This window comes from Pezoporus occidentalis, unplaced genomic scaffold (assembly GCF_034315485.1).
Source record: "Pezoporus occidentalis ecotype Australia unplaced genomic scaffold, CSIRO_AGI_Poc_V1 ctg87, whole genome shotgun sequence".
NCBI classification, from domain to species: Eukaryota; Metazoa; Chordata; class Aves; order Psittaciformes; family Psittacidae; genus Pezoporus; species Pezoporus occidentalis.
Window position 1 is genome coordinate 1,719,589 of NW_026916231.1, and position 263,788 is coordinate 1,983,376.

Consider the following 263,788-nt stretch of genomic DNA (forward strand, 5'->3'; position numbering starts at 1 on the left):
GCTTTTCTAAGTTAAGGCTCAATTTAGCAGCAACATTTATGTTTAAATATTATTTATTATGGATTTAAATGCAACATAAAAAAGCTTCAGTCTGATAGCCTAGGCATTCCTTTCTAGAAACTAAAGCCACAGGACCAGCATGATGAAAGCACAAAATATTAACACACGTATCACATCACAGTCAGCCAGAACACACAGTGCAAAACAGAAAATGCTGTTCTTTTTGTTCTTGCCCATGGAGGAAAAAAAAAAAGACAAATTCTCTGTCCCTTGCCACAATCACTTCATCCTCCCAACCCCCTGCTCAGGTTTTCCAGTTTATAAGTGAGGTCTACTGAGGAAAAAACACAGTGAAATTACTTTCAAAACTGAAGGCTTAGGGTTGGTTAACAAATGGAGAGGCTTTTGCTGAAGAAAACTTTTCAGTGGAAAGCTAAACCATGCAATTTCAAAGCCCAGAAATATCCCAGTGTTGTGTGTTATGGATATGGCTCAGCCCTTAATCTATTCCAAGGTCTTGACTTTCTGAGCAGACCACACGATGCACCACAGCTTCTCTTTGTCTGAAGCCATGGCAGAACTGTCTGGGGATGGCTGTCACCACGCTGCATCACGGAAAGCCTCCTTTTGTTAGGGAAGTCAGTTTCTTGCAGGTCAATAAGGTCATGAAGTGTCTGACCAGGAATCAGGTGTCACAGCAGCATTTCTGCATCAAAACTTCCACAAACCTTGGAAATCAAAGTATACAGTGTTTAAGTGAAAATTTCAAATAACCGAGTGAAAAAAAAATAAAGTCTTTTAATAGAAACATTGATTTATGTGAAAAATTCAATTTTCTACCCCAAAACCAGCTTTGCCGGAGAATTTTGGCAACTCTACAAAGGATCACTAATGGTGAGAATTACTGGTGGCTCTCTGTCTCTTCAACTCTGACAGATCTGGCTTGTTCATCTCTTCCTGTGTCAACTAAAACAGGTTGGCATAAGGCAGTGTCAGAGTCATTCTTCTTACAGCAGGAGCCTTGCAGAACAAAAGAGCTGCTACCGTCTGTGTTGTTGTAATCTTAAATATGTCCTCAAGAGATGGCCACAAGTGGTGGGCAGCTAGTCACACACAGTGTTAGTTGTGAAGTCAAATGAAATGGGAAAAGAGAGAATAATAACATTTTAGTTAAATTTTTGAATTTGAAATTTAGACACACACCCATGCCCCTTAAAATTGAACCAATTCAGGTGAAATCGATCAGGAAAAGGAAATAAGTCTCAAAGATTATTTAGAAAATCAGCAAATTATTTCTAATTGGCAGCTGTGAATGACTCCATGGTGGTTACACACAGCCATGGTAAAAGCAGACTGGAATACCCTCAGTGTGTTTTTTGGAATAGTGGGTATACTGTCACTAAAGGTGAAAGCCTGTTTTATTTTTTCACCCTTGTCATCTACTCTCTGTGCTGCCAACCTCCACTTCAGTTGCCACAGTGCATAAATTACAGTTTAGATCGCACAACCATCCATCATCAAATCACCCCATGAAAGTGCTACTGAAATATGCTGCCAGTTCTCCCGGTTGACACTCTTTTTGTGATTGACACGTATCTAACTTACACCATCACTTGTGTCACTGCTGAATTTGGCCCTGAAACTTCCTCAGGAGCTGTGCACATTAAGTCAATCTGAAAGTTTCATGTAAATCAGCTCCCTTTTGTTGTCCTTTTTGCTTTTTGTTTCTTTTATTTGCAGTTCCCCCTAATTATTAGGGCAGTTCATTGGCTTCTTTATAGATAATTCAGTCCTTACCTAAGCAAAGTAGAACGTGGGTCGGATATCCCAAACTTTAGCTAATTATTATAATAAATACTTATTTACTGGCTATCACTGCAGTGTCTGGAAGGTAGCCAGTACATGAAACTAACATACCTTGATAATACACCTTGGTAGTAAGCCGGTGTCCAGAATCCACAAGTATATGAACAATTTGTGTGTATACATATATATATATATATACACATATATATATATATCTTTGCCACACGATCCATGAACAATCTACATGATTATATATAAAAATCACCAGATTGCTCTTTTGGCTTACAGTTGATGAGTCTGAATGAATAATCATGAGAGCTTTTGATGGGCACATGGTTGTGCTTTTTCCACATGCAAGTGCACCTCATCCGTGTTAAAACCTGACTTCAAGTTCTTTGCTTTTGGATTTTTACTTTTTTTTTTACCAGTGTGCTGCTGAAATGAAATACAAAATAATAATTTCTAGAACAGATTTTGATGAAACTGCTAAGGGTAGGGGTGTGTGCATATGTGTCTATTTATATTACTTATAAAAGTAATCGTCATGAATGAAAGGGTTTAACAAAATAAAAATGGATTAAAATTACTGAATTTTCCTACATGGTGTGAGTCAGGTGAGCTGTGCTTGAAATCACATGCATTATGTCTTCTTTTCTCTTTCAGTCACTCAGAACTGCTGTAAAATAACTGCTAGGTAAGGCCCGCTAAGTATGCATCATTTGATTGCCTTTGTTTGTGCAGCATCTGTTCCATAGTATGTTTAATTATTTTTGTGTGTTAAATTCATGTAGGTTACTTAAGAATTGCCTTAACTAAGTCTTAAAATTGCAGCTATTGCAGAATTCATTATCTAATTATCATTAGAAATGGCCAGAGGTTATTCTTCTTCATTTTTCCTGAAAGCTTAAAGTGCAGCTCAAAAGTATGCTTTCAGTCTTATACACACCTTAGTGTTCCCTTGCCTAAGCCTCTCTCTGTAGCTGACCTCAGCCTGGAAGGCTTCAGACCTTTCTCTGAATTCAGGACCTCAAAGTCTACCTGAGCAGGTATTAGCCTGGGGGCACTGTGCTTAACTTTCTCTGCTGGTGTCAGAGGATCTCAGGTGTGTTCAGTGAGCCAAACAGAACAGAAAATCCCAATAAGTCCACACTTAGCTGCAGTGTGGATAAGGTGAGCTGGCTCTCAGCTATTATGTGTGTATTGACATGGTGCCAAATATAGTTCTTGATTTCAATAAGGCATTATAAAAAGCAGAAAATACAAAGCAACATTACCCAACCTAAAAAAAAAACACCCAAAATCATAAATAAAGCAATATCAAACATTTTCACTTTTGAGCAGTAAACTGATAAGGCTATGAATTTACTTGGTATTCAGACTGCTGATCTACCCTTTTCTAAACTTCAGTGGAGTCTAACCTTTATTAGCCTGTGGCTTTAAATAAGCGAATTGTACTAGCCAGTCCTATACCTTATACATCAGGAACTGAATTTGAATGGTGTTTCCCTTATTTTATTTCAGGTTTTTCATAACTTTGAAGTTGCTCTTGGGAGCTATTTTCAGCCCTTTTACCACTGTATGAACTAGAAATACTCTTCTAGTTAGAATCGGAGCTTTTAACTTTAAAAAAAAATCCTGATTCCATCAAGTGGGAGCTCTCAGTACAGCATAAAAGTGCTCAGCTCACAGTAAGAAATGGTACTGCTGTTAATGTTCCCTAGCACTGGCCTTTGATGCTGTGAGCATAGCATGTAGCTTGTACTGTATCACAGCAATTTATGCAAGCAGCTCACGTGTTCATAGCACTTACTTGTCCTTAATGGGATTGTGTTATAAGATAATGGATATCTCATTTCCTAAGGAGATATTTAAAACAGTACCTGCATTTAGAAAGCCCTTCAAAACTGGAAATGGAAGAAAACACGTGCTTTATAAGTACTCCTTATCCTGCAAATATATAATTCTGTGCAGACTTTAGGATATAGACTTAAGTGAAAAGCTTAGCTGAGATTTTAAGACAGAAATTTCTCAAATCTTCTTGGGATTTGAACTGCTATTCTACTGTCAAACTCAATGAACAGGATGACTAGAACTCTGCTTAATGCTTGTAAAATGCACTAGGTAATCGCTAAGTCATCTTGATATATAATTACATTGGAAAGTCAGGATCAAAAAATAGTATGAGATTTCCAATAGACTGGTTGACTCACTTCAATTAACAGTTCTTTAATTACAGGCATTCATTAATATCATAAAGTTCTTCCAGTTGGCATCAATTGGTATCAGGCATGTAACTAAAGTCTCATTTCCCTGAGGGCGTACATGGCTAGTTTAATTTGCCTGAGGGCTTTTGACTGTAAAATCTCGAAAAACATTAAGCAAGTAAAGCTAAGGTACGCTGGTGAAATCCCAAATCAGGACAGATGTTCCTTCACAATGATGTGCAAGGCCCGATATTCCCATGGAAACGGTTCTGAATTGAATATTTTCATGTAGTGATTTCAACTACATAGCCAAAGTTATATAATGTGTGCATGTTCACACACACATGTGGCTGTGGGTGTATGCTAACTGGTTTAGGCAGTTATTCTCCTAGTAAGGTTGCCTATGTTTTTTATGTGCACGGGTATCTATATTTATGCATACATATATGCATACATATATATCTATTGAATACTCTGATAATGTAATGAAGAATCGATATTTCTCTTATGTTGTTCCATCTGTTTTGTTCCTTGAGAAAGCAGAAAAGGCAAAACGTCATTTTGGTGGCAAATTCTCAAAATAATATTGAGGTCTTTGAAGACAGCCCTTTGATTTTTCCAGGTACCAATACCAAAGCCAGAAGCAGAAAGCACAATCAGTGCTCAAGGAAACCTGGTGCTGTTGTGCTTAGTACTGTGTGCACATGATAACAGGTAAGCAACTCATTGCAAGGACAGACTTCCACTCTGCTACACTCTAGTTTCCTTCCTTTTTTTTCACTAACCCTCTCTTTTATGAGTGAAAGTAATTTCCATTTCCCGTGTACATATTACCTTCCATTTTCCATCCCAAAGATCACTTCAGTATTTTTATGTTGGCATTTCTAATCTGTGCAGGATGATTTTTATTTTTTCTCGCTCCTTAATGGTGTTTGCTTTTCAGTCATAGTCTATTCTTTGGATTTCATTTATAGAGAGTGAAACCTTGCAGTGAAAATGAGAGACAGTAATTGGATCTTAGAAGGCAGCAATCCAGAGTAACCAAGGCTTGCTGGGAATGGAGAAGGGAGCTGATGATGAAATGCTTTTAACAGCCAAAATTAAAGAAAGATGCATTTTGTGAGAATGTTTCTCTGAAAGTGACTGTAAGAAATGTTTTTATTTTTATTGATTTCCTTACAGCTCGCTGTCTATAATCTAGGAAAAAAACCCTTTTATTCTAGAAATGAAAACCTACCTGTTGTACTCCTCTTAAACCAAGAGCAATACCAAATGAATGGGCCTTTAAAAAAACACATTTGTACCTCATGAGATGGAATCAGTTGACCAAATCAGCTCACATCAGACTCCAAAACTGATGACAACTATCATCCAGGTCTCATCTGGTCCTGCTGCTGTGGGTTACTCAGCTTTGTGATGTAGCTTGATTGATCCCTGTGTATCTTCAGGTTATTATGGGGGACGTACAGAGACAAGCTTTAGTCAGAAAAGTATCAACATTGATTAGATTAGGGTAGGAAGACACTGGAGACTGACTTCAAAAGACTTTTTCCAGAAGGCTGGAAATATTGAGTATTTAGTATTTTTACTCTAGGTAAAAGCAAAATAAATTAGACTGCCTTGAGGCCTTAGATATTTCTCTGTTCTGTCTTCATTTGGCACTCACCTTAGACATTTCTGTGCATACCTGGAAGATTGAGTGCAAGAATTCAGGTCATTCTCTGGAAGCTTTAGGTATCTCTGACTATTAAAGTACATGAGGTTCAATTCATTTAAGTTTACCCAAGTGTTATAGTTTGTTTTATTCTCTAGTTTGTTTATTAATTCTCCGCAGACCTGTCTAAAAATCTTCCATTACTTCCCCCAAGTTATTTATAGAAGTACTGAACCACATTATTGCACTTTCCACCTTTGTGATACCAAGTGTAGGTCATCTAAATTGGATAGAAAAGTCCATTAAGAGTGTTTTTCTGAATTCTGTCATATAGTCAGTTTTTAATCCATTTAGTATTTGAAATATTGATGTTGTATGATGCTAATTTTTAATCAGAATATTCTTGTGGTACTAAGCTGAAGTGCATTCAGTCTAAATATATTAAGTCAATGCAGCCACTTTTATCAACGTATATAGCAATTTCATCAAAAACATGATTAAATGAATTTGACAAGATGTATTTTCCATGAAACCATATTGATTGTCATAATTATTATCATCATTTAAATATGTATTGATTGAACCCCTCATTTTCTGGTCCATTAATATGCCTGAAGTTTGATGTCACACTTAGCAGATTATTTGGCTATTGCTCTAACACGAAGTTTCAGTAGTTCTCTATAATCTTTCCAATACCCCATTAAAAACTGACAGTCAGTGCCTTGATTTTCTTGGCCATAAATTTGAAAACACTTACTAGTAGTTGTCTGGATGTGCTGGTTTAGTAAAGTCTCTATATTCTTTTTTAGTGCTCTTTAACATACTTCCATCTATTTTGGGGAAAAAAAAATTCAGCACTGTAACTTGCCTTTGATTCCCCACCTGAAATGGGGGTTGGATTTTGTTTCACCCAAAAGCCAGGTGTACTCAAGAAAAAGTTAGGAAATAATCCCTTCCCAGTTGTCAGTGAGATATTTGAAGTCCCAGGCAGCCAACAAAGTCTTCCATCCCACATCTCCCAGTGCATGGCATGTAGGGTGCAGTTCTTCCTTTCTGTTTAGCACTCACACAAAAATTTTATATTGTTTTCCAAATTTTTCAAGTATGTTTTCTTTTTCTTTCTTTTTAAAAGGCAAATATTATCATACCCTAAAAACAATGGGACATGACAAAGCATGTATTACTGGGCCATTAATGCACTTCTCTTTGGCCTTGTGCCGCATAGTGCTCCAGAGACTTGCATTAATGGCCCAGTAATATGACACACCCTATCTTGTCTTATTGTTTAATTGGACTCCAGACAAATTCAGTTAAACCACATATGCTGTCTTTTATGATAACTGCTGTACAGTTTTTATTTCCTATGTTCTTGGGGATTTTGGAGGTCTTTGAGTGGTTTCAAAGTTGTACCTCCTGAAATCACATACTGTAGCGGCAGATTTTTAACTCTAGCATTGGCCCTTTACCATCCATGTACCAAAAGAGCATGTGCTCTGGCAGGCAAAACCCAAACCCTGAGATGCACACCTGGAAAACTGATAGCAGAAAAGTGGAAGGAAGCATCGTAGTTGTCCTAGGTCTGTTCTGCATGATCTATTGGCCAGAAAAATCCTTAACAGTATGTCAGCCATGTATGTTGTGTGTCTTGTATTCATTTGGCCTCCATGCTGCCCTTATATTTGAAAAAACAAGATGATCTCTACTGTTTGAGAGGTTTGTCCCATCTATTGCTCATTTCCCCAGGAGGGCTGTGTGCTATAGCTGAAACAGTAATGAAATATCTTTACAGGTCTTTCCATTGCATTCGCTGTTCTGCAGAGCACTCCCCATGTGAGAAATGCTGATTGCTGTTTGGATAATTGGAAATAACAAACTAGAACAACTCAGTCAATTTGTGATAGCCTTCAGCATTTCATATCACATTCCTTGAACTTGGGAAATTGAGGCTGAAAGGATACTTGCTGCTGCCAAGGGTGAAAGTGGAGGCAGAGAAGCACCTGGTAAGTATTGGTATCTGTGCTCACCATGCCCTGTAGTGAAACCAAACACCTTCCACCAACTTTTGGCTGACTCGTCCTGGTCAAAGGAGACAGTAAAGCATAAGAGTGTGCAATATTTTTCTATCTGTGTGGGATCTATACTGCATAGTGAAGTTGATCAGTGTCTGATTAGTTACTTTTTGGGTGGTACTGAAGTTGGTGACTGATGAGTTTCACAGCATCTTCACAGGATGCTAGATTAAGAATCATCTTTGAATGCTGCAGGACCTTGGGTCATTACCATCACCATAGCTGCTGCTTGGTGTTAGATTACATTGAGGACACTTTTCAGTGTTAAGATTTCGTAAGTGTCACATGCAATACATACCATGGATGGCAAAGATTGCTAATACACTCTGTTGAAGCATTTAAAGTAGAAATCTTGAAATGAGCAAATTAATCAAAACTCTTAAAGCATTAATTTTAGAATAAAATTCTCAAGTGATTATGATTCATATAAATTGCTTTAAGACATTGGACACAGTTTGAGTGCTTATGCTAATAAAGGAGCATCATCAGGCTCTTCAGAAAAAAAAGAATATTGCAGCCAAATATGCTTCAGTAAATTGTTATCAACTGGCAATAAAGAAACCAGGGGAAATGCAAAGGGTTTAACATTAGCCTAAATTAATACTAATAACAACAAAAACAAGCAGTAATACGATCTATTCTCACTAAGTATTACTCCAGCATTTAATACATCAATTTATATAAAGAATCAATTGGATCTACTTTTGTGTAATAACATGTCCTGCATGCTGTCATTGCGAAGTGGCACCATTGCAACCATGCTAGGGTAGCAAGACCTAAAGAGCCTCGCCAGATGGTGGACCATGGTGCCTGTTAATAACAGCTACTATTTTTTGCTAATATTACAAGTCCCTTACTGTATGGATGCAAAAAGGGCTGTCTGTTGTCACTTATGCTTGAAATTCGTCCCAGACAAGATGAGGTTTTAGGCAATGTGGTGTGCACAGAATTAATGTCTCTATTTTCTGCTATAGCAAAGTCCATCCCTTCATTTGTTTTGTTAAAGAGCTGCAGTTGGCACCTTCTTTTTGAGAAATTATGAATAATAACAAATACATTGAGATGAAGAGAAACAATCATTAAAAAGATCAAACAAAAATATAAAATGTAAAAGTTAAATATAAAAGTATAAATATAAATGCTATTTATATGAAATAACTATTTCTCAAAAAGTAGCAACAGTGTACAATTGTAGTGCAAAATTCTATGTCAAATTTTGTTCACTATACAGTTTTAGGAAATCTCAGAATGACCCTGGGTCTCCTTCAGCACATGCTTTTGATGTAGGAGCATATTTATTGTGTCAGCTGTATTTTGTCATTCTCCATTCAAAGTTCAGCCAAAGGGAGAGTGAGGTAAGACATTAAAAGCTGTCACAACCTAAAGCAAACAAAACCAGCCAAACCAGATAGAAATAGAGTTGAACAGTGCACCAGAAGTACAGTATTCCTTTGGAGAGAGAGATGGTCTCCATTTCTAGATTGAACCTTTATCTCTGAAACAGTTTAGGCACTTTTTAGTGATGAGCTCTTCAGATCAAAGGTCCCATTAGACCGTGAGGGGTGCCTGCAGAAACAGCTTGGTCAGTCAGCAGCTCACAGTGATCTTACTTGAGCCTTTAGATTGACTAGGTTGGCAAAAGGCTCAAGGAGCCTGGGACTTTGCACAAGCCAATGTCTTCGCGGTGGCCTTGTGAAAATAGAATGGAGACCTAACATGTGCCCTCCAGCACTGCGTTTGTTGATGCCCATGTGGAAGGTTAATGACTGCAGTATGGTTTAAAAGAAACTTCAGATTACATTGCTGAGTTCCTGTCAGCTGCCCCATGGCAGCAATGCTAAGAGGAAGACTAAGTGCTGCCAGCCCTCAAGGGTGGCCTTGGGAAGGGTGGATGAGTCTCTTGTGCCTGCCAAGCCCATGGTCTGCCTATGCAGCTGGCAATTCCTGGGTTAAATAGTCAAAGCCTTCCTGGGGTTCAGGTTCATTACAGCAGCTGTGGGAGAAAAGGACCCATGCAGGGGGGCAGAGCTCCTGGACCTCACCTTTGCCCCTGTGTTGCTACCAAAGAGAGAGTCTTCTTGTCATTGAGGTAATGGTTCTTGATGTCCTGACTGCTAATACGGCTGTGGAGACTGCAGGAGTGAATGTGGCTCCTTATAAGTGTCTATTAAAGTGAGGTGGCTCCTTCCTCTCCTGTGAAGCAGGGTGAAGGGGTAAGGTGCCTCCCTGTGTCTCCCAAGTCCTTACTTGCTCCTACTAACCCTCCACAGCAGCCCTTGCAAAGTGTTTCCCTCACAAGCTTACATACAAGCTCTTCCTAGCTCCTAGAGAGCATTTTGTTAAGTATCAACACCTTCCTGAGAGCAAGCGTTTTAAATATGGCACGTTAAGATGCAACCACCTACCCTACTTGGTATGCACTTTCCTCCATACCTTGAGATTTGTTTTATCGTATCTGCTAGCTGGTCACTGTGCCCTCAGCTAGGATATCCTGCTTCATACACTGCAACACCAGCCTGTCTAATAGTCTCATTCACGCTTTATAGGATGGCAGCATACTGTAGTGCTCAGAACACAGGCTGGAGAGCAGAGCACGTGGAACCATCTTCTGATTCCCATAGCCACAGGCTCATCTGTAAATTATAGCAAGCTCTCCAGCTACAGCAGAGGGACAGTGATATTTATTTACACAACTTGTAAGCATGTGCAGTAGGCCTGGTAAAACCATACAGATTAATTCTTGCTAATGAAAATTTGCAGTTTTAATATTTCACTTGTGCTGTTACTGTGCCCCTTCTGTCAGCACTTTTTATGCATATGAATTTGCTATTATGCCAGCAGCAGCTCTGGGTCTTCGCTGCTGCTGTCGTGTTATTTGCACTGAAGTAATGACCAGAGGAATTAAGGCTCTATTGTGTCATACTCTCAGAATTGGAAATATCTCTACAATATGTAATCACTCCCCAAATGGAAAGAAGTTTTAGAAAGGAATATGTAACATAAGGCCTTTATTCTGCAAAGTGCACCAGACTAGCTTTATGGATGAGATTTAAGAGTACGAAAGCTAAGCAGATGAGTATTTCTTTTCAGGAATTTACCACAGAGAGCAAGAACATAATTTGAAAGATGGAGACCAAGTAACCAGATACATACAGATTTTGTGCTCCAAATTGTATTTATTTAGGCTGTGGTCCAGTGAAACCAAGTCTTTCTGCAGAATGAGAGCCATGTTTACGTATGTGTTATGACTTCGAGGGCTGCACCCAAGACCCAGAGTCTTCTGCTTTGCCCACTCTGAGACACAAGCAGCTTGGTGTGTACAGCCCTAGAAGACAGCATGAGTAAAGGGCAGGTGATGGTTGTGTTTGGCTGTGACAGAAAATGTCATCATCTAGTAAGTCCGGTTTACATAAGAAGCAACAGATAGATTAGCAAGAAAAAAAAAAGAAAGGTTTAGCTCCCAGGCAGGAACAGTGGAGAACCACAGCACGCAGTGTAGAGGTTAGCTGTTCAGACTAGATGGACAACCAGTTACCAGGTAGCTAGTAGCTGATGTTGGTAGCAAAAGTATTGATGACAATTTTTTTAATGGGGTTAGGGTTTTTTTTCTGAATCAAGAGTGTTTTGCAAACTCATAAAAAACATGGACTGAGTTCTGGCTTTTCTGCATCCCAGGAGTGCATCCTGACAACCCATTTATTGGCTAGTCCCCAGGATCTTTATATCCCTCCACACAAAAAAAAAGTTTGACAGCTCTCATTTTCATTCTGATGCAGACCAAAATCACATTCTGAAACCTGATCATTTTTCACAAAATGGATTTGTTTACTAGCCAGCCCTATAAATAATATTTCTCAAAGCTGTGTTTGACAAGCATGATATTTCTAATATGGCTCCTGCTGGTGTGTCATCCATGGACAGGTTTTCAGAGAAATGTCTGTGAAGCAGAGCTATCAGAAAGCTCTGCATATGAGCTGCAGACACCATCCCTTTTTGAAAACTGTCTGTTTGCAGGGCACTAAAGAACAGTGCCAAGTCAATGTTAAATCATCATATGGGAAATGGTTAACAAGACAGCTTTCCTTTCTACCTCCTATCTAATCTCTGCCAAATCAATCTACCACCTAAGACTGGAAGTTGAAAATCTAATAAACAGGTCTGAAATGAAGGATGCACTGTACCTGCGCCTGGAGAGGTTCCCTCTTCATCTCTCTTCATCAGCAGTGTGCCCTCCCATTACCCAAGGGAAAAGATTAAATACTCAGATTGTTATTATTTATTTAGGGAACAAAAAAAAAAAAATCAAACCAAGTCAATATTTATCCGTCTGAAAAAAAAAAACAGTATATGGCAGACGCTTTGTTCAGGGCAAATTAGTAGACATATGTCTTAGAGAAATGCCGTTGTTGTTGATTTATTCTTTTGTCCTTCTTTCAGTTAAGCTTTCCTCAGGTGTTTTTGAAACCCCAGAGATTCTAAAGCATCTGTAAAAAGTCTATTTTTTACTAAACCACATTAGCTCTTTAAAATATACAGGAAAGATGAACTCCTCTAATAACAACCTCAGAAAATAACTGTAGCTGAATATAAAGAAAATTAAATTTTCACTGAGGAAAAGGCCATTTCAAACTATTTTTTCTGTATAATCCATACCACAGATACTCAATAATTCAGTGAGCTTTCAGGCAATATAAGTCAATGTTGACTCATTAAATGCATCGGCTATAAAATGCATCTCTAGTAGGAAAGATGAGAAATGGTTTGCGTTCTTCCCTTTTCATCATTATTCCTTAGTGGGTTTAGTTTTAGGCTTTGCCTTATTCTTTTCTTTTTACATTTCACACCTTATAAAGAATGCTTTACAGCAACTTCAGGAGCTCCAGTGCGTCATTAAAAAATAAACACATTTTCTTCCTTACCAGAAACTTGACCAACAGCAAAATTGTCTCGGTTTTACTTAACAGAAATGCTGACAGATACTAAATTAATGTTTAATTAATCCTTCAGAGACAGAAAGCTAGATGAAAAAGTGGAAAACAAAACTGGTAGGGCTGGTAATGAGGAACTCTCCCAGACTGGTAGGGCCCAGTTGTGTTGGTTTTTCATAGACACGTTGAGACAAAGAACAAAAAATCTGAGGAAATAAAAAGTACCAACTGCATTAATTTGAAAACAATGTGGAGTTCATTTCTCCAGGCAATAACTGCATTTACTTAGCATCTTCCAACTGAACAGCTCATGAATGACAACAAATGAATGACATGTCCCGTTATAGTGGTATAAATTAGGTGACAGCAAACTTGCTGATCAGAAATGTCACTGGAAGAAGTCTTCCCAGGGAAATGCTCCTCAGCGTAATTCATTATGGCAGGAGCCTGCTGCAAGGTGCCTCATCCCTGATGGATGCAGGAGTCAGTAAGGGGGGTGACGGGACACCATGTCTGAGAGGGACTGGCAGAAACAGAGCTGCTTTTCTGTGGGTGAACAAAGTCTGGTTCTGGCCACCCCTGCAAGATGCCTCTTGTCCTACCAATCTTATTTTTGTCTTCTGGCTTTTCACCACGGATGTTAAATAGGAGTCCTCCTGTTTTGCTTGGAGCTTTTCTCTTCAAAGAAGGTGTTGCAAAGGAGAAAGGGAAATGCACTGAAATGTCTCACAGATGCTTTGGGAATTGCTGCTGTGAAAATGTATGTAATACAATAACTAGGGGAACATGGATGTTGACACTGGGAACTGCAAGACTGCGGAGGAGGCAGAAAAAAAAAAGGTCTCTTGAGTTGCTGTCTTTCTCTGCTGCCTGGCAGCTTTCCTTTCTCCAGTGATGTGTCTCTGCCCAAGCTCTCTATAGTAGTACTTCTACTGAGGAGACAAGCCAGCTCCCAGGAGAATAATGATCAGCTCACCTGTCCCTACTGGCTTTTGAAGCATGGGCAGGGCATATGTTTCTAGTACAGAAAAATATAATTTAGGACTGATCTTTTCAACTGATGCATAATTTTGTCTGTCCATAAAGCATTACTGAGATCCATTATACTCATGCTGTTACTGAAACTGGTAGAGGTATGGTACCATGAAACCACAGGTACGACCCACAAAATTCTCACTGACTTTATGCAGACAAAATTGCAGAGGTAGTGGTATCCAAAATCCTGAGAAATCTACGGACCAGACAGTTTCAAAAGATTGGGGGTTAGAGATCATCGTGTAAATATAGAGTTAGCAGAGGTGTTAATGCCCCTCATCTGTGCAAGGGCTGTCACTTGCAGAAATCCTGTGGCATCAGAGTGCCAAGTTTTCAGTCTGTTAACTGTTTCTGGCATTGGCAGACTAATTCTTGTTAGGATGCTTGAAATTAATGGATCCCAGCTTCTGCATGTGGAAAACTGAACATCATCCCCTCATGTGACGGTTGTGATCCAAATGTGTAGTTTCAGGTGGGGTGATATAAGAGAACATGACTGTCAGATGTTAGATGATGTAGGAAATTATGTAAGCTGGAACAATTCAATAAGTAAATAGTTAAATAAATAGAAGGAAAACAACCCTCAGGCAATACATTTGGCTCTTGCCATATAACTCAATGAAAGGAAACTGGATAACACAAGTCCCAGATGAACTGATTTTCTTGGTTATCCACATGTTTCTCTTCAATGTCACATATGGAACAAATAAATCTCTTTTTGTCTGGTTAAGTTAGGTGAGTTTGCTAAACTAAGAGTCTGGGATGCCATTACAAGTGCATTAGGTTGGTTAGCCACTCAGAAAAGACTTAAAAAACCCCACTGTAATGCTCCTTTGTTCCTTTCTACCCCCAAGAAGCCATTTATTTCTTTCTCTAATGCCTAAAGAATTATTTTCACATTCTTTCTGATTAGTACTTCAGTGTGCATCCATTGTCTGCAGTATGAGTTCAGCTGTTATCTACTCCCTAAAAAAAAATTATTTCCACATTTGCTATGTAACAGTCTGACAAACAAATAACACCTGCAGAGGATCACGCTCAATAAAGAAAGGGAAGAAAAGTAGGTGGAAAGCATGAGAATTCCACTAATGCTCAGTGATTGATCTTGTTAGTACGCATAGCCTGTCAGAGGACATTGCTCCAACACAAGCACGCAGCACTGAAGAACCAGCAGCACGGGAAAGAAATGCATTTCTATATAGATCACAGTCAGACACCCTCCCCCAGCTTTCTGAGTGGAGCTTGATTGTCAGCATTATGCACACGCTCAGACAATGCTTTCAATAGACGCCTTTTTGGAAGACAATTGCAGAAAGCATGATAACGGGATTTGTCACCCTGATGTGGCTGCTGTTTCAGCAGGCATTATAATAATGAAAGGAAGTTTTACTAATTGAAAATGTGAATGAAATTCAGCTGTCTTTTTATTTTAATTCTTTTGGATGAAAGCCAATTAAGATCATCTGTCTAATGCATCTATTCACCCCTACTGCAACAATGTGTCAATTATCATGGATGTCTAATAAACTCAGTCTTCCCAGGACAGAGAGCTGAGCATGCAAAACAACTAGTGAGAAACATCAACACATACCTGTAAAACATTTTGGAGGGTCTGACCAAACCCTGGAAATAGCTGAGACTATTTTCTACAGCTTGTCTAAGTGGAGTTAAGCTGCACATCCTCTGCAGTGGGTGGTTTGGGCACGTCTGTGTCCTCCCACTGCTATTCAGCGCTAGTGGTCCTCTTCAGGCATATCATGGGACCTCACCAATGATATTCAGTGCGATCAGATATCTATTAATTTAAACTGTACATAGTGTTTGTGGGGCAAATAAGTCTGAGTGCAACATCACCTGCACGTTTCATCAGATTTCTTTACTCAGGTGTTTCTGCAGTGGTTTAGGGTCTTGCACCCATGAGGCATCTGACTCTCTTGGCCTCTCCCCACTTGCCAACAAGTGTGGCCCAAAGGAGAGGGCTTGCAGAGGAAAAGTCGTGATGATTACCCTGTGTCCTAGGACAAGACACCCTGTGATTTCAGGTGTTTTGTCCTAGAACAGCTCTAGTCTGGTTGTGTGGACTGACTGTTAGTGGCATTAAATGTTCTCCTACAGTTCATCTTAAAGCTCAGTTTGATGTATAAATAAGCCAGTTCACATCATACAAGATAATGCTGCAATGTAAAGCAATTGTGGTAAATGAGGGCAACTTGCTTCAAAAGCACACACCCAATTCAGATGAAAGAGCTATAGCAGAAACAAAGATGCTCAGAAAAGAACCACTCTACAGAAAGTTAAAAGAATCATAGGAAAGTAAGCTTAAAATTACATTTTATCACTGGTTGAGTATAGTATTAACATTAGGTAAGGTACACAGATAAATGCAATTTCAATATTTAACCCTCTGGTATTATTAGGTCACTTACAGAAATGGATGTTGGATAAACATTGCAGATGTGTATTGTAAGAACAGTTTCTCACTATGTAAAAGCCATTTTAAAATTAAGGTGCATCTTAAACATTAAAGCCTCTCTGTTACCGTCACCTGTACTGCTGCTTTGTGCATCTCTGCCACTTCTTTTGATGGTTCTGCTGTATCTGTAGCAGTATAACACTACTGGGGATATCAGAAACCTGATTAAACCATCTTTCAAGAGGGGAGAGTAAAAAATACAGTAATTTTTTTTGAAACTTAAAAAAAAATAACTCCAGTGCAATCTTTGTGTATTTATTTTTTCTGCAGATATTCTTGATTACAATTTTTGTGTGCAGTTCTGGTGTCCTCAACATAAAAAGGACATGGAACTGTTGGAACAAGTCCAGAGAAGGGCCACAAGGATGATCAGGGGACTGGAGCACCTCCTGTATGAAGACAGGCTGAGAAAGTTGGGGCTGTTGAGCCTGGAGAAGAGAAGGTTGCATGGAGACCTCATAGCAGCCTTCCAGTATCTGAAGGGGGCTTATAGGGATGCTGGGGAGAGACTCTTCATTAGGGACTGTAGTGACAGGACAAGGGGTAACGGGTTAAAACTTAAACAGGGGAAGTTTAAATTGGATGTAAGGAGGAAATTCTTTCCTGTGAGGGTGGTGAGGCACTGGAATGGGTTGCCCAGGGAAGTTGTGAATGCTCCATCCCTGGCAGTGTTCAAGACCGGGTTGAACGAGGCCTTGGGGGATATGATTTAGCGTAAGGTGTCCCTGCCCATGGCAGGGGGGTTGGAACTAGATGGTCTTAAGGTCAGGTCCTTTCCAACCCTAATTATTCTATGATTCTATGATTTTACTGGGAGAAGCTTTTGCCTAAAAAAGACATGCAGTTTGAGTGAAGACTGTAACATACGCATGAACTTCCAACTCATATATGGCAGGAGTTTGTCCTAAAAGCCTACTCAAAATTAAGCTCATCCAGTCGGGCAACAGAAACTCTCTGTTCAACTAGAACAATCTGGTACAAAGAATGGAAATCTTGTTCTTGAGTATACAGAAATCAGCTCCAAGCCAAGCATTAATTTGAAATTATTACCCCACAAGCCTTGACAGCTACCAAGAACCTTCCAGAGTGTTACTGTTTTTTTGTAGACAGTACACAAACAGAAATGAGTCACAATGAATTGTATATACTCTGATAATGAAATTACACAACCAGCTGTGCGTCCACCAGAAAACTTTTCTGGCTGCAAGCAGCAACTCTGAAAGGAAAATGTGCTTTGGGAATGAGAAGCTCAGAGGAGCAAAGAGACCAGTAACACTAACAGTAACTGCAATTAGTGCCTTACTTGTTAGGAAGGCTTTTTTACCTCAGTCCTTCATATTATTATCAACCTTACAGCAGTAGTGTTTTACACCTCTCCATACTCCCATTGACCTTTCTGTTCTAATCTATAATTCTATCTCTTTTTGTTGTTTGTTTTTTTTTTTAATATATTTTTAAAATAAAACTTTATATTTGCTGATGTGCTGAAAAACTTAGTTTGGAAATCATTAGCTACATCCAGCCTCACCTGAACTGTTAGGCATCTATATTCATACTCTTTTTCCAAGCTTAGAGCATCAGACACCTCTCAAATTGCTAAGCCATATGGTATCCCATAGTGGCACTTCCTCAGCTTTTTCTGTTAAAACTGTTTTACCTTCATGACACTCCTAAATATTTGTTAGGTCCTAAGTGGAAAAAGTTTGATGTTTTACAGAACAAAAAAAAGATAGTTTACTCTTATTATCTTAGGTGAAGTGCAGCTTTGACCCTGGGTCTTCTGTATTCAAATGTCATTGTCTGTGGTTTTTGGTTAAAGAAAGTAAACTGCCACCAGCTCCTCTTTTGAATTGTGTTTGTGATAGTCACAACACTTCAGGCTTTGCAGGTCCAACAGGTCGAAGCATTCTGCTGGACTCTGGCATGAGGCACACTCTGTTCTGCTCAGCTCTGTCGTGGTAATACACAGTCTGTGTACACCCAGTGCAGGCAATTTCCCCAGGCATCTGGGGAATTGCATGATGGAGCAAAATCAAATGTGGTGAAATCTGAATCTTCTGGGCTTAAGGAAAAAAAAAATTAAGTCCTTGAAGTGGTAATGAAGCACATTCCTATGGCGAGGATTGTTTGGTAGAAGATTACAAGACAAGATTTAGGAAGAGAACAATGATGTACCTAGTGCTTTCTAGAGAGATATCCGTTAGCCTTCACCCTATCCCAAAAAAACCCAACTCTGGCATTATAAAAGGTTTGGAGGATCCTGTTTCATAGTCTAGTAATTGTACAGTGCAGGCTGGCACTACCTGCTGATCAGAAGTGAAGATGCAGGGAGAGAGAGGTGATGTTTTCAGGGAAGCGGGATAAGAGGATTATCTTGCGGCAGTATTTTGGCTTGATATAATATTGCATTTCTCAAGATCAGTGAAATTAACAAAAGCTTTATCATGATATAGGCAAGAGCTTTAGGAATTTGGATTGCTACAGCTCTGTCTGAAGGATGTTCTGCAGGAAGACTCAGTAGAACATAAATGTAGCCCAGATGTTGGTGTCCAGAGGAAAGCTGAGCCAAACATAATAACTGGATTACACAAGTGAATGACTGGAAGGATAGAGAAAGAAGACTGTTACAAAGACTTGGGACAGGGGAACAAAAACTTATGTTTTATCTCCTTGATTGTGATTCCTTACAAGGATGCATCATAAAAACAGCTCAGGACTATAATTTTCACAGGTGGTAGGATCTCTGAATAGAAAGAGAAACAAAAGTGAGTTTAGAGGGAAACAGAAGGAAAGGTGGTCTGAGTGTGACTTATCACCTGCCTCTGCTGCTCTGAAACCTGGAAAGAAAGTGCCACAGAGCTTCTAAAGAACTGAGGATGTCAAAGGAAGAAAAGAGACCAGCCGTGGGCAAGTCTTCGCTACCTTTGCTGGCAGGTCTCACCAGCTCAGGCCCCAGTGCACTAATGAAAGACACATCGTTTCTTCTCATTTCTGAGTGAGGTCACATTATTCTATTATTCTGGAAAGGCTTTCTTCACAATGGTGGCTGACAAAGAGGATGAAAGTTGTTTGGAAAAGGTTATTCAAGATTTTCACTGGGAACAGCTCACCAAGAGCAAACGGTATAAATTGGTGAAGAGAGATGACTTTGGAAATGGAGTAGAGGCTCCCTGGGCAGCAGCAGCACATGGTGCATCAAATAAGTTTAGAGATAGATAAATAAAGTGGTGGTCAACGAGGCAAATGTTATATGTTTTTTTAGTAAAAGAGAGAAAAATATTATTATCCCATAAGCATGCAAGATGGAAGAGACCAAAAGAAGCAGCAGAGTGAAAATTCAAGTTTTCACAAGAAAATGAAGGATGGAGCAGGCAGTAGCTGCAATGGAGTGTAGAGGAGGAGATGTTGTTATTTCAGCAAGTGGAAGGCTTAGAGGAAAACTGCAGGTAAGAGAAGCCTGCATGCATTGTGAAAGGAAAAGAAGTGGGAGAAAGGAGAAGGAAAGTCATGCTGTCTTGCTTGTCAGATTTTCCTTAAGGATAAATTGATACAATATCTTGTGGAGGAACAGTGGCGACAGCTGGAGAGAAGCGCTGGTGTGGCTTTAGGCACAGCAATCAAGAGAAGGGATGGAGCTGGGGAGGAGGAAGAGCTGATGGAAGAACAGAATGAATTTGTAAATACTGGTAAAAATAGATAGATATGGGGCTCAACCCAACAAATTAATATCACAGTGTTATTACTGAAAACTAAGATACTTATCGTCACACAAAATGAAAATATCGAGCCATATAACTGAGTATAAAACACAGATTTCTCAGGCTAGAAAAGTGCCTGGTTATGGCTATAACTGCTCAGGAGGCAGTTTCCCTCATCTTGGACAACAAACACAATTCCATCAAATAAAAGGTACTTTAGTCACTTTCTAGTTTTCCTAAAATAACAAGTTTGTCCACACAAATCTGTGATTATTATCTGTTATTTAACCTGTGTTTATTATCTACTAGGTATGTGAAGTGGAGCCATATGTAGTGATAATGCTTGGTGCAAACAAATAGTACTAAGTCAAATACTTCAGGAAAGGTAAGGCACATAGCTATCATGACAATCAGTGTATAATTTTAAGGTTATATTAGGATTGTATTTGTGGAGGTTTTGCTGAATGACCCATAGCATGGAATTTCATTTCTTGAGAATAGCATTTATCAGATAATATCATCACTGTTCAATGTATTACTATGACTGTACAGAACAGAGGACTCTATTGCCTTTCAATTTTCCCATCTTACGAAAATACCGTAGAGAGAGAAAACATGAGGTGTGTTGTTAGGACTTTTAACAGCTTGTCCAGCTGTGGGACATTCATTTGCCTTGTCTGCAAATGCTATTCTAAATTACCTCAAGGATGTCTCTCTGCTGTTCTCCTCCTCAGACTGGCTCTGCCTCCCCTGTCTGTTGCCCACAGAAATGCCTTCAGACTTCATCTGGAAAGGCTGTGCAGCAAATGTGATGACATTTTAATCTATACTGCCATGCCAGTGGATTTCCAGCCCTTTTTTCAGGAAGATAATGTGTATGAAGACAGGCTGAGGAAGTTGGGGCTGTTCAGCCTGGAGAAGAGAAGGCTGCGTGGAGACCTCATAGCAGCCTTCCAGTATCTGAAGGGGGCCTATAGGGGTGCTGGGGAGGGACTCTTCATTAGTGACTGTAGTGATAGGACAAGGGGTAACGGGTTAAAACTTAAACAGGGGAAGTTTAGATTGGATATAAGAAGGAAATTCTTTCCTGTTAGGGTGGTAAGCCACTGGAATAGGTTGCCCAGGGAGGTTGTGAATGCTCCATCCCTGGCAGTGTTCAAGACCAGGTTGGACAAGGCCTTGGGTGATATGGTTTAGCGTAAGGTGTCCCTGCCCATGGCAGGGGGGTTGGAACTAGATGATCTTAAGGTCCTTTCCAACCCTAATTATTCTATGATTCTATGTGTCTCTCCAAAGATGGGGATGGATTGTGCCACCAGTCTGTTGTATTTGGGAATAGTCTTTCTGAATTGCAATTACAAAAACTTCACGTCTGTAGGAAACCATATGGAAAATGACTTGACCAGTGCTAATGGAAGGTATGGCTCCTCCATCATATAGCTCAGTTCCTGGGGTGAATGACTGAGCGTTCTGAGTTACCCACTTGGCTTAAAGCATGACTCAGAGTAACAGGGGAGGGAAAAGACACATCTTCATTATGGGGTCAAGACAAGGCCACACTGGAAACATGGGAGGAGGTAGGGGTGCCAAAGGGCTGTCAGTGATGTGGCTGCTCACTGCACAGACTGGGCTGGGACTGGGTTTGTGTCCTCTGTCCCCCAGCTAGGCTGACACAGGCAAATAGAAAGAAAGACAGGGGTAGGATAAGTCCCTCCATTTGCCAAGTCACACTTCTGCATGACTGTGGAGAGCTGAACAGAGGCAGAAATTCTGCTTTCTAGCCCTGGTTCTGCCCATTCCCTTCATGCCCACATCTTCTCTGTCTCATGGGGTCATTTAAACTGGAGTTTTCTGCAGCACCTAAACTGGAGATACCCTCATCTTACCTAGCACCTCTAGATGACACTGTAATACAGATGAAAAATAGAAATTCAGTCTTAGAAAAACATGTCCTATTCCTATCTATTAATAATTAATATTAGCTTTGCTTTTTATTATTTTAGTGGTTTTGTGAAAATAGAAATAATTATTGCTGATTATTTATTTAAGTGATGACAACATGATTAATAATACTTAAGGATGGGAAAGATTCACACTAAACAACCCAGAATGGGAGATATTATCTCTGTTGGTGGCAAAGCTCATAATACACAGGCATTGGAAAAATGATAACCCACCTGTAGAGGAGGAATGATTGAAGACAAAGATGTATATGGCAACACACAGATAAAGGAGATCAATATTTAGAATATAAAACAACTTAAGGCCCATGAACTCATTCTGATATGAGCAGTCCTTGCTACAGACAAGGGTGGCATACTTGTTACCTACCTGCCCATTGAGGTTGATTCAGCATCTGCCTGTGGAGACCTGGGGATCCAACCACCCATAGACAAATTCTTTCCTGATAGACACCCACTGTCATAGATAACTTTACCAAAGCTAAATTCAGGCAGTCATTTCTGTATTTAAAGAGTTACTGAATTACTGAATACTATTAGCAAAGCTTAGGCCTGTTGCCCCATATATTTTTCCTGTTATAGCAAGCATCTTCTGGTGGCCTGCTTTCTGATCATAGCAGCCAATGTTAAAAGCCTGATAGCTGTGCTTGGGCCTGCATTCTGAACCTGCATTTCCTGCGTTTCATTTCATCTTGTAATAGGAATAGAAAATTATAGAACTGATCATAACTTTTCTTCATGAAAAAGATGTTGGTCTTTTTTCCCCAAGAAATTGAAATTCTTAAGATTTTGATTATAAAATTTCCCTGTGACACCTTACACAGCCATTCCTTTGGCTACCTTATTTTTATACTCTGACTCTTTTCAGGAGAGTAAACTATGGAGGCAAGGTCAGCTGTGAGCCTTGCACATGCAGAATAGAAGCATAAAGGACTGGGACATGTATCTAGTTTTTCCCCAAACGCCTTGGTTTGTACTTGTAAGATTTTCAGGTTTTGACTTGCTTGCTTGTTTACTAAAAGGTAAACATTTTGCATATCCACTTTTACATGCCTGCAGAAACACTTTAAATAAGACATTTTCTACACATTTTGTTAAACTGCTATCATGCAGCCTGGGATCCTTGGGGGGGCCTTTGAATAACTCCCTGGGTGAAGCACAGTGACCTCTATTGCAACCATTTCTACTTCAATTCTTCACTATGTTAAACAAGATGCCGGTTGCTGTCTAGTGAGTATTTGGTTCAGTACATGCTGTTAAATATAAGATGCCCATGAAGACTCTAAGAGAGAATATTTCTACATAAGCACATATCTTCTTTCTTTTTCTTTTCATTTAATTACATGAGAAGAGCTGTTAAGTTGAGATTGTGTTTGCCTTTTGGTTATGAATACATGGATTAAAAATACAATTTACTACAGGGGTCATGTTAAGGAATATTTCCCTGCATTGTCTTTGTATTTCTTCTGCAACATTTCTGCGTTTCTTCCAGAGATTTTTCACGGTAATTAGGTCTAATTCTTTAATTGCCTCCACCTCCATCCCTAAAAATGCTGCTGCTTCCTAGTGATTCTGGATATAACATATGTTGCCGGATATAAACAGGGGGGCCTATTAACACGGTAATAAATTTGCACGCTCTATAAATTCTTGCATCATTCATAATCTAAAATAAAAGATGAGAAAAAAATGCTTTGATTTGCTGCCTTTGGACTGACCTTCAACATGTAAATTTATATGGCAGGAAACAGTATTTTGAAACTCTCAATTTCTTTAGGCTGAGGGAAAAAGAGCCTTTTTTTATATATATATTTTTTTTCAACTGGAGTACAGTTGATCCATGAAGTTTCAGTTTCATTTTGAAATGTGCCCTGGGAGAATGTGCTGTAAATGCCAACATATTCAGCAGCATGAACTCAAGATGATATCAGCTTGTAATGGCGTTCTATTGCCAGTGACTTCTACCAGGTCCTTTTTTTAAAAAGGAAGGATAGAAGAAACGGCTTAGAATTTTGTTTATCACGCATTCCCTCAGAGGAGCAGAATATAAACTACTATCTTCCTTCCTCATCTTTGGTGCCTTCTTTATTGAATATTGTCAGGCAGGGATTCTGCTGGTGTATTTACTGTTGACCTCAGTCAGCGGTAACATGATTTCCTTGCTGACTAAAGAAAATACAAAGCTGAAAAAGGACATGCATTTTGATTGGCAAGCAATAGGTACATCAGTCTTTAGACTTCTAGATTATTAAAGATACTGCTGAATAAAGTGTGCAGTTGCCATCTTGCAATAAACGTAATTCATTCCCCCTCCTTCTTCCAGAAACACATTCAATTTTAAAACTAGCTTTGTGTGAAATGACTGCATTAATAAAATGATGACAACATATATTACAGGGCAGGTTCATAGGCAATGTAAATCAGCACAAATCAGCTGAAAACAATGGACATTTCTGTCTGCTAAAATATATCCCTTTTATCTTGGCTGTGTTAGGCAATTTGTTAGAATATGTGATAAAATGTGCCTAAATAGTACAGGTAAGGTAGTAACATGATAGGTATTTGACAAAGCAGCCCCTGAGAGAAGGTGCATTTTTCATGACATCAGAAGCTAGTTCCCTTGATGACGATAACAGATAGGTTTGCTCTATGTTATCTTGTACATAATTATTTTCCACTTGAAAACCCTACCTAATTTCTTTCTGTTGCTATGCATCATTATCTAAATATTTTTGTTACCATTTCAATACCATTTCCATTCCGTTGCTCCTTCTTTTATCTCAATTGTTTTGTCTGACATCATCTAACTGAATATTAATCTTACTCTCCATACAACTTTTAATAACTACCCTCGTTTCAAGCACCACATCTGTGATAAATACACAGGATCCAATGTATTATTATTAAGTGTTGAGTAGGTGCCTTGGTGCCTGCAACTTCTGCAGGAAAGTAGAGGAGCCTGTATTGTTCTGAAGAAGCACCTCCGAGAACCAGCTTTGAGGTTTACTTGCTGACACTTAAAAATAATGGAGTTGTTTACTCAGTGTCTTTCCCCCCCCCCCGCCCCGAGCAATAAGCATAAAAGACCCTGTTAGGTTTGTGTTTCCAGGGGGTTTATTTTTCTCTACTCTCTTTTTTTTTTCTCTTCTGAAAGTAAAAGTTTATTATTTTTATTGATTGGCCAATTAGAAAAACTGGTGGCTGCTTACCTGTTAGAATGGAAAGATTAGATTACAGAGCCTCAGGAGCAAGCTCAGGCTGAGTCATGAAGAGACATGAAAGGGTACAGTGGCAGTTAAGTCTCCTGGCACATGAAGGAGTGTAAACCATTGATCACAATACGAAACGCTGAAAACTGAAAAGGAATCCAATTTATTCTAAATAAAACTACTCTGTTCTTCAGTGACAGATTCCAGAGTCAGACACCAGAGAGGAACTGACAGCAGATGTTTTAGAGCCAAGACACAGAGAGGCTGAGTAATAGTATAGAAAAGAAATTGCTTTGAACTTCACCCCTGCTTTAAATACTTCAAATCAATAGGGTCACAGAGCTCTTTAATAGAGTGATGAGGTCTTGCCCCAGCAGATCTTCACAGTGACAAGTTGATGTGCTTCCTAGCAGCAGAGTCATAAAAATTTCAGGCTTCCTTCTGAAAGGGGGCTTTGTATTAGCGGGGTCCATTTGGAGTAACTCCCTTGTATGGCCGCTCTCAAAAGCTGAGCCCTAATAGTCTACATCTAAATGGGACTGACCTCATGAATTACCTCAAGAAACTTAATCTATAAACTGGCTTCTTCTTATGCAGACTGATGAATTCTTGTTTATTCCTAAATGGCTGTCACAAAACCTATTCATCAAGCTCTTAACGGGGGAGAGAGTCTCACATAATCCTGCTTCAAGTGCGGCACCATTAAATAATCATTAGACTTCATTGCTGGTCTTGAGACCCACTCCAAATCCACAAAGCAAGCTTTTTACCATTCATCAGAACTGCATTTAGATGAGATTTTGACCTGATAAAAAAGGGTGTTTTTTGTCACTATCAGTTTCATGGCTGTGCTCTTTCTCCTTTCAGAGGCTGTGGTGAGGTTTATTTTTTTTTCCCTTTCCTTAACAAAAGTAAAAGAAAATAAAGGCAGATGGCCAACTCTTTCCAATATCCGTTTGCTTTATTTGAGCAGTTTAATGTAGTGAAACAGAGTGAAATGTTGCTACTTGCTAAATGGTAAACAACGCCATTACCCAGAATTCAGCAGCAGACTGATACAAAACAGGGTGCTGGTGATTAATTAAACTGTTGTTGTAATTGTAATGCATGATACATAATAGATAGTGTGCTGTGTGTTTTAAAAGCTGTAAATTAGCAAAGAATAACTTCCTTACATAGCAGATCTCCATTCCATGTTGTTAATGCACAAATAATCAAAAATAAAAGGTCATTACTGTCAACTAATAAAAAGAATGTCTTTTGATTTTCCTTACCCTGTAACCATGTGCTGGAGAAGTTGCATATTGTGGGACAGCAGATCATCTGTCCCTCTTGGGTACAAATGCACCATATTCATTATTACTCAATAACAATTAGAATGATGAGCCTAGCTGAGAAATTTCAAGATCTGGTTCTGAGCTGTTATAATCCCAATTATCATCATCTTCCCCAAAAAGGCTCAAAAAGTTCTTGTTCTACAAATAGCTGCAAGGGGATACTCTCGTTCACGTGGTGAATTCAAGCTCCATGCAGAGATAGATTGAGGTTACTTTCTCTATTCTTTGTCATACTGAAGCATATACCTTACTTCAAGACTGATAGTGTCACTTGTTATAAGAGGACAATGCTTGTCTTCAAGTTTAAACATGTGCCTGAATGCCTAGCCAAACTTGGCCTAAATCCCTGTCATGTATCAGGTTTGAGCGGATAAAAAAACAAGCTTAGCCTGCTGAATTTTTTTCCTGTTTACTCAGTTATCTGTCAATCAGGGCAGAATGTTCTGATTCTAGATTTTCTCATTCACCACCAAAGACATGAGACCCACTCGAGTGCCTCTCCTCTGTGGGCTCTGAGCCAGGTTACTGCAGCCTCTCTTCTATGAGCAGTGTTTATGGTACCTGTCTTCCCTACATAATGTAAAGACCCTAGCCACATACTTATGTGGTTGCTTAGTTTCTGCTCAGTTCTTGGTTAGTGACTAAGAAGGAGGAGATAGTTGAGGGGAGATCGTGAGGGATAGAGGATGGAAATGAAGCATAACTGCTGCCCATGTTTATAGAATGAGGTTCACAGGATTATGTGTCTCAGAGAAATTTAATCAGATTCTGTGAGTACGTGATGTACTGAACTGTCTTGTGTGCATAAGAGATGCACACAGGTCTTGACACTCATATTTATTCATACAGGATTCTGAAATGGCATGACTTTAAATATAGCATAAAATCCAAGGATAGTAATAAGGATGGAGGATAATAGTGGAGCCTGATGCCTTAATTAATGCAAGTTAACCCTGATTTTTAAGAAATGGCAAGTTCTTCTGCCTACACCCATGCTGCTGCCATCCTCTTCTGTGTGGAGAGGTGTGAATCCTTGGCCAGAATGCAAATAAAGTGCAGCCTTAGTCTGGCTGCACACTGCTGTTAGAGGGTAGGATAAACATCCTTCTGCTACCTTTTTATATCCTCCCTGCTATTTCCATGATCTAAAGATGTGTTGTTTACCCATGTCATTTAGTTATTTATCCTTCTTCAACTCTTTCTTTGCTTCATCCTATGAGCTATGTGGGAATGCCTGTAATATCTTTTCTGAATATTATATGTTCTAGCTGTTTTTTGGAGTGCTATTGCATTGCTTACAATGCTACAAGGTGTTGATCCCAGGAGCCACCTGAGATGCAGCCCATCATTATTTGTAGCTTTCGACTAAAACCAAAGCATCACCTCATCACCCCATTCTTCTGCTCTCTGCTTTGGTGATTTGGCACTCTTCTGTTTCTCTTCCTAATATACTGAGTTTTTTGTGTTTCCAACACTTTCTGCATTCTTATCTGGCTCCTCAAAAGAAACACCTTCCAGAAGTATTACTTGAATAACTGTCCAGTTTCTTGCCTTATCTTCCTCCTTCTGTATGAGTCCTATATCTTAGTTTAGGTTGCACACTGCTTTACAGAGGAATTGCATTAACCCTGAATTTTTAGCTTGTCATAAGCTTAGGCTAGTCAGTGTTTTCTCATCATTTTTTCTCAGCTATAGTTTCCATTAATTCTAAACTTTCATTTTGTTCTTTTCATGCTTTTCACATGGATATATGTATATATCCATGCCTCTATACTGCAAGTTTGCTGCTTTTTTTGACTACATTAGACTGGCTAAAAGACTGTTTTGTTCAACTAGTGCTAAACATAATTGGAATACAATCAAAAAATTGCTATTTCTTAGTAGCTAAAAAACTATTGACATAGTCTCTTTCAATCACCTATATTTACCACATCTTAAAGATGTACTAAAGTCTGTCTTGAGACATCTGTAAAATTGCATTATGCTTTCTGGAATTAAGTGATTTAGGGAGTGGATAATAAGAGACATCAGTTTACCAAAAAAAGCACTGACTTGCTCAGGCATTTGTGATCTAGAGCAGCCCTGTGGATAAGGACTTGAGGGTGTTGGTCGATGAGAAAATGAACATGAGCTGGCTTCAGTGTGTGCTCACAGCCCAGAAAGCCAACTGCATACTGGGCTGCATCAAAAGGAGCGTGAATAGCAGGTCAAAGGAGGTGATCCTACCCCTCTACTCTGCTTTGTGAGACCTCACTTGGTGTACTGTGTGCAGTTCTGGTGTCCTCAACATAAAAAGGACATGGAACTGTTGGAAGAAGTCCAGAGGAGGGCCACAAGGATGATCAGGGGACTGGAGCACCTCCTGTATGAAGACAGGCTGAGAAAGTTGGGGCTGTTCAGCCTGGAGAAGAGAAGGCTGCGTGGAGACCTCATAGCAGCCTTCCAGTATCTGAAGGGGGCTTATAGGGATGCTGGGGAGAGACTCTTCATTAGGGGCTGTAGTGACAGGACAAGGGGTAACGGGTTAAAACTTAAACAGGGGAAGTTTAGGTTGGATATAAGAAGGAAATTCTTTCCTGTGAGGGTGGTGAGGCACTGGAATGGGTTGCCCAGGGAAGTTGTGAATGCTCCATCCCTGGCAGTGTTCAAGGCCAGGTTGGACAGAGCCTTGGGTGACATGGTTTAGTGTGAGGTGTCCCTGCCCATGGCAGGGGGGTTGGAACTGAATGATCTTAAGGTCCTTTCCAACCCTGACTATTCTATGATTCTATGATTTGCAGGAGTGTGATTTGACTCTTAAGTGTGGAAATTAAAATGGTACTGAGCCCTCAAGTCCTTAGCTGTACAGGAATGCACATGCTCTTCTTAGCAGGCAAGTACAAGAATAAAGAGGTGTTTCCTGGTCCATGAAAAGCATTCGCAAAAATGCCTGACTAAACTAATATTTACTGTGTAGGAAAACCGTAGAAAATGAATAAGCTTTAGTTTGATCTCTTAAAAAGGTTGTTGAAAACTGTTTATGCTTTCTTTTGACCACTATTAATATAATAAGGTACTTTCAAGGCAATTTAGGCCTCTCCTATAGTCAACAGCCTCATAAGTCTTGATGGATTGGTTTAGCACCTCCAGCTTCTGTAACTCCAGCTTCTCCCCCTCTCTATGTTCCACTCTTTTAATTAAGAACTGTGTTGATCTTTAAAAGTGTTGTTTTGTTGTGTTCTTTTGCTGTTTTGGGGTTTTGTTTGGTTTTGTTGGTATTTTGTTGTTTTTTTTCTGTTGTTCCCCCCCCCCATTTAATAGGCTGTTTTCAGTGCCATTAACCCTTGCTTTCCTTGTTTTCTTTTTCTCCTTCATAACTGTATTAAGTGTGGTCCATTTTCAGCAAGATAATACTGCCTACCCAGGGAGTAATCTTGAATTCTACACCAAGAGTGCTAAATCCACCTAGGGGATTTTCAGCATCACTTATCTGAGCTAATGTATCAGGTTGTCAGTTCCACTCTGTGTGAAGGTCTGGTGTATTTTTAATGGACATCTCAATCTTGCATCACCTCAAAGGCATGGACAGGGAAAAGTGTGTAAAGGTAACTGTTAACTAAATAAAAGTTATTTCTTTGGTTTGGTGACATGCCTATTAAATCATTGGATATCAGGCATTTTGTTACATAAAGTTTGCATGTGTTTATGAAGACTTTCTCTGATGTCACATATGACTTACCAGATAGATAGTAAGTGTAAGGAAAGAGAACAGCTAGAGAACAGTTGGATTTTGTTTTGTAACAGTGAGAAAAGGGAGTTCCATTCATCCAATTTAGTACTTGCCTCTCATATTCAGATCAGTGTCACTTGCTTAGTTTATATAAGCCCATGAAAAAAGTCTATTATGGAAAAGAATGCAAAGAAAAATTAAGTGGAAAATTATATATTCAATCCCTTGCCAATTTGAAGTGACTAAATGCCCAGATGATACCAGACTTAGTCAAAGTGTCATGAGAAACAGCTGCTTGACCATGATGATTTCATACTGAGAATTCCTGAGATCCTTGCAGTATTAAAGATTTTCACATGGTATGGTGGCATGATAAGAATACTACGTTATTAACTATCTTAGTAGTTTTGTGATGTGTTTGTTGGGAGAAATGTAATCCTTTTGTTTCCGTTGTACCTGGTATCTTGCTCTCTTGATAAAAGTCAGCAAAGGCATAAGTCCCTTAAAAAGCTGGTAGCCTGAGACATCTGAAGGACAATGCATGGTCATCACTTTCTATATGAAGAACCTGGTAATTGTGGAGATATTTTCTCCCTCACTTTGGACACAAGGGGTTTAAAGGCCTTTTCTCCTGATTTTGCTCAGCTGTCATACTGGTTTATAGATGAGTCATAAATGATGTTACATGAGGAAGGAAGTTACAATTCCTGGCATGAACTTCTCATGCCCGTGGCGAAGTGTGACCATCTAAGGAACAGCAAAGTTATGCAGTCTTAGTTTAAGGATGTTTGTAGAAAATTGGGGAATGTGAGGTGTGTGCAGCACAAATGTTTTCCTAATCAAATAGATTAGATCATTACCTCATGAGATCTGACACCAGCATAAGTGAAACTAAGATTGTTTTGTTGTGAATATTCTGCTTCACCATACCAATGGCTTCATCATTTGTACTGGACACCATACACACCTCTTCAGGGAGAGGGCAGCAACATCTAGATAGGAAGACTGGATTTTTTCCATCTTCCTGGATGGCTTCATGTCACAGCTTTTGTGTTTGTCCTGGGGGTTGCCATTGTCCCTGGAGGCAAGGAGACAAGTAGACTCACAGAGGGTCTCCTGAGGCCTCTGCTCACATTATTGGATGTTGGCAGTTGCAATCTAAATAGCTGTTGTCACTGGATCTCTTTTCTGGGAAGGAGGGTAGAGTTATGTGGCTGCACAAGGGTCAAAAACCGCATCAGGATTGTTGGTCAGGGAGCTCTGCATAACACTGAGTGAAAACATGAGTAAAAATTGTCCAACATGATTTTACTGGAAATGTCAGACTTAGCTGATCTTAAAGTATCTTTGACAAGCCAGTGTTTTTTTTTTTGTACTAGTAGCTGGAACCTGCTTTGAAGTGGCTTTGCTGCTTTTTTATACTGCAAAAGCTCAAAGGTCAGTGGATTTATCCATTTGAAGGTCTCTGTGGAGAGGTCAGCTCTGTTTCACTCCTCATTCAGATGAACATGAGGCGACTGCAGAGGTTAGTTAGAAGATAAGATTACAGTGTCTGCAGTGTTGAGAAGGTGTGCCTCTCAATGTCCCTATTATGGCTAATTCCATGTGAACAAACAACCCAATTCATGAGCAACCAGGCTTCAGTGAGATGGCCGTGATCAACACAGAAGTCATCCTGACTTATTCAGCGGTATAAAAGTATTAACTACCATCAGGTTTTCAGCACTTGAGGGGTCTGAGGTCATCTAGGTTAGCCTTAGGTTATGACCCCCTGGATGCCTGAGAAAGTTTGTGCTGAAAATTGCATTTCTGTCTCTGTGTTTTTTCATGTGAGCATAACCTTTTGTTTCAGGCATGAATCCTCTTCTGCCTATCCATGTAGGTCTGAGATCAGAGAACTGCAATGTGCTCTACTTGCAGCTATTCCTGGAGGGAATTTAAAAGCCTGAGCTATCCCACTTATCAAAGGCAGGGAACATTTAACACCACTGTGCCACAAACCACAGCAATTCCCTGTGGTCTCCTGGGTAGGATTCAAGGTGATGGCATTGACCTTTATAAACCTAAATGGTCTGGCCTAGCTTATTAGCGCCTTCTCTTCATGCAATACTCCACAACTGTGATTAGGAAAGGTTCAAACTGAAAGTGTTTTGGGACAATGTTTTGGTTGTGTAAAAGCTAACACTTTTTTTTTTTCCTGCAAATTCTTCCAAGCATATCGGGGGGGGGGAGTAGGGAAAGGACTAACAAGGGATTGATGGATTGTCCATCAGTAGGGAATAACACATTGTGAAAACATATTTCTTCATGACTTTGCCTGTTACTGGCAAGGAATTTCACTTGACTGATTGAGTTCAGATCATTAGCTCACTGGCTCAGCAATTCATTCAGGAGAGAGTAATTTTAGTTGCAACACTGGAAGAGCAACTATGTAAGCATTATTCTGCTATCACAAAGGCAGCCGGCTTCCAAATCTCTGCTTAGTTCCTAACACAAGACCTATTTCACAGACTATGTGGTGGTTTAGTATGTCTAGGGCAATGTGTAGCATAGGTAAACTCAGATGCTGCGGTGCACTGATCTTCCCTTGTCATCTCCATGCCTCAGTGGGACAAGGATGCAAATACAGGGCAACAGTGACAAATAAAGATCATTGGATGGCTATGGTAGAAGCAAGTCATTCAATTGCCTAAAAACAGGCACTTAAAAAAAGCCTGAATTCTGTTATTCTCTAACTGTTATAAATTAGAAATCTGTAACTCTTGCATTTTAGAGAAAAAATTATTTTACCCACAGGAAACTGCATTATTTTCTGTCATTCTCACTGATCACTTCCTTCTGAAGCTGGGTGCTCATGTAATCTGGTGCATCAGTCACAGCATGGAAAATGGTTTTGGACACAGGTTAGGTGTGGTATGCAATGAGAGAGCAGAGCAGTTTCCAATCATCATAAAGTTACTGTAGGGTGATTTCTCACCATATGCAAGTTCTCTTAAGAGAGAGTAGACACAGTATACCTTATATGTAAGTGTCAAGCACTGGATTACAATTGGCTTTAGCATCCTTCACAAGGACTCTGTGTGAGCTTGATAGTGGCAAAACACAGCAATGGAGAAGCTTACAAAGATTTGTCTGGGGCCTGGAAACCTGGTTAAGGAGGTTTGCTCTGTATGAGGCAGGGGCTGTCTCCAGTATGTTTGTGATAGTGTTTTGTAAAGCAGACTACCGTCAATTAGAAAAGGGAGGGACAAGGTAAAAGTATTATCTGAATACAATTGCTAATCCCACAGGATTCCTGGTTTGCTACTAAAGGTCTTTGGCCTACATAGTAGGAGCACATGTGCCTGGACAAGAGAAAAAATTGCACAGAGCCTTCAAGTTACTCAAGTTTATCTGAGTAGCAACAGCTCCTGAAGGAATGACAGAAATGTTATTTTCTTTCCTCCTTTCCCTGTTTATAGCTCTGACCTGCACTCCTTCAGCACTTCAAACAAAGGCAGAAGCTCTGTATTTGCTCTGCCTGGATTTTGTTATTCTAGGTTCCTTGTGTGACAGCAGTCTTCTCAGATTGCTTTTATCTGTGTTGGCTTGTAGAAATGTTAAACCTTGGAGCCCTAAGACCCCATGCACCATCAGAGCAACTATTATAGCACTTGTTAGCTTTCCAAGATATAAACAAATCTTGCAGTATAAAAAGGTAATAAAATACAGAAAAATTTAAGATCTTTTGATAGTTCTGTATTGAATAGCTTCTCTATGAAGTGTCCTGGATGGTGTTCCACTGAAAGACATCAGGCTAAGAAGTATAATATGACAATCCCTAAACTTGTTTTTAATAATATAATTTTAACAGTGCACATTACTTCTAGAGCAACTTCCCTTGTGTATTAAAACAGATATACCCAGATATGTGTCTTAATATATTAAGTAAGTATAGCAATAATTTACAGCACCAATGAGTACACAAAGATTGAAGAATTTAAGTCAGTAGCTAGAATAAATGGAAAAAAATTTACCTTTCTGTCTTTACTGAGCACCCAGTGCCTCTTTTACCCAGATGAACTCAAGGCCCAAATCACACATAAAGATCTATCATCTATCTCCTCCACTATGATTTACTCGCTTACCTAGTAGCTGTCATCTCTGTTCAGGCAGAGGCATGGATTCAGTCTGTTGTAAACACATAAAATACAGACCATACTTCCCTCTAGTTCCTCTGTAGTCAAAGGAAGCTGCTGCAAGGTCATTTTAGTCCATTTAAACAATGAGTCACCCTCACGAGCTGTCTGGCCTTCTTAAAACCAGAGAGGAAACCTAGGAAGACTATACACATATACCCAGTCTGTTGGCTGGGTGCAGTGCAGCTTTCCCTCTTACACATCGAGGGACTGTATCTCCATGAAATGAAGCCTTTTTTAATCCCCGCCACCATCCACCATCCTTCTTCTTGTGCATCCGCCACCAAATGTAGCCCATAAGACGTACAGTTAAAAACCATGTGGATATCATGCTAGGAAAATATATGTGCACACTCTGCAGAATGCTGTGTAGACAATGGAGTGGAGAACAAGAAAAGGGTATGGGACCAGAATGCTCTCCCCACAGGGGGTGGATGCTCTCTAGTGTGCTGTGATACCAACTCACACACAGATGAGCCATCTCCGCCATCCTGGCCCTGCTGTCTTGGCTGCTGGAATAGAACTGTGCAAAACCAGAATTCCCAAGGCTGTTTTGCTCTTTAAAGAAGAGACACAAAGGTTGCACTGACCTTTAACAGAAGCAATATTCACAGCAGGATGAAGCTTTAGACTTAAGTTGGTCTGAACTATTATTCTGGTAACCTTGCCCAGCAAAGCAGGAAAACACTAGCCAGTGGGCTGGATCCTGCCCTTATTCTGGGCTCCAGTGCTCCTGAACCAATGCCCCAGTTGAGGTCTCTCTGCCTCAGCAGTGAGGATGACAAAGATGTTGCCTGATTACCCTGATCAGTGAGATTTTAGACTTCCTGGGGTCTATCATCAGGGAAATCAGGGAAATCTCTCCATTGCTGTAGCAGTACTGCTATAGAAAGGCATCAGAATCCCAGTCCCAGTAGGCACCCAAGTGGTGCCTATTGTTTTAAATAAAAATCCCCATCCAAGAATAGACCTTGCTCCAGTACTTTAAAACAGGGAGGAAAATTCACCAAAGTCCACTATATGCTTGGGAGAGGGAAGAAACAATCCTTATAACCAATAGCTTTCCTGACACGTGGCACATACGTGAACTCATACAGCCCTGTGTAGGCATGGACACCAAAGAATCTTACATACATAGGGGATTGTCTCACCTTCACGTTTGCTAAGTGACTTTTGTTCAGTTTTGTTTCAATTTCCTGGCTCCCTGGAACCCAGTCTGCTGAAATACCACCAGTTGCTTCAGCTAATACATAATTGTTAGTCCATTTTGAAAGGAATAACGTGGCTGCCCACTGGCCTCAGGCTGGAGAGAAGCTTTAACACATTGCTCCACTATCAATGGGGCAGCCCTTTATGCTGGGCTGAGGGGTCCACCACTTACCTCCTGTTAGTTGCACACCACAGCTCCCAGCACTGCAGGCTGTGCTCCCAAGGGTTGTCCCTCCAGACAGCATGTCCCCAACACTGCAGGAGACTTTGCTTTGCCCCTGCCATATCTCCACACAGTATTGGTACCTGAGATTTTCCCTTCCCCATTGCCCCGCGTGAGGGTCTCTGTCCTGTGGGAAAGCTTTGGGGAAAAGAGTTGTTGCTTTATAAGGCTGACTCTGTGTATAAGTGCCCCCATCTCTGTCCCTTCCTTCTTCTCTGCTCTGTTACTTGAAAAATAGATTTCTGTAGCTACTGGTCTCCTTTCCACAGATGTAGCTGCATTAGGCTGAGAATCAGGCCCACCAGCTTCTTTTTTTAGAAGAAAGAAATATATATTTCTCCTCTGTCATGAAACTTCCTTGAAGAGATTTTGTTACGTTTTGATCCAAGTCCTGCTATTTGGCACAGCAAGTAATTATTGTACAGTTACTGATTTTCTGATTCACCCTTTTGCAGATCAGTTCTGCTTCTTCGGATTCATTACAAGCCTCAAGGAGCTGAGCAGAAAAACAGCATGTCCCACCTTCACATGTCAGATAGTAAAGCTTAGTCATGCAGCTTAAAATAAAGTAAGCAAGGGGCAGATGGCAAAAAGGACAAAATGTGGCTTATTTAATCTGCCTGTGTTTGCAAGGAAGCAATTGTCTTCTGGTCTCCAGAAAACAGAGTGCTACCAGAAGACAAACAATGAAACCTCTCTTTCCAGGGCACATATGACACTATTTGTATAGCTTCAACAGGAGCCTGCAGTTAATTCAAGGCTTTCAATAAAATTTACATTCACCATATGTAGAGGATAAAACACCTTTCTTGAATTTGGAAGCTGAATTGACCTGCTTCCCCTCCCTCATGTGATCAGTTCACCCACAGAAACTGTAATCCTCTTTTGAGCCCATACAGTAAAAATGTCTTTAACAAAACAGCCTTTCCAACATAAAACTATTACGTGAGGAAACAAGGCACTAAGTGGTACAATAACCTGAAACACATAATACTGTCAGAAACAATGACTATAGGCTTGACAGTTTCCATCAAGCTGGTACCAATTTAAAGCTTTTAGTAAGTGCAATCATTAATGTATGCAGAGCTGTTAAGTAGTGAGTCAGAGTAACTTAGCTACATTTTGTTTTGTACTGACAAACCGTGAAAGAACAGCTCAGATACTGTGAAGTACAGTTGCTGATTAGGTATTTGGTTTTGCAAGTATCCTTGAAGTTTTATTCAGTTCCTTTCAATGAATGTGTGCACAGCACAGTTTTGCACAGGGCAAAAGAATCCCTTTCTTGCCTCAGACAAATGGTGCATATTTTAAACCTATCATGTCAGTGGTGAGAATACCAAGCCTGCATCAATCTGTGTGTAAGGAAAACTCATACCTTCTAATGGCTCTGAAAAGTTTTAACTTTTAAATGTTTTTAAGTAAGGAGCACCTCCTGGAGATGCCAAAGCCATCAATGTGTTATAACACCTTTTGTAGAGCCAGAGAGGGCATGGCTAACTCTAGAGGGTGCTGTATATATTTGTACCTGACTGACAAATGATAGCTGCGTAACTGGAGAAAACAGAACATGGAAATACGATGATTCCTACAAATTTGTTGTAGGTCCCCAGATTTCCAAACTGAAGCTCCAGTAGTTTCTAGGAATCTTTATAAATCAGAGAAGGATGCGCATGGAAGACAGCTGTAACCATTACAGAGAGGAAGCTTCACTCTTATGAGGAGAGAGCAGAGATGAGTCTTGTATAGGAGAAAGCTGGTGAGGGGGGAAAGTGCTCCATTAGCATAAAATCATGGAGATGGCAGATGAGGTTAGAGCAGCTTTGTCATCCACCAGTTGTGCCAGCACTCTGTAACACTAGTAGGGGGGTGGTCAAAAGCAGAAAGAAAGAAGTTCTGGATAAGCTTGTAGAGGCTGATAACTTCAGGTGATTCAAAGAAAAGATGGACAAATTCATGGGCCAACAAGTATAACAATAAAGTAAATGGATGTAGCCTCTGGCATTTCTCTAACCCAGGGACTACAGTGAATGGATTAGGGGCAAGGGCCAGATGTCTCCTGCTGCTGCTGTTGGGGCAGAACACTTGGCCAAATGGACCATTGCCTGAGGCCAGGTGGGCATTCTTATTTCCTATTCTTGTTTCCTGGACTCTAGAGGTACCCCAAGCTGGGTGTTCCTCAGTGCTAGCCATAAATACTGGTATTTGTCTATGCAGAATTTTAATCCTGGATCTCACTTAGTTGCCATCTAAAGCATTTACCTGCCTTTTTTTTTGATGCTGAATTTCATCCAGTGCTTAAAAATCCACTTCTGGGTTTATCTAGAGACACAGAAATCTTGAAAATGAAGAAAAGCTCAGCACCAACTCCATCCTTAGCCCTCAGGAAAGAGTTTTTTTTCCTACCTGTTTCATCTCTGGGTATTGGTTTACTTCTCTACATACCTGTGTATTGAAGAAAGACAGAAAAAAGGGCAGAGGTGCTTACCTAAAGGATAAGGTCAGAGCTAATTGTCCTTAGAAGATGGAGTTGTCTTCATTTAAGTCACCATATTGTAGTCAAGCCTCAGAAGAAACACCTAAGGCACAGCCCTAGCCATCCTCAGCCTTTTCAGCACAGGCTATTGTATCACAGAGAATTAAAAAAGAAGAGTTATCTCAAGATAAATAAAAAACAAGAGCACAAATCCTGAGCCTGCATGATCTAGCTTCTAACAATATTTATTGTGCTATTTTTGCATCAGCTGTCAAGCACTCCCCAGATAGGCACAGAGACCTCTGAGGTCAGTTGTTTCAAGTCAGGCATTTCTGACCCACAACCTTAACTAAGTATCTTTGGGAGTGGCCAAACTCCTTTACCATGTAGGTCAGTGAGTGCTCTGCCTTGGCTTAGCAGGAGCTGCTGGGTAAGGTTAAAGTTGTTTGAAAAAAAATGCTTTGGGTATAGATGATATACCTGATCTTTATTATTTCTGTGACTCTTGCACTAAAATTGAAATCTGTCTGATTTTATTGTTGCTGGTATAAATATTTTCCTACTGTATTTCTATCTCCCAGTCCAATGTACTGAGCTAATTTCTAGCAATACTTTCAAAGGTGTTCATAATAACAACAACAAAATACTGCTGGTGACATGTGGAAATGTGCATGTTCAGTTTAAGTCAGGCGTATTTACCTGCAGGTCATCTGAATCTTCTCAGGGTCCAGAAATCACCCTGGAAATCTAGTGAAACCAGATGTTACTACTTTAGTGTGTAGCGATAGCAATGAAGTAAATACAAAAGAGCATGCTAAGAGAAGAAGAATACTCTTAGTATTTCAAAACCACTAGTAAAATAAAAAAATACCAACTGGTGGCTCAGGCACTCAGGTCAGTTCTGATTTTGTCAAAAGCAGATTTTTTGTTCCCTTAAAGGAATGCAGCTGAATTGCAACTGTGGCTCATCATGTCCTGCCACAGCTCTCTGTACTTCATGTTTCACACATATTTTATTTCAAAGATTACGGTGTTTGCCAGGGTGTAGCAAATAGCTGTCCTCCTAGCCAACAAATTCCTAAAGTACCGTGTAATACAGAAAATTCCTGATATCTAACTTTTAAGTTACCTTGACTCAATTTCTCTCCTCTATGGCTTTCCCAGGATGGAAAATAATAATTAAATAATGGTTCAAAAAGCAGAAACAAAACCAGGGAATCATTTGGGCTTATGTTTTTTAATGGAGGCCTGGAGAAAAGCAAGTTAACCTTTCTGATAAAGGAAAGCATTTTAATCTCACCTCAGACAGATTTTCTGTAGCTACCATCCAACTCCTCCCCTCTAAATTCAGGCACCTCTGTTAGTAATGCAGTGTCTGATTAGCAAAAGTATTTAGTAAGCTAATGTTCACTGTCCACAGCAGGAGGCTCACACAGCTTGGCTGATGAGAAATGAACTGCCTCAAGCTAGCTTTTAATGGCAACTAATTTCCCATATTTGATACTCAGCTCAGCCAACTAATATCTAGCTCAACCGTGACAAGACAATCACAGTTCCTTTTGAAAATCCTTTAATCTGGGATGCAAACCAGTGTGCTCAAGGCTATAATGAACTTCTGAGATTATGTACTGGCTATTTTGGAAGGAGGCATATTTTCTCTTTCCTTTTTTTTTTTTTCTGTCTCAGAAAGGCTTAAGAATACATACTTTCATAGTTTTCTGCTTTTTTGCTTTGCCTAGTGCACAGAGATAATCTCCTCCTGAAAATCACTGGCAAGAAAAGTTTTAAAAGGTCAAGTAAACAGCTTTCCTTTCAGATAACCCATAGGATGTGGCAGTTCACAACAGCACAACATCATAAGTGTCTTTTAAATCAATTGATCTTGTTATTCTAAATGTGTTTTAAATATCTAACATGTTTTATCCTGCACTGGCTTGGGCTTTGACAAATCCCATTACTCTCTGTTACTCTATCTCATTACACAGTGAATTATTAAATAGAACACTTAACCTAATTAGATATTATTGTCATGATACATACAGACATCCTGAAACGAGTCATTCCTTTTTGCTGTTCTGACTAGCCCCTCATTTGTTTCTTAACTCTTATTTTGCATTGGTTGTGGTGGTGGATTTTTTTGTTTTCAAGACATATCAAATCCCTGGTAAAAGAAAGGGGATTTTTTTTTTCTGTTTCTTTCTAAAATGGTTCTCAGATATAACAATACATAATGTATAGATGTAGGTTTGTAAAAGAAACGACATGTCTATATTTAGATGCACACAAACATACACATGCAGAGCAACTCAAAATTACTTTGGACAACAAACACATTTTTTATTCCTCCAGTATTGGGCACAGTCTTTCACTTCTGTGGAGTTAGTAAGACACAATTAGAAATATTTGGGCTTAGAATAGACTATGCACTTTCATTTCAAAGAAAGACATTAATTCCAGGAGGGAGGAAAGTCTTTGACTCCTCTGTAAGTTAGCTGAAAAACCCAGCTGAAAAACCTGAAAAACCCATGCCCAGTACAACAGAGGACCATACATCCCACTGTCAAGCCCTCACTGATGGGCAGAGTGTGCATCTGTAAAGCTGTGTAAGGTAATTGCTGGCTATTCATTTCAGAGAATTATCAGATCGACGAAGCCAGGCTTGTGCATTTTCTGTCTTTTCAAAAGACAGTGCCGTCATGGACAGCTAATTGGAAAAGATGCTTCCTATCATACAGTATACTTCTAAATTAACAGTCTGTCACTTGTAGATCTGTTTCATTCATGCAGATCATGTTCAGATCACTTCATTATTATTCCAGCAAACTTTCAAAATAAAATATTTATTTTTCTCAGTCATACTGTGCAAATCAGGTCAAAAATATTACTTGACATAGGCATAACTTGTAAGAGTTGCTTTGGCTATTTACCAAGATGTCATGTTTATCTTTTCAGTAGCATTTCCCATATTGGGAAACATGACAAATGCTGTAGACAGGGTTATTGTTGTGGGAGGCAGTTATCCCATGTTTAATGATGCTAACTATAGATTATTCATTTTTCAAAAATGGCCTATGTGTATGGCATGTTCAAGTAAAACCCTTCAAGATGAATTAGCTTGCAGTTAGTTCATGCCACCTGAATACATCTTCTGCTCAAGATGTCCTGGGGCTGATGCAGTTTCTTAGCAAAGATCCCTACTGATGTGTGGTTTGTATGACACCGCTGGTTCCTCTGAATGTACCTCTCTTTCTTACTGACCACTCTAGAGGCAATAGACCAGTGTGTTAAGTCCTTCTTATATTTGTTTGGTGTTCTGTTGTGCTAAGTGTTAGATCATTTTACTTTTTTCTGTTGTTGCTGTTGTTTTGTTTACTTCCATATGCCTCCTCCTTCTTCACCTATTTTTTTAAAGTCAAAATGATAGAATTTCAGCTCCTCAGTGAAGATGACCTTATTTTTTCCAAGTCAACATCAGACTTAAATACTTTTGCTATTCACAACATGCATGTTAGCAATCACAACTGTGTTACTTGTGAATATTCACAATATTTCACTATATGTCACAGTGAAAGTGAGGGAGACATTCAAACATGCATAAAATGAGAAGAGAAAATACAAAATGGTGGCTACCATCTGAGTCAATGAGCTGTTAGTGTTCTTATCTGTATGTATAAAAGTGACATTGCTGGGTTTCTTTAGTTATGTTATGAATCAAATTAGAAACTAATGTGCCTGACATTAAGACTCTTGCTAGTCACTGATACTGGTGCTGCTTGACAAGGATCATGTCTATGTGGAGGAGCTGGTTTCAAAAAGACCAGGCATAAGTATTGCCACTTTTACTACCTGGAAAGCCTGTAAATTTCCTAAAATGTTTGGCTCAGTCAACATCAGAAAAAATAACCTTGAGAACATGTGGGATACTTGTGACCAAACAGAATGCCATGAAACCAAGTCTGTAATCTAAATCCACATTTTCAACTGAGGAAACAAATTTTTGCTGTACAATTGAATAACTGTGCTGCAGCAGACCGCCTATACAGAGCTTCTTAAGATGAACTGTTCTACAATCCTGTCAATGCCCACAGAAAACCAATAGTTTATATCAATCCCCCAAATAGCAAAGAATTCAAGAATATCAATGGTGTTGCAAAATATATGTCTCCTATAAACCATTATCTTAAATGGTGTATTTGTGAAATGAAAAGAAATTCCTAGTTCTCATTTTGATGCTACCTATGCTGTTGTGTTATATCAGGGGAAACATTGTGTTTAGAAGACTTTCTGGTTGCAAAGTCAAGCATTCAAAAATTAGGGGAAAGGAGATTAAGAGATCAGGGATTAGGAGAGAGGGATTAGGAGAATGGGTATTCATCTATGAAAATTTAACCAGAGCCCTTGTGAAACAGCATAGTCTGTATTTACATGATTATCTACTACTTTCCAAAGGACTTTTGGCACATTCAGTTCATGGAAGGGAAGATGCAGAAATAATATGTTATGTCTGTGTGGCAAAAGTTTATTACCTGTAGGGCCTTGGCTTTCTTTGTGGCTGCTGTTAGGATATACTCAGTGCTTGAGGCAGAATGTTGTGAGAAGGGTGATAGTTTTGTGGGCAGTCAGCTCACAGAAACCTTGAAAAAGTAGATTTTCTCCCTCATTCCACCACCAAATTCTGATGTGATGCTGGGCAGTCACTTGTATTGGTTCTTTCATATGTGGCCAATAATTACACGTTCCTCTGTTTGAAAGTGCTTAACTTAGATTATGGTTTCCATATAAAAAGTGCCACGCACTCACAACTGCAGTGAAGTTCTTGAGCGTATACAGCTACGTTACGCTAAGTACTCTGAAAAATTAATCCCTAGACATCTTAAAGAGGGCGCCTAAAATTAATGGGCTTTTTTTTTTCTTAATTTTTATCTTAATCTCTTCAAGTTCCTCACTGGTCAAATGAGACAGCTGTACCCCCCTCTGTCATCAGGTTGTTATGGAAGTAAAGTCATTATAAATTTTGAACCAGTTCCGTGCTACAGTGACGAGTGTTATGAATGAACCTTGAGGTAAAATGCTGGTTCTGTATTCACCAGCGGGATTGGATGGGGTATATTGGAAAGGGCCTGAGGCCACGTGTTGAATGACAAGACTAGAACACAAAGGCATCCAGCACATCATGATCACAATTCTGTGTGTGCACCCAGAGAGAACAGTGGTGTGCATCAGCACTAGAACTGGTGAAGCCAAGCTTGCCTTATGTCCCCTGCCAGGGTGAAGCCTCACTGGAGTTTTTCTCTGTAGATGAGACACTGAGACTATTAAGTCTCCTCTGTCTTGGTTGTCTGACAGGTAATAATGAATGAGTTCACAGTAAAGGTTTTTTCTAAAGGAGGCAGTAAAAGGGTATCCAGCTGCCCATTTTCACAAAAAAGTCCCCAAACAAACAAACAAAACCTAGTTCAGTCTGTGAAGTCTCAGTTATCTTCGCACAATTTTGGTTCAAACTGGCCAGTGTATTCAAAATATCATGGCCACCAAAGCCTTGCTGTCAAGGAAAGACAAGCTAAAAACAATTTGTGGTGGTACACAGCAGCATGAACATTTGTATTCAGGGTGACAGCTGAACTGTGTTGTTTATGTTTCTTAGTGTCTTAAAGCTTCATAGTGTTTTAATAGCTGGTTTACACGCAACCATGTTTTAGAAAGGGAATTGAAATATCAACTATGTTAAATAGCCTTGCAGACCCACTAATGGAGAAACAGTAAGACTAAGATCTTTATCTGAGTGCCACAGATCTTCTCATGCTTGAGACAGCCTTCAGTCAGGAAAAGAGATTGTCACCCCTTTCTGGAATCTGCTCCCACAAGAGGATGATATTTGTTTATGGGATAAAAGGCTCATGTGGTCAAACACAGGAGACCCTGATCCTGTTTTCTTATTAAACTCTATTTCAAACTATTTTTCTGAGTGAGAGACATTTTGCATGCATGAGTGTGTATAGGGCTAGCAAATGGAGCTGCACCATGGCTGGTAGGGGCATAGGTTCCTGTGGGGCAAGCCAGCATGGAGGCCACAGCCCATGCATACCATCTTGGTGCATATGCCACTGTGTCATTGGTAGCAAACATCAAGCAGGACTTGCTAGCAAGTTGGAAAAGAGGGTGAGGGTCTGCCAGCTCTGCACCAGCAACTGAAGTGGGTTGCAGGCTTTGGGAACCATACGTCTGGGTGCCAACAGCGGGAGAGATGAGGGATCCAGGGCCAGTTATGGGGCAAACAGAGTGTGCAGAGCCAGCTAGGGATCCATACGGTGTGTATATAAATATATATATATTTCCAATAAACAGGCTGCCGTCCAGATCAGCTACAGAGGGGAGCAGGATGATGCCATGGTTTGTGTTTGCAAGTGCTTTGTTTTCTGTTCGTGTTGATCCACATGGTTGGCCACAGGCATACATGTATGTGTACGTGTTGTATGCACATGAGCCTATTGGGAATACATACTCATCATCACTGCAGGCTGGTCCAGGGACTACAGAGCCACAGCAGCCTCCCCTCTGTTGGGTTAGTAGGCATGACAAGCCCTAACAGATGGGCAACGCTCTGACAGAAGGTTTCAAACACATCTCCTAAACAACTGAGGCATGCTGCTCAGAAATACTAGATTTGCTTCCAGGATGTAAGGAATTATGGCCTAATGGTTACGCTTCTGCTTGTATCTCTTACTCTGAACCTGTCCCTTGTTGTACCCTCACCTGCTATGTAATCACTTCTCGCTTGGGAACGGCAGGCAGCACGCAGCAGATCTTTTTCAATAGCACATATACTACACAAACCAGAAATCACTACTGCGTGGTTTCTTCCCTTTGTCATCATATGCTTCCTACTGTTCCTTCTTCAGTGTTGTTCTTCACAATTTCCCCCCCCTTAATGCTTTGCTGGGAGGACATTTAGTTGAAAGGAGAGGTTGTTGCTAGGTTATCTTCCCTAGGCTAGCTAGCAAGAGTTTCAAATGACTTCCATGTTCCTGAGCATAAACACTTCTCTCAGGCACTGTTATACTTGCTGTTTTCTAAAGACAGCAAACAACCAACCTTGTCAGCTTGAGGAAGGATGTTGCCTCTGCAAGGGTGTAGCAGAGCAGTTTGGGGTGGCAGAGAGGGGTGAATTAAACATACAGGAACCCAGATTTTAACACAGCAATAGCATGCAAGTGGCTGCATAAGTTAATAGCTTGTCAGCCCCAGCTGACGAGGCTCACATTTTCTGTAGAGTCCAGGACTGGCATTTCAGTGTCTCTTGCCTGCAGTTTGCTAGTTCCCTCTCAGATCTGATCTTCCTTCAAAGCGCATGAGGGATGTCTAAAGACATTTCCAGTAGCTGAGGTACAATCTGATTTATCCCTACTTATCTCATGATTCAAGAGATGAATGATTTGTTAGCACAGATGTATCAAAACTGATGTCTCTAACTGCCACGGCTGGTCCTTGGAATTTAGTTGGAGGATTTGACTCTCCTTGCATCACCCACACTTCTTCCAGAAGAGCCTGAAAATTGAGCTAATTGAACTGTTTACTGTGTAGAAGCTATTTACTAGGAGAAAAACCCCAGGCTTTTCATTGTATTGCAATTTTTAGAGGAAATCATCCAATTTAGAGTTAGTTGAGACGTAGTTGATAAAAATCTTCTTGCAGGCATTTTGCCATGCTCTGTTGTTAATTTTTCCTCCACAAAGTGCTTGTTCCCAGCATTGCAAAGCTCTGTGGTTTACTGTAAACATATTACTGCTAAGAAACAAATACAAAGTTCTTTTTTTCTTCTTCTTTTAAGTAGAAGCAGTGCAGATGTTGATCAATTTTGTGACATGAAGGATGTTGATGCCATGACCTGACAGGAACAAATGCTGACCACAGGAGATGGCAGAGGAGTGGACCCAGACAAGCAAATAACCTGCCAGTAATACATGTTCATAAAAAAAAAGAGAGGGACAAAAGGTAAAACTAAAGAAATCAGGGAGATGGAAAGAGGAGGCAGTTCAGGATTTTAAAATCCTACAATCAAGAACTGAAACCTCATACACCTCAAATTTGTATTCTCTTTTCCTCTCTTTCTCATATGGAATTGTTAATTTTGCTCTTTGATTCAGCAGGTTTTTCCTGAATATAAGATAATATTTCAGACTAGATAGCAGGGGGCAGACTTCAGCTGGTGTAAAGGTCTCTCACTTCACTGAGGAGCTGCTCCAACACTCTTTGTTCTCTGTATATGAAACAGAACTGCTGAAACATGTCAACGTTGCTTATCGCAACGTTCTTGGTTAGGCTCTCTTCATCTTCTGCTTTTATATCACATTGCTTTGTACTGTTTGCTTGCAGTTTTGTCAGAGAAGTAACTACATTTCATTGATGGTGTATGTGCAACTTGTAGTCTTTGGCAAAAATAATAAATACGTAAACTGACACTTATACTGTAAATGCCTGGAATTAATTCCATGAAGGAATAATCTTTCAAAGCAGGAACACTACATGGATGGCAGATTGTCAGCTACTCACAATTTCTTACTATACTGACTTCTCATCAGCCATGATATCTTTGCTCTTTCCCTAAATGCATTAATGCCACCACATATAACTGCAAGATCTCTGTTTCTGGATGCAGCAAAAATGCATCTGCATCCTTGTGGGTGGATGTTGAAATATGACTTTGGGATGGTGAAGAGTAATTTCACTAAACAGTTAATACCTAGTTTCAATTTAGCTTTTAATTTTCTTTTCCTTCTCTGCTATGAAAAATTGTCTGTCTCTCAGAACTCAAAAAAGAGTGCTGGACTCTCTAATACCGAACTGCATTGCTGTAGCTCCTCGGGCTTCAAGTTATTTATTGGTCTTCAGTGAGAGCAGAATTAAGTCCATAGTGCTGCACGTATATCATATTAAATATCTCTGGTATAGTATCACAGAGGCAGTTTTCTAATGTCTGTGTTTTCTGAATAATTAACCTAGAAGTCTGTAAGTCCTGGCTCTAGTAATACCATTCTATTGGTGTTGACCATTTTTTGTGATTTAATGTTAACTTTGTTTTTCAGTCAACTAAAAAAAAGCATATTTTGCATGCACCCAAGTCAGATGTTTCTGGGAGAATAAGGCCTTTGATAACACTGAGGAAAAAAATTTAATTGTACCCCCACCCCCACATCATTTACATAACTCAGATTGATGAGATAGGAAGGAAAGTGTTTACAATGCAAGAAGATAGGAATTTGGGGATTTAAATAGGAAGCAAATCGAAATGAGCTGTCTGAGGTAATTATGAAACACATACTTCATATGTTTTCATTAGATATTGCTATTATACTACACAAGGCAAAGGAGTTTGATTAAACTACAACTCAGTATATAAATTTATGCATAAATTACCCAGAAATCAGTTAGTTCATTATCTTTCAGGAACTCAGCAGGGGACTGAGCAAAAGTTTAGGTCCATTGGGATAAATAATTTGATCAAGAATCAAGCCTGTGTTTGGTAGGAAGAAAAAACACATGCAAGGTCCATGAGATGGAGCATGACAAAGGGTTAAATTAACTCCTGTGCCAAGCCCCAGGCAGGGAGAACAGCAGGGAGGGCAGTGAGGGCTCATCTTCTTTTACAGCACCAGGAAGACCAGGGCACACATAGTGTTTGCCTTGCCCGTGGCGCCTGTGGGACAATGCTAATGCCTGGAGAAGGGACACTTCTGCAGGTGCAGCTGCAGTGCAGGCACCATCTTTATCCTTTCTGCTTGGAAATGCTACTTCAGTCTGGTTTCACTGCTGGTTTCCTCTAGGAAGGGGTCTCGGGAAACAGCATTAAAACCTATGCTAAATATTACTTAGCCTATCTTCAGATGGTTGTTATTCTTCAGGACAGACTTTGCCATTTGAGGAAACAAGTGTACATGAGAATATAGCACTTGGTGACAGAAGCCATCACAAAACAGTGCATTAACGTTTGTTATAATTGTAGTAGGTCTGGAAATTCACTCCAGGTTTGTACATCAGCATTTTGTTGATAGAAATCATGGCTGTCACAAGTACATATGTGCTCCTTTATGCACTTGTTGAAACAAGTTGGGCAAAATTTCATCAGCTTCTGCTTACATAAAGTCACTCTGTAACATCTTTGTTGCTAATGAGGATACAGGTTCAGTACTTCTGTTCAGGACGTATGGCATGATCTTGTTGAAATACCTCTCAAAGATGTCTCTCAAGGCCATTTATACTTTTTTACATCTTTGTTAATAACTGCAACAAATACTGTCAAAGGGCTTAGCTTTTAACTTAGAGCTCTTTTCCTGCCCCCTTTCTGTTTCTGCTGAGGATGCTTGTTCCCTTTTAGTCTTTCATCTCTTTAAATTTCTTTACAATTACAAGACACTGATCTGTCTATCTCACTTACTGTCTGTAGTATATCAGCACCAGCTTCAACTGTAATCCACTCTGCCCTGTTATTGACTGCCTCTCTCCAAGCCTGGTATCATCATCAAATACCACTGCCTCACTAAACAATCTTTTAATAAATAAACATAGCAAACCTTGGCCCTAATAATAAAGCTTCTGAGTCTCGATAATCCCCTTACCCATTAATTCACTTTGAAGTCCAATATTCTTTCTATATTCCCTGTCAGAATAATCTATCACATCAAGCAGTTTTCAGGGAACTGCATTACAAGCACTGTTCCTTTCCCACCACAATCTCCTGTCAGCAGATGCCATGTGGTAAGCTTGTTAACTCTTTATTTTATTTTATTTTTTTTGCTGGTATTTCATAGATTTATATATTTTCATGCCAGAAGGGACATCTGGCTTGACACTCAGCATGACCTGTACTACAGAGTTTAATCCATTCTTAGGTCCTGCACTCCAGCGGGTTTCTTAAGACTTGCAGTCTTGAACTGAAGTGAGAAGAGTTGTCCACAGACACTGGTCATTTAGTTTTGGTGGTTAATTGCAGTTGCCATGAAAAAGATACAATTTTGAATTGTTGTTTGAACCTGGTTTCAATTTGACTGGTGTGAGCCTCCAACCACTGCATCCTGTTATGCTTCCATGTGCAAGATAAAACAACTTAATGATCTCGGAAATTTTTCCCTGCAGGGAGAGTATGGAAAGTTCATTTCAGCTTCTCAATAGTCTACTCAGTTACTCCCTCAGCCCAGTGAATGCATTCTACTTCTCACAGCATCCTTATGTCTGCAATTTAAGCCCTCTCCAGTCTTCTGCTGTCCCTATAAATGGAGGTGGAGTAAGCAGAACCAGCCTATCTCAGTAATGCTCTTGCCCCTAGTGACTATATAGGTAAATTAATATCCATAACCTGACTATTTCCCTGTTCACCCATGAATGGTTTGTACTAGGTCTTTTGCCCATGACACCCTGCTGGGAGGTTAGCAGCCTACCGCCTTTATTGAGTTTATGATGCTTGCTGTAACTGAAATAAGAACTGTCACTATAGCTTTCTCTTGCAAGTTTTCCCCAATATTTTCTCTGACAGCACTTTCATCTAATGTTATCTTTACCTGATTACTTTTCCCAGTGTTGTTTTGAATAAAAGGAATGATTTCTTCTTGTCAGATCAAATCCCTTCTTAAAAATACAGGCATAAAATTTGATACCTTCTATTTCGGTCATATTTTGAAAAGCTTTTTAAAGCAGTACATTTGCTACTATATCTGCATTTATCTTTCTCCCTTTTTTTTTCTGAATTGGGCATGGGTCTTTGATGTTGGCAATTAGTTTAAGCGTTCTAATGTCCTTCTTTCATTGAATTTGTCCTGGATTTAACCTTCATTTATTATAGTATATTTTCTTTTCACGGAAAATAAGTATATGATTATTTTTCCATCACATTTTGTGAACATAGGAATAAATAAATAATTTTATTTTTTTACAGTGTCAGACCTTTCAACAATATATTACCCCTTCTACCTCTCATTCTACCTCTTGTGCCATCTCTCGTTCTTTTATGCATATGAAATCTGTCTTCCCATTTATAGAATCATAGAATAGTTAGGGTTGGAAAGGACCTTAAAATCATCTAGTTCCAACCCCTGTGCCATGGGCAGGGACCAGGGACACCTCACGCTAAACCATGTCACCCAAGACTCTGTCCAACCTGTCCTTGAACACTGCCAGGGATGGAGCATTCACAACTTCCCTGAGCAACCCATTCCAGTGCCTCACCACCCTCACAGTAAAGAACTTCTTCCTTATATCCCATCTAAACTTCCCCTGTTTAAGTTTTAACCCATTATCCTTTGTCCTATCAATGCAGTCCCTAATGAAGAGTCCCTCCCCAGCATCCCTGTAGCCCCCCTTCAGATACCGGAAGGCTGCTATGAGGTCTCCATGCAGCCTTCTCTTCTCCAGGCTGAACAGCCCCAACTTTCTCAGCCTGTCTTCATACGGGAGGTGCTCCAGTCCCCTGATCATCCTCGTGGCCCTTCTCTGGACTTGTTCCACCAGCTCCATGTCCTTTTTATGTTGATGACACCAGAACTGCACACAATACTCCAGGTGAGGTCTCACAAGAGCAGAGTAGAGGGGCAGGATCACCTCCTTCAACCTGCTGGTCATGCTCCTTCTGATGCAGCCCAGGATACGGTTGGCTTTCTGGGCTGTGAGCGCACACTGCAGCCGGCTCATGTTCATTTTCTCATCGACCAACACCCCCAAGTCTTTCTCCGCGGGGCTGCTCTGAATCTCTTCTCTTCCCAACCTGTAGCTGTGCCTGGGATTGCTTCCACCCAGGTGTAAGACCCTGCATTTGTCATGGTTCAACTTCATGAGGTTGGCATCAGCCCACCTCACAAGCGTGTTGAGGTCCCTCTGGATGGCATTCCTTCCCTCCAGGGTATCAACCGAACCACACAGCTTGGTGTCATCAGCATCAGTGTTATCTTACATCTCATTCATATCTCCTTCTGTTCTTCACCTTGCCTTTTCTTATAATTTTTCTACAGTCTCATGATCATTTCTATAATATTCCTACTCCTCCCTTGTATTGCTGTTTTATAGCCAGTGCTAACATTTATCTCATTCCTGATTACTTTTTCTTCTTTTGTTCATCACGCAGTGTATGAATTGTTACAAGCTTTGAGCCTCCCTGCACCAATGGTGCTTAATGCTGTGTATATATTGATGTACCTGCCTATAAGGGGTCTCTGACTATCTGCCATTTTTCTCCCCAAATCCATTTCCCTGCCATTAATAATTTCTCAAATCTCAGCAGGCTGACTCCTCTGCATAGGCTGTCTACAGCTAAGTCATTACTTGCTCTCCTCTTGCTTTATTATTGGTCTAAAAGTTGTTTTGGTTAGGGGGACAAACTTGGCCTGAAACTGTGAATGAAAAAATGGTAGAGTACCTTTTCCTGACATACTGTATACTAGGATTAGCTGAGACTGAGAGAGTTTCAGAACATCTCCCTGCTGTCTCCTCTCCCCCTTGAGAGCAGCTTCTTGCAAATAAGAGCGATGGCAGCAATGCAGCTCTGGTGTTGGAGACTCCAAAGGAGAGGAATTGTGTGCCAGGAAAACCTTGCAGAGAGTCACCACTAAACCCATGACCAGCGTCTCTGACCAGGTCTTCATTCTATTTTACTCCTTCCTTCCAAAAGTTCATACCTTTCTTAAACATGCAATGAGTATGTCAGGAAGAGAGACTAGAAACTTGCTGGAAATGATGAAAAAACCCTAACTTCCATTCTGTTTGATGTAGTGAAGATTCCTTTCCAAGAGCAAAATGCATTAAACTCCTCAACAGCAACGCAGCACTGCCTGCGATATGCAAGGCAATTACTACTGTAGAAACAACACATCTATACCATGCAGCATAGTTTGTTGTAGGACCTTCAAACCTGTGGAGCCCATACTAGCTTCAAGGAGAAGGAGTGTCACCATGCAGTTCTGTGCACAAATTAACAAGGTGTGCTGGACTGCTTCTGCTGGGATAACAGCATTAGGTTCACATCTCCAAGGACTGATTTGTACCTTGTGTGTCAGCCAGAAACCTATCTATGTATGACTTACTTTTTCTAATACTGCTGTCTGGGAGGTAATGGACAACAACAGAGTCAGGAGTGCAACTACAGGCTACCAAATTTTCTGCCATGAATTTACTTTTGCCCCTGCATAGCATCATAATGGGCCTGAGGTTTCAGTTTTTTACTGGGCTTTTTTTTTTTTCCTTTTATCAGTATGAAAACACAACAGAAATGTTGTGCTTAGACTTTCATGAAATTGGTTCCCAGTTAGCCAATTTTCTGGGTGCTTTGCCTCATTCCAGCTATTTGTCTTATGCTAGTCTCTGCCCATGTACACAGCTGCTGCTACACTGTGCATTGCACACACCATTCACCCCAGGAGCTGACTGCAGGATTTAGACATAGCTGGAAAACAATAGGTTTCTTCCACACATGAGATATTTTTTTTCCTGTGCTGCTTGTTAATAACAATTTGCAAGTCCTTTTGTACTTTCCGATTTCAACCTAACCTACACTATTCAGGTTTTCTCTATTAATTCATTTTTCTGTATTATTTTTCCCTTAAACATTGTGGGCATGTATATTCATCAAAAGAACAGAGGGAAAAAAAAATCTCAGAAATTACCACAAGAAAAACCCCTGCTAAAAGCAATAAGTTTGCTGACAGATGGTAGAATCAGTTGAAAATCGAGTACCATATTTACTAAGTCTAACCCATTTAGTAAGCCAGAAAAGTGTTATCTAATTCTATCCCCTGTGTCTTTGTGTTTTGGAATAAACAGATGCCTAATGAGGAATGTGTCTAGTATGTTTTTTGAAGAACCTGGATGGATCCTGGTTCTGATTCAATACTTGATTTTGACAAAGATGATAACACACAGAGTAGAAGCTATTGTTTTGGCTTTCAAAACTACAAATATTCCAGCACTAGCTGATGGACAAAAGGTAGTTTCAAAAAAGGTGTCAGAATAGGGCACAAATCAGAAAAAAGCTGAAGTGTTGAATGACTTAACCTGCGTTTTACATTTCCTGTTCTATTTATATAACACCCAAAAATGCAGTGAAGGAAAGGGCAAACACGCTTGAATCACTTGCAGGCTTGACAGCTACCACAATCAATCCCTGTATGTTTCACACTGGGTTTTATAAAATAATAGAGGCTGGCTTAGAAAGACATATGCTCATGTACTTTGTGACAGATCTGGGTGAGAAGCAAAAACTGAATAAACAGAGAACGGTAATCTGAGCAGCAAAGGCTTTAGGGAAGATGAGACTTTCGCGGGCCATGCTTGGTCAATAAGACTATTGCATGTGCAATGCTTATATAGAGAAAAATGAGGCTCCTCAAAGGCACTGCTCTAACGTTGCCTGGATGGCTTCTAAAATCCCAACCTTAACTGGAGCTATCGGGAAGTTTATAAAATAAAGGCAGCCTCCTGTGAAGTCCATAACAAAATACTTTGAGAACAAGAATTCTCCCATGTTACAGAAGGTTTTTAAAATATCCCTGCTTTTTCTAATTTTCTGGGGGACTGTGTGAAATGGATAAAGAATAGGAGCCGTTCTTCTGTAAAATATATAAACCAACACCTTCACGTAGATCAGAATATTTCAAAGTAATATTTAATAGGAGGGAGAGCTGTTTGTTTTCCACCGTATTTCAAAACACAGCGGTTGGTGATAGATTTCAATGAACTGATGTTCACCCATTCACACTTGTTAAAGTCACTCAAGAGCTACTAATGGCATTTTACTGAATTTAATCCTAGTTTTAATGACATGAACATGGCCAGGAGTGAGAGATTTTAATTCTTGAATGATAAAACTTGTTTCTCAATGTCTATCTATTCTGTGAGCAATTTCTGTTCCCTTTCTTTACTCCCCTGTCCACTCTGGAGATGCACTTGGAAATCTGAATCTAAACTCACATATGCATTATTCTAATATGTCAAATTTTCTAATTTTATTATAGGAATATCTCAGATACGGGTCAAGCCAGTGTATCATCTCCTCATTACTGCAGGAAATGCCAACTTGCTCATCAAAGAAAAGCAGACACTGGTGGTGGCAATAGAGTGTTATAACACATGGAAAGATACGTGACTCTTAAATATTAATAGCGAGAATTGCATTTCACCTCTTACCTAGAAGGCATCAAAAGATGGTTTTCTGTCCACGTTTAAGTGAAAGCAAGTTTTGATGGGGGACCAGAGGGAATAGAAAAAGTGCCAGCATTATGATTTTCTTCTGAGGGCTTTTCTGCCTTTCAAAGGCTGCACAGACAAAATGCTTGTGGGAAAGATTTTACCCTGTCTCCTTGGTTTAGAAATGCAGTATAACTATAAATTTGTTTTGTTTCTAGTTTGATACAAAAGAAGGAGAGAAACAGAAAAAGATTGTGGATCCTGATTTTACAGTTTCACATTTTACTTTGCCCATTCTTGGCTCTACTTTGTTGCATTTCCAAGGCATTAAAACAGAGACTCAAGGGCCTCACTAGACATAATGGTATAAAGTTTCTGGTGCAGTAAGCTGTAACACTCTGTATGCTCTGGAAAGTTTGCATTCAGCCTTTTAATAAGTGAAGACGCAACATAATGCTCCTGATAATTTTCAGCATGGACAGATGGTATATGAACAGCCTGGTGGGAGGAGAACCAGCCCAGCTTAGGGTAACAATGTTCGACTAGCTATCAGGGAGGAAACAGACTTCCTCTGCCATTGCCCAGTGCCAAGGAGCTTGTTTTATCTCCTGCTCACCGCACTGATCATGCTTTGCTTTCTTCTGTTTTATAGGCATTGGCTTTATGCAGAAAGTGCAGTTCCTTTCTACTGCCAAAATGAAATGGTATTTTAGATTATAACTAGGCTAGAAGTCATTTACAATTAATTCTGCTCAAAAACTCCTGTAGCTGGAAATGCAGATTACACCAATTTCCTGTAAGTTGTTATAAGGTGAAGAAGCCATTTGCTGCTGCTATTCCACAGTGAATTTTCCAACTTGTGTGCTAAAGCTGGGGCTGCCTGGGGCAGCAGCCCTTCAATGCCACAGGACACATTAGTAGGAATAGGGGTGGGTTCAGCACCACTTTCAGAAGCTTCCTTGGGATGGTGGTATCATCTTTTGCAGATGCTGTGTATATAGACCTGTCAGTGCTGTTCTCTCTGCAAGAGAATTCAGTAGCAGTGGTCACACTGGAGACAGACAACAAGCCATGGTGGCTAAGGACTTTATTTCTGTATACTTACTTCTGAAAATGCCACTTTCTTTCTTTCAATGAACCCATTCTGCCAGACACTAAGCACTTTCTAATCCTTGGAAGAAACGGCTGGAAATATATTCCTTCATTGTTCTCCATTCTCTACATGAATGTGTCAATTGCACAGGTCAAAGGATTTCTCCAGCCCTGGAGTGCTGAACACAGTCAGAAACATCCTGCCACATTCTACCTCTGGATAGATGCTTCAGCTGAGCCTAACAGTGAGATGGTTAATAGGTCAAGGAGATTGCTAGTGATGGGAGGATGGATTGAAGATGTGCCTTTACTCCTAATTCTGTCTTGGGGGCTGACAGAGAAAAGTGTCTTCCAAGAGCAATTGATTCATTTGTAAAAGTAAATTAGGGAAAGAAAAGAAAAAAAAAAAGGGCATTGCTTTCTCTAGCCTGTGGCTGTCTTGTGAGCAGGTGACAAAGAGTAAAAGAAAATAAGAAATAGAAAACATAACCTCTCTCTCATTGCAACTGTCTCCAAATTGTTTGGTCAGGGTTTTGGTTTAATTTTCTTGCCTTTTTATTATTTTTTTTTCCCCAATTGTGTCTGAATTCAGGACTACCAAAATAGCACTCAGCAGTTACTGTAAACCTCCCTCTGTTTTCTTTATCTCAGGGTGGACAAGAGCTTTTCATTTCATGCATTATTGACCACGCTATAGAACGGTGATTCCACAAAGTGAGCAGAAGCTTTGAAAAGTTAATGAGGAGGGACAGCATAGGGCTGTTCTTGTTGTTGTTACTTTTTAATGGTATGTAGCATTTAGGACTGGGCAGCTGGGCACGCTGGATACTGACTGCCACCACTGCTGTCGTTTCGATTGCAGAGTGCTGCTGACAAAAGGTGTTATCCCTTAAGGGCTCTGCCTTTGCTCCATGGCACCCGTAGCAGGCAGGGTGCCTCATCCACTGCCTGCCCAGCACTGCAACCCCTGCATCTCACCTCAGTGGCAAATTAGTGCATCCCCAGAGCAAGGGGAACTGACACATAGCAACCCAAGATAAACACCAATCTCAGGAAGAAAAAAAAGAAGTGTAATATTTTTTTGATTTCCTAAAGAGTGAAACATCTACCTTCCCTAAAGACATCTGCTCAATAAGCTTAGTATGTCCTCTGGCTAACATCTGTAGTAAACTTACCTCAAAGACACAAAATACCGGGAGGGTTATTACAGAGGGTACTTTTGGATACATTATTTTACATAGAGCTACCATCTGTTTCCTACTGTAGCACACATCTGAGTGCTCCAACAGCAGTTGCAAATACCTCTGTCAGGACACTTGGAAGCATGGGAGGCCAGCCAGTATGGTGCTGGTGCTGGGCAATATCATGGGGCTGAGAATAGGCTGGCATATTCTGGGCTGGATCCTCTCTTACACTGGTGTTATTTTTATGTCGGTGTATAGACTTTAGCTGAACAACTCCATATTTATACAAACATGAGATCAGGACCTCATTCAAAGATTAAGTCGTCAACATTTTAATCTATAATGAAAATAATGAAGAAATCCCTTCTCATGAGAGTGCCTAGTCTTTGTGAAACATTCGGCTCTTCAGCTGTGTAAACGAGAAGTACCGCAAGTATAGCCCGTTGGATGACAGTTTGATGCCCCGGAATTTTAGGTGCTATTTCTTTCTGTTAAGAAATCCAAACCACAAAATGACTTGCACTTCTCCCAAAAACAAAAAATTCAGATACTTTCTAGTCTTATACCTTCAGCTGGAAGAGCCTGGCATGGCTTCATTGACTTGATGAACACAACCCCCATTCCCCATTCTCTTGTACCACTGGGTGAGGAGGAGTGGAAGGAAGGTGGTTTAAGATTTAGTTTTTATATTTTACTATACTACTCTGATTTGATTGTTAATAAATTAAACCAGTTTCCCCAGGTTGAGACTGTAACTGGTGAGTGATCTCTCCCTGTCCTTATCTCAACCCATGAGCATTTCATTAAAATTTCTCTCCCCTGTTCAGTTGTGGAGAGGAGTGATAGAGCAGCTTTGGTGGGCACCTGGCATCCAGCCAGGGTCAACCCAACACAGCATAACAGGTTTCCCCCCATTACCTTTCCTAGACCTTTTAGCTAGGGTAACTAACTCCTGTGAGTGCCTGGGCACTGCTGATGCAGGTGCCTGCAGGCCTGGTTCAAATGGAGATACTGTTGAAGAAAGGAGATTCATGTGCCATATAATACAGAAGGAATAACATCCTCCCTCTCCCATGCTCTGCCTTGTGGCTTGTCTACTAGGAAGACAAATTCTGCAAGCAATAGTTTTACTGCAAACATGCAGAGTGTCTCACGCAAGGAGGTTCACTTTCAGTGGCTCCATTAAATACTACTCTGACAGCTACCAAAACCAACACTTCTTTTCCTTCCACACGCATGTACCTAGTTTTTTTTTCTGTTTAACAAATCTCTGTGCTGGAGCTCTCATTGTCCTTGTCCTTACTGCTGTTCCTTCAAAACCCTCTGCCATCTACTAGCATAGAGTTTGAGGCAGAAGAACTTCACCTGCTTACTAAACGTAATAGCAGTGAAAAAGGTTGGCAGCTAAAACTTAGGGTTTATGCTACTTAGGAAGTCAGACCTTCAAAACTGTAGACACAAATATCCACACACAAACATATACATATACATGTACGCACATATGTAGTCTTACATGTACATCAAGGTTCCAAGGTGATTTTGTAAGTTCACTCAGAATTTCTGAGGTCATATCTTGCTGGCCATATGTTATTATCACTGATATAGATGTTGACATTGATTTTTTTCTTAAATAAATGATCCTGTCTCACCTGTCTTTTCCAAGTAGCTATTCTTATGTGCTTGCTTTTTTTTTATTAGATCTTACAAATTGTTGCTGCTTAAAAGAGTTTTCTGCCCATCCGTTCCAACTTGGTCCACAAATTGTGGGAAGGAATCAAAGGAATGATGTTCTCTGCTGTTTGACTTTGAATCACTGGCAAATGTTTTATGTAACTCATTTTCTTCCATACAATTATATTCTAAGGATACAGGGATGAGGCTCCTTTTTTTGGTTTGTTGTTGTTTTTTTTTAAATTCAAAGGTCTCAGTAAGCAAAGCATAATGTATTCTGCCCAAACTGTGAGAACAGAGCAATACAGAATAATTTACTTCACTAATGCCAAATTAAAATTCATAACACAATACTTTAATTACCATCTGAATCCAATTCTCAAAGAAGTTTGCCCTAATTGCATTGTTGATATGCATGGATGCAAATAAGATGTTGACTGTTTCCCTTGTAGCAAATGACTGTTTCTAATATGCACATATCTAACGACATGGGGCCAAATCCATTCCTGGTAAAAAGCCATTAGAATCAGCAGAGTTATACCAGGGGTGAAGCTGAACCACTCTTCCTGGGAAAGGTGATCTAGTTATCAGCCACTAAAAATCACCCCTCCAGTGCCTATGGACAAACACGCTGTCCTTGATTTCCCTCAGAAAGACAGTGAAAAGCTCCCAGAAACCCCTCCAGCAGGCTGAAAAGACAAAAGTGTGAAACAGGCATGTGTGGAACAATGTTTGCCAGAAGGTAGGGGGCATGTATGGACCCAGATGTTCTCCTTTGCTTTTGTCACAGCACTGAATGGGGATCCTATTCTTAGCCCACAAGCACAGGTGCTTTGGAGGATGAGGGTGAAAACATTGGATTAGAGATGTGGGAAGTTAAATAATATTCATCAAAGAGGAAAAGAATAGCATGGGCATCGTCAGGACATTTTTGTAACTAACTGCTACCTATTTCTCTGTGGTGAGCTAATTAAAAGGGAACACTTAGGAACATTCTCCTACTTCCAGAAACAGAGTAGGTTAAAAAGTCCTTTTATGATAAATATCTGTGCACAAAAAGAGATGCCATTTTTGGGGGGAGGGGAAAAAACCCAAACCTCTTAGCTTTCTGACAGCTGTGGTTATATTCGACTTCCCATTTCCATCCCATTTGAATGTATTTCTAGTATATATATGCTAAATAAACTATTTTCTCAAGCAGAAGTCCCCCATTTCCTTCATAGCCTGACAGTAAGCAGGAAGTAGTGTTATAGGTGCCTGGTGTAGCCCCAGGGACACAGAAGATAGCAGTGCTGCCTCGTTGTTAGAGCAGGAGGTGAGAGAAGACCAAGGGAACCTTTTGCTGAGTGTGGTTTTATTTCATTTTTGCCAGCTACATAGGATGAGCTGAAGTTTTCCAGCACTCTTTCATTATTGGCTCTGGTCTAAGAGAAATAATATTCATAGTGTGATTGTTCAGTTGCCTGACTAAGCTGTGTTTTCTTACAGGAGATCTGCAAAAGGTGAGGAAATGGGCTTGTTGCCCTTCTTTCTTCTTTTATGATGCTTAAAAAAAAGTCTGAAATGTTTGCATTTTTTGTTTATTACATCACAAATTCAGTCTCAGTCTCAGTCTACTGTGATGTTCCTGGAAAAGTCTGTACACAGAGAATAAATTGTTGGCGATATTAGGAATACATATATAAAGAAAACACCACCAAAAGGTGAACTGTTATTGTTCAGATGGTTTAAATGTCTGGGTCTAGTTAATATCTGTGTATCCCGAAAAACCTCAATGCGATCATTAAAACTCTCCTAAGTGCACTAAAGACCCTCCGCAGTTGTGGCACCTGCATGGCCTGAAGGAAGGCAGTCCTTGCTGTGGCCAAAGCACAGCTGACAGCACAGACCACTGCATGGCTTGGGAATTTCTGGCTCTGGCTCGGCTGCTGAGCCAAGGTTGGAGGGAAGACAGTGAGGATGTGGTGGCTGGCATGATAGTGCATCATCTGGGAAGACTGCCCTGGTGGTGGTGGTCCTCAATGGAAAGTTAAGAAGTCACAAATAAAGGCACTGGTCATGGGAGGAGAGCTCAGCTGAGTGACAACAAGGCAGAAAACACCAAGGATAAGCTGATGAATGTGTAGTTAGCATAGAACTGGAAATCTTGACTTTTTGTAGCATTGCATAGCTGACTCCTATTAAAATTTGACCAATCAGTAGATGTATGCTTGGGCCATGGGACCTGGGGTTTCCCCATCTTCCTGCATGGAAATGGCTGCAGCAAGCAATAGAGAGTTAAACCAGAAAAATAAGGAAAGAAAAGTAGTGGGGAGAAGAGTACTGTGAACTCCAACTCAACCTGTTGTGAAAGCCTAAACTAATGTGCTAAAAACCATGAACAGAGACATTTCTCAGTTATTTAGAGACCAATGGCAGGAAATCAGGTAAGGAGGAAAATAGTCAAATACTGATAGGTAGAAGAAAATCGGATGCAGTTATCGTTAGTGAAGTCTCTGGGCTGAGTGTCTTGGAAGTGATGTTAAAGTCTCTATTTACAAGTGACAAGGTAGTGGAAAGTCAGGTATCTGGAGAACACTGTACAGCTTTGCTTTGCAAAACTCAAAATGTCAGTGTTGGCTGCCTTCTGGGGAGGTCCTTGTCACCCTCACTCCTGGCTCCTGGCTGGGCTGCTCAGGTTGGATGCTTCACTCTTGGCTTCTCCTCTTTCCCCTGGCTCTAACTGTCTACCTGCCCTGGCTGAGAACCATGGGAAACAGAGCAGGCGTTGATCGACGCTTTAACAAGCAAAGCTCAGAGAAGGTGTTATCTGGATCCATCACACACCCCACATTCACAACTAGGACACTTGACATCTAAGTGTTCAGCGCACAGAAAAAGACATTCAGTTAGCATGTACATGCTGGAGGTCTCACAAAATACAGATTGGCACAAAAAGGGTGGTTTTGGTGTCTTTTTTAGCCAATAGGAGCACCCAGTTCTGAATTTCAGTACGGAGAAAACGAATTGCTGGACTACAACCAGGGGTCACTGATGTACCACCAGATTTCACCTCCTTGGTAGGTTTAATACCATAAAATGGACAGCAACCTCAACCAGTAATATATTTGACACTTCGAAAAAGCTGATTTCCTAAAGTTAAAGGCAACACTGTGTGTAGCTGACTGCAGAGAAACATCAATATGAAAACTGAGAGCTTTTTTTGTCAGAGGACCAGAAAGTTAACCATTTTCCAGTCAAGAAAGAAGACAACTTTACATAAAGTCCATCTGGCTCTGATGAAGGGAGAGCAGGATTTAGAGATTTAAAAAAAAAATATAGTAGATAAGGAGGAAATACTACAGAGTAGAAGTTTTGAAGCCCACAAATTTACTAAGGGACAGGGCTAATTTCTGTTTAGCAAAGCTAGGGACACTGGAAGAATAATTTTTAAGTGGTGTCATGCTAACGTTCTTGTCAACAACCCAGAGCACCTGACTGTAAAGACTGATACAAGATTTAAATCTATAGGATTACAGGATATTTATTACTAGGGCCCACCAATGTGCTCTTATGGCCAGCAGGTCTTTGCTTAGAACCATGGCTGTTCATCACTGCAGCTTTCTTTTTTGAGGCTGTGAGTTCGATGCCAACACATTTTACAGAGATTTTGTCTTAATTTTGAATAGGATTTTAATTGAAAAATGAGTCCTGTGAGAGAACAATTGCAAAGGTCTCAGAGGTCTTGGAAAGTCATATACAGAGAAATTGTCATGTTACAGGTCATTTTGAATCATCCTCTGCTATTCAGGCCATTCATAAATAATCTGGGACTAAATGTAAAATGAATGCAAACATATATAAGACTCCTGCTAATCTGTAGGTATATTTATGTGAAGTTCAGTGCTCGTTTTATACTCAATGAAGTGACTGCTGGCAACCTTTCCAGATAATGGAAATGTAGACATAAAAATAAACACTACTAAGGGGCAAGAAAGTCAGGCAGAGTAACGCGTGCAGCTTGGCAAACTGGTCAAGCCAAAGAAACTGCACTTCAATACAGTCAAATGCAGAGAGATAAGCAGGGAATAAGAATGGTGGCAGACTTTCACAGCAGCGGATCTGGCAAGCAATGGCTCCAATAGTAGAGGTCTTATGGATAAACAGTTCAAAGTGAGCTTCAAATCCCAAGCTGTTGTAAAACAGTTAATGTAATCACTGAATCACAAAGTAGTAAGTAGCTACAGCTCTGTCTTTATGATGGACATGTGTCTATGTTTCACAAAAAGATGCTGAAATATCCAAATGGGAATTAAATGCATATACATATTTCCCAAGCTAGAGAGAATATGCTTTGCATTTTCAAGCTTCAACACATCTATTTTTCCTGTTGAGAATGAGGCTGAAAGGTTACATGAGTGCTCTAGATTCACTTTGAGACTGAGAAAATATTGGGTGCTAATGGACTCTTCAGAAAGGAAACTTGGGATCCCCAGACTGAGTGAAGAAAAAAAACAGTAAGGTAAAATTTATCACAGGAATAAACTGCAAATTGTGAATTTTTCATGTCTTGACATATTTTCAGTCATTACCACTGTTCAGGAAAACATCTGAGCAAAACAATTATCTGCTGCTATCCCAGGTAAATTACTGAAATCAGAGTAACTAGATGTGGGGCAGGGTTAGGGAAAGAGAGCAAAGAGAGGTTAGCCAGGGTGACTATCCAGTTTGATCAGCGTCTGTAGCAGGTAAAACAAGTTCAGAAAAGCTTACTTCTTCATTTAGGAACTACAGAAGAAGGACAAAAGGAGGAGCAAGTAAGTTGTTACCACCATTAACACAGACAAACACCGTGCAGTTTGCCTAACATAATACAGTTGGGACTGCAGAGCCTCCACCTGTGTGCCACTAGATCTGAGAAACCCATCTGAGAAAGGAACAAGAATTCATAAAAAGGCAGACAGAAGGGAACTCCTGCGTTGATACAGAAACAGCTGGAATGAAATGGGGAGCCATGGCACCCTAGCCTGTACCTACAAGTTGGGGAAAAGGAACTAGTGTTTACTTTGAAAGTCCCTGGCTGTAAGAAGAGAGTTACATCCAAATAGAAAATCCTTAGTGTGGAAAATAGTGCTGCCTTTGAGGGCAGGGAGTCTTACACATAGGCAAAGAAGCAGCATAGAGGACTAGGACTAAAATCAAACTTCAGACAGTGCGCATGGGTTGTGTTCAGAGCGGGATCTGTAATGAACTCCCACAGAACCTGCCCAAAGGTGTTGGGGGGGGGGATACCACAAAATCTAATACCACAAAATCCAAACAGCAGTACAACCAACATTCAGCAAACACTGTGTCACATTTCCTTCATTTTGTGTTTAAATTAATTTGGTTCACTTATTTTAATGTGTGATTGTGACTGTTAAAGAAATCCCAGGAGTAAAGCTCACCCTGTGCTCCTACACCCTGAAACCATCTCAAAGCTGAGCTCAGGACAGAGACCAGAGGATCCCCTGCTTTAGCAGGATCCCCTGCTTTAGCAGAAGCAGGAGCGTGTCATTAAAACTGTTGAGAGTTAAATTCTGTAAACTGTATTACTCACCTTCTGCAGGTGCTTTCAATATAAAATTTATGAGTTAGAAGAAGCCATGTGTCTAGGAGTACTAGCATGGCCTCTTGTTAATTCTGTTGTTAGAATATAAAAATGGAGCATCATGGTTTAACCCCAGCAGGCAACTAAGCCCCACACAGTCACTTGCTCACTCCCCACCATGGGATGGGAAAGAGAATTGGAAGGGTAAAAGGGAGAAAAAAACCATGGGTTGAGACAGAAACATTTTAATACATAAAGCAAAAGCCCTGCATGCAGGCAAAGCAAATCAAACCAAGGAATTCATTCACCACTTCCCATCAGCAGGCAGGTATTCAGCCATCTCCAGGACAGCAGGGTTCCATCATATGTAACAGTTATTTGCGAAGACAAACAGCATCACTCCAAACATCCCCTCCTTCCTTCTTCCCCCAGGTTTATATGCTGAGCATGATGTGGTAGAGTATGGAATATCCCTTCCGTCAGTTGGGGTCAGCTACACCAGCCGTGTCCTCTCCCAGCTTCCAGGGCACCCGCAGTCTGCTCACTGGTGGGGTGATGTGAGGAGCAGAAAAGGCCTTGACCCTGTGTAAGCACTGATCAGCAGTAACAAAAAAAACATCCCTGAATTATCAGCACTGTTTCCAGCACAAATCTAAACATAGCCCCATGCTAGCTACTGTGAAGAAAATTATCTTACAGTTGGGAGAAAAATACCATCAAAGGTTTTGTTTCAGCGTAGTGTAATACTGTGTCACAAGTATTCCTATCAATGTCACACAGGAACAGGAACAAGTTATGAGGTCTGAGTCAGAGCATACAAATTTGTAAATATACCAGCAGTTTCCCTGTCTGTCTTTTAAGTAATTTCTGACTGTTAAGTTACCTAAAAACTGCTTCACAAATCAAAGACTATGGGATGCCAAGAGCAGAGCACCCTGACTTTTGTTTAAACTTGCCCTGGGAATGTTACATATAATTCCTTAAGAAATATCATTTAATGTTCTTAAATTCATCTTCTGTTCATTTAAGTGGAAGCACAGGCACTAAATTTCTAACATAACACTGTCTTGTGTGTCAGCTCATAAGCTTTAAAACCATAAAGTCTTCAAAACGAAAGAATTTAAAACTGTCAGATATTTTCTCCCACCTGTGCAATGAATTAATTTTTGTATTCTCTTATTTATTCTGTGAAGTTAAGACAGTCAAGTTCACTTTGATTTGGAATTATTTTCATGTTCTGATTTTAGCAAACCTAGAAATACGTTTTGTTTCCTGAGCTTTTCTTAAGCTGTTAAACCCTAAGCTCACAACAGCTAGAAGGTGCTTCCTTGAATTAACATCACTTACTTAATATTGTCTCCAGTATCTCTTTCTAGACCTAAAACCCTCATGTGCTTTGTCTTGATTATGTATAGTTTTCTCTTGAATAAGAAACAATCACATGAGATGTTGTGATGGAATTGGGTACCAGGTTCCTCAAATCATAATGGAGATCTTCATCTGTCAATGGAGAGGAAAGGGGTATCTCCTGCCACTCCAGAGGCTGTGTCACACAGATATTAGCCCATTACAGTGACTAGAAAAATCATAACTCAGAGAAAAGAGATCTGTGTTATGGAACTAGCCTCAGCTGATGGAGCACGTAGGAGCTGCCATTTTGGTGGAGAGTGATGGCTAAAGGGGAATGTCTCATTTCCCTCTTTCAAAGGAAAGAAGAAATTTCAGGCAAACAAACCTACACAACTTTTAACTGCCAGCAAAGACAAATACACTCACATTTAGCTGGCTCTGTAGGTCTGCTATTGTGGTGGAACTTTGTAGTTACAATACATATTGTGCCACTTTCCCTAAGCAGCGGTTATGTTTTGGCTTGGGATCCATACAGCTTCAGATTAGCTGCAGACTATGGTATAAGGTTGCTGTTGGGTTTTATTTGTGCATGTGTGTATGTTTTTGTTTTTCCTCAAGCAAGATTTAATTTCTTTTAACAGGCACTGTTGTGCTTTTATAAAATGGTCTGCATGGAAGTGCTGTGATCTGACTGCCACTGTATGCCCCAGCCATGAATCAGGGCATAGATATTTAGGATCACAAAGGCAAGTGGGAGGTATGCTGCTACACAGTAGATGGCACAGAAACTGATGTAGGGCATTAAAACCAAAGGGGAAAAGTGTTGTTTTAAACCTTCCTGAGGGGAGCTCTTTGACCCTGCTAATTGATAATAATAAAGTGTGAGAAAAGCAGACATCAGCTGTTGTAAAACATGCCTCTGTAAAGAAAGCTGGGAAAAAAAAATAAAAAGGTTAGGTTTCAAAGCAACTGTTTAAATCTATATTTACAATGGGTTCAGTGTGCAGTGAAACCAACAAGTGCATCATAGCATTTGTGATTTATCACAACATCATGAGGCAAGCATGAGCTGACAAAAGACAAATGCTGCAGACTGCATCCATCAGAGGGTTCTTCGGGGTGAAGCAGAATGTTTTCTCAGAGAAGCTCATTAAGTCACTGAGAGATACTGGCCATCATGAGTGGTGCGACAAATTTCACAGTGCACCTAGAGCAGGACCTGGCTTTGCAGATGTCTATTGACACGGCTCTGCTCAGAGCCAAGGCAGTGCAAGAAGTTTATTGCAAGGTGTTCTCAGTCAAAAGTGCCACAGAGACAGAAATTAGCATCACCTGCTTAGGAAGTGCTTGCTGCTTGTGAGCAGCCAGTCCAAGAAGTGGACTGTATATTGAAACACTGATACACCAATATATGTGATATCCAACCATTAATGACTCGTATTGGTGCAAGAGAGCAATGCATTCAGAATTTTCTATATGTGTGTATGACATCCGATCCGGAGATCCTAATGGACTTTATCGGCCTAAGAGCTTTTTCAGGATGTCATATGTGTTGTGAGTTACCTGAGTTTTACTGTTCTGAGGCAGATCGATATTCCAATTTGGTTTAAAGTCACTTTGAAGCACCTACAATTGCTGAACAAGGCTTTGGAATGTACATTTGACAGAGGGCAACTGAGGGCAGCTTCTTCCTGCTATAGGAAGCCAGAGTCTTCCTGGCTATATAGGAAGCCAGAGTCTTCCTATATATTTTTTAATTCTAAATTTAAAGGTTTAATACCTGACACTGTGCAAGGGTGTAAAGTGTGTGCTAAGAAATTACTAAATTTCTTTGTTTGCTGTGATTGTAAATGAATCATCTCAAGTTTGTTACTGATCAGAGATAAGGGAAGGCCATCCTGCTTCATTTTCACTGGACGATAGATAAGGCAGCACCAAATCAGGAAAATTCACTCCATTCTGAATTAGTGATAATTTAGTCCACTGGCAGTATATCTTTAAACTAATGCCCTTAAGGATTCACTTTGAACCCTCCTGCTATGACTCAGTCTAGGGGAGGCTGGCAGTGAAGCATGAGCTGACATCATCAGTCATGATACGTTACAGTTTTCATGTTTCAGGCTGGTTCCAGTTGGTCTGAGCAAAGGTCATAATAAACTTCTTTCTTGAAAGCAAAACGAACGTGACTAAAAAGATTGAAATTCTGGGCTGAATAGATGAAGCTGCAGAAAACCAAAATGCATTCTGTGGGTGCTTGCCGGTTAGTGTGTCATCTAGGAGGTTCTCATCTAGCCAGGTAACACCATGGGTGCCACCATCTAGCCAGCTGGTACCATCATGGGGGTAGAAACACTGGAAAATCACAGAGAAAGCCATGATCTGCCTAGCAGGTCATTCGCAGTCAGCAGGTTTCATGGGTTCAAAATACTGCCTTGCCAGAAGCAGAAGGCCCTTGTTTGCCAATGGAGTGATGTAAGGTACTTTCACAGCTTAGTTTCCCTCCCTCCCTGTGGAAAGTGGAGAGCAATCCTCCTGTGGTTAACTGAGAGGTCACCATTTGCCGAGGTAGCCTTTGTAGCAAGTCCAGTCATGGGGCTGAGGATGCCTCCTCCTTCACCTTGCAAGCTGCAGGGAGCAGTGCATGGTGGAAATCTCTCCCAGGAGCCTGCACAGACACTTTGCTCCGCCTAGCTGCTTTGTGACACAAGCTGCTTTTAACAAGGTAAACATTGTTATGTCTCCAGCAACAGATGTGCTCAAGGAGCTAGAAAGCATCAGGGGTTCCAGATCAACACAACAGTAAAATCCAAGTCTGAATACAGTCTATCTGAAGCCTTCAGCCACAGTCACTTCCTTTCTGAAGAGTCCCTTCAAACACTTTAGTTGAGGTTTCTACCTGTTTGCTCTAGCAAGCTGGAACAGCAACAGTGATTCGCCGTGCAGAGATGAAGAGGAGCAGAAGCACAATACAGTGAGCTGATCCCCAGCACCACCAGGAGATGCCTCTTTGGTCAAGCTGTTCTTTCACAGCTCTCATCCTTGCCTTCTCTAAACTGGACTTCGCCAGGGGTCAGTCCCCTCCCCTGATTCCTAGTCCCACTGTCCCCAAATGCATCTGCACTTCTGTAGTTTTCTGGAAAGTAGGTCATTTCTTTTGGCAAGGATGTGATGAGTAATAGAAACCTTGGTCTTGGAGAAGGAAGTCAGCCTTGGGCACCAGGGATGCAGCAAGTGAAGCAAGGTGGAGATTCTTTAGCAGTGGTGTGTGTTGATTTGGGACACACAACTACCCTGAAACTGTAGTGGAATAGATGGCTTTGAGCAGCAGTAGGAGCTTGAGAAAGAAAAGAGAATCCGGATGTCTTTTGGGCTGCTGATTTTCTTAATAATGGCCACTTCCCACTCTTGGGTGGCAGTAGAATCAAAATCGAGACAAGAGAGACAGTGGAGATATTCAGTGTTTGAAAGGGGGTCAGAGAATTCAGTCAGGAATCCAGCTTTAGGACAACATAATTAGTTTGCACAAGTGACAGGAGACTGTGTGAAATTCTGTTCTTTTTTAAATTATTATTCTGTCCTGGTTTCAGCAGTAGCAGTCATTTTTCTCCTTCTTGGCAGCTGGTGCAGCGTTGTGTTTTGACTTTCAGCCTGGGAACAGTGCTGATAACACTGATGTTTTTAGGTTTTGCTAAGTGATGTTTACCCTGACCAAGGACTTTGTGAGCCTCATGCTCTGCCAGGGAGGAGGGGAAGCCAGGAGGAAGCAGAGACAGGACACCTGACCCAAACTGACCAAAGAGGTATTCCATACCACAGCACGTCATGCCCGGGGGGTTAACTGGGAGTTACCTGGAAGGACACGGGGTCTTCTGGGTTGAACTCTTTTTGGCGGGTGGAATCATATTCTCTTCCCTTGTTATTTCTCTTATCGTTGTTGTTGGTGGTAGCGGTGGTGATTTGTGTTGTACATTGGCTGCTGGACTGTTCTTGTCTCAACCCATGGGAGTTGCATTCTTTTGATTTTTCTCCCCATCCCTCCAGGAGTGGGGAAAGGGGGGGGGGGGGCGGGGGTGGGCGGGATGGGAGGAAAGAAAGAGGGAGGAGAAGGGGGGGAGTGAATGAACGAGTTGGCTGGCTGGGTTTAAACCACAACATATTATAAAATAGATAAATCCTGAAAAATAATTAAAGCCCAAAGATCTTTGAACTTTAAACCCCATATTTATTTTGCTCCCTGAGAAGCTCTTTCAGGCTTTTTATTGGTGTTTGAATGCAGATATTTGCATAACAGCTGGGTACTTCTGGGGTCCCAGAAGAACATCTCAGCACTAAGAATCCCTTCCACACACTGGTCCTCCTGTCTCTGTGACAGGGGGATCTTCTCCAGGTCACACCATCTATCCTTGTTTTTCTCAAGAGTAAACGTGGTCTCCTTGCAGGTTCAAGTAGAGACACAGTGGCCTTCAAGGCTGAGAGAAGGTGAATCTGTGGCGGGAAGGATGTGTAGTGTCCTTGGAGGATTTTAGGTGCAAACCATAATACAGCCCAAGGCTGTGTTATGTTTCTCATGTAGCCTCCCACTTTGGGGATTACGCTGGCTGCTGTAGCTGGGGGGTGCCCCCAGAGTGTGTTTTGGCAGAGCTGTGCTGCCAAGGAGAAGTGTGAGGGCAGTCCTATGGGATGGCCAGAGACCTGGCTCCATGCAGATCCTCTTGGAGTGAGACAAGGCAAGACTTTATAACAAATTAAGTGCTTTTCTGATCAAAATAAAAGTTTCTTCTTCCAAATTTTTATGCTGATGTGTTTCTGATTTTAGGCCAGCCTCTCATGATCCGGAGATTAGATTTTTCACTCATGACTCCCCTATTCAGACAGGTTTATTTTGCTAACAATAAATATTAGAAAATTATTTTGGACAAAGGGAAGGAAAGAGAGAAAATGAATCTATTTCAAACCTTTAGAGATGGAAACTACCTTTTTTTTTTTCATGCCAGGAGCTCTGCTTGGACTCCACCAGATGTGGGGGCTGGTCCCCAGTGGAGAGCAAACCTCACCCTTTGATGGAATCCACTGAGGCCTCGAAGAGGGACTATGGGATTTTCTGCCTCCAAGCCCCAGCTGTCACTTCTTCTGCCACAGGGATGAGCAGAGACGGTGGCAGCTTTGCTTTTGCTGTGGATTTTGTGTAGGGGGTGTTCCAGAAACCTGCTGATGGCAGCAACTTTAAAATCCCTGTACCAATGCATGGAAATGACTGCTGGAGCAAACCGAGCATGTTACCCATCTCTTCCTCTCTTTCACAGGAGGTAGACTCTTACAGTACAATAGTTCTCATTGTTGCTCTGATTATTTATTCAAGACACTATTTTGTTCTATTTTGTGCATTGTTTATGTTTCATAGTTCAGTAGAGGGCATTTGATTTCCTTCCTAAAATTCAAATCTTAGCACTCACATGCTTATTTTGTGGCATGGAAAACCGTATTTCCTTTTTGCAGAAAAACGTATGCCTTTCAAAGTCCTGCTTGAAATTCCTTCTATGGATTCAATGGTTCTTATTAATAGCAGAAAGGCAAATATTTAGCACTTCTCCAGTGTGGGAAGGGTAACAGCCCTCTGAATTACAGTGCCTCTCCTCTAATTCCTAGCACATGTGGTGTGTCCTCTGTGAACTGAGTGAGAAGACAACTTCTTTTTTTAAGAAAACTTTACTGAGATAAGCAATTTGCAGTGGCACAGACAATCTGCTCTGTTAAGAATCTGGCACCATTTACAGTGGCTGGAGCAAGAGACTCAGCAGTAGATTAGTGCTAATTTCTCTTCACACAAATAATGGCACTGATGACTCTTGACCATGTGACAGGTTTGTGAGTGATGAGCCCTGAGACTCCAGTAGTGACACTTTTCTTTCTCCACACTGGTAAATTATTCATTATTGGTGCAGCCCTGGGAAAACATAAAAAGAGAGAGCGGGAGAGAGGAGGGATTATGTTGCTAATGATAGAAACTGCTGACAAGTCCATTGGGGTTGGGGTTGGGGTTGGGGCTGGGGCTGGGGTTGGAAAAAAAAAGCTTGCAGTCTATGGGCAGGTTGAGGCATTGTGTTGTTTGCATTTCAGAACAGAGCATCCAAGGTTCATTTCAGTAATATTCCTGAGAAGTCCAAGCATGGATAAGTGTAAAAAAGGTGGGTGGAGAGGGAAAGGGGAGGTGGGGTAATAAAAATGCAGGCGCTACTGGTTTATACCTTAGTCTGATGTTGTTCATTCTGCTTTTTCACTCTATTTATGTGAAAATAGCCCTGTACTTTCAGTAGACTCCTTATGTGTGGTGCTTCTGAATGAATACTGTTAAACATTTTCTTCATTCCAGCCCAGGACTAGATATACTTGAAGCTGGACAAAGAATTTCTCTGATGGAGGATTTGTGAGAAACTACAAGTTACAGTTTGCTGAAACCTCTCTGAATGAAAGAGCATTGTATGAGATCCCATTGCTGCTTCTGCTGGTATGTGTTGTGCTGTGAGCCACAACAGGTTTGAAGTATGTTCACAGAATAGCTGCTAAAGCACTGATTAAGCACTACCAGACTTGTCCAAGTAAGACAATGAGGGATTTTACCTGTTTTTCATACCTGCTGCTAATTTTCCATGTTACTCCTTTTTTTTTTTTTTTTTTTTCTGGAAAGGTACACCAGTGGGTGCCATTTTTCTCACCAGCCTACATGCAGTAGTAATTATTTTTAACAAGCCCCTATCTGAGCATTTCTGTTCCACCTAAGATTACTCTTTTCTTCCTCTTTGCTCTCCTAGGCACAAAAAACAAACCAGCAGCACAAAAGCAGTGGCAGCCCAATACCTGGAGCTGCAAAGCTTTGATTGCAGGAAAAGAAAAAAACACACTGCAAATAGATTGGTATGATCTAATGGGAAGAGGATTTGTAATCCACTTGTACAGAGTAGCACACTGCTACTCAAGCCTGCAATACTATAATAAATTCAACTCGTAACATCCACTTCAATAATTGATTTAGGCATAATTTAGAAGAAGAGGTATGATATGCTCCTGTGTTCCAAGGAGTAGTGAAGTGGCTCCTCCACAGGTGTTAGGTAGGAGTACTGAGGGTACCTTGGCAGCAGCAACAAACACCCCAACCTGGATGTGGGGAAAGGGTACCAAATTTCCAGCTGCCTCAGCTGCTTCATGGCAATGAAGGAGTTTGGCTAAGCAACTCTGGGGGCTCCGAGCCTGGAGAAGATACCTATATGCTATGATCTTTTCTCAAGGAAACAGAGTTTCTCCCACATTCCCTACTCCTTCATATTGAGCCACAGTAGTTTTTACCCCAACTCTGTGAAGTGTCCATCTCCAGTGCAGCTCTCTGAATGTCAGGAGCTATTTCAGTCCTCTCTAGGAAGAATTCCTACATCTCCCATCTGTGTCTGCACCTGATGGCTGTCTGTCATGTTGAAGTCTAACCAAGGGAGTGCTTGAAGCCCAGAGAGCAGCTTCGCCAACCCTCCACACTGCATATAAATGCACAGCTTCACTTGCCTGCCTACAGGACTGTTGTCTGGGCACAAGAGCTCCTTTCAGATGAATTTATTCTGTTCCTGTTCCTCATCCCATCCTCACAAGCTGATTTGATGCCAGATCCCACACTGAAGGTGAAATGGTCTCCCTCTTTGTCTGAGCTTCTACATGGCAAGATCAGAGGGGAAAAGGCAGTTTCCTTCAGTACCTCTATAGCCTAATCTTGATCAAAGCACCCCAGGGGATATTGCAGTCTCTCAGTATCCCACAGGGTCATAGCTGGCTCTGCCTGGTGATGCAGCTGCTCTCAGACCTGGAAGGGCTAGAAAGCAGAAGCAAAGCAGGCAATGGGCTGATGAAGGGAAAAGCAGTATGAAAACAAATCAGAACAGAAAAAGAGACAGTAACAAACAAAACCATCAACAGGATGCCTTCCCTCCCCCTATTCCCGTCCTTTGTTATCTCAGCAGTTCCTACGGTCTTACTGTGCTTGAAAGGGAAAGGAAGAAATAAAATATCAAAATTAACTCCTTGTTAACTAAAGAACAGAAAATATCTCCATACTTGACTTAGTGTCTTGATTTTTCTTTTCTTGAAATTCTTCAATTCTTGCAAAGAATTGCAAAACCAGACCTTTTGGTTTTTGGTTTTTTTTTGCTTAAATCCTATGTAAATAAACACCCCCTGATTTCAGACATTGCTTTTTTATATAACGGATGACAATGACTGAAAATTAAACCTTCACCATTACTGCATCTGTAATAAAAGAGAGATGGAAAGACAAGAGAACAATGATTGTGTCCATGGTCAGGGGATTTCAAGGGGCTTGGGCACAGGAGCCCCCTTTCTGCGGCAGGCTGCCTTTATTGGCAACAGCAGCACTAAACCCACCAAACAGCCCACAACATGGTGAGGGCAGATCAGAAGCAATCTTGTCCACCTACTCCAGATGAGTCATCTGCTTCTACCTGTTGCTTTGGGAAAAGAGGGCACAGTACTGCCATGACCCACATTCCCATCTGCTTCCAGGAGGAGTGTGAAGCAGTGGTCCCTGTATCTTTTCTCAGGGTCCTAGCTAGCAGCTTGCACAGCTTAAAGCAATATTTTTTAATATACTCGAATGATAAGCACTTGAAAAGGAGGCAGATGAAACAAGTGCTTAGAGCTCCTTGCTACTGTGCCATCACAACTATGCAAATCTGCAACAGAATTGATTGCTGAGCATAGCAAAGGACAAGTTATAAGAATGTTGTTCTCTTTAATTGTGCAGGTGTTTTTGTATACAAATATTTGTCAGCCAAACCCTGGGAAATGCTTATTCCTTAAATCTATAAACTAGAAGAAGAAGTAAAAGAAAATGATGACACAGTTCTCAGGCAGTGGAAGCCAGCAGAAACTCCATTTTTCATTTTTAGTACAACAGTAAAGGTTTGGTTTGGGTTTTATTTTTCCTTTTTTTTTTTAGTTCTTCAAGGTGATTCATAGTGTTGGTACTTAAAGAGATATATGAGCTCAAGACTACCTATTTTAAAAGCCTGAGAAACCAACTTCAAGGGGAGATCCCTGAACAATCCATTTAAGCAGATATGCTGCTGCATCTACGTGAGTTTGCTTATTTATTTATTTTATGGTCAAAGTGATATGATAATGCTGCAGGATTGGCTGAGTGCTGCTTAAAGTTTGAGCTGATGTCAGAAAGTGCCAGGCAAAATGACAGGGGAAAGCGCATCCCTTATTCATCTCATGCAATGATGGCTGTTTTGTTTGGAGCCACTGAAATGATGCAAATAGAGCTATTTTTTTTTTTTAATGTTTCACAGCAGTCTCTTCCCACGCTCTGATGCTTGAAAGGGCCCCCCACAGACAAAATCTGATTTATGCTATTTTTGATTTATATATGTGTTTTTGTTTACTTAGCTTATGAAGCACTTCTTACAAAATCTTTGATTCCCTTATCCATGCGGTGTCTTTGTGCTATTAGTATGTTTAACAGACAAATATTTGTCTATTATATGAACAGCCATTCTGTTTAATTTCTGAAATGTTCAAAATATATCAAAGGGATTCAACACATGAAGCATTTTAAGAAACAACATCAACAAAACATCAAGTTGGTTTGGCCAGGAATACAATAATAGCAGTTTGTTTGCTTTGGATTTGCCTTTTTTTTTGTGTGTGTGTGTGCGTGTATGTTTAAGTAAAAAGGAGTGTTTCAGTCACAAAATAGTGGGAAGAAAGTGGGGCTGGGGTTCTTTATACTTTTGTCCATGATCCAGCATTTTCGGCACATACCTGATACACTGAGGGGGGCAATTGCTGTATGAAGCGCCAGACTTCAGATTTCCCTTTTGTCAGAAGGATCAGATAAAGGACATGGTGTGGGGATTGCTTGATCTGTCCTGCTAGCACTGTGCTACTGGGGAAAGGACAAAATATCCACTAGATTGGGCTCTAAACCCCAGGTATCTCATCTCCCTGTTGTTTCTCAAACATCATGCTTGGTTCTTTTTGCAGGGCAGGGTGGGGGCATTTGGTATCTATAGCAGCTGGAAGATCATCAACAGGAAGAATTAAGCAAAAGCCTGCCTAGCAGGACTCGGTAGCCTGTTGATGCTGGTGGTTCCCTGGAAAAATGGGCTGAGCCCCCCCTCCATAGGAGGGAACTGATTTTGAGTCTGACCCTTCTCACATGCTTGGATCTCAGTAGTGGATCTGGACAGGGGAAGAAGTGGCATTTCTGTGGTTCCTTGGTTTCTTTCCTTTCCTTAGCAGTGACAAAATAAAATATCTGTGTTTTTATGGACACAGGAACCAATGGTCAGTCAGTTAGCCACCCCATCACATAACATCAGGTCACAGGAGAGAAAACAGTGAGGGAAAAAAATCCGAAAGGTGTTAACGTTTCCAAGACCAGCAGTTCTGTGTCTGTAATCTGCTTTCTAGGGGAAAGAGGTATTCAAGGATACACTTAGAGCAAGGGAGCAGAGTTTGGCCAGACTGGCTCCCGGACAGGCACCAGGAAAAAAAAGGAAGTAGACCATGCTCCCAAAAACCTCAATCTTAACATGACATTTCCATGGAGTATGAAAAAAAAGGATATAGTTTGCTCCTTCTCAATCTTGTTCATGCCATCATCTGTAGCAGATTAATTATTTTATGGCCACAAGATTACAGGAAACTTGGGGTGGTCGATAAAGTATTTCAGTTATTGCTCCTTATAGCTTTCTGTTATTTTTCTTTCTTGCTAGCTCGAGGTAATATCTTGATTGCCTCCAGTTTGTTTGATGTCAGGGGCAGCACAGTGCTGGCTTGACATCTGCACTAAACACACTGACAGCAGCTAGGAAGTTCATTGATGCTGGTATGGCAAGAAATGAATGGACTCCAGAAGCAGTAAAATGCACTCTTAGTACATCACAGTGAAGGCTTCACTTTCCCGTGAGATACTGGGCTATTACTTGTCTGTGAGACACACTTCAACACATCGTGTCAAATGGCAGAATCATGAGAAAACTTGGGAAGTATTCCCATTAAGGCTAATTGATTTTTAAATACTCTATTATCCAAAGTTGGCATCTAATTATTTCTTTCAAGATCCTGACACGCTCCTGGTAGTCGCAAGAAGCAATGATTGTTTGATGTAGCACTGTGGTGGGCAGCAGAGCATCCGTCTGAAAGGGAAAGACAAGGCTTTTTATATTTCTTCTTACTGACATGTCTGAGGTTGCTGCAAGAGGAATTGTGGTGCAGTAAAAGATGTGTGAGATGAACTGATGGGAAGCTTGGGGATGTAGTCAGGCTCCATCTGGAGTAAGACTTTCTATACAGAGATCAAACTGTTCTGGCAGATAATTTATTACCTTTCTCAAACAAATCAGGTTGGCCTTAGGGTCATTAATGTTTATACTGAAGTTCTAATTAAGCAAATATAAACCTTATGCTCAGCAGAGATCACATTAAAAAAGAAAATAATCACAGACCCTTCCTTGTACTCGCCTCTCCCTCTGATTTCGTGATGACAATATTAATTGACTAAAGGCAACAGAAGACCAAATGTTGGAGATACATCAGGGCCAGCCAGGGTCATTGTCTACAGCAAGCACACATCAAGTACAGTGAGCTGCCTGGCTGGGCTCTTCTCTGACCTGCATTTTGAGCTGTTGTTTCTGTCTGTACAAGAATGGTGTGAAATACCATTAAATCAAGAGCCTCCATTTCATGTGTTCTGCAAATGACTTCCCAAGGTGTCTGTGCTGTGAGACCGGGGGAGCTGCTTCCTCGACTGCTGCTGTGCTCCTCCCTGCAGAGACCGGCACTCTCATCTTGAGCAGTTTGCTGCTGAGAGCTTCTGTAGTATTAAGAAAGTGATAAAGGAAGAACAAAAGTAAAAGTAATCTGTGCGATGGTTTGGCCCCAGTATGCACATATATGCGAACGTTGCTCTAAAAAATAGCAGTGCACATGTCCTCGGTAGAGGGACACAAATGGCAGCTTTGTAGCAGAGGGAAGACTTCTTACCATTTCTTAAATAAAAATCAAAATATGCTAGCTACCTAGAGTATTGCTGTAAAATATGGTTGTGTAGCTCCTATTTAATCACAGAAAAAGACAAACAAGCTGAAATTACTCAGATTTTAACAATTTGCTCTTTGAGATACCACAATTTCTTCTCAATATCCTGACTTGACATACTCGCTGCTTCATACTTAAGGTTCACTCATGCAGGCCAGCCAAGAATAAAGTATTTCCACAGATTAAAACTGCCTCAAACACATATGGGTTTGGTTTAAAAGAAATAGATGGAGTTTGAAACTATAACTATTTCAGGAAATGAAATACAGTTTTGCGTTTTTGTAAGGTCTTTAAATATTTTATGAAGTACCAATGTTTGCTTGTATTTAAAAAAAAAAACCCACCCTCTTATGTATTTTATTATGTACTTTAGTTGGAAAGACACCAAAAAGAGGGGGAGGAAGAATGTTACACCTATGTACAGAACTGGGTTACCGAGCTGCATTACTACAACAGGAATATAAAAACATAACAGGGCAAATACTGTTAATTTCTTGTGTTTATTTGTTACACACATTTCTCTGATTAAAAATACACATATATTTGGTAAGGGAACATTGCCCTGGATAAGATGAAGTAACTGTCTAGTCTAGGTATGAAATAAATGTCCTGTAAAAGTGTGCTTTAATCTAATTGCCTAATTACTTTTGCTCTTTATCTGGAAAGACTCACAAGAAGGTGTTCAGAACAAGTGATTATGCTGGGCTGCTAAGTCTTTTGGCACACTATGGTAGGTAAATGGGTAAGACCAGACCAGTTCTGGCATCCACATGCAGAGGCGTACACTGTAACTGCAAAACAGCATGTTCTGAGTCTGTGTTTTCTCTGGGTAGTAGTAGCAGGAACACTGTGTTCATTTAAATTAAACCAGTTCCTTGGATAATAACAAAGTAATTAAAGAAGCCACCAAGGAAAAAGAGCCAATTTATTTGAATCATGTTTATAAAATCTACAACAAGTGCCTGAAGGTAGAAAATAATGTAGTTAAGATGGCAGATTGATGATTTTTAAAAATGCATCTTGATATTAATATAAATTATTGTCCCTAGTCCGAGAATAATAATGGATGTGAATTTTTAATTTTAAGATAGGAATGGTTCCTTCAGTTAAGTCAAATTCAGAGAAAAATCTGGCATGTTTGTTGTAAGTCCAATTGGTCTCCAAACCAATATATGAAAATCTGGTCATTTTAGTGTATTTCTATTTCCATAACTCTCACTGTAATTGCAAGAGATCTAGACAGCTAGATGACTAAAAATTAATGTTGTTTGATCCTGAAACATCTCAAATGAAGCACAAGAAAAACTGCACTCAAAATCATGGGCAGCCTTCTATCCTGCATAAAGTCCTCTACACTTAACTTAAGGTTCTCATATCAATCATAACTAAAGGCCTAAACAAGGGAAAAAGGAACGGTTTAACATCTCGCATCTCTCCACAATTTCACTGATGCTCCTCTGGTTTAGTTTTGTTGTTCACTCATTGAATCACGGTTGATGTGACAGTTTGTTAGCCAGTGCTTAACCGTTTGCCTGAAGATATTACAGCCTAATATCAAAATGCAAATAAGGCTGATTTATTTGTATTGTTTCTCATGAGGACAAGGTACTCTTACATGCCTACTCCTACATATGCTATTCAACCTCTTAACATGAAGGTGGGGTATTTTTGCTAGGGGAAAGCTCTTACCTCAGAAATACTGGGCTCCATCCCCACCAGTACTTTATGGACTTTAAAAAAAAATGTGTCTTTGTTATTTTTTGTTGATGGTGAAAAAAACAAAATTGAGGTTTGAGAGAATACTATGGCTCGAAAGTAAAACAGGGACGACCATTACAAGTTGAGAGCAGCCTTGTAACCTTCTTCTACGTGCCTCTTTTGAGGCTGTCTGAATTACAACACATAACTAGTTTCAACTGATGATTTTAAATTTCACTAACACATTACAGAGGTCTCCTGTGCTCATGTGCCTGTGCAGCAGCCCTCTGTGGAGATTTCCCTGGCTATCTGCAAGCTTGGTGTCCCAATACAATTGTGAGGATTCCCAGGCTGCAGCAAATTAGCTTGCTAATTTATACTAACATTACACCCACAGGAAAAGGAGTCAAAGACCTGGCGACTCATGCTATCATTATAGCTCTACTTTTATCATCTAGGCAGAAATAGCTAATACTTAATTCAGGGAGGAAATCTTAATATTTCTAGCAATACCCAACCTCAGTTCTTTCTTCTCAACAATCTGTTCTGAATACATCATTTCAGTTCATCTGCTAACTACCATCAAACCTAGTATTCTAAAGCAAGCTCATAGAGAACCCACTTACAAGTTTATTCATGTTAATGTAGGGTCATAGGCAGTACAGACACAGGCCAGGGCAGGATGCTGGATCTGTCTCACTGGCACTGATGGATGACTGGCACAGAAGGTCTGTTGCTGTCAATGGATACAAGGGAGAAATCCATTCTTATTCTCCTTAATATCTTTGCAGTATTTGGCACTGTTGACCTTGTGTCAAGTCTGACAGGTGGCATGAATCCAAAGTAAGTCTTCAATTAGACAAAGACCCATTCTTTCTCTAGTCCCTTTCAACATCTACATGCATCCAGCTACTAAGTGAACCAGATTTAAAAGCCAGTGATATACAGATGGCACAGAACTGTACTTTACCTTCCCTATGTACAAATTCTTTGTTATCACTGAGGTTTCTGAGTGCTTGGATATGATCCAGTGCCTTGCTTTTCTAGAATAATGACAATCTCTGCAGTAAGAATAACTTATTGCTACGCAGGAGACAAAGCTGATCTATGCAGCAGAAATACAGGCATAAATGGTCTGTTAGATGTGGGAAATTCTTTTAGGGTTCTGGCAAAAAAATTAGTTTTGCGTAAGATAGTACAAAGCATTTATTGGAAAGATGCATGCAGTAATGGTTGAGGATAAAAGAGGGCATAGCACTACTGTCTTGAATATCTAGGGCAGAAATGGGTGTTTCACTATTGCATTTGGGTTTCATTACTGACAGTAGGTAGATATATCCCACATACTCAGAGAATCTGAATACTTTCACTCTATTGCAAATCATATTCTGATAAAGTGCTCTGATGTTACACTCCACCACTAAGTGTTGCATACTGATTGATGACAGATAAAAGCTGGCCCGAAAAACTCATCTGGCTGCCCACAAAAAAGACAGCAAACATTTCATAATAAAATGCTGCCTCGCGTCATACAGGTTTTAAAACAAAATAGCAAACAAAAGGGAATATGGAACTGAAGAATTGATCTGGGGCACTGCTACTCCATCTTTACCTTTGTGCATTTTCAACCGTAGGTATCCCACACCAAGCAAAACCCAATGTCAGATTTACTGTCTCACCTTGACTTGGCTTTGTTCAAACCCAGGATTTGTTTAACAGTTAAACTGAACTTAACCAGACAATGTGTTTTGTCCTTAACCCTGGCAGTCACTAGGTATGAGCCAGTGTCTACAGAGCTTATAGAACAGGGTATAAAGCATACTTCTGCAAAGTTTGCTTTTCGGCCCACAATTAATTCTGGGTTAGTTTTGACCTCTAAGGCCCACCCTGCTTTGAATTCTGTATATATTAATAAGCTCATTGCATTTCGACTTGGCAGATGCAGAATCTAAAGAGGCAAGACTTGATGTGTACATCTGGCTGGGGGTGAATGCACATGGGATGTGCTTGCAACTGTGCAACTGCCAGCTAACCATCTGGTATGATCTGTAAGTGAGGGTGATGTCAAAGTGCACCCTCCTTGCCAGATCCTCTGAAAATTCACACCTGCATCTCAATACAGGACAACTTCAAGAAAAATAGTTTTATTCTCTAGAACTAGTTTCTCACCCTCTGCTCAACAAAGCCCAGGTCTGTTGTTTCTCAAGACCAGCTTTAAGGTTTATTTTCTTTCCCTCAGGTGTTATTTTTCCTTTTTTTCAGAGGAGGTTCTTGTGTTGGACAAAGGCTTTCTTGCATTGATGAAGCAGATTTGGCTACACTGGTTAACACAGGATTAGCATCTGTCTAGCAGCAGGGATGCACTGTGACATGTCTCAAGGACAGCTGTAGAAAGAGGACTTTGTGCAGACATTCTATACTTCTCTGTTAAAGTGTGTAACTTTCTGTACATGCGGTCCATATATACACAGGGTGAATAAGTGTCACTTTGTAAAGCATTTCTGTAGCTCTCTTTCTCTCACCTCTGCTACCTAATGGTTCTGCTGTTTTTCAGACTCTCTATATCCATCCAAGTGAGACAGGATGTCCTGTAAAACTAACACCTCTGGAGCTGTCTTTTTTTTTTTAACTTTTTTGTTTTTACTTTTTTTTTTAATTTGGTAGGGCACTTTATTTACTTATTTTAAAACATTCTCTTCGTGAAGCCCTTACACAGGGACTATCATTAAAGTTCCTGCTACCTTTGGCAGGAGTTGGGTTTTACAAGTATGAAGAGCCCTATGAAAAGACAGTCTTCTTTACAAAAATTGTATCAAAGTGAATATTCCAAGTTTTCTGAAAGCCTTGCTGTTCCCTCACACTCTGTGAGCCTTTTCTTCATTGCCAGTACCAGTCAAAGACGTTAAGGGAATGATAAGGATGACTATGCTAGTCAAGGTTTCTGGGCCCTGGGGGCACTGTAGTCCTTCCTGGCCTTCCCCAGCCTCCCCTGGGGTCATCTTCTACCCCTGACCACAGCCCAGCACCCCATTTCAGTCTCTGCCATGTGCCATGTTGTAGTTGTGCCCTGCCCAACCCTTCCTCCTGTTGTTTTGCCTTACAGCTGATTTTGTAACATACCTCTAGGAAATCAATTCAGTTTTAACCTGCTGATACAATGCTGAATATTCTCATTATTCATAAATATCTCAATTTTTTCTTCTAGAAAAAAAAAAATCGTGCTACTATATACTTCTGATTATAAGATTTGTAGACTAACTGTACTTTGTGATAGATAAACTCTGGTAAAACATAGCAAAGACTTTAAGTTTCCTGTGCTGTCATTAGGACATTCAAAACAAGATGGACAATTATATGGACAATATACTGTAATACAAATCACTGTTTCCTTCAGAATGCTCCTTTCCTATCTATCTGAGCTTTCTTCTCTTATATGGGGTGCAACGGGCCTAGCATGGATATAGAAAACACAGCAATACAGATATCACTGCTACCTCAGTCTCCAGTGTTAACACCTTTTGTGTTGTTCTGTTACACTGTACTTTTGAAACAATATAAAATCTCGGGCACTGGGTTTAAGACAGTCTCTCATTTTTGGGTGTTGGATAAGAGCTCTGTAGCATGGGCTTTTGCATTTAGCTTTTGCAAAGATTGTCTCCCTTTCACTGCCATGTGTGGGATACAGAAAAAAATGCAATCTTACACTTGATTTAGTATTCTTTGACACTCACTGAAATCTCATTTCTAGAAGTATACATGTACTGACTTTTGGGGGTCTTTGTTAACGGGTGTACATGGATTTTCAGGACAGGAGAAATAAACAGCAAGCATATAAATTGATCACAGATAATATACTTTAACCTTTGACTTGCAAGCCTTTATTAGTGGTGTTATTTGTACTATCCAGCTCTGATATTAATTTAAGAATGTTCAGACTATTTACTTACAACAGTTTAGCATTTAAACCTAATAGAAACTGCATATGTTGTTGTCATCTTCCTTGCTATGATTCAGAGTATTCAGATTACAAAACAACCATCGATAACAGACAAAATAATGCATATAACATGTTCATTCTTTGTAGTAATAATAACTTAAAAAACTATTAAAATAACCACATAATTAATTATTAGCCCAGAGTTTATGTGAACCAAACTCATATCAGGTCCAAAAGCTTTTACCTTTGATAGCTCAGCAACATTATTTGCCAGTGACCATAATTAAAAATCAGGAATTGTACTCGATTGTACTGGGAACTGCAGATAGTGTTTTACAGTATCGAACTGGTCATCACTTTCTGAGACAAAGTGACAAGAAACCTTATCGATAGGAAAGTGCTGTGGGATTAAATGCTACCAAATTGTTTCATACTCCCAGCTATTACCAATTCCATCTGAAAATACAGAATATGCAATGGTTTCCACTCTGCAGAATCTCTTAGAAGACTGATAATATGGCAAAGTTTGAAACATAGGTTAAATGAGAATGGATGTTTTTCTGTGCCCTTCAGGAGCAACTGCCAGGGACCTGGGCCAGTTGCTAACATAACCAATATGCATGACTGAGAGATACACAGGTTATTTATAGATGCAAGAAAGCAGAATTTTCAGCTTGGAGGTAATTCATACACTTCAAAGCATGTTTCAGAACTAAATATTTAAATTCTCTTTTCCCCTAGAGAAAAAGAAGAGAAACTTGATAAATTTTCCCTGTGGAAATTTTGATTTTGCAGAAACTGCTTTTCTGTCACAAAACATTTTATTGAAAAAACTCTTGAACTGCTCTGGGTGCTCACTTGAAAGTAGGAAAAGAATATCTTTTTAAGTATTTCATGTGAATGGACATGAAGCTTTTGATTTTTTTTCAAGAACAGAACACTTCCAAGGGCATTTATTTCTTTGCATACAAAGTTTGAGGACAATCTAATCCTCTAGTTTTCTTTTAGTCACAGAACATTGTATTTTTTCAACTTTAAATATTAAAGTTGTTTTTAAAGAGCAAACAGTCTGTGAGATCACGAATTGTAAAAAATGTTTTGTATTATTCAGGGTAGCAATGTGCAAATGAAGAATTACCAGGGCATAGCTAACAAATTCTGCTGTTGAATATTTTGCAATAAGGAAAACATACCAGGTTTCTCTTCACATAGGGTTAACACTGTGTGAATGAATCCCTAGGATAAAGGGTAGCTGATTTCACTTTATTGCAACATGTTTTAACTTTTGTCATCTGTTGATTTTTCCTTTGGCCATCTGTAATAAGTTTTTTCAGCTGTTTCACCTCCTTCACAAGAACACAAGTTTTTTTTAAAGGACCAAAAATTGTGGCTTTTCCCTGTGACGGTAAAACCTACATCTATTAATCTACAGCAACTAAATCACTCTTTCAAAGAATGTGGCCAGAATTTAGTAATATGAAGAACCTCTGCCAAGGAAAATCTCATGGAAATATAAGGAAAATACCTGATGTTAACAAACATTCGCACTCTCACAGCAGTACTTTATCTGTATCATTGACCTGATGAAGAGCCTTGAACCAGATGCCTTGATCAGTCTCCACCTTTGTTTCCTCTGTCAATCTTTGTCTGTCTGGCTTGTTAAAATTATGCACATTTTGACTTATGTGTTTGTATTGCATTTTTTACTCAATTAAGTTCTGCTCATGGTTGGAGCTACCTGATGAAACCAATCTATACATGATGAGGGTAACAATTTTTTCCACAGAGATGGCAATAATTTAGTTTCTCCTCTTAAATGATGCAGTCTGTGCAATTCAGGTCAACCTTAAAAATGGCAATTGCCATTACTAAAATGTTAATCTTCCTTTCAGATAGGAAATCATGCAGAGAAGAAACAACTCTATGGGAATTGCTCTGAAACCTACAGGCATTATAGCTTGCTAGTACAATCTGTGCTATGGATTTTGCCCCAGTTTAGGTCTAAATTTGCCTCCTAATTCACCTACCATGCACATAATCTATCTTCTAAGGCCAGGCTGTGCACCTTGAAGTTCAAAGTTTGATGCCCTTTGTGGAAGGAGAGTCTGATGAGAAATGGTTCACCACTGGTGCTCTGATTTGTCAGCTGACTGGATACTTATGAGGTTTATTGCAATGCCCTGTTGGCTGCTTTTGCCTGTTCTAGGGAGCAGCTGAGGAAAAAGGGATAGGTGCCTCCCACCTCTTAGGAGTGAAGGCAGAGCAGAACATACAGGCAGTCATTTTCCCTCTTTGGTGAGATGTGGGACTGTTCATTGCCACCTCCCTGTTGAGTCCAGCATTGCCTGTGAAGTGCATTTCTTCTACCCCACCTGTATGCTGTCAAAGAGGTTAGTTTAGTGTCCTGGCAGAATGTCAGAGGAGCTCATCTTGCCCAGCTCTTCCTGAACAAAAAAGGCAATCACCACCTCTCACTTTTACTACATCTTGCCTGTGTGAGTCATTCTACATTCTACATTTACATAAACCTTGACTGATAGCAGCAGTTTGGGTGGAAACCTGGTGACTGCCTCTCAGTCTCAGAAAAGATCAGTGGAGCATATCAGGACTGTTCACACATGGAGATCCTGGGCTTGGTTGAGGGGTGGTAATTTTGAGTGGTTCCTGCTCTGGAGAGCCTCATGTTTTAAAATTTGCAGAGTATCTAATTTTACAGGCTGGATAAGTGCAGTGCATATGCAGAGACAATGAACTCCTCCTGCTCTGGCCATAGACAAGCAGAGCATGGCTCAAGTTTTTTTGTTTCAAGCTCACAGACTTACATTAAAGACTGACTCCTTGAGCCAATCCTGCTTCCTGAAGCAACACACAGAATAAACTACATCCATGCTCCATGGCTTGTTCATGATCACAGCCTTTTTCCCATCTGGGATGGGCTTCTTGAATCCCTTTCAACAGCACCATCACATTATAATGGACATACTGTGAAGCAGATTTGTATTTGCTTTTGAATTACGGCTTTGTCAAGCCTAAATATATGAGAAATATAAATATTCTGAGTTCATCTGCAACAACATTGTGCAGCCAGAAAACCTGGGTATCATTCTTCCAGGCCTGTAACCTAGGCCACAGGCACTAATCAGCTGCACATAGAGGCAAGTCTTCTGCAGTGTTTCCATGTGCCTGCTAGCACATATAAAAATTATCTGGGCCTAATGAGATGGGTTAGAGCAAGACTTACTGGATGTTTAGTGAGACACTGTACCTCTTGTGAATGCTCTCCATGAGATAACCAGGGCTGAAAAGCCATTTGCACTTGTTCAGCTGCCCTGGAGTGCTAGCAGGATATAAGTGGTAACTCTGTTTGCCAACTTGTTACTGGGCAAACCTTCGAGCTACTCTCAATTCTTGCCTTCACTTCAGTTTTGGTTACTTACTCTGATGTCTACAGGAAGTGTCACAGCTGACAGTTGGAAGTGCTGAGTAAACAAAATGGGCAGAAGCAGCAGCAAAATGGGAGCAATGGGAGGACTCTGTTCTGAAGCAGCTTTTTAAGAGCTTCCTTTGAGCTCATCAGGTGTACAGCTTGAGTGGACATTAGATTCTCTCACTGGATCTCCCATATAACAGAGTATATTAATACTTACTTACCCAGTTATCCTTATACTGTGGGTTGACTAACATTTATTTAGGATGACTAATCAGGTACCATGCTGGCATTCAGTGCTGACTAAGCATTCAAGAAACAGAGGCTCTAACTCAGTAATTTGATCACTCATGGTGTTAAATATTATTTAATTTGTATTATCAATATGTATTACTTCAGATATTATTTTCTGTTAGAATAAATGGGGACTTTAAGGTTCTTTAGGATTAACCATCCAATCATCTCTCTACTGTCCATGCCAGTTCTCAGGCTATGTCTTACTAAAGAATCCTCATAGGTCACATTTCTTTGTAACGCATCTTCTTTAGTCTTCACATGATGTTTAAGGCTTTTTTCAAATGCTAAATTTCCAATTTAAAACTGTGGGCTCAGGACCTGAACACATTGTCCCAACATTAATCTTTTCAATGTGCTGAGAGATATCACCTATTTGGCCCATCTAGTTACAAAGTCAAAATTAACTTCCTCATGGCATTGCATTGGAAGCTCTCATTGGACTCTTGTCCTTTCCTACCCTTTAACACTCTTCAGAGCCCCTAGTTTACAAGGTATCATCTCTCATCCTGCAGATGTATCTTTCTTGCTTCTTAAATGTAAAGAGGCTTTAAAATACTGTATCCAAAGCAGTGCAGAACAATTTGAGTGACTTATTCTCATGATCAAAAGAACTAGATAAGAAATTCCTACCTTAGAGCATCAGAAAAGAGAAAAATCTTTATTGCATAAGTGCACATGGGATGAAAACACTGAAACACAAATATTTGTACAGGGACTACATCCTTAGCTAGCATCTTATTTCTGCATTTCCATGGAATGAAAAGAGGCTCCATAGTATGTGGAACATTGCAAAACCGAAATAATTAGAAATTCAAAGGACTGCCTGCCTAAAAGCATAATTTCTTTGGTATTTATTGCATAGTTTGTGGATAAAAAATAGATAAGATTTTGTTGATTTTGAAGCTACAGGTTTTCTTCCCACTTCTCCCCCTCCCCAAATTGATCAAATTTACTGAAGTGACACATGAACATTTTTCCATTGTGACAGCCATAGCTGAAACATGCGAATCCAAGAAGTTGTTGTAGAGAAAGAGAAATGGAACATTACTTAAGAGAAAAATGCCAGACATCCCAGAAAGCAGTCAAATATTTATGCAAAATGAGTGTAGCTTTATACACTGGAACCTAACAACACAATGCTCTGTCTCACACAATACTGTCATTCATGTGCGTACATACTGCCACAGGCAAAAGTCCCACACAATGTATTTTTATACAATTGCTAGCATATTTCATTACAAGTTGTTTTTTTTAATTCCCTTATGCAGGAGATTCTCTTGATAGAGACATTCTGTCTCCCCAGAATTTCCTAAAAGCAAAAAGAGTTGCAATATAGAGAAAATGATGGAATAAAACATTACATTTCAGTTGTAAATAGCATTAGTAAAGAATATTGTTGTAACAATAACAATGGAGATACAAAGAAACCTTTTCCTCCCTTAAGAGAATTCAGAGCACACTGAGTTATATTTTTCATTCTCACAGCTATCATATAAGCAATTAGAAATACAATGAAAAGTATACAGAATTGCTAGTATTAAATTTATGATACACAGCACATTAGGACCTTGAAACATGTTAGTGTAAATAAGAACTGGAACAAACCTGTTCAGCTGAAGCACAGACCAGAAGGACCATCAATCTCTCTACCTCAAGATGCAAATACCTGGTATAATCCTGTCTACACTAGTAACAGTGGATAGGATGAGAGAAAATGGCCTACTTGAAGTTGGCACCAGGGAAGGTTTATATTGAATGAAAAAAAATTTTCACTGAAAGGGTTGTCAAGCAGTGGAACAGGCTGCACAGGGAAGTGGTGGAGTCACCATCCCTGAAGGGATTAAAAAGAAGTGTAGATGTGGCACTTAGGGACATGGTTGAGTGGTAGAATTGACAGCGTTAGGTTAACAGTTGGACTCTACAATCTTAGAGGTCTTTTCCAATCTAAATCTAAATGATGCAATGATTCTACCTCAAAAGAATATCAAAATGAAAATTTTGAAAGACTGTAAATTTGAGGAATGCTGAAGAAAAAGATATGAGATGCTTCACTTCAGTCATCTTGCACATAGGTGTGATGCAGAAGCCGTGGATGAACACACGGCAATGATACACACGAGTTGAATCCTGGACTGTAAACTTTCTATTAAACTGAAGACCTGGGCACACCATGGGCAGTATTTTCAAGGTGGTGGTACTGCCTGACCTCACTGCTGCTGGCATCAGCACTTGGAAGGCCTGTGAGTGAGGAAGGACTCAAATACACCTGAGTGTCTTCCGGTTTTACTTTCCCAGATTGGACTGACCCTCTTCACTGAGCATGCATAAGAAATGGGAAATATGGAAACATTGCCTGGTTCTTTCCTGTACAAAGAGACCAGTATTTTCCTGGGAAATAAAAAAAAAAAAAAAAAAGAAAAGAAAAAAAAATGAAATAAATCCTCTATGGAAGCATCTAGTGAGGACCCAGCTGTTTGCTTTTCTTTGAGCTACCAGAGACAATGAAATGATGAAATCTGCACACAAGACAGTGTCTGTATCATAAATGAATAAACCATTTTTTTAATTCCTCTGTGGGGGCTTTTCTGTGAAATCCAGGTGTCCTTTCCATTGAAACTCTCAGAAGATGAAAAAAAATTATACTATTCATTATCTCAGGCACAGCATTTGCATAGAACACTCTTCACACAGTGGCTCCTGTCAAAATATCCATCACTCTGCAATGTCAGATCTCTGGCTACCATGCACCACTTGTGACACCTTGACACGCGTTTTCTACATCCACTACACTCGAGCATGCTAAACATCCTATGCCACGCACCTACTTCCCCTTTATAGGACAGTTGCAGTTTTTCTTCCTTCCTCTCCCTGGCAGAGCAGCCATCTCATCCTGCTTAAAACCGATAAGACTGTATGAAAACTTCATGCCTGTATCAGAAGGGATACTCTGAATGATTTGACAGTGGCCTCACTTTATACACTTTTTTTGTCAGATCATTTTTCTGTGACATTTTTCCCAGTGGTTCACAGATACTTGTTTTGGGGGGACCCAGTTTGGTTTTTTTTTTCTTAAATTACAGACGCTTCACATAGATTTCAGTTTCATTATGAAGCATGGAATAGGTAGTGTTTAAACAAGCCTGCTCCTGTAACTTCATGCCATTTAAATGCACTCCTCCACTTTAATATCCTCTTAAATCATTTATGTATATATCACTATTGAACATACCATGCTTTACATTCCACATGTAGCGACACACGACGATTACAACAATGCAGCTAATTAAAGCTACGGGGTAAAACTCTGACCCCATTGAAGTCAAAGGGAATTTTGCATCTTACTTCAATAGAGTAACCGTTTCACCCTGAGGCCCCTTCTGTCTCACTAAGTTTCCCTGGCTGTTTGTGCAAAAAGTCCTGGAGAATATCAGGTCTCAGAGAGCCAATTAGCCAGAGACAGCAGTACAACAAAGCTTCCCTCCACTGATGCAGAGCGGGCAGCCCTTTGTCTTCAGGAAACAGGTCCAAGCTGGAGCAGGTCCAAGCTGGGTGAGGCTGTGCCTCTGAGTGGCAGGCCCCATGGGTAAAAGGTAAAGGTGGAAAGGCTGCTCTGCAGACCCAAGGCTGCAATGGGGGCAAAGCTACATGAAAGTAATTGATGGTGAGGGGAAAGGGCCTGAAGCTATGTTGCAAAGGGCAAGTGATCTGAGCACTTGAAAGGCAAATGTTTCCCTAATTGCTGTTTAAAATGACTGCTCCTGATCAGGAGTGCCAGCCTTCCCCAATGGGTGGGCCACACAGCTCCCTCCAGTTGGTGCTGAAGGGCAGTAAGGGATGGCATGTTCCCTGGGAAGGACCAGATGTCCTGCACATGCAGAGCACATGTGACCTTTTGCTTCTATTTTCTTTCTTAGGGGCTCCTTAGCAGGACAGAGTAGGCTGCTGACTGGAGGAATTACTCCAGCAGTGGCAACCCATTCCTAGTCGCTCTGTGTGCCATGGTATCCCTCAGCCTGTCCCATGACATTCAGATGTGAGTTTTTCACACAACAGGAAACAGGGTCACAGAAGGTCTGAAGCTGTGGGCTGACTCATTACCATCTCTGCCTGCCAGAAATGAGATACCAGGTGAGATCTCTAATCACCAGCAGCACTGGCCCATAGTCTGTGAAGTTTTAAAATGTCACCTGAAGAGATAGGTGCTGATATGTTCAAAATGTCCAAGGTGATAGCATCTTAGAGGATTGTAGATTGGTCTCAGTAGCCCGGTGGTGCTAGTTGTTCCAAGTGTAAAATTAGTTTCTGAAGAATGAAAGTCCATTATTGATGTGAAATATTGAAAGTTTGGACTTTTCCTTGGCACATTTTTTTTTTTTCAATGAAAAATGGATTTTGGCATGATCTGGCCTTAATATTGGATAGTACACTGCAGACCATGGAGACATTGAGAAAATGAAAGAATCATAAGATGTTTGCGAACTGTTAAAAGGTGCTTTCTGGGTGAAGTTACTCGTATTCATAGAAGAGTACACTGGGACTACTGCTCTTGGACCCAGGTAACACTGTGAAACTGAACCTAGAGAAGTAAAAGGATCCTTGAGTTTGGTATTAGATCAAGGCTTTTTGGAGGTTTTTGAGGTTCTCAAGCTTTATGAAAACCTGAATCAGACATTGTTCACCTCCCAGATAACAATGTCATTGCCTCAAGGCCTCCTTAGTGCCTGAAGTTCCTTGCCAATTTCATACTTCACTTTTCACTGTGGGAATTGAATGTGAACAAACAGTGTTCATTTTGAGATTCTTGGGTTGCAAAAGGTCAGTTCAAATTGTATAAGTCTATGTATTCATCTTTACAAAGAGATGTTTTGTTCAATCTGGACACAAAGAGATTATGAAAGCTCTTTAAACTGGTTAAAGGTGGACATGGATTCATTTATCCAGTCAAATTTGTTGTTTTTGAAGACTAGTGAAGCACTGCCTTTGAAAAATCTTTGTTGAATTGCCTTGAGGAACCTTAGTGAAATCAAAAACAATGTACTTGTGAATACTTAAAAGAGCTCTCCATGCCATGATGTTACATACTTTTTTGTCTCCATAACGCAGTTATTGAAGAGGATGACATAGAAAAGGAGTTCCACTGTATTCTTATAGTATATAAGTGATGTATACAAAATGTTATCAAACATTTTGAGGTTGTTTTATTTTTTTTTTTTTTTTGCTGAACTGCTTTAACAACATGGGAATATGTTATTCAGAAAGAAGTTCAGATTCAGAAAAATAAATCTCTCAAAATAACCATGAGCTTCTCCATCCATGACAGTGGTACTGATGAAATGCTGGAGCATCCAGGAGTGTTGGATAAACTGTAAAGAAATAACTCTGTTGTAATCCATGTCCATACCCATCCATATCATATCCACAACATGGAACAGCTGTGTAATGATCCCCTTATACGTACAGACCAAATCATGAGATTGCATAAACTTGCTCTATTCATTTCCTTTGTAGTGACTTACTAGCTAGAAGCAAAAATACTTTTTTTTTTTTTTTTTATGGTGACCTGTTTTGGGACATAGGAACCACCTACAAAAAGGTAAGAATTAGTTTTTTCTTCTAGACAAGCACAACTGGAACACCATCAGGAGACCATGACAGATGGACAGAGATCTTCCAGGTATTGCAAACACAGCCTTCATTCCTGGTTTGTACATGGCATAAGGTTTTTTAAAAGGTGTATGCTGGTGAAGAGATTTTTAGCCAACAGGAAACTACAGATCACCATTTTCCTTGTCACTGATTAGCTCTTGATCTTAGGCATCTGCAGTGTAGGGCTTATTGAACTTGCAATCATCATCAGCAGCAATGGGTTCAACTGAGCGTAACTGTAAGCAGAAGCTGTTTAGGCCAGACACAGTCACCTTCCACAAAGTATCAGGGACAAGCAATATACCTCATGTAATGATCTTTTATAGTAACATTATGATGTACTGAACTGCATGATTTCTCCCCAGTCTTAATTTCTGCCATGTGGGTGCTCTCCTTTATGGATGATAGAGCCACGTATCAACAAATACTAGTTTCTGCAAGTCCAGGGAACTGCTAGGCACAAGCTTGGTCAAACTGAGTAGCTTCTGAATTGTTGAGACCACAGCAGTCAATAAGCCCTCACGTATATGTAGACTATATGTTACAGCAGCTCCAGCTAAGAGGAATTTGGAATTCTGTATGAATTCTGCATAGCACCAACTAGAGACATTTCAGAAGACATTTAACTGAAGCGCTCATGCTTGGAGGTATGTCTTCTTAGGGTTTTATTCACTGCATTTTGGACAGATGAAAGAAAAATTGCATTACTCCCCATGCTGTAAGCAGCATCTCTTCTGCTGTCAGAGATGTGACAGGCATTTTCAGTCTGGCGCTGTTCTGTGATCATCTATCTTTTGCCTAATAAGTAGAAGCAGGTACAAGGATGTACCTCAGATGCTAACCAGGAGGAGGGGAGCCTGGGGACAGTGGCATAGACTGTGATAAACAAGTAGCCATTAGCATCTGCTGTCCCCAAGGTAGGATGGATGGATGCACTGTATTATAGGTAAAATAAGGAAAATGTAGTGCATTGGTCAAAACCCAATTCCTTTTACAGAGTCATTCAAAGTCAATCCAGTGGAATATGAACATTCACTGTTCATAGCCTGTGATTGCACTGTCACCATATGCAATCTCACTACTACCTTTGGAACAGAACTACTACTTCTGTTCCAAAAGTTGCCTTCAAAATAAGAGTTATTGAACCACATTGCATTAAGGAATTGGTTTGTTAAATGGAATGCTGTGTTTCTCTATTCCTTGGCTGATGTGAAGAACTGATCTCTTAAATAGGATCATACTTCCTTCTCTGTTATGACATAAGCACAGAAACCACTGTCACAAAGTTGCAAAGCTTTCAAACATTGGACTTCATTTTGTTGTTGTAAGATGACGGTTATACCAATATGTGGTTTTTGATTAAGCAACATCTTATTTTGCATACCTTGTTGGTGGCACCAACACTGGTCTCCTTGAGCTGCTGAAAGGGTTGATTTGCATCATGGGCAAAATGGTTCTGATGCCCAGACAGCCAGTTCCAAAAGGCTTGTGCTTTCCACTCTTTCGAGGTATTATAATGAAGCACTCTGGAGTAATCCAAATTATGTAAATACTCTTTCCTATGAAATATGCTTCTCATATATTTCCTTAGAGCAAGATTTAAACAGTGTAGGAAGTGTGCTTGATATTCCTTCTAAAATGCTATGCACTTAAACTGTACTTTTTCATGCCTTTTCTACTGGAATGAATTAGGCAAAGAGGAATTAACCTTGTCAGTCACCAAGTCAGCTTCCATGACACACAGTGCTGTAACTAAAAATAACAAGAGAGCCCCAATGCAGTCACCCTCCACTGATTCCTGCATCGAGTATGTAAAGTGCTTTGGGGTGCTCTGAGAAGATAGACCCAATATAAATGTAAAGTAACAGCACGGAAAAGCCTTTTGCCTGGAAGGAAAGGGCAAGGGAAAGAGTTCTTAGGCAAACAAAAGGTTTTATGTCCAAAACCATGGATGATGGGGGAAGCTCAGCACAGACCTCAGATACAGAAGTGAAGCACTGAGTTGCTAAATGGAGTGTGTGTCTTGAGCAGGAGTCTGGGGGAAGGAAACAGGCTATTTTAGCATGTGGAAGAGGAAAAGTGGGTGACCAGAAAAAATGGAGTGAATTAGAAGGGAGAGAGCATGTGCAGAGTGACTCAAAAACTGAGTCCATGTGGTGGTAAACTAGCATGAACCCCATAAACCGTTGCCACATCTTCCTGTTCTGAGTAATTTAGTCCGGTAAAGGCAGATGATAAATTGGAGGAAGGCAACCACATGTTTCTGAAAATATGATGCCTGCCTTTCTGATGATAAAAGGCCCTAGGAACATCCTCTGGGTTAGAAAAGGAAATAGTTCTAATTTTATATTTACCTTATTTCTCTCTCTTTGCTGTCTCAAAATCCTGAGCATTTACCTGATCCCCAAGTCCCAGTCACTACCCCAATGGATTGTTCCCAGGCAAAGGTCAGGATGGATGCAGAACACAGCACTCAGACTATTTCTGCTGATGCTCCTGGAGCAGGGGCATATGGAGGAGGACTTAATTCTTCTCAGACTGGGGAAATAACAAAAAAAGGAGAAATAAGAGGGAATATCAACTGTTAACTACTGTGAAAAATACTGTTAGAAATGAGTATGTCACAGAGTGCAAGCAGCACTGTGTTAGAGACACCCTAGCAGTCTGGTCTGTTCTGCTATTGAACACTGCACAGACCAGCTGAGATAACAAATCAGAAATGCTATTCCATGATTGTCTAGGGCACACTGACATGGTGCCAGGCTTACCGGTGCAGCTGGCACTAGTTCAGGAACCTCTGCATCACACTCTGTTGCATGGCAAAGACAGGACTATGGCCCACTGGTTACCAGTAGCTCTACCAGAAATGCCACCAGTACAGTCCGGTGATACATTTGCTTTAGAAACCCAGCTTTGTTCCTCATTTATCAGGCTGTTCCTGGAGTACCTTAATGAAAACTACTGATGCAGCACACTTAAGAGAGAACACAGATTCTCTGAAATAAGAGCTGTGGGTTTTGTGTTTATTAAAAGCAAGCAAACAAGTTCCAAAACTGGGGGGTGAGGGGGTTTGGCATTATCAAGCTTTCTTCTCCACCCTGGGCTCACTGTTTTCAATTGACTGTGTTCCTGCTTGGTAAGTCTAAAAAATGATGCTCCTCAGGCTTTCCAAATTCATAGACTTGTCACCTATTATAGAGCTCTGCTGTGACAGGATGTTCTCCAAACTGGAGGTAAAGTGCAATGCTATATCCATTAAGTTATCATTACTAACTAGCCATTTCAGTTTTGAGGTGTTGTTTCCTTGCCACATCTGGTTAATGGAGAAAAGAAGCCCAGAAAACTCTGAAAGGGAGCTATGGGGCAATATCCTTTTATTTTTTTTAAGAGCCTTTTCTTTCGGGCATTTCAGTACAACTCAAATGAACATCTAATCGTTAATGCACAGAGCTAACTGTCATAAACAAAGTGCCTATAGTCAGATTGAGGATTCAACAAGGCTCCATGTATAATTGTTTCCAAAGAAATAACAGATGACCAGATCTGTCCTATAAAATTTACAAATTAAGTAGGTATGACATTTTCATCTGAAACCAAGTATTCGCCATTAACACTGGAGCCCATGATGAATCCAAATATTTCTGAGAAGCTTTTCTTAATTCTGTGTTTCTAATAATGCCAGGAAAGGAGATAAACTTCAGCAAAGCAGAAGCTTCAAGAAAAACATGAAATTTCAAAAGGGCTTTCCTTCCTGAGCTTTAACTGCCTAATTTTCATGATATAATGTTGACAAATAAGAAGGAAAACATATCTCAGAATACTCTTTGCTCTGTGAATGCCTGTCTGTGTAACAGCAGCAGCATTGTTATTCTGTGCCATCCCTTGTTGACAAGCCTTGTTTGAGTTCCAATAATGGAATACTATCATGTTGATTTGCTTCAGATTAACCTCATCTTCTTGTCATACTACAGGTATTTTTCATTACAAGAAACAAATATATGTTGATAGGTAAATGATTTTGATAAAGTCTGACAAAGATTTTAAAACAGCTGTATAGCTGCTTACTTTATTTTAGAAAAAGTAATAGCATCACAGAGATGGCATCTGTCAGATGCCTTTGGTAATTTTATCATTGGTGTTGTCATGACTTTCTACATCTGGCTATAAGCAACAAATTCTTTTTTTTCTGTGTTACAAATATTACTTTGAATAAGTTAGAACTTCTTAACCAATGAGTAAGAAGATCTGAAAATGGTGAAATCACTAGAAAAACTAACATTAAGGACTGTAAATAATTGCTCTAATCAATTCTCATACGTTAGCCTCAAACTATAATAATTCAGTATCCCAGGCACAGAGCTGCTGACTGCTTCTTTTTCTCCTTCAGATGTAGGATTTGGGAAAAGCAAATTATTCTGCTCCCATAATGATAGTACTAGTGTCACAATCCAAAAGGTATCAAAGCACACAGAGATATACACTTGTTCTGTGCAGAGAATGGTGTTTCTAGTTAGCAATTACCAGAAGCGACTCAAACTCACCACCATTTCTGGCTATAACAAGATTTACCACTTCAGTCCTTTCTAACACAAAAATAACTTGTGCAATCAAAACTTTAACGTTTAACATTGTATTTCAGAAGGTAAGTTCTATGCTTACTTAAAATGCGTAGATGTTGAAGCCTCTAACCTCATACAGCTACTTGTGCTTTCAGTCTGTTTAATGCAAATAAACACTTGCATTAAATGCTACCAGCACAGGGCTGCAGCTTGAAGGCAGTCTCTGCTCTTTTTCTAAATATTTACCCTTTTAACTCCTTTTGATTATCAAGGTTGGAGAATGCTTGACTGGTAACAAACTGGTTTGCTTCCACCCCTTTGGAATGCAGTGCATAGCAGAATGTTCCATTGTGTTGTCTATTTTGGAGTCAAGGCACTGGGGAAAGACCTTGGCAAAACCAGGACTGTGGGTAAAGCCTTGAGAAAGCCTCTACACTCCATGATAATACTGACTTCAGAGATGATTTTGGTATTACCAGGAAAACTTGTCAGGGACTGGTACAAAAAAACCCCATATGCCCAAATGACAAACCATGTCCCCACTACAGACTTAGAAGTAGCTGGTGGTTCTTTCTGGTGGATTAATGCAGAGCCTTTTAAACTTGATCCCTATTGCTATCTGATGCCTTCTTGGTCCACAAAATCATTTGCTGGTCTTTCTCCAACTAGGATCAGAGAAACAGTCCAGCTACTAACTCCAGCATCATGATTACCACTAAGACAGGAGAAGGGCTGAAGAGCCACCGAGGACAAGCTTGAGCCACCTGATTCGATACCTATGAGTTAGGATCTCCCTACCTTGATAGCCCATAGGAAGGAAATTAACTTGTCTCTATCTTCCCCATAAGTATAATCATTTAACAGTACCAAACAACCATGACTGCCCAGCTCACGGGATGTAAGACTCTGTCAGAAACCGATTACAGACCACAGTAAGAGAATGGGACTCCTCCTATTGTCCTTGCTTTATCTGCAAGTTCTGGGCACTGGATCAAGCTTGCTCATTCTGCTCATGAGTGTCCTCTCAGATCCATGACCTCACTTGGTCATCCAGTTCCTTTATCCTACCTGAGTGAGGGAAGCACTTGGAACCAAATGAGGGTTTCAGTTATCTCCTCCTAGGAAAAATTAGCACATTTTTAGTGGCATTATCTGACAGTCCAGGCATGAAAGTAAGGTCAGATCTATTCCTAGGGCCCTGTCGGCATCTTAACTGCCTGAGTTGTATTCTAACTGTATGTGACACCCACCGAGTGAATTTATTGTAGCAATCACTTTGAGCATATCTCAAGGATTTCATCATGATATTTTGCTGCTTCTGATGCTAGAAAAAAAAAAAAAAAAGAAATAAAATGCACAGAACTTCCCCTATTATAAAAGAGAAATGGAGGAGCAGAAAACAGGCTGAATTTCTCCAGGGTAATTTTATGTAAAAGAAAGACCAGCAACATCCTTTAAGGCCTGAAATGTCAAGCTTGTAAAAATAGTATTCTTGGGAGTTGTACTTGATCATTTGTTAAATACTGTGATATAAAATGTAGCAATCCATGTGTAATGCTTCAAATCCCTAATCTGGTTTAAAAGGTCAGTTGAAGCCTAAAAGGACTTGACATTTTCCCTTTAAAAATCTGACTTTTTGACTCAGAGCTAACAACATTTGAGCCTGAATGACCTGAAGGATAAATACAAAAGCTGATTTCAATTGAACTATTTAGAAAGCAGGGGATCTTCTAATTTGTAAGATAGCATTCAGGGAGGTTTTTCCATTAAGAACTCAATCGACTGAAAAATGATTTCCTTGGGTATTCCACAATCTTTCAATGCTTGTGTAAATTTTACACAGGAGGGGGCAGCGAGCGAGGCTGAAGATGTGTAACATAATGCCAGGAGAGCAGGAAGCCCTTTATGAAACAGAGGTAACTGGTATTTGCCTCAAAAAATGTACCCATTCCACCTTCTCTTTCTCTGCTTTGGAAGACTGGGTCTGCTTCAAAATCTTTCCTGTCCGGTGCAGATGTGGCTTGCTGGCTAGTATTAATGTCTTGATAAGCATGATGACAGTCCTTTCCAGTGACACCCATTCCCATGCCTCGGACCTCCTTTGCCTTGTGGTGAGTACTACACAGAGGTCAATGGCTGGTTTTGTGCACACTACCCACCGACCTGGCTGTACAGGTGTGCGGCATGCCCAGCTCTGGCTCCAGCAGAGGGTTACTTCCTTGCATTGCCTCCTTCCCTTGTGACCTCCAGTGCCGACCTCCTCCTGGTTACTTTGCATCCTCCTGTCTTGTTTTTCCAGTACAACGATGAAGAACCTAGGGCTGCCTCGTGGGGGTCAGCCTCACCCCTCAGGTTTCTCATGCTTGTGGGTGTTGGCCCCACCATACACAATCTGCAAGGGGCCTGTGAGACTTGAGGTGAGCACGGATCTAAACCAGGGGTGAGGCACTGACCTCCCCATCCACTGCCATGTCTTAGGGGGCTGTGTGGAGGCCTCAGCCATGGCTGTCCCCAGGATAGTGGTGGGAGGCCGATATGCAGCCCCTCTTAGCCCCTCTACCACTGTGTAATCTGTACTCGTTCCCACCCCCAGCTCTGGAAGTCAGCAACTGGATAAGCAGTAGTGCTGGAGACCGCCACCCAGAGGCTGGACATGAGGAGGAGGGTGATGGAGAGGTGACACTGCACGATACCACGATACCTCGTGAATCCCCCGCAGAAGTTCCCCTCCCACCCGGGCATCCTGTCCGGGTTCCTGCTCCCTTGGACAAACACCACCTGCAAGAAGGACTCTTTCCTCATACTCCCACCCTTCAGACCATCAGCCACTCACCGGAACAGAAATACCACTGATTTAACGGTGTTGTCCCAGGATCGATGTCTCCCAGCTTCCCCTGGTGTTTATTTTTGATAAATGCCTGTTTCAGCTCCCATCCACCCAGCAGCTGGGGACTATTATACCATGACAACCTTCTATTCCATTGTCACAGTGTCAGATTCCTGAAAAGGATAATAGGTAGATATTTCTGCTCTTCGGATGTTAAGAAATAAGTGGCATTCCTATTCCTTATTTAGATACTTCTTAATTTTAATGAATAGCTTTAGTGGTAATTACCAGATTCCTATATTGATAAAAACTGGCACTTTCTGCACGTTAATAATAGCACAAAATTCATATTTATGAACTGCTGTTCTTTTGCAAATATAGACATTTGGTAATCATCATTATGATGATAAAATTCATTAAAATTTGAGAAACAACCTATTATCCCTTCTGCCCATCATCTTTTAATTAAGTAACACAGAGAGATTTTACAAGACTTTCCTAGTCACACTGCAGAGTACTGTTTCTGTAAGGGAGTCTCTTCATATCAAAATGCCTCCATTTCAGTTTTGATAGGTTTAATGTAAAAGACTGAAGATTGACTGTAGATTTATTCCAAAATGTATTTCAGACATTTCAAAAAATTCAGCCACGCTTAGACCAGCACATACTTGGCTCTTGCTTGAGTGTAGACTGGAGGCTATAGCAATGTTAGAGTCTATAGTAGGATTTGGTAGTTTACAATAGGAGAAAACCTTTGTGGCAATTTATTCTTCAGAAATTTCCAGCAACATGAATGCTGGAAAATTTGTGAGGTCAGTTGCTCACATGAAAATTTAATTTGCATCTGAAATTATAAGTAAGTCCCCTTTTCTAATTTGTATTTGGACAAGAATCAAAAATGTATGGGGATGGATTAGATTCAGACACAGTCAAACAGTTCAGGCACTTTAGGAGGTTCAGCCAGAGCTTTAGCTCCTTGTGTACTCCTGGTCTGTATTATAATAAAAAATTTTAAAGCTAAAAAATATAAGCAGTGTTAAAACTAGTTTTTATTTTGAATCTCTTAGACATCAATATTTGGATGCAATAATTTTCTTAAGTAATAGCAGTATTTTGTTATTACAACCGTGACCTTTAGGACACAACCACAATAAGCACAGTATGCATTATTTGATGATATCCTAAACTGAAATATCTTGTTGACACACGTCAGATGTTTCATTTTTAATGCATTTCTTTACCTGACTTAACCCAACATTTATACTAATTTTCTTTGATGCTACCTTTGTACTCAATAGAACTGCCAAAAATACTGCTGAGTACTTATTTTAAGAGTTCTTATGTATTTCCTTTTTATTTCTGATCACTTTGATGATGGAAAATACTCATGCGGGTAGCACTCACAGCACTAGTAAATGTTTCAGGGGAAAAAAGCAGCTTCTGCCTATCCTATCTTTGCCTTTCAGTCTTAACTAGGTCCTAATATACTAACAAATCGAGGCAGATTATCATGCATACTGTGATATATCATCACTGTGTTCAGCCAAGAGTGAAGGAAACAATTTTGTGAGGTCACAGGATGGTCAATATGATCTTCTATTTGAGTTTTTCCCAGGTTCATCCAGACAATTTTTGTCTTAAAAGGCTGTTCCCCTTTTTTACACAGTTAATTCCTTCCTCTACAAATCTGACATAACTTATTTGAGGAAAGCTACATAGGAGTTTCTTCTTCCAGAGTCTGGTGTCAGGCAGAGGCTATGATGACACAATTACAGGGAAACTAATGAAAAAAAAGCACATGAAACTGAGGAACAAAATATTTTCTCTTCCTTAGTCTGAACTTCACTCTCGTATTTGTTTGGAAATTACTGGAGCTAGCTGGAAAAATAAAATTCCCATCTAAAACCAAACCATCAAACACACATCACTATTCTAATAAATAAATAAATAAATAAATAAATAAATAAATAAATAAATAAATAAATAAGTACAAACTTAATAAATTAAATAGTTTGGGATAAATGTAAAGATATGACCATCAACGCTGGCTGCTCCCCATCTGTTCCCACCATTGTCTGAGGGCTGACTTTCTGTGGCAAGCTGGATTATTCAGTGATGCATGAGAACCACTTCTAGTCTTGAAGTATTCATAGGAAATACCACCCTGTCCAGCCACCCCCCCAAGAATGAGGCAACTGGCCCACAACATCCAACATGTACTACAATTGTACTACAGAACAGAAAAAAAACCCAATGCAGAACAGTTTGAGCCCCAAATTGAAATCTCTTCTCAAATACTTGCTTTGCAAATAAATAAATCAAAGCACAGTAGAGTTTTCTCAGTCTTTCTTTAAAAGTTGTGTAAAATCACAAAGTTTAGATGAATTCTGTGATAACTACAAATTAATATAAACCTCCTGGGCAGGGGAGAAGAAATGAAAATATTCCCCTTACTAGGTTTAGGAGTCTAAATTGAAGCTACCTGGAATAATGGTGAATTTCTTTGCAAATATTTTACACAATTCTTGGTAAATATACCATATTGTTGCTTTGAAATGACAGATAAACCAAGCTATCTTAGCACAAGACAACATGCCAATCCTCTGCTCAAGTACTGTCTTTCACAAATAAATAATAATAAAAAAAGGAGATGGAAACATGATTTATATCGCCAGAAATTTCCAAGGGACTGCTAAATGTTGTCTTGAAGCACTCCACTTTTAGGCAGCCACTATAGCTCCCAACAGCTTTCCAACACAGAAAGCAGGAATAATGTAATACTCTTCTTCCAGATGCATTACATTGTTAAGCACTTAATCTCAAGGACCTTTTTGAAGTTCAGATAGTCCTACTTTATTCATCATCTCGTGTTTAGTTTAAAGTAACAAATGATTGAGCTGAAAGTCTTTCAGGAACAAAATTCCTTTTTTCCCCATACATAAACAGAGTTGCAGCCTTTGCATTTTTCGCCATCTGGCCCGCAGTGTGAAATGACATTAGTAGCATGTCAGGTTTATTCCCTTTTCAAAAAAAAAAAAAAAAGAAAAAGAAAAAGAAAAAGAAAGAAAAAACATAATCCTAATCTATAGTAAGAAGAGTATTAAAATGAAACATCTGCCACACTGAAATGAGTGGATGAACTCTGAATTCTACAAGCTGCTGGCGTTTGTCAAGTACATGTTTACGTTGCTGACTGTTGTAAATTTGCAGGATGATGACAAGAGTCTACAAACTAAAATGTCTTATTCAAATGTTTTTAAACATCTGTTTCAAACAGAAAAGGACAGAACAATGAAGTGGCATGGTGATCACAGGCAGACCAGGGACACAGTAATATCATAACCTGGGTTACATAATAAAAAACTATGACAAAAGGAGGTTTATAACTGCAGTTACTGGTTTGTGGTGTGAAGTTGATAGAGTGGAGTGCTGAGATGGTTGTGTCTGCCATCTGATTCCATCCAGAGCAAGGACAAAATACGGTCAAATGCCCCTTAAAAAGTTTGCTTGTGCTACAGGACCTGCTGATTACAAAGCCAAATAAATTCAGTGCTCAAGAGAACAGTTTTGAAGACGTCCAGGAATGAAAGATGGCGGATTTCTCAAGAGCTTCTTTGTACCAATAAACCCTTAACCAATAAGACTGTATTGTTTAGAAGTTTATCCTCACTATCAAAGGTTTCTTGCTTTGCAGGACTTCAGATTCAAGTCCTAAGATATAAATCTTTTTCAGTCACCAATGTGAACATTAGATGTTGCCATGTACTGAATATAAATCTCTATTCACAACCTAAAAAATACAGTGATTATTAATAAAAAGGTGGTAGATTTTTTTGCCTTTCACTTTTTTGAGAGGCATCCAAGAATGAAACATAAACCCCCAGTGTCTTGACTTTTTGATATGATATTACCTTCTTCTGAAAACCACAGAACTCCTTTGGAGTCTGCTGGGACCTATGACTTTTGTTATAAAGCAGGGAGAATTCTGGGATTTATTTAAGTCCTTAGCTCAAGCAAAACAAAAATATACCACTGCCTTCAAAATGCCTTTGAGCTGATGAAGCATGGTGCCAGGAAGCTAAGCAGGGTGACCATGGCAAAAACATGGCTGTGGCATAATTACGCCCAGGGCTGTCCATACTACTTATTGTTAGGCCTCTCTTCAGTCTCATTTTGGCACATGCAAGTCCGCAGTTAATACTCAGGTGTAGTGGGAGAGGACTAGGATTGCTCCCAATAGTGATAATGTAAGACAAAACCACTTTTTTTTTTTGGGGGGGAATAGAAGCTCATACAAATTAAATTTAATGACATGGATATGAGATGTGTCATATGCTTTGAAAGCTAGAAAATAGTGCTTGGCTCATTTTATTTCCTGGCATCTGTATGAAAATTTATTTCAGCTAGCATTATCACAGGCAACAGAATTTTACTGTGTATTTGATTAATCTGAATGATGCAATAATATATTTGCACCACTGCTTCACCACATTACCTTGGAGGATTAATTCCCAGTGGCTTAACTTTATTTTTATGCACCTGAGGTAGCAATGTTTACTTGTCTTTGTAAATGAATGACACTATTATTGACTGCATCAGACCAGAGCAGGATGAACTGCCTACCTGTAAAGGAAGCGTGTGTCCCAGGAGTACTGTCTGGGCTGCTCTGTCAGAAATGTCTGGCCTAGGTGTTAATGCATAGACATACACAAAGTTTCTCAGGGCAGTTACACACCAGCACAATCTAATTAATGTTGGACCTTCACAGAGAGGAAGTAAGTGGAAAGCATGAAAGGGAAGAAGGGTGATTTATAAGCTAATGATAAAGCAATGAATAAGGCCCTCTCATCCATTGCCCACTATAGGGCAGTACAGGTCTTTGTTCTGGAGACATAACTCAAGATACAATTAATACTAAAGAATGCAGTTAAGCTTCATAGCTGTGTTCATATTAATCTTTAACATAGTTATCTGGGTTTAAGATAGCTTTTAGTATCATCTTTTTAATATTAGTGCCTGATTTAATGTATCTGCATATTATCTCAGCCTTGCTAAAGTCGTAGTCAGCATTACTAGCTATTCTTTATTTTTATGGTGGTTGCCCTAGAATTCCTTTCAAGGGGAGGATCCCAGTAGTAAGTCTTCAGCAGATACATCTATGTCAAAGACATGATTCCCTCACAGACTTTGCATGACTTAACAAGAACTTGGCTATCCCTTTATAGTGGATATTCAGCTTCTTTGTACCTCTTCATAGTCAGATCCAAGACTGAGGATTTGGTTTCTGTAGCATTTCAGTTCGTCTCCCTACACAAACTGAGCTGTATTTAAATAACAGTCCATACTGGAAAGAACACAAGTCTTATGGGAGTGGTTTGGATAAGATATAGTTAAAATAACTTAAGTGAAGAGATTACTTACCCAAGTAATAATAATTGTTTCTGTAAAGCACCTTTTTGTTTAGGAGGTTCTTCAAGTCTTCACGGGCTTTACATTATTACATGTTGCTGTAAATACTTTTTACTCTGATGTTTAACAGAGAGGTGGTGGTCATGCATTTTAACATGGGATTTTGGTGGAAAGCAAGCTAGGATCTGGTGGAGATACTGGAACAGTGTCACAGTCCAGCAATCAGTAAGGCAACTTGCCTAAAAGTCTGCATCAGCACTAAGAACCACTGGTTAGTAGTCAGTGAAATAAAGGAGCACCATTTTCAACACTTTTGGTCAGCTGCCCCAGGCTCAGGTCTGTTTAACACCTGGTGAAATCATCACTCTTGAGCACATGGTACCAAATTAATGTGTAAATAAATTTTGTCCATCAAGGTGAAATTTTCTACATCTCTTTTTTATTAATGTTTTTAATTGCACTTGAACATAATACCCTCTTTTATCTACTTGTTTATTTATTAGGAGAAAGATTGCTATTGCAGACTTACATACTGGATTTTCTGAGTCCTTGGTTGTCAGTGAGTGGTGTTCCTAATTTAGCATAGGGTCCACTTCAACTAAAAGCACCAGAGTGAGATCTTTCAGTCTGAAAATTTAAGAGCTTAAGGGGTATGTGGAGTCCTCATTCACTAGTAAATCTGTTCCTACCAGAACCACAAAGCTTGCACAACTACCAAATATGCAGGCATGCCTGATGATAGAAGCATGTCTCTTAAACTTAGAAACAAATAATCACAATTTAGTTAACACTTTAAATGCTATTTAGATGAGAAAAAAGATCTAAATACAAAGAATCTTCATTTTCTCACAGCTTCTCACAGCTAATGAAGTCATATAAACAAACCACAGCCTTTACACACGGAACTTCTTTAACATGTCTTTTGGGTTCTAGGCTCATCTGACTGAAGTTCAAACATAATGACAGAAAAAATCAGAAAGTGTAGAAAAATCTTCTTCTGTAACTGTAATTCCAACCAGTGGTATTGTACTACATCATTCTATATAGGAATATAATACGTATATGTAAATACGTCTTGTGGAAATATGTGAATATGTCTTGTACATAGCAGGCTTAAGGAAAGGTTGTTTTTTGGATTGTACTTATACTGAGGAGCAAATCCACAGGGAAAGAACAAACAATCCACCTCACTGAAAAGATGCTTCCAGAACACTGCCTAGGAGGGAGAGGGTATGAGAAGCCCCACGACGCTGGTACACAAACCTGCATTTTGTGGAAGGGCTTTCTGCAGAGCTGCAGTGGTGCTAACAAATGGAGCCACAGATTTGTCATTCTGAGAACTCAGGAGCTGTGTCAGCTCCATACAAATGCAAGCACAGCACAAAGCCCACTGGATCCTCTGCTGAAGCCAGTGGAGTTGTACAAATATATAATTCATTAAAATCTTTATCTAGACACATGGTTTCTGTTGTAGTGAGGATGCCAGAAGCACTGTTAACTTCTCCACTTCACCCTCTGATGAAGCAAAAGGACTGACCAAATTTATCACATGGTGGGATTCACATGCTATACTGCATGGCTGCAAAAGAAAGAAAAGAAAATCATAACAAGACAATGTTATTGGAGAGTTTTCTGTTCCTCTGTGGACAGAAAATTACTCCTCATCAATGCTAAAATAATTGAACTGATAATTAATGTTAGAGCTGCATGTGTAAAATAATCTTTGAATGCAATTTGATTCAGTAGCAGCAAATATTAATGCTAACATTTCTTGCTGCAAATGAAACAGAAAACCTTTGTACAGGAATGAATATGTGGACACTGAGATTAATTAAGTGGAGAAATCTTTCTTTCCTATTTGCTGTTTTGGTTGGGAACAGGGAAGGCTGAGGAAGGTGTCTATGAAACCCAAACTGCAATTTGAAATCCACAGGCTTTTCAATTGCTGAATTTTGACTGAAAGAAAGCAAGTTGGTGATAAGGCAGCCTTTCAAAACCATGAGTATTTGCAAAGAACTGGAAAAGTGCAGGGTTACTAAGGTGCCTGTAAGTTATAGTTTTCTGAATTAACTAGAATTTCATAAAATGGAAAAAAAAATAACAAAGCATTTGTAGTACAGTCAAAAACGATAATTGACTTGGGCTAAATATTTTGGCAAAGACTTCACTCTATAAAAAAATATGGCAAAATTTGAATTACATAGCATACCTCAGTACCGATGGTGCTTTTGTCAATGAAAATCTAGATTGCTCAGCATCTTTCACTGATCACAGAATCCTTCAGTTTGACTGTAACTTGGTAGAACTCTATGAGTTGCCCTACAGGGTGCTTAATACTTCCCCAGTGGATTCCCAAGGTCTTCTCACATGTAAAATATTTCATGAAGGGCCAGGCTTTTCAAATCAGGCTGCTTCTGCTTTCCAGTTTATCTAAAAGACACATTATTGAAAACCTTTTCCTTTCACAGGAATTTTGTCTATTGTTTATATAGGTATCACAGAGAGATATGTTTGATACAAATTGTTCCAGTTGGAAAGAGCTCTGCCAAAGAAAACAGACAGGCAGCTGTTTGCATTGCATATAAAAATTTTGTTAAATATGGCTGCACCTGTGTAAACACAAATTTATTTCCAAGAAGTACCCCTGCAGCTGCAAAAGCTTTCAGACATTGCCAGACAAGTTATTTTTATTAAACCATGTAACATACTAAATAGCTCATTCGATGGGTATCATACCTCAAGAACATGTAACACAAAAAATCTCCATTTTTAGGGAAGATATTTTTTTTGTTTTATTTTTCAAAAGCTAACAGAGCAATGGGCCAACTTGACAATTTAGCATTATTAGCATGAGACTTTAAAGCAATGCATACGTGTATATACTGTATGAACACTATGTGTGCGTGTGCACAAGTATGTAGAGTTTTAGATGTTAGTGCCTCAGTATCTGCCTGATGCAGAAGCTATCAGAGGTGATAGAGAGATTTTAATGCCTGCAGCAAACTATGAATCAGAGTTAATTTGAAATGAATGGAACTGGTCTGGTCCAATTTTCCTTGCTTCAGTTTCAGAAAGCATAAACGAACAACACTGTGTTTAAAGACTTGGAGATGCTGGGAAAAATCTGGGGCAGTGCACTGCTTCTTCACAAAGTAGAAGCTCTTTGTTTCCTCCCAGCCCACATGGATACAGAGCAGATGCTGCATGTCCACCGCGATCCTCTTCCTCAGGCAGGCAGAGGTGGAAGCTGGGTAAGGCACAAGGTCCCTCTTTCCTGGCATCCACCAACATGCTTATGCTCACACTTCAGGGAGCAGAAGCGTAGCAAGTCTTCTGGGTGTACTGGAAACCTGCTTGGACTGTTAAGAATCTGTAACCCAAATAAAATGGCCACAGAAAGCAGCACATCCATGCAGCTGACAAGCAGGAGAGGCCCAAGTTGATGTTTTCTGTCTGTAAGGCAGAATTTCTTCACTGCTCTGGTCACCCTCAAAGATGTGAAAATACCTTGCCAAGGCAGGTGCAAATGGGCCTCCAGGGACTGCCTGTGTGACCAGGGAACACAGTCCACATTTATGAGTATGCATTCTCCAACTTTTAGAAGTCTCTGGGGTAGGATTAATTGACACTGTGCGACTGGACTCCATGTTTCCCTATGCAGATGAACATTATGTAATTTGTCCAGTATATTTGAGCTCACTCTGAGGTCCATTCTGCTGCTGTGCCAGACTTGGACTGAAAATACATGTATCATTATTCAAATCTACACGCATACACGTTCAGTCTATGTGCAACACATCAAGAGGTCTACCTCTGCTTAATAAGTTCACAGATCTCCCACTGACATTTATTTTAGTTATTTATATTAAATCATTTTAAAGGAGAATAGAAGCTCTTTTATAAACTGTAGGCTGTATGAATGGCTTCTCTAAAAAGCTGAAACCAATAGTGCTTAGCGATTCAACCAGTGTTAGGTGCAGCTCCGATTCAAGGGTTAGGGAGCCTACATGAAAGGGATAATGGTGCCAATGAGCCCATCTGAGCTTAGTTCTCCTTTCTGTCTCGCCATGAGGATGAAGAGGGAAGGGTGCTAGGCATACTGCTTGAATTACTAGTATAAGCTGAAGTAATAAATGTAGTTTAATTTGGAAAGAGATATAGCCATACATAATTCTTTTCTAAGGTATATTTCTGGTGACTAATGTGTAAATGCAAGCATACAGAGACACATACATAAATATACTTCTAAAAGACATTTCTCAGTCCTGTCTCCCCTGACCAGTGCCTCTGTGCTCCCAATTCAAGCACAAGAATCTTCAGTAAATGTCACAGTAACTTTTCTCAGCAGCCTCAATCCCCACTTCCTTATGAAGGTCTCTAAGGCAAAACTAATTGGTATGTAGGATATCATGGAGCTGCCACAGCAGCATTCAATGAGAAATACAAGTATCAGAACAGGTTCTTACTCACTTTAAAATGAATGCAGCCTGAATCAACAGCACTATTCCTCATCTTTGCAGGAGGAACGAGCCTGAAATACTAAGAAGCAGTCTAGATATAGCTGGCATGTATATATATATATACATGCTTATATATAAAGCAGCCAAATTTCACATGCTGCTTCAGTTTTGACCTGCAACTCTGAAACTGTGGGGATGATAGCAAGCCTACTTCGGAGAGGGGAAAAAGTAAAGTCTACAGATGTAAGAAAGACAAAAAGAGCAAAGTGAGTGTGATATAAAGGGATCACCAATGTTTGCTTGAATTCCAAAGGGATACTATTTCTGTTCTTCAGAAGCAAGTTGCCTTTGGCTCCCGCAAACCTTTGGAGAATGCTTTCTTTGAATGTGTCAGCAGTGACAAATGTTTGGATCTGCCATGCTAGATCAGACAGCCGCTGGAACATAGCTTGCACCCAATACATGGGAAAAAAGTATATGGAGCTTACAGGAGGCAAAGTTAGAAACAATCTGACCTTCAGAAGATCTCAGGCAAGTCAAAGAGTAGGGACTCGCATCATCTTGTAAGCTGAATTTTGAGGTGTTTGCAAGAATGAAGTATCGAAGTACTGTGATTCTGGATAATCTTGCTACAAAAGTGAGTTGCATACATGCACAAGAACAAGTGAAATTTGTTGTTTACTAATGAGGAATTTTTTATTACAGTTTTAGAATTTCAAAAATTGGTCAAAAAGAAGAAACTGAGCAAGTACTAAACAATTTTTAAACAAATAGATGTTTTAATATGTTTTTGAATTCAGTCACAATTGAAAAATTTATATATAAAAGTGGTAATCATACACACACACACACACAAATCAAAACACAAAGGCAGTAGAGGAGTGGGGAACGGTGAAAAAAAGAAAAATCTTATCGTAAGAAACACCCTCCCACATTCACATTTCTGCTGGTGGAAGAAGAATATGAACCTCAGATTGTATGTGCTACTCTCCTGCCTTGTAAAAGATAAGTTTATGCAGTAAGCATTCATCCCAGCATCAGATTGTAAATAAACAAGCAGAAGACTGAATTATATTGTGTCCAGATCCTGTGACCATGATGAGTGAAGAGTATCTGATTTCTCTGCCATTTGTGTATGAATGAAAGTTTGCCCCATGGTCTGGAAGTGGTCTACTCCATACCCATGCTGATGGCTATAATCTGTGGTGTGTGCACATGGCTTTTGTGAGCAGCATATTCTTTATTAGTTTGTATGAGATCTGGCTAGTTGAAGAAAAAAGCCCAAAATCAAACAAATAAACAAACCCCAGAAAAATAAAAAGGTCAGCATGTCCCCAGTGTTCTTGGTAAGTAAGACTTTCATATTCATAAAAAGGGAAGCTTGCCTCCACTCAGTGGCAAAACATTCTCATTGGCAACAAGGATGCAGTCCCATGTCAGAAGGCAGAATTATGGTACAATGGGGGACATACAGTATCCACAGTGGGAGGCCTCCTGGCATCTGTGATGGAAAAAACATGGCCATCAGTCTTCCTGGTGAACGGCTAAGGAAACTGATGACTGTGATCAATCTGTATTTTTTCCATCCAGACAAGAAGGATCATTTTCCTAACTGTCTGCTGTGTCCAGAATGTATGAGAGTAATTTTGGGTTCCTCATTCCTGGGAGAAAGTGCAGTATGACTGCGCAGCCAGCACTGTGCAGAGCAATCATGAAATGCATTGTCCATGTCATAATTCATATTTTATTGAAGAAAGCCCTAAAATATAAAGTGCTGGTTGATTATGGGTAACTAATTCATGTTAGATGTCCATAAGCAATTACAATAAAATATTAAAAGTTTTATAGTCTAGCAAAAAAAAGATAAAAATATAGAGCCACATACTTTTGATTTATTTGCTTCAATTTCCCTTTTTGTACATTAAAAATGTATATAGAAGCTGACATCTCAGTTGCATAGGATATCAAGACACTTTATTTTTCGAGAAACACCAACCTAAGTACAGCTGATTTGCCAAGTCACAAAGATTCGCCCCCACAAAGCTACATGTAACTGAGTCACACTCACGATCCCTCCTTAAATAATAAATTTAGAATCCTTATTAGAAAAAAAGTGTTTCTGTCTAGCACTTGGAGATAAACTACATTGTAGAAGTCTCTTGAAAAAGATAGAAATAAGTCACTTAATAAAGTCTAAATCATTCCTTAGGTTAGCTAATAGAAGCACCCGTGGTTATAAAATTAATCAGTCTCTGCTATTACAGCAAATTGGTGAAGATTGTATTGACACATCTTCATCTGCATGTCTCATCAGAGGTGTCCGTGCCATTTAGCTACAAAACCCTGGAGGCTTTACTCTGCACAGAATCTTATAATACTTCAATTAAGGGACACCAAGCTGCCAGCCAGACAGCAGAGCATTTATTTCTTGATGACTCCTTAAGTTGTGCCACAGGCCTATCATTAACAGAATATTTTTCACAGCATGTTGCAAAGATCCTCATGCCATTAAAAGGAATTGAAAAAGCATCAATTTGTTGTTTCCACCTAACACAGATATTTTTCATTGCTGGAACAGCCATTAAAAACAATCTGTTTTATTGCATTCTGAAAAGATCACAGGAAGTACGCATTGTGATTTATTTTAAGTATGACATTAGTATTAAAAGCATAGTGAATCTGAAGTATTTGAAATAAATACTTCAGAAAACAAGTTTAAATATACTATCTTAAAAAAACTTGCTGAAAAATCCTTTGCCATAATTTCACATGAGACCTTCAGGAATTCTTAAAAGCCCTTGAGGAGAACTTCCCTTTTTGAGAAAGAAAAAGGCCCTTTTTGGCCGCATGATATTCAGAATCAACAAAAAAACCCATATAATGGATGCAAAGTGAAAAGTGAATTTTTGTCTCCATATTACCCCTATGGCTGTGACCTCTCCTCAAGGTGGGATAATATAACCTTTATGCCAGGGCATAGGAAGCTTTACATGAAATATAATATGTATATTGAATAAATTATGCTCTAACAATTTATAGCCAATCTGCACAGGGACTCATGCATTGCTCACCTACTTGAAGTACTTCAATAGGAAAAAACAAGGTCCTCAAAGGCAGCAAAGTCTCCAAGTGCCTACATTTCCTTAGGCACCAAGAAATTGCTAATATGTCTGCCAATATGACAGTCCAGGGTAACCTTACTGGCCTGTTGTGTGCCTAACCCCTGGGTAACGTGGAGATCAGCAAGCCCACACTGATTACTCCTGCAAACCCTCATGCAAGGCTCATTCCCCGACCTGCCTCCTCTCTGGACATGACTCAAGATGTTAGGGTCTAGCTCAGTGATATGTACTGCATGAAGCTCTGGGGCCCCCAGTATGAGAAAGACATGGACCTGTTGCAGTGAGTCCAGAGGAGGGTGATGAAAATAATCAGAGGGCTGGAGCACATCTGTTATGAAGACAGGCTTAGAGTTGGGGTTGTTCAGCCTGGAGAAAGCAAGGCTCCGGGGATGCCTTATAGCAGCTTCCAGCACTCAAAGGGGGCCTGCAAGAAATACAGAGAGAGATTTTTGATAAGGGTGTGTAGGGGTAGGACAAAGGGGAATGGTTTTAATCTGAAAGAGGGTAGATATAGGTTAGATACTAGGAAGAAATTCTTTACTGTTACATTGCCCAGAGAAGTTGTGGATGTTCCATCCCTGGAATTGTTAAAGGCCAGGTTGGACAGGGCCTTGATCAACTTGGTCTAGTGGAAGGTGTCCCTGCCTGCGACGGGGGGGGTGGAACTAGGTGATCTTTAAGGTCCCTTCCAACCCAAACGGATGAGTCTATATGCTCAGTTTTACTGAATTGTTAAGTGAATGGATCTTTCTTTTCTTTTCTCATCATGAACTTCAGCAGGGCAAATAGTAGAGGCTAAAGCAAACCTGGCCAAAAAAAAAAAATTGGCTAGTTTTCAGCCAGATCAGTCCTCTAAAGATCAATGTATGGCTCCACAACTGAGTGGGCTGACATAGACCAGGGCAGGCTGAGAAGGCAGGAACAAGCAATGTGGAGAAGAGCAGAACAGCAAATCATTTCATCAGGAATGGTGCCAAATTAAATTATTTTCTCATGGAATTTTACTGCTGGTATGTTGTTGAGTTAGAGATGGCTAAGTAAAAAATAGCATATCCTGACTTGCAAAAAGTTTGCTTCCTGAGAATCTCTAACATACAGAAAGGAAAAGTAGCACCAGAAAGTGTTTGTCTCCCAAATGATTTCTCAAGAGGATATTTCAGTATAAAATGTTTATTTAATATAGACCAAAATGCAATCAATTATATTAGCCACTGGTTTATTTGGTCTTTCTTAATCTTGATCCTGGAATCACAACTCATGTGAGTAATCCCACTGAATAAAATAAGATTCTTAGCATGATTAAAATCTGCTTCCTTAAGCAAAGTTTCTAGCATTAAGTCCCTTTTTTGTAGTAAGTTGTTTTGGAATGAGCCATTAACAAGAGACATCTTCATTTTAAATCAGCACTGAACTATCATGATAACATATCAGAGAGAGAGGGATATTAAATTATTTGGCCTCCTACTCTTATTCATAAATGTGAATTTCCGAAAACATATTGAAAGATGCAGCATTTGCAATTTCATCTCCTCTATAATTACTTTATTTAAAACTAACATGTATGGTAAGTGTAAATTTTGTGGAAATAAAAATACCTTATAGAACAAGAGCCAGATTCTATAGCTCTAATTCATGTGAATAGTCTTGCTTGTGTGAATGGTCCCATCGGTTTCAATGGACTATTCACACCAGTTCATTGGGATTATTCACATACATAATACCCTATGGCATTTGGGATGAAAGGCACTATATAAATTTAAACTATTATAAAAATATTAATAATATGGATTTTTAGCTACAGCAAAATATGCATTTATCCTGGTAGTCATTAGATCCGATAAGGTAAATCATGCTTGAGCGAAGAAAGTCCTATTATACATTCAAAACACTTATTTAACTGTGCTGCTAATAAGTAGGTTTTTTGTAAAAATACAAATACACATCTACATGAACATAAATACAACATGTATTTATGAAAAAGTTTCTGAGACCTTTCAGGTAAATACTAGTTACGTTTTCTTATTCCATAAAGGCAATTTTTTTTTCTTTTCTTTTTACAATAAACAAAACACAAAGGTCCAAATTCATCTCTGCAGTAGATCTATTGACTTCAGTAGAGTTTTACCAAAACCAGCAAGGCAATTTCACACAAAGGGTATCACAAAAAACTTTACTGCCAACCATTCAAAGGGCCAATTTGCAATGTGTTGTGTGCAAGCAGTCCTTGCAAACCAGCATGCTTCAGAGGTGCTCAATTGCACATTAGGCAACATTCATGTCTGTAATGCCAAAACTCAGAAATCCATAGCTGTGGCAGATCCACAAAAATTCATGGATATCAGTCATAGATCGCAGTAATAATTAAACAAAAATTGCCAGACAAACTACATCTTAAGAACCTTTTCCCAGTAAAATAGCGTGTTAAAAAAAACTCTGTGGGGGCACAACCGCAGTCACTGTGACTCTGCAGTCTTCAATTCAAAGTCAGCCAACTCCTGAACAAAAAAAAAAGGGCAGAGAAAGCATGTGAGTGATGTACAGTTTTGTGCCTCCCAAACCAATAGCTGTGCAGTGAATTAACACATAGTCTAGGAAATCAATCACTGTCAGGGAAACAGTCTGTTAATTTATTAGTTTGTTATTACTCTATTTTCTTATTTATTTATTTCTTGCCAATTCTTCAGGATGTCGAATAATGCAGTGAGTATAATGCAAATCCCACTGGTGGCCCTTTGGGTTGAGAGGAAGGCCTTTTTAGGTAACCTAGCATAATGAAATCCTGTGTTTGTGCTAGATGGCGCAGCTCCTCGCTCTTCTGTCCCTCTTCCCACTTCTTGTTCACTCTGCACAGGAGGCAAAACTGGTCACTGATGATGGGAGTGGTGGCTCAGCCTTCAAACCTGTCATTCAGACAGAGTGCTGTGCACTGCCACATCCATCGTGGATCTCTTGGGCTCAACACTTCCACCAGTGTACTTCACTGATGTGTTTTTAATGTCTCTCTGTGTTGTGTTTTGACCAATGTGGATTTGCAAAGACAAGAAAACAAAGGATATGAAGGGTAGCTCTATATTACCATACAAAGAAGGCAGGATGGAGGTTTGATTGTCTGGGGCCTTGTATGACTCCCACATGTAAGCTGGCAATATGACTTCAATGGTGAGGAGGTCTGGAAGAGGTACCAGTCCCAGGCACACACAATCTGTGCACTAAGGACAAACTGGTGGAGGAACCTGTAGCCACACTGTAGGTGGACCACCTAGATTGGTGTCTGAGTGTATATCTTCAACTTTGCTTCAAGTATAATGGTGTGTCGAAACGCATGCTGCATTAGGCCATGTATAGTCATAAGGCAAATTTGCGCCCAAGAGAAGCCCTCCTGTTCACTATATTGACACAACCAATGGAGGTCTTAACCTTCTCATGTCTTTGTTGCTACTCCCACTGCTGGTGCTGGTATGGTGATGGCACCAGATGATTTTCTCTATTTCTTTCTGAAATGCTCTATCCTGTATGTCAGACTTGAGAAGATAGAAGCAATGCACAAGGGTGAGAAGGGAAAAGCAGAAACTTATCCCTGACAGATGCCCTGCCATGTACCCCAGTCCCTGTCACATTCCTCTCTGCATTTTCAGTTATTGGGCTTTCAAAGTGAATAATAAATGTTGACCTGAATCAGAGCTACACTGGAATGAACCAGAAGCATGCTGATTCCTGTCCCTTGATTTGTCTCCTTTTCTTGGCTTGCCTTTACTTTCTCCTTCCTCAGGTGAACTTCTTCATCTCCTCTCTACACATTTTCTTTCACTTCTTCATCTCAGAAAAAAAACAACCAAAGAAATGCACTTTTCTAATGAGTATTCCACAATAAAATTTAGTGGTCCCTGGGACTCTTCTTTTTTCCCCTTCTGCATTTTGCAGTGTGTCCTGAAAAGGACAAGTTTAACAGGAGGGCCAAAACTGAATGGATTGCACAGCCTAGAGAAGAGAAAACAAATCTAATCTAGTGGTTTGGATCTCACACAGTTTCAGCCTGGGACATAGTAATCAGGGAAAGGCAGCTGGATACCTGAGGCCCATCAGGCCATGGGAAGAAATGAGAGGTAAAATAGAAACTGTACTGTCAGTCCCAACGGTAAAAAAGGAACTGTACTTTTGTACTGTTAGACCATACTTAAAGTCCAGGCAGGCTTCAGTCTCTCAGAAAGATCAGGCAGATACATTCCAGTGGTTTCAAAAGGGCCCATGAAGGTCTGGTTCTTTCATCAGCATCATATGAAGACTGGTATATTCATCATCTTTAGTGCCTCTGCACAGGACTTAGTGCCTTATATCTGAAAGCAAAGTAATAAGCAGGTGATAAGAAAATAAAATCCGCCAAGTGGCTTCTTCAGCTAAGGTTTCTTTCGGTCAGTCATGTTTTAATATGTACTAATGAACCTATCTTACATAAAAGTCTAACTTCTTTAGGAACAGAACCAACCAAAAACCAAAAGACAAACACTTTTTATCTCCATAGTCTTGTAGCAATGAATTCCACAGTTTAAATATGTATTTTGTTTTAAGTGTGCTGCCTGATCTCCTCTGAGCCCCCTCAAGATATTGACTTGAGAGTTACTCTCTGCTTTTGTTTAATCTCGTCTTGTTCCTTCATCTCATTATAAAACAAAATATTTTTCCCATCTTAAAAAAGATTGCTCATCAATTGCCTCCCTACTTCTATATTGTCTCTTCCATTTCAAAAATCTGGAGATTTTTCTGTTCAAAAATTAGTCAACATCCTCTTCAACATGACTTCCATACCAGTAGGGCTGGCAAATTGCACTTGAGTCTCTCAAGAGGCCATTCTGACCACTGAGGCAGTGCATAAAATGGAAGCAGTGGCAGTAATTCCTCTTCCAGATGTGTTTTCTTTGGGAACAGCAAATTTTCACAAAGCTGCACCCTATTATTCTCTTTACAGCCAGCCTACAATTCTCCTTTTCTGTGAAACCTACAACAAGCAATGCTGAGACTCCTGCTTGCTTCGGTGCTCCCTTTAACTTCCTTATATCCATCTTCCATATCTTCTTTTATCCTTTGAAACTTACTGAAACATGTCTTTGTCCTGTGCTTGTGTCTCCCCTTGTACATAGAACTGTGCTGTGCAGCTATGATTCCAGATGCTACCAAGCTGCAAGCAGTACTAATTCCACATCCTGCGCCCATATTTTTGAATGTGGAACGTGTACAGATTTCCTCTTCGTATGCAATGTGAATAAAATTTTGTCTCAGGTAGAAAGACACACTTCAAAAAAATCCACAGGTACCTATTGGTAATCTGCCAGGTATAAATGTCAGCATTTTATCCCATTTAATTACTTGTTTTTACAGTATTTTGGCACTCTGTTCATGAAAGGGGCAAAGCTAAGATTTTTTTCACCCTCTAATAATAGTCTTGGTGAGACCTAAAACCATTTTTCATTCTCACTGCAAGTTAAGGTCATGGACATTGGGATTGACTTGACTAGTTACCACCAAAACAGAGACTGAGTTAGTATATGTTGAGATGCTTGTTTGTCATTCAACTACTTGCTGCCCCTCCAGCACAGAACTGTTGTCCCTTACCATGTGCCATTTCTACTTCAGTATGACTGAAGAAAAATGAGGGTGCTTAATACAGTAGGTAGTCTCCAGTCCTCCAGCAGCTTTTTTCCACTGTTCTGTGGAATATAAATACCTTAGTCTGTAGAATGTCTCAGTTTCTTTTTTTTTTCTGATGCCAAGTTTTGAGACAAAGGGATATCTGCCTATATATCCATGTCAGCTGTGATTGTGACAAGCCTTTCTACTTGCAATGCCTTTTTTAGTTTTTTATGAATTTGAGAAAGGTACAAACACAACAGCAATGATCAGCTTTGCCCCCAGTCATAGAAATAAATTTTATAAACTATTAAGTATTAGAACAACATTATTTACATACACAAAATGAAATACATATATTAATCTCTGAAGCTCAAATTCTACCTAAGCACAGAATAAGAGTAATAAAACTATACAATTAATGCACTAGGGAAAAGTAAGATATAAATACTGGTGTGTGGGGGGGAATTTTTGACAGCAAAACACTACTAGTAGTTCTAAAACACTACAAAGACTGACCTTGATCGTGCAGACATTAATTTGAGTAACTTGGGTCCTCTGCAGAGAGATTTGTTTCAGCATCAGAGGTTCTGAAACCAAAAACATGAATTTTCAACTGATTCTTTCCCTTTAAGGAGCCACCATAACGGAGGCATGAAGACTTTCTAATCTCTGCAAAAGTGTGCTTCCAAGTAGAGTAATATCATAAACACAGATGAATGCTCATGCATGCTGGACCTTCAGTAATAGACTTGCAAGTCACTGTCAGATGATTTGTTTCCATAAGATGTCTCATTTTTCTTACATAATTTAGGCAGCTCAAGGCATGAGAATTATTCTGACCTAAAAGAAAAAAAAAACAATCTCCATATACAGGGTTTTGTCTTACTCTGGCAAAACTCCCCCATGAAAGAACTTATGTTCTTCAAACACCCCACTAATAGTACAGTAAATTACATTTTCTCATTTGGAACATTGTAATAGATTTCTCTACAGAGTGATTTATCATGCAACAATTAGGAACCCTAGGGAATGAGATGACCATTTTAAATTTTATCAGCTTGTTTCAATAAACTGTTAATGTGACCCTAATGTTTGGGAAGCACTTTAATATAATCAGATTTCAGTTGTTCAATCTACTGACATTAATGGCTACCTCATTAATCATAGGATTCTCACTGAGACCTCAGAGGCTGTGCTAAGTTCAGTGGACCAGTTCTTACAATAATAAAAACAACAGGCAATTTTCAACAGGGAAAAATTCTCACTTTAACTGCAAAACATTGGGTTTTGTTATCCTCCAGAAGACAAGGTCATTTAATTGTCCCCCAAAGACTGGAAAAACAACATTTTTTGTGTAGTTCAGCATTATTCATAAAGTGGTCAATTAAAAATGATACAGTGGTAAGAACTGCAATCTTGTGCTGTAAACAAAGAGTGGCAGCCTAAGATGTAAAAGAGGAAAACTATGTAACAGCTCACATCTGATTGGGTGATATGGATCAAAATATCTATCCAATGTCCTCAGGGAGAGTGATGTTTCCTCCCTGAAAACACTAGTATTCCATTGTAATGGAATGGATATAACTCACCTTGCTGAATGCACCACTAATTACTAATAAAGCTTAACAATCTGTAAGGCATTACAAGGATACAGCAATGGCTTTTCTGCTATCACCATCAAAATATCTTCCTATCCTGAGGAATTTAATAGAAGACCATGTAAGTAATACCGAAGGCTTTGTAGCAGATAGGGTGTTAGAATTTGTGTCTCAAGTTCTCGGGAAACTTTCATGACTGTCCTTATGAAGGCCTTGACCTTAGGTGTCCTGAGGAATAAATTAGGAAATACGTTTTCCTATTTCAGTAGAAACCTTGAAGAAGTTCAGGCATGGTTTGAAGGAAAGTTGAGTCCTTTCCATGAACAGTTAAACAAACCAACCACTTAAATATTTATTTTCTTTCATTCAAAAAGTTAGTGAGAAGAAAGTTGTGGCATGGGATGTGAGGAGATACTAAAACAATTTCTGAGAAATTAAAACAGCAGCAAAAATCACTAGCATCATAAAAAACTGTAAACTAAATTCAGCAGAGAAAAGAGCTTCATAAACTGGTTCAGCAGCTGAGGACCTGCTTGTCAGCCTTTGATGGATGGCAGAATGGTGGAAACTTCCATTACCTCCAAAAGAAAGCACTATTACTAATAAAGTATCATCTGGAATAGAAAGAGCCAATAATTGCTCATAGCTCAAACACAGTATGAGAATGCCAAACAGCAGCAAGTACTGACACAGTTAATTTTAAAAGTTGATTTAAATAGGTCTTGGTTTCTTTATTGATAATGCAATCTAACTTAGGAATACATAATTGATAAGTTATTCACCTGACAGTCAATATGGTTAATGTGTACTTAGTTTATTTGCTGAGTTAATCTATCTTAAACAGGAAAATGGTACCAAGCCAAAGAGGATACGTACAGTATTGACATATTTATCCAATTAGTTGTTGAGACTTCAATAAAATTAGTTTTACCAAGTTAGAGAGTGGGTTCTTTAAGACATTAGCAAGTATTGCGCATTTTGGTTCCTGTTTTGTTTAGCCATGAAGATAACAAAGATCATCAAAATAAGTTTATACTGCTAATGCATTTAAAATAGAAAAAGATGACTTTGATCTTATCAGATAGATGTGTTCAGAGGAGGAAATGACAGCAGCAGTTTGGATAGACTGAAAGGCAGGAAAATAAAGCTGCACAGCAGAGGTGACTGCTTATGTAGTACCCAAGAAAGGGATATGGCATTCCCAGATATATTTTCAAGGTCAGTGAAAAAAAACAAGGAACATTAAAAAACCTCTGCATCATTAAGTCTATATCCTGGCTATCACAAGCACCACACCAGGCACCCTCCTTAGTGTCTTAAAAAGAGTTGCATTTCTTGCTACAAATACTTCCACTGAAAGCTACTCAGTCCTGCACTCAAATGGTTAGAAATCTTAATAATCAAATAAAAGTCACCCATGGTGATTTTTGTCATTGTATCACTCTTTTATATGAGTATAACCATATTCTTTGTTATTTGACTAGCATTACTATCTAGCTTAAATATTTTCCTACCAGGCATCCCCATTCCCTTGGCATATATCTCACCAAACTCCAGTCTTCTAATTCACTGCTTTATGAAATATTTATTTACCTGACCATTCAACAGTTTTTCACTGTCTGTTCCAGGTTCATCTAGTTCTTCTGGAATATGGCTGATGAGTCTTGCAAAGGGGTCTCTTCAGAAGAGAACCCAATATTGGGGTGCAGAGAGCTGTAACAAACATAATAGAGTAGTGGATTTATAATTAGCATAGAAAAGAGGACTGTCATATTGAAAGATTGAGAGCTGGTGTTCTGAGCTAGCCAGTTTCACATATGTGTAGCTATAGCAGAAATTGTGAGAGAATGGCAATTAGAGAACACAAACTCACAAGGTAAACTATTATATGACAAATTTTCAAAAGCTTATCTTCTAGTTCTGTAGAGATTTTTTGTTTACCAAAATCCTATGAAAAAAACCCTCTCATATAATTCAAAAGGGCCAATGTGAGGAAGTCTGGATTAGCAAAAGGGCAGAAGTACTGCAGGGACAGCTATCATTAGAAGCTAACTAAAAAACTTGAAAAGTTCTGTAATACAGGACCTTTCTATAATATGCAAGTGCAGGAACAAAAGGGAGTGAAAGAGCTTCATGGAGATGACTGAGGTGGGGAAAGAAGAACTAGCAAAGAACATAATACAACTGGAGGCACAGGAGATCAGAACAAAGATATAGGAAAATTAAGAGCACTACAAGATTTGGAGAGATAGAATCATTTTCATTTTGACCAAAATCCTTAAGAAAAATTTCAAGCCATAATCTGCTAGTGATTATATATGTGGCCTTGCCTGGCGGTCCAGTGCAGGAGTTACCTGATGTATGGCTTCAGCGTGAAATGTGACATTTTTAGTACATGTTATCAGCAGTGATCCATCAGGGCATAATATGTAAGATTACTCACCTTCTGGTGATTTTATTTATCGTTTGTACAGGCACAGATGAGGCAGTGAATCTAGGCTGGCACAGGAAGAGTTGAAAAAATGAAGCATCTTCCTTCTGAATTGCGCTTTGAAACAGAGAGAGAATTGTTAGTTGAGCATCTCATGTTGAAAACCTGTGGCAGGTTTTAAGGGGACACTTAACTCCAGGACACAGGTCTGGCTGCTTGCTCTGGGGTTTTAGTGGGAGGGAGAGTAGTAATGGTTGGTGTTTCAAGGGAGGATGGTGTTTGGATTTCATTTATTTTGCTCTTTCTGATTGCCTTTTAGGAAGGAATGGCTTTGAACTCTTAATTGTATATTTTGTTTTTATCAGAGCACAGACCTGTCCTGTCATTTCTCACTCCCCCCCACCTTTCTGCCACAGTCTTTACTTTACTGCTTTCTTCATTCTCTCTTTCCTTTCATCTTCCACCCTGACAATAAACAGTCTGGAGCTGAATCCAGAGAGCAGAAACAGCTCCAATTCCCTCCCCACCTAATAAGGATCCCAATAAAACTTTTAAATGGCATCCAGATCCTAGCCGCATGGTATAGAGTATGTCTCTAGTGAAGAAGAAAACAATACAGCATGATTAGTCAAAGAGGAGATTTTTCCTCAAGCAATCTTCCACACTAAGGAAGGTGCTCCCACATTAGCAGGAATGTTTTCATACAAGGAAATGAGCACTAGGAATGGAAGCAGCAGCAGCCTGGGAAGAGGTGGAGCCTGTGCTGAAAGGATGATGGAGATGCTATGGATTAAGAGCCTGGTTGCCTCTTGGTGCACCAGGTATTTATGTCAGTAATTCTCATTAGGTTTAATGTGAATAACAGCCACAAATCCCCTGGGGACTGAAAGAAGAACAGACTCCTTAATGTTTCCATGAGGAATACTTTGAAACCTTCATAAAACATTTGTATTTGATGGAAAGGAAAAACTACTTTAATAAAAAATGTTTGCCACTTTAATATAATCATTGCTTAGTATTTTATCTATGTAAGTATCACGCATAACGTACTTGCATTGACAGTATATATTATAAGGCTAGGATCATTTTACTTCATATTGTTGGTTTATCTAAGATTAACAGTTCATTTTACTGTAACACCAAAATGGAGTATTTTAACTAAGTAAGCCAGAATGAACCCAATTTTACAGAACAGTTTTTTGTTCTCTAAGAACCTATTTCTGAATGTGGCTTCAAAGGCAGACATCTGCACCACAAAACTGCTGAGTTTGAAGTGCTTGTTATTTAAGGTTTATTTTACTGCCTTAAAGAAGGTCACAGTTAGGTTGGGGTCTCTTGTTCTGGGCACTGAATAAATGCAGCAGACTTTCAGAGTCTATAGTTGATTATAAAGGGGTGTCACGAGACAGCTGATGTGCTCTAAGGTATTTCAGCTGTCTGCTTCAGAAGGCCAAAATGTCTTGCAGGCTGTGTTACTTATGTGCCAGTCCTTTGTGGGGGCTCTTTGCACACCATGTCACACAAAATGGCATTAGATGGTTATGCTGAGACAACTTCAACCCATCTTTAAAATGTCTGCTGCTTCCAGAATACATCCAGGGACATTTTACTTGTGACCGCACACCTTTAATATCCTTTGACTACAGAATGGCACAAGACATTCATAAAACAAAGCAGACAGCTACTGAAAATACCAGAGTTGCATATACACTGGTACTGAAATAGATACAAACAGCTCAGAAGAGAGCAAGAAAAGCAAGCTCTGCTCCATAAAATCCCTTATCTGTCCTAGTGTAATTATCTTCATATAATAAGAATATTCCAAGGCAAACTAATGAGTATCTACTGTTGATGAAATTTTACTTATTGTAGGTTATTTTTCATACATGTGCTTACATTTTACAAATCAAGGGCAAAATCTGTCCAAGTTCCAGTACAGCTGGATAAGTACAGGTGTGTGATCCCCAGTGTTTTATATACCTTTTAATGGTTGCTGGCATTTCAACCATTATGGAACTAAGTAGTACACACTTAAAGCTCACATATCATGAGTAAAATCTGCCACGCTTCTTGAGGAAATGTTAAAATGTTCAACATCCATGTTCTCAACAAGTAAATAACACATTATAGGGCTACATTATGACCAGATTATATCTATTAGTTACTGCTGTGCACCATGTAAATCTCCAGATTCCCCTGGGAAATGAGAAAATCATTTCAGACTTCAATAACTAACAATCAGTTATTGCTCTGGGCAATAATAAAGCTGAATGCAATTACCTAAAGTGAAGTTAGCAGTGTAACAAATGAAATACAGATTTCTTTCTCTCCTAAAATAAATGTACCATCTCCTCATCACATATACTGCATGGTATTATAGGGTCTTCTAAACACTGTATTGTCTGAACAGCCTATTTGAGATTTAAAATATTTGTGATTAAAACTTATAAAAGTTACTTTTTATGACATCACTTGCATGATTAGCTCTGGAAAAAAACTAATGGCTATGAAACTGCAAAAGTAAAACACACATTCTAGGAAAACAGATTTCAAAACAAGATTCTCTGCTCCCAGTAGTACTCCTCTTTGCATAGTAAAGACAATTTACCCCAAAAGGAAACCAGAAAATTTCTGTTCATAAAATGCCTTTGATCAGATTTTTCTTAAAACATGCTAGAGCTGTAAATGCAACATTTCAGTCTTCTTACTTATCCTATCTCCTATCACATTAATTTACTATTTATTCGGCTAACATGAAAATATGCAGGCTGTTAGGGAGGAAAAAAAGTGGCTTTATTTTAAGCTGATTTTTAAATGTAGTGTTTGAGAACTGAAGCCCCTAGAAGCTGGAACTTTTCTTAAATTAGCACCGGATTGTATAATAAAAAGCATATACATAAATGTTTGCAGGATGGCAATTTTTGCATATAACTCTAGAATGAATAATATTTTCAGTAAGAATGAAGAGATCAGATACTGGGTGAAAGGAAAATATGTGAAAAAATATTCGTAACTGAGAACATTACAGTTTTTCAGCTATGCTACCTTTTGTGTTCTTATGAAGGTTAAGTATTAATTGCCCATGCTAAAATACTGCAGTTTTGAGAGATGGACCCATGTGAGCATCATGAAGTTCAACAAGGTCCTGCACCTGGGTCAGGGCAACCCCAAGCATAAGACCAGGCTGGATACAGCTTTGAGCAACCAGGTCTAGTAGAAGGTGATCCTTGCCATGGCACAGGGATTGGAACTACGTGATCTTTAAGGTCCCTTCCAACCCAAATAATGTATATTGTTGAATATTTACATGATTTACATTTCAACATATCATTAGTATTACAAGTCCTAGTAATAATATATTTTAAAAATGTTTTGAAGCAACTCCAGGCATACCTGGCTGCCCTTCTGCCCTAGTTTCATCTGTATCAATTATTTTTCTTCCTAGTAGCTGTTGCAGTGCTGTGCTTCGGCTTCAGTGTGAGAACAATGCTGATAACATACTAATGGTTTACTTGTTGCTAAGTAATGCTTACCCTGATCAAGGACTTTTCAGTCTCTCATGCTCTGCGAGGAGGGGCACGGGAATCTGGGAGGAAGCAAAGACAGGACACCTGATCCAAACTAGTGGATGGAGTATTCCATACCACAACACGTTATGCCCAGTATATAAACTGTGGGGAGTTACCCCTAAGGGACCAATGACTGCTCAGGTTTGGCTGGATATCAGTCAGCAGGCGGCGGGCGGTTGGATTGTGCATCACTTCTGTTTTCTGAGCATTCATTTCTCCTCTTGTTGTTTCCTATTATTATTATTGTTACTATTGGTAATCTTTCTATTGTCACTATATTTTACTTCATTTTAGTTATTAAACAGTCCTTATCTCAACCTGTGGGGTTTACATTCTTCCAATTCTCCTCTCCATCCCACCCTGGGGAGGGGGAGAAGGAGGGGTGTGAGTGAATGGCTGCGTGATGCTAAGTTACTGGCTGGGTCTAAACCACAACACCTTAATTTTGGTAAATGCTTTAATGAATAAAGATAATGAGTCAATGGATGTTCTAAGCTGATGAAAATATAAATATGCCTTGCGTTGACTACACTAACCCTGAAAAGATTCTTTTTAGGTAATTTTAGCTTGTATTTATCATTACTTGGAGCATTCTGATACAAATCTCATTAAAAAATATAGAATCCATGCAGCCATTAAAGCAGGGCACTATCAAAAAGAGCCGTGATATGCAGCAGCTACGATAAAACATTACAGAGCAAAGCGGGATCATTTCGGTTCAGTATTTTCTCACTTAACTGGAGCAGTACTCTGCAATTATTTGTAAGGATTAAGGAGTTCCAGCTTGTTACTGCTCTACTCTTATTCTACCCCTGCAAAACACAGAGAACAGGGATGCTCTCCATGAATGCTGTCTACCATTATGAGCTTAAGTGCCCAGACTCTGCAACTAACATTTAGATACTGTATTTGTAAGAGAGAATGAAACTCACAGAGCTATATTGCAGCCAAGGGGAATTATGGAACTAATTATGCTACATCTTTGGACTCATGGCCAGCTAGGAAACATGGGTTATGTCTGTACTTACTTAGGTGGTCTGAAGAGCTGACAGAGGAAGCATCCATGTTTTCCTTGAATTCAGGCTGTGTAAAAATCCCATCTGCTCTTCCTAGCAGGTGATGCCAGGATCTTTCTAGGAAGGATCCTTCTGCCTTGTGTCAATCACTACCAAAGGGAAAAGGTGTTTGGGGGTGCAGCCTTGCCAGGCACAGCATGCCAGCTGGTCGGAGAGGGAGCTGGTGCCTCTGTGGCTGCAGAGAACTTGACACCACTGCTGCCGTCTTCCTGCCTGACACGTAAAAAGGACCAGTACCAAACATGGTTGAGCACAGCCTTGAGGTTGATCTTGCACTTCAGTGGCCTGACTACACAGTGCATCCGATCAATCAGGTGAAGTTTGTTAAACTACTGATGTTTTGCAGGGAATGACAGCAGACTACACATGCTTTAAGATTTTTGCCAAAACTCCAGCTAGAAATACAAATTCATTTTGATAAGAAATGAGAACAAAAAGGTTGGCAAGTAGTAAGTGACACTAAGGATGGAATTAAAATAGTGTTAAGAATCTGTTGCTAATCTGGAACATGAAACCATTTTTAAATTAAGCCAAAGAATCACAACTGATACGTACAAAGATAGGAGTCTCTATCCTAAAAACAATGATTTGAAACCATTACAGTTTCTGATTCCAAATGATTCAATGCAGCTTGTCAAAATAAAGTTTTCTCAAAGCACATAGTTGCTCTGTTCCAGAGTTGCTGCATCAAGTTGCACTAGCATGGTAGCATTTGGTCTGGTGGCACTTCTGAGATCATACCTTACATAAGTTTTCCCAATATTAAATGCATCACTGTAATTACCTAATTAAATCAGTAAATATGAGAATCTTCTCCCACAACACAGATGACAGCTGTTCAAGTGTAAGGACTGTATGCATTACATAGACCGTCTTAGAAAAAAACATCATATATTATAATATTGTTGATCTTCAGCTGGAATTGGGACATGAACATATGTATATAACATTATTATTGAGGTGTGTGGGGATGTCTGAATGTCCAAATTCAGTTCGTAAGAACAGATAGTCATTACCATATAGGAAACCTGCTAATATTGTAGAATGTAAATAAGGAAGTGTTCTTATTCTGCAAGGTTCCTACACAAATCTCAAGTTACCTCTGTCTTGTAATAGGGCCTGTTCTAAAAACCTTTGAAGTTTCCAATTGACTCAACAGTTTTTGGATCTGGCCTTAAAGTAGTAAAACCTTTGTTGAATGTTTACAGATAACCACTTAGTCAGTGCTGGCTTAAGAAAAGAAAAAGGAAATAAATTAAATGCATCTTCCAGTGACATAAGCCTCATGAAGAATTAACTAGGATAAGCACTTACTCTAGTTGGTGCACTGTCAATCTGAACAATGCAGACAAAAATAATAATTAAAACATAGCTTCATGCTGAGATGAAACTTTCAAGAGTGTCTACTGTGTTAAGCTTACAACTTCTCTGGTTTTGTATTTGCAAGCATAATTATGTCCCAGAGGCAACAGGAGCTAGTGCTTGTCAGTCCCCATTTCCCCCTCCGATAGGCGATTAATTTCTTTACACAGAAATACGAAAGTTGATGCCAGAGCAATAATAATAATGTAAACAAGTCTTTTATTCTTTTAATCTGGAATGCATAATTTAATGGCATAGTTGTATAAATAATGAAAATACCACATCTACTTTAGACAAGGCTAAACTGAAGGTAACATTTAATGTAGTATTGATTGACTGTATCAACAAAATGACGGCAGACATCTATATGGATGATAGCAGCTAGGAAAATGCTACCAAATATATCAATACAGATTAAGTAGCGGTGGGATGGAGCAGACTTGATGGCTCAGAGTCCTGGTAATGGAATATGGAGCCTTTCACCTCCAGCACTCTGATTTGAGCCAGCCTAGGTCAGTCTGCATCTGAAAGTCATTACCATCAGATGGTTCTTCAGTGAAATGAGCTTGTCTTAATGGCACGCTGTCTGTGTCACGAAATGCACCATTTATCATGGCTAACACCATGTTGAGATTTTCAGCTGGAAGGCTGGACGCAAAGAGGACAGTCATCTGGGGCTGCCCTGCTATGGGCTGTGCTGAAGAAGTTTTAGGAACTTTAGTGCTCCTAAATACTAATTAAGCAAAGAGCAAGGGGAAGGTACCTGTGCTAAAGAAATCGCAACTGAAATGTAAGACAAGACATGAACTAACAGACAGTAAATATGGGAGAAGCAAGACAGCAGTAGACTCAGCACACCAGAAGCATGAAGCTACAGTAGCTATGCTGCAGTAGCTGTCTTTTGGATGGATTCAAGAGCAACTGTTACATGGGGAAACCAAAACAGGGTTTGTTAAAAGACATTAAAACCAAACATGAAGAAAAAGGCAGTGGAAACTAGTATCGTAGGTTAGTCAGAGGCAAGAAGTAACATATTAAAGCTAAGTGAAAACAAACTAGGATAGGAATAAAGAATCTCAAAATGAAGGCAAAGTGCATACAGAACCGGTGCAGAGATGGGAGATGCTGGAGTGATGCAAAGTGAGGAATGACATGAACAAAGGGAAGAGCTAAGGGAGTTATTTGTTTCAGCAGCAGTTCTGGTTGGATATGAGCAGTGCAAGACTGTATCTGTTAAAGCCACCAGAAATGACGTTAGGAAGTGACAGGAGCATAAGAGAGTTTTAGCATTGCGGTTGGATGGGGAATACTGTACTTCATAGAAGTTTGGGAGTAAGGTGTTACCCAAAAGATTTAATGACTGCCTGAATAGCAGCCCAAATTAAATAGCTGTTTTATTTGCAACACTCAGGCTGCAGTTCTGAATGAGAGATGGGTCAAAACTCTTATTTATAGTGATGGCAAAATGAATGGAACAAAAATAATTAAGAAAATTCTTTCACATCTTTGAGCTTAACCTGGTGGTTAGACATACACAAGGAGACATCAGGTGACACAGCAGACAAGCTGTTGCATTTTGGGGAGTTATTCTTCTGTATGTTAATCTGTGTTGTCAAATTGGAACAAAGATGTTGAGCATCATTTTCCAGCCTTTTATCTACTTAACTCTAAAAGCTCAGGGCTTGCTTCTAGGAGCTCTGCAAAAGATAAAAAAGAAAAGAAAGCCTATATGTTCAGCAGGCTTAATTTCAATTAAAATTTTTTTCACAAATTGTAAAGTTGAAAACCAGTGCATAGAAGAAGGGCAAAAAGGGGCAGATTCTTGTCAAATTGTCAGCATAAGTTGAAGATTCTGTGAAGAAATGAAAAACAGGACAAAACCAGGAAAAGACAGTCACTGAAAACAAAGGCTGATAAGTCTCTTGAAAATTATGTGAGCTAAAACCATGTTAGTTTAGAAAACACTTTTGGATTTTTAAATTCATCTGCTCAAGGGATATGGCACCCAATTGATGGGTGTGACAAGATCAATAAAATATTCCTGATTATGTACATTTCAGTTATAGTTACATACTTAGCAATCATATCCCTTGTGGATTCATACCTGTAACAGACAGCTTATAAATATCCTATGACACATACACTCCCAGACTGCTTCTTATCCTACAAAACACAGCAAGCTGGTCAGTAGTACTTTCTATCACATAAATGTCAACCACCCTTCTGACCATTCCACCAGTATGCACGCCTTCTCTGCAGAAGAAACCTCACAATGGGAAACACACATTTTTCCCACAAAATGAGGACGAGAAATGAAGAAATTAAAGAGTGAAAATTTCTCAGTGGTTGTAAAGCTCCTTTTCATGAAGTCGTAATTCCTTATGACTTCTTTATGGATTTGGCATGGAAGCTGCTGGGCATACACAAGCTTGTTACTTAAAGGAATAACTTGGTGATGAAATGATTAGTGTAATTAGGTGAAATTAAGTGAAACTGAACTAAAACTAGATGTATTTTGCTTCAAGGACTCACAAGGACAAACTCCTCAGCAGTGGTTCAGATAACACAATATCATGTAGCCATGTGATTTTGATATTCATTCATGTTTATTTATTGTGGTTGTGATTACACAGTCAAAAATCATGTGTAGCAGCTATTTGAATGATTGCTGTTTTGCACATAACACTATATTCAAACATCTATGAGCATAATCATGACTTGGTTTTAACTGAATCATATTAAAACAATCAAGGACCTGGCTTACCACTAGGAGTATGAATGAAATAAAATACTGTTGAAAATTCTGAACATGTAGAAGCTAGAAAAAACAGAGGTGGAGCCCGCAGTGGATACGACAATCCCTGTCCCACATGGGACAAGGTACCCTGGGTACATGCGGCTTTGTCCAGTGAGCTGCCATGTTCAAAGCAGCTAAATAACCTTAGTGTGCGATTTATTGGCAGAAAAGGTACAAAAAAAACCCTTTGTATCTCATCACTCAGGATCAGGACAGGCTGTATTCCTAAGCAAGCTGTTTCATTTCAGCCATCCATTAAGCTTGCTAGAGAAACAACTAGAGAAAACTGCAGTCTGGTATGCACGCCACACAGAAAACTCTGATTATTAACTCTTCTGTAGGCGCATTCTCCACTCTGCATGCGTGTCACCTAGAAAGATAGGAAAGTTCAGCTGGGTATGGGTTTCACTTCCGAAGCTGCAGAGGTAAACAAATGCAAATATTTTTTTTGTGTACCTTTCCTTACAAGAGTGTTAAACTTTGTTATTGACTGCCATTTTGCAGGAAGCAAAGCATGTGTTTGCAATCCTAATCAGTAAACTGCTACAAGAATTGGTGGCTTACTTCTTGCACTGAAGTAAATGGATTATCTGTTGCACAGGACCTATCATCGTCTCAAGGTGGTGAAAAATTACCTGGCAGGCTTAATAATTTCCCATATGATACTTTTTTAGGACCTTAAATATTCAGCTTAACCGTATTCTGGGCTGCATCAAAAGGAGTGTGACCAGCTGGTTGAAGGAGGTGATCCTGCCCCTCTGGTCTCTTAAGACCCCTGTTTGGAGTACTGTGTACGGTTCCAGTGTCCTCAACACAAGGACATGGAACTGTTGGAGAAAGTCCAGAGAGGGGCCACGAGGATGATCAGGGGACTGGAGCACCTCCCATATGAAGACAGGCTGAGAAAGTTGCGGCTGTTCAGCCTGGAGAAGAGAAGGCTGCGTGGAGACCTCATAGCAGCCTTCCAGTATCTGAAGGGGGCCTACAGGGATGCTGAAGAGGGCCTCTTCATCAGCGACTGTAGCAACAGGACAAGGGACAATGGGTTCAAACAGGGGAGATTCAGGTTAGATATAAGGAAGAAGTTCTTTACTGTGAAGGTGGTGAGACACAGAACAGGCTGCCCAAGGAATCTGTGGATACCCCATCCCTGGAAGTGTTCAAGGGCAGGCTGGACAGGGCCCTGGTCAACCTGGTCTAGTGGAAGGTGTCCCTGCCCATGGCAGAGGGGTTGGAATTAGATGATCTTAAGGTCCTTTACAACCCAAACCTTTCAATTCAATGATTCTGTAACGTTCCCACTGAATGGGGATTCTGATAGTGATGATGTGAAGGTGACTAATTGCTTTTCATCCCACATGTCTGGAACACCAATTCTAATACATGTTGGCAAAAGAGTGGTAAAAACTGAGAAGAGGGTGTGAAGGGAGGATGCCAGAATACTCCACCACTGAACTTCCAGCCTCCACCAAAGCATCTCTCCCGGGACACCGAGCGAGACAGGTGGGTGCGAGTCCTCCTGCGGGCAGGCCCTGCGCCCTTCTCCAACCCACCCGCGGCCATGGCCGCCGGGCCCAGCGCCCCTGCCCCTGCAGCTGATGCCCGGCAGGGCGGGCGGGGCCGGGAGGCGGGGACGCTCGGGCGGCAGGCGGTGGCAGCCCCGCCAGCACAGGAAGTCGCCCAGCCGCGAGAGGAGGCAGGAGGCGGAGCTGTGCCGCTCGGCCCGAGGTACCGCGCGCTTCCCGGGGTAGGCAAGGGGCCGCGGGCGCCAGGGCCGGCAGCACCCCCGGGTCTGCGGTTGTCACGGCAACCGCTTCCCCCCCGGGGCGGCGGGGGCGCGCTACCCGCCGCCGTTGGCTTGCGGGCAGGGAGCGGCCAGCGCGTGCGGCCGAGCCGCTGTCCGCGCGGGCCGCCACTGCCATTGGCCGGCAGAAAGCGCTCGCCTCCGCGATTGGCCGGAGCACGCTGCCAATCGGGGCGGCGCTGCGGGCGCCCGGGTGCCGCCCTCGGAATGCGGGCTGAGGGGTCGGGGGGGGGTCAGCGGCCGCGTCTGGCGCGGCCATGTTGGGTGCGGGCGGGCAGAATCCCCTCCCCTCTTCCCCGGCGGCGTGCACCGTGCCCGGGAGGCGGGGAGGGGCGGCTCCCATCGGAGCCGGGGCTGCTTCCGCGGCCTCACGCCGCTCCGGGCGCTCCTCGGCCGTGTGGTCAGCCCCCAAGGTGCGCGCAGGTGGTGCCAGCTGGGTCCCTCCGCAGGGTGTGACTGGCCAATCTGTAGGGAAATAAACCCGTCAGCAGGGGGTGTCCCGTGTGAGGGCTGGGGTCGAGGCCTGTTTCGGGAGTTGCTGGGTTGACAGGAGCCTGCGGTGCTCCTCTGTGGGGACAGCCTATGGCTTTCCCTCATGGGCTCAACCCTTCCATGTACTGCCCGCCAGTGCAGTGCGGTTGGGTGTGTATATATATGTGTGAAGCCCATTTGTGTCGGGTTCCTGTGTGTCTGGGAGCTGGATTAGCGGCTGCTCTCTTGTGTGTGCGTGTACACATGAGCTGACCACCCTAGTGCAGTGAGGCCAGGGCGTGTTGGAGATGGCACATGTGCAGTGTGTGACAGCTGGCTCTGGGTACGCAGTAAATCTGATACAACCTGGGCTTTTCGAGCTGCCTGTATTCACCTCTCGGGTGTGATGTGTTCCGGGTACATGGGACTTCTTTGTGTTCTGTGCAGAGTGCACTGGTCATGCTTACGTTCAGAAAATCTTGGATAGAGACACGGGAGCCATGACTTCTCTAAATGTGAAATGTTGGCAGGAATGTCTGCCAGTGTGGATTTGTGTCGCTCTCAAAGTGCTCTGCCTTACATCAGCCTACATAGTTACGAGAGCAGAACACAGTACCAGAAAGCCCCTGTAAAAGAGCATTGGTATAATTGGGCTGTATGCGCACACATTCACACACAGTAATTCAGTTATATATCACATAGGGCTTGAGTTCTTTGCTTTTGGGTACCAGGCTTGATCCTAAAGAGCTAATCAGAATGGAAGGGTGCCTGTTTCTAAAGACATGTTGACTCTCCCAGCCTTTGCTACAGATGTATGATTTCTGTAGTGGAAAACTGTAGAAAGTCTGCTTAAGGAACACACAGAAATCTAGAAATATGGGGAAAATTGATCAGTTTCTTAAGTAGTGCTGTTTGGCATGTCTTCCTTGGCTGAATCACTTCACCTCTTGGTACAAAATGGGTTAGGGACAGCCACTGTTGTTCAGAAAATAGCTTGTCTGCTCACTGAGGAAAAAATTACCAGCTGTTTCTGTTGGCATGGTTATCTTTGATCATGAATTAGTGCTATCTACCCTTCTAGGACTTGATATCTGTCTTCATGGAAGCTGTGAAGATGTAAGCCTACTTCAGGTCAGTACTGTAAGCGTGAGCATAGTGAAAACAGACAAGTGTTAACTTGGAAATAAATTTATCACACCAGTACAAATAGTTGCCTTTTTTTTTCTTTCCACAGAAAGGGCAGTTGCTCACATTTTCTGTTATTTTTGCTTCAATATGTAATTTCTTTTGTAATTTATAACTTATAATTCTGTAACGTATGTATATTCTTCTAGCTGAGCCTGTTTGAGCAGGTTTGAGCCCAATAGATGACCTCAGGAGGTCCTTTCCAGCACCATCAGTCCTGTAATTTTGTGACTTGGATTTGTTAATTTAACCATGTAGAGTTTACAATAATGTTTTACAACTGACTGTCTAAAATAGTATTTTGTGTTTGCAAAAGCAGTACAGAAGATACTCAGTTTCAGCACAGATGTGACAGCTCTTCAAATATCTAGGTTTTGAAAAATTGTTTAAAATGAAGTGATTAAACCAGATTTCTGTTAGCACTGGCAAAACTCCTCGTATAATTTACTTTGATTCTCGTATCAGTATTGATTCTTGTATCAATATACATTAAACATACATATATATTTCTATTAAGTTCCATAAAAACAGGGCTATCCCTTCCATTTCAGATGCAAGCAGCTGAGTTCCTGAATTCAATTACTGAGTATCTTCACATTGAATGAACAGGATTTTGTCCATAAAACCAGACTTCAGCAAAAGGTAATATGCAACAAGATACGTACTTATCACTATAAAAATCAAGAATAAAAGCAGTGTGTTTATTTCTGGTTTGTTGGAGTGTTTTTTTTTAAATTACTACTATTTTATTTTCATAACCTTGGACTATACAGAGAAAGTTTGTATGCATTGGATTCCGATTCCATGTGACTTTTGCCAGTTCCCCTAACTTCATAGCTCTTGCTGTCACTTTCTGCAGCCGCTTCAGGAAAGGAAGCTAGTTTGTGTGCCAGTTTTACACCAGGTACTGGAAAATCTTGTAACTCACCTATAAGTCACAAATACAGAATGAGGACTAATAATGTAAACTAATACATTAAGCTGTGATACTGCCCAGTGTATATCTAGGATTTTATTAAAATACTTAAGCCCAACCTTGTAGCCCAGTCTTCAAGGATGACTTAAGCTCAGTGTACTTCAGGGAAGTAGGAAACATAAAATTTTAGGGAGTCTACGTAGAAAATTGCATGAGGGTTTTGGTTTGTGTGTTTCTGTTTGATAGGTTTTTTTCTTGTTGTTGCTTTGTTTTTCATTTTTTGTTTCTTGTAGTTTGTTTTTTTTTGTTTGTTTGTTGGTTTGTTTTTTTTCAGTGCAATGAAGACATTTTCCTTGGATTTATTGTGAAATTTGTTTCTTGAGACCAGTAATTAGTTTTTGTTTCTTACATAATTTTGATGGTATTCAGTTTCTTTTGACAGATTTTTAAAACTAATTACAGTTTGTCACAGTTGGAATGTTAAGAGTTTCTGTTGGATTTTTTCTCACAACTAGGAAGTTCCTGGTTTTGTTTTCCTTTGGGATATTTCCATATTAATCTAGGTTTTTCATTAGGAAGACAAGGTGTGAATTACAAAAAAGTAGGATAATTTGGAAAGTCTTTATGGGTTGCTAAAGGCTAATGTTATAAAACTGGGCTGTATGTTAAAAAAAAAACAAACAGACCTCTGAAACCCCAAGTTTAATATCATCTTGGAGACTCAAGTTGCTCTATTAAGTACTGTGCTTCATAAGTAAATTGTTATGTTTACGTGTTACGAGGTAGGTAAAGATTAGAATGGAACATATATGGTTCTGAGGTGTAGACAAAGAAGCTAACAATTTCGGTTGAAGCTAACAGTTTACGGTTGAAGTCTCACTCAATGATCCGACTCCCTTATGATACTACTGTTGTAATACAGTTACTTCTGGAAAACAAGACTGCAAAAGTCCTCTGACACAAACTCTGCTTTAAGATTTCTGCTCCTGTAGATTTTTTCATTTGCTTGCAGGTTTACTTTTTATTGAAGAAAAAAATGTGAAGTGATTATATACTAGCTGATCATTTTTTAAACTAAAAAATGAAGTGCTTTTCAGTGAATGGCTATCCTCATTTCAAATGAAGTCTGCAATGATTAAATATTAAAATGATCGATGGTTTAAATTAATATAAAAACTTTTCAGGAGATTATTACAAAGATTAACATTTTAAATGTTTTAATACTTCCATAGTTTATCAATCACAGGCACAGTGAAACTGTTTTTAGTTACCAAGCTGATGAGCTCATACATCATTGCAGCATTATGTGCAACATAAACAACATGGTATTGGTAGAGATGAAAAAATCAATGTATACTGTGGCTCTTTAATAACCTGGTTTTGTCTTAAAGTTTTTTTGTGACACAATAAGAGTATTTTTTCTTTGGAAAGATGATGGGAAGGAAAGAGTGTTGCCGAAAAACTGGTGTTTGCCATTTAGGAAGGAACTGTTTCATGTAATGACAAACGTAGATAGTCAGAAGAATAAAAAGCACTTGCATTAATGCAGTTTTAACATCCCCAGATTTTCAGCAGCAGCCTTATGATTCCTGATGCATTTTTCTTCATCAGAATTATGTTTGAAGGTCATGGGAAAATGTCAAAGCACCCCAGGTGCTTTTGTATCACTAGCTGTGCATAGATACCCCTCTGATTCAGTGGCTTGATTAAACACTTACTCCAGGCATTCTTGACATGGACAGTGCTAATTCCTTTTTTTTCCTATTTCTTCTGCATATTTTTTTAGCAGCAAGGGCAAACATTTTTAAGTTTGATTTTGCCTCTGTAACCACCTATTGTAGTGATACAATGAAGAGGTTTATACAATGCAGTTTATTGTGTCCCAGGACTTTTTGTAGTGTTAAATATGATAATTGATACATCAGCAAAATACTGTTTATTCATATGCTGTGATTGGTTTTGGCATCATCCTTCGTCCAGTGTGTTTTATGATCAAAATCAAGTTGGAATTGGAAAGACATGGTATAATGAATTAGCCAGCATAAGCCCAATAGCAAGTGTAAAGAAGAATGGGAGGGTGACACAGAAATCCAGGAATAAATGCTGAGCTGGTAAAGTGAATAAATGGGGAAAGACTGTTATGAAAGCAGAAGCTCATGTGGAAAAGTCACGCCAGAAAGGGTAGGTGTGAGAGAGGGAAAAAGCAAAGGTTAATAGTAGGTTAACGTTGAGAATGGTATTGGGAAGTTAAAATCCAGAGGGCAGAGGAAGCACGCCATTTTGTACACAAGTTTGTTGTCACCTACTAATGCTGTTATTTCTATTCTTAAGTAAGACAACAAAATAAAAGATGGGGTTACATTGCCTGTAGTTAGTTGCCTCTAGCCAGAAAGCCAAATTTATCCTCATGAATTTCCATTAAAATAAAATAAAGTAATGGAACAAAATAACCTTTTATGTTATGAACTGTTTCTTATAGTGGGGAAACAGATTGGGTTGGAAATGTAGTAGATTTCAGAGTTTCAGTTGTTTTCTCTCTGGCTGTGCTGTATGGTGTAAATGAGAAAAGGTTAAGTTTACCTGTGATAATTCTCTCTCACATTTACATTATCAATCAGCCTTTGTAGCTTTTTGTGCTTTTATCTATTGTGTTTTCATTGTAATCTTTACATACAAAGTTCTCAATTCTACAAACTCTTATGCTCAAATTTATTCACGAATGGCTCTGACAGATGTGCTCTGGAAGCCTTAGATGCTGCTGTTTAAGATGCTGCCAGCTGGTCGCTTTTTCCCCACCCCTCAGACTGCAGGCTGTACAGAAGGCCCAGCAATACCTGCACCCTCAGTTTGCCTCCATCACCTTAACTGACACGTCTTTTTGGGCAGCTTGCGCTATGTGTAGTCTGGGAATGGGGTCATGGGAGCAGAATGTACCCCTTCTTCTTGCCCTTTTTTACAGGCTGCTCACCCTGGCAGAGAGGTGATTACTTGGGGTCAGCAACATCTTAAAGCTTCTCAGATACTAAAAGCTTATTTATAAGTCTCCTATGTTTTCAAGCCAAACATGTTTTAAAAATTCTATTACCTGTGTGTTCAACTTGCACTGTACTAAGTCATTATGGATAGCATTTCAGTACTTGACTTTACCATAACACCATCTGAACTGAATCTCTCACCTTGTGGTTTTGTCTTCTTTTAAAAGTGATCATGCCTAAAAGCTCATACTAAAAATCATAATCTTTCTTTCATGTAATGTGTAAGCTATAGAAATTGTCCAGTAGGCGGTTTTAGTGTTGCACTTGTGTGGAGGTAATTATGCTGCCTTCAATTAAGATTACATCACTTACTTTACTGCTAGACCAGTTTTGTATTACTTAACCTTCTTGCCAAAAGGAAACGGTTAACTTGAAGCAGTGTATTGCTTGTTTTGTTTTTGTGTCTTGGCTGTCAGACTGAAAGTACACTCTCTGTATGGCTAACTTTTAAATTTGATTAGGTCCTTGATTTACTGTTACTCAACTAAAATTAATTTAAAAAATAGGACTCTACAGTAACAATAAAATGCATAAAGACCTGGTGAGCTGCCAGGACTCAGAAGTAATGGCTCGAGGCCACTGTCAATGGATGTGAGCTTGTGGAGACTTTCCCCCGTGTTTGTGTCAGGTGTGATGCTTTTTGCTATTTTAGTCAATTGTGTGTAAATGTAAAAGCAGTAATAGCAAACAATAGATGGTTCAGTGATTGCTGGGTTGATGAAGAAAGGATGAAATTAAAAGCATGTTTGGGATCATGGTAATACGAGTCTGTTAAAATGCAGTTTGCCTGCATGTGTTGAGGAAGAAGGAATGCTGCATGTGCATACAGAATGTAAAATCTTTTATCTTCTAAATCTGTGACTGTGGGAGGGCTTGGGGTTTGTGAGGAAGCTCCTGTAGCCATAGGGAATTCAAGTGCAGGACAGTTCAAGAAGGGCTGGTGCTGCCTAATAGAGGTGGAGGAGAGGTAAGAGGGTGCTTTGAAATGGCTTAGTAAGACCAGTGCTGGAATGTTGCCTCTAGTTCTGTTTCTATTAAAAACATGCTCTGAAAAATTTGAAGACATGATGAACTCCTGGAAGAGGCAGATGGACTTCTGTTAATGATACTGCCTTTCATGTTTGCTGTGATGTTTCTGATGACACATCTAGCTTAACCTCACCCATGTTGGACCTCAGCAAGTTCTATTTGCTGCCTGTCCCACCTGTCTTTTGCAAAGGCCCTTCTGCATACAGTGTGGAGTGCCATAGGCAAGGCTGTGCTGCGACTTTGTGAGCTTGTCATTTATTCCTGTTACAGAGGGTATGGAAAGGACTTTTTCTTTTGTTGCATATATACATCATGGGAAGCTGTCTATAAGTTCTGTTTTCAGCTTTAGATTTTGGTGTGATTAAAGTGTGATTTTTAAATGCAAACACAAAGAATTGCAGCAGCTTATCATTTGGGTTGGTTTTTTTTTTGATTCGCAGTTGTAAAATGGTCAGAGCAAGGATGGATGTTGCTTCCTTTAAATTTTTCCATAATTTGGAGTGAAGAGGTTAACAGCATTCCTAGATTGCTGTTCACTTCTTTTTTTCTGAAAGGCAGGGTAATTTGAAAGTTTGGATGATTCTGGTATCTTTTTGGGTATAGAGAAAGCAGCAGACCATCAAGTTAAGTAGGAAGAGGCTACTCTGGAAAACTGATAATTGTAGAGACAAACCTGTTCAAAAAGCTTCAAACAGTTTTCATTTTAAGTACACCAGTGGGGTTAAATAATATTAGTAACTTTTGTTGGCGTAACAGATCATCATAATTTAAAACAAAAGGTCCCAGCACACTTGCTTTTATCATTTACTGCTTCAGTAAAATACATCTGAAATGATTTACAAAGCAAAGCTTCTGGATAAATTCTTCCAGTTCTACATGGGAAGAGAACCTGTTTGTCTTCATGCATGTTTATATAGACCCATGGAAATTATGTTCTAAATGCGGGTACTGTACTAAAACATAGCCATATATGCACAGTAAAGAATTCAGAGTACTTGTATTCTGTCATTTATTGCACATAAGTAATGTATATTGTATAGGCTTGGTGTAGTTCTCTATCCTGACCATAGAAGGACTCTATAATCTTGTCTTGTTACCATGAAGGGACCTTCAAGGAGACAGAATGGTGTGTGTAGCAAAAAGCTCAGGGCTGTGAGTCTCTGACCAAACTTGTCTGCTTCTAAGCCTTCAGACTGTCCATGCTGGAAGCAGTAAAGAGCTGGAAAGATGTTTCCCCTGTACTCTATTGGTACACATTTTCATTAACTCACCTTAATTAAAACAAAAGTAAATCAGTGTGGAAACAACTAGGATGACTTGTAAAGGTGAGTGCATGGGTTATTTTTAAAGCTATAAGCAGAAGCAGCTCTTTTTCAGAGTTGGCCCAGCTCTTTTTAAGCTTCTTAAGCTTGGTTACAGGATTCAGCTTTTGGTACAGTTGTAGTCAGGCTGAGTAGTCATACTGGGAAGAGAGCAGACCTGTAGTTTCTTGTGTTGCATCTGTTCTTATGAAAACCAGCCTGAACTCATTTCACTGTATGCTCCAGTAGGTTTGGGGTTTTCTTTTTGATTCCATGCAGTCTACAAGGCTAGATTTCAGGCATATCTCCTCCTCCTAATAAAACTTCATGGCGGTGCTGAAGCATACATTCCCCTTTGACTCTGTGCAGGGGCATGTGCAAGTCCCAAGTGCTTAGAGGGATGCATGCAGGAAATTAGAGTGAATGGAATGGATTGTTTGCTGGTTTATCTCAGGCTAGGTTTTCTGAAGAAATGCTTGCAAGCTGATAGCTACTCATTAAATGTTCTCTTTTAGGAGTCTCATAACTATTCAGTTTCTGTCTAGCTTGAGGTGTAGGAACCACTGACTCATTGGAGGTATCTTTTAGGCTGGAAAAGGCTAACCTTTCACACATTAGAACCCAGGATCTTAAAAATGTGCCATCTCTAAAAGCAGAAACCTGTGAAAAAGTGCCCAATTTTGTATTTCAGTAATATTTTTACAGTAAATAGAATTTTGTGTGTACTGTGTGACTTGAAATGGAGTACTTTTTTCCAATGTGTTAGTCTCAGCTGGTGCCATCTTTTTGTTGGCATTCTCCTTGACAGTGAACCTGCAGCAAAATTTCTTCCTTTTGAAACATGCACTGTTCAGCAGTGGGAATATATGGGACATAGTCGTCTTCCATCCTGTGGTGGTATAGGAAAAGCTGAGAAAAGAACCCAAGTAGACCTTGCACAAATGGTCGCATCCAGGACCCTCTCGCATCCACATGACTTTCTGATATTTCAGCTGACACTTTTCTCTTGGTTGATGATTTTTATTTTTGCTACCTATTCTTTTCAGCTGCATTCCACACTTGCCTGCTCTGCCTTAAAATGAGACAAGTAAATAGTTCACCGCATTTTTTGGTGGCTGTTAAATCTTATTTTAAAATTTGACTGTATCAAGATTTTAACCTGATTTTGATCAAGTCCTTTAATTCAATTTTTGTTCAAGATTCAGATTTTTTTATAGGTATCAGTGATCTTGTATTCCATTTTTGCCCAAACAGAGCATAAAGCTCTTCAAGAGATGGTGTCATGTACACTATTACTTTATTCTCATCTTAAAAATCACTGCCTTTAATGGGATCTCAAGGTAGGTTTCAGGAGAGCCAAGTCTTGAGCAATTTAGATATAATCTGCAGAGTGTGCTTGGCCTATTGTTTTGAACTACTTTAGAAACTACTGCACTGATGTTATTTAAGCCATATTAAACTCTTCACCCAATTATGGCCTAATCCTTCAAAAGCAATAGAGTAGGACTTAGTTTTGAAAATGCTGTTGCTAATGTCTATTTGTCTGTTCACTAAGCTTGTCTGTTAAGCTCGTTATTAAGTGCTGTAGGGCTGAACTTTACATTTGATCTCTTAACGCTAAGTTATCTGCTGTTTCATCTACTGGGTTTTGTCTTGGACAATGCTAAAGGAAAAAAATACGAAAAATGATGTGTTAAGGCTGAGGAAATGCATATCAGCTTTATCTTCGCATTTTATATGAAAGATTAACAGGTCATTATTTTAATCAGTTACTTAAAAATAGAGGAAAACACAAATGCCAAACCCACCAAATTAAAACTTTTTACAACTAATGTTTCTTCTGCTTCGTGTCTAGAATAGATTTATTTTTTGTTTATAAGGTGAGTTGCTTTTCTGAATGCCTAATACAGCATTTGAGACAACAAAAGTTGCATAAAAGTGTTTTTCTTCATTCACAGGTTAGTCTGTTTAATACTTACCAAGCTACAGTACTTTCAGAGAAAGGGAAAAAAAACCCACCACCTCACATTCATTCTGAGCCCTGGATGTAAAGATTACCTTTTAAGTCCTTTTGATCACCAGGTTTGGTAATAGAACTAATAATTCCGTTTTGCTGAAATGTTATTTGCTGCTGTCATTTGTAGCCTGCTTTCAACTTTTGCATGCTTGCTCAAGGTAAGAAGTGAGCCAATCATTAGGATATAAATGTGGTGACCAGTGTTAGTGATTCCTATGACTTGGAGTCATGTGAAGGGACACTGTATTATACTACAGTGAAATGAATAACAGAAGGGCACATTTGTATGCCTTGCGGCTTTGTGTGGCTTATTTGTGGCTCTTTTCTCTGCTGGTTTTCAGTTATTAGGTTGATTGTCAAGCATGAACAGACTGTTTGCTGAGTGTGTTTGCTTTTTGTGAATGATAGAGCAATTTCAGTGTAAATGGAGTCAAAATAGATGGGATATCACTATTAGAATTAATGGGGAAAAAATTAAGCTGAAACTTAGTCTAGCATACTCTTAAAAGCTTTTTTTTTTCATCTTTAAACAGGGTGAGAGAAAAGGAAAAATTCCAGCAGTTTCAAATTGTCTTGTTTTGATATATTATTTCAAAGAAGCTGTTTAATTTTTAAATCATTCACTCAGAAATTTTGTATTTTTAATGTTCCAAGATAATGCAAGCGAAAAAAAAAAAGGCACAGTAGAAGCAAACAAAAAAAAGATCAATATGGAATTGTGTGAAAAATTGGATGTGAACAGCTTCAAAAGTTACAAGCTTTATTCTTGCTGAAGATCATGATCCCATTTTGCAGTATTGAAAACATTGTGAAAGAGACTTTCTGTCCTCTGGATGGTTGTGAACTGTAGTTTAAGATGGGTATGCTAAAGGGAAGTAGAATTACTCCCTAAATATTTCTTCTCACTTAAGGAAAAAATAAGAATCTCATTTCCATCAAAAATTAGCCTAAACTTAAAATCTAAAAATGAGGAGCTAACAAGTGTCTATAATTAAAGCAGCCAGGCTTACAGCAGGCTATGACTTGTAGCCGGTACCAGGAAAGGAGCAACATCTGGAAAAAAATGGAATTTTTGTGACTTCTAAAACTGAAGAGATGCACAAATAGAGAGATCATTTTCTGTTTTAAAGGAAAGAAAAAAAAATGCTTTTCCTCTGCTGTAACACCTATCAGGGCAAAACAGTTTCTGAGGTTTTGAATAAGACTTCAGTGAAACCACGTGATGCTCTATTAAAGGAATTGTAACTTCATAACATAATGGAAGTGAAGTGCTTAGGCAGACTTAGCTGATTTTGAAATTTAAGGTGTATGACCTCTAGCTTTATACCTGTTATTTAAATTATTCCCTACTTTGTCAAAGGAAATGAGTGCTGGAGGGGTGTGTGGTGAGGATCAAAGAGGGAATAAAACTGCCTGGATTTATCTGAACTGCAAAATGTTCATTGCTGATGCTTCAGTTACTGAGACAGAGCAAATAATTGTTTCTCATTGTTGCTCTTGACTTGATGAACTTTTAACTCATGAGGCAGAGAGCACGTGTTTCATTTCCGTCCTTTGCAGTTGTGGTGATGGTGATGTCCTCTGTACTTACCCTCAGACTACAGTGGTGGCTGTACAGCGTCTGCAATTGCTCCGGCGGAGGATGTATCCATCCCTGGTGATGTGCCTCTGGGCATCAGGGTGGTCTGGCTGCCCGTTCTCTTCCTGCCATTTTTCACTCTGATTTTTACCATAATCCCTGTTCCTCCCAAATCCCCAAAGTTTAAACATGTTGTATTATTCTGGAATACTGCATATGGTGTAGTTTATCATGTAATTTTCCCTTTAGCACAGATTACGCTTTCCCCTGGGAAATACTACTTTTTGAACTGTGGGGCAAGGCAGAATCAAACCACATGTATGCTTTTTTTTTAATTCATGAACTTTAAGAATATTTTCTTGACACACTAGTGCACTTATTTTCATAAAAATGAAAAAAAAATCTTTGAGCTTTTGCAATTTTAAATTTGGTCAGATGAAGATCTGGCTTCATATTAAACTGAATATGTTTCACAGATGGTATATCTCTACTTGGCTCTGACGTGAGTAAGGGAATTCAGTTCTGAAGACAAATAAGAAACCCAAATAATGAAAAGTAAATGTAAGGTGCATGGAATAGCTATAAATATAATATTCTTCTGCAAAATGTCATACTGTTGTTGTAACAAGTATAACACAAATTGCTCAATAGATATCTTCTGTGTCAGTAATGTTTTTATAAGTGAGTTTTGGCCTAGTAAATTTTGATTCTTCTTCCCATAGAAGCTGTGACAAACTGTATTCTACTGGGAATGGAAGGAACCTTTGACATTTTTAATATCCTCTTTTTGCTTAAAAACCCTAAACTGTGTAAGTATGAAATCTTTTAAAAAAAAATCTTGGTTAGGTTTTGCAGTCCTTGAAATTTTTACTTTTTCCAGGCTATGATGAATACGTTTAATGATAATCTTTTCAACTCTTCAGATGTTTAAAAACATTTAACATCTAATAAAAATAAGTAGTCTTTTTGCTAGAGAAGCAAATGCAAATATTTGGGCCTAAATAATCCTGCCCCATTTTAAGTACTTAGGGGAGGTTTAGGAGCATAGCAAGGAAGATTGCTGCAGGCAGTTTGGATTCCTTACCATTGCATCTCTTTCTTCATTCACTGCAGAGGGGGTGGAGGTGGCCTCCTGTATAACTGGAGTGTCTCACTTACCTTCCTGAAATTAGGTGGAACTAATCTGGGTTGTTGATGAAATTTATGTTTCATAATACATATTGCCTCAGGATTTTGAAACATCCAGGAGAATATGTTGAGTGTTCATATAGACTATTACCTGTGTACTACTTCTGTAAGTAAATTCAGATCTAATTTCATGGGTTCTTTAGGCAGTGTAAAACTAACAAACAACAGAACAGCTCCTTTCCCTACAATGCCAAGGGTGCTCACTGGAAGTTAACAGTGTGTGTTTTGTTCCTAGTGTTTACATGAAGCTGTGAAACAGCCTTGTATACATCAGAGTAAAAGTTGTAATTCCTAGATGGTTTTAATCTTGGGATACAGTACAGTGTTTGTTGTCCTTGTGCAAAAAAATAAGATTATTTTAGCAATACTTGTTCCAGCTAGAGTTATGGATCCTATTTTTTTTTTAATTTATTTTCCCAAATTTAACTGAATTTAACTCATCTCTGCTACTTTCAAGGTTAAATTAAGTAAAGAAATGTTACATTCCTTTCATTAAAAGATAATGAAATAAATCCCCAAGGAAGGTAGAGCTAGATTCGGCAAGAAGCATGATGGGCAGGTACTCTTTCCTTTGATGTGTCATCCTTTGAGAGATTTTCCAGAGGAATGGTGAAGACTTACCAGTAGAACATGGAACGCTTTTGGTTGGGTCTTTCATTTTTTTTTGTTTGTTTCTATGTTTATTGTGTTTGGGTTTTTTGTACATAGTAGTGGTAAAGTTTTTTAAATTCTTTTGGTTAAAGTATGGTTAAAAAATTCAGCTGCATTGTTCTTGCAATTTTGCCTGTGGGTTAATTCCACTGCATTTCTTCCACTGCTGTACAGACAGACCTTAGTTTCTGTACTTCAGCAATGCGCCAAAAAAAAAGCAATTAAAATAACCAACAGCAGTGATTTCCAAAATACCTACATGCAGACAGCTTCCCACTTTAAATGCAGTGCTAATGTTTCTTTGGAATAACTTGATGTTCACAGAGGATCTGATGTGCTCCTTGGATTTTACCCGAGGAGGATAAAAGGCAGTTTTTGCTCTCTTGTAACTTGTGTTTTAATATCCTTTATTAAACTATGAACTATGAAATTGACTGGTAAAAGATGAATTCTTTCACTGACATCACTAAGCTTTGAATCATATTAAAAAATTATTTGGGTTGTGGGTTCAGATTATCAACATGCACTGTATCCAACAAAAAAAAAAAGGGAAAAAAGAAAAAAAGGGGTTGGGGGTTGAGTTAGATATTTATTTGCAATTAAGGATAAGTTACTTCTGCATATATACACATATTCACTGTGCATTCACCTGCATTTTCAATTACAGCTGAAGACTCGGTCCAGTACCTTTAGATTCTGTAGTGGTTCTTTTCTATCTAATCTATCAGGTGTATTTCTGCTACAAAACTGACCATTATTTCTTTAACATACCTTCTATGTTAGGCAGCTTGTTGTTGAGGAATACAGACATACTGTCAAATACTACTCCTAAGAAAGTTTGCCCATGTGCACATACATGGATCTTCGAGTGTTCACTGGTTCACAGTGTAAGCCTTATCCCTGTTATTAATCATTTGTATTACACCATGAATTCACAAAGTTCAATCTCTGTGCTATATAGTCCTTGTACTTCTTGGTATTTCTGAAATCATTCATGGTATGTTTCCATTTCATTCAAGTACTTGATTTTAATTTTTTTGTTGTTGTTGATACAAGCTTTATATGCATCAATAACAGTGAGTTGGGATTTAAACACTACTGTGGTCAGACCTTGAATGAACAATCAGAACTGTTTTTCTGTCTCACAAAATGCTGTTGATTGTGGGAGGTTATAATAGGCAATTTATTGTGTTTTTTTAATTATCAGTCACTGCTTATGAATAAAAGAGAAGAATGATGTGTGCTGAGGGTGTAAGCCTTCAAAGCTGAACTACTGAAGGGTAAGAGAAAGAGAGTGATAAAACAGTGAAGGGTACCACAAAAGCAAGGATGTATTTTGACCTTGTATATGTCCATAATGGCAGTAAATACAAAATAATTCCTTTGGACCTTGCTTTATTTTCTTAAAACCAGCTTATGGAAAAGCTTGAAAGTTAAGGAGGGCTCATGTTGCCTTCAAATAGTTACTCTTGAAGTATTTTTAGTAGCCTGTAAAGAAAAGCAGTGACAACTCCTTTACATGTTTCTTAACTAGTTATGTAGTCATTAGAATTCCAGGGACCTGAATGCTGCTGGGGTACACACAGCATGATGCACTGCCTATCCATTTGGTTTGGAAAAAAAATACAGCAAAAGCTAGATCTTCCACTTGCTGGCATTGAAGGCAGTGGAGCAGCCAGTTGGAAAAGACTTGAGTGCTAACTTTGCTTACACTAAAGTTAGGACGACCAGTTATTCCAGGATGACCACTCCTATTTTAAATATAGAAAACATGCTTTTCAAATTGTTTCATGGCTCATAAAGGTTCCAGGATTTTCCTTCTTGAAAATCTGATCAGAAAGTTACATTGGAGAGCACTCCTGCAGCAAGGTTCATAAATAATAAATATTATCTCGTATTAATCCATATTTTAGTTAAACTCTGGCTCATGGCAAGTTGCTTCCTTGGGGAATGCAGAATTCTTTACAAGAGAAGGTGATGAGCCCCAGTCCCTGAGGAATTAAATTGTGAAAACAATCTCTGTTTTGTACATGCTAATACAGATCTGTTATTCCCTTTCCACATCTATCACAACACATTCTAAATTGTGGCTGATCTTTTATGCAGATAGCTGCCTTATTAGACATTGCGGCTATATTTGCTAATGTCTCCATGGGTTTCTTGGGCCTTTGCTATCTAACCATCAAAGTGGTGGACATGAATGATGATTACTGCATCCCTTTGAAGAACAAAGAGGAGTCTGGGTTCTAGATGCGGCAGTTGGTGACACTGAGCCACACGAGCAAAAATGAACATTTCAGTGGCTACTATTAAGTCAGGAAATAATTTTTTGTCTGTGTTTCCTTCTTGAGTCTTATTGGCACTGTTAAAACTGCAGACATCTTTCACTGCTTATGTTTTGTTACAAAACATTAGGTTATTGAAATTGCAAAAGGCAAGTCAAAACAGTCTCTAAAAGTGGCATAAAAAAGCCAAAAACTAGTTTTGCAGTGTAAAAATATACGTTATCTCCAACTAGCCAGAAGTTCAAATGGTACTTTTATTTTCCACTCTTGCTATTACGATGTGAATGTTATGTGAGAAATAAAAGTCAAGAGAATAGCTGGGAAGCATATTAGAGGGGCAAAACCACTAGTGGATTACAGTTCACTGTTCACAGTTCACTGTTACGTGTTTTACATAAGATAGGGGTATGCTCTGTGTTAAACAAAAGTAGTGTATGGAAACATTAGAACACTATGATTGAGGTTTCAGTTTGGATTAAGAAATAATGGCAATCTTTTATACCTTGTTATTATTTCTGAATACCTTTTAAAAAAAGGTGTTGACTTCTGAGCACCTAAGTTCCTTTTAAGCTGTGTCCCACACTTTAAATTAAGGAGCGTGGATTTGTCACTTGGCATTAAATGCCTATAATTCTTACAGAAGAGATAAATGCAAAAGATGAAACTTTGTGGATTGAAAACACATAAATAACTGATGGGATCATTCCTGCAGCTGTACGTTAAACCTTGTTTGAAACTATGAAGGAGATAATGGTACATGTTTAAGGCTGAGATGCTGATGGTAGTGCATTTAGCAGTGTCTTGGCATGCTTTTTGGCCCATGATTTGGCATCACAGTGCCTTTAAGGGCTGCGCTTCCCAGACAGTGCGCCTTGGCAGAGCCTGGGGAAGCTCGTCTTGCTGTAATGCATCTGGTAATGCCTAACAGAGAAGTATAACTCGCAGATACTTCAGAGCCATATGTGCACAATCTGTAGACAGTCTGTGGTTGCTGAAGTTCAGCTGAAGTTTGCCCTTGGCACAACTTGCCAAGGCTGGTTGGGAAAAGGCAAGTGTTGGCTGTTGTGCATCTTCTGCGCTCGAACAGTAAATCTGACACTGGAAAATGTCAGCCCTCCTGTGAGTGCAGAGGTTGGTGTTTGGAGGCTTGTGTCATAAAGGTGGTCAAATGGTGGGGCTTACCACCATTGTGATGAGTGATATATTCAGCCCATCCAAAATGGTTGAAAAATAGTGTTTTGAGGAACAACTGTGACTGTAAAAGGCAGATATTTTTTGACTGTGGAAAAAGAGGTGAAATGAGTATATTTGTAGAATCTTTCTGTACCATTTGAGTGGCAGCCCTGTGAAGAGATGAATAAGAGACCATAAGGTTTTCCAGATTAACTGGACATATTTGGAATTTGCTGGAACACAAGTCAGATGACACTTGTTCAGTTACACTGATGGTGTGACAGTAACAAAGTACCAAAAGAGCATCTTTAGATGAATGATGATGCAGTTTCCTGTGCAATCCTTGTGTCACCTGTTTGTGCTGTGTAATGTGAGAAGCCCATTCGAGAGTCAGGATGGTTGTTACTTAAATGCATTGAAGGTGATCTAAATTCTCAATACCTCTGCTGAGAGGTGTAAAAAGGGCACAGCTCCAGCTCTCACCTTTTATTCTCCACTTTCTTTTCATTCACAGATCTGTAGAGCTAGTGGCAGGAAGGTAGAGTGTGGGGTTGTTGTGTTTTAGGTATCTGTTCCTCTGTTTAGCTCAAGGTGGTTGAAGGGCTGTGGCTGCAGCAATTACACTAGTGCATGCACACATGCCTAGTCCTGTGTCAGACATATTGTAAATGTGTTTGCCAACAACGGAAGCAGCTCAAAATACAACATTCACTCCCTGGTTTACGAAAAAAACAAAAAAAAAACAAGAAAAAACAAAACCAACCATACAAAAGAATGAAATTCAGTGGTACCAGATGCTGAGTTACTGCGCAATCAGTTTAAATCTTTTCCTCTTTTTTATTCAAACTAACAGGTATTTGGTAATGTTAATAACCCATGCAATGGGGAAAAAGGTATGTTAGAATTTATTAAGAGTCGTCAGAATAGTGATGATTTAACTCTGGTGTCTTGTACTCTGGGAAGGCTTATGACTGTGTATAATCATAGCATAACATGAATGTCACATGTTAGTTTTTTCCAATGTTGTATGTCATTGATTTCCTTAGTAAGTTATTTAGGAATAATGTTTACTTTTTTTTCTTTCTTTTTTTTTTCCCCTGCTGTTGACAGTAATTTTTGGATTGAAAACCATGGGTAGAAAAGATGCTTCTACAGCAAGAACTCCTGTTGACCAGTACAGGAAACAAATAGGTAAGAAAAACTTGTGTGCTTAAAAAAAAAAATACTGTTTTTGTTTGTTTGTTTGTTTTTTGTTTTGTTTTTGATATTTTTGTTTGGTTTGGTTTTGTGTGTTTTTTTTTTTTTAATTTGGTTTTGGTTTTTTCAGCCAGACCTGTCAGTGTAACAAAATGTATTATTCCTCTTCAAAACCTTTGTTTTGCTTGTGAGTGGTACAAAATAAGGCACACTCCAGGGAAACATTTGTTATATGTTGTTGACTAATTCATTTGGCAAAACCTTTTATGAAGACAGTGTTTCAGGAAGCTTGATAACATCCATGTTCTGTGTTTAGAAATAGTAGTGAAATACTGCAGTGCAATGGCTCCATGATATTTTTTGAACTGTTGGAACATTCCTGATTCTTCCGTTTGTCTCCAGTCAGATATGGGCATTTCTAACAAAACAGTGTTCCTGCTTCATAGCAGTTTTTGATATGCTGAATGATACAAACCTTTACGTTCTATAACTGCATTTATTCTCACACTAATGAAATACTTTTAACATGTTAATTGTTTATTTTCCTAGGTCTCTTTCTGTTCTCACCTGTTGTATGCATAGGTAACTTGTATACAAAGTATGCACATGCACACACATGAATGCACTCCTGTACTCATACACGTACCTTCATAGCAGACTCAAATCTCTGTTTCTTTTTTAAATGCAAAGGCAGGTGACTTATTGTTGGAATCCATATGTAAGGATTCTGTCTCTAGGTGTTAAATAATATTATAAACAAACACAATATTTTAAAAGAACGTATATAAAATGAAGTACCTTAATCTATACTTAGTTATCTAAGTAAATGACTTTTTTTTAAAATTGCTAAGCATCCACATCTGTGTTTAAATACACAGAAAAATACCAAGTGTCTCTGAAAAACAGGCTGTTTATAGTGTATATTCTTATGGTGAAAGAGCTACTGGTATGTAAAGAGTCTTATTTTTGTCATGTCATACTTTTTTTAGTGCTGCCTTATTTTAATATAACTTAATGGTCTTTTCTGCATCTAAAGTTGAGAGTAAGGGAGTATTGTGTATTTTATTTATTATAGATTGCTCCATATTTTCTAATCTTGGGCAGTTTATGTCTGGCTTTCTCGGTTCATGCTCTGAGATAGTTAGAAATGTGGCTGAAAATTTCTGATTACCTTTGCAGATGGGAAGCAGATATACTGGAAAAAATGTTTAAATAAATGGGCACTCTGCTTTTGTGTGATTTAGGTTTCATGTAAAAAACCTTGCAAGGAAACTATTACCTAGCAAAAGATGACACCAAAAATATTTCACCCCAATGGGTTGGGTGAAAAGTTGGAGCCCTGCAGCCAATAGTCACGTGTAACGGGTGTTTGAATAGAGGATGATTGCATTAGCCTTCTGGCATTTTCTCTACATATTTTCATGGTGGTCACTTCTTTTTCAGCCACCTCCTTTAGGGTTGCTTTTCTTCCTCTTGTGCATGACTTCAGGTGACCATGGTTGAAATTGTTTTTCATAGTTGTCCGCAGGGTGAGAGAGACTGGTGATTTCCAGCGGGATCCCTGGAAGGCAGTATGGCCTGCTGGAAGACCAGGGGGATGTAAAGCTTCATCTAAGTATGAGACTTACAAGATTTCCTCTCACTGTTTCACAGCTTGGGCTCCTTCTTGCATGTCACTACTGCATGGCACTGTGGTTGCACATTTCAGTTGTGAGATGCTAGGACTGATCATCTGTGCCTTGGTCAGGGGAGGGGACACTGTGCTGTGTAGCAAGGGGGCGAGAGTATTTGTATAGGGGCCCAGTACTCAGAGGAGTCCTGTTATATTGCTGACTTTCCGGTTTCGAGCTAGCATGTTGTCTGAACAATTTGGCACCTTCCCTGTTATACGATGCAGCACCGTGATCCGTTGGGTACTGCAAAATACAGTGTCTGAGGGGGCTTATAATAAGCTCATTTTCCTCAGATGTGACACATTGCTCTTAACTTGGCAAAAGCAGGTGTTAAAAATTGTCGTAGGGAAGAGTCTCACACCGGCAGGCAAATAAACTACATAACCTAGGAGGTGTTTCTATGATTGTACTATTCCTTAGAGGACAGAGAGCAAGAATGAAAATAGACCATTCACTGCCTTTTGCGCTGGTGATGGTTATTTCAACTCCCATTCTGGTCATTCACTATAGCCGTAGAGTTTGTCAATGGAAATTATTTTTCTGAACTTAGTGAATTAGAGGGGGTTGAAAATTCATGGATACAGTTTTATACTTTAATGTAGGTGTGTTTGAGTTTTCTGTACAAGCATTTTGTGTTAGCTTTAGGCCTGGTAGCTGAGCTTAGTGGAGCCATCTCTCTAGTGTCATTATGCCTTCAGGTGTATTATAGGACAGTAGGTGTATTACTGACAATTGTCTGATAAAGAGCTTTTCTTGCCATAATGAACATGGAATCTTTTCTTTTTTTTTTTCCCTGTTACTTTTTGATTTATTTCTTCTTACATGGTGTTGCATAAGTGATGATAATTCATCTGTTTATCACAGAGTCATGGTTGAAGTTGGCAGGGACTTCTGGAGGTCATCTGGTCCAACCCCCCAGCTCAAGCAGGGTCACCTAGAGGCAGTTACTCAAAAGAGTGTCCAGATGGCTTTTGAGTATCTCCAACGAGGGGAACTCCACAATGTCTCTGGACAGCCTTGTTCCTGTGTTTGCTCACCCTCAGAGTGAAAGGGCTTTTTCTTACATGTTTCAGTGCGTGCCTGTTGCCTCTGGTCCTGTCACTGGGCACCACTGGGAAGAGCCTGTCTCCATCCTCTTTGCACCCTCCCTTCAGGGATTGGTTGAGTTCCCCTCATTGATGAGGTCCCCCCACACTGATGAGGTAGGTCCCCCTTGAGCCTGATCTTCTGTTGGGTAAACAGTCCCAGGTCTCCTCCCAGCCTTTCCTCATAGGAGAGATGCTCCAGATCCTTAATTTTAACTCCTCTTGATCCGATTTCAGAGTCTTGATCTGATTTCATTTACATACTTACTAGAAATTACACAGAAAGAATTTAAATGTTTTCCTAAATTCCATTCATCAAATAAACCCTAGATTGGGCAGCTTAAGTACTCTTTCAGGGATGCTTTAGTGTGAGTCTGTCCAGTAGAAGACTGCTCCAAACACAGAACGCCATCATGCTCCAGGCTTATCTATTTTGGAAGTGGTTGTTTGATCACCCTTCCTCAGATAGGTTATATCTAGAAACAGTAAGCAAAGGGAGGTTGAATGGGACTTGTCTTTAAAAGAATTAATTTATCACATGCATTAAAAGTTCTATATACATGTGTGGAGTGATTGCCACCCTTCCTTTCCAGGCATTTGGTATGTATGGATTCTTGAAAATACGACAGATGCTGGCTGAACAGCTGTCTCTTGTTGACTAATGGTATGGTGTTATTTCTTAGCTCATGATTTAATGTTTTCTAGCCTGCTGGATAGAAGGTAACCAGATTGAAACGTTTTTAATACCTTTTTTGTTTGATGGGAAATGGCAGTTTTCAAGGAGCAACATGTCACAAAGTCACGTCAACTTCAACACAATTTTCAGTTACATGTTTAGCAGAGTAATTTAAAATAAAAGCAGATTTTTAATTTCAATTTGTTCCAAGCTTTCTGTTTTGTTCTGAGTTTCCATACGGCATGCCACATGTTTGCCCTGTGCCATGGTTCAAGCTCATGTTGATCACTTCAGTTCAGCCGTTTGCCTTTTTCTCTCCTTTATTGAGTGCAGAATCGCTCATGTCTTGTTTGCCAGTGTGCCATTAGCAGTTGCTGTTTGCTTCAGTAGTATTTTCAGAGGATTCCCCTGGTATAGAGTTGATATTGCTCTTCTCTGTCAGCTGGCTTTCAGCCATCTCTCCTGCCACCAGCCAAAATTTGTCTGTAGTGCCTCTTGTTCAGCAAGTGCTCCGGTATCCAACAGAGCACTGCCTTTTCCTCTGGGAGCAGAGGCAGCCTTTTTGTTACCAGACCAAACTGGCACTAGCTTTGTGAAGGCTGTCCCCAAATGGGACAGGGAACAGCAGCAGCAACCTTCTCAAGCTGGCTTAGACTGTGCCTGGAGGAGGGAGGATGGTGCTGAGGGAATCTTTCCCCATTCAGTTCCCCATGAGCAGCTGAGGTTTTGGAGGAGGAATGAGGAAAAGCAATTTTAACACTCATTATTCAGCTCTCTCTCACATATCCAAACATATACCTGTAGTGCAGCAACAAACGGGGCAGCTCTTCTACATAGTGTTTCCTTCTCACTGCTGCTGTTTGTGCTGCTGTTTCTAATTTGCTGGGATTGGAGGAAAGGTGTGAGGCAGTATGCATCTTTCTGCATTCATGCAGCTTTGCTCCACAAATGCTGTGAAAATAGCAACAGGTTTTACACCATATTTGCTTTGTTTACTGTTATGTGTGCTTTAAGTTCCCAGAACAATTCCACATGTATATTTTCCATCCTTCATCTGGTGTGTCGGTTGCTCGGCATGGAAGCTGCAGGATTTGTGGGTAGTGTTCATGACTCGTGCGATTGTGGGATCCTAAGCAGGCATACTGAGAGGATTATAGCATAACTAAAACCTGGTCTACAAATCAGGAATAGACATACTTTTGGCTCCTATTACTATTGTGTTGCTGTAGCATAATTTTTCATGAGGAGAGGTTGTTTGCCAATCATTCATCCTCCAATTTGTAGACTCAAGGTCTGCTTATTGTCTCCTATGTATCTTCTGACTTGCTGGCTGGATGCTTTAGGGGCCGGAGCTTATATAGGCACAGCCCAGGGGGTCTCTAGCTCCTCACATCCACTGGGAAGGAATAAAAGTTATGAATGAAAACAAATTCTTTTGTTTTGGAAAGCACAAGGTGCTAGGCTGGGCACAATCGTGAGGTGGTGGAGGTGGTGTTCATTGGCACAGCACGTGCAGAGTGATGGGGTGGTGAAGGGGACTGAGTGGGCGTCCTGAGACCCCAGCTGTAGCAGCGCAAGAGGGAAAAGAAAACCGCCCACCTGAACTAGCAGGTTAAACTCTGTGTGAAGTCAACCCTTTTTTTTGAAACTCCTTGGTGTGGGGAGCTGTCCCGAAGAAAGGCACCTCATCCTAGTGCCAAGGGTTATGGTCCCGCTGTAGCCCCAGTGAGATGAAGAAGAGCTTGTGTCTCGGCATGATCATGGTGGGTAGAGCTGAGCTCTGTTGTCTCGCAGCCTTCTGCAGAGTAGCTGAGCTGTCAGCTGGGTAATTGTGAACGAAAGTGGTCCCAGTATCCCAAACCAGGACTGGTTTGTGGTAGTATGGTTGCACTGATAATGCGAAAGAATAGACAGACCTTGGTGAGGTGGATGGATGGAGACTAGTGGCAGCAAGAGTGTCTCTGGACTTCCCATCTCCAGCTCCCAGCTCAGTTGTGAGCATGAACCTGATGCCTCCGTGTCTCCAGAGGGAAGCCCTTCTTGTGCCATCTCTGCTTGCCCAGCTGTTAGAAGTGTCTTTACCCTCCACCACCTCACTTTTTTCTGTTTTGTATGGTTCACCTCTTCTATTTTTTGCAGTTAATTTCCCCCTACCTTCCTTACCCTGAATAGTGCCATTGCTCAAATCAGACTGACTGCTAAGACTTGTCAGCTCAGAAAAGGGGAAAGTGTTACATTTTGACACTTTCTCATGAAATATATTACACACTTTGAAGTGAAATGTGATTGTTTTGGTTTGGATCAGGAAATGTTTGTAATCAGCATGAAAATTTTAGATTTAATTTCTGAAACAACAGCAACAGCAAAAAAATGTTTGGATGGAATTTGTGTTGAAAATTTCAAAATCGCACCATTTGTAACAAAACAGGAATTCCTGTATCTTTTGTCTTTTAAGAAAAGGCACGGGACCAGAATTCAGGGTTTGCATCATTGAGATTGCTCTCCACTGTCACAAGCAAAGATGTAGCAGGGGTGATGTCAATGGAATTAAAACTCTCCAACCTATTTTTTTAATTCGTCATCTGTTTTTTCCCCGTATTTGATGTCAGTCACCTATTTACTGGGGGAAACCTAGGGAGGGGAAAAGTACAGAAACGACTACTTGCTATTCTAAGTGGAGAAAAAAATGGGAGAGACCTCTCCTACTATTTATTTAGAGTGTAAAAACAAAGAAGTAGGCAGTTCCAGTGCATATGGAACATTACATTTACTTTCTTGAATTTTTCTAATAAAGACTTACTGTTAAGCACATAATAAAGAGAAGCAGAAAGAAACCCCAAACCTAACTCCTTTTGCAAGGAGTTGTCAAGGTTTGGAATGTTTTCCTCTGCTGAGTTTTGTACTTCACACTGATATGCCATGGATACCACATGCAGTCCCTTTTGTTTGGGAAGAATTTTTATGAAGAATGACTTTCATTGTCACAAAAAATGAGCTAGATCTTTTGGTCAGTGATTGCTGTTTTGAATTCAGTTTTGTGCCAGTGGCATCACTTCTTGGAAACTAGAGCAGGAGCAGCTGAGGAAAATAGTGCTGTGAAGTGAAGCCTAGTCTGGCTGTACTAATTTAATCCACATTTTGTGACGATTGGGATGTTTTTAAATATGTTCTGTGAAGGCTGATGATGGATTTTAAGCCCATACAGTATGTGATCGCTTATTTTTTAAAGTCCAAAGCAGTAAAGCTGTTTTATTGCCTTGGCTTGGAGCATAAAAGGTGATGGTAAATCTGGATATGTACTTGTGTTTGTGTGGATATTATTCAGTTTTCGTTTGCAGGGCAGACACAGCCCCAGCCGGAGCAGGGCTGGGAGGGGTGGCTGCAGAGCCAGGGGACTGTGGGAATGTGTACAGAGTCTGTGCAGAGATGCTAAGGAGAAGGGTGTATCTAAACCATTGTCTCCCATCCTCTCTCCACAGCAACCCCCTAGAGTTTCTTTGAACTTGTTTGATTATACTACTCTTACTGTACATTTATACTACGCTTGTTTAGTACTTCTATAGAGATGGAGGCTCACAGTCTGCTCTTACTTTAATCTCATCGACAACATCACCATTTCACTCAGTGGAGTTACTGCGAACTTTTTTATAGGTGTAAATGAGAGTGAAATTTGACATGCTGTTTCCAGTTGCTGAGCTGCATTTCAGCATGGTGTTACTTCAAGCACTTGCAATTCCTGTAGGGTATCTGGTGTCTAAAGGGCTTTTGCAGATACATATTTATGCTTGTACTTACTCTCAGCTTCTGATCCATTCTTCAGTGGATTAATTTCTGCAGTCAAATCAACCTAAAACAACCTCTTTGCATTCTCTCCAAAATTCATAAAAGTTTCGCTATAGACACATATGTGTGTGTGTATTACATTCAGAGGCAGAGCAGATTAACTTTTTTAGAAATTCTTTCACCAGGCTTTGAAAATCTTCGCTTGTATGTGTGAAGAGTGGACTTCAAAGTACTTGTATTTCAGTGTGAATCTGTAAATCTAACTTCAGATACCCATTTCTAAAAATCTCAGGCATAATTTTTCTATGTGTACAGTGTTCATATATGTGCACTCTCTGTATACGGTGCATGTGCTTATATCTATGGGTAATATTATGTCAATATAAATGCAAGAAGAGTTGGGCAGTGAAATACAAATCCAATTTCCTGCTATTTCATTGTAAGGTAGCAGTGTGGAAGGCATAAGAATGAAGTGACCGTGCACATGCATCTATCAAGATCTGCTTGATGTTTAATGTGGACGGCATTTCTTCAGTTACTATGCTGTGAGATACAGCACTATTTTCTTTTTATGAAGTGTAAGAAGAAAGACATGGAGTCCCTCTGGCTCAATTCAAAAGGTATATCTGAAGACACTTTCGTGTTTCGTGCTTCAGGACATGACCACTTCCATTAGGTAGTTCAGCAGGTACTGGACCTATTTATGGCCTTAATAAAATGCGTTAGATGTCTGTGTTCAGGGTAAGCATAACCCCAGAACAGTCATCTGGATTTTGTAATGAATTCATTCACATTGGTGATTGCTGTCACGTAGTCTGTTAATTGCATGTTGTCAGGGATTTCTGTAACTGGTTTGTATTAAAAATATTTTTTTCAGTGGAAGATTTTGCTTCTAGTATGCCTTATTTTGGAAGAAAGTTAGGAGCTGGCTACATTGTGGTTTTCAAGGTCTTGAACTATTTATGGGATTGTCTGCTAGGCTCTGCATATTACTTGCAGGCTTAAAGTATGGGTAGGAAGTGAAGTAACAGGGCAGCAGATCTTAGCTCAAACTGCTAGAATGAAAGTATAAAAAGGCAGTTGCTTAATTTGAATTACAGTTACAGAAATTGCAAGCATTGTGCAGCTAGTTTTTGCTTTTACTCAATGGTAAAGGCTGATTAAAAATAAGCACTATTGAAAGTATTCACACATTCAAAGGTATTTCAAGATTTTTCATTTGTGTAGCAGTTAGATCAGTACAGCAAAACACCATGATGTGAACAAAGAGCTTCACAATAAAAAGTGGAATGTGGGAAATCAAATACTCTGCCCTGATTGAGTGCTTAATAAAATTAATAAATTTACAGTTAGTATAAGGCAAGTAACTAATCTGGTTTTTAATCTCTGAAATACTTGAAATCTAGTCCTTGTCACCATCCCAGCTTCAAAATATCCTATTTGCCATGGGACCAACCAAGTTGTAGACTGCTAAGGTATTGGTATTGTTCTAAAAGAACTCATATATTAAATAATAATATTTTGAAGAGTTTTGACTGCCTGTTAAATAGGAAAGGTGGGAAAAGCCTGCCTTTTCCTTAGTTTATTTTCTGTGACTATCTTAGAATTATCACTGTATCTGCATTGGTGCTGTAGGATTTGTAGCAATACTGATATCCTCAATTGTGATACTTGATTTTTCATTAACATTTTAGAATGAGTGGAGTTTTTTTGTTAGAATTAATTTTCCTATGGTATTTTCACCAAATACCTGTGGGCTTTCTTGTTCATAAGAACTGGGGTTTGGATGATCTAGGGTGTAATAGGTAAGAGGATGTGACACAGCTCATCACTAAATCACTTGCTCAGGTTCAGCCTAGGTGATAGTCATGGGAAGATGGTAACTGCCTAGCAGATGTTGGGTGGCATTTATGATGCGATGTTTTTGCATTCAGTTCCTAGTGGAGAAGTGTTGAAAAACATCATTATTTGTTGGCAGTCAAAACACAGGAGCTGGATAATGAACTAGCATATGGAGTGAAACAGTATCTTAGCATTAGACATGGTCCCTTCAGCTCAAGGTTACAGCGTACTGATGAGAGCGTGTCTCACATTCCCTGAGGCTGTTGTGAGTAAGTTTGAACTTGGAGAGTGCATTAAACTCCTCAGCTTTGGACCCCTTGGGCGCAGTGCTCGTGTTGACCTGGCTTTTAGCAGTGCTAATTAACTTGGCCACAATCTTGTGCATTATATGACAATGCATCTCCTAGTTTGAAGTTGGCTTGCACTTAACCAGTTCATTTCACAGGCAAAATGAGTGTGCAGCTGTTTGTGTAGACCTGGCCTGAAGGAACTTCAGTCACTGTCACTGAAGAGCTGGAAGAAGTTCAAAGTAGGATTCAAGTGGGGCCACCTAGGAGTTTTGCAAGTATTGAGTGGGGATGTGTAAGAATCATCTCTGTAGGCTTCTGTTCTAATGAGTGAAAGGTCTGAATTTGGGCTGGTGGTTCATGTAATTTGTAGGCTAAACAAGCCTGGTACTGCTTTCTGGCACAGAGGCCAACTGGCATCAAATGACACTGACCATACTGTTAAACTCTTTATCCCTAAAACAGAGTGGTTGCTTGCAAACCTCATATTGAAAATTTCTCTAGGCCCACGTTAACTTTTGGGCCATGTGTAAGAATTGCTTGGGAGAGGGATACTCTGGGTACAAACTGTGCCAGGGACTGTTGTAACAACTAGAGTGTGGATACCATTGAATTCCAGTTCCACTTGTCATTGTATAATATATTGTAATATATCTATCTGCAAGCAGATAGCCAGAGGGTACAGTTTGACTTTACAAAGCAACCTTTAGCAACACCTACCTCTCTCAACTTGTTCCTGTTACTATGTCACATAGTGTGTGCCATGTCTCGGGTGGCACAGCTGTTTGAGTGCCATTTTGATCCAGCTTGAATCAGAAATTGTGCTGGGCAGTTTTTCAGTTGAATGAATTCCTTATCTACTTCATCATCTGGCTGCATGCACAAGCAGATAATATGCATCAAAGGGCAGGACGGCACACAGCAGAGGCTGACGTATGTGGCAAAACTCAAGCCAACAAATGCCATAAGCCAGTATTGCTGTTGAACATACTGCTATGCCAAGCCACACCTCAAGTGGGTCTAGGAAAAGTCTTTATTCCATATAACATGCAGAGTGACCGGATTAGGAAGTGTAAAGGATTGGCTTCCTTTGTAGACTTCCCCCAACTTCTTAGAATCACTTCTGATTTCAGTCCATTGGCCTCTGTTGGTCAGATGAGTCCTACTGTCAGAATTACATTATGAATAACTATGATAGTTTAAATCCATGTATTTTTAGAGGTATTTCTCACTGTCTGCAGTGAACAATGATGCTGCCTTCCCTACATGTGGAAGGTATAACAAGACATGAATGCAGTTATTTTTTTGGCACAACCTCTTCCATAATGTTTAGGTATAGTATGGTGTGTTTTGCCTGACAAACATTAGAAAGAAATTGAGTGAAGCAACTTGTGGGATTCTCTCAAGAAATACTTTTCCAGAAAAGACAGGCTGAACTCCGCTATTTTCTGGAATAGATGGGGACTGTGCAAACTCGAATGAACTGCACAGGGAGAAACATTGAATAAATTGCAAATCAAATAGAACTGAAGGTACAATCCTTAACATACTTCATAGTGTGAAGCGTCTCAGAAAATCAACCTGTTAAGTACAATACCAGATGGAAATGATCGGTAGAGTTACAAGAAAATCAAATTCACGCCTGTAACACAGGAGGCTCTGTGTATCTTGATAGGCAGCTTGGAAAACCACAGACTCCATAGCATATATTCCATGGAAGAATTTCTGTCCAAATGCTTTAATGGAAAAAGCAAATATGACCTGTTGTGTTTGTATAGAGAAAACTATCAGATTCAAATGAGTAATTGTCATGAAAAGGACAAAGAAGGAAGTGCTTTCATATGCTCTTCAGAGAGGGAGAATAAAATATTTTATCTGTGGCAAAAGCAGGAAACATGTAGTGCACAGAGGATTGTCTTCCCCATCTTACTTCTGTCACTGATGTAAAAAGAGAAATTAAAAAGCCTAGTTCAGTGTTAACTTTTTTTGCTTTATCCAGCTACCTTTCAGGTAATTTTTAGTCTGGAAAGAAACACTTCCTACAGCCAAGACGCTATGAGTAGGAAGGTTGGATTTTATGGTGGTGGAGCCTGGGGACAGGTATCACAGTACTGCATTTAGAAGAGTTATTTCAGATGCTCATCCTTGTAACTGGGAGCAAAATTAAACCCATAAGTGTGAAGATAAAATGAATAACATTTAGATACTGGAAAGGCTCATTATATTTCTTCAGGATTTGTTTGTTGGCTGTTGTCAAAATACTATCAAAGAACTGTGCATGTTGCTAATTTAATAATAATTTTGGAAAAGTTTCATGATAAGGAGGCCAAACCCCTTTACAGGTTGCCAGGGAAGTTGTGAGATTTCCATGTCTGGAAATCTTTTTAAATTGGTTTGTTTGAAGACCTGAGACACGTGATCTAACTTTGAAGTTAGCCTGGCCTAGCTTATGTTAGAGTAGGAAACCTTCAGAGTCCTCTCCATTCTGAATTATGCTGACATCATGCCATTATTCTCATTTGTTTCTGAAATGCCAGGAATATTTGGTTAGAGTGGTACAGGCATAGAGTCCTGCTACAGAAAAGGTTCTCAGAGCTGCTCAGTACATTGCTGTGCATGGGTAGCTGAAGGAATAGAAAGCTAATGATATAGTACTTGTCATGCACTGCTACATAGGAATGCCAGGGTGGGTTGCAGCAGCATCTTAAAACATGGTTTATGTCTTTACTTTCATGCCTGGCTAGTTCCTTACCAATGCTGCCAATTCATCAGCTGGAAATCATAGAGGGAAAGTTCCCTTGTTTCTGATGATGATGACCCATGCATGCATTTAAAATAAAGATAAGAAATATTAAAGCCATTAAATGTGGCACTGGAGGCACCGTGTTTGAAGTACTGAGTACTGCTTTGCTCATCCATGTTTAAGAAAGATGAATCAAAAGTGAAGGACATGCTGAAAGAACTACTAAAAGGACCAAAAAGAGCTGAGAAGAGCCTTGTTTAGCACAGCTGAACACAAACTAAAAAAATATGGTTCCTCTTGGTGAACTTTTTGGGAGTAAGCACTTTGGAAAGACATATATTTATAGTCTGTAACTGGCTATAAATTGTCTGTAAAGAAACGTATCTGGAAACTAAAAAGCAGTTTCTTACCAGTAGGCGATTGAGCGAGCTTCTTGAGTAATGTCCTACAGGTAGGGCTAAAGACAAAAAACCTCACAAAACTAACTTGTTTTCCAACTGATCTTTTTCTATCATCAGTTTTGATCAAAACTGCATGATATGGGTGCCTTCACTAGCAGGGTACTGGATTTCAGTAGTTCACCACGTCCTTCCTAGTCATATGTTCCATATGGACAAAGTTTCACTGTGAAGTGGAGCAGCTTTCCAAGATATTTATAGCTAGAAAATGCATTTGGAAGGATTACCATAACTTTCTGACTGTAGTTCTACTTGTGGAAAAATTAATACTGAGTATTTTCACCAAAACCAAGATTTTAGGAGAACATAAAACATAATCTTGAATTTTGCAGGTTTTTTCCATTTATGATGGGTAGAATATAAAATTCAAGCTGAAAGTCCACACTGAAAGAAGAGACGTGAGGGAAGATGGGCACATTTTGATTGTAACGTTAACCTTTGTTTTTCAATGCCTGTGCTAGCAACAGAATGTGGTGAAGCTACCAAAAGTTTCCACATCATGTTTTCCTGTTTGTTTCGGTTTTGTTGGTTTTTTGGTTGGTTGGTTGGTTTTTTAGTACACTGCTGGGTGTACATTTGGTGTTGCTGTTCTTTTTGTTCTTTGTATTATAGAATTGCAGTACTTAACAGTCTAGTAGTACGTATAGTATGCAATTTCTTGGAGGCTCCTCAGTTGTACATCTTTGACATGACGTTCCTATATCACCCTTAGCCCTAGGTGTTGCAGCATGTCCCGCTGGTAGGAACAGGAGGTGACTGGGCATCCTTACCAGCAAAACTTAGTTTAGCATGTTTTGAAGAAATTCATACGGGCATGCAGCACTAGGCATTACTGAAATCTTTGGCATAAAATTACTTGAATCTTCGAAGTGCACACCAGTGTGGGGGACACTGAAAGAGCTTCGTCCTCAGTAAATCTTGGATTAGGTTGATAAATTGGCTAGAGTGGGTTATAGCTGGGTAAACCCTTGGAGTAGAAAGCGATGGAGGCGCGTGTGTTTATGAGGACTATTAGCCATTAACGTATCACAGGGTCATATTGACTAAGGTCACCATTTAATTGTAGCATGGAATGCTGGCCTCAGAGAAGAAGGAGATAAGACTATTGACTTGTTTTACCTCATCAAATCCCTGCACTTTTCCGAAACCAAAAGAAGGAAGACTTATCTAGGACTGCTTGTACATTTGATGAGTCAGAATGTGCATGTCTTGTCCAAGGTCATACCCAAAATATGAGAGAGGAAAAGATATTCTGGTCCTTGTCTATTACCCTAACCATAAATGCATTTGTCATAGAATCATAGAATGGTTTGGGTTGGAGGCCACATCAAAGACCATCTGGTTCCAACCCCCCTGCCATGGGCAGAGACTCCTCACACTAGACCATGTTGCCTAAGGCTCTGTCCGTCTTGGCACTGAATACTTCCAGGGATGGGACATCCACAGTTTGTCTGAACAACCTGTTCCAGTGTCTCACCAGCCTCATAATGAAGAGTTTCTTACTAATATCTAATCATTTATCTAGTCATCCTATCTAATCATGAATATAGTCATCTTCCATTGGTCCGTTGCCTCATTTACTAGATATCATACAACTTGATCAGTGAATCTTATTGTCCATATTTACGTAGCTACTGAAAGAGGAAGGGGCTTCTGACCAACATACATTAACATAAAATGATAAAAATTCATAACATTCTGTATTCTGGTATGTATGTTAGGAGCAGACAACTTTATTCCGTGACTTTTCAGTGCCTGCCTTTGAACATGTCGGTATCTGTATCTGTATTAAAAATACAGGTAGGTGCCTAAGGATTCTTTCTGTGATATTTCTGTGGAGAAAACCAGTAAAAAATAAAGTATTAGCACATTATGGAGTGAACGGTCAGTGAGTCTTCTTGGCTCATCCTGTAGCTGTTTAATTGTAAGAAAGAAAACCCCTAATTAGAACATGATTATTAAATTAGCATTGTGCTTCTGCCACACCTTTGGATTTTGAGCCACAAGAACTAAGAAGTAACTAGATGGTATCTTCATTGCATGCATGTTTCACTCAAATGTTAGTTGCAGTAATTTTGTTTTAATAGTGTCCTTCTGCGTATGCAAAATCTCTTTGCTAAATTCTTAGAACTTGGCATATCAGATCCAGTGGCTTTTTCTTGGCTCTAGGAAAAGTAAGTGTCATAAGGACTGAATGGTTACTGAAAGGGAAGTTGTACCTCTTTTCATCTGAGGAACTGAACTGTTGAAAAATAGACCATAGGGAGGGTGTGTGGCTTTGTTTTTTTCTGTGTTTCTCTATCTATCTACAAAATGGGACATTCAGAAAAGCAATTTACTCCAAATGTGAGGCAAACCTCTAGGTTGTGATGAGCTGAAAAATGACTGAAAAAGAAATGCACTGCCTGTTTTTCACTCTGCATGCTATGTGTAATAAATGTGTAATTTCTGGTATGTTTAAAGAACGGGATCAGTCAGAGTGAGAAATGTCAATAGAGAACTGTTCAGGTAGTTTACAGGTAACCTCTCTCATCTGTCCTGAGCCATGCCTGTCCTGTCTGCATGAGAACCCACCACCACGGGAAGTGGGGGTTTCTCTCTACTGATGCTGCACATCAGGACTGTCACAGAGGAGATGCACTTGAACTAGGACCAAGTCACTGATCACCTAATGGTGCATGGCTGAAGTTCTGTGTCCTGTATGGCATGCAAGACCCCACTTGGTGACTAGGCAAAGGGACTTCTCCAGTGAGAGAAAAGAGAAGGGAGTGTGGACTTATGTAGGACCTTTGTGATTAGAGCAGTGTTCGTATAACAGTTTGTGAGGAAACAAGCACAGCTAAAAGTTCCTTTTCTGTTTAGTTCTGTTTAATTCTAGAAACTGAAATTGCTTTGTGCATAGGTTAATAAATATTTAATACACATTTTTAATGAATAAGAAATTGACTTTAAAGGTCAGTAGCAGATTCAGTTACTTTTTCAGGTACTTTTTTTAAGTGTTTCTCATTATATTTGTAAATGTAATTTTAAAATACTTGAAATTAATATAGGCCATCAGAGTATTATCTCTTAATAGATAACACTTATGAGTGTTTTTCACTTCTATTGCACCATTAGACAAGGATCTTGGATTTTTTTATGTGTACCAAAATCTTGTAAGGAAAAGAGATTTCCCAAGGTCATACAGTAATTTTGTGAAAGAGTCAGGAATAGAAAACAGTTCCATGCTTTATCTGCTCTAATTGAATACTTTTCCAGATGGTAGATTATTTTCCTTAGCAGTCTCTCCAGCTTTTGTATGCTTCCTCCAAGAAGCAGCATACTTAAAAGATCATCCTGTGGAATAAGGTTTTGGAAAAAATTATGCTGGGAGCAGTCCTTGTTTCTTTGAATAAATTGCCCTAATACATACCTTTCACTATTGTTCATAATATAGTCATGTTCAAAATACAACTATTACTGAAACCAACTTACTTCATTAAAATATGAACAGAGCACTGATACTGATGCAAATGATGAAATAAAATCGAAAGGCCGCAGATAAACTCATTGCCATCATTCTGATGGCAAAGTGATTAGAAAAATGCAGAATAAAGTTCCTTGACAAATGCATATGCCTAAAGAAAAGGTGTAGAATAAAGCCTAGCTAATATTCATTATATGTTGAAGATTGCAGTATTTGTTAATGATAACAGATACTCGCCTGTAAGGCAGCAAGTCCTGTCCTGAAGTCAGGAGTAAGATGCCATTATTTTACATGGCTGGAAAAATAAAGATAAATTTTGAAGTTAGCCAGGCTCCTCTATCCTGTTATCTCAACACAAACACAGATCTCATTACTGACTGTAGCCCAGTTTGGCTTTTGAAGGTAAAATTGTGTTTCCTGATAATGCTTTCAAGACATTATCACACCTTTAGTTCTGTGGTCCATAAACCATAACTCTGGGTGCTCATGAATATGTATTTCCTTTACACTTTTAAGTAAGCTGCTATTGCTGTCATTCACTTTTAGTTAAGACCTGTCAGGTGGTGTTTCTGTTGAGGGAAAGAAGTTTAAATTATGGGAGAACTAAAGATATGTAGTTCTTAGGAGTGCTAAAATTATGAGTGAGTTGGAGAGATTATGCCTTACAAGTAATTTTAGGATCCCAAGGGATAATGGTGATGTGTACAAGAGATGTTCCCTTCTCCACTAATTCCATTAAAAGCCTCTGATTTCTGCACTGCTGGAGTGAAACTCCAGAAACCTGCTTTTCCATCTTACATAATCACTTTCACAGTATCCTGTAGCATCCACCTCTGCTAAGACTGTCAGTGCATTGACTTCTGGAGTGACAGTGATATATAGGTCTGACAAAGCATCCTTCGCAATATGCTTCATTAAAGTGAGAACTTGCAAATGCTGACACTATTACTGGAAACCTTTTACTTTGGCAGAATTAATAAATTACAACTCATATTTTGGGATGGTGTTGTAATATACAGCTGGTCCAGAATGATACGACTTACTAGTACGGAATTAGAGCATCTTGGCAGACAGCATCCAATTTATTTTCAATTCTGAGAAAAGCATTATCCACTGGATAAGACACTGGCTCAGGAATTCAGGCATTTAGGATCACAGTTGTGCCATTCTTCCGGTGCCTGATCCCATGCAAGTCTCTTCACCTAGATGTCTTTTCTTCCTTCCCCTGCTCTTTCCCTTTTTAAATGTTGCTGTGGTCATTCATAGGTTGTCCTCAGTTCTTGCAGCTTCTCTGCTTCTAGATGAACACCATAAATCCCATACTTGGAGTAAATCCGTAAATTTAGTTTGTTACCCAAAAGTTCTAGTGCCAGTCCAGGCTTTGTTTGATTAAGATTTAGGAAGCTTTACTTTAGCAAGTTGTGACCAGTGGTGAGTTAATCTGAAGCAAAGGATGTTTTTAATCTTGGCAGTAAGGATGCAGGCTAACGTTAAAAGGCATTAGAAGTGACCCTAGCTTCTCCTGAGCTCTAATGTCTCTGAGGCTCTGTCCCTGGTTCATCATGCAACTTTGCCAGTGTTCTTTGTTTGCTGCAAGGTGGTTTTGTTTGATTATTTTTCATAAAATCAGATGTAGGATTTAATGTCAGGTGATGTACTAGTACCGTTCAAATACTGCCATCTTCTTGTGTGCGAGAACAGAAAACTGTGAAACTATCAGAAATGGATGCAATGTGGTATCTGTGGTGGAAGTTCTGTACTCTATTTCTTAAGGCCTCATCTGTTCCACAAATTGCTCAGGTTTTTCCAAACCACCCCCAAGAGCTCTCTGTTCCAGCTAGAAAAAAGGAAGCTGTGAGTGATAGGTTGTGTCCTCTCCTTCATGGGCTAACTGTTGCCATACCTCCTCTGAACAAAGTCCCATAAAATGGCTGGTCAGGTTTGGTCTGGGAGGTCTGTGGCTCCTGGGAGGGTGCTTGCTCATGGAGGAGCAGGGGCATGGGAGATGACTTCAGATCCATGTGGTTCCACGGTCCCACTGTGACATCCCTCAGGGACAGGCCCTGGTCACCTAATAAGATTGGACACATCAGGTACAGCAACTACAGGAGAGGAAGAGAGAACCTTCTCTCCTGAAACACCATGGACTCTGTCCAGAGCATCTAATATTATTATTACAGTATTTGGTGACATGGTGCTTATTCAGCAACCATTGTTGTGAATGACTCAGTGATGTTGTCTGGCAGTAGCATGATATCCACCCGAGTAACTGGGAATAAATTTCTAATTACTGGTACTGAAGACATTTTTCAGGCAGTGGTTGGCTTGGTCGTGTTCATATACTCAAGAGGTCAAACTTACTGCCAGAGATGTGGTCTGGAAGGGTTTCTTGCAGGTTCAGATACACTAGGGCTATTGAAGGTTTTTTTTTTTCAGTGGGGAAAGAGGTATATTGCTTTCATTTTGATCATGGTCTTAGAATCATTTAAGTGTATGTTGGTTTTCTTCCTAAAAAGTACCCCAGTAGGGAATCTTTGACTTCTGTGACCTCAGTTGCTTCTGTCAAGGTCAAAAGAAAAGTAATTTATGTAAGACAATGGGAGAAATTTCTGGCTATGTAATTGCAGGGATAAGAAGAAAAGAGATGTTTTGAGGAACATCTGTTCCATGGATATGCTTTATTGTGGGCAACTGAATTGGATGACCTGGTCATCAGTGTCTATATTTTTCTTTATTGTCTTTAAGTGCTCTCAGTGGGGAACTGTTAGTATTTTCCTACCTTCCTGCTGAAACACAGGCCAGCTTTTATTGGAGTTAACCTCTAGTAATTATAAAGCCACCATCACAATAATAAGCAAACAGATGGGACATATAATATTAATAAATTATTGAATGCAACTTCCTCAGCCTTCACAGTAAGCTCTTTGGGACAGGGACAGACAGTTTCTTGTAAGCACTCACAGTACAACAAGGAGGTAAGCAACAGCCAACATGATTTGTAAAATCAATTCAATTCCCTTCTCTGACAGAGTAGCAAACGTTATTGATGGGGAAGAGGAAGAGGCGCTATGTGCCTTGACCTTGTCAAGGCTTTTGGACAATTTATTCTCGTAAACAAAGTAGAGATGTGTGAATATGAAGCTACTGCAAGATGGGCACCGAACTGGTATGAAAGCCATTCTTGGTAGATATTAATGGTTTAGTGTCTGTTTGTAAATGTGTAATGAGGCATTCATAGTGGTCTGCCCTGGACCCAATGTGAATTGCAAGTGATATGATGAATTTACGAATTATACCAGTATGGGAGGCAGTAAAGAGCTAAGAGGTTAAGATTAGAATTCAACCTACATTTAAGACATTGATGAAGTAGCTTGGAAAAGTAGAATATAATCCAACAAGGAAAAGGGCAAGTTTCTTAACTTTGGTATAAGTAATCAGCCTACAGATTGAGTATGGGTAAGGAATGCTTAGGCCATGATTTTGGAGAAAGGGTTTGTAACAGTGAGCAGTGTCTCAGGCAGACTTGTTATTCAATGTGCAAGGAGAGTATATACATAAAAGATGCCAGTAAGGCCTCAGATGAAGTGCTGTATTCAGTTCTGTACAAAGATCAGAAAGAAAGTCTAGAGGAGAGCAAGAGGAGCCTAGAAAACAAAGACTGAAGGACTGATAAGGGCTGGTTCCATCTGGAGAACAGAAGACTAGAAAGATGTAGCGGCAGCCACTGAATATATGAAAGCCTTATGCAAAGAAGGGAATAAATCAACTGTCCTCCAAGTCAGTGGAAGATACGACAAAAAAGTAATGTGCTAAGAGTTCAGTGCGGGAAGTTTGAGTTAGATATCAGACATAACTTTCCATGTTAAACCTAGCGAAGCACTGGGGGAAAGCTAGTGAGGCTGTGCCATCTCCATTTTCAAGGACCTGCATTTCTGAGACTCTGTACTCCCCATGTGGAACATGGTTGTGTGCTCCAGGTTGGTATCTGTGACAACAGTGTAACCATCTCTGTCTTGTCTTTGCTACTTAGCTTCTATCTGGCAGAGCCCCTCCTGTTCAGCTTTTTCCCCTGTTAAGTGAACTATGAATACAACTTCAAATGGGATATATTAAAAAAATTCTGAGGCCTCTAGAGACAGAGATGGAAAAGACCAGAGGAGCACACTCAGGACTTTTGCAGCTCTGGAATGATGGTGCTGCATTCTACCTCCATCTTCCTAAAAAGCTCTGTTTCTAGTTATTTCAGGATATATCACATTTTCCTCTATTTGCAGCCAACAAAGTTAATAAAATCAGCATAAGCCAAATGGGAGCTGGGCGCAGTCTGTCTCAGAAAGGCAGAAAGATTCTGTGTGTGCTGCATGTCCCGCTTACCACGCCTTATGCTGCCTTTTCATACCTCTCATCATCAAAGAAATAGTACAATAGTTTCTGTTGTTCAAAAATCATCTAATCAAATGTTTGGAAGAAATGTGGCTTTTAAGTACATTAATGGTAGTTACTTCACTCCTAAGCAGTAGTATTTTTGTTTTGCTTTTCTTATTTTCAGAATTTGTACTAAACCATGGTTGTTTATGTAGAAATGTGACTACTAGTAGCTGTTCCATAGCAAAGTAATAAAAATGTGCACAAAACTGCATGGGCACATCAATGTGTGTATATATTATGTAGGTGGAAAAGAAAAGAACCAGAACAACCACCCGGTGATCTGTTTCAGATTACTTGTGTTAGTTTATTTTTAAGGAAGGTATGTGATGTTTTCATAGCTGTCTGAGTAGGAAATGTTAAGGATGTTGTTGGAAAAAAGAAGAACATCACCATCCCTCAAAGTGTTCAAAAACTGTGTGGGTGAGGCACTTAGGGCATGGTTTAGTGGTGGATGTGGCAGTGATGCTGTAACGGTTGGACTTGATGATTTTAAAAGATCTTTTTGAATCTAGTTTATACGATGATCCTGTGTATGTTCAAGATAGATACTCTTTAACCTGGAGCTCTTATGTTTTAGTGGCTGTAGGCATGCACCTGTTGGGCTTGAGTTAAAGACTGTAAAAGTTCATTTAGCATTGAAAGGGATGAAAAAGGACTGCCCATCAAATAATATCTGTTAAGCATCAATATTTTTAGTGCTGTTCTTCAGATCTTTTCTTAAGGTCTTGCAGTTAATTGAGTATATTCTACAGGTATTGAAAACAATGAAATTACCTGACTAACCAGCTGATTTAAAAGTACTGGTGTTCTTTTTTGGATTGTACATTACTGATAACCAGTTTACTGAAGTTCTTTTCTTAATTGCTTATATAGATTTTTAAAATATTCCTTAAAAGAAGAATCAGAAAAGATGGTAATTTAAATAGGTTCTTAATTACTCATTAAAATCAACATGTGTCTAATACAAATTTAAAATGTAAAGCATTTATTTAATGAAATGCTGCTTTTCATAGCAACTCATAGCAAATTCTGAGAGATTTTCTAAGGGATTCTGTTTCCAATGAGAATATTATATTTAACAGATATTTCTAGACTTCTAATTTGAAATCAGGGAAAGATAGCAATAATTAAATGGGTATATTATGCTATACTTAAGAATGCTTTATATTTTGTGTTATTGGTTTGTTTTTTTTTAATCTTGCATGCAGCATAAAAGGAACTTATTCATTTTAATGCATCCTTCTTGTTGGCTTAAAGCTGAAATATAGTTGCTTGAAAATTAATTTACCCCTCATGAATGACTGGTTGGATTATCTTTGTAGCATTAAATGTCAACCCTGAGCTCAGAGCACATTGTGTCTATGGTAAAAAGTTGTCCCTGAGCACTTAATGTTGTGTTAAATGATGATGTGTCCTTTGCAAATGTATTATTAGTGTCAAGCTGTTCCGTCTCTCAGGATTGAAAAATGGTCAGTGATTTGAGCTGCCATTAAACCTGTATAAAATAGAGAGGCTGTAGGGGGTTTTCATGCCTTTTCTGAGTACAGACATACATACTCATAAGTAGGAATAAGACACATCAAAATGTTTCTGTTAACCTAAGACTCAAAAAACTCCCTTTGGAATCATAGCAATTAAAAATAAGAATATCTCACTTCTTCTCAGGAAAAGAATGGTCACTGAATATGTCTGTGTGACACTAAGAGCACAAAAACCAGTAATAAACACTTGAGAGCTTGGTCTTCTTTCTGTAGACATGAGTTAGAGCTCTGTGGCTGATTCTCTAACACAGATCATAACTCTGTTACTGATGTGTGGTTTTAACTAAGTTTGGGCCTAAAATGTTGTTCCATCCCTGAAAGTGTTCAAGGTCAGGCTCTTACATTCTAAATAAATAGTTATTTCCAGGTTTAGAGTTACAGTGTTAGAGATGAGACATGGGTGTTCAAGATGTGTCAGGTGTGCATAGAGTTACACAGAATTTCACTGGATTGAAATTCGGTTACTCAGTGAGTATATAGTGACTGGTTTAAAATCCCTCAAAGTTATTTCATAGACTCATAGAATGGTTTGGATTGGAAAGGACCTTGAAGATCATCTAGTTCCAACCCCCTGCTGTGGGCAGGGACACTTTCCACTAGACCAGGTTATATACTTCTGTACACACACCTTAGAAGCTAGGTGCTAGGTACCTCTATAGATCTGGGTGATGCATTTGACAAAACACTCCTTTCCCCATGCCAGACATCTAACTTGCTGGCATTATTAAAGACACTTAAAGAAAAATTCTGCTACTGTGTATGAAATGATAGAGCTCAGTACTGAGGAGCCACAGCACATGTAGGAAAAAAAATAGTTACGTTCCCTGCTATTAAAAAATGAACTACCGTTAAGCTATGGAATTGTTGAAAATGCAAGCTATGAACTTTTTAGTCCGTTGACTTGCTGTTTATAGCTACTACTAAATTCCTTAGGTGCATTTTAGTTATGTTACTGTAGCTACATTAATGTGATTTTTATGGACAAATTTTCCCTGAATTGTCTGCCATTTAGCTGGTGCCAGGGAAGTGTCCCTGATGACTTGAAAAAGGCATATTCCATGTCCATCTTCAAGAAAACTAGGAAGACATGGGCATAAATAGAGTGAGTCCATTGAAGGGCCAAGATGACCAGCCAAAGCACAGGATGTACAAGGAGAGGCTGAGAGCGCTGCTTTGTTCAGCTCCAAAAGGCTAAGCTGAGGTGTAACTGCTGTCTACAATTTTAATAGAAAGCTACAGACAGGGTCAAGCCTAACTTTTCTCAAAGGTGTGCAATGGTAGGACAAGAGGCAAGTTAGAACATGGAAATTCCCATTGGGTAGGAGAATAATGGTTTTACCAGAAGGATGGTCAAATGTTGGAAAAGGTTGCTCAGGGAGACTGTGGAACCTCCACCTTTGGACATACTCCAAACTCAGCTACCCTAGCTTCCTGAGCAACTACAGCTTTACAGTCCCTTCATGAGTGTGATGTTTTCTCTATAGTAATAAAGTACTAAGTAATGTGGCCATGTCCACAAATTTCCTGAGTCCAGATAAAATCATGTAGGAAACTAGTTCTTCTCCAATTGTCCTTTAGATCTTTAGTTTCTTTGCCTCCAATTTATTCTGCTTAACCTTAGAAGTGAAACCAGTCCGCCTGATTTGGGTGCTGAACATCAGTAGGTTCTTGCTGTTGCTGATGGCAGTAAAGTAGTCACTGCCAGGGAGCACTTTAGGCTGTCCTAGACTGCTGTCAGTCACTCTTTGGAGGAATCTATGTATGGAAAGTGAAAGAGACCTAAACAAGCAATCACCTAAATCTGGAGTTAGGTGCAGTGGCTGTGGCTTTCTGTGTATTGCATGTAAGGAAGTTGTGGAGGATAACATGATGGAACCTTCCTCCTTCATGGACCTTCACCCGTGCCAGTGAGATCTTTTTCCTTTCCCTCTGTTACAGCAGGGAAAAGGAGGGGATGCTTGCAGCCTGACTGGGAATCCTGCAAAGACCAGAGTACCATTTTCTTGTTCTATGTTTGTTTTGTGGGGTTTTGTAGAGTGTTCCTAGAACCTTCACTAATTCAGATCAATAGTCATAACAAGAACGCTGATTTCAGCTTAACTAGGTGTGTGATTTCACACTTCCAGTTTGACAGTAAAGCCACAGTATGTCTCTGGTTTCTAATTAGCTATGTATACATTGTAGTATGGGTTTCAGCATCAGTTACATTAATGTACTTCAGTTAAACTACTACTGGTAACTGAAATTTAGCCAGTAGTTGTATTTTTATTACACCTTAAACAATACTTTAACATATGAAATGTGTTGCTACTGTATGGAAAATGTCTTACTAATGTTTTGATTATGACTATAATACCAGCACAGGAAGATTCAGGACAGCAGTTTGTTACTTGTTACAAATTATAGTGAAAGTGTTGAAAGGAATTTTAAATCTGTAATGCTGATTAGCAAATTTTACTATCTGTCAGGTTTTTTGGCATGCTGTAAATAACTCATCTTCAAATAATTTGTCTCAGTAATTAAATTTAGATTGCGCATTTCTCATTTCAAATATTTTGACTCTTATCTATTTGCTTTTCCATTGTGGCTTAATTGGTGTGGTCTATATAAATGGACAATAAATTTATATACCTTTGTTATAAAGATCAGTCAGTGAATAGAACTTGGTATTCATCCCAGACAGAATTATGATTGAATGTATTTGCAAGATTAAAGCACTGAATTTACTTTTTTCTAATTAAAGGCAATTAAAGATTTGCAGACACAAATAAAAGACAATGAATTGAGGAATAAGTATAAGAGCAAGTCCATTTGCAGGTGAAAAGAAGTGCCTTTCAAGCAGAACCAGCTGTATTTTCATTGAAAGAATAACAGTTTAGGGAGCTTTTCTGCATGTGCTTGCTTGATAGCATAATGTACTCATAAGCAGCTTACGCAGTACAGTGTTCAGAAAATAGCAGTGCATTAATTTTTAAAGCAGCAAATGCAGGAAAAGAGCAATGCTGCCACATGATGATAATGAAGGTGGATATTGTAAAGTCTACTGAAAGAAAAGAAATCAGGGAGCTCCTGAAATGTGAACATTTATAAAACAATAACTAGATATTCATATGATAATAAGCTTGGACAGCAGCATCAACAAAGGCCAAAGATGCAGTCCTGTTTCTGCTTAAGCCTGATGAATTGAAAGGCAGAGAGGCAGTCTTTAGTCTGTTATTCAATTCCAGTAATGAGCTATTGTTAGAATGAAAAAGTAAATATCTAGAAGAGCTGGGAATATTTTTTTTTTTTTTCCTCATGAAGTATTCTAGAGATTTGTTCAGGTTTTGTCTTTATGGCAGCATCTTCAAACAGAGTCATAAATAGAGTCAGTTTTCTTAAATATAGTGCTCAGCATGTTGCATTCCCAGTTACATGCAGAGCTTGGTATGTATACAACCATACAGCGTTATGCATACTACCTGGTAATGTCACAGTATTTCTGCAGACTAAAAAACCAGTCACCCAGAACTTCATGAACTTTTCTAGCTCATATGTATTATTTAGTTTGATTTTTGCGTTACTCATAGTGTCACTGAAGGTTTAAGTCAAGAAAAATACTGAATATAGAAGATCAGGTCATCCGTAGTATGTTAGGAAAATTACTAAATAGAAGATACATAGGATCTCAATTTGCCTTATGAGTAGAGATAAATAACAAAAATTATTTTCAAATCCATAAATTTTATTCCTAGCTACATGAGGAGAAACAAAATCATGTTATGTATTATGTGAATCCCAGTACTTGCTCTAAGGGAGACACTTTGTCATTTTTCGCAGTACAGCTTTGTTTTATAGTGAAAAAAGTCCCTATATTTCACCTTGTCTTCATCCTTTTCTAATTCCACACCTAGTAGAATAGTCTTCATTTCTACCTTTGGAAAGCTTTCCAAGCTGGATCTGTAAACAGGGCACAACTCAGTTCAGCTGCTACTGAGGTCACTTTGCCACCAAAGGAGTGGGAAAAAATGTGTAAGAAGGATAGAAGGAAAGGGCAAGATGAAGGTTGAGCTCTGGAGAGCTTCCAAAGGGCAAAGGCATCTTCAAGCGCTGAAATGGAAAGGTGGATGGTCTTTGCACAGGGTCCTGGGAGGAACTGACGGGAGGCAGGAAAAGAAGAGAGATGATGGCTGTAGTCAGTAGGAACAGACTTAACAGACTAGTTCCTTGGCCTTAAAAATGGAACGTGTTGACTTACAAAAAGTTGTAAGGAAAGAAGTGGCAAATTTGTAAGAAAAAAAATTAAAAAAAGGAAATTAGGGTAAGTCATAAAACAATGAAGAAAAGCTGGCACTGAAGTTTGAGAGGGTATTAATTAATAACACTAGTGAGAAGTAGAAGAGGAAGGGATTTTGCTTAAGTAATACAAAAAGTAAGATTTGGTCTGGAAATTCTCCAGTTCTGTCTTTTTGGTTTCTTCTTGCCTCTGTATGTTCCCTCGGGAAAACTCCGTGTCTTGAATAGACATTGGATAAAGCAGACAAATGGGGCTTTGTCTGATGAGTCCGCCTTAACTGGCTTTGATGGTCACTTCCTGGGAAGAAGAAACAGCTTAATCGTGATGACTCTTGACAGATAAATGTACAAGAAAGCTAGCAGGGTAAGTGAGATAAAACTAGAAGACATTAGGAGTGTGAATATACGTATTCCAACTGGCTGAATTTGCAGGCCTGAAAGAACATAGGGGGCCTCTATTATCTAGTTCTATTTGTTTTCCAGGTGGCAGTGATCAGTATTCACGTGGTAGGGGCTTTGCATTTCATAGTTCTTTATAGTTCTGTAGTGCAGATGTCTTTCCCAAGGCCTCAGAAAGTTCAGATCTTTTAAAAGTCTTTCAGTACAAGTGCTGAATCTGGTTTTCATTGCAAGAACTCCACAGATGCCCTTTTTAAACTTTTGCACTTCGTGGACTCAGACTGTTTCCCTACCTCCCTACCTTTTTTTTTTTTTTTTTTTCATTTTGGCTATCACATTTAGCAAGGAGAGTGGTAAATTAATGGCAGGTGCATAGATTTGGAGGACTACCAGCTCTAGAGTCATTGTTGAAATAGCCTGTTTGTTATGCAGGGGGGTTAGTTGTTCATATCAGATTTAATATAACTCTGGAAGTATTCTCTAGATAAGTAGAATCCAGTCTTAGCCATAGCCATGATAAACAGTAGCATAGTGCCTGAAACCAAGGGAAAGAGCACCAATAAGCTTTCCATTTTCTAATGATAGATTTGGTTCTGCCAATATATGCAGTTCACACACTGGGTCTCCTGTGCAATGTTTATTCCTGCTTGTATCACCTTCACAGTTGACCTTTGGAGAGAAAGAGGGAGAATAGGCCATTGGAGGAAGGGTAGATGGGTTTCAGTAGCTCACTTGTTTCCCATTCCTAATGATCCTTACAAAGCTTCATTATCTAATGCTGTTGCATCACTGGAAGGGAAACCTCTGACTATCCTGCTTTATTTACCCCAGGTGGGAGAGCAGTAAACCTGAATTATGAGAACTGAAATTGAACTTAGTCCTTGCCAGTTATATACTTCTGAGCAAAGGTATTTTTCGTGCTTAAAACATCTCAGGAGGATAAATTTCTGTAGTTTGTTCACAAGTAAGTAAGAACAGCTGCATCACTTTATTGAAAGCTGGCTCCCAGCAAACAAACAAGAAAATTCAAGGCAGGGGTACATCTATGCCAAATTTCAGTCTGGAGTGAATTTTCATGAGTTATAAACTCTTGCCATTTACAGTGGAAGTTCTGACAGCTCTTTAACTAGTTCATAACAAAAGTATGACTGCAGTACTTTAGGGAGAAGAAACGTACTCTTTCTGGCCGGCTTCCTCTTATGACATAGCCATTTTGGTGGTTCCTGTAATTCTTTCCCTAACTGTTCAAAAAGCTTACTGTACTCTTGACGCATCCTATTACCAGATGTCATTGATTTCTGAAGAATAATCCTGTCCTGCAGTTGAGATAAATTGACTGGATGAATATATTGGAGCATGAGACAAAAATGGTCATCTTTTCTTCACTTAGTCCTCTAAAAAGGTTCCTTGTATATATACTTCCCTCCACCCGTAGGCATGGTTTTGGTTATTTTTCTAAGTTGTTTCAGGTCTTTCGTGAATAATACCTGACCAAAGGATAATATGGAGACGTTCACAATATATAATCCCTAGGGGTTGAGGAGAAATTATGCAATGAAGGCAAATTCGTAATGTGAGTTCAGCATCCACAGTATGCTACAGAGTTGCTCTGTATTGAATATGAGCAGTGATAGAGAAAGTAGACAGAGGTGCATTTTCATGAACCCAGTGTATCGCTGGAGAAGACCTTCTTTTCCAACTCATGTCTTACAATTTCACCACTGCAAAATATTCCAGTTTTGAAGGTGATCATAAAATAGAAGATTGCACTAGTGATTATGAATGCAAGATCACATCTGGTTGAGCAAATGGGAGTATTGCATACAAAAAACTAGTGGGCATGGTTTTAGAGGAAAGGTTGAATTACTTGAATATAACCATAATGAAAGCTAATGTACAACTAGATAAAATTAGTGGTTTAAAAACAGCCAAACACTCCTGCTTACATCATTGTAGCTTGGCTTTGGAAATAGGCGAAAAGGACATAAGGGCATGTATGCATTTAGGGGAGCAAGGGGAATGGAAAGGACATCTTTGAACAGCCAAAGCAGTTACACTGAAGCTCTACCTCTCTGAGGAGTTTTTTCACTGATTACTCTTTTCTTTCCCCTCCTTTTGTGACGGTATCTGAGCCTTGACTCATGTTAACTTAAATAGTACATAATACAGCAATAACAGCCCCTTCAGAAAGCAAAAATATCCTTGAGAGATATCAAGCATTTTATTCTGTATTATTGAGATAAATGATTTATGCCATTTTTGAGTACTTGCGTGTCCTGCTCTGAACTCAGTTCATATGCACGCACAGTAATCAAGCACTCGGCTGCACTCTTTGTGCCTGCAAGAGATAGTCCCCATAAAAGTCATCTGAGACACTTCTAGAAGATTCTGTGTAACACATTTCTACAAGCAAGTGGTGTGAAGCAGTGGTTTTATAAGCGCTTACTTGGACTGACACTCATGTCTCTGAGTTCTGATACTTGCAAATAATGTTCCGGTTCATAATGATCAACATTTACACTCACCATAATGTCCTGTATTACACATTTATATATGCATTAGGGATGAATACCCAACAAAAATTATAATGAAAATTTTGTTTTGATTGAAATGAGAGAGAAAAACATCATCCATCTTTAATCTACTTATTTGTTGTCTGATGCTTACTGACCTAAACATTATACTAGTGGATGGCTAACTGTACGTGTGTTTTGATGTTCCTCTGGAGTACTAGGTTCTGCACTGGTTTGTTGGCTCTTGCTTGTTGCTGTCATTCTCTCTGCTACCTTTTCTCCACAGACCAAGCCCCAGTCTCACAGAATAGCTCCTCTTTAAAGTGCTGGACTAGGGGATGTTTGCAAAACATTAGATCTGACTTTTCAACTGAAATAATTGCTGATATTCTTTATATTATATTTTGTGTCATTTTCCTTAAATGTGCTTTTCTACTCTAGGAAAACAAGATTATAAGAAAACCAGGCCTATGTTAAGAGCTACAAGATTAAAAGCAGAGGCCAAGAAAACTGCACTAGGCGTAAAGGTAGAGATCTGTTTGACAGCTTATACCACCTTTGTGTATATGTTGTTTCTTTTCCCCATAGATGTACTGTGTGAATATTGATTTTTGAGAGATATTGTTTATGACACTTCAAAATCTAAGTGGAATGCCAGAATCTAAAATATTTATGATGGATTGCTTTTACTTAACCCTAAAATAACTAGAACAGTTGAAATGCTGAAAGATTTTAAGTGGTCCATGTCCTTGTTATGACGCATACTTACTTTAGGGTCAATAAAGTACTGTATGCATGGAAAATTGATTTAAGTTGCAGCCACTATTTTTCCCTCAAACTTGTTTTTGAATCAGGTTAATATGCAAATAGGTTAGCAGCAAGGGTAAAAACTGAGCAGAATAAAAAAGTGGATCAAATACCTGGATATTCTAGTGGAAGAAACTTCAGAAATGTTAAAAGGAGAACATTTTCTTGTTTCTGGCAGATGAGAAATCAATTTTTTCAAGTTATAGCTTATAGCAAATGCCAAGGTATTACTACCAAGTTGTAACAGCTGTTGAGCTGCCAGATGATGTATTTGGTTGTCTTCCAGAATTTGCTATTATAATCACGAAACAGTGCTTTCTTTTTGCTCCTGATTGCCGATCTCGATCAAGCATTACCATGCAATGCAGTATGTTTTCACAACATAATCTCTTCAGTTAGTGCTGTGTGTCAGGTTTTAATGAGAAAAGGTAGATTGCCTTTTTTGTTTAAGGGATAGATTATTAACCTTTTGAGTTCAGTGTTTTTCCCTTCCTTTCTTATTAGATCTTGTTTTTATTTCTTTCCATTTTGCTTTCAATAACATGACCTTTTAAAAGTGATGTTCTACTTGGAGTACTGTTTTACTGTACAGTCCAGTTCTAAAACATGCAAGGTTTTTGCATGTCTTTCACAAATGAGAAAAATATGAACCTTGGTTCTTTAAAACCTGTTTTGATTCCATGTTTTCTTCAGTAATTCTTATTTTAAAATAGGGAGAATAGGAAAACATATGTGTAATCCTGTGTATAGTGAAGAATAAAGTTTTAGTGAGAAAATAAATTGAGAACAGTGTATTTTGTGCAAATATTCTCCTGCATGTTTTAGCAGAACACCAGCTGACATCTACGTAAGAATGAGTTTTGCCATCAAGGCACACCCATGTTCTCCATGTCACAGGATGTTGTGTTTTGGGGGTTCTGATAATAGCAGTGCACAGTGTCTCAGGTTTGCAGTTCTGCCTCTGCCTTTAAAAAAATCCCAAAGTCTTTAAAATACTGTCTTCCAGCTGTAGTATTTTTTGCACACCTGAACCTTAAAATATGACTCTGGATCATACCCAAACAGATCACAGTCATTTTGCTTTGCTTCCTAATTGCTGAGAAAAGCTGACAGAGTTGAAGCAAAAGGGAAGGTAGGTTGGGCACCTTTCCCTTGGGATATGCTTGTGGGGGGAAGGAAAGCAGGGCCTTTGTGTGCATCCTTCTCACTGAACCTGCTTAATGCCAACAACCTCAGGCTTACTAAATGTTACAATACTTCTACCAGAATATGGTCAATCCCTGTAGAATAAAACTGTGCTTCTACTGGCAGACTGTGAAGCGCTCAGCACAGAAGTGAGGCATATTTAATGTCTCAGGGTAAACTTGCACCTCCCATCTTGCAGTGACAACTTTTCACCCTGCTCTATTCCCCCAGTTCAGCAGAGCTTTGCTATGCGGGCAGTGGATGTGCCTGGAGTGTCTGCAGGGAAATCGCCATTCCGACCCAAGGAGAGGTTGTTTAGTTGTGAAGCCCTGTAAGCTCTCTCCCTCTCCCAGGCAGGGCTTGTTTTGCTCAGGCCACTGTAAGTTCTCACAGCTGTCCAAAAGCAGTCTTCTTGCACTTATTCTCCACACCTATCCCAGATACTTCTGTTATCTTCTATATAAATTTTGAAATTAGAATTTCTTGAAGTCTTGTGCTTAGTGTGACAGCAGAGTGTTAAATCACTCCTTGTCTCTTCAGGTTCTGTACATTCGCTAAATTGTTTTGAGGCTTGAGGGTGCATTCCTTTAATTGTTTCCTAATATTCAGGGCTTTTGAGTGTGCCTGAGCTATTCCTTTGGGAAGGTATCATCACAGTTGTCACCTCGTATTAACAAAGTTTTCTCATAGCAATAAACAATATGATTCGCTTTCCAAAAGCTGGAATTTTAGTCTTTTTATGTGATGTAGGCTCTGATTCTGTGCAGTGACAGTTGACTAACTTCAGTCTGTGTTGAAGAAAAAAAAAATTAGTATAACCCCAGTGTAATGCAGTAAGTAGGCAGCACTTTAAATAGAATGTCCAAAGTTCTTACAAATCTGTGTTTATTTACCATACATTTTATTTGTTTATCCAGGCTTCAGTACATAATGCAGTGTGCAGCATTTCAAAATATAGAAACATTTTCTTATAAAAAGCTAAGTTGCAGTTAGTAAAAGTATTGTAGAGGAAGGATGTTCTTTTCATACATGTAAAAGTACAAGTTGTTTGGGAAAGAGGAATATTTTTGTAATTCTCTGAAATACCTAAAACAATAAGTATCATACCAACACTTGAAACTGTAGGATTTTTAGTGCACCTTGATCCTTCCAGAGTTGTTTTGCACTAGTGTCCTGAAGAGCTTATATTCCTGGCTGTAAACTAAGACTTGGTGTAGACTTTTCTTAGGCAAAGAAAAAAAAAAAGGACTGGAAAATAATGGAGGTATTTTAGTCCTTAATTTCTACAAAGATAATGAAATTCAGATGTTGTGTATTTCACCATGAGAGCTGACAACATTTGCTGTAAAAAAAAAAAGGCCCTGTAAATGACATAAAACTTTTCAGAACCAATCCCCTGGAGATCCTTCACATTTCATTGCTGGCATACTAATTAGCTTGTCTTGTCAAACTTTGATTGCCTTGTCATTTTAATGCAAGGTTTAAAGTAACAAAGTTTCTTTGAGTCACTGGCATTTAGTACTTTTTAATTTCCCCAATGAGAGATTTTATCCGTGTTGATAATGTCAGAGAAGCAGCTGAGCACTAATAACTATCAAAAGTTAGTTCAAGCAGGGTGACCATGCTAGTATTTGGTGTGCAATATTTGCTCTTTAAGCATGTTTAAAGATTAAATATTGTAACAGAGGTATTATGGTGGCTCTGCTTGTACATGTGACACTAATGCAGATAGTGCCAAAATATATGGTATCTACTGGGAGAGCAGGACCCCTGTCTTGAGAAACAACTTGTAGAGAAAGCAGTATGCTGTATGTCTCCTGGTGTTTGGGTACGACAGAATTTTTTGTAGCAGTACCAAAAAGGGAGCCTCTGAATCTTTGTGTGGTTGTTTTGTTATCCCCCACAGGGAGCTTGTGCAGGTGGAAGCCCACCTGCTCATCCTTACCAGCTCAAGCAGCAAGGGGTCTGCACCATCAGTGCTAACTTGGTTCTCAGAGGGTGAGGAAGAGGTGCCAGCAGGAGGATGGCAAGCAGAAAATGGTTTGAGGAATGTAGAAGCTCAGCACCAAATAGGTGGGGTTTGGTATGCAGAGGCTAAAACTAATAGGAGTTCTCGGGGAAAGACTTTGTTCAGAGGCTGCAGAATGAATCACTGGTCCATGTGATAGATGATGAAGTTTTCTCTCTTGTTGAAAGCTAGACACAAATTGAACAATAGTATTTTACACCCACTCACAAAAACATAATTGACTGCAGAATACCACTCCATAGAGAATTATTAGCAAGATAGTACATCGATTGAGCTAAGGAAAAAATGCATCCTAAAAAACTGAGAGCTTACTGTCATTCTTTTGCCCATCTACTTAATCTATTGTGTAGGTAGCTAGCTCACTATTAAGAGTGTCTCATCTGGAACAAGTTATGTATGAGTAGATAACAAGACGTTCCTGGTGTATTTTGGCAAATAGCATTCTCTGATTTCATGCTGCTCATGATCTGCTAAGTTAGTGAACTACATTTGCCAAGATAAGTTGGGAATATAGTTTCATAGCTTTGCAGAAAATAAGCCTGCAAGGGGCTATTAGATCATTTGATCTGGCCTTCTATATGTTACAGATCGTAAAATTTCGTCCAAATACTTTCTAGGAAGTCCAGGCACTTTGTAAGGGCCAAAATACTGGGTCTTCAGCTTATGTGCCTCACGTAAAGAGCAGGGCGGCTTAATGTGCCACCAGTGAACAGACTCTGATGTTCCCAGTGATCTCAGTAGTCAGACTTTGATCCCTGACCTTGAAATGGAAGGGTGTGGAAAATCCGACAGGAAAACAAAGTCAGATTGATCCCTTGTGACCCTGGCCTGACCTGTATACATAAGTACAGTAATCATGGTGGTTTGAACATGGGAACAAGATGCACAAGAAGCACCAAGCAGGAGCTTAGGAGGATTTTCTGTACCATCTCAGAGCACTAGTCCATCTTACTCAGCTTTGGTGTGTACTTGTGACCAATCTCTAGCACTTCAAAGTAACAGTTGACAACAACAAAACCTCAAATCCTAGAAATTAAATCAATACAATTGGAGGAAAGGTTCCTGGAAAGTAGGGAAACTTCTTTTATCCTATACAGAAAAGTCTGAAGCACTGAAGCATGAGGTGCCTTTACTTCTAACAATATGGTACTTCAGGGGTTCAGAATATAGCACTGACCATGTAAGTAATTGCAGTCTTCCCTGTGTCCTGAAGGAGTGGAGCAGTCTAGAGGGCTGAGTTTACCAACTCCAAGGCTGGTTGCCAGGACCTCCTTTTCACACAAATCCAAGTTGAAGCTAAACCAAAATATACTTTTTTGAGAGATCTGACCATAAAAGACTCCCAGCCATGGAAGTTCGTATTTTCCCCAAAAGGTAAATGGAATGTTCAGTCATTCTTGCTTCTAGGAAATGGCATCCTATTTCAAGACAGATCTTATCTAACCACAGCTGAGCCTTGAGAGGTTCTTGTAAACAAGATAGAAAGACCCCACACTGTGAAGCGCCTTACAGTTATATGCTGTAAGCAAACTAGCTCTCATTCTTCTCTATAATAAAATAAATACCAGTCATCTCCCTACTGGAAGCTCTTCTGCCTTTGCACATTCAGAGTGCTGAGGGAGTGGTTACCCCTTAAATCCAAAAGACTTTCGAGAGTCACTGTTTTTCAAAGCAGAGTCCTGCACTTTGTAAGTACTATCGACATCTTTGATACCTGTATATATTATCTTGCATTTAGCTATATTAAAATGAATCCTGTTACTTTGTGAACATACAGCCAGGCCTTTTAGGTGACTCTGTAATAGTACTTTGTTCTCATTATTTGAGACAAAAATGATCTTTCTTCCATCTGAAATTTTTACAGTAAAAAAAACCCAAACACAAAAATGACTGTTAAAAGTTACTAAGTTACTTTTGTTACCTCTTATTAGCTGTAGAATGTTCTGCATCCATTTTTAAATATAATTTTTTTCAAACTCTAAAAAATGATGAATGTTCAGATAAAGTCTTCTGGTTAAAAATTATATGGGATGAAAAGGTTCATGATTCTCAAGTCCATCTGTGTTTCTTTAAATTCTACAGGTATCCTTGGTCAGTATGTTTTTCTGTTCATCTCTTCCCAGAAATAAGTAGGGACAGTTTAGCATTTCAAAGACAGCAATTTGTGGTACTCTTTCACTTAGTTTTAAGCTGGTTGCAGATAACAAAAGGTATGATTCTCTTTGTAGGACAATAAAAAAAATATATGTAAAAAATCTGAAATTTCCTGAAAGTGTAACATTTCCCTGTATGCATGGGATGTGATGCTGCCATACACGGTGTCTGGAATTAGAAGTTGTGGATGTGGATTGCCTCAAAGTGTTTAAGGCCAGGTTGGATAGAGTTTTGAGCAACCTGATCTAGTGGAAAGTGTCCCTGCCTGTGATGGGGGAGTTAGGAACTAGATGATGTTTAAGGTACTTTCCAAATCTAACCATTCTCTGATTCTGTGATTTATGTTGTTATAGCCAACTTTTTATCCTCACTGCTGCTTTTTTCAATTTCTGATTAGTCTTGTTTAGAGCCCAACTCTGCACCTTGCTCCGTCAGGGTGAATCCGAGGACATTATCCAAGTATTTTGGCATGAGAGACATAGAACTGTCAAAAAATGAAAGAACTAACGAAAGAACTAAATCTACATTATGCTGTTATGGCATATGTTTCCTTTATGGAAAAGTTTCTCAAAAACTTAACCAAGCTGAAATTTGTAGGATTCTACAGATGTTATTCTAAATGTAAGAGAATATAATAGAAAATTCTGTTCCTTTTGAAGGCTTCTTTGCGATTTGAGAGCAGGGATGTTATTTCCTAGTGTTCTGTTCCATGTTAAAAAAGAAAAAAAGGAGAAGAAGCCCTGTGATCATTTTAAGTTTATTTCTATAAGACTTTTTCTATATTGGTTAATTATTCATGATGAAATCCTCTGAGTAAATGGATTTCACAGAGGGATGATGGGGATGATCCATAAAATGCAGGAGAAAGGGAGCTATATATGCCAAGCGGGGAGTATTTTAACATTTCATTTCTATGCATGGCTTAAAATACAAATAGCAAAGCCTGATAAGTACAAAACAAATTAAAATGACAATATAGACTACTGTTGCAAAGACAGTATAGTGGTGTAGCATCTCATTTGCTATTTGCATTGCAAAATTTATGTTTAGAAAAGTTCATAAACTGGATACAATTCTTAAGAGAATGCATATCACTAGCTGAGAGCCAGGTGTCCTTTGTTAGGCCCTTTATTTTAGATTTTTGGTACTCTTTTAGTAACTCAAAATTAAGGTTCTTGCATAATTCTCAAACCTGGAATTTCAGTAAGGCTTTTTATTCTGAGGGTTAATAAATACTGATCCAGCCACCCAGTTCCTAATGCCTGAGCAAGGAAAATAGCATTGTTACCTCAGTGTTATTCACTGTAAAGCTTAGGCAGAGGAATAAAGGAACTACTCCTGTCAAAACAGTCACTGGGCAGCTTGAGAAAAAAAGTAGGATTTTCCCAGTTTTACTTCCTAGAAAACAGATCTTTGATGCAAACATTCCCCATAATTTTGCTGCTGCAATCGCAGTGTTTCAGAAGTGTGGCTGAGGAGAAGGGATAGAACAGGTGAACCTATTGTAAAGCAAAGTGTGGCAAGTATGGCATCCAAACAAGGGAAAAAACTTTTTAATATTGGAAGGAATTTGCTCTCTGTATCAAGCGTGAACTGTGCCTGCATTGTACGGTTTTGTGTCCACTCTCCTGAGCAGATGGAGCTTGCAGTTGTATGTCACTTGTTTATTGCATCCTCTTAAGATTAGTAGCTGCGTGGCCAGATGGGTCTGGGAGCACAGCTGTGGATACAAGGAAATAAATGAAACCTGTCTGATGCTGCTATGCCCTTTTGTGAGATACTGACGTGTTGCAACTGCAACAAAGCAAAAATCACTTTCCTTTAATATATTACTGAATTAGATGTACTTTTTTTGTTTTTAATCAAATCATATGAAATCAGGAGGATGAGGTTCAGAAGATGATAATTCTAAGAGGAAAATGTAGTTGAATTCTGCAGCAAACAGCCTCAGCAAATTTACAAGAGCAATTTTAATGTGGTAAAATAAATTTAAAGTACATCGCAATTAATCATCTGTATAAAATGTAAAGCAAAGGTTTCTATAGAACAAAAATTCCTATAGAGCACATGCCAACTAGGCAGTAGTATTTCAAAGTTTATTAGATGGCATATGTTGAATTATTGATCCAACATTCTGATGAACTAGTTAATGCATTCATGTAAATGCAAATGAAATGCTGTTCTATAGAAGAATGCCAGATTAAGGGCTAGACTTTAAAAAAGATGAGACCAACAGTTTTAACTCCTTCATGGCAGTGGACACACAAAGTCAGTCACAAAGCCACCATCAATCTAGAGATCCTGGATAGAATTCATCCTACAGTGCAGGTATCATCTCTACTCCCCTTCTGGTCTAAGGGGAGAAACAGGCATTATCAGGAAGAATTCTCTTGACCTATTTTAGAGGACACAATGAATTCTGCACCAAAGAGGGTCAGATTCTATCCTTGGATGGTAAAGGGTGTACAATTGTCTAGGTATGGTGTAGGCATCTTGTTTCAATCCCACTGGCAGAGTAGGTTTGATGTGGCATCTTCTGTACTGATTCAGATTAGTTGTTGTAAAGTCACTGAACTGTTTTTCTTCTCTCCTTTTAAGTTTATAGCTGGATTGTTCTGACATAGATGGTTTGTAGGCCAACATGAAGCTGAGATTTGTGAAAACAGTTCAGGGTGGAACAAACCAACCTGTTCCTTTTGAGCACCTCAGATTTTAAAAATGCATCATGATGATAAAGGATGAAGCAGTGCATGGTGTTAGCTGTGGAAGTCGCACTTTCTGAGAGCTCCAGGAACATAAAGATTTTTGTCAAATTTGTATTTCTTCTTTCATTGTCTAGCAAAATGAAAGCCAACACTATACGAAGTATGCTGTGCTTTCCAGGAGAATAGAAACTTTAAAATATGTCACTTTGAAAGAAGTAATGTTATAAAGAGTATGGTAATTGTGATTTATTATATTTGAGATCTAAAGTTGGAGCTTAACAGAGTCCAGCTTTAAGATAGAATATGATGATAGGCAGTCACATAATGAGCATGACGTGTAGTGCAAAAACATTTTTCTGCTTCTGAAAGCTGCTATAAATCATGTATACTTTGGAAGACTCCTTTATGTTAATTAAGGAAGATGCTGCAAGTTGCAATATTTTATGGGAAGAGAGGCAAGCACAAGTGCACATTGTTGTGCTTTTTGCCTTATTGCAAAGGGAAGGAAGAAAAGTTTCATCCAATTCTGAACGATTTTGTAGCTCCATATTGTAATGCATGCCAGGAGGTTGGGAGGTAGAGGTAGCAATTTTCATTGACTTCCACCATACTGTGTTTGCTTCATTAAAAAATTACAAATTTGTTGGCAAAAAGCAGTAACATATTGCTAGAAAACATCAAAATTCACAGTGTAAATTCATAACTCAAATTTGTGTTCAAAACTGTGGTTTATGGATTCTGTCTTTTCTTTTAAAAAAGAAGGAATAGCATAATAAAAGGATATAAAGCTCCTATTTTTAGGTCTTTAAGACATCCATCCCATTTTTGGCAGTATATCAGACTCACCAAAGTCTTTATTAAGGGAATGGATTTTATAACATTCTGAAATGGTAATCACAAAGAAGAAATCATTAAAGTATCAATGCCTTGTGCAATTATATGGCTGATCTCGTTTTGATATGTATTATAGAAGGGAAATAATATTCTTGATTTATCTGAAAATATGGTACTGTTTCTAACACGTTTTGTTTTACTTTTTTCTCTTATTCCTACAGGAAGTTGCACTTGTCCTTGCAGCTATACTGGTATTTTTGTTGGCTTTCTATGCTTTCTTTTATCTTAACATTTCCAATGAAGTTGACCTTGATCTGGATCCAGATGAAAACTAGCGGATGCAATGAATCTATCATCAAGATTTCTTCAGCTTCAACAAGACTACGTAGGAACACACAGTCCCTTCACTGTGAGACAGTAAACGATACCATTTCTTGCAGTCCAAATTCATAAGAAAGTTTTGCAATCCGTCAGTCAATCACTTTTACATTCCAGATCTCCAAAATAAGAGAACACTCATGCCCGGCAAGTGTATTCAGTTAACAGGAAAGCCAGGAGCATCCATACAATACATGAAGTTTGTTGTTTACATTATTTGTTTTCTCAGGCAGAGAACTTTGATGTCAAAAGACAGGTGCTATTATTATCCTGGGTATTGATGCTGACTTCACAGGAGGAGAGTCTGCCTTGACTAAATTTAGGAATCAAAGCTTCCTAATAGCCAAATTAGTTTCCTTTTCCTTCCCAAAAGAAAGCAGAAATGCCAAATAAAAAGTCTTTTCTTGATTTGTATTTAAAATATATCAAAAATCCCCCTCATCCTTTCCCTTTTAATCTTTTTTTTGTGCATGTGTGCACACACGCACTTATGAAGATGGAAGAAATTGTAGGGAAAAAATATCTTTCTAGAAGCAGTCTGTCACCTCCTATATGGACTTAATTTTTATGTCATCCCAGATTCTGTGTGCCTATATATCTGCAGTAATCTTTTTCATTCTTTTGCCAACTGTTCAGCACACATGTGTTCTGTCAGAAATGGCACCTGGATGACAGAAGCTCTAACATTCGCATATGCCTCTGAAATACAGTTCTTTGCCTCCTGTGCTGTCTGAACTAGTGTAAATAGAAAGTTCAGTCGATGTTGGTTTTAATTAGTGTATCGCTCTATTATTAATATAAAGTCAAAATCATATATTAATTATACTGTTCCTGCTGGTTGTGGCATCAGCTTGCTCTACCTGTTAGGAGGATGTTGTAAAAAAAGATTTCAGTTATACAATCATTTTAATCATCAAACTGATGTGAGAAGTTGTAAATATTAAGAAACCTTTTTTTGTTGTTTTTTTTTGTTTGTTTTGTTGGGTTTTGGTGTGTTTTTTTTTCCATGAGTACTAATAATTGGGAAAGTCTTGGCTAGATTACATCCTTCAGTTCTTGCAAAGTACTTTGCAGAATATGCACGGTAGATAAAATTTCTGATCCCTTTGATAACTACAAGCCGCTTGAAGAAGTTGGTATGTCAAAGCTGCTGCAGGGAGATATAAAATTCTGGCTATATCCTGTTCTGCTTTGAGTTTGCCATGTAACTGAGCTTGTCATTGTAAAGGTTCAGTTTTCATCCTTTTAAAAAGGTGGTCAGTCTTTCTCTAGTTTGGCTTCACTTTGATACCAAGAAAAGCATTGAGCCATTTTTGCTGAATGTGGCAAGGAAGTTAGGCAGATTGACTTTCAGAAAAGTAATTATAATTCTGAATTCTATTAGCAAACTAGGTTGTCTTCATCTTTGACACCAATTTCAGGGCTGAATGTTAGGTGTAGTTGAAACTGAGATATTTACTGCCTTGTTCCAGAAATGCCTACGGTTTCCTATAGTAATTTTGAAAACAAAGGGATACAAATCATAGCAGGTATTATAATGGAAAATATATTTATTTTAAATTGACACAGTTCCATTATCGCCACTTAAGGAACTTAGATCAATACAGTTAATTTTTAAACCATACAGTAACTGTGACCATATACATTATGAGTCTCTAAGGATCCACTTCTTATCTGTCATTCTCCTCATTCACTTTATGCAATGCAAAACAACTCCTCTAGAAATTCAGAGTACAACAGTCTTCCAAGAAGAATATGAAAGAGAAACATAAACATATATCTGCAAATATTCCTTATTTTCTAATTATGACTGTTACAGACACCAAATCCTAACATCTATGCATGCATATGACTTACTGTCTGCTAAGACATGCTCATGTGACCAGATGCTTAGTAACATGTTGCATTCATGGTGAAGCATTATCTGACACATGGCCTGGCTTTCAGTGGACGGAAAAGCATATCACAAACTGTCTCCTTGGATGTGACATGCTTTTCACTTCACCATTGCCACACCACATGTCACAGAAGCTGCAGACCTCTCCTGTTACTTTGCATGAGCAATATTGTTGTTCCATTAAATGCTGGAAATACTGCTTTCTTAATGTCTGCATGTAGGTCTCTGGGTGATATGTGGCATGAGAAAGATGTGTACTTACCCCTTCATGCAGGTTGTCTCATAACCTGCTTTCTGAATCAGTTAGATTAAAAAGCAAGCTATTCTTACTGTCAAATTTATGAAGCTACTATAACAGGAAGATTGTATTTCCCATAATTATGACTTATAGACAAAATCTGAAGCGTGCATATATGTGACTGAAGCAATTTCCCTGATCTGTGACTTGTGAATGAGTACATATTGCCCACAAGTGCCATAGTTTGCAGTTTGTTGGCTTCATTTCGATCAGGCCTTTTTGTTGACATGAAAGATATTCTCATGTAACAAGAAAATTTCCTTTGATAAACTGGATAGGCTTTTGTTCCATGTACATAGAAATGCATAGTTAATATTGCAGCAAATTTACTTTTTCTCTTATTAGTACAATAATTTCTAATGGGGCTATGTCAATAGTCTTTTCAAGCTAAAGGCCACCACTTTACCTGAAATGAAACGAACCATCCTTGGTTTTCTAAAAGGCACAAGCACAACAATCTTAGAAATGAGGTCTGATTCTCGTAAGCCCCCACTTGGAGTACTGTGTACAGTTCTAGTGTCCTCAACATAAGAAGGACATGGAACTGTTGGAACAAGTCCAGAGGAGGACCACAAGGATGATCAGGGGACTGGAGCACCTCTCGTTTGAAGACAGGCTGAGGAAGTTGGGGCTGTTCAGCCCGGAGAAGAGAAGGCTGCGTGAGGACCTCATAACAGCCTTCCAGTATCTGAAGGGGGCCTGTAAGGATGACAAGAGGGACTCTTCATTAGGGACTGTAGTGATAGGACAAGGGGTAACGGGTTCAAACTTAAACAGAAGTTCATGTATCTAACATAGGGAAGAAATACTTTACTGTGAGAGTGGTGAGAAACTGGAACAGGCAGCCCAAGGAATCTGTGGATGCCTCATCTCTGGCAGTGTTCAAGAACAGGTTGGACAGGACGCTGAGCAACCTGGTCTAGTGGAAGGTGTCCCTGCCCATGGCAGGGGGGTTGGAACTAGATGATCTTAAGGTCCTTTCCAACCCAAATCATTCTATGATTCTAAGTTTGCTAATTATGATTCCCCTGAGTTCACTGAAATTGCAACTCTGATTTACTCCAAGGGGAAATCAGAATCTGACCTCAAGTTATTTCTGCTTTCTGGAGTGCTGCATTGTCCATGCCTCATATTTTAGAGACTGATTTTTGTCTTGCAAACATGTGGCTTATTTTGTCCTTAATTATATCTGAGAGTGAAATATACCTCTTGGGTTTTGGACCACCTATCTTTGTATTAGTTGCTCAGTGTCTATTTTATTAATAAATGTATTTTTACTATTTTGGTGCTCTTACTCATGTTGGACACACTGAATTATATATACATTTGGAAGAACTTTAAAGCAATATAAACAGCACAATGTTCAAGTATGAGCAGTGATACTCACTAGTTTTAGAATATCTGGATGATTCTAGGCAGTTTTAGCCTCTAAGCTCATATTAAAACAAAGTGTAGCCTCTGAATACTTAAAAGACAATAAAGAGGACTTCCCTTGGTGTCCTACCCAATAAATCAGATCTCTTTCTGCAGAGAAGTTAGTCTGTGTAGCTCCATCAACCTCAGATATTTATTTTATTGTAAAAATAATACTTTTATATGCTTGTTTCAAAGAAAGATTGCTGCAAACCTGGCTTAACAGGGCAAGTTTTTTCAAGGAGATTCACCTGTGGGGAAAGGGTAGATACCATTATTGTTACCCTCTGCTTGTGGAGTAAACTGTATTTCTTTCCTGCAGAGGTTGTGGAGGAGATGTCTATACTGGATCCTCACGCTGTGGGTCTGAGCACATCCCATCTGCAAAAGTCTTTGGAGTGGTAGTCTTCCAGCAGTGATTTTGCTCAGTAGTTTTCCTTTTCTCTTTGATCCTACAAAAACTGAACCAGCATGTAGGCCATCTTAGGACAGAAGCCTCAGTATAGTAGTTTTAGTAGTACGGCTGATGAACATTGCCAAGAAAGCCTTCAACTCTGCTTCCTAAAGTCCATAAATATATTTTACTGGAAGCTTAGGAGGCATGTTAAGCATTTCCCTAATTGACCCTAGAGATACATTTAAACTTTTCTTGAAGAATGCTTTATTTAAAGTTCACTGTTGCGTATCATATAGACATCATGGGATTCAGGATCTGTCATGGCCCTTTCCATGCATCAGACCAGCTGTAGCAAGGACAACACGTAGATGGCGAGATTATGCTGCAACATGTAATTGTGAACATCCGCAACTTGAGCAAACTCATCTGTTTGCTAAGGTGTCATCTTAGAGCAATTGACCTAAAAGTTGTGTTTGGTAACAGTTTTTAAACAACCCTACTAAATGAAGGCTTACTGAAAACACTACATAAACTGCTCATCCAGTTTCCATGAAAATTACTACCATGGAAGAGGCATATCTGCTGACTTGGGGCCAAGTTTTGGATGTTGCCCATTCAGGGAGGAAAATGTTGCTAGCAGCTCCTGGTAGAATGATGATTCATTTTACTCTGATACAGGATTGTGCCTATAAGTTACAACTGAGCCAGCTGGTGAAGGTCAGATGCATTTAGGATAATTCTCAGTAAAAGACTGTACTTGAAATGCAGACTAAGTAAGTTAAGAGTGCCAGCAAGTGGGATATTACAGATCTTGATTGCATTTCAAGTTTTACTTACAGTAGCATAATAATTACTGGTGCTTATGACTAAGAAAATGACAATATGGCATATCAATAAGACAGCAGAAATGTGATGTTGGAGCTGCTTCTTAAAAGATTTTGTAGGGGATTATGCCTGCACTTTGGGAAATGAAGCCATGAGATGAATAAACTGGCAAAGATTGTCTGTGATATTATGCTTACTGTATTTTTCCCTGAAAGAGCTGATGGAGATATTTTGCAACACTTTTTCCCTCATCCTCTTATTTTGCTATTATGCATTCTTTTGTAAATGTATTTCTACACTTTTCCAAAGTGGAATATTTTTGTTGTTGTTGTTGTTATTCGTCAGTGCATTTAGTTGACAAAATCCCCTACTCTTCCTTTTATTCCCCCTTAATCACAACCAAATTGGTGGGGAGACAGCCAAAATGTTAGGTACCAGTGTCTCTCAAGCAGATGTCACACCACTATTTCTTAGCTTGTTTAAATGAATAAACATGTTAAACTGTGAAGTATTACATTTTAGGTTTTTTCATTACAAAAAAAAATGGGACAATCTGTTTACTGTCCTTAATTGAGACAACAATCCTGGTGGTTGCCAGTTTTGGCAGTTGTAATGGTGAACTATAAATACTGGGACAAATCAACTAACTGGTGGTTGTGGAGGATAGTTAAGTAGAAGTCTCATTCTGCATCAGTACTTTTCAGTGATCATATGACTAATATCCTGAAGCTGAACTTCCACTCTACTCTCTTGCTGGGAATTCCCACTGGCAAAACACTACAGAAAAGAGTGGAGCTGATGAGGAGCGTGCAGCAGGGCCTGCCTGTCAGAAAGCTGCAGCCAGCCCCAGAGGAACTCGCCAGGCAAAGCAATGGACACAGATCCCTTTGTTCTCCAGTTTGGCCTGCAAGTGTCTGGGTCTGCATGTGCCTGCCATGCCGGAGGGGAGAGAGCAAATGCCACTGGGAATGAGCACCTCTGTGGGACCAGGGACGTGTCCAAGGGCTGCTCTGTGCCTGCCTGGCTGGCTGCTGGGCAGGGCTGGAGGCCTTGAAGAGCAAGGGGCATTGCAGGCACGAGTGTCACGGCAGGTGCTCACTGCCCAGCCTGGGCCCTGCTTGCTGAGGAGAGGAGGGGCCCTGCCTCAGCATGGCTGAGGAGCTCCTGCCTCCCCCTGCGCATGCTCCCAGCCCCATGCTGACCGCCTCGAGAGCCACTCTGCTAGGCTGATTTCTTGGCTTGTAGTGACAGACGGAAACCTTCACTTGATACAGCAGCAATTATAGTGGGGAAATGCCCCAGAACTGGGGAACAGGCAGTGCCCTTTGGCTACTGTAGAAACATGGTCAACAGAAACTTTCGGTTCACAAACACAGACGTGACACTGAAGTGAACTCTTAAAGAACAACGGCTTTGCCCCACTGCCACCATTCTCACTAACCTAGGCAATGAGGATAGGATATTGCTTATAGCCTTGTCCAGAGGGGAACAGAGCTGAAGCATGTCCAAAGTCATTGGGGCTGCGGTGCATGACTCTGTGGGGCGAGCCGCAAGGGCCATGGTGGCTGGGTGGGTGCAGGAGGGAGGTCTGGGGAAGGTGCTGCTGACCCCCAGGGAGAGGACAACACTCTGGGCCAGCCCCTGATGCTGCCCCTTGAGAATGGGAGAGGAGGAGGAGGAAGCCAACAAGCGAGCCTGGAATCTCCCAGTCCAGAGATGAAGGGACACCTTTATTGTGCTGGTGGGTGGGCAGGCATCAGAGCCATCACTCAGGGATGGAGCATCGCTGTTCCCGTGGAGGTGTCCTGGCTGTGCGTTGGGAGTCTGGGATGGATGTTGCAAGTGGGATTTCCGCTCACTGCTTGGTGATGGTGCTCTTGGGCCTCTCCTGCTCTCTTCTAGGCTACATGTGGGAAGTTTGGGTCTGACAGCTCAACTGGGTTTGGTTTCTCTGTCAGTTGGGTCCTGGGGGGCTGTGAGAGACTGATAAGAGAAATTATCGTAATAAGATAGTGATAGGACAGATTGGAAAAAAGGCAGAAAATGAAGCAGGAATTCGGGGTGCAGAGAGAGAGACAGAAGTCACCACCATGGATCCAGCGGTGTCCAGGGGATCCGTTGTCAGAGGTGGTGGGAGTCCTTCAGGGTTTGTTGGGTGTTGAAGCAGAGTGTCCCCCAAGAGTCTGTAGTAGTCGTCAGAGGTGGGTGTCTTCATGGAGGTGTCCTTCTGGTGTCCTTCTCCCTTTAAGGTACCCTTGGAGGTGTCCTGATGGGAGTTGACCTCATGGCAATGTCTCATGGAGGGTGTCCCTCAGGGTCCATAGTAGTCATCGGTGGAGAGTGTCCTCATGGAGGTGTCCTTCTGGAGTCATCCTCATGGCGATGGCTGTTTTTCGTGATTATATTTTCCCCCATGGCGATGGCTGTTTTTCGTGATTACATTTTCCCCCTTTTATTATGAGTTGGGGAGAGAGCCTCTGTTCTTCATGTCATGTATTACTTGTTCCTGATGAATCAGAGTCCCTGGTCTTGCAGCCAGCTCATCAACGGCATGTGCCTGCAGCAATTCTTGGGATAATGGGCAGCAATTCCTCACAGCATTCCTTGTGGTAATGGACCATGTGCTTGGTAGTAGATGGAAGAGTCTTACCTCAGCTCTTTCCCAGTCATCCCTCAGGTAACGGATGGTGGAGTCCCAGTTCAGCTCCTCACACCCGTTTTCCCAGGCAATGGATATTGGAGTCTTATCTGAACTCCTCCCACCCATCTCTGAGGCAAAAGATAGGTGGAATTCCATCTCAGCTTCTCATACCAATCTTTGAGACAATGGACAGTGGAGTCTGATTTCAGATCAGTCTCTCACAGCCTGTCAAGTGTGAAGATCTAAAAGAACAAAGAAAGTTAAGCAGTTAGATAAATACTTATGCCCAGAGTATTATCTCTAACCACTGGGGACTGCCTTGTCCTGGATGGAGTGATGTTTGGTTTACAACTGCCTTTAATGGATTTAATGAGTGGATTTCACCCAGTGCTCAGGGAATATCTTGAAAAACTAAAATGACGTGTTTAAAGGTCCCATAAAATCTGACTGGGGAGATTTAGAGTGTGGTCCTGTAGCACTTGCCATTTCAAGTGCTGGTGGGGAAGTAAGCCAAATTCATGGCCTGGGGGCTGATGTCACAGGAGGGGATCTAGTTGCTAGATTTAGAATGGTGGTTTGGGAGCCAAAGAGTAATGATTGCAGTCAGCCTGTGGACACTGCCATTCCTCTATTGATGGGGACATGGACTCCACCATATAATCCTAAGGTAGTAAAGATAAATGAAATTAAGGATTTGAAGTAGATGTTTGAAATAGAAACAGGATATGGAAATACAAATGCCTGCGTAGAATGGTCAAATATACAGTGAAAAGTTTAAATAGAAGCAATTGTTATGCATGTGCTTCAGGACAACCTACAGCACAGGTAGTCCCTTTTCCATTAGGATGGACTTGAGACCAACAGGGAATGATGTGCATAGTCACACTGTACCAGGAGAAAGCTGCCTGGGGAAACAAAACCTGTAAGTCCCTCTCACTCTTATTCCCTGCTCTTTGGGACAAGGACATCAGGGTGCAGCCTATTTCTCCCCAGTATCTGGTAACCATACAGCTTGTCTCTCATGACGGGGTGTGAATGCTACCAGGTATCTAGGAGAATTAGAGACATGCAGATCTGCTAAATGTGACTGAGGATGATGCAGAAAATACTCAGCTATAAAAATTCCCAGATCAGATTTATAGTGATACTGTGGGGGAAAAATCCTAAGGTCTACACTTCCTCTGAACTGGAAGGGCACCTGCACAATTGTTCAATTGGCAATTCTATTTGCCCTAGCATTTGAGAGGGAAACAAACTCCTCAGGGCATAGAGTAAAGAGAAGTATTTTAGGAACAGCCTTTGACAAAAGAATCTATATTGATTCAATTGGAGTCCCTCGAGGAGTTCCTGACGAACACAAAGCTAGGAATTAAATAGCAACAGGGTTTGACTCTTTGTTCTGTGTATTTTGGTAGGTTACAATCAATAAAAATGTAGATTGGATAAATTATATTTATTATAATCAGCAGAGGTTTATAAATCATACCAGGGACACAATAAAATGAATTATGAAAGCTTTTTTCTAACTTCTGTAATTGTTATGCTGGTTTTGCATGTTAAAACCACAAATAAATACATGACTAGTCAAACAATAGGCTCGATTCTGTTGTTTTATTCTGAATCACCAAAAAAGCAGCTAAAAGCTGACAGCCCTGCAGTGCAGTTCATGCCTTGCCCATCCTAAAAGGTGTTTGCTCAGATCAGTTAAAAATGTGAGCTACAAAGAGCTTCATTTTGCTGAACCTTGTAAAAACTGAGCAGCACATAGATCTTTGGGAGTTTGCCATTTCACAGAGAGATTGTAGGAATTTTAAAGAGCGAAGCCACAGGAGGTGAGTATGGAGCTTGGTGACAAACTGATATCATTCTTTTATCACAGTTCTTCTGGGAATGAGAGTGGAAGAAAATCGAAGTAAAATGGACGGTTCTTCCAAGAGACAACCACCTTACGTCTCACCGTCTTGTTCAAGAAGTAGATGGTGGGAAAAAATGTTATTTCTAGTATAAAATCAGAGCTGCCTCAACTTCTTGTTTTCCACAGGGGAAAAAAAAAGCGAGGAGGAGATAAAGATGTCAAATGAAGCAGCTTCTCATTGGATCAGTGGTTCATTTATTTAAGCAGGGAATAAACAGGGTTTGGGAGATTTACACAATGAGTAAGTCAAGCTAATTGCTGTTGTTTTCATATATAAAAAAAAAGTCACATAATGCCAAGCTAAAGTAGTTTTGTGTGTCTGTTAATGAGTTAAATGTAAATGTACCGATACTAGCAATGTCCCCATTTCTTTAGAGACACTTTCTTCTCCTGTGATACTGTCAGCAGAGTGGAGGGACAGGGAGAGAAACGGCAGGGAAGCCTTTCTGCTGATTCTGCAGTCCTAGAGCATCACCCGTCCTCAGTGGGGAGCTGCTGGTGTTTAGAATAGGATTGCAGTCCTGGATTGCTTTGGATGGCCTACAAAAATGAACAGGGCAGAGCTTAACCTACAGGGTGAGTCTCCTACCACCACTGGTGCCTGATTTGTTACCACAAATAAATAGAAGCTGAGATGTTCAGGCTTTTTACTTTTATTTATTAGGTTTTTAAGGAGGTGCCAGAAAAAAAAATTCTTCTGTTATGCTTTTGAAACTTGTTTCTGCATAGTTGTTTCCCATAGAGTCTGTGGGACTGCTTTGCAGTCAAAGAATGCCATGCTCATGCCCACTGCTTTTGGTAGGAAAGCTTTAGACCTTATCCTTTTGCATGGAGGGGCTTGGAGAGTGACTTGCCATCTCCCCTGCTCTTGCCTGGCTGAAGCTGAAGAGGCCTCAAGAAGCTATTCCTATGTAATACAGTAAGACTTGATCTGGTTTGGGAAAGACAGCACATTCTGAATTCAGGTCAGCTTTATTTAGCCTTTCCTGCCTGAGGAACCTTCAGAGGAGCCTGCACAGTGAAAATCAGGTTTTTGCTTGCTTCCCTTTTAATGGCTTCCTTTAGCTTCTCATTTAAAATATGAGCTAAGGTGCTGTGTTGTCTACTTAAAGCAGAGCTGTTTTAACAATGGTATTGTGGGTTCTCACTGCTCTAATGAGCTCGTGACTGTTCCTTCTTAAAAGGCAGACCGTCATATTTGTGTTTATCTGTTCATTAATTGTAGCTATTCTTGAGCTGTTCTGCCCAAGCAGTACTTTACTTTTGTGCCACTATGTCTCTGCTGCTCCAGTAATAACAGGATGTGCTGGACAGAGAAAAGAGTAGAGCGGCGTCCTCAGATCCTTACAAAAACCACAAATTTATTTAGAATTAGGCAATATATGCAGGGGAAATTTTCCCAGTGTGCTATGTATATTTTTGTTTTGAAGAGCTTCCCTTTAAAACCTGCTGTGTTCTTGTGAATGCTATTTGATAGTCCTTGCCCCTATACATGAATGCTTAAAATAAGGTTAAAATAAGTTATAAAAAATATTTTGTTGTCCATGAGAATATGACTGAATATTTTTTTCTTGTAAGCCAGTCATCAGTGGTTTTGAATTAATAGAAAAGTGCCTTTGTGGGTGATACAGTTTGGTCAAACATGACTTCTTATCTGTTGCAGAATGATCATTACCTCCCTTTGCTTAAGGGTTGCTTCAAAATAGGAATTACTTGTAATATGTATGACTTTTTCTGACAACTGTGATGTTGAAATTTGGTAGATTCTCCACAGAAATTATCAAATCTATGACTCTAAAAAGAGCAATGGTTTTGAAATTTTTCCTTGTCAGTGAGTTTTGCCCTCTGTATTAGGAAATTTTCAAGTTGATATCATGATGGAGTGGGTAATGCCTAAAGGACAACTGAAAAGAACAAAATAAATGCTTAAGAGACTCTTCACATACATTATTCAACCTCTTGTATACACACTGCTGTGACTGGACTATGTCAGTGCTCTGTGCTGATGGAGAGGCCACCCATCTAAGACAATCTATTTTGCTCATGATTGTTGTACCCTCAAACTCAAGGGGACAAGTGATTCTGCTACGCTATGTTATGCTTTTATACATAGAAGAGATGTCTCTTACTAAATGAATTCATACATACAGAAGATAACTTCTTTTTGCACATCTTCATGTAAAATATACATGAGCACAAGAACATTTGGGAGCAAGAATCATTGCTGCAGCCCAGGAGTAGGAGTTGTGCTTAGGCATAAAATGTTAAATTTAAACAATAATACAAATGCAGGAAGGAAGTTTTCATTGCACTGCATATTTATAAAGGATAAAAGTAGGCCTCACTCCTCTGTCATATATTCATGATTCCTTACAGTACAGATCTCTAGAGTAGTTTTCACAAAGCTGTTGTTCCCCCTATTCCACCACTAGTGTGGGGATCATCACTGCCAACTCAGAATGAAAAATTATCTTATATTCCCCAGAACTTAAACAAGAGAATTGAAGTGCCCCTTTTAAGCACTGAGTTTTTCAGTCGCTTTGAAAGGGTCTACCAGAGGATATGTACAATAATGCATAATGCAAAGTGATGCAGAAAAAAATTATAACTGACTTTCAACTGATCAGCTAACTATAGAGCTGGCCCTGGGGCCTTCAGTACTTCCTTGCTGCTTCCTTGCAAGGCCTTGAGGAGCAAAGATATCACATCCACTCATCAACATTTATCTCAGTTACCATCTTAGTTTTTGGGTCCTTTGCAAAGGAGGAGGCCGGTTTTGATCTTTACACCTAGATCAGACCTTCCAGCTTGCTGAGATCAAGGTTTTTTGACAGATTCCTTCCAGAGATCCATAAGCAGCTTGAAAAGAGACTGCATACTCTTCCATCAGGTTAGCAATGAGATAACAGAAGATGAAGACACTGAAAAGTGACTCAGCCTCCCTTGGAGAGAGAAGTATTTGCTGAGGTTGTCTGGCAGTGTGGTACCAGATATGTCAAGCTCTGTACAAAGGGAGGAGTGTGCCCAGGCAGATGGATCTCCGGGTGTCAGCAGGGACTGGATGCAGATGTACTGCCAGATGCTTCTTATGCACTCCCTCCTCCTTCCTCCTCCTCCTTTCTTGGGCACAAACCCAAGAAAACTTATGCGAGGACCTCAGTGCAATCTTGCTCTTCAGAAGTAAGAGTTGAGATCATGAGTATCTCTCATGCTAAGGATGATGAAAAGTTGGTCAATTCATTAACAACTCAGGATTATAGGAACAGCAGGTGCCAAAATAAACCTTCCTTAACATAACAGCAGAAAAGTCTTTGCAAAAGTCTAGGCACATTATGGATAACCAAACAGTTTAAGACTTTTAAAAGGGAAATCTATGCAGCTGAATATAAGGAAAAACAAAATAAGACAAAACAAAACAAACCAACAACATTTTGATGAGAAATATGTTAATTCTGTTTCAGAGGAACTACAGAAGCCCTAGCTCTGATGGAGTCTAAGGAAGGAGTCATGTACCTAATGATGTCTGCCTCTTTTCATCATGTGCTAGTACCAAGGTAACACATTTTCCACCCAGCCAACAGGAATACTTTAATTAAGTAAAACGGGATTACAAAACACCAGGCTACCTAACTGCCCCAGTTTAGAGAACTGCAGAGATAAATCTCTCAGTTCATTAATTTTTAGCTTATACAGATATGCCACTATTATGTTCCTCACAACCAAATATCAAAAACAGACCCATGAGCAACATGTTCACACACTGTCAAGTTCTCCTGCGTCTCAGAAGTCTTGAGGAATAGAGACTGACATGTGTGAGGGATTTTGTCTTATGTTGCTCCTCTCAGAAGGTGTTCCTTGACCTTAGCATAGGCTGAGAGCTGAAGCTGGCAGGCTAATGAGGAGGAAAAAGAGGATGTGCTGTAAAACCTCTACTATATGCTAGTCTTAGTCATTTAGAGACAGACATCATGGCTGTCCTCGGAGGGAGAACTGGGATAAAGTACTCCAGGGAAGACACTGTTGATCCTCTTTGGAAAGCACAGTGGGAAAATCTTTGGGCCCTCTATGCCACAGTGGAGGAATAAGCAGTGATTTTAAAGGCTGAATTTGGAAGGTCTTGAATTGAGGGCAGAAACCAGGAAGTGAAGCAGCTCCTTCTTCCAGAGACTCAAAACCACAGCAGTAGCATGGCCCAAAGGAGCAGCACTGCCTCTCCACCTGAAGCCCAAGCCTTTGGCTAGCTCACTCTTTCTGGGAGCTTGGGAAAAATAAGCCTTTTGTGACCCTTCACCAGCAATTGCACAGGATGTCTCTCCAAGCATGAAAATTTGCTCACATGGAAAAAAGAGTTTGAAAACCTCTGCTCAATACCACCATACACCCACTATTTGTGAATTGTATCACTGGTTTTCATCTCTCTAAAAAAACAAAGTTGATTTGACTGATACTGTGATGTTCCTAATGACTTGGGGTTTTTGGATATATGACAACTGCATTAAAAAAAAAAACAAACAAATCCACCCAGATAGTGGCTTGGTTCGTTGCAGCTGGCTCAGGTCTACATTGTTCACAGAGATGGGTGCAGCATCTCTGACAGGGCAGCTTGATTTGGAGAAGACAGGAGTCTGTTTATGGTTATGTCCTTGAGACTCACTTCTCCCAGTGGTACTGACTGCTCTAGGAGTTCTGAGTCTCTGCAGGGTCAGGGCAGCTGATGGTGCTCCCTGCTGCTGCATCAGCCTTCCAAGCAGTTTGACTGAGCTTATCCCTGCAGTAGACCTGGGTAAGCAATACCCTGGAGGCAAAACCAAGGCAGGAATGACTGTGGGAGGATGAGCAGAAGCCCTAGGGGATATAGAGCCTGTAGGCTAAGTTGTCAGGAGGACCATGTCCAAATCCAGCTTCAGTTATAAACTGAGGTAATTTAGAGGTTGGTTTGGTTTAGGGTTGATATCATTTTAGTGAATGACTGCACACACCAGAAGTTTGGTGAACAGAATGCACCCTGGAGTTGCAAATGTGTGAACGTGCCTCCAGAGAGCTGCTACCCTCCAGGCTGTCTGCTCCCTGTCCATGATGGAACCACAGGTGACTATTACAACAACTTGTCTGGTAACACACTGACCAGCTTCACACCATTTCCTTCTGGGTGTGCTCAGGTTTATGGGCCCATGATCTCTGAAGAGCTGTCCCCTGCTGCTCCCAGGACAGCCCATGTTTGTTGCCTGTATGAAAGGTGAACAGGCACGAATATTACATGGAGATTTGGCCACATTCATATCTGTGGGCATAAAGTAATTAAGTTTTTAGTGTAAAGGTTCTAAATTTGCCCTGGCATCAATTACATGCTTTTTGTTTATGACTTGTGACTTGTTTTTCTTGATGTTTTCCACACAGCTGTATCTCTAAACACCACTGAGATTTTAGCAGAACTTTAGGAGGCTGTATCACTTTCTGTCTCCTGCATGCTTGTGTTTGCTTGGGCTGCATTAAATAAGGTGTTTTGCACTCGCTATATTTTGCAGGAAGCCAGTGTGGCAAAGTTGAAACTTCTGAATAGTTCTGAATTGAAAATACAAGGAAAAGAATAATCCTAGACCTTTATTTTAAAAAAAATAAATTGAATAGTTATATACATTATTCCGTGAGTGATTAAAATACTTATTTCTAATTATTAAATAATTGCTAATTTAAATTCTTTAAATATTTTAATTAAATCCACCATGCTGAATAATACCAAATTCATTAAGATAAAAGCAATAGATTGGGTTGAAAACGGGCATCTTTAAAAGCAGTTGGCTTTGCTCACAGGCTGCTGCTGGAGGGCTTCAACCCAGCACTTGCTTGGAACATGTTTCACAGCCATCAGGAAGCTGTCGTGCTGGTCCATCACAGCCAGGGCATTCCTTCTTCCCGTATGGTGATGGGTTAGATGTACATATTATGTTTGCAATTAGGATATAGCAAATCTCAAAACCCTAACAATTGCTAACACTCCATATAACTTTCTCCAACGCTAAGAGTTTTTAACTGTGGTTTTCCTACAAGCCTCAGCTCAAATAATTACCCTTTCATTGTTACTTAGTTACCATACTTCTCCCAATCTACCTATCACACAGCATTGACATTATCCATGTTTAAGCAAATGTGATTCACTCCAGACGTGCCTGCTTTTCAGTAACTGGATAAAGTGGTCCCACCACATAATTTTGCAAAGTTTGTAGAATTATTTCAGAGGAAACGTCCTAGCTAAATGTTAAATACTATTATTATTTGTTGTCATTATCATCATTGTCAACTACTAGGACTGAATAATAAGAATGTATTTATCCACATTTGGGGTAGAAAGAAGCACACAGAGGAGTATAGTAAAGGTATTTGTCTACTTATTACTTGATGTGAATGGACTCATAGTTAATTGTAGGCCTTGACTCAGCTTTTTGCCTTGACTCAGCTAGCACTAAATGTAGTGAAAACAGTTTGGATGTACTTGTCTGAGTTCAGTAAACAAATTGTTTTGAACAGTTTTGAGCACAGATTTTACATTATGGCTTCATTTTCCTGGCAAGCTGTATTATTCCATTGTAGGACATCATTACACTGACTATGTGAAGCACTCAGAGAAATGGTTTACAGGTGCATCTCACCTGTTGCTCATTCTGACAAGATTCATACCATTAAAAGAATGACTGTAAAATACTCTACATGGAAAACTGCTGATTATCTAAACATGGTGCTTACAGTTAATTCCTAATAAAATCTGGATCAGTCTTAGTTCACATAGCCTGCTCTCCAACAGTGGGAAAAAATCTGTCCTTTGCATCTCTGAAACATGCTGGCTGATGGCAGAAAAATATTTGAAGGTTCCCAAATACAAACCCCAGTGTTTAAGTGGATTCAAAGCCAATGAAGGTTTACCTGTCACAACACTCTACCTCTTCAGTACGCAACTTCTAAGTCCCTGGTCCTTAGTTGGGTGCCCAGGGTCCATGAGCAGCACTTCCAGATTCCCAAGGGTGGATCATGCTGCTTTGCCTTGATCACTGGACAAGGAGATGTGGAAGTCAGGATCCTGTCTGAAATCCCATCCTCTTTCCCGCTTTTGAATAGCTTTTTAAATACGCTTTTGAGTTTCTGTGCCATCAGACTCGTCCCTTTCCCTACCATCTGGCTGCTCTCTTGATGGTGGGTGCCTAAACTATCTCTGTCAAAGGTGGAGTGGCCATCACAACTCTAAATCACAGTCTTGATGGAAATTGCCACTCCTTTTCTGTGAGAAGGGTTGAGAAAACCCCACACTGACTTCCTGAGAGATGAAGCCTCCTGACTAGAGTGTTTCACAGGAGGAATGAGCTCTGACCGGGCAGAGTGAGGCATTGAACTGTATCTCTCAAATCCCATTCAGTCACTGCAGTAGCTTAGAAAAGGGGAGGGCCCCAGCAGCCATATTTCAAAAGAAACTGATAGCTGGCACTGTGTTTTATGAAAAATCCAATTTCAGAGCTGTTCAGTAGGGATTTTAAGAGTGCTCAAACCAGCCCTGGAGAAAGATAAATAGAGGAACATATTTCTGAGAGTCCCAACTAAGCTGGTGACAACTGAATGTTGGGCAACTTGACCTTTAAAGACTGAAGAGCTCTTAGGTATGACTAGAATTCTAGCTGTCTGGGGAACTTTAGTACTGGCAGCTGAAGTCAGAGTTTGGAAATCTCCTGAAGTAGACAGCAGAATCTGGATGTAAGCACATAAATTCCATCTCTGCCAGATTTTAAGCACCTAAGTCCTTTTCAGAGTACAAAGATGTGACAGATGTACGGCCACCCTTCAATTTTTACTCCAAGTGGCTTTTTCATTCTTATTGCACAACTCAGGAAACTTTTATACCTTAATTTGTGCTCAAAGTATATTGAGCAGCGCTTTTACCCTGAGTTTTACTTCCACCATTTCTTGCTAAACTAGCATGCAGTGGGCATTAAAACGCACGAGGGGTTTCTATAACACACTGTGAAATAATAAATACCACAAAGCAACTCTGCAATCTCCAAATAATGTAAATGTTTTTTTCTTTTAATTACTATCCACATTTCTGTCCAGCTTCAGAATAATACAGCTGCAAAAGTAATTAATTAATACAGGAATGCAGTTTAATAACAGCACAAGGATTCTGTGTTCACCCATTGGTTTCGGGCACTAGCTAGTGTACTGATAACAGGTTATTGCCATTGTTGTCACCTCATTATAAAATTAGCATTTAATTAACTTAGGAAGATATGGAACAATTTTGATATGGGAAATATTTGTACACATTGTCTGTTGGGATTAAAAGCTCCCATCCAGCAAAAAAGCACAGCAGCCTTTACAGCTGGTGGCTGTTGGCCCACAGAAACTAAACAGGCTCGCCAGTCTGTGCAGCTGCAGTCACTTCCTTTGATTTGGAGGAGAAAGGGAAGCTGTGAGACTCAGCCTTATCTGAGGCATCAGATGAAAAGAGTGATCCAGCTGTGGCATCAGTGCTTCCCTTGTAGGCACTGTAGCAAGTCCCCAAAAGACATAATGCCGGCCTGGGCCAGGTTATGAACTATCAAAGAAAAGTTTGGAAGGAAAGATAGCTCCGCTTCAGCATGGGCCTGATGCAGCTTCCCCTGAATCAGTAGGAGTCTTTCCACTGATGTCAGTGGGCTTTGGATGGCCCCACTGGGGTTTCCTGGCCTCAGAGCCCCAACCCTGCCCTGAGCCAGATGCAGGGAGAGGCAAGTCAAGCTGTGCAAAAGGCTGGGGGGGGGGGGGCACGGGACGACAGATGGACACGGGATGGATGGACGGACGAACGACACAAAGGGTGGGGGGGATAAGGAGCACCAAGAGAAAGAGCTTCTGAAAGGCAACTGTTTTTTCTTGCTGTTGACACTGACTGAATGGTCTGAGGTTTGATTTAGATGCTTTTGTGGATGAAAAGATCTTTGAACTGCAATGTTTAAAAACAGCCTTAAATATGCTAGCAAACACAAAACAGAAAAGAATCCCTGGTTCCTAGGGTGATTTGTTATTTTGACTGGATACTTTTATTTAGGTTGATGCAAAACCAGAGGAACAGTCAGATGACGTTAAGCCTCCCTCCTGCAGAATGCGGAATTCACACCTACATGTTCCAGCACCTCCATGCACATCCATGGGTATTCTTCCAAGCAGGGGTAAATGGTTGTACCATGTCTGTCATCCCTCGGGCTCAGGAGCAGATACTGCAAACCTTCTGCACGTGTTTAATGTTGCACATGCAAAGCCATGGAGTTATGCCAACATCCTGCAAGTTTCTCCCACTGACATTCCCACAGCTGCAGCTGCGGCAGCAGTATCTGTCCTAACCCCGGGCTGAACCAGCCCTCTGCAGCAGCCAGCCAGCTCCCATGTCTCCAGGTACTTTTGAGAGAGATGTCACTGCCCTTGCCAGCAAAAACAGAGCTCCCAGCTCTTCGTTTGCCCTTCCTCAGCCCCGCCAAGCAGGTTAACACCTGCCAGGAGCGCTGCAGAAGGGCGTTAGGGTCTCACTGAACGGCATGGGTGGGCTGTGTTGTGTAAGGCTTGTCTCCCCTGGGGGATCTCGCTCCTGTCACTTCGATGGGCTGACAGGTAGGGACCGACAGCACGCATCAATCACACCTTTAACAGCCTGAAATGCTGCTGTTTCTCTTGTGGGGAGCAGCAGCCAAGCCGACAGGCTGTGCGGGGCTGTCAACGAGGCAAACATCCTCAGTGACAGAGCTGCTCCTGAGGGAATCTCCCACAGTCGTTTGTGTTTATCCAGAGCAACTGCCCCCTATTCTTCCTCCTGGCGTGAGGTGAACAAATATCAGAACTGGAGGGATTAAGAATAATGGTGTTGTGATCAGCACAGATGCTTCTTAAGGCGGACACTGAAGTGCATGACACTGCTATACGCTGTGTGTGAGGGTATGAGGCAGGCAGAAAAAAATGCAGTGGTATTCCTTCAGCAAAGGACAGCCTTGTCCTGCTGAGGTGAGGTGTGTATGCCTGTGTTACATGCCTTTAACTGGCAGCAGTAAGCACCAAGATTCTTGAGAGGAAAACGATCCTGGCCTTGAGAACTGCAGCAGCATTTTGTTACCCAAAAATCATCCACTGCGTTAAGAATAAAGCCAGCACTTTCAAAGGTGGAAATAATGTAGCTTCAAGTCCTTTCACTGCCAGGAGCAATGGTCGAATACCTGAAGGGAGAGACAAGTGCATGAGGAAGCAAAGCAAAAAAGCAGCAAATAAGAAAAGCACTTCATTAAAATCTCACTCTGCGTCAGTCTTATGTTTTCCTGCAATTGGTTCAGAACTGGCTGCTTCTAGCTCTGAAATAATCCCACAAGCCTGTTGTAAGGAGCACAGTTGGGCCTCACTGACTGGTGACTCTGTTGTTGTGTGTGGCTCCATAGGAAGAAATAAGGACAGGTCTCTGTCCGGTGGGGTATAATGAGGTGTTGTATAACACAGACTGACTTAGGCCAGGGCCTTCATAAGAAAATGCCACATAGTCATCCAGTTTTACATTTGTCTTTCCATTTACATTTTCCTGTGTTTACGCATTGATCTCACTGCCGGTAATTTTAATTTATCTTTGTTAAGATTTGAACCACCTACTTTTGGTGCTAAAATCCAAGAATCGGATTTGAAAACCTACAGGCCATTGCAGCTTAACCCTAGAGACACCTATATCCATTTTAGACCCCAGACCTCCCAGGAGCAAACACATGCTGTTCTGAGAAATGCTTGGACGTTTAAAGGAGCAAGAGTTGGAACACAAAGCCATCATCTTGTGCTTGCATGCAGCAGCCAAGAGGCAACCAGAGCATGGTTGGGCTCCCTGACGCACGAGCCTGTGGCAGTCGGCTCAGAGCCCAGTGTCATTGTCAGGGTTGTTGTATCTCTGCTCCATATACTTTGCTCCCCACAGGTTACCCTATGCTCTGGAGGAGGCTTTTGGGACACATCTGTACTAGCAAATCATGCCAGGACAGAACACAGTTGTGCCTCCTGTAGTTGTCTGAATTGTTTTCTTGGCAGGTTTCTCCCCAGCAAGACTGGGGTCTGATCCCACCTGCTATGGCCAGTCAAGGTCTGGTCAAGATCTGAGACACTATGTTCAAGTCTGCTCATGCTTTACACAACAGCTGCTTCTGTCATCTCTGGACACAGATGTGCAGTAGTTGAATCCTTACAGCCCATCCAGTCTGAACCCTTGCAGCCCTGCTCTCAGGAAATGTAAGGAGAGTTACACTGTTGAATGCTGATAAAATTTCAGGTAGTGCTTAGCTCTCCCCCCTCCATGCTACCTACATTCTGGCATTTCACTAATTTGAATTGCTGATCTATTTAAAATGTAAATTGCTGATCTATTTAAAAGGCTACAGGAGGGGCACAGTTTACATGGAGATCCAGCTGGGATGGAGGGTCAACATTCAAGTTCAGTGTTTTCTTTCTAAATAACTTGGCTGCTAGAACAGCACCTCAAGGATTTGAATTTAGTAGATCAAATTTTCTTCTCAGTACATCCCCACTGACACCACTTAGGTCAATGGACCAGCTTGTGATCTCAGTTAAATCAGCATGTATTGGGAGTAACATTACAGAGACTAGTGGAACTATTCCAGATTTATATTGGTGCTAATGAGACTAAAATCTGGTCCAGTGTACTTACAGAGATAGAACTGAGAGAAAAGCACTCATTTCAACCTTCAAGTAAAATACACTGGCCTGCAGAATTTTTAAAGTCTTTGAACACAAGTCTGTTTGTAACAGTAGTGAACACTAAAAGAATAACAGATTAAAATTTACCCACTATGTTATTTAATTAATATTTAATTAACCTATACCAAAACTAGTAAAACCCAGGACTGTTCCTGGGTAGATGCAAAAAAGTATTGATCATATCAGGTAAGTTACATGAATGCTCAAGGAATGAGTTAGCAATTATTTAAAAAATATTCTAGTTTAACACAATCTTCTGAGATAAGAATAATTCAAGATACCAGCTTTGGAAAGACTGGGTAACCTTACTGCTGTTAGTGGCACCAATTTCCCGTTTACTTTATTCATGTTTTATTAATCACTCATTCTTTGTACTTCTATTTCCAAATACTTGCCAATTCTTTTCTTTTTATTCTTTCCACCTCCACTTCTTTGTGATTTGTCAGTTTTTTCAGACAATATTTCAGAAAGCAAAGGGTTTTTTTATTGTAAGCATGGAGTACATTGTGAAAGGTTTACAGCTGATATGAGAAACATTGCCAAAATCAGAAAAAAATAGTTCAAGTTCCTCTTGAATGGTTATTCAAGATGAAAGAGTTCTCCCCCTTTTTAGCTCATTGGAAACATCTGAATTCTTCCCATTTGTATAATTAAAAGTGATAACCAGAACTCTGATAGCCAAGCTCCTAGCATTAGTGCATGTGCAATACAGTTGTAGAAACGAGTATGTCATCAAAAATAGAGGTATGGACTGGAGAGCAACCAGAGCAGCTCCAGGTTCTCTAGCATTAGCAAAGCTTGAAAGGCCCTGCTAATTTGGGAAGGGGGACAGAAACCTCTACAAATTGCCTTCCACCAGATTGGCTCCTTTTTCACAGAATCATAGAATAGTTAGGGTTGGAAAGGACCTTGAGATCATCAAGTTCCAACCCCCCTGCCATGGGCAGGGACACCTCACACTAAACCATCTCACACAAGGCTTTGTCCAACCTGTCCTTGAACTGGTTCCACATGTGCAAAATGATGGTCTGGAAGTGTGAGACAAAAAAACGGCAGCAAAGATTTTTTGTAAAATAGAAAACAAAGGAAGAGGGATATATAGCAAACATATGTGTAGCTAAGCTGTCCTGTCCTTTTCCTTTCAAATCAGATGAAAACAGGGAAAAGGGGGGGCAGACAGGGGAGGTGGGAGAGATTAGGGCATGTAAATAGGGGAAAGATAAAGTATGGGTTTAATGTCTTAGGGATTCCTTTGAAGGAGGTTGTTCCATGTCTCCCAGATCCAGGAGTCCCATTTCTTTGGGTTTGCTGGTTTTGTTGTGTGTTGTTCTTTTCTTTCTTTTTTGTTGTTTTTTTATTTTTTTTATTTTACAGTTATATCTACATGGACTGGGATTCAGTATAGAAGCATGTATATACACATGCAGGAGGCTCAGCTGTGTGAACCACTGCAGGTTTTATGGGAATCAGTGGAGCTGTCCTGATTTACATGACAAGAGGATCACACCTTTCTACCTGGTATTTAAACTGAAATAGCAAACTGGCATAACTTATACAAGGTTTGAATTTCTGTTTCTGATATGGACTGGGGAAAAAAAAGCAGACAGAGATCTTTATTATCATCTCTAATAGGAATATGAAATCCAAACTTGATAGTATGTGACTGTGCATAAAATTAACTAGATGTGTCTGCTAGCAGATCTGGCTGAAGTTGTGTGTGATTATATTCTGCATGCATATTTGTTTTCAGTCATATTTACAGGGGTGCCTCTATCCTGATGCTTCAGTTAACTGTTACTTTGAGGAAATAAACAGAGGTGAGGGTCCAGTCACCTTCAGCTGTTGGAAGTTAATAAGGTGTTAATGAAACATTGGCAAATAGCAGCAGTTTAGCACTTGGTTGACACTTGATTTTTAAAAGAGACAGAGTGTAAATAAGCTGTGTTTGCAGTGAAAATTAAAAACTGGGAGGTGGGGGAACAAATAGCACTCTCACAGCTTATTGGTTTTAAGCAGGAAACACTTGATAGACCGCATCAGGGAGAGTAACTCACATGCTGCAGTCACTGGCAGCAAGCAGTACACGATGACAAAGAGGTCTCTTTTCATACAGGCCTTTTTAAGACTCTCTTCTAACACAAGGTGAGCCGATGCACATAACCAGTGTAAGAGGACACTTGGCACCTCTGCCTCCAACCCCTGCAAGTGCTCTGTGGGAACATCTGGCCCACTTCAGACCATGAATGCTATGAATCCTTGTGGTTGTTTATGAGTGATGGGCCATCGCTTTCTGCAGGGCACCTAAAGCTGTCATGAAGCATGAGCTCTGATGGTCCCGCTGCATTAAAGACAATGATCTACACCTTAAGAAATGGTAGCGCTTCAAAGGTTTATTAACTTCTGTGTCCTGTAGCAGGCCTGTGGAAGTGATCTCTAGAATGCAGAAAGCAGTAATTTAGGCTTTATATGTGTCTGGCAGCTCTGCATAATGTAATACAGCATCGTCCCAAGTGAATCTTTCCTTTTTTCACCATTCACAGTATACAAGTGAGTCCTGGAGCTGGGATAGCCAAGCTATACCTGGTATCCTGCTTCTAGCTCAAGGAAGAGGAGGAGGATGGTGATGGAGCAGGAGCCTTCTTGGCATGTGTCGTGGTTTAAACCCAGCCAGACAGCTTGTTCACTCACTCCCCCCACCCCTTCTTGCCCTCCCCCTACTCCCGGAGGGACGAAGAGGAGAATTGAAAAGAATGCAACTCCCACAGGTTGAGATAAGAACAGTTTAGTAACTAAGGTATAACACAAATCACTACTGCTACCACCAATAATAACAATGATAAAGGAAATAACAAGGGAAGAGAATACAACACCTCAGCACCAGCCGACCGATAACTCGCCCCCCTCAGCCCAGCCAAGCACCAACCGATACCTCCTCCAACCCTGCAGTTCCCCAGCCCTTCCGGCTAACTCCCAGTTGCACCCTGGGCATGACGTGCTGTGGTATGGAATACCTCTTTGGTCAGTTTGGGTCAGGTGTCCTGTCTCTGCTTCCTCCCGGCTTCCCCTCCTCCCTGGCACAGCATGAGGCTCACAAAGTCCGTGGCCAAACCAAAACATCAGTGTTATCAGCTCTGTTCCCAAGCTGAAAGTCAAAACACAGCACTGCACCAGCTACCAAGAAGGAGAAAAATGACTGCTACTGCTGAACCCAGGACAGCATGGAAGTGCAGTTAAAGGTAGCTTAGCAAGCTAGCACTTCAGAGAAATCTGGGAAGAGCACTAGCAGCTTTCTTTCAGGCTGGCTTCTTGGAGTAGGGATCACTGACACTGACATCTAGAATAGATCTAGGCTCAATAGGAAGATGTACATTTGTAACTGATGCACTGAGGAGTTTCTGCTTATGCACTTTATCCAGAAAGATTCCCTGATAAAATGTTCTACAGCAGAAAAGCTAATGCCAAAGTAAATAAAATAGGGAGATACTCTCGGAACATCACTTTTTCTCAGAGTTACAAAGACATTGTTTATTTTGCAGGTTGAGTGCTGCATGACTGATGTTTCCTTGCCAGGTTGGAGAGATTGGTGGGCTCTTGCAGATTATCATCCGCGTCTAAAATTACTTTAGCAGCGTGGAGTTGTATAGTAACTTGAGTTACTTGTTTTGTTTTTTTCCCCATTCTCGTGTCACATTCATGCACAGCAGCTCTTACTATAGTGTACCATACCAGCATAAGGCAGCTCCTTTGGCACACATACTGTATAATAATCTCTTACAGTACATTACAATTGCAAATTAGAGTTAACTTTAATTTTAAATGTAAAAATTTCATTTTCCTGAGGTTAGAATTGTCAAAGGAATAAACCTGTGGGTGTAATATACCCATGGGTATTAGCAATTCTGAAGTGTTGAACAAATGAAAGACGTGAAGCCTATGTTTTTGTGTAGGGTAAATAATGCTACACGTAAATATTGAAGTATTGAACATAAAACACTCCATGCAAAAATATAGACTTTGTTTGCTTGATTCTCCCTGATGTATTACAAAAGCTTTAACCCAAGGGAAACTGTAAGTGTAGTCCTTAAAATGAATTCAAGTGTTGTATGTTGTCTACAAATTTCACTATTGAATTACTGTCTCATTTTTGGTTTGAGGCAGTGAATTGTTTTGTTTATGAAGACTGTAGAATAGGGGGTATCTTTCTGGTATCAACACACTGTGAGATAAACATCTTGCAATATGTTTGAAAGAATTTGCACATTTACACTTCACAGATGAGACAGAATCCCACATTCTTCAATGTACTTCCCAGTAGCACTGGAGTTTGGCTGCATTTGGAATGTTGGACAGGGCATAGTGGGTGTCCCAAGTTGACTGTGAAGCAGCTTGGACCCAGACACTCACACACTGGGGACTTGGGGTCAGGATTTTCCCTGGTCAGGCTGGCAAAGAACATTGAGAGCTCTTTTTCTGCCTTTGTAGTATATTGTCCATTTCCTAGGATAATCCATTTTTTCACTAGCTGCTATTATGAGGACATAAGACACAAGGAGGTGCACTTTGACCTCTCCTGTTCTCTTCTGTCATACACAGAGTATTTGAAGCTTTTGGCCTTTTGTACTAAAGGTCCAGTTTTGTTGTAGGATGTCAAGGCTCCCTTTGTAAGGGGCACAGAGCATAATTCCTATGATGCTTTTGTCACAACAGTGTATTTGTTTTAATGACAACTAAGCCACCTTTAGCAAAAGCAATTGACCCTTGGTGATGGACTGACTTTCTTGCCATTAGAACACGGAACATTTGTTTTGACATTAATGCAATAATACCAGTCCTGCCATTTTCTCTAAGTATTGTGTTCTGACTATGTATCCAAAATTTGTGAATGCAAAAAATGTATGTTCTTTAGTTAGAATATAGAAATCTGAGCGAATAATTTTTTACAAATAGAATTTTCATCCTCTTTCTTCTTGTTTGGCTTTCAAAAGAAAGAATACAAGGTCTGTTTTCTTCAGATCTAGGTCAGTGCAGCAGATGAATGTGTAACTACTTATAAAAGGAGTCATCTAATGTTATGAATCAAGAAGTGAGAGAAGATAAAGCAAAAATGCTATCATTTATGGTGTAGTAGAAAGTAACGAGGTGGCTGAGAAGAATACAAAGAATGAAGAGCACTAATATGTCTGGAAAGAAATTATTTCCTCTTGGGTATTTTAAAGAAACCAAAAAGTAATAGGAGTTTAACGCCTGAGGAAGCTATATGATTGTGCTGTGAGTTGCTCTTTGCTCATAAAGGTTGAAATTCTGAAAGTCACCAATTTGTATTAGTCAGGAGATGAAAAATTACTGCACAGACTTCTGTTTGGTAGCAGATTGGGTAAGATTATTACAAGTGTAGCTCCTCCTTAACCCATGCAGACAATATTTTCCTAGGCTAGGTTAGAAGTTCACGGCAGGATTCAGTCTGAGATTAAGACATGCATATTAGGGTACCTATATGTATATGCCTTAATCTAAAGCAAGCCTATACTCCGTGGCTATTCCAGACTAATGTTTCGTTTCCGTTTATGCTCACTGAACAGCCATAGTCCTCTCCAGAGGAACTGACATCCCAGGGGATAAACAAACCTCGGGGATATGATCAGGTGGCTAATTTGGATTAGACACCTAAGTAAATTTGATTAAGATGTCTTCTACCTCTAGCCTTTAACATTCACTTTCAGCTATTCCAGATTACTTGGGGGTGCATCTCTGGAAAAAAAAGGCTGTCCTCTGTTGGCATTCATGTTTTTCATACCACAAGGGCACTGAAGTTTATAGGGCAGGAATGCGAAGGGCAGGATGGCACACTGTCCTGGGGACAAATTTCAGCCTGTGAGCAACAGTGTGCTGGACATGCCAGAATTTCAGCTTCTGGTCTGGGTAGCTTTGGAGGAACTTATGGCCTCACCTTGCTGAACTGCCATTAGCTGGTTTGCAGTGTGCAATGGAGAGTGGTAGCTTTCCATGCTCTGATCAGTAGTATCTAGAATGTACTGTTTATTTTGCTGCACTTCTACATTCTGTGGAATCAGTTTTTGAGCACTCTTGGGGTGGGGTGTTTGTATATCAGGATCCCTGTTAGCTGTGGTATTACGGATTGCAAACAGCTCGCATTCAGGTTACAAAGTGCCAGTGATTGATTATAGGCTACTAGCCTCTTTGGGTAGCTTGGTTTGGGCTTATAAATGTCTTGTACAGACCCAGCATGCCCATGCGTAAATCATAATTACAAATGAGTAGAAGGAAGGCAGATCTGGATAATTGGGCCAAGTTCCTAAATCAACAGTGAAGAAAAGGATGTTGAGACCTTTCTCCCTTATGCAATAATACCTTGAGATTTCTCCCACTGTGGCTGGTTTGAAGTTTACACAGGTGATTTTCCAATGGATAACTGTTACGGTGCTCTGATCCCAAGCAGCTCAAGTTGGAAGCTCTGTTTAACTGCATTCTCCATGTCCAGATCAATAGTCATTCTGTTACGAAGCAACAAGCATGACTGTGCACAAAGGGTCAAATCCTTTCTAATTAGGTGATCTCATGATGATTATTTTCCTGGCATACAAAAAAAAAAAAAATTAACCTATGCATGGTTTACCTGCAAGCACTCTTCAAAGGTTTCATTTAATTTGTGAATGATACAGAAAGAGGAGTAATTTCTTAGTAGATATTTATCTGGACTAAAGAAGGTGGTAAATAGTTACCCAGTCCTGTGAAGCGCAGGTGTTTATTAAGTGTACCCTGACATAAAGCTCTTCCTTTTTCCTTTCTTCTCTTCTGTTTGTTTGCTCTCTCTTGTTTTATTCAGGAGCAGCCGAGTGTTACCCAGCAAGGAAATCCACCTGTGTATGCTGGGGTAGGTATGTCATAAGTGTTCCTGGAAGCTCATTAAAATAAATGCAGCTCCCAAGCAACTTTTGTTTGCTTTTGAGTATTCTCTTAAGAAAGTCTGAAACCAACATTTTACTACATCAAGAGATAGATTACTTTTTTTTTTCTTTCATAGACTTGTCTTTTATATCACTTTAAAGAGAACTGGTTGTGCTCTTTTAGAAATGACAGTTAGAATTTCATCTATAATTGCAGCAAGACCGTAGTTCCTTAACAGGTTGCAACTAAAGCCGTTAAAACAAAAACAAATAAAGAGCCAAACCAACCCCCCCAAAACTTCAGAAGGCTTGAAACTCTGTTCTTCAGTTTGCCTTACTAACTTACTGCTAGTTCAAAACATCGGTCATACAAAACACCTCTTTTACTCTTTCATGTTTTTCTCAGTGTGACTGTCTGGTTTTATTTATCTGGGACAAATTTTTTACACTTATACCTCTTAAATCACTGGGAAACTTTACAGCAAAAGCATGTTTTAAGTTTGAATACCGAGACATATTCCAAAATAATTGCACTTTACATTTTTCTGCCATGTTTCTAGGAGTTGGTATTACAGCTTCTACCTCTTCCCTTCAAATATTTGACTTTAAATTTCAAAACCCTTCATTATGGTCACAGGCATTTACAGTATGTCTTAGCACATAGAAGTGCAGCTACCTTGGTGGTTTCTGAATTGAAAGCAGTTATTAATATGGCAATGACTTTACGTGTTGTCTTCTTTGAAAGTCAGAACCAAGGCACTGCCCTAATGCAGTTAGATTGGGAATTAGGTATGAGTAGAGCACACAGAAACTCCAGCCTTTTATTGCCTTTCTCTTGGTTAAAACTATAATTCCTATATTTCTATGCAATCCAAAGTATATTTTAGGATTCCTGATTGATGTATGAATATTTACCAAAAAGAATTTGATATTTTAAAAAACAAAGATACTGTGTATTTAAAAAAAAAAAAAAAATCCTGTTTTATGGAGATTTTTGTCTTGTGAAATACAGTCATAAATTCCAAACAGTTTAAACTGAAAGCTCAAAGTGCTTCTTTGCCATGTTCAAGTTTTGCAGAAAGGTGTTATTCAAGGATTGAATGCCCTTAATTTTAAAGCTTTTTTTCATTTGGACAGATGATTACGTCTATATTTCAATGGAAAATAATATTAGGAAGCAGTAGGCATTAATACTCGGCTGTGACCAACTCTGAGAGAAATTGTTCAAGGTGGCTCTCAAAGGCAAGCAACGAAGACCACAAGGATTGAGAGGGTGGCAACAGTTAACGTCTGGATATGGTAGACTTTATCAAACACAACTTGGAGATGGGATTCTGCAAAGCCTAGAGATGCAGTGAGATCTAGCGGTGGACATTGCCCTTCCAGCTGGAGAACCCTAGGCAATGATGTCAAGTGGAAATCAACTGCTGATGCAGATGTAGTGTCTGAAGAGTTTCTCTACTGAAGCTGTGACATAGTCCATATCTGACAGTATGTCCAGTCCATACCATAAATTAGTCTTTGTCTGTATTATGGCATTGCTCTTTTCTTCCTAATAATAGGCAACTTCCCTATGCTTACTTCATAATGGAAAGTTTGGTCAGCAAACAGACATTGGAAAAGAATATTTGACATTCAGATATTCAAATAATTAATTTTCAGCATATGTTATATTCCAGTGGGGAGTAACAGACTGGTGTGTTTGGAGATGAATGCATAAACCATTCCGAAACTGTTTGAAAATAATTAAGGAAATAAGATGCCTAGTGTATATAAAGTGGGCTTTTAATTATAATAGAAAATAAATTCTTCAGAAATAATTTGTAAGATAACATTTCTCAAGTGGGTTTTGGCAGGGTTTCAAATAATGTATCAAATAGTGATCACATACAGTGTGAAGGTGTTACAGCTAACCCATCACATTACACAGGCCCAACTACCACAGCTCAGTTTCCATCCAAAATTAATGGTGTTCTGAGAAGGAATTGTAAGAGTTCGGTCTGCGTTCAGGTACATTTGTGTGCAAGATGTTCTGATACTGCATCAGAAGTGGAGAAGCATACCATTACACTGAACTCAGAAATCCTGTCCAAAGCAGGTTGGTAGGATGGCTTCCACTGGAAAGGTGAGAAGCATTTCCTTTCCTTTGAAGAAGGTGGTGACTACACAGTATAGGATATGATTTGTTAAGACCAGCTTTGATCCAAATCAAAAACGTGTAAGTGAACTTTTCTGTTGAATTAGCCAAAGCATTCATTACAGAACTTAGACTTCATGGTTTTATGCTGGCTTTACTCTTCCTCTGGTAAGAAAAAGAATATGGTGTTAAGGTTGTCAGAAACTTCTGAAATAATTTGGACTGGGAAAGTGAAGTAAGCAAATTGCATTAGCTCTTTGTATTGCATGGCTACTGCAGTTTTTGCCTGCCGGGATTTGCAGGAAAAGGTTTGTCCATGTTATGTTTAGTGAGCTCTGATCTGCTGGAAAAGCGTATGCTGTCAATAATGCTCATGCTGGTGGGGAGAGGTGGTGCTGCTGCTTTCTTTACTCAGGGTGTCAGCAACTGGAATACAAACCTAAGAGAAGAAAGTCTTGTGTTTAGCTTCTTCCTTGCTCATTTGCAGAGATATGACACTACCAGCAAATTCCCAGGAGACAGCTGTAAATTCTGGCCTTCATGGGATCTGGAGGTGATAAGCTGACAGTTACTGGGATGAAAGAACAAGGAGGCGCAATGTACCAGCATCATCTAGGGAAGGAATACTAAATTCCCAAGTTCCAAACCATGTTGCACTGCATATTTTGGTATTTCCTATGACATCATATTCATAGCAAAGGCCAATATTTCTGTGTCTGGGCTGTCTGCTGAGCACAGGAGGCCCACACTCTGTGTGTCTGTTTTCTTGTCATGAATATTACATTAATGCTTACAAGGAAGACAGGAGGAATTCAGAAAATGTCACCTTAGATTACAAGCTGCTGATTAAGGTGTTTTCACAGGGAGATGAAGGTGAAAAGGAAGATACTTTGGATTTGGTATGTAAGCTACCACTCCTGTGAGAAGGCACAAGGCTATGTACCATAGATGGTTGTATATCATTATTGGGTGCCCATCATCTGGAAGGCAAACCCTACATATTAGAGAATCACAGGACTGCTGATGTTCGAAGATGCATCTGGATATATATAGTTCACCCTGCCCCCAGCTCCAATTTGGGGAATATTTTTACAGAGCAGGGACTGAGTCCCACCTAATAAAGACTTTATGCTTTTGAACCCTCTAAACATGTGATACATTTGACAGTATTATCTTTGCATATAATACGTGGAGAGTAATTACACTAAAATTTCCCTCTTGAAATACATGTGATTCTTTTTAATTCTCTGTCTGGCTTAGAAACTAGCATAGTATTTGCGGTTTCTGTTCTGTTTACTGCTTCTGTAAATTTTACAAACAGCTTCTTTTCTTTGACTGTGAATCCCAAGCTGTATACAAAGCCAGGGCTATAGCCCACAGTTTGTATTAAGTAGCATTTGATTAGGTGGTAATAACATTAATTGACACCCAGAATCAGTCGGCTGTAGATGATCTGAAGCGATAATGCACTAGAGCTTCTAACACTCTGTTTTAAGTCAAAATGCTCCCTCAGCCTGGGGAAAGATGCAGGTGTTTGGGATAAAAGAGTGTTTTGTAAATGAAGGACTTGAGCACTGTGATTCCGCTTCATTACTCTTCTTCTGTTGCTTAATGTAAAATGATTACTCTATTACCACTTTCCTTGTGTGTTTTTAAAGTATTAGAAAATTAAACAGCAAACTTTAAAGATAAAAATCCGACCGCAATTTTTTTTGGGGGAAAAAAAAAAAAAATCGAAGCATAGACAAAGAAGATATTGAATAACTGGGAAATAATTTAGAAACATTCCTGATTCAAACCTGTGTGTCTATTACTAAAGGCTCCTATTATAAATAACTAGTTCTTGATGATCATGCTTGCCTTTATAATGATGAACCCCTCAAAACATTGGCCTCCCCTTAAAGATTGTTTCAGCTTTGTGGATTAAGGTCTTCATGTTGATAGAATATATGTATGCACCTGGCAAAGCAAGTGTCTTACTGAATAGTAATTGCTCCCCAGTTCCCACAAATCCTTTCATAAACGATAGCCTCATGGTTTTTTTAGGGATCTTTCTTACATTTCATTAACAACTGAGCCATTGCTAAATTATACTTTATATACTCAGGAATTAGACTAGCTAAAATTGTACTCAGCAACACCAACTGGGGGAGTGCTAGTGCTCTAGTAATTTTGCACCCTTGGGAAAAGGAAAAAACATGATCAAAAAGCTATGAAAGCCTCTAAAATAGGTGAATGCAATGTATGACTATGTAGGATATAGGCATAAAATAAAATATGAACTCGTCGTGAAATTACAGGTGTGCATTTCATGTAATTTCATGCCTTCAATGTCAAGACATTTCATGTCTTCTCTGAAAACTTCTTTGTCCTGTATTTTTCAAGGACCAGGTCCACAGAGCTCAGAGAGTTGTTTCCATATCAGTGTGTGTGCAGTTACAGAGCCAGAACAATCCTGGCAATACTAGGGAGGTCTTCTGCAGGTAGAGACCACAGCATGTTTTCTGTGCCCCAAGATCCTGTGTCTGGCTTCAGGCAGAGTATGGCATAGGATGGTCAGGCAGTAAAGCAGGGAATATGAGTGTAGTACCTCTGTGTGGGAGTGATAGTTTGCAGCTTGTGTTGTACCAATGGACAATGCTCCTATTATGAGGTGGAAGCAAGTTGTATGATGTGTGGGAATAAACACATTTTTTCTCCTTTAATGTACACACTGTATTTGTCTATGGTCAAAATGATTCTGCTGGATAATTCTGAGCAAGCCTTTAGTGTCCTGATTTGTACCCAAGAATAAAATTGGTTTTCTTTATTTTTAAGTTACATGAAGAGCAAACATAATTAATGAAAACACATACACTGGGTAAGGCTATGCACAGAATAAAGCAGCATTTAGACACGTAGAGCAGTAATTTTTAAATTATGCTATTTGAACATCCATGCAGTTTCTATAGGCAAATCATTTGTATGAAACATGGAAAAGAAATGTATAGCATAAACACAACAAAGATACGATTCTGTTCTTAAAGACTATTATTCAGTTTACATAGCTTGTGATTCCCAAACAAAGAGGGGTTTTGTCAGACAGGGAACAATGTGCATTGCTGCAGGCATGAGAAAGGAAAGCTGCATTTGGAAAGTATTACAATCATAATGGGAGTAGATTACGAAGCAGATAATTAATGGTAGGGATACAGGATCTTCTCTTCCCACTGGGATTCAGTCGCACTCTGTTGGTGTAACTTATAGCCCTGAGGAACACTCTTTTTAGTTTCAAGGCTCTTTTCTAATCTCTAGGTCTTTTAGTGTTTTATTGCACTGGTCACAAAAGTTCAAGGAGGTCACTCCAGAAGATATTCTCTCCAAGGGATTAAACTGACTCAGAGGAACAAAGTAATTTGGAAGAGTTTTTGCAGAAACCTTCTTTCACCGTTAAACTACAAAGAGGCTCATCTTCACTACTGCAAGACCATTTCCAAAGTGCTTTGCTCTTCTCATTTGTATCAGTCTTCCTTCAGGAAGATCAGAAATGAGTATGTAAATCTGAATTGACTTTGTATTTATATCTAAACAATGTAAATGGTATATTATATATATGCTTGGAAGATTATTCTGAATGTGAAACCAATTGTTTATATTATTAATTATGAATATAGCATTGCTTTTTCTTTTCTATTAACATAATAATTTAATTAACATAATAATTAATCATGTTAAATAATATAATTTTTACTCCTGAAGTATCTTTTGTTACAAAAAGTAAGATTTTGGATGAAGAAGACTAATCTAGAGAGGATGATGCTTCCTCTATTTTTTTTTTTAAGTCATTCCAGTAGAATAGGGTGAATCAGAGGGTTGGTGTGAGATTTATTCCTATAACTCTTTGAAACGTGGTTTTGCATAATTCCTTTCAAAAACTTAAGAAAACAACACATACATTGGCAGCAGGGAAGTCATTCTTAAATTTTGGATGTTAAGCTGGCTGGTGAATTATATAAAAAATGAACAAGAAGCACAGGTTAGTATATTCTTTAGATTATCCAATACAGATTGTTGTTCACTTAGTGTTTGACCTGTAAATAGACATTTTCTCATTTGTATGCCAATCACATAAATAAGAACAAGAGAGGACTTGAAAGTGGAACTCAGCATCACGTTGAAGTTCTTCAAAGTTCTATGAGTCTTCAAAACAGTAACTCAAAGTACCATCAAAGTGGTAAGCATAGTAGCCTTCATATAGCAATATGTAAATAATTAGAGGAAACCCAACTGTAATGCATTATGAACAAATGTGTTCTGGATATTGGTCTAATAACATACACATATATTAATTATTTAATATGTTGAGATATGGCATGCTGTACATACTGCTGAAGTAAAGGAAAACTGTTTTTAAAGCATTTTTAATTTGTATTTTTTTTCTGTGTGAACTCAAGCATTCCTGCATTTTTGCCTTCAATAAAAATATTGAATTTGGCATTTATTGATTATATTTATGTGAAGAAAAGTAAGTCTTAAAGTAGCCCAATTGATATAGGTAAAAAAAGGTTTTTATCTAGGTACTCAACACCTTTTGGTTAACATGCATGGATGCTGTCCATTCAATTAATGTACTTCAGTGTAGAACTTAAAAAAAATTTTAAAAGTTTTATAATTGCTGAGGTTGCTGGAAGAAAAGATATATATATTCATGAGGTGGGCACTCTAGTTTGATGTTTTGCATAATATAAGCCCTAGAACATCACCAAAAGACAGCTCTGCTTGAAGAAAAATGCTGACTATATTCTTTAATAGGAAAATAGAAAATATTGATTTTATAGTAAAATTATATATGCAGGCTTATTTAAGATCGAATCATGTTTAATTCATATCTGTTTCTATTTTGCAGGTTTTATGCAGTTAAATATTACTGAAAAATATAGTTTTAGAGTCAAACTTACAACTTGTGATATGATAGGGTTAGATAGTGTTTAAATATATAGTAGTACCTTAATGTGCTTCCCACTTGTGGTTTATGATTAGCAGATAGATATAGTTTTGCTGAGTCCTCAGAGAGTGTTTAGCAACGCTAATAGATCTTTTTCTTTTTTGAAGCAAGATAATTGCAAAATTTTGAATTTCAGATTTCTTTGACATACACCTTGTGTTGGGTTTTCTTTTTTTTTTTTTTATGAAAAGAAAGCAAAGCTTTATTTTGATAATCAGAAAGACAGAAAATCCCTAGTATTAGGATGGAAATTCTACATAACAGGCATTTAGGAGAGAGCAGCTTCTGTTCCAGGGCTTCCATGGATGAAGGTCAATAAAGAGGGGAGGGAGATGGGAAGAGAAACAGGTTTAAGCATCATGTCCTATATGGGAAAATGACATAGAAGATAAATTGGTCAATTCAAAGTTACTGAGGGAAAGTTCAATATAGCCAAGAAGTAAATCACGTGTCTGGTCCCAAGTCCTATTATAGGTTCTTAACCACAAGACTAGTCTTCTTTCGTCAATTGCAAATTACTAATAGCATTCTGAAATTATAATTTCACTCAGATTTGTTTCCTATTGTGCTGGCTGGTGGTTTCCCATGTATCTGGTATCTTACCTCTGATTTTTCATTAATTGGTTGGCATTTGATTAACCACTAGCCTCCTGAACAACAGGGAATTTTGTATTTCAGCAAGCTGAGGTGAGAATTGAGTCCAATATACATCATTTGAGTGCAGCTGAGCTGGAGATTCAAGGTGTTAAGTACTTACTGAACACTGTTCTTATAAATCAGGTCAGTATGTCTATATACAACTGTGTAATCTGAATTAATACACTTGTGCATGTTATATATTTTAATAGAGGTGGACAAAGGAGGTACAGTAAAGAACTAAGTGACTCAGTGAAAACCTAATACCAATGGGATAAAAATATCTGCATATTTACCTACAGTGTAGCTAGACTGCTGTTTTTTCTCTTTGCACATTTGCCTACCCTGAATACGAAAATGGAGAAATGAGGTAATGTGGGACATTTTGTTTGTTGCTGTGCTTCCACTTCTGTTCAGCAACTATAATCTTGCTGCTCTCCCTCAGCCAAAATAGAGTTGTGGATGCCTTACAACAAAATAAGTTTGATAAATGCTGTCCTGTTCCCTAAGGAAAGATTTTTTTTAAGTTTTTTTCTCTTTATATATAGTAGAGCAATTGCTCCAGCTCACTTCTGGCTAGTGTTGAAAAGGGTTTATTGCTGTCTGTGTTTTTTTATGTTTTGCACCCTCTGCAGTACCCTTTTACCAACTGAAATTTACTGCATGACAGAAGAACACAGATCCTGTAAATGTGAAACACAGATTTTGAAACATTTTGGAATCAAAATACTTTAGTACAAAAGCTTCCTGTCTTTCTAGCATTATATGAATGAGAAAGGTCCATAAATTTGTAAAACAAGTCATTAGCTTAAATGTCATATGTGCTGTACTTGTCAGGCAAATTTAAAACATGATTTACAGGCTTAAAATGTTATCAATTGAGCTAGAGTATTATGTAATACCTGAAGTAACTGCTCACCCTGCATTATTCAGAAGCACCTATTTATTAAAGAAAAACAAATTGAGCTCAATTTTTTTGTGTGTGTTAAATTTAAGAAGGGGGGCAAACTGACAACTAACCAACCATAACTTGTAAAAATGATTTGTTACTATAACAGGGAAGAGAAAGAAAAAAACAAAAGAGGAGGGGTGAGAGGTAAACATTGTACTGTGTAGACTGGTTGTGCTTTATTCTGGAGCAAACTTGTCCAAATGAATTATAAATGTGGTAGCTCAATAATAAATGGGGAGCAGGAGGATACAAGCAATAAAATTAGGTGAATGCTAGAGTGCTCTGTATTTCAGTTAAGTGGGGGGTGTAATGTGGTAATAGAAATCCTTTACCTGCATACCCTGTTTTAATGAACATTGCTTTGTTATACCGCTGCAGTAAATGTTTCTGATTTCCAAGAAGATAACAGGGTATGTCACTATGGGAAAAAGATATAGTCGTTAAGCTGCAAAGTTGCCAGCATCCCATTCTTGATATATACATAAAGACACACACATATATATGTATGTAAAGCATAAAATGATTAAAATGTTTCTGAACACATGCATACAACTCCATTTTTGCAATACTCATGTCATCTATTGCAGAGAAATTATGTTTAATTTGAATGAGACTGTGAATTTTGCAAAATGAGGAGGTAATAGTATTTTACTTAAACTTATGGCGTCTCTTTTTGTATTGTGCAGTTCAGGAACAGCTTCTTTATAATTAAAGTGTCAAAAAAACACACTTGAATCAAGAATGATGAAATTAATTCAGGATGATTTGCTAAAGAATAATAAACTTTCTCTCTTTAAACAGAATTGTTTAGGGCTTTCTCATCAGTTGTCCAGGGTCGAAATGAACTTTTCTCTTACAATATTTTCTTTATTTCCATGTGCTTTTCAAATTATATACATTTCACGGATCAGTTATTGGACACTGTTGTGACACTGTTTTATATTAATATTGGTAAATATTTTTTAAAACTTCATTGAGTCAGTAAGAAGATGTGACATGTTACACCTCTGGTACAAAGGGTATAATCAGTGGAAGTCCAAATTTTTACAGTAACTTGGAGACTTCCAGGAATCCAAGTTGAGAAATGTGAATGTGCCAGCATGTCAAACTTGACTCCACAGTATTTGGCTTATTAGTTTACTGCTGAGCACAGGATGGTACCTCTGGCCTTGATTCAGCAGTTTTTAAATAAATGGATAAGTGCTCTGCTGAATCAGAGCCAGATGAGTGCAGTGTCTGTACAGGGCATGTTGGGTGAAAGAAAATGTTGACCACAGGGGATTGACTTCTTTTTCCTTGTAGGGGCATAAATCTGAAATAAATCAGGAGAATTATATGCATCCAAAACCAATAGCAAATCTGTCCTGAACCCAGGACAGATGACCTGAAAAGTCTTACCTAAAAGTAAATTTGTGTGTTTAGAACAATAGTGCTTGTTCTGTGAGATGGAAAAGATTTGCTTGGTCTTCATTATTTTTCTGGCTTTTCGTTTTTAATTAATTACTCACTAGGGTCATATATAATAAGGGTGGGATTTGCTGCACCTTAATGGCTATCTGAAAACTGTCTAGTCTGAGCTTCTTTATGTGGAAGGATACAAGCTCTCTCTAGGAGCTGATTTATCCCATCCTAGGGTATGTGTGGTGAACTGATCACAGAGATGCCACTGCGTGGAGGAAGTCTAGAAGACTGTCTCTGACCAGACAGAGGTTAGGTGAGACGAAGATGATGCTACCTGACTAAATATATATATATATAAGCTTATTACATAGGTGTCTGTTTTGTCTCCTGCCCAGCAGAATTAAGACATGAAATGAAGGGAAGAAATTAAGTTTATGATATACCTCTGTGCCTGCATGAAGCAGGTGTCTGAACGTGAGCCAAATAGCCAGCCCTTAGATCCAACTTAATTTTGGAGGATGACTGCTGTAGAAAAAGCTCCCAGTGTTCCTCACATTGACCTAGTTTTCAGGGTTGTCTAGTGACTCTGTGCTAATGTGACCCAGTATTTCTTTGCTGTTCACTGCCTGGTGCATTTAGATGCTTTCTTTTTTGTTTACCACTGGTGTCTGTATTTGCCAAGTACCTAATCCTGCAAAGTGCTGAATCCCACCTGGGAGGTATGGGCTATTCTCTTTACTCATCTAGCAGGACTCAGTCTGCCCTGTTTCTCCAAAGATTAGACTGGATACGAGAGAGGTAACTGTAAACAGCATTGTAACTGGTTTTAAGATTGTATCCCAGCAAATGGTACAGTGAAAATAAAGCTTTTTGAGTCATTTATTCCTTTAAATAGTTTGTATCATCCATGCAGCTGCAAAGCCATAATGCTTTCATTAAAAGTCACATCTGTGCTGAATTAAAACAGGAGCCTTTTCCATCCAAGGAGTATTTGTCAGGTTGAAAGTTTTTCTCTTAGCTCCTGAAGCTTTTTTCCAAAATCCAAGGGCTAAGACAGAGAGCAGACCTTGTCACGAGCTGGTACTGAGGTTTAAGTACATTCCAGCTATGTTATTCACCGTCTGGCTTCAATTTGGAGGTACATCTCCCTTGTGTTCACTTTATTGACCTACATATGACTGGCTCTTTTGTTTAATGTGGAAATAAAAAAATAGACGCTGGGCCCAAGAAAAGTAGTCTGAAAACATCTTTTTTTCCAGATTTTCTGTTCCTTGTGGCACATTAACCACTTGCATGGAAAATTTGTGTATAAAATGTCTTTTAAAATATGTTTTTGAGCGTAGGCATTTCTAGCTTTGTGTGAAAAGATTTAAGTAATCATGAAACCTTAGTCCTCTCTTCTACCCTAACTTTTGAGCCCATTTACCAATCTCTACCAAACTTGACCCATGAAAATCAGATAGAATAAGATAACCAAAATTGATACCTCCACTGAGAGTGCACCTGGAGCATGAGCACAACACCTGTGTGTTGTGTAGCTGACCAGCAGAATAACAGATGTATATTCCTCAACAAATTGCTGGATGCCTATTTCACAAAAAGCCACCACATAAGCTAGTTCTGGTTCCTCTCTCTGGTAGGTATGGGACCTAGAAATAAGTGGGAGGATTTGAACAAGGAACGAGAGGTATTATGGGAAGATCTGTGGTGGATATGAATGTGACTGTGGCTTGCTGGGCATGTATGTTTGGGACAGAAGGTTTTGCTACTTCTGCTGCTCACAGGCCAGCTGACGTGGAGAAATGCTTTCTTCAAAAGGGTGGAAAGGTTCAACATACGTCTTTGTTGTCTCTTCGGTATGACCACTTCAATTAGAAAAGCGCAAGCAACTGTCTGTATGACAACCTTAAGTGGAGAGCTCAATTGGGATGGGTTTCTAAAGCACTGAAAATCATCTTCATTAGTTTAATGATTTTTTTTTATATGAATGCAGGAACAGCAAAGCTATAAGAAGCAACTAGGAAGAAAAGGGTGGGTGTGCCTTTACCAACACAAGAGATAGGAAAAAGTGCAGTGGGACAAGAAGGATGAGCTACTGTTCATACCATTGGGCTGCCCAGGAATCTCTGGTATCATCCAGGACTCCTTGCGCTAAACTTTGTATGACTGAGAAGAAAAGTCCTTGTCTTCAAGGATCTTTGCCTACTTTTTCTGGGTAAAAGAAACAATCTTCCACAATTATTTAGGCTTTTAACACCTAACATACTATATTTGTATAAATCATCCATCCATCCATCCATCCATCTATCCATCCATCCATCCATCCATCCATCCATCCATCCATCCATCCACCCATCCATGTGTATATATAAAAAATCTGAGTGGTTCTTCAATTCTTTAAAAAAGAGCAACAAGCAAAGAGACCAGTTTTTATTTTAGACGCAATAGCATTTCAACTAATTTTTTCCCTTCCACTCTCTGACATCCCACATTGCTGATATCAAGGTCTTCTCTGGTTACAGAGTTATAATCTCTTATTTTTCCCAGTAAGGACTGTCATCTCAGAGGGAAAGTCGTACCAAAGTTTCCTCCAGGTTTTTGGCTGAGATGCTTCACAAGGGAAATATTTTGTTTGAAGAAGGTATTTGGATGTATTACAAACAGTGCAAACAGTTTCCCTCCACTGTGGAGGAGAAGGGGAAACCACCTCCAACTCTTCTTTTCATGAGAAGTGGCAGATTTTCAGGATGTGTTAAACAGCTCTTTGCTGGATCTCATATCCTGGGGAGAAGTTCTGGCTCTGCAGAAGCTCACATCAATGCTCCTGCCAGCTCCTGCAAAGCAGGGCAGAGACAGGACTTGTGGGAGCAGGGAGAGGCTCATTTCTTCCTTGGTGCTCTGTAGTGGGGTTTTGGGGGGGTTCTCTCTGCAGCCTGCATCATGCCAGGTCTCTGAGATCATACAGCCGCAGCTCTCCCTTCCTCTGTGTTATGGAATAAATATCTTGTTTCCATTACATATTATAAATGGAAATAAATTTGAGGAAAATACCCCTGAACATAAACTTTGATTTAGGTGTTCCCTCAGGGTTGATTGCTTAACCTTTTCCTTCCTGTAATTATTTAAAAGGAAAAGAGGGTGGAGATAAATGTGAAGGAAAGTAGTATTTTTCTAAGCAAAACCAAGGGAATTGAAAAACGTTGTTAAAAGAGACTTTCTGACACAGTCCAAGCTGTCTGCAATCCTGAACTTTCCCTTACACTATAAGGTTTCAGTGCCTCATATATCTCAGGAGCAGGAGAAGAGATAGACTTTGCCTGTGTTTTCTTCAATAGATATTCTCCGGGCAATGGTAGCAATCAACATTGAAGCGCACTTTGATATTTCCAGGTTCCAGCAACTGAAGAGTTTTTGAATTTCACAGTCAGGTGCAAACACTAAAGAGGATGAAGGGATTTCATTATTGCAGGGCTGCAATATTGTTTGGAACCCTCTCTCTGCACAGGATGACTGGGCTTTTTTTCTTCATTCCTCTCAAATTAAAGGAAAGAGGGCATCAGTGGTCTTTCCCTCTACCTGAATTTTGCCAGCTAAGAACAGTCACATAGAAAATTAATGTAACGTGAGTTAAATATTCTGACATCTATAAACTCATAGCAGTGGAAATCTGTACGCTGAAAAGCTATTAATTCAGTGTCTCTCTTACCTTAATGTTTATTGGTTTATTTTAATTTTCAATATACTGTGCATTTTGTGCCTCAACCAAGGAATAAGTCATTATTACTTAACAAGAAAAGTATTTTGTTTATGGCCATCTTTCTCCCTGTGCTTCTTATCACACAAGAGGTGGGGTGGGGGGGGGGAAGGGGTGTCACTTATAACCATTACTTCTCTGAAGATAAAATGCAGATGATCTCCTGAAACTATTCATCATTACTCATTGCCTTGACTGATTAGCCATTGAAAATAGATGCAGGGTGGATGCTGCCGTCTAGTGCAACATTAGATAATGGAATAAATCGTGTTGGTGAAGACTTGGGTGAAATGTTTTCCTCTCTGGCCAGTTTAATATGAAGAAAGCACTGGTGAAAAGCTCCATGCAGCTCTCCTTGTGAGTGTTCAAAAAATAAGTCATTTCCCTATTTACACCCCTGGAAGGGACATGTCTGAGAAATTCAAGTACGTGCATGTGGGATTAGATGTAAAAATATCTTTACGTGTCATTGGAACCACAAATTCAGTGCCTAAAGGATCTGGAAGGTATAGATAGGGGATGCTGGCAGCTCTGGGGACAGGGACATGCTGAGGCTGGGCCAGGACACGAGTATGCAGGCGAGCCTGGCTCAGCAGGGCCCATGGCTGGGCTGGCAGCGCTGTGGGGAGCTGAAGAACAGCCCTGTTGCAATGACACTGGGGCAAGGACTGATGTTTCTGAGGGACTGAAATGGGGTCCTGAGCTGTAGGTAGGATGAGGGGAACCCCAGGGGTGACTGGACAGGGACAGTAAAGTTCATTAGTGCCCAAGACACTGGCAGTGTTCTGATTAGGTAGCCAGGCGTTCAAGCAGAAAGTTCTATGAGCTTGAACCCTGACTTTCCTTTATGTGGGGATGTTGGTTCAGGTTTCTTTCCTCCGTCAAGTCACCAACTTCTAGATGGAACTTCATATATCTGAGACCACTGGTTATCAGTTAAAACAGGCTGAAACCTACTTGGCAACAGAGGTAGACAGGTGCTTCTGGGATAGAGGTTAGTTGCCTTTAGCTGCTGATAGTGCTTGGGCAGGATTTATGAGATTGCTATTTTGAACAAAGGCATCTAGAATTATCTGGCTGATAGCTTTGAGGTTGAAATCTGGCTACAAAAGCACTTGGCTTTCAAAATAGTACATGTTTTCCCTGTATCTCCATGTACAGGCCCAGGTTCCTCTCCTCACAAAGAAATGCAATGGTTCATCCACTTGCTTTGCAGTTCTCCTTAGCTGTCACCTTGTAAAAATGGACCTTCCTGTTTGTGTGTATGTCAGATAGCTGTGTCGCGTGACCAGGGTTTACATTTCTAGACAGTACTCAGGACACAGAGAGGTGATGTTCTCTGTACTTTTCCATATCTATAGGCTGTATCTTACCACTGTTTTTCACTTAAGAATGCTTTTGACCCATTTATTTTTAGAATCATAGAATAATTAGGGTTGGAAAGGACCTTAAGATCATCTAGTTCCAAACCCCTGCCATGGGCAGGGACACCTCACACTAAACCATGTCACCCAAGGCCTCGTCCAACCTGGTCTTGAACGCTGCCAGGGATGGAGCATTCACAACTTCCCTGGGCAACCCATTCCAGTGCCTCACCACCCTAACAGGAAAGAATTTCCTTCTTATATCCAATCTATACTTCCCCTGTTTAAGTTTTAACCCGTTACCTCTTGTCCTGTCACTACAGTCCCTAATGAAGAGTCCCTCCCCAGCATCCCTATAGGCCCCCTTCAGATACTGGAAGGCTGCTATGAGGTCTCTATGCAGCCTTCTCCAGGCTGAACAGCCCCACCTTCCTCAGGCTGTCTTCATACAGGAGGTGCTCCAGTCCCCTGATCATCCTCGTGGCCCTTCTCTGGACTTGTTCCAACAGTTCCATGTCCCTTTTATGTTGAGGACACCAGAACTGCACACAATACACCAAGTGAGGTCTCACAAGAGCAGAGTAGAGGGGCAGGATCACCTCCTTTGACCTGCTGGTCATGCTCCTTTTGATGCAGCCCAGGATACAGTTGGCTTTCTGGGCTGCAAGCGCACACTGAAGCCGGCTCATGTTCATTTTCTCATCAACCAACACCCCCAAGTCTTTCTCTGCAGGGCTGCTCTGAATCTCTTCTCTGCCCAACCTGTAGCTGTACCTGGGATTGCTCTGACCCAGGTGTAGGACCTTGCACTTGGCATGGTTAAACTTCATGAGGTTGGCATCAGCCCACCTCACAAGCATTTCAAGGTCCCTCTGGATGGCATTCCTTCCCTCCAGTGTATCAACTGAACCACGCAGATTGGAGTCATCAGCAAACTTGCTGAGGGCGCACTGAATCCCACTGTCCATGTCAGCAACGAAGATGTTAATCAAGACCGGTCCCAACACCAATCCCTGAGGGACACCACTCGTTACTGGTCTGCAGCTGGACATTGAGCCATTGACCACAGCTCTTTGTGTGTGGCCATCCAGACAGTTCTTTATCCACCGAGTGGTCCATCGATCAAACTGATGTCTCTCCAATTTAGAGACAAGGATGTCGTGTGGGACAGTGTCGAATGTTTTGCACAAGTCCAGGTCGATGACATCAACTGCTCTGTCCCTGTCCATCAGTTCTGTAGCCCCATCATAGAAGGCCACCAAATTGGTCAGGCAGGATTTCCCCTTAGTGAAGCCATGCTGGCTGTCACCAAGCACCTTGTTGTTTTTCATGCACCTTAGCATGCCTTCCAGGAGAATCTGCTCCAAGATTTTGCCTGGCACAGAGTTGAGAGTGACTGTTCTGTTATTCCCCGGGTCATCCATTTTCCCCTTCTTGAAAATGGGGGTTATATTTCCCTTTTTCCAGCCGTTGGGAGCTTCACCTGACAGCCATGACTTCTCAACCATGTTGGCCAGCGGCTTAGCAACTTTATTCGCCAGCTCCTTCAGGACCTGCGGATGGATTTCATCAGGTCCCATGGACTTGTGCACGTTCAGATTTTTAAGATGGTCTCGAACCATTTCCTCTCCTACAGTGGGCCCAAGGTCTTCATTCTCACAGTCCCTGCATCTGCCTTCCAAGACTTGGGTGGTGTGGTCAGAGCCTTTGCCAGTGAAGACAGAGGCAAAGAAGTCATTCAGAACCTCAGCCTTCTCCAAACCCTGTGTAGCCAGTTCTCCTGAGAGCTTCCAGGGGGGGCCTACATTCTCCCTAGTCTGCTTCTTATTTGCTATGTACCTGTAGAATCCCTTCCTGTTATCCTTAATATCACTAGCCAAGTTTAATTCTAGCTGGGCCTTAGCTTTCCTAACCTGGTCCCTAGCTTCCCGGACAACATCCCTGTACTCTTCCCATGCCACGTGTCCTTGCTTCCATGCATTATAAGCCTCTTTTTTTCATTTGAATTTTCCTCAGGAGCTCTTTATCCATCCAAGGAGGTCTCCTGGACCTCCTGTTGCACTTCCTTCTGGTTGGGATGCAACACACCTGAGCTTGCAGCAGGTGATCCTTGAATATCAACCAACAGTCTTGGGCCCCTCTGCCCTCTAGGGCTGTATCCCATGGAGCCTTACTAAGCAGGTTCCTGAAGAGGCCAAAGTCTGCTCTTTTGAAGTCCAGGGCAGTGAGCTTGCTGCGCGCTCTTCTCACTGTCCTGAGGATCTCAAATTCGAGCATCTCATGATTGCTGCATCCAAGGCTGCCCTGGAGAGTCACATTTCCAACAAGCCCTTCCCTGTTGGTGAGCATGAGGTCAAGCATGGCACCTCTCCTTGTCGGCTCCTCTATTACTTGCAGAAGGAAGTTGTCTTCCACACAATCGAGGAACCTCCTGGATTGCTTGTGCCGGGCCGTACCGTCCTTCCAACAGATGTCAGGGTGGTTGAAGTCACCCATGAGAACAAGGGCCTGCGAGCATGAGGCTTTTCCTATCTGTCTATGAAGTGCTTCATCCGCAGGTTCTCCTTGATCAGGTGGTCTGTAACAGATCCCCACAGTAATGTCTCCCATAGCTATATTCCCTTTAACCCTGACCCACAAACTCTCTGTGGACTGCTCACCTGTCCCCAGACAGAGTTGCATACTCTCCAGCCTATCCCTAACATAAAGGGCAACTCCCCCTCCCCGCCTGCCAGGCCTGTCTTTCCTAAAGAGCCTGTAACCTTCCATTCCAACACTCCAGTCATAGGAGCCACCCCACCATGTTTCTGTGATGCCTATTATATCATACCCCCGTAGACGTGCACACACCTCTAATTCCTCTTGTTTGTTCCCCATGCTATGGGCATTTGTACAGAGGCATCTGAGCCGAGCTCCAACTGAAGCCGGCTCATTGGCTGGAGCAGCTGGGATATCTCTACATTGCTCCAAGCATTTATTATAGGTGCTGGCAACTGACTGGGTGTGTTGGGATGGAATGATGCCCCCCTCCCTCAACACATCTGGTTTAAAGCCTCCTTGACCAGTCTGGCAAGCCTCCTACCAAAACTGCTCTTTCCCTTCTTTATCATCAGACCAGCTTCACCAGCCCCCACTAGACCTGGCCTACAAACTCGGGTCCCGTGCTCAAGACACCCAAACCCCTGACTATGACACCACCCTTTTAACCATTTATTAACCTGGCTAATCCTCCTAGCTTTTTTTAGGTTCTCCCCTGCATCCTGGAGAATTGATGAAAAGCCCACCTGAGCTCCAGAGCCCCTAACCACCTCCCCCAGGGCTCTGTAGTCCTTCTTTGTGTTCTCCAGGCTACTACTATCTATATCCCTAGCACCCACATGTATCACCAGGAGTGGGTAATAGTCCGTGGGACTTACTAGAGCAGGCAGCCTCTCTGCTGATCCATGCCCCTGGTAGGCAACACACCACCCTCGAGACGGGGTCTGGCCGGCAGACGAGTGCTTCTGCCCCTTTCGAAGTAGTCCCTTTCCTTGTGATGAATTCTTATCGCAAATTAATGCATAACTAACAGTTTCCAGTAGCCTGCTTTTAAAAAAAACCCAACATTGCAACAAAGTAACTGCAATAATAGTAATAATAAAAAACCCTCGTCTTACTAGGTTGCAATCTCAAACCAATCCACTTTGACTGCAGCCTTGGCAAATTGCTGTCTGAAAATGACTGCCCTATTCATCTGTTAATATTGTTAGAAAGAAAGCTACAACTGAACCTATCAGTGTAACTAAATTAGAGCAGGTTCACATAAGGCAGGCACGCATAAAAGTGTATTTATGAAACAGATGTATCCCTCAACAGGAAAATGACAGCAATTCTGATAAAATGCTTTTATTATTTACTTTCAACAAGTACCTAAAGCTGCAGCTTGACTATTGTTGAATCATTTCAATAATCTTGTTATAGGGCTGGCAATAAAAGGAAAAGCACTTCAGCGCAGTGAAATGGCCTAGCTTCTGACATGTTCAGTGGCATGTCAGTGATATGGTGACATTATTTTAAGCTCTTGGAACAAACAGCAGCATTGTTTATCCAGGCAGTGAACCGCTTCCATGCACATCTCTTGCATGGAGAGCAGCCCTGCTCGTAGGAGTGGATGGCTGCTATGCAAGAGAAGCCTTGGTTCTGCTGGGTACAGCAGTTGCACTCAGGAATCTTATGGATAAACACAGCAGTGTGAAGGGTTACACTTGGAATTTAAAAAAGAATTTTGGCCTTAAACTGAGTAAGTGCAATTATTTCCAGACTTCTGCTCATTATATACCGTAAAGTTTATGTTCTGCTTACAAGTTCCTCTAAACGCAGTGCCCAGAGCATCTCCTATTTCAAACCTAAAGATTCTGGGCATGGATTGTGGACATTCTGAATATTGGTGCAAAAGGAAATGGGTAGTTAACATTTTTGTATCCACTGTCTTTCCAGGTTTCCATAGATTTCAGAAGAGCTTTGAGACGATAATTAACTGTAGGCACAAAACATTGCAGTTAGCAAGTTTAGAAGTATCTTTTGTTATCTATAGGAATACAGAAAAACAGACTTGGTGACTTGAATATAGCCATGTAAATGTTTCTGGCAAAGGAAGGGATATCTTTAGAGTATTTAATTTTTGTCTGCTACAAAATAACATTGATTCCACTTCACAAATGTGGAACAACTTATTTTCATTTGTTCTCAAACTTCCAGAGATATTCACATCTGAGCAGAGAATGAAGCTCAGAGCATTTCAGAACATGAGCTGTAAATGTCAAAAAACTTTAAATAGTGCACAGGTTCTATGAGAAGCAATGTGAAATGCAAGATGTAATGTCTCAAAACTGTACTGATTCTCTTGATAATTATTCCAGGTGAACAGAAAAGCTTATTCTTTAGCAGAATGTGTTAAATTACAAGCTCTGGCTAGTAAGAGTTAAAGTTTCTGTAGCAGCATTGCTTTACTCATATATATTGTTCTATATAGTGAAAACTTTATTGTAAGATTTCTGAATGTTCAGCATAAGAACATAGTGTGACTGAAGTCTTAAACTCTTTAATCCTTAATATTTTTTGAGAATCTTGCAGTGAAGTTAGCTACGTGACTTTTGCTTTTTATAATTGTTTATTTTCTCTAATATTTTCTCTATTATGTTCATATCTATTTTAATAACAATTTCTTTTTACAGTTCTAGTATCTATTGTTTGAGAGACAAATAACTATATTTGAAAATTTCTGTTTAGAATTGACAACTTTCTGAAACTTTCTTCCCTTGCTCTGAAGCACACTGTGATTAGATTCCACTCAGGGGAGAATAATTATTCTGAAAATTAGAAATAAATCCTATACTCCTTTTCTTTTTGTTTTCATTACAAACAGTGGAAAGAGAAAATGTGCCCCATATGTTAAAAATGTAAAATTTCAATCTCTGCTATTTCAAGAAACAGGATAAATTGTTGAATTTTGAGCTGTTGCCTTCAGTGAGGGCCAGGTACTTCGATAGTGTGATCAGAAGTTAACAATCACAAAAATCTTAGGTAGCTGACTAAGCTCTTCCCATGCATGCTCAATGAGTTTCTACCAAAATATTTCAAGGCAGCAAATGAAATTGATTCTCTTTTGAGGGCTCCCATTGCCTGGTTGCCCTGCTCAGCCTGAGAGCCCCAAAGGGGCTGGTTGAATGGGAAAATTATCTCAGCAAAACAGACATAACACAGTGAAAAGACAGTAGTAGAAGGAAGGAGGGAAGCAGGAAATCGGGAATTTTATGGGGAAAGTTTTTTTTTCCTCACAGGGAATTTCCTTTTAGTAGGTGCCCAGTTGGTCCTGACTCAGCTTAGCTAAGGTTTCCATCTAGATCTCTTTTCCTGAAACAGATGTAAACTTCAATTCCACCTGACTGATAGTTCAAAATATCTTGAGTGCTATAAAGATGTTTTCTTTTAGTGACATGAAAATTGATTTCTGGTCAAACCAAATATTCTGAAATGCCTGTCCAAAACCCATAGATGGAGAAACCTATACTGTATCGGTGAAGGCTGGCAAGCATGGGGAAAAAAGGTTTATTCATTCTGCCTACAAGGGCTATGTAAACAAAAACAAAACATGCTTTCAGGAGTGAACATGAAGAACTGGCAAGGAAACAAAAGTGTAATGGAGAAGATTTCTAGGCCACCCAGCTGCCTAATTACTGGCAGCATATCTGGATTTTTACAGCATGCCTCTCTAGCACAGTCCTTTGGAAAACAAAATGCCATATTACTGCAAAATAGTTACAAATCTAAAGCATTTTGTGTCTTGTAGACTTCAGCTTTTACCTACAGTGGGATTTTTAAGACATCTGTTCTGCACATTGAAGTAAATAGAGCAACCTACTGTTGTATTTTCATAGCATATAAAATTTTCATTTACCAAGGTGAGCAAACTAAACATCTAGTTTAATTTTCCATCTTGATCTGGAGAACAGTGGTGATATTATTCACAGTTTTCTAGGGACAATAATGAAAACCTGGGGTTTTGTACAGTCTTTCACTTATAGTGTCCATACAGTACTGTTGTGGAATGACTTAGCCACGCCCATGAGTATTCTTAGCAATATTTTACATCTGATTTTTTAACATAAGACTTGATGGGATGGAACTAGGATCCTTTTGAACTCTGCTACAAACTGTGTTGAGATGACAGATGAAAATTAAAACAAACAGAAGCCCAACAAACAAAAAAAGCCAAACAACCCCCTCCCCCTGAAAAAAAACCCAAACCTGCAGAGACAATAAATAGGTTTTACTCAGTTTCCCGAAACTGTGGTCCTGCTTGCTTATAGGTGGAAAAGATCTTTGCTTGTTCTAATAATGCATTCCTAATCATAAACATCTGTATAAAATAGCGCAGATGTATGTAATTATGGAGGTATTTAAGGCTTATTTAGGATTTCTTGGTTTGAATCTCTGCAGTCTTTCTGGGTTTAGAAAACAATGTTGAAAATGCATTTCTTTATTAGGAAAAATCTTTTCTTTCCAGAACTGAACAAAAAACCATTACTTTATTTTTCCTCTAGTTACTGCTCTCCCATGATGCGTCACTGGCCCTGTTAATACTTTTTCTATGCATTAAACTTTGTTATCACAGTATTACTGGGGGAGTAATTGCAATCCATTTAGCACAAGCAAAAAAAAAAAAAGGTGAGTGAGTTAGTGCTGTCTCCAGTGACTAGTGTTAATTAACTCTGGCTTCATCTGCACTATAAAAATGAGCACTTTTTAAATGGTTGTGAAATACTCATGTGGCTCAACTATATTTATAAAATGTATTTCCATTTTTAACCCAAGAAACCCTCCAGCAGTTTGGACGTCTTGCAGATCACACCAGTTAAGAAAAAAAAAAAATCGTATTTGTCAGGTCTGTTATGTATTTACAAGGAAATGTCAATAGCCTGTGCCACAAACACAAGAGGATCAAATGTCTCTAGATTATCTGGGGGCTTTAGTTTGTCTTCTCCTACTTGTATCTTTAAGCCTGTCCCAGACAGCACTCTCTGCTCTAGATGGGCTTTTCTGCTGCGCCTCCCTGCAATCCTCGTTCTGGCTCTAACCAAAGTTGCCTGCTCTGCCTCCAAGCCTGTTCGTTCTCTCTCTCTCTCTCATTGTCATCCACTACTACACACAGAGGTCAGCAAAAAAAAAGCTTTGGCATCCATCTAAGTTAGATTCCTGAGGGGATTTGCATATTCTTGTATTTTGCATTAGGAAGCTGTTTCAATCATTACCTGTTTCCCCAAGCATGCTTCTTGCCTTGTTTCAGATGTCTGAACGTTATGTTAGTAGCTACGTATGTCAGCCTCAACAATGCTTAATAGAAAACTGGTATTTTTTTCTTCTGTTTATTGACAGGGAGGACCACTGCTCTAAAACTGCTTCTAAAACCATATTTAGTTATTTTTAGATATCTAGGTTCTGTGCTAGCACCTATATATTGCAAAACAGTTGTAACCTGGTCTCCATACAGTGCAACTAAGTTAGTTCACAGAAAAAGATCTCTTGTGAAGAAGAGAAAAAAAGAAAGCAGTCAAGTTAGTGCAAAATATCCTACCACGGAATGTATTCTGCTAGTGTAAACTGCCCTGTTGATGTCATATTCAGATACAAGGCACAAAACGAAACCACTAGCAGTGTGTACTCTGTGTTGAACAACCAAGTATATTGACAAGCTCAACTCTGGCAGGTTCCATCATCCCCAGAGTATCTGAGAGATTCCAGGGCACAAGCTAAAAGTCCCACAGGAGTTTGGTACTTTGGCTGATCATACCTGTCTTTTATTTCCTGTGCCTGATTGCCTAAATACATTATTGCAGCAAGGTCATGGCATGGCAATCACTGCATATTTCAGAAAAGGCATTCTGAGCTCATTGTCTCAGGTGACTAAAAATGCCATTTTACTCTGCATGCAAACATTGATTAGACTCTCACCAACTCCAATTACACATAGTACTGCTGTGGTGGATGCCAGATAAACATGTCCTAATGTGATCCTCAGCCTTTAGCCTATTAACCCAAGACTTGACCCAGTTCAAATGTGATAGATATACCATTGTTGCCCAAATGTGTCATACATATGTGCAGTTAGATCAAATGTGAGTAAGGGCATAGTGACATACACAAAACCTGTGAACTACACAGCCATGGATACTGCTCATACTTTTTCAATGTGGTAATTGTACCCTTTAGTTATTTTAAACCTTGCGAAGGTTATGGATAAAAATGCTTGCTTGCAGTAAGTAATTTTGGTTTGTTAATTACAACTCATTGTGTTAAATCTTTGGTATTTGTGAACTGCTTGTCTTAATCAAAAACAATAGCCAGAAAATATTACATTGTTGACATACAGTACTTGTATTATCTTGGGTTGCTATGACATTGCCACACATAATACAACATAATAGCAACAGAAAGCTAAAAAGCATTCTGGTCTGTGAGAGCTTTGATGTAAATAGATAATGAAGCTTCCTATTGTATGCCATGATAATAGCATAAGAACAGAAACAGATCTTTATACGATAGCAGGTTTGATTTATATATTTACTGGGATTTATATAAGGCATTCATCATGATTCTGTCCTCCTGCACAAATAATTACATATAAATTTCTCATGCCAAGATATCAGAGACACTATCTACAGCAAGACCTTTTTCACTTGCCCAAACCATTTAGCCACTGAATAGGATAAAGCATTTTTAATCGCAAAGCTCCTCATGATCCCAGACCTTTTGGGATGCTGACTTCTGAACCTTTTTTGCTTGGGAGATGGAACAATTTCATTCAGCCTCTTTGCACCAGAAGTACTCTGTCTTTTCATGTGGATACTACTAGTGGGCTTCCTAGAAGCTGTGTGATTTGTGATGGTCTTGCACCAGCAGTATGACATCAAGAGAGATACTTTCCTTTGGGACTCAAGTCTGGGTCAGTTTGAGACTAATTTTAGGCCACAGCATCCAAGCAGCAACACAGTCACTCAGTCAGCATGAGCTCTGGTTGCAGCTTCAACCACGTACTGAAGGCTCTATGGATGATATGAACATGCTGGGAAAGAGATGCACTTTTTTTTCTGCAGGATGTTGAGGACTGACCTGATCCTCTGGGCTCAGACATGCAGGGGGGGATACCACAAGTCCTTATTCCTGAATTCTGGCAGCTCTGCATCTGTCACCTCTCTCTGCTCTCCATAAGTCAGTGACATGCAGATTGATTCTTATAAGATTCTTATGGGATGAAAGAACCTGAGTGTCACCTCAGGGTTACCTTTGAGAGCTCAAAATTGCAATGTGGGCAACTTTGCTGAAAGCTGTAGGCCATGGTATAGATGGAGCTGTGTGTTAAGGGAGCTGTAAGGTTAAACCTATATATTGGAATAGAAACCATCTAAGTCTGCCGTCAGCTGAAGTTGGAGGGGCTTGACAGCATGTGAAGTCTCCACAGGGAGTAAAAGGTTTGAAATAATTTGAATTGGGAGCCTTCCCCCTCCCTAACCAGGAAGTACAATCTAGAGTTTAAGGCTCAATAGAGCAACAGGAATGCTTTGCATTGGCCTCCAAAATAAACTGTAAGCTGGTGCAACCTGAGAAGCTCTGCTGTGAGTATATTCCCTGGCTGTTGCAGCAAATGTGTGCATGCATACTCTGCTCCCAGAATGGGAGTTTCAAATGAAGTAAGAGTTCTTCCCACCCCCACACCGCCAAAGATTTGTGAATAATATAGTCAATGAGACAGGGAGCAAGTGTACAACCCCCTCTCACCACCATTCTAAAATTATCTTTCCCCTGAACATCCCCTTCTCCTACACTCACTTTGATCTATAGAGTGAAAATCCATTATTTGATAAATTCAGGATTGCAGCAAAAACAAAGGTGTCATATCAGCTGCCTCGTGCATGGGACTTCAGGGGTGCTATGATACTGGGAAATGGCTTATTTCGGTCTGTTGCAGCTGGACTACGTCTTTCCAGAAACATTTTATATGTTAGACCAAGAAAAGAAACTGATGCTTTAAGATACCTTCTTGATTCATTTGACATAGGTCATCCAAACATAAAAGTTAACTCAGAAGCACGGTACAAAAAGGGATAAGGTGCTGGTGATAGCTGGTGATAAAGATACTCAGGAGCCAAAGCTCATGGTAACATCCAGCCAGACCTTTGCAGTGCCCTGGCACTCTCTCAGAAGCTCTGAACCTCATAGGCACCTCTGATCTCCTGTACCATAAAGGAAAAAACAGCATGGGCTCATCAGGATCTGTAAGGACAATTTTACAACATCACTCTTCAACAGTCTGTAATTACACAACCTAATAAAAAAATGCAGACAGTAAAAGAAATCAGAAAAAATTATCCCTTATAAGCTTAAAAATTTAGTATATGTATTTTCAGCCCTCATAAGTAGTCCATATATTACGCATGTTAATATGTATCTTTGAGTGATATTAAAAATAGCATTCTGATCATATGACAAACCAGTTGCTATAGTAACTACATTTTTGCTGTAGAACAGCAAAGTAATAATGTGTAAAATGTGTAAATTATCAGTGTGTAAGAGCAACTGGTGCATCTTCACTCCGCTATTCTGCTCTAAAATGAATCTTTCTATGAATATACATATCTCATTCATGTATTCTCATGACATTCCTGTTGCTGGCTTCATCTCTTCCTTTGGCCACCCTTGTAGTGCTTAAGTGAGACATGACATTTCAGCCAAAAGAAAAAGGAGAAGGAGAAGCAGAGATAATGCACTCCTTCCAAAATAAAAAGGCTTATACTGATTTCAGTGGACTTTGCCTCGGGCCTTATGCAAACAAAATTGATTTATGAGGGATAGCTCAAAATGGCAGAGTTCATTCATTTTTGTGTGCCTGTTACTACATTCTTCTGCTGAACTCTGAAGAGATGTTGCACTTGATGCTGGGGAGAGGTAGGATCAAGCACTAACATGTTGGAGATTCCCAGTGAAGGCTGAGAGTATTTCAGTGAATGTGGAACCAATTTTCGAGAGCTCATCTCCCTTTACCCCAGATTCCAAGCTTCTAGATTTACATGCATGTCAAATGTTTTTTTTTTGCCATTAAAATTTCCTGGGATAGATAAGTGTTACTAAAATTTAAGAGCGGGTGAAATACATGGAATGAAGTCCTGGCTTAGCTGAAATCAATAGAAAAACTCTCATTGACAGTGTTTCACCTTTTCTGTTTATTGTCAGTCTGAAGAGGGCAGTGACCTACTGGCCTGCAGGAGGTTGTAACCCCCAAAAAGCAACAGAGATATTTATTTTCAACTCCAGAGAGAGGAGCGGTGTTTGTAACAGTGCTGGCTACAGATCAGATGTATTCCCATCCAGGGGGAATTATGCAGTTAACCAGTAAATCATTTGGCTCGGTTGCTTTAATTATACTAGGTGACTGTGATATTTTATTTTATTGGGCCTTTTAGTTTTACTGTAGTACACATTTTAAAACAAGTTGGTTGAACATGAAGTCATTTCTAATTTTGAGGTTTCAAGGAACTGTGTTTTTCTTGTTCCAACCACTGCGTAGATGTAATTATAATCTGCCTTGTAACAGCACCTGCCTAAGTGGAACAGTTCGTTATTTACTAACACTCCAGGAGGGACTCCATATTGAAGGAGATCAGCTGTGTCTGTGAGCTCATGGGTAGCCCGGTACTAAAATATGAGTCCAGATTTACTGTGCCTGAACTTCATGATGCAGCCCACCCTCTGTTCTGTCTAACAAGGCAAAAGGTTTTTCTTCAAACAAGGCAAAATCCAAACATGTTCCAAAATAGAAAATTTGTGGTTTAAAATCAGAATTTATTTATTATCTGCAGTCATTATCAAGAGATTCTACATTTCCCTTAGAATATTTGACAAACAGAACTGCTGCTGTCTCTTAAATTCTGCTGTAAAATCATATTATGGGACTCTGATGCTGGTCCAACCAAGAATGCTCTTCATATTGTAGTCTTTTGGAACAAAGCTTTTTATAAAGTTGTGTTCTGAAATCTACATATGGAAAACAACAGACTTTGTATCAGACTTGGTGTGTGTAAACTATTGTTAATTTTTTCATGCGACACCAAACTAACATTTTTCCTGTTTCCTGTGTCACTGCTGCAGTATCAACTCTATCATTCAATGTCAAGTTTTTGTATCTATACCACCAAATTGTGAAACAAGAGTTTTGCTGGAGATTCATTTTCTTTGTAGGGGAAAAATTCAACTGTTCAGTTGGAAGTGGTGCTTTGCTACCTCCATCTCTGTCCTTGGTCTATGGACTTGGTGCTCACATGGACTCACATGATGCATTGTAGAGGTAACAAGAAGTATCTACCAGAGGTGGCCCAGGCTCCAGCAAAAGAGTGGAGCTCCCTCTGGATAATTCTCTGTAAAGCCTCATTTACTCCTACATCAGTCTTGCTCAGATATTTCTATGCTGTCCTACAATGTATACCTGTTTTCTTAACTGCAGCATGGTGGAAGCCAATGTGGAAATAGCAATTGCAGCCCAAACAAAGGAGTGGCAGCATAAGGTGTGTGACTACAGCTCTGTAGCAGTGTACTGCAGTGGCATTTCCAAAGAAAAAACACTGGCTCATTTCTTTTTTAAAGCCTTGGGGCAGAGGGTTTGTGTTCACCTGGAAAACTTTTCTTTTGAAACTTGAGATGTCTGGATGGAGAGGTGGAGGAGCCCCATGGTTTTCTAAGAAAAGGAAAATAATTCTTCCTTTCTTTTTTTTTTTCTTTTCTTCTTTTTTTCTAAGCAAAAGCCCCAAAAGACAACAGCCTAAGGGAATTATTTTATGAGAAATAATGCAAGCAAAATTTACATCAATATTCAACAAAATAAATTTTATAAATTATTTGTGGTAGGAAGTAGTTAAGAAATGTAAATGCCTCAAAATGGTGACTGAGTGAATTATTATTATTTTGAATCCCTCATTACTGTCATCTCCTCAAAGACTTCTTTTTCCCTGACAATAAAAGATTAAGTAATGTATTTCTTTGCCTTTTTTTAAGCAGAATGGTAAAGTGTATTGATACTGAAGTTGTAGCCTTTGTTAGCGTGTCGCCTTTAACTTGATGAGTCATCTTGTAGAATCAGAATTCAGTCATTTGAATCCCTTTTACTTCCAGCAGTATGATCATTACTGGTTATTAGGAGCTGGTCAGGAATTCACTGACAAAATAATTTTGCCAGGAAACAATTAACTGACCTTGAAGCTATGAGGGTATGAACTGACTTCTTCAGAAGAGATTTCTTGGTTTCAGTCTGTGATTCCTGAGCAAAAAAAAAGGCATAGTTGGCTGCTCTTAAGAGATCTCCTTCCCTGCTGCAGTTGTGTCCATTTTGTATGAGGGATCACAACTTTGCTCTGTGGTTAGGGTATTCCTTGTCAATCCCTGGTCTACTGCAAGTACACCAGGTTTTTTCTGTTCTTCTCCTTTATGATTTCTTCCTCAAAGCTACACACACTGATTCCGAGTTACCATGGATTCATGACAACATGGAAGTGATCTTTCTTAATAGGGAAAATCTTTCTGAGATTGGAAGAACAGTCCAAACCTTTTGCTTTGATCCCCAGCTTTGACCATCTACAACAGCTTTGCAAGCATGGAACACTTTGTTTTTCAACTTCAGAGCAGGTAGCTCCTGGATGCATCCATTTCATTATAAAACCCTTCACCTTACCATGTAGTTTACATACAGTAGCTTGAGTTATGCAAAGCTTTCGAAATCTATAGGAATATTCAGGGAATAGTTCACAGCTCAATGGGGGTAAAGACAGCAGAATCTAGCATTCAATTTGACAATACTCTGGACAGAAGCCATAACTCCATTTACATATAAATATATAATTTATAATGTGGAAATGCTTCAAGGCCTTGCATGCAAATGCTTTGGATTTTTATGAGAAAAAAAAAAAAAAGGTTCTTTTTTCATCCTCTTGTCTTTCGTTTCAATTAAATCATATTTCACTGTTGCATGCATTACAATAAATTAAGGGGTCAACCTTTTCTCTCTATGCATACAACTGGCATATAAATGACACTTCCTGCATGACATAAAACCTCAGATAATTATTTTATAATTAATTTACCTAAATTAATTTAATAGAGAAAAATGCATGATTTTATTATGAATGTGTCCAATTCATTTAGAGAAAATAAATAAACAGAATATAGTTTCTCTGTCCCTTTCTTCAAAACACCATTCCTCCTGAGCAGAATAGATGGTGGGGGTTTTAGCTATTGAATACTTTTTTCTTTGTAATTAGTGTTTCTGAGTGTCAGTACATTCTGGATGCTGGCTAGATTAAAGAGATAAATATAAATATATTGGATCTGAGAAAATGATTCTGAAAAATGTGTTCAATATTTTTAATTTTTAAACTAAAACTTTGTTTCTTGTTTATGTTCAGCTGCTGTTCTAGTGTATTTAGTTTGCTGGCAATACCAATGACAAATAACTAACACATCTGAGGAAAACAAATTCTGGCTTTGGAGCAAGAGCTTCTGATCACTGGAATTTGTTTTTCAGACTATGGAACTGAATATCAAATGTGGAGATATTTTACAATAAATTGTGTTGAAGTCATTTATTCAAAACCAAAAGTAACTAACTCGGGAAATACTTTGATGAATGGATGCATGAGAAAACTGTTTTGCTGATGAATCAACCCAAACTAGTTTAAAAAATCCCAATAGCTTCCTGCCATTTCTACAAATCAAAAAATAAAAGCGCTTCTCATGTGCATATAGGTCTCGTGAATAAAGATAAATGACAGATTTTAGAAGAATGGGCATTAAGAAGAAAAGGAACATTTATGCAGATGAAGTAGCGCAGGGGCAATACAGTGTTGTCTATTTGGATAGGAAAATGTGTTTCTTTTATGAGAAATAGGTATTTGATCATAAATGCAGGTACCTGGGCAGGAACCTTGAGAAAAATTCTCCTGGCACAGACTGTGAAAGCAGACGAAACAGAGATAAAGGAAACCTGGTCAAAAAGAACCTGGACTTGGAATGTCGTAATCCATGGGAGTGGTTGGAAAATTGCTCAAGGAAAATTAAAAAATAAATAAAAGTAAAGGTAATGCAAGGCTTTGAATACTAACAATGTGTTAAACTGTTAGGAAAAAATAGCACGAAATAATACATTTGGAATCAATACGTTTTTGAGAAGGCTAATAAACACCTTATTTTCCACATGGCAGTAATAGTAAAGATGGTAATCAACACACTTAGAATGGACAAACAGCTTATTGAATACAGAAAGTGTTGCCAAGCACTGTGCCGTTAAAGGAGACTTCAGCCACAGCTGATGGAGCAGTTTGCCTGGTTCTGTTCTTTCTGGATGTGGTAGCTGCCTGATCGCCACATTATCACTGGACCAACAAGATGCTGTGAATTGGTGTGAGAAATGAGAATGTGACAGAAAGGATGGTCTCAGAGAATAATATTCTATCCTGACCGGCAGTGTTTTCTTTTAAATTAAATGGAAACTAAATAAAAACAGTTCCTTAAGTAAGGTTTCTTTACTGTGTAAGGCATTAGGGAACCTGGTTAGTGAAATCAGTTGGATTGAAAAGTTCAGTGTCTTGAATATGGATGAGCTCTGGAATGTTTTAAAGTCAAACCTGCAAAATTTCTCTAAAAAAATTGAAGAAGCGTAGCAAGGATATCAGGTCCAAATACACTGGAAGTTAAAAAGACTCCAAAAGGACATAATGAATGAACAGCTAACCTACAGGGAATTAAAAACGGTGTTGATTAAGAAAGCAGGCAGCTTGAAAGGTGAACAACTGTAGGGAAAGCAGGAGAACTACCTTAAATCAAACTGAATTAGGCAGTGTAGAGAAAATGAAAACAAATAAATGAAGTGTAGCCTGATAAAATTTCCTGATGGTGCCAAACTGAGTGGGGAAGGGGAAACTTTGGATGGGAGAATCATCCTGCGGGAACACTTGAATAAGCTGGAAGAGTGGCTAATAAAAAACCTTATGAAATTCAACAAATCTTGCACGTGGGAAAACATAATCCAGGAGTGCAGCACAGGCTGGGATCCACCTGGCTGTGGAGCAGCTCTTTGGAAAGGGGCCTGAGGGTCCTGGTGGAGAATAAACTCAGTATGTGTGAGCAGTGCGCTGCTATAACAAACAAAGCCAACAGGATGCTGGGTTACATCAACAAGGGCGTCAGCAACAGAGATAAAGAAGTCATCATCCAGCTCTACTGAGCACTTGCCAGAACACACCTGGAACACTGTGTTCAGTTTTGGTCCCCACTATGCAAAAAAGATGGGGACAAGCTGGAGAAGGTGCAGAGGAGGGCCACAAAAGTGATCAAAGGACTGGGAAGCCTGCATATGAGGAAAGGCCAAGAGAAAGAACTGGGTTTGTTCTGCCTAGAGAAAAGAAGGCTCAGTATTAAATCCGGTATTAAAAGGTAGCTACAAAGAAGACAGAGACTCTTTTTACAAGGAGTCACATGGAAAAGATGAGGGAGATTCCAACTGGACACAAGAAAAATTTTCGCAGTGACAACAATCAGCCATTGGAATAATCTTCCCAGGGGAAGATTATTACATGTTAACATTAATTATGTTGGATTCCTCAATACTGGACATTTTCAAGATTCAGCTGGACAGGGTGCTGAGCTGTCTTGTCTAGACTATGCTTTTGCCAAGAAGTTTGGACCAGATGATCCTTGAGGTCCCTTCCAACCTGGTGTTCTATGATTTTGTGGAATAGCAGAAGGTTTATTGAAAAGCAATAAAGCTAACAAAGGAACAATGAAGAAAGCCATACTTCTTTGGAGGGAGGTTGGGTTAAGATTTTGCTATGGCTCAAAAGCAAATAATTATTTTTTTCCCACTTTTTGACAAGATCAAAGATGTTGAAAGCTTATTTGTCTTGCTAAACTACTAAAAATGTCCAAGGGAAAAGAATAGAATCTGAAATCCCCACATTTGAAAGATAATCAAAACCCAAAAAGTTTAATATCATCAAGCATATGAAAAAATGTTCACATAATCATCAATGCCGTATGAAATAAATTGGAGCTTGTTACCTATTATTTTTAGATATTATTTTTAAAAGTGGAGAGTATGAGCAGAGAACAGGAAATATAAACCTCTAATTAGAACGAAGAAAAAGTGATCGAGGTGATTACAGGTTCGTGAGATTTACCTCAACAGTGCATATAGTTTGGAATAATTTTGGAAGGAAAGTATAAACAAAGATACAGAGGAAGCTAAAATGCAATTTGTATTTACCAGAACAAACTTGGTATCATTATTCAGTAAAATGAGTTACTTAACTAGGAAGCAAGGTAGGTCAAATCTGCTTGGACTTCAGTAAGGCATCTAATGTAGTACTTCACTGGAATTTACTAATTACACTAGAGAGGATGAGGATTAGCAGGGAACTTACAAAATAGGTAAAGAGCTGACTGAGGGCAAGATAATTGTGCGATGGCTTGTGCTTAAAGGGGATCATCAGGCTGGAAGGAGGTATCCTGAAGTCTTGAGGGATCATTGAGGACATAATAAGGATACCTAATCAATTGTCATGACTGTCATGGGCTAGAATGTGAGTTTACAGCTTAAGCGCAGAAACTATTCCTCTGAACACACTTGCCCTTCAGTAGCCTGTGATAAATAGGAGACAGCTCCTCTTTCACTGAAAGCAGGAGGGTGCATATGGGCAGTTGCTGCACAGTAACTGATGTGTTCCTTTCCTTCTGGTAACCAGTTCCTCTGCCCATACCTTTCCTTAATAGCTCCAGTAATGACAAAGACATAAAAAATGGCAGTGTGGTAATGAGACAAAATCAGAAGTTTTGTCAATATGGAGAGGATCGAAACATAATGCAGGAAGACCTGCGTTATTTAGAGGGCTGAAATAGCAGAAAAGAATTGTAATTCAATAGCAAAATGTGCAAGGTCAGTCACTTAGAAGGGCAACCAGAAAGAACTCTAATATGTTCAATGGCAGGAAATGGCAGAAGAGGAGAGGAACAAAGTTACCCTCATCAGCTTCTGCTTCTGAGAGAGTGGCAAGTCAAGTCCTTAGATATGTCATCTGACCCCTCATGTCTCAACCTAAAGATATTAGTGTGAGCATACAGGGAGGTTTTTGCAGTTCTGATCACCTATTTAAGGAAAAGTGAATTCAAACAAAAATAATGCTTGTTGAAGGAAAGAGTGGATTGTTTTTATAAAAGACTAGAAGATCTTGGTGTGTTTACCTCACGGGTAGAAAGGACTGGGAGGAAACGTGTTACTGTCTATCAGGAGAATGAAAAAGCAGGAAGTGAAAGGTCCTTTTGGGAACACAACAGAACTGTTTAAAGGCTAATAGGAGCAGACCAGGCTATACACGAAGGCAAAAGTGGGAATGAAAAGTTGTCAGATAATTACAGTATAAAGTCCCATTTCCTGGAACTGGAGAGTTCTCGTGGAAGTATAAGGGTAAAAAAACCCAAAAACAAAACAACAGAAAAGAACTCAACACGATTATTTTAAACAAGTTTTAAAGATTTTTAGAATGCTTTGAAGGTTTATGAATCATTTTACATGACATTATTCTCAGCCATATCAGTTGGTAAGACCCAATGAGTTAGTAAGATCTTGTACAGACTTACAGAGGGCTTTTTAGCACAGACTACATGAAGAGGAGAGAACTGTTTGGCTTGATAGTCCCAAGGTCTTGTGCAGAGTGAGTATCTGCCGGTTTTATTGTTCTGTTATTTTGGACCTCAACCCCAGTATCCATTCCTTTTCACTGAAATACTTGGCAATGTCCTACAGTTAAATGTTTGCTAAAGTGCTGTGCTTAGTGTGGAAGGGCTAAAGGACATGCTGAAATTATTTGCAGAATTAAGACCACAGAGAAGTCTGGGCTGCTATTTTAGTTTTGCTTAGCTATCTAATTTTTGCAGTAATTTTGTTCTGGCCTGTCATTTTAAGATGCATAGCAGAGTATTCTAATGCTGTATTTCTGTGTGTTGCATTTGGATTTTTTTGTTGTTGTTTTTCAGCATAAAAGTCAGGAAGATATAAGTCTTCTATGCAGTGTGGCTGTAGTTCTTTACAGTTTCTGGAAGCACTGGCAGATCTAGTCCTTTAATTATGAACAGATTAAATGTGTTAGACCTCTATCTTGAGGTGATAATATATGGGTATTCTTGCTCTGCAATTAGTGTAGGTAAATCTTTGTCCACTTTAAGTGTATTACTCAGTGCAAATTATTATTCTGAAATTTTAATGCTTCTAGATTTACAGTGGGTGAAGGACACACAGACTCCCAAGTGTAGCCAGAAGTAAAAATCATGTTAACTCAAGGGACAGAGGACTAGACCCATAGTTCACTGGAACCTATCAATAAGTTGTACTCTCCAATGTTTAAAATGCATTTCTTTCCCCTCATCTCAAGGTTAGTGCCAAAAAATCCTTGATGACTTCAGCTGAAAGTTGCACAACTACAAAGAGAAATTAACTGTGAGGGTTGAAGAAAACAAAAATGAAATGCATTTTCATGGTTGCTAGCCTTGAAATACCGATGAGATCTCATGGATAATACAAGATTTCAGTGTGAGTCATCTGTGCTGAAAGGCAATTGCAATGGAGGAAGGGTGCATATAGTTAAATAGTTGGTGTGTCATTACACCGTAGAAAACAATGATAAGTTTCAGAAAATGAAATAATGACATGAGAAGATTTAAAAATACCCTACATCTGAAACACTGGAAATTACATGAAACAATAGGTCACTTTGCATAGGGGCTGAGAATGTGGCTTTCAGCAGACAAGAGCAACAAGATTAAAACCATGCAGTGATCCCTCAGTAAAACTAGAGAGCGGCCTTCCACATGAATAAGTCTGAAGGTGCAGAGCTGTCCCCATACCTTAGGCGTAGACCAAGAGGTTACAGGACAGCAGGAACTGCAGGAGAGGAACAATTTACAATAGTAAGTCATTTGACAGAATGGAATATTGGTAAGTTGTAGGAGAATTAGGTTTGCTGATGTAGGAAATGAATTATTTGGGAAGATCCTTTAACTGGAAAAGGTTGTTTTCAGTGAAAACTGGAGAGGTTAAAAATGGGCAGCTGCAAAATTTCAGGGGTGTTGTGTAACTTGATCTCCTCTTCAGGTGTCTAAGTTGGCATCCAACTGTGATGAATTTAGTTATCAAAATTATGCCTAGATTTTAGATATCATATAGAACACCACTTCTGAAACAAACACCTAAATCACTGCTGAATTACAGCTATGACATTTAGGGCAGTAAGGGTGCAGTGGACATCAGAAAAGACTCCAAAAAGAAAAAAGTGGGTGCCTTTCAAAGTCATGGAGAAATCTTACTGGCTTGTCTCATTAAGAGGGTTAGGAAAGTTGGGCTCTTGGGGGATAGCTGAGCTGAAGAGCTTTGGGAACAAGTAGAGGTGAGAGGTGACAAACAGCAGATCTCAACCTGGCATGAGGCCATTTAGAGCAGCACAGATATGGTTGTGGGTTGGTATGAAGAGCTCTGGTACATCACGAGCGCATTGCAAAGATACCACTGTGGAGGACTGTTTTCACCTACCGTTCTTACCCAGAACTGCATCTCCCAGGGACCCTAAATCCCTGCTCACACCATGCCTTCCCTGCTATTAGAAATGGGGTAGCTATGCTCTTGTCCATCTGCAAGAGCCATTGCCTGTGGGAGTGCCTGCCAGCTAAAAGTGAGTGAAATTCACTGACCTCAAGATTTTCTGACAATGTGAGTATTTACATTCATTGGCCTTAACACAAAAAACTATTTTAAGCATCAATGTGAATAAAGCTATTTTTGCTAGATGCATGTAGTGTTTGCCATTATTCTATGTACCTCATCACATTTAGTGCATAAAAATAATCTCAATGGAAATACCTGGATCAAAACCAATGAGGAAGCTGTACACATGCTCCAAACACCTGCATATCACAAAAATTTAACAGTGCCAGCACCAGATAGTTCTGGTTTATCTCAGAAGAATGTTTGCAGCTAATCCTCTCTTGTGAACATAGATAAACATACTGCAGCTAATACATACTTATCATAATTCAGCGGAGACATTTCAGAGTGTGCCACTTAACTGCTTTTCTATTTTCCTGGTTTGTCATTACTGTTGTTGTGTTTGGGTTTTTTCCTAAATCATTTGCAGGTGATTGTATGGCCCTGTCCTGGAACTATATCCATAGTGTACTTAACTTTCTTTTCCTCTCACTTTTGCTTCTCTTTGGATAGAAATCTATAGAGCTGTAGGAGAGGTTCATGTAGAGCACCTAGATGCATTGCAGATTTCTCAGGCCTTGTGCTGGCAGTGCTAGAGCCATTTCAGGGTTTGAAATTTCAATTGCAGGTATGTGATCTATATTTAATCTCATGTGGGACAGTCTTTTTTTTCAATCAGATTTCAATTTTAATTTCCTGAGTATTATATTTTCATTCAAACCAATGAAATGCTATTTATTCTTTGCCTTTCTTTTAGATGTGATATCAAATTCAAATCCAGAGTTGGTATAGATTACGGCAGATTTACCAATGTAAACCAATGTACTGGTTTGCACTAGCTGGGCCAGGACTGTCCTGTCCTTGTGTTCCTGATATAACTTCAACAATGCTTTTCATCAGTTCTCCTTTTCAAGATGGTATTCTCCTGTATGGCTCTCCTGAATTACTGTTCCACAGACTTCCTAAGTGGCGTTGACTTTCTGCTGCCTTATCTCATGTCCCAAACTTTTCATCTGCTCATTCATGTGGTTGTACTGTCACTGACATGAAACTTCTGCTGTGAGGAACAGATATTTTGTCTCCTGCATTTTTCTCAAAAGCTTATTGTAATAGCATAATGTAGACCTTCAGGTAGGTAGGACAAAGTGGTAAGTTTTGATGCCATTCCCCTATTAGGCCTTAATTATTCTGCTATGCTTCCACAGTGTCTTCTCCTTGCATTAAGTTCTTGCATACAATGCAGAGACTTTCCCTCACCTGCATGTTATTTAGGGCTATCCTGGAGTTCCAAAGTTGGGAAAGACAAAAGCACTAAAAAAGAGCATTCATTGTTCAGTGTAGGAAATTTTTGATCTGAGGGAAAAATAAGACTTATTGATTCCACTTCCATAATATGGAGCTCTCTGGTATTGTCTGTCTCCACTGCTATGGTTTCTCTCACATAGTTCAGGATATGTGCAGACTGGGTGTTACTAATCCTTGATTCCATCTTTTGAGCTAAGAGCATATTTGGGTGTTCAGGGTAATAAACCAGCTAGTCCTTGCCACCATGTAAGTATTACTACCATGCAACAGGGGTTTTGAAGTTGCAGCAGGATATATTTTCCTTTCACTAGCTTCACCAAAGGTCACGAAGACCTGAGTTTGCAGGAAAAGGGGAGAGTGATTATTTCCTAGAATACTTCAACCATCTTCAAAAGACCTGTATTTCACTTTTTCCTTAGCCCAAATCTTTCCTTATTCATGCATACCAGAAATTGATTGTTTGCCTCTGTGGAAGCTCTTACTAATTGGCCTGACCTTAGAGTATTTACTCCTGTGCCTTCATCTTCAAAATCTGCTATACAGCCTAGCTCAACATGTGTTGCATGTGAGGCCAGGAGCTAAATACCAGGTTTTGTGAATTCTTCTTAGAAAGGTGTGCATTTGGGAGAATGGGAATCTACCCTGTATATTCAGTCTGGGCTGAATTGAAAAATGTTTATCTATAATAGTTTGGCAGTGAAACTACACTTCAAAAAATCCACTTTGTGAGATGCATTCTTCACACCAAATATTTTTCTGCTCATATTTTGGTTCCTAGGGTGGGTTGGTAGCCATTATTCATGAGGACAGAAAGCATGCCATTGTGAGGCATGGTTATGAACTTAATAAACAGTGGCTGGTTTTGCCAACTAGGAATGATATAAAAGTGAAATCACACTCTCTTAAGGTCTATATATACTTGGTTTTCTAAAAACTGGCAGTGGTTAAACATTACGTGCTAGGACACTACAGCCTCCCCTGGTTTTCTAGTACTCTTGTTTATTGGATCTATCTTCCTTTTGCCTCTTTGATTTACAATCCTAGTATAAATACTTTGAGAGTAGAGTTTATATGTTTCTACAGTGGTTGGCAACTTGATCCCATTCAGAGCTGGAATGCTACTCAATAAAAATAAAGACTATACTTTAGATGCTGGTGGGTATTCCTTCTCACAGATAGGTATAGCATGTAATATCTGAGAGAGGGCATATATATATGATTTTGCATATTAAGTGGTTTTGAATCATTCATAGGCTTTAGGGAAGTGCCTGTAAGACTATTTCTCCACCATAGCGGCCCCGGAGCAAATGCGATGCTAATACTCCTGCTTAGTGATTTTAAATAGTTTGTAAGCTGCTGTAAAAAATGTGTTGTCAAACTCTGCAACTAATTTACCTCTTCCAGTCTATAAAACAAGGAAAGGAAACATCTGTTTAGACGGGAATGTAACAGCAATGGGGATTATACTTTTCTTGTCTCTGTTGTTGCTCACTGTGTTTAATCAGTTTAAACATACAAAAATGAATGTCACTGATTATTAAGTAGTAATATTTATTAGAACTCGAGACCCTGTACAAGGCTGCATAGATGAACAATTTTGTGACACTGCTGGCATTTCTGAAATAAATTAAACAGATGTGGGAACATTCCAGACATTGCTGAAGACATAGTTCACTCCACATGGATGAAGTTATGGCAGAGTTAGCACAGATGACTGGAGCTATCAACACAACATCTTTGTCCATAAATTCTCTGCAAAAAGGGTTAACGTGTTGCAAAGGCATATCCTGCATGGGAATTTTCATATTCCTCTGTGTGGAGGAATGTGCATTCATTTATTTATATGTGTTGTATGCCTGTCTCTCAGATTATTCAGCCCCCGGTACACCACAGTAAATGCTTTAGTAAGGTCAGCCCTGCTTGCAGGGAGCCAGCCTTGCTGTCCTCCAAACTTGCAAAACCCAGGCACTGCTTCTTGCATGTGTTTTATAATGCCCCTGAAGAAAATGCTGTCCAACAGCATTCAGCAGAGTGTGAAAAACACTAAAGGTTTTTACCGCAGCCATTGTTTACTGTGAAATGCCAGTCTGGTGCTCTAGCACAGCTTGGGCCAAGGGGTCTCTCCTTGTCTGCTCTATTCTGCTTGGTTTATATGTGGTTTTGTTGCTTTTTTTATGTTTGTAAGCTAAGGCAATCCGAGGTTAAGCTGTTGCTCGCAGAAAATAAGTAAATAATTTTATATGAATGTCTTGACATAATCAAGTGAGACGAACAAAAGTCCTTGGGGCATGTTCTGTTGATCATTTCTTACTCTGAAGTATGTGACACTCTTACTGAGCCTTGAGGACCCTGGAAGCAAACTGGCCAAGCCATGACTGTTTCTTTATAGGTTTAGATATAGATTGGCATTCAAGTGGTGTAGATATGCATGAATAAAACTGTACAAAAGCCTTTATGGATTCGAGTGCTTCAGCAGTATGTGTAAGAGCATCCAGAAGAAAGTTCAGGAGCAGTCACAGAAGAACAAAAAACTTCCCTAGAAAAAAACAACTGTTTGTTGATGCCTGAAGTAAAATAGACCTGAGTGCAAGGAGAAGAGTGCGAAAGACATATTTAAACCAAAGCAATAAATAAAAATGTTTTGGGGAAAAAAAACCAAGCATTTGAGGAGATGTCCAGTAGAAAACAATGAGCAATCAGTATGAAAGGTCAGCAGTAGTTTGTGCTAGAGCTCACTGAAGTATGAACAGAAACTTTTGCAGAATCTAGGTCTTAGAGTGACATATAGGGCTGGGATCTTCCAGAGACATGGTCTGTCATAGCTCAGGGTACGGGGTCTCTGCTGACTGTGCAATAGTGAATGTACATTTTATATGGTAATTATTAGAAACAGAAGCAAATGCAGGTGCATTCATGTTTTTTGGTTCCCACATAGGAATTCATAAGCAGTCATGGTTCCTATTAATTTACCTCAGCTAGCTGGAGAGGGCAACCAAAGCTCTGTAAAATTGCATGTGAGTCAAAGTTCTTAATTTTTAATTTCTTTTCTTTTTTCTCTAGTCAACATTTTCTCTTCATCAAACTGTGTGCTCCACATTTCCTAATACTTCATCTGTGAAGTTTTATTCATCTTACACAATGACTGATAGGACAAAATCAATGGTGGACCACTTCTAGTGGGCATTGTGGTAAACAATGAGTAGCATTCTAATAGTAAATTCTCAGTGAATCATCAGGACATTAAATGTAAGAGGCTTACAAGCCTAATTAACATCTCTGTGAAAAATAAATATCAGCTAAGAGATACGGCTTGATTTTCACAAACTTGGATTTTCTGAGTCAGCACTCAGGTCTCATTTTTTGGGGCTAAAATGCTTTTTCTAAGGCCAACATCTCCTTTGGACTAGGCTGAAAAAGGCAGCTAAATAGCCCTTTATAACATGGATTATGTACTTTGTTTTCATTTTTTAGATATTACGTGCATTTTAATCAGTCTTCAGGAAAATCTAAGGCAGGTGCTATATTGTTAACCTCATAATTTCCAGCAGCTACTCTTTGTCAATGGGTGAAATTCAAGGTTGAAAGAATTTATGTCCAAAATAATTAGATTTTTTTAACTCGGTGAAGACACTGAGATGAAAAAAAGAGGAACCTTGCTGTTGTTGTTTGAAATGCTTTTTATTTCATTTCCTCGAAGACTCACCAATCTCTGCAATTTTTAAATATTGACTTATCAACTGGGAACGGAGAAAAGAATATGTCCTTTTAAATATGTCCTCTTCGAAGAGTAATGAAATTAAATATGAAGTTCAGCATAGTGTCTCATCAGGAGATGAATGAGACTTTTTTTTTCAATGTCTCTGAAAAGCAACCATCGTCTTTACAAGACCAAATAATGGAAGGGCTTAAAAATCCTGTATGCAGGCTATTTGTAACACTTGAACAATGTCAGTCAGAAACATCTGAACCAGTGGGAAATTATTCCATTGGTTTCCTAGCTTTGATCACAAGAGGGAGTATTTGCAAGTAATCTTTCTTTTGAGAAACAAAAATGCTACTTAACAGTGCAACAGTGGATTTGGGCAATTAACCATTTCTACAATGCACCAGCAGCATCCATATCAAACTTGCAATAAGTGTGATGTTTTTTTCTGGTTTGTCTATTTGTGGAAGTGCAGAGGAGGAGGAAACCTTCAGAAATTACATGCAGATTGTATACCAGTCATTATGAACTCTTTTAGGGGAAGAAATTGTAGTCTAACGCTCAGAGATAGATTCTTGTGGCATGAATTCTCTGTTAATGTATCAAAGGGATAAATAAATCTTTTTTTTACTTGTATCTTTCTCCCAGAAGAGACTGGCCTTTCCATAAAGGAAGTTTTAATTTCTGTTAGTTATAATCTTTAATTATAATTTTTTGAAGATAGAATGTCAAGGAAAGGAACATATGGAGTGTAAAAATAATAATAATTAAAAAAGGCAGTTTTGGACTAGTGCAATTTAAAGGTCACAGTCTAAAGTGAAGTCTGGAAGTCACCTGGAAGTATCTGGAACTATTTGGAAGTTCATAGCAACAAGAAAGTTCTCATTCATTACCAGGGGCATGACTTGCAACTGTGTTTGATGCTGATTACTTGTCTTACGCTAAATAAAGGCAAGACAACCTAACTGGTGTAATTATTAATCTTTTTTTTTTAGTGATATTAACATAGTTTGCTACATGTTCTGTCCAAACATCTTGAAATTAAGCCATGAATCAGTGAAGGTTCATACCTTTCCTGTGAATAAAGAATCATTTCTGCCCCATCTTTGACCTATAAGCGGAATTTGACCCAGAGAAACCTGTACTGCTCATGCACTGGGAGGGCAATGACACTGAGGGGGAAGGAAGGGGAAGCCCATGTTATTGTAGGAATAGAGAATTGCTTGAGGTTTCAAAGTAAAATGGCAGCAGGCTTCATAACTCCCAAACTGCTGGGCTAATCTTTTCCTTGTTTAAAAATGTTGAGGAACTAATTGGGGATCAGAGAATCATGAAGCAAGGGAAGAAGGACTTGCTTTAAAGCCACACTGTCAGGTAGAGCTGTGCTTTATATAAATGTGATTTTTTTTGAAGACTGTTAGATCAACAGAAAATTTCCATGAAATGAAATGTGGAAAATTATTCCACTGAAAAAAAAAACCTTTTGTTTGTATTTAACCATTCCACAGCAGAGTCTGCAATCCAAAGAAAGTGGCTTTGTTCAGACTTTTCAGTGCAAATTTTTCTGGCCTTCTGTGAGAGTGATTAATCATTTTGCACTAAGGGAAACCACTCTTTGTGGTCAATATGTACTTTTCCTGACCACACAGATGTGTTTTGATGATGGCTGGCAGAGCAATGTGTCAGGATCTTGCTTGCTGATTCTGGTGATAGGTGGTAACATATGAGATCTAGTGGCACTGAGCGGCCAAATTATGTAGGAGTGGAAATGCCAAGCCAATGCTTGGAGGTATGAGCAAGGATGGTGTTTCTCTGCCCTTGCCCTCCAAACTGCCACACACATCTGCCAGCTCAACAAAGCACTCGCAAAGCCTGTACTCTTCAGGATGTTTGCCTATAGGCAGTGGAGAGGAAAAGAGGAGCTGACCATGGCCCCATGCACTCCCCCATCCATGCAGTCAGAAGGTATTGCTGCTCTCTAAGAGAAACTTAAATCGAAGAGCTTGAAGTGAATTTTAATAGCCCTGGGTTTGTTCACTGTTGCACATAAATTTAATGTTTCACCCCCTATCATGCATCAGTAGCCATTCTCCTTAATGACCGCAATAAGCACCAAAATAGCTGTGCTGGAGCCAGGCTCTACCTACCCTGTCTCTATGATCTGACGTCTTCTTGGTGAGGTACTGCCTCATGGAGAAGAGTCAGTAGGGTGGTATCCATTCCTGACAAATGGAAATGTCTGTTTCTTGGGGTTACTGGTGGGAACTAAACCCATTTCATAGCCAAGATACAGTCTTGTCCAGCCTAGTTGATCCTCTTATTCAATGTTTTTTTTGGCTTTAACTTCACTGTGGAAGCTTTCAGGCAATGAGTTAAGGGTTTTTTCACAATATCATTATCTTTTTTCCCAAATGTTACTTATTTCCCTTAGTTTCCATTCCTGATTTCTAAACTGCTTCCTCTCTAAAAGCTACATGTCCCAGAGTTGCCCTTAAGAACAGGAGCACAGAGGAAAATATCCCTTCATCTTGATGTGAATTGCAAAGCAGGGCTCTCTCCTTCCATTCTTAAACACGAAGGGTGGTACGAGTAGCAATGCTGACAGTGTACATTTGCAGATGCCACCATATGGGTCTTGAAAAACTAGTTGCACCGATGATTCCCTGCACATGTAGGAGACAGTTTGCATTGTTGGCATCGTCCCTGCACAGAAACAAGCACAGCTTAGCAAAGCTAAGCAGATGGCACTGGATCTGGTGCCAGGGAAGCACTGAATTAAAGGTTATACCCACCAGGTTTGATGCAGTGCCAGTTTGAATTGGTACAGAAGCTTCGGCCCACCTGCTTATTGGCCCTGTGACATCTGGCATCTTTCTTTATTCTACACACACACCCCCCCCCCGCCTTGGACTAAGCTAAATGCAGCAAGGAAAAATGTCATTTTAAAAGCTAGTTACCAATAAACGGGATTAAAATTCTCTAAGAAAAAAGAAAGCTTTACAAATGCATTGTTATATTAGAGATTTTATTGAACACTGCTATAGCAGAGATTTGGGGACAGCTTTGGGAAGGTTATATGGTGGAAAATCAGGGTCTGGGTAAAACCACGTTTTACAGAACCACTTAATGGTCAGGGCAGAAAACTAATGAACAGGCATAGCTGTCAGGACTTTACGGCTGTCAGCAGCCTGCAAATAGCATCTCACTGTCTAAGACTGTCACTGTACATATGTTGTCACTCAGAGCAGGAGAGATATTTTATGCTATGCCACCTGAGTGTGGCCGGTGTAGGTGCTTAACTAACAGCAATGCACCCTGCTAAGATTACTTCCCTGCTCCACTTAAGTTTCTCCCTTACTCATTTCTGTTAGCCTACATGCAGCATCATTCACCTTGTGGAGATTATTATTATTTTTTTAACCCAATACCTCCTTCCTCTCCATATATTCACACGCTGTATACACAAATATGCTGCCATGGGGACCATGCTTGTTGCAGGGACTAAAACTGTTTATATGTCTTCTCCATTAGGGATTTAATCCTTGTTCCCTTGGTGTGAAATGAAAGCATGCAGCTGTATGGCACTCTGGAGATGATTACCATTAGAGCTAAGCCTGAGTTTATACACACCATGAGCCAGATTAATCAACAATTTATTGACTCAAAATTGAATCCATATAGCATTGGGTTTTGACTTTCTTTTTTTTTCCTTTTTAAGAGGGACTCAGTCTGCCTGAATAATTTTGGTGGAGAATTGTCAGAAAATCATTGAACCAGATTTATTAGGTATCTGAAAAGTAGTGACAGGGGTTGTGTGATTTTTAAGGCTCCATCACAGAATGGCAGGGAAGTCGATTTGCTTATAAACTGTGGACATACATTTTTAAATCATCAGTGCTGGTTTGGAGTCTTCATTACAAAAAGAAAGAAAAAAATGATCAGCTTTGGAAACTGCCTT

The 263,788-nt window shown here is 39.7% G+C and overlaps 1 protein-coding gene and 2 long non-coding RNA genes across 4 annotated transcripts; all 3 read left to right on the forward strand.

The window, feature by feature from the left end:
• Positions 1 to 28,620: 28,620 nt before the first annotated feature.
• On the forward strand, positions 28,621 to 193,702 carry LOC134156508 (uncharacterized). The gene is made up of 2 exons (XR_009961938.1): positions 28,621 to 28,759; positions 193,048 to 193,702. It is a non-coding gene; the product is annotated as an uncharacterized LOC134156508 (long non-coding RNA).
• Positions 132,741 to 191,548, forward strand: TRIQK (triple QxxK/R motif containing). 2 transcript variants are annotated; one of them, XM_062604590.1, is made up of 6 exons: positions 132,741 to 132,863; positions 134,492 to 134,541; positions 135,147 to 135,237; positions 150,880 to 150,960; positions 180,577 to 180,662; positions 190,071 to 191,548. In XM_062604590.1, exons 4-6 carry the CDS (start codon positions 150,900 to 150,902, stop codon positions 190,182 to 190,184), a joined length of 261 nt encoding a protein of 86 aa, XP_062460574.1. In that variant the 5' UTR covers positions 132,741 to 132,863; positions 134,492 to 134,541; positions 135,147 to 135,237; positions 150,880 to 150,899; the 3' UTR covers positions 190,185 to 191,548. The 2 variants fall into 2 exon arrangements, with proteins under 2 accessions (XP_062460574.1, XP_062460575.1); XM_062604591.1 differs by lacking the exon at positions 134,492 to 134,541 and having other exon boundaries at positions 132,745 to 132,863.
• LOC134156509 (uncharacterized) lies at positions 152,450 to 154,600 on the forward strand. The gene is made up of 2 exons (XR_009961939.1): positions 152,450 to 152,581; positions 153,504 to 154,600. It is a non-coding gene; the product is annotated as an uncharacterized LOC134156509 (long non-coding RNA).
• Positions 193,703 to 263,788: the final 70,086 nt, after the last annotated feature.

Coding starts and splice junctions, on each gene's coding strand:
- TRIQK (XM_062604590.1), top strand. CDS start 150,900: ATGGGTAGAAAAGATGCTTCTACAGCAAGAACTCCTGTTGACCAGTAC. Junction 150,961..180,576: donor CCAGTACAGGAAACAAATAG/GTAAGAAAAACT, acceptor TTTCTACTCTAG/GAAAACAAGATTATAAGAAA. Junction 180,663..190,070: donor AAACTGCACTAGGCGTAAAG/GTAGAGATCTGT, acceptor TTATTCCTACAG/GAAGTTGCACTTGTCCTTGC.